General features: G+C 42.8%; 56 protein-coding genes, 1 long non-coding RNA gene and 1 pseudogene across 90 annotated transcripts; 26 read left to right on the forward strand and 32 right to left on the reverse strand.

Annotated features, from left to right (window-relative positions):
* Positions 1-19,890: 19,890 nt before the first annotated feature.
* On the reverse strand, positions 19,891-20,625 carry LOC117140327. Its single transcript, XM_033303177.1, has one exon. The coding sequence runs from the start codon at positions 20,508-20,510 to the stop codon at positions 19,938-19,940; it is 573 nt and encodes a 190-aa protein (XP_033159068.1). The 5' UTR covers positions 20,511-20,625; the 3' UTR covers positions 19,891-19,937.
* A 28,343-nt stretch (positions 20,626-48,968) lies between these two features.
* LOC117139887 (peptidoglycan-recognition protein LA) lies at positions 48,969-52,591 on the forward strand. 3 transcript variants are annotated; one of them, XM_033302563.1, is made up of 6 exons: positions 48,987-49,061; positions 49,236-49,553; positions 51,312-51,533; positions 51,586-51,821; positions 52,117-52,323; positions 52,380-52,591. In XM_033302563.1, exons 2-6 carry the CDS (start codon positions 49,256-49,258, stop codon positions 52,521-52,523), a joined length of 1,107 nt encoding a protein of 368 aa, XP_033158454.1. In that variant the 5' UTR covers positions 48,987-49,061; positions 49,236-49,255; the 3' UTR covers positions 52,524-52,591. The 3 variants fall into 3 exon arrangements, with proteins under 3 accessions (XP_033158456.1, XP_033158454.1, XP_033158455.1); XM_033302564.1 differs by lacking the exons at positions 48,987-49,061; positions 49,236-49,553 and adding an exon at positions 50,657-50,997; XM_033302565.1 differs by lacking the exons at positions 52,117-52,323; positions 52,380-52,591 and having other exon boundaries at positions 48,969-49,061; positions 51,598-51,690.
* Positions 52,592-55,062: 2,471 nt separating this feature from the next.
* Positions 55,063-62,919, forward strand: LOC117139885 (peptidoglycan-recognition protein LC). 9 transcript variants are annotated; one of them, XM_033302555.1, is made up of 5 exons: positions 56,583-57,757; positions 59,520-59,687; positions 61,193-61,347; positions 61,405-61,846; positions 62,230-62,319. In XM_033302555.1, exons 1-4 carry the CDS (start codon positions 56,956-56,958, stop codon positions 61,813-61,815), a joined length of 1,536 nt encoding a protein of 511 aa, XP_033158446.1. In that variant the 5' UTR covers positions 56,583-56,955; the 3' UTR covers positions 61,816-61,846; positions 62,230-62,319. The 9 variants fall into 9 exon arrangements, with proteins under 9 accessions (XP_033158445.1, XP_033158446.1, XP_033158448.1 ...); XM_033302559.1 differs by lacking the exon at positions 56,583-57,757 and adding an exon at positions 58,492-59,234; XM_033302554.1 differs by lacking the exons at positions 61,193-61,347; positions 61,405-61,846 and adding an exon at positions 55,063-55,223 and having other exon boundaries at positions 56,769-57,757; positions 59,520-59,744; positions 62,230-62,919.
* A 771-nt stretch (positions 62,920-63,690) lies between these two features.
* Positions 63,691-65,663, forward strand: LOC117140001 (peptidoglycan-recognition protein LF). The gene is made up of 4 exons (XM_033302711.1): positions 63,691-63,977; positions 64,047-64,198; positions 64,619-65,003; positions 65,063-65,663. Exons 1-4 carry the CDS (start codon positions 63,836-63,838, stop codon positions 65,494-65,496), a joined length of 1,113 nt encoding a protein of 370 aa, XP_033158602.1. The 5' UTR covers positions 63,691-63,835; the 3' UTR covers positions 65,497-65,663.
* A 154-nt stretch (positions 65,664-65,817) lies between these two features.
* LOC117140000 (UTP--glucose-1-phosphate uridylyltransferase) lies at positions 65,818-73,107 on the reverse strand. Of its 4 annotated transcripts, none has more exons than XM_033302709.1 (9): positions 72,804-73,107; positions 68,084-68,270; positions 67,933-68,024; positions 67,709-67,714; positions 67,079-67,425; positions 66,792-67,017; positions 66,572-66,710; positions 66,093-66,502; positions 65,818-66,025 (listed from the first exon to the last, which is right to left on the reverse strand). In XM_033302709.1, exons 1-9 carry the CDS (start codon positions 72,828-72,830, stop codon positions 65,918-65,920), a joined length of 1,542 nt encoding a protein of 513 aa, XP_033158600.1. In that variant the 5' UTR covers positions 72,831-73,107; the 3' UTR covers positions 65,818-65,917. The 4 variants fall into 4 exon arrangements, with proteins under 4 accessions (XP_033158600.1, XP_033158598.1, XP_033158601.1 ...); XM_033302707.1 differs by lacking the exon at positions 72,804-73,107 and adding an exon at positions 71,776-71,969; XM_033302710.1 differs by lacking the exon at positions 67,709-67,714.
* Positions 68,532-69,712, forward strand: LOC117140002. Its single transcript, XM_033302713.1, has 2 exons — positions 68,532-68,984; positions 69,039-69,712. The coding sequence occupies exons 1-2, from the start codon at positions 68,532-68,534 to the stop codon at positions 69,525-69,527; spliced, it is 942 nt and encodes a 313-aa protein (XP_033158604.1). The 3' UTR covers positions 69,528-69,712.
* Positions 73,108-73,197: 90 nt separating the features above from the next.
* Positions 73,198-74,078, forward strand: LOC117140003 (small VCP/p97-interacting protein). The gene is made up of 3 exons (XM_033302714.1): positions 73,198-73,392; positions 73,458-73,628; positions 73,686-74,078. Exons 1-3 carry the CDS (start codon positions 73,330-73,332, stop codon positions 73,698-73,700), a joined length of 249 nt encoding a protein of 82 aa, XP_033158605.1. The 5' UTR covers positions 73,198-73,329; the 3' UTR covers positions 73,701-74,078.
* A 461-nt stretch (positions 74,079-74,539) lies between these two features.
* LOC117139560 (pyridoxal kinase) lies at positions 74,540-76,137 on the forward strand. Its single transcript, XM_033301955.1, has 3 exons — positions 74,540-74,983; positions 75,040-75,139; positions 75,205-76,137. Exons 1-3 carry the CDS (start codon positions 74,882-74,884, stop codon positions 75,915-75,917), a joined length of 915 nt encoding a protein of 304 aa, XP_033157846.1. The 5' UTR covers positions 74,540-74,881; the 3' UTR covers positions 75,918-76,137.
* A 76-nt stretch (positions 76,138-76,213) lies between these two features.
* LOC117139562 lies at positions 76,214-76,872 on the forward strand. The gene has a single exon (XM_033301958.1). It carries the CDS (start codon positions 76,351-76,353, stop codon positions 76,855-76,857), a length of 507 nt encoding a protein of 168 aa, XP_033157849.1. The 5' UTR covers positions 76,214-76,350; the 3' UTR covers positions 76,858-76,872.
* Positions 76,830-81,134, reverse strand: LOC117139559 (kinesin-like protein KIF18A). Its single transcript, XM_033301954.1, has 5 exons — positions 80,637-81,134; positions 79,493-80,573; positions 77,575-78,376; positions 77,286-77,417; positions 76,830-77,225 (listed from the first exon to the last, which is right to left on the reverse strand). Exons 1-5 carry the CDS (start codon positions 80,939-80,941, stop codon positions 77,119-77,121), a joined length of 2,427 nt encoding a protein of 808 aa, XP_033157845.1. The 5' UTR covers positions 80,942-81,134; the 3' UTR covers positions 76,830-77,118.
* LOC117139561 (ribosome-recycling factor, mitochondrial) lies at positions 78,533-79,426 on the forward strand. Its single transcript, XM_033301957.1, has one exon. The coding sequence runs from the start codon at positions 78,600-78,602 to the stop codon at positions 79,362-79,364; it is 765 nt and encodes a 254-aa protein (XP_033157848.1). The 5' UTR covers positions 78,533-78,599; the 3' UTR covers positions 79,365-79,426.
* A 415-nt stretch (positions 81,135-81,549) lies between the features above and the next one.
* Positions 81,550-84,420, forward strand: LOC117141891 (protein FAM76A). Of its 5 annotated transcripts, none has more exons than XM_033305587.1 (6): positions 81,555-81,762; positions 82,098-82,162; positions 82,245-82,361; positions 82,709-82,802; positions 83,039-83,452; positions 83,672-84,420. In XM_033305587.1, exons 1-6 carry the CDS (start codon positions 81,676-81,678, stop codon positions 84,068-84,070), a joined length of 1,176 nt encoding a protein of 391 aa, XP_033161478.1. In that variant the 5' UTR covers positions 81,555-81,675; the 3' UTR covers positions 84,071-84,420. The 5 variants fall into 5 exon arrangements, with proteins under 5 accessions (XP_033161483.1, XP_033161481.1, XP_033161482.1 ...); XM_033305589.1 differs by having other exon boundaries at positions 82,248-82,361; XM_033305590.1 differs by lacking the exon at positions 82,709-82,802 and having other exon boundaries at positions 81,554-81,762.
* On the reverse strand, positions 84,323-85,241 carry LOC117141897 (adrenodoxin-like protein 1, mitochondrial). The gene is made up of 3 exons (XM_033305598.1): positions 85,031-85,241; positions 84,892-84,943; positions 84,323-84,829 (listed from the first exon to the last, which is right to left on the reverse strand). The coding sequence occupies exons 1-3, from the start codon at positions 85,143-85,145 to the stop codon at positions 84,478-84,480; spliced, it is 519 nt and encodes a 172-aa protein (XP_033161489.1). The 5' UTR covers positions 85,146-85,241; the 3' UTR covers positions 84,323-84,477.
* Positions 85,242-85,763: 522 nt separating this feature from the next.
* On the reverse strand, positions 85,764-86,626 carry LOC117141895 (heat shock protein 67B3). The gene has a single exon (XM_033305596.1). It carries the CDS (start codon positions 86,438-86,440, stop codon positions 85,841-85,843), a length of 600 nt encoding a protein of 199 aa, XP_033161487.1. The 5' UTR covers positions 86,441-86,626; the 3' UTR covers positions 85,764-85,840.
* A 219-nt stretch (positions 86,627-86,845) lies between these two features.
* On the forward strand, positions 86,846-87,621 carry LOC117141898 (rhodanese domain-containing protein CG4456). 2 transcript variants are annotated; one of them, XM_033305600.1, is made up of 4 exons: positions 86,846-86,965; positions 87,032-87,217; positions 87,278-87,437; positions 87,497-87,621. In XM_033305600.1, exons 2-4 carry the CDS (start codon positions 87,097-87,099, stop codon positions 87,549-87,551), a joined length of 336 nt encoding a protein of 111 aa, XP_033161491.1. In that variant the 5' UTR covers positions 86,846-86,965; positions 87,032-87,096; the 3' UTR covers positions 87,552-87,621. The 2 variants fall into 2 exon arrangements, with proteins under 2 accessions (XP_033161491.1, XP_033161490.1); XM_033305599.1 differs by having other exon boundaries at positions 86,846-87,217.
* Positions 87,622-88,089: 468 nt separating this feature from the next.
* LOC117141896 (heat shock protein 22) lies at positions 88,090-89,051 on the forward strand. Its single transcript, XM_033305597.1, has one exon. It carries the CDS (start codon positions 88,345-88,347, stop codon positions 88,864-88,866), a length of 522 nt encoding a protein of 173 aa, XP_033161488.1. The 5' UTR covers positions 88,090-88,344; the 3' UTR covers positions 88,867-89,051.
* Positions 89,052-89,490: 439 nt separating this feature from the next.
* LOC117141894 (heat shock protein 27) lies at positions 89,491-90,369 on the forward strand. The gene has a single exon (XM_033305595.1). The coding sequence runs from the start codon at positions 89,555-89,557 to the stop codon at positions 90,155-90,157; it is 603 nt and encodes a 200-aa protein (XP_033161486.1). The 5' UTR covers positions 89,491-89,554; the 3' UTR covers positions 90,158-90,369.
* Positions 90,370-90,463: 94 nt separating this feature from the next.
* On the reverse strand, positions 90,464-91,440 carry LOC117141893 (heat shock protein 26). The gene has a single exon (XM_033305594.1). The coding sequence runs from the start codon at positions 91,247-91,249 to the stop codon at positions 90,614-90,616; it is 636 nt and encodes a 211-aa protein (XP_033161485.1). The 5' UTR covers positions 91,250-91,440; the 3' UTR covers positions 90,464-90,613.
* Positions 91,441-91,867: 427 nt separating this feature from the next.
* LOC117141890 (heat shock protein 67B1) lies at positions 91,868-93,892 on the reverse strand. The gene has a single exon (XM_033305586.1). The coding sequence runs from the start codon at positions 93,515-93,517 to the stop codon at positions 92,177-92,179; it is 1,341 nt and encodes a 446-aa protein (XP_033161477.1). The 5' UTR covers positions 93,518-93,892; the 3' UTR covers positions 91,868-92,176.
* A 394-nt stretch (positions 93,893-94,286) lies between these two features.
* Positions 94,287-95,104, forward strand: LOC117139240 (annotated as a pseudogene).
* A 727-nt stretch (positions 95,105-95,831) lies between these two features.
* LOC117139016 (heat shock protein 23) lies at positions 95,832-96,714 on the forward strand. The gene has a single exon (XM_033301110.1). The coding sequence runs from the start codon at positions 95,952-95,954 to the stop codon at positions 96,510-96,512; it is 561 nt and encodes a 186-aa protein (XP_033157001.1). The 5' UTR covers positions 95,832-95,951; the 3' UTR covers positions 96,513-96,714.
* A 1,312-nt stretch (positions 96,715-98,026) lies between these two features.
* LOC117139015 (heat shock protein 27) lies at positions 98,027-99,251 on the forward strand. Its single transcript, XM_033301109.1, has one exon. The coding sequence runs from the start codon at positions 98,144-98,146 to the stop codon at positions 98,783-98,785; it is 642 nt and encodes a 213-aa protein (XP_033157000.1). The 5' UTR covers positions 98,027-98,143; the 3' UTR covers positions 98,786-99,251.
* A 1,059-nt stretch (positions 99,252-100,310) lies between these two features.
* On the reverse strand, positions 100,311-109,410 carry LOC117139014. Its single transcript, XM_033301108.1, has 6 exons — positions 108,700-109,410; positions 103,483-103,714; positions 103,212-103,356; positions 102,935-103,055; positions 101,280-101,956; positions 100,311-101,221 (listed from the first exon to the last, which is right to left on the reverse strand). Exons 1-6 carry the CDS (start codon positions 108,777-108,779, stop codon positions 100,611-100,613), a joined length of 1,866 nt encoding a protein of 621 aa, XP_033156999.1. The 5' UTR covers positions 108,780-109,410; the 3' UTR covers positions 100,311-100,610.
* Positions 109,411-109,786: 376 nt separating this feature from the next.
* On the reverse strand, positions 109,787-112,617 carry LOC117139576 (eukaryotic translation initiation factor 4E1). Of its 3 annotated transcripts, none has more exons than XM_033301984.1 (6): positions 112,443-112,616; positions 111,194-111,526; positions 110,731-111,107; positions 110,568-110,667; positions 110,252-110,339; positions 109,787-110,188 (listed from the first exon to the last, which is right to left on the reverse strand). In XM_033301984.1, the coding sequence occupies exons 2-6, from the start codon at positions 111,248-111,250 to the stop codon at positions 110,025-110,027; spliced, it is 786 nt and encodes a 261-aa protein (XP_033157875.1). In that variant the 5' UTR covers positions 111,251-111,526; positions 112,443-112,616; the 3' UTR covers positions 109,787-110,024. The 3 variants fall into 3 exon arrangements, with proteins under 3 accessions (XP_033157875.1, XP_033157874.1, XP_033157876.1); XM_033301983.1 differs by having other exon boundaries at positions 111,194-111,765; XM_033301985.1 differs by lacking the exon at positions 111,194-111,526 and having other exon boundaries at positions 112,443-112,617.
* Positions 112,618-113,361: 744 nt separating this feature from the next.
* Positions 113,362-116,280, forward strand: LOC117139575. 2 transcript variants are annotated; one of them, XM_033301981.1, is made up of 2 exons: positions 113,362-114,850; positions 115,366-116,280. In XM_033301981.1, exons 1-2 carry the CDS (start codon positions 114,812-114,814, stop codon positions 116,113-116,115), a joined length of 789 nt encoding a protein of 262 aa, XP_033157872.1. In that variant the 5' UTR covers positions 113,362-114,811; the 3' UTR covers positions 116,116-116,280. The 2 variants fall into 2 exon arrangements, with proteins under 2 accessions (XP_033157872.1, XP_033157873.1); XM_033301982.1 differs by lacking the exon at positions 113,362-114,850 and adding an exon at positions 114,875-115,007.
* A 1,417-nt stretch (positions 116,281-117,697) lies between these two features.
* Positions 117,698-120,815, reverse strand: LOC117139569. Of its 3 annotated transcripts, none has more exons than XM_033301972.1 (4): positions 120,654-120,815; positions 119,542-120,425; positions 119,285-119,454; positions 117,698-119,215 (listed from the first exon to the last, which is right to left on the reverse strand). In XM_033301972.1, the coding sequence occupies exons 2-4, from the start codon at positions 119,983-119,985 to the stop codon at positions 118,243-118,245; spliced, it is 1,587 nt and encodes a 528-aa protein (XP_033157863.1). In that variant the 5' UTR covers positions 119,986-120,425; positions 120,654-120,815; the 3' UTR covers positions 117,698-118,242. The 3 variants fall into 3 exon arrangements, with proteins under 3 accessions (XP_033157863.1, XP_033157862.1, XP_033157861.1); XM_033301971.1 differs by having other exon boundaries at positions 120,606-120,815; XM_033301970.1 differs by having other exon boundaries at positions 120,516-120,815.
* A 228-nt stretch (positions 120,816-121,043) lies between these two features.
* LOC117139578 (cleavage and polyadenylation specificity factor subunit 5) lies at positions 121,044-123,624 on the forward strand. Of its 2 annotated transcripts, XM_033301986.1 has the most exons (5): positions 121,045-121,434; positions 121,492-121,756; positions 121,830-121,995; positions 123,217-123,331; positions 123,387-123,624. In XM_033301986.1, the coding sequence occupies exons 1-5, from the start codon at positions 121,289-121,291 to the stop codon at positions 123,406-123,408; spliced, it is 714 nt and encodes a 237-aa protein (XP_033157877.1). In that variant the 5' UTR covers positions 121,045-121,288; the 3' UTR covers positions 123,409-123,624. The 2 variants fall into 2 exon arrangements, with proteins under 2 accessions (XP_033157878.1, XP_033157877.1); XM_033301987.1 differs by lacking the exons at positions 123,217-123,331; positions 123,387-123,624 and adding an exon at positions 122,168-122,318 and having other exon boundaries at positions 121,044-121,434.
* Positions 123,625-123,725: 101 nt separating this feature from the next.
* On the reverse strand, positions 123,726-137,876 carry LOC117139571 (alpha-tubulin N-acetyltransferase 1). 4 transcript variants are annotated; one of them, XM_033301973.1, is made up of 7 exons: positions 137,324-137,876; positions 129,102-129,286; positions 128,851-129,006; positions 128,340-128,720; positions 127,644-127,806; positions 125,389-125,447; positions 123,726-124,756 (listed from the first exon to the last, which is right to left on the reverse strand). In XM_033301973.1, exons 2-7 carry the CDS (start codon positions 129,206-129,208, stop codon positions 124,237-124,239), a joined length of 1,386 nt encoding a protein of 461 aa, XP_033157864.1. In that variant the 5' UTR covers positions 129,209-129,286; positions 137,324-137,876; the 3' UTR covers positions 123,726-124,236. The 4 variants fall into 4 exon arrangements, with proteins under 4 accessions (XP_033157864.1, XP_033157865.1, XP_033157866.1 ...); XM_033301974.1 differs by lacking the exon at positions 137,324-137,876 and adding an exon at positions 130,111-130,197; XM_033301975.1 differs by lacking the exon at positions 123,726-124,756 and adding an exon at positions 124,836-125,277 and having other exon boundaries at positions 137,324-137,868.
* Positions 125,717-127,347, reverse strand: LOC117139573 (putative uncharacterized protein DDB_G0271606). The gene is made up of 4 exons (XM_033301979.1): positions 127,084-127,347; positions 126,917-127,024; positions 126,246-126,863; positions 125,717-126,178 (listed from the first exon to the last, which is right to left on the reverse strand). Exons 1-4 carry the CDS (start codon positions 127,165-127,167, stop codon positions 125,936-125,938), a joined length of 1,053 nt encoding a protein of 350 aa, XP_033157870.1. The 5' UTR covers positions 127,168-127,347; the 3' UTR covers positions 125,717-125,935.
* Positions 134,329-135,844, forward strand: LOC117139574 (phosphoserine phosphatase). The gene has a single exon (XM_033301980.1). It carries the CDS (start codon positions 134,637-134,639, stop codon positions 135,447-135,449), a length of 813 nt encoding a protein of 270 aa, XP_033157871.1. The 5' UTR covers positions 134,329-134,636; the 3' UTR covers positions 135,450-135,844.
* Positions 137,877-138,132: 256 nt separating the features above from the next.
* LOC117139572 (SHC-transforming protein 2) lies at positions 138,133-139,748 on the forward strand. The gene is made up of 2 exons (XM_033301978.1): positions 138,133-138,453; positions 138,516-139,748. The coding sequence occupies exons 1-2, from the start codon at positions 138,272-138,274 to the stop codon at positions 139,561-139,563; spliced, it is 1,230 nt and encodes a 409-aa protein (XP_033157869.1). The 5' UTR covers positions 138,133-138,271; the 3' UTR covers positions 139,564-139,748.
* A 170-nt stretch (positions 139,749-139,918) lies between these two features.
* Positions 139,919-140,911, reverse strand: LOC117139579 (40S ribosomal protein S17). Its single transcript, XM_033301988.1, has 3 exons — positions 140,809-140,911; positions 140,299-140,450; positions 139,919-140,239 (listed from the first exon to the last, which is right to left on the reverse strand). The coding sequence occupies exons 1-3, from the start codon at positions 140,809-140,811 to the stop codon at positions 139,999-140,001; spliced, it is 396 nt and encodes a 131-aa protein (XP_033157879.1). The 5' UTR covers positions 140,812-140,911; the 3' UTR covers positions 139,919-139,998.
* A 565-nt stretch (positions 140,912-141,476) lies between these two features.
* Positions 141,477-149,170, forward strand: LOC117138964 (transcription factor E4F1). Of its 3 annotated transcripts, XM_033301007.1 has the most exons (5): positions 141,477-142,485; positions 145,009-145,156; positions 145,507-145,609; positions 146,972-147,122; positions 147,226-149,170. In XM_033301007.1, exons 1-5 carry the CDS (start codon positions 141,677-141,679, stop codon positions 149,024-149,026), a joined length of 3,012 nt encoding a protein of 1,003 aa, XP_033156898.1. In that variant the 5' UTR covers positions 141,477-141,676; the 3' UTR covers positions 149,027-149,170. The 3 variants fall into 3 exon arrangements, with proteins under 3 accessions (XP_033156898.1, XP_033156899.1, XP_033156900.1); XM_033301008.1 differs by lacking the exon at positions 145,009-145,156 and having other exon boundaries at positions 141,477-141,991; XM_033301009.1 differs by lacking the exons at positions 145,009-145,156; positions 145,507-145,609 and having other exon boundaries at positions 142,383-142,485.
* On the reverse strand, positions 145,604-146,767 carry LOC117138966. Its single transcript, XM_033301011.1, has 4 exons — positions 146,663-146,767; positions 146,361-146,603; positions 146,172-146,307; positions 145,604-146,109 (listed from the first exon to the last, which is right to left on the reverse strand). The coding sequence occupies exons 2-4, from the start codon at positions 146,485-146,487 to the stop codon at positions 145,650-145,652; spliced, it is 723 nt and encodes a 240-aa protein (XP_033156902.1). The 5' UTR covers positions 146,488-146,603; positions 146,663-146,767; the 3' UTR covers positions 145,604-145,649.
* A 328-nt stretch (positions 149,171-149,498) lies between the features above and the next one.
* On the reverse strand, positions 149,499-153,421 carry LOC117138967 (trafficking protein particle complex subunit 3). Its single transcript, XM_033301012.1, has 3 exons — positions 153,332-153,421; positions 150,254-150,664; positions 149,499-150,152 (listed from the first exon to the last, which is right to left on the reverse strand). Exons 1-3 carry the CDS (start codon positions 153,368-153,370, stop codon positions 150,066-150,068), a joined length of 537 nt encoding a protein of 178 aa, XP_033156903.1. The 5' UTR covers positions 153,371-153,421; the 3' UTR covers positions 149,499-150,065.
* Positions 151,215-153,415, reverse strand: LOC117138965 (nuclear transcription factor Y subunit alpha). The gene is made up of 2 exons (XM_033301010.1): positions 153,332-153,415; positions 151,215-153,171 (listed from the first exon to the last, which is right to left on the reverse strand). The coding sequence occupies exon 2, from the start codon at positions 153,095-153,097 to the stop codon at positions 151,907-151,909; it is 1,191 nt and encodes a 396-aa protein (XP_033156901.1). The 5' UTR covers positions 153,098-153,171; positions 153,332-153,415; the 3' UTR covers positions 151,215-151,906.
* A 361-nt stretch (positions 153,422-153,782) lies between the features above and the next one.
* On the reverse strand, positions 153,783-154,476 carry LOC117140442. Its single transcript, XR_004459413.1, has 3 exons — positions 154,386-154,476; positions 154,131-154,206; positions 153,783-154,035 (listed from the first exon to the last, which is right to left on the reverse strand). It is a non-coding gene; the product is annotated as an uncharacterized LOC117140442 (long non-coding RNA).
* LOC117140441 (GPI-anchored CFEM domain protein A) lies at positions 154,472-156,018 on the forward strand. Its single transcript, XM_033303366.1, has 2 exons — positions 154,472-154,578; positions 155,330-156,018. Exons 1-2 carry the CDS (start codon positions 154,545-154,547, stop codon positions 155,905-155,907), a joined length of 612 nt encoding a protein of 203 aa, XP_033159257.1. The 5' UTR covers positions 154,472-154,544; the 3' UTR covers positions 155,908-156,018.
* Positions 156,019-156,568: 550 nt separating this feature from the next.
* On the forward strand, positions 156,569-160,512 carry LOC117140439 (TOM1-like protein 2). Of its 2 annotated transcripts, XM_033303362.1 has the most exons (6): positions 156,570-156,768; positions 158,088-158,539; positions 158,601-159,328; positions 159,390-159,525; positions 159,719-159,769; positions 159,933-160,512. In XM_033303362.1, exons 1-6 carry the CDS (start codon positions 156,702-156,704, stop codon positions 160,128-160,130), a joined length of 1,632 nt encoding a protein of 543 aa, XP_033159253.1. In that variant the 5' UTR covers positions 156,570-156,701; the 3' UTR covers positions 160,131-160,512. The 2 variants fall into 2 exon arrangements, with proteins under 2 accessions (XP_033159254.1, XP_033159253.1); XM_033303363.1 differs by lacking the exon at positions 159,719-159,769 and having other exon boundaries at positions 156,569-156,768.
* On the reverse strand, positions 160,461-161,298 carry LOC117140440. Its single transcript, XM_033303365.1, has one exon. The coding sequence runs from the start codon at positions 161,246-161,248 to the stop codon at positions 160,541-160,543; it is 708 nt and encodes a 235-aa protein (XP_033159256.1). The 5' UTR covers positions 161,249-161,298; the 3' UTR covers positions 160,461-160,540.
* A 260-nt stretch (positions 161,299-161,558) lies between these two features.
* On the forward strand, positions 161,559-162,494 carry LOC117141578. Its single transcript, XM_033305090.1, has 3 exons — positions 161,559-161,733; positions 161,825-161,870; positions 161,995-162,494. Exons 1-3 carry the CDS (start codon positions 161,680-161,682, stop codon positions 162,138-162,140), a joined length of 246 nt encoding a protein of 81 aa, XP_033160981.1. The 5' UTR covers positions 161,559-161,679; the 3' UTR covers positions 162,141-162,494.
* LOC117141571 (fez family zinc finger protein erm) lies at positions 162,495-165,948 on the reverse strand. Its single transcript, XM_033305084.1, has 2 exons — positions 165,430-165,948; positions 162,495-165,334 (listed from the first exon to the last, which is right to left on the reverse strand). Exon 2 carries the CDS (start codon positions 165,229-165,231, stop codon positions 163,222-163,224), a length of 2,010 nt encoding a protein of 669 aa, XP_033160975.1. The 5' UTR covers positions 165,232-165,334; positions 165,430-165,948; the 3' UTR covers positions 162,495-163,221.
* A 73-nt stretch (positions 165,949-166,021) lies between these two features.
* LOC117141574 (SAC3 domain-containing protein 1) lies at positions 166,022-167,505 on the reverse strand. The gene is made up of 4 exons (XM_033305087.1): positions 167,282-167,505; positions 167,050-167,223; positions 166,454-166,990; positions 166,022-166,372 (listed from the first exon to the last, which is right to left on the reverse strand). Exons 1-4 carry the CDS (start codon positions 167,335-167,337, stop codon positions 166,090-166,092), a joined length of 1,050 nt encoding a protein of 349 aa, XP_033160978.1. The 5' UTR covers positions 167,338-167,505; the 3' UTR covers positions 166,022-166,089.
* A 158-nt stretch (positions 167,506-167,663) lies between these two features.
* Positions 167,664-169,053, forward strand: LOC117141573 (GDP-D-glucose phosphorylase 1). Its single transcript, XM_033305086.1, has 3 exons — positions 167,664-168,043; positions 168,097-168,802; positions 168,865-169,053. The coding sequence occupies exons 1-3, from the start codon at positions 167,675-167,677 to the stop codon at positions 169,014-169,016; spliced, it is 1,227 nt and encodes a 408-aa protein (XP_033160977.1). The 5' UTR covers positions 167,664-167,674; the 3' UTR covers positions 169,017-169,053.
* On the reverse strand, positions 169,043-170,481 carry LOC117141572 (queuine tRNA-ribosyltransferase accessory subunit 2). Its single transcript, XM_033305085.1, has 2 exons — positions 169,336-170,481; positions 169,043-169,276 (listed from the first exon to the last, which is right to left on the reverse strand). The coding sequence occupies exons 1-2, from the start codon at positions 170,397-170,399 to the stop codon at positions 169,084-169,086; spliced, it is 1,257 nt and encodes a 418-aa protein (XP_033160976.1). The 5' UTR covers positions 170,400-170,481; the 3' UTR covers positions 169,043-169,083.
* Positions 170,482-171,888: 1,407 nt separating this feature from the next.
* Positions 171,889-185,162, forward strand: LOC117141570 (homeobox protein prospero). 2 transcript variants are annotated; one of them, XM_033305082.1, is made up of 7 exons: positions 171,889-174,508; positions 180,056-180,225; positions 180,348-180,421; positions 182,848-183,404; positions 183,675-183,844; positions 183,910-183,989; positions 184,051-185,162. In XM_033305082.1, the coding sequence occupies exons 1-7, from the start codon at positions 173,240-173,242 to the stop codon at positions 184,224-184,226; spliced, it is 2,496 nt and encodes an 831-aa protein (XP_033160973.1). In that variant the 5' UTR covers positions 171,889-173,239; the 3' UTR covers positions 184,227-185,162. The 2 variants fall into 2 exon arrangements, with proteins under 2 accessions (XP_033160973.1, XP_033160974.1); XM_033305083.1 differs by lacking the exons at positions 182,848-183,404; positions 183,675-183,844; positions 183,910-183,989; positions 184,051-185,162 and adding an exon at positions 180,923-182,348 and having other exon boundaries at positions 171,890-174,508.
* A 140-nt stretch (positions 185,163-185,302) lies between these two features.
* Positions 185,303-186,677, reverse strand: LOC117141575 (ubiquitin carboxyl-terminal hydrolase isozyme L5). The gene is made up of 2 exons (XM_033305088.1): positions 186,486-186,677; positions 185,303-186,406 (listed from the first exon to the last, which is right to left on the reverse strand). Exons 1-2 carry the CDS (start codon positions 186,559-186,561, stop codon positions 185,508-185,510), a joined length of 975 nt encoding a protein of 324 aa, XP_033160979.1. The 5' UTR covers positions 186,562-186,677; the 3' UTR covers positions 185,303-185,507.
* Positions 186,678-186,746: 69 nt separating this feature from the next.
* Positions 186,747-195,642, forward strand: LOC117141569 (titin). Its single transcript, XM_033305080.1, has 4 exons — positions 186,747-187,364; positions 188,208-194,649; positions 194,712-194,870; positions 194,935-195,642. The coding sequence occupies exons 1-4, from the start codon at positions 187,219-187,221 to the stop codon at positions 195,244-195,246; spliced, it is 7,059 nt and encodes a 2,352-aa protein (XP_033160971.1). The 5' UTR covers positions 186,747-187,218; the 3' UTR covers positions 195,247-195,642.
* A 1,699-nt stretch (positions 195,643-197,341) lies between these two features.
* On the reverse strand, positions 197,342-198,558 carry LOC117141577 (F-box only protein 28). The gene is made up of 3 exons (XM_033305089.1): positions 198,393-198,558; positions 198,199-198,326; positions 197,342-198,130 (listed from the first exon to the last, which is right to left on the reverse strand). The coding sequence occupies exons 1-3, from the start codon at positions 198,474-198,476 to the stop codon at positions 197,398-197,400; spliced, it is 945 nt and encodes a 314-aa protein (XP_033160980.1). The 5' UTR covers positions 198,477-198,558; the 3' UTR covers positions 197,342-197,397.
* A 468-nt stretch (positions 198,559-199,026) lies between these two features.
* Positions 199,027-200,202, reverse strand: LOC117141517 (U-scoloptoxin(01)-Cw1a). Of its 3 annotated transcripts, none has more exons than XM_033305009.1 (3): positions 200,014-200,202; positions 199,263-199,555; positions 199,027-199,202 (listed from the first exon to the last, which is right to left on the reverse strand). In XM_033305009.1, exons 1-3 carry the CDS (start codon positions 200,086-200,088, stop codon positions 199,094-199,096), a joined length of 477 nt encoding a protein of 158 aa, XP_033160900.1. In that variant the 5' UTR covers positions 200,089-200,202; the 3' UTR covers positions 199,027-199,093. The 3 variants fall into 3 exon arrangements, with proteins under 3 accessions (XP_033160900.1, XP_033160899.1, XP_033160898.1); XM_033305008.1 differs by having other exon boundaries at positions 199,263-199,600; XM_033305007.1 differs by having other exon boundaries at positions 199,263-200,102.
* A 673-nt stretch (positions 200,203-200,875) lies between these two features.
* Positions 200,876-203,135, reverse strand: LOC117141518. The gene is made up of 5 exons (XM_033305010.1): positions 202,651-203,135; positions 202,427-202,579; positions 201,558-201,807; positions 201,315-201,499; positions 200,876-201,232 (listed from the first exon to the last, which is right to left on the reverse strand). Exons 1-5 carry the CDS (start codon positions 202,750-202,752, stop codon positions 201,164-201,166), a joined length of 759 nt encoding a protein of 252 aa, XP_033160901.1. The 5' UTR covers positions 202,753-203,135; the 3' UTR covers positions 200,876-201,163.
* A 2,988-nt stretch (positions 203,136-206,123) lies between these two features.
* On the reverse strand, positions 206,124-215,841 carry LOC117142074 (proton-coupled amino acid transporter-like protein pathetic). Its single transcript, XM_033305953.1, has 7 exons — positions 215,644-215,841; positions 210,067-210,117; positions 209,925-209,989; positions 208,025-208,120; positions 207,807-207,957; positions 206,830-207,744; positions 206,124-206,763 (listed from the first exon to the last, which is right to left on the reverse strand). The coding sequence occupies exons 2-7, from the start codon at positions 210,079-210,081 to the stop codon at positions 206,590-206,592; spliced, it is 1,416 nt and encodes a 471-aa protein (XP_033161844.1). The 5' UTR covers positions 210,082-210,117; positions 215,644-215,841; the 3' UTR covers positions 206,124-206,589.
* A 1,659-nt stretch (positions 215,842-217,500) lies between these two features.
* LOC117142075 (leucine-rich repeat-containing protein 59) lies at positions 217,501-220,031 on the reverse strand. The gene is made up of 4 exons (XM_033305954.1): positions 219,785-220,031; positions 218,961-219,020; positions 218,616-218,882; positions 217,501-218,530 (listed from the first exon to the last, which is right to left on the reverse strand). The coding sequence occupies exons 1-4, from the start codon at positions 219,896-219,898 to the stop codon at positions 217,979-217,981; spliced, it is 993 nt and encodes a 330-aa protein (XP_033161845.1). The 5' UTR covers positions 219,899-220,031; the 3' UTR covers positions 217,501-217,978.
* Positions 220,032-221,010: 979 nt separating this feature from the next.
* LOC117142076 (40S ribosomal protein S9) lies at positions 221,011-222,582 on the reverse strand. The gene is made up of 4 exons (XM_033305955.1): positions 222,511-222,582; positions 222,067-222,312; positions 221,552-221,738; positions 221,011-221,252 (listed from the first exon to the last, which is right to left on the reverse strand). Exons 2-4 carry the CDS (start codon positions 222,287-222,289, stop codon positions 221,075-221,077), a joined length of 588 nt encoding a protein of 195 aa, XP_033161846.1. The 5' UTR covers positions 222,290-222,312; positions 222,511-222,582; the 3' UTR covers positions 221,011-221,074.
* Positions 222,583-222,999: 417 nt separating this feature from the next.
* Positions 223,000-223,652, reverse strand: LOC117141943. Its single transcript, XM_033305696.1, has 3 exons — positions 223,437-223,652; positions 223,216-223,383; positions 223,000-223,161 (listed from the first exon to the last, which is right to left on the reverse strand). Exons 1-3 carry the CDS (start codon positions 223,650-223,652, stop codon positions 223,000-223,002), a joined length of 546 nt encoding a protein of 181 aa, XP_033161587.1.
* A 148-nt stretch (positions 223,653-223,800) lies between these two features.
* On the reverse strand, positions 223,801-224,405 carry LOC117142026. The gene is made up of 2 exons (XM_033305890.1): positions 224,022-224,405; positions 223,801-223,956 (listed from the first exon to the last, which is right to left on the reverse strand). Exons 1-2 carry the CDS (start codon positions 224,403-224,405, stop codon positions 223,801-223,803), a joined length of 540 nt encoding a protein of 179 aa, XP_033161781.1.
* A 289-nt stretch (positions 224,406-224,694) lies between these two features.
* On the reverse strand, positions 224,695-225,289 carry LOC117142025. The gene is made up of 2 exons (XM_033305888.1): positions 224,912-225,289; positions 224,695-224,844 (listed from the first exon to the last, which is right to left on the reverse strand). The coding sequence occupies exons 1-2, from the start codon at positions 225,287-225,289 to the stop codon at positions 224,695-224,697; spliced, it is 528 nt and encodes a 175-aa protein (XP_033161779.1).
* Positions 225,290-225,574: 285 nt separating this feature from the next.
* LOC117141546 lies at positions 225,575-226,428 on the reverse strand. The gene is made up of 3 exons (XM_033305050.1): positions 226,384-226,428; positions 225,790-226,217; positions 225,575-225,724 (listed from the first exon to the last, which is right to left on the reverse strand). The coding sequence occupies exons 2-3, from the start codon at positions 226,165-226,167 to the stop codon at positions 225,575-225,577; spliced, it is 528 nt and encodes a 175-aa protein (XP_033160941.1). The 5' UTR covers positions 226,168-226,217; positions 226,384-226,428.
* Between the last annotated feature and the right edge of the window lie 8,496 nt (positions 226,429-234,924).

Consider the following 234,924-nt stretch of genomic DNA (forward strand, 5'->3'; position numbering starts at 1 on the left):
TACTGGCTAGCAAAAAAAGGCTAGGTAATGAATACAAAGCGAGTGTCAGGCGGGGGCCCGAACACAAATATTGTAATAAATTAATTAGCGCTGAATAAAGAAAATAGTTTAACTCATAGTTGGACTCGTGGATTCAGCATAAACAAGTGGAAAAAATCAGACAAGTGGCTAAATAGCAGAATTTTAATTAAATTTATTTTAATTGAAATTGTTTTGATTTCTGAGCTGTACGAAGTGAGAATAATTTTCGCAGATTATTACATTTTGCTATTTTAAATCCACTTTTGTTCTAACCAGATTTATTTAACTATTTTTTACTCCTATCCTGATGGGTGTCATTTTGTACTCCGCCCCTCCCAGTGAGTAGTTACTAACTATTAGGATAGGCTAGTTATAGTGTTTGAATTGTGAGGCAAATCAAGCAACAACAAATGCCGCATACTTCCGCATTGAAATTGGGCAAAGCAAGCAGGATGTAGCTGTAATTAATAATTGTAAAAACTAATGACTAAAACCGACTCTAACTGTATTTAAATTTTAGCATATTTAGTATACTTTGCATTGGCATGGATCACGTTCTTAATTGTACATAAAACATGCGAAATAATTGGGCAAAAGTTGAACACTAAAAACAATAAGAAGAAAGGAATGCGAGATACCATAACAATGATCAAGTCATATCAAAAGGCATTCAAAATGGTAATAATATTATCCAAGCTAACATAACAAGTTGAACAAACCGTTAAATCCAAAAATACTTAAAACTATTGTAAAATATTTATGAATTTATCGTTGTTAGCTCAAAAATTGTGTGTGCATAAAATTGATTAGAGCATTTATTTTTAAAACCATTTAATACTTCGGTTTACGCTTCCCATTCCTTATGGTTTTTCGGGATGGTTGGGTGTGCCGGTGCCTAAATGTTTTATAAGCCAGGCTGGGAGACTTCAAACAACAACTGTTGCAGGTGAATTGCATTTAAACTCAATTTTCGTTATTTAATCTATGACAAAATCAAAACGAAAATCAAACAAAGCCGCTAAAGTGCATAAATAAATTTAATATCAATAGTAAACAGAAAATTCAAATAAAACTACCGAGATATATGTATGTTCAAGTGCAAGAGTAAATACCTATAAATATAAATGGTAAACTGTCTAAACAAATAAGTATTTATATATACATATATACCGATGCGTTTGCAAGTGGAAAACTAGAAATGTGTTGCTAGAGAAAGGACTACGAATCAAATCAGATAATAAAAATCCAGAAACAGAGCCAAAAAAAAGAAAAAAACTCAATTGACACCGCCAAACAAAAAACATGGGCATTCATGCGATTTTTTGCCCCCGGCAACATGACTACAATATTAAAGAAATCAAAATACAATTAGTATTAAAATGCATAGCCGTAAGTCAAAATCAAAATTTCAATACAACAAAAATGTACTTTTATTTTATAACACTTTCACTTAAATTGATTGAGTTCTGACTTTTAGCCCGGGAACCTTTTGAGATGCCAATTTTAATTCGCCCCCTCCATATAGTCTTGCTTGACCACGTGTATAAATTTCCAATTTATTTGTAAAATATTACCAAAGTAAATACATGGAAATGAGCAGCCGTCGGTCGGAGCGGGACATTTGATATATTTATTAACATTTAGCAAACATATTGTTATGGAATTGCATTTAACTGCCCGAAACCGAAGTGAAAGCATAATGAAAGCAAACAAAGATGGTAAATAAAACTAGCATAATAATAAACATTTTAAACGATTCCTTCTTTTAATTGAGGCGGTTAGTGGGAGGCAAGTGAACTCGAATCTGATGGATCATCTGGCTGAGTAAATGAATTATTCATCTTCCTTCAAGGTGTCAGCAATCCATTCATTCTTCCAGCTCATCGTTAATCCAAATGAATTAAGATAAATTTGGCTCAGCAAATAAACCGGGCTGGTTAATAGTACATTGCCCGGTCGAGGCCAACTGACTTAGGTAGCTAAAAGCATTTGCACAAATTGACGGTCTACCGCACTTGCCACATGCGGCAGCTGAGAAATGCTGCACACACACACAAAGGGGCGGCACAGGATGCCTTTATTATGAGGTCTCCTTGTGCACTCACTGCAGTGACATGGAGCACCGTCCACGAGCCACCCAAAAACAGCGCAGTAGCCACAAAACCAGAGATGGGAAAGGTACGTCATTTGCATGAGCATAACCATATACATGTAAATTGTTGTAACGGAGTTATGGTATATGTTTATCGGCCTTAAAGTTTTTGAATTATTGCGTAATTAAATTGTTATGCAACTGATACACAAAAATATCATATTATTGCCTATTTCTATTAGTATGAGTTCTCACTTACCTTAGTTTACAACTTATACCACTGATATATATACCCAAATCCAAACCATCACTGCTCAAAAGCCGAGTAGCTAGGCCATCTGCTTCGGAACTCGGTAAACTATTTACTGGATTCCTGGGATGTGTTTGCAACATGAACTAAATGCGTTTGCGGTTGAATTGTTGCCTTGCCGTTTGCTTTGTTGCCATTGCCACCGACTCCAGTGCAACATAATTAGAAAGCGGGTTGGCGGAATGGCTGGCAAGTCGGAAGCCATGATTCACGATACCGCACATGCCGCAGTAATTAACACACAAACAGCCAAGTCAGTCCGACCGAACCAACTGCCAACCAACCAACCAACCAACTGCCAACTGCCTGAGTTAGCAAGGCGGCTTAAGGATGGCCCCCGTGTTGGCATAAAGACCACTGCGAACCTCAAAAGATCTGCACCACACACACACACACCACCGCCCATCACACCCACACTCCACATTAGCATAAAAACCACTGGGCCAAAGCGTGAGACTTTTAGGCCAAGAGACCCTCCGCAGCCCTTGGGGTATGAAATTTTCCATTTGACAAGTGCCAAAGTTGGGCCGTCATAAAATTAGCGCCGTTTTTAACTTTGCCCAGTACACACAAAAGGCATCAGATGGAAATGGAGTGTGTGGGGTAGAGAAAACTCCACCATTTCTTTCTCCAAATATGCTCTTTCCATTCCAAAACTCACACACTAAGCAAATAAAGAAAAGGCCACCCGAGAGTGGAATCATAAAAAGAAAGTCCGAAAATGTTCAAGCTGTGGATGAACTCGTGACTAATGGCTACAAAGATTTTTCAAAACAAATATGTAAATATTGCAGAAAAGATTTGCTTGGGCCAAAGAACCCACTTTATAACACTTATGAGGTGTTCACAAGTAGACAGCCGAAAGAAGAATTGATTTCATGCGGCTTTTCGGCCACAAAAATATTGATGCCACATACTCAAAGACACCATTAAAAGTACTTTGCTGTGAATTAATTTTCTGATTTTTCTGATAATAATAAAAACATCACAAACTCAAGAGTTCTGATAGCAACTAAATATCATCCGCATGCAAGTATCTCATTTTTTCACGAAAGTACTGACCATCTCTAGCGTCGGCTTGCACATTTTTGAATACCTTTCGGATTGGCGAAGGCCGTCCCTTCCCCCGCTTTGGGGCCTGCTCCCCGCTTCCCTTTCGACTGAGGCATAAAAACAAATGAGGCCCCAAACGTGCACTGGCACTTCGCTCCACGGGCGGTTCAGTCGAGCGTTCCGTGATGAAATGGCAAACATTCCGGACGGGTCCGGCCATTTCTCATAGCAAAAGTAAATAGGCTGCCGGGCCAGAGGGCGCTGCTTTGATGGCTCTAATCGATCAAAGGCGAACGCCAAATCAATTGCCCGATGCCTCCTGCGATTCTGGATTTTGGTGCGGAAGTGGCCCAGCCAGCGAAATCACTTACCATAATGAGGGCCTAGATGGTTCAGACCGCCTCACTTACATACATACGTACATAGAGCTACTTACTATACGTGCTAATAAATCTGCCCGAATGTGTTTATTTATTTGGTTGCCGTGGCGGTGGAGTCCTGTCATGGCAGCCTTACACTTTCCATTGATTTATGCCGACCGCGTTTGTCGTTTTAAATATTTATCGAAATGATTGGCGTCCACTTGCCTCACATCTTAATTATCGGACGGAGCTGAATGAAAATGCATGAGGGCGGGCTAAAGCGCCTCAATTTACATGGCAATGGAGTAGCGAAAGCCCAGTGGATTACACTGGTCAGCAGGATAATGGTTGAAAAAAGAAAAAGTTAACTGAAAAACATCATTATCTAGTAAATTATAAATAAATAATGGATCTAAAATATCTATGTTAGGTATTTGAAAATTAATTTCTTTTAACCGGAACAATCTAATGCAAAAACAATATATTAAAATCCCATAAACTAATATATATAAAATTCAGAGATATATATTTGTATAAGACTCCTATAATCGATTTCCCATCCATGTCGCGCAGTGTATTTCCAATTAGGACGCGGCATGCGTGCTTCGAGTGCAGCTCCGTTTATTCCACTGTTCCGACGGGCTTAATGAGCGGTCATCTTCAATTAATGTGCAAAATATGCATTCACAATTTTTAATTTATTTTAACCATCCTTCCGCAGCTGGCCGGTTGAATGGGAGCGGAACGGTGTGGCAGGTATGAGTGGCAAGCAATGCCATTCGCCGGCGTCCATATCACTTACCTAGCATATTTATTGAAATTCAACTCCCGCATATAAGTTTTGTGTTACTACTACCACTACAGTGCGGCTCACGTAAATTTCCAAATTACGTTGCCAGCATTTCGAATGGGAGGCCCCGCCTGCCCGACCCCCTCTGAAACCCCTGAAGAACTGGTAACCGGAGCGATCCGCCGGGGAAATTGGTCCTGTCTGCGTGCGCCTTAATTACCCGTTATATTAGAACCGACCACCTCACATGCCCCGCCCCTTTTGGTCCAATGGGCTCGTATTTTTCGGTCCCATAATTGATATTTTGGGAGCTGCGGCTCTGTCTTGGGCGAACGTTTCGTGTTGCGTAACAATCAAAACGCTTCAAGAATATTTAATATTCCTGCGAGTCCTGGCTGCGGGCCATCCTTTGGCTGGTTATTTATGCTACAATTATTATATTTTCTTACATGAACTATGATACCGCTTGCTGTTACAATAATTTCAATTGCTTCATTTTAAAATGTATGAAATTTATCCTTCGAATTTCAGTTTCTGATTAATATAAAAAATTTGAATTTTCCAAACAGATACAATTAAACAGAAATCAATATACTTCATATATAGAAACCCTTTTTATAGCGAATATTAAAAAATCACAGTATTGTCTCAATTTCGCCCAATAGTTCCAATAGGTCATTACACACATTTTATAGGAAATTCCATTTTCTCTTAGCCCGTTCGCCCATCTGGCCCTTCCATATTAAAAGGTTTGCGGTTTTCTGTTACCCAATTTGCTTGTTTCCCGTTTACATGTGGATGCCATTTTGGATATTGAACTGCCGTCTCATTCCGTCGGCGGCTGCTGCTGAAATATTGAAAACTTTTGTGCGGTCGGCTGCTGGATTTTTATCCTTGTATCCTTGCATTTCCGCAATTGTCAATTAAAAGTATTACGAGCGATCCCAGGGGACAGGGCGGTGGAATGGACGACGAGTATCGCCCACAAAGCGGCATGTAAAAATCAATCAGAGGACGACGACATCGACCGCATTAGCTGGCCAACTAGACGAGCAAGGACGAAGGACGAAGGACGAGTTGGGAGCCGAGAAACCGCAGTCAACTTGCTGATTGCGCTTTGTCCTCTGGCCATAATCTCAGAACCAGAACCTCGAGGACCAAGACCAAGACCATGCCCAAGTCCTCATCCTTGCATTACTGCTCCTCGCCTCTGCAGATCCTGCGGCTCCACGGCATCTTCCCTCTAATTTTGCTGTGCCTGCTGTGGTGGCCTTTGTGCTCGATTTAGTTTCGGGCCGAAAAACTTTTGCCGTCTGCCAATACAAGAGTAATTATCGGAAATGCGGTCTAGACGTAATCCCGGCTAATGAGCAGTTAGGACTGCTTCAAGTGTCGCCATGGACAAATTGAAATACAACGTTGAGTTAGTGGCTGTGTTCGTGGCTGTGGATATGTCAAAATATGAACTGTCGTGGCATTAATACAGCGACTGCATCTGACAGACCGACGACGGCAACTTCTGGTAAAATCTACTACTACTTTTTTTTTCCACCACCAAACTAAAGGATAGACGAGTCGGCGTTCTGACAGCTGATTGATGCATTTTGCAATTATTTTTGACGCTGCCAGCGAGCTGAGATTGAAAACTTGTCAGTTGCATTGACGGAAAGTGCGGAAAATGCCGAAAAATCACATAAACGATGCGACAACGATATAGGTTTGTTAACAAGATTTATCAGTTCAAAAGCGGGAAAGGAATTGTCTAAATTCAATTTAAAGTGATATAGAAATACACTTGGCTTTTTACTGAAATATTTCTAAAAAAAACCACAAATTCAAACTTTACGTTTTGTGCGCAACATTTTGTTTCGGAATATTCTACTTCTTTTTTGTTAAAGTTATTTGAATGCTTCAATGTAAATCTTTTGTATGTGAACATAAGTAGTTCTAATAAATCAGTTGTTTAACTTTCTGACTCTACTTACTACCTGAATTGTCATCACTTCGCTGTCCAAAGGCAAAGCACACAGGGGAATTTCAGCACACGCCTGAACAATTTTTATTTGCCACATTTTATCTACATCGAAACTTTGGCGTAACAAAAGATTAGCAAAGTTATGCCAAAAGAGCGAAACTTGTTCTTCCTGGCGATATTTTCAGTTCTTTTTTTTCCACTGGCATTACCTTGGCCGGTTACAGTTTTTCCCTGGCCAATTCTTCGCTACTTGCTGGTAGTGGTGGAAAATGCATAGAATTCAACTAATTAAGACGCTGGGCGAGGAACGGCGAGGAAAAAGTGAGGAGAGCGTGCGAGAGATCTTATCGTTTGCGCTGAGGTGCTGAAAAATATTAGAAAGTTTCACTGCCTCAGAGGAAACTTTTGCCTTTGACCAGCGGCAGGAATAAAGTACGCAAATGACAGCAAATCCTCAGGACACCGAAGACGACGAGGACGAAGGGAAGCGCACTGCAATTTGCAGCATAAAAATAAATTGGCTGGGGATCAAGCTCGAACTTAAAGAGCCCGGAAAAGCGCAGGTGGCTGTGTGGCATGGGTGGATGGGTGGATGTGGGTGTGAAGAGGGCTAGATGCAAATTGCTTAGTTTTATGGCTTTGGCTGCAGCTAATCGAAGTGAAGCCAATGAAAGGTAATAAGAGTTCTCCAAGTGCAGTAGTAGTTGTCGGAAATAAATTGCAATCGAAGCTGGCCCCGGCATATACTTGATTTTATTCGACCCGAGACGACAGAGATAGATAATTGAGTGGCGAAGTGAGTGGAAAATTGATGTACGGCTTCATTGTATTTATGAGATACTTTGCGCACACATTTTCCACCAGCTAAATTGATTACCGCAAATGGCCAACTGCAGCTTTAACTGGATTTTAAATTGCCCTCACCGACATTTCCCCCCTCCCAACCATTCACAGGATGCAGTGAGTGTAAGCCGCTTGTAAGCCGAGCAAGAAATGTGCCATCCTTTTTCGGTATAATTAAGTATTTACTTTCACTTTGCCGTCCGAAGGGTGAGCGCCATAGCTATAGATGTAGCTGAGACAGGAAGCGGAAATGCGATGCGATGCGGCAGGGAAATCAAGAAGCACAAGCCATCCGAGCACCGACATGAAAACTAAGCGAAAAAGCAATTAGACCTAAACAATGGGAGCCAAGGGGACGATGGAACGTACGAAGGACGAAGGGCTGGGCAGAACGATGCTGTCTCTGCAAACTTGATATTATGGGGCTGCCATGTGTAAAATGCAGGCGAGCACGAAAATCCCAGAGGGGAGTTGGCAATAAAAGTAGCGTGTGCATATTTCAGGCAAAAATGCAACATAAAAACATTAAACAAATGCCAGACGACGACGCCAAAGAAGAAGAAGAACCAAACACAGATGCAGTTGGAGGGCGATGCAACGGTACGTATACTTCATGTGTCCCTACAACGACTTGCATAACGTATAGATCCCGTTTGCCGCTGCGATAAGTGTGACAAACTGACATGCCTCTCCGAGTTGCTTTACAGCCGATCCAGGCTCGTAATTTGATATGAATTTGCAATTTACACTGGCAATTTTCTAACCCGCCACGAGGTAGTTGCCTTTTGCGTGCAATGTGGCGTATTCGTAATTATGGTTCTGCCAACGGCCACATCACAAGAAGCACCAGTTACAGTAACTTCAAAGCTAAAGTCTAAAAGCTAAGCGGCCCCAGGTGCAACGAACTTTGATTAACCCATTTGCTGTTGGTGTGCGATTGAAACACATACAGAAACACCAGAAGAGTGCACTAAACTGGGACATTCTGTGACCAGAGGATCGGGATCGCGCATTTGGTGGCTTTCCTATCAAAGACTAATTAAAAACTTTGGCCAATGCCAAAAGCGCAGAAAAAAAAAATAGAAAAACGCTTGCCATGTGCAAAGTTTTGTCATTTGAAAATTTAAACAAAAAGCTGAGGCAGCCAGCGGCAGCAACAACAACTGCAACAAGTGCTGCCACTGCCACTGCCGCTGCCGCCGCTTCCTTTGCCACAGTGGCAACTTTGAAATTAATAAATTATTCATGATAAATGAAAGTTTCGCGAGTTTCTCCTCGTGGCGAGGAGAAATTTTCGATGAACTTTTGCTAGAAGAGCCAGTAGCTGAAATCAATGCGAGTGCTGGGTGCTTTAAAATCAATAAAGTCGCGTACGAAGTAAATAAAATAGGACAGCTTTATGTTCGACTCACTGGCCCGGGGACACTGCAATTGCTGGCAAAAATTCAAGAATGGATATGTCAATCAGAACGCGCCGTTAAGCAGCATAATCAAGCTGGCAATGGTTTTTACCCATTTACTTTGCTCGCACTGCCATCCCTTTTTTATGACTTGCAAACCGAGCCAATACAAACTTTTTGCAGTTTATGTAAAACCAGTGTACAGGGTAGCTAAAGGAAGTCGCAGACTTGGTCCCATAAACAAAGTCAAGAATAAATCGGAGCTACTAAAACTACACACAATCGCAAAATGACAAAAGTGTTAAAATCACTAACGAAGTTGTTTAAAAAGTGCACTTCCGGTAAATTCAAACCGACAACTTTATAAGTGAATTTTCTCCATATTCGAGCAATAAGTCCCATTGAATCCATTGGGTATGTGACAATTCCACAGGGACTGCGTTACTTCTGCCAGGTGCAGGATTTTTTAAAACGTTGACATGAATAAATATAATAAATGCAGTTTACCACTTTAACAATTTGTCTGACGCCCGTGCAATTTTTTGGCCTGCACCTTGTCGAACGCTTGCTTTTGATTTTTTCCGCATTGGTCCGCGAATCGCGAATCGGGAGTGAAAAATGCATGTGGCACAAATGGCAATCAGCGACATTAATAAATAAAATCGTTGGTCTTTTGCCAACCGACAGTAATAACATGCACGGCACAAACAACAGAAATGAACAAACAAAATGCGATTTGGGCAGCGGGCGAAAAAAAAAACGCAAAACGAATTTGTTCGCTGTTTGTTGTTTGGTTTTTACTGTTTGCCGTTTGCTGGCAAACAGAACTATGTCAGCATTTTTCATTATGTGCCAAATGGCAACGGAAAGGGAAAGGGCAATTGTTGTGTTGAATTTGGCATCATTTTTTCAAGGCGTCACTTGAGTGGACAGCCATCGAAATGTAATTACAGGGCAGATAGCATATTTTAATTAAATTCTGAAAAATCAAAGGGCAGCGAGGGCAAGACCAGCTATCATGTTCGATGCAATTTTCCAGTACTTCCGGTGTGACACTCGGCGTCATCTCACACGATGGCAAATGGCAAATGGCTAATGGCAATCCATGTGGCAAAGCACACAAAGTTTTCTGAGCGGCTTACGTGGCGTATGCGCAACACAAATCTGAACAATTTAAATTGCACAAAAAGTGCCAGCACGTTGCTTTCTAATTTTAATTGTGGTAATGCGGTTTGCCGGCTTAAGCCCAAGCCAAATCCCCTTTTTCGGAAAGACCCCTCGGCTTTTAGCCGGGGGGTGCAGGGAAACTCCGAACGGTAACCGCGCTGTTTGTCAAACAAATTAGCAAGCTGCCTAAGAACTTGCAGTAGTTTTGCAACTTTGCTACTTTGTTATTGCAGGGCAAACAATTTTGTGAAAATTTAATTAAACTTTCGCCGAGTGCTGCCACTTTAAAGGACACTTGGCGGAGCCGGAAACTCGAATAAAGGCATCCAGGAGGATGGCAGCCACGATGGAAGCGGTAACGAAAAGGGCAGACGCAAATAAAGACTGTGACGAAAATATGTCAAAATCAAGGCGACTTTTCCGGCCATCGTACGTTGATCGATTGACTCGTTGCCCGAGCCCATTTCATTTCGGACCAAATTGTTGGCAACATTTTTTAACTTTTATTGTTGCTGTCACTGGCAGAAGAAGCGGCGAAGAAGTACGTGTCTCTTCCACGCTCGCCACTCATCAATTTGCCGCCCGACCACCACCCACTGCAACTCGCGCGCCAAAATGGCCAAAAAGGAAATGGGAAACGGGAAACAAGAAGCGCAAAGCGAAAAGAACGTCAACGGACGGGGGGAACAGGGAAAGGGGCAAACAAAAGCGCTTCCAAAAAATTATGCTAGCCCCATTTGCAAACAAGCCACTCGACTGATGCTCAACAACTGCTGCAATTTCGGTTTATAGCCCTCGCTCCTGATCCTGCCAATGCTTCTGTTGCTGTTCCTGCTCCAGCTTCAGCTCCTGTTTGTGTCCTGCTGCTGGACGAGTGCATTTGCAGCTTAAACTCAATCAGCTGTAATTTGCACAATGCGGCACACAGCAAAAGGGGCTTACTGCCATCGAAACGATCCGGAGTGCATTAACCAGGAATCGAAAAACCAGGAACGGGCCGGAGAACAACATAATGCCAGGCAATCGAGCAGCCCCAACAGCCCAGTGGTCATCATCTTTGGTCGGCCAGAGTTTGATGGCCACCGCAGACACGCTGAGCTTGTGTGAGTCCAAAAGTCCAGGGTCCAGAGTCCAGAGTCCAATGCCCAATGCCCACTCGTCTAGATAAACACACGGCTATCCGCTCGGTAGTTAATGATTATGCCAGATTTTCATTTGCACTGACTGCACGGAATTTGCGTATTATTTTAATGTCGATAATACCCGAATAAATGCTTCATTTACCTGCGGCGAGAATGCCGGTCGAGTTGATTTCAAGAGGCATTGCAAAATTACTGAATGAATCAGAAATCTCGCCACTTACACGGCCAGCAAACGATTGCCTGTAGTTATTGTTAAGCAAGCACTCGAAAAAAAAATTATATATCCCTTAACGTAAGATGTTTTATAAAAGAAAACTTATTTTTGTAACACTTAGTTGTCACATGATTAATATAAATATATGTTAATCTGTATACAAATATTTCTATATGCAAATAAAATTATTTTTCTACACTTTTATTTAAATTCAATATGAATTTAAATTTTGCATTGTTTTTCTTCAAATAATAGGCTTTTTTACTTAAGCACAAAAACCGGTTTAAAAATTCGAATGCGTTCTGCGCGTCATATTTTGCGAGTGTCCTGCGCGCGTGTGTGCAGAAGTAAAGGATTTTAAGTTTGCAAATGGACACAAAATGCGATTTCCAGCTTATTGGTTTGGCATTAATAATTTAATGGGCCCTGCTTTTTGGCCGACGGCAGCAGTTGTTTAGTTTTGATTTCGTTTTCAATACGATTCTTACAAGCTGGTCACATAGCACTCTGCAATATCGCATATGCTGCGGATCCGGTGAAAACGAGTTGAGCCACCGGAAATGCCCATTTTCTGGCCGTTTTTTCGCTTTTCCCAGGACCATTGTCACCTTTTTTTTTTGTTGCTGGCCGCCCAAGGAGCTGCGAAGAAAAAGCGGAGCAAAAACAACTGTCAGTGGCTTGTTGCCTTTTTATTGCGTTCCCTTTTTTTTTTTTGTATTTTTGTGTTTTTTGATTTCTTAGCGTGTGTGTGAAGAGGGTATCTTTTTATGCGTCCTGTCAACGCAGCAGTTTCCTTGGGCTTGAGCTCGGGTCCTCGAAATCCCAGTGCCGGCTGACAGCCGGCTGTTGGCAGTTGCCAGTTGCCAGTTGGTAGTTGGCAGTTCCTGTTCCTGTTTCTGTTCCTCTTCCTGTTGCACCTAATCGCATAAATGTGCTGCCAATGAGTGGTCCTGCTGCATATTTCATAAGCCAAACGGGCCTGATGTTTCCACCCACCTGGGAAGGCATGTCAAAGCAAAAGCTAACAGGATCATCTGGCTGGGCACAGAGCAAAAAATACACAGCTTTAAGCGAAGAACCATTAAGAATTAGTCATTTTTTTGAAAAGCGTTAAATAATAATCGACATACACTTCCTGAGGTACAGATAGATAGATAAATAGTTTTCAAATCAGCAAGTTTCCTAATACTTAAGATATACCAGATCTTTCAGTGCACCAAAAGAGATAACATATCTGGAGCAGCAGTCGTGCTGCAGATTTAAAGTTTTTAAGTTCCCTGGGCCATCATTTTGCCTGGACACCATTGATGGGCATCACCAGCTTACCTGGCTACCCAACAAAAGCGCTTTGGAAGTGTGGCAGAAAAAAAGTTGGGAGGTGGACTGGAGGAGGAGATGCGACAGGCGGAGGCAACTTATTTGGCAAAGGATTTGGCCTGGCTTAATGATAGTTTCAATTATCGCCCATGTCCCAGCTTTGTGCACCATTGCACATGGTACAGACCTCAGATTTCAGATTTCAGACCTCATGGCAAACAGGAGCAATGCGTTCGGGGCCCTCGATGCTTGCTTATCATTTGGCCATAGTTCTGGACGTCCTCCTGGGTTTTGCTCATTATGGCGGGAAGCCAGTTGGCGGCGTTACACCCAACTCAGCCCCTGATCCCCTTGTGGGTCTAGTCGTGTGACAATGGGAAGTTATGGCTCAGCTGGAAAATGGGGAAGCCTTAAAGGTTTCTAGCACGGAAAACGGCTCACTGGCTCCTTAAATCACTGCGATTCTGGCTGTGAAACTGGGCTGCTTCCGCTTTTCGACCATTTATTTAAGTTGCACTCAACACAAAGTAAAATCGGCTACATTTGATTGCCCGTTCTGGCTTTACTTTAGTAGCCTTTTGGCCATTGGCCCCTCGCAACTTTCGTTTCGTTTCGTTTCGTGCTCAGCGAAAGTTAGTCAATGCGCGCAATTTGCTAAAAATAAACAGACTGGAAAAAAAGTCAGGATGGGTGCGATATTGAAAGGAATGGGGAATGCCAAATGCCCTGAGGTATCGCAATCAAGCGGCTAAAAATCACCTTCAAATCGATGGCATTTCACTTCTTCATAAGTGTTTTTAAGGCATTGCAAAGCCATGAAAATGTGAGTAAAGTAGTAAAATGAATGAATGATAAATTTACACAACAAATTGCTTTTACTAAATTACAAAGTATATATTAATTTCATATGAATATAAAACACATATGAAATATAAATTTGCATATCATATGCATTTCTGAAATTAATCGCCCAATATATTGTTTGATGATTTGGAAAAATAGTATGCCATTATGAATTTATAATTAACCTTTTACGATCTAAAAGAGGTCCTCTACAAATTTCGTATATCTCCTTGCGGCATTTTGTACATGAAAACATAACCTTCGATTTCAGGGTATAATGAGGGCCATTGGTAACTTGAGTCTTTGCTACAAAGTGTTCTCCTTGCCATTTCTCCCCTTTTTTTTATTTTGTCCCCTCTTCATTTCTGTTTGTACTGCGCTTTTGGCGGCAATACGGAAAGGAATCCCCGGAATCGGGAATCGAAGGCGGGACAGGGTCCAAAGTTCCTTCTTATTCCGAGTCGACTTTTGGCTGTTTGAGTTTTCATTTTTATGATATTGTAATATATTTGCTTTCAGCTCGTAATTGACATGGGTCGTTTGTTTGGCCAGCAGCTTGCAATGAATTCTTTCGTATTTTTCACTGCCTTAAAATTGATTTTGGCGCAAGGCATTTTATAAATTTTTTCTATATTTCTATATTATCATTTTTTTTTTTTTTTTTTGTGCGTACCAAATTGGCCGCGCTCCGGTTACCTCAAAAGGTTGACTTGGCCACTCGGCTTTTGGGAAAGAGCTGTAGTCGCTGTTTGTTCAGCTGCCAGTTCATTGGCAGTTTCTGGAAGCTTATTAAATTTCTTGGCCTAACTTTGTAATGGCTTCATTTTTAGTCTTTATTTTTCTCTCTTATTTTCTTGGAATTCTTTTTGCCAGAATTTTTGATGGCACAAAATTTGCATGGGAAAAAGTCAGAACATCAAATCTCCGCTCACAATTCATAATCACGCCCCAAGGTGGCATCAAGCGAAATGAGTGTCGCATTTATGTGCCTTCCTGTTGAAATGCGAGTTTGTATGCGTGTGGAAAATACAACTTTCTCCCGGAAGGCAGTGTCAAATTGATAATCATTTGGCCCCGAAAAGCTTGAGGAATTTGCAAAAATATTAAGACGCATAAATTCAAATGCGAGCCAAGCCGCAAAAACTTATGACGGACATAAAAAAGTTACCCCCGACAAATTAAAATACTTTCGGCTAAATACTTGGCAGAACAACTAACCCACAAGTATGCACATTAGTGCGAGTCCTGGGCGAATATCCTTATGCCTGAGTGTGTGTGTGTGTGTGTGCGTAAGTGTGTCGGTCTACGCCCTTTGGAAGTTTTTGAGCGATTTTCAGTGGCTCAATGCGCTCACATTGGCCCATTTCTACGCAACTTGCCAAACAAATATAAAAATAAATTGTTGTAATAAAGCGCCAAGCCCACACACACACACAGTATCTGAATCTGCTTGGCTTAGACTTTGGCTGTATCTTTTCTATTGCCACGTTGTTGAAATCTATTAGCCACATTTAGTGTGGCTCATAAAATTCTATTGCATCATTTGTTTCTGGTAACTGGTCGGGTTCCGGTCCTGCTCCTGCTCGTGCTACTCCTTTTAGCCACTTGCTCAAGGATCCCTTTCTGTTCTGGTTTTTCGGTTAACGCAGAAGTATTTCAAAACAAGTTTTCTTCTTTTGGCTGGCGTAACAATTTGCCGCGCTTTCGCACATCGCTTCTTGCTGCTGATAAGCAAATGAGTTTATGGACATCCAGGGGATTGTGCTCCTACATACATATATAGATACAAACCCATTTATAAGCAACCCGACCCCACTGAACCCTTAAGTGCTATGAGTTACAGCCATTGCATGTAGCCTGTCCCATTGTCCTGACCTCCACTTTGGTTCGAAGCAACAGTGATGGCGTCTAATTTGTTCAATCCCCTGCCGCCCATGCCCCTCCTTCAGCGTTGACGAGTTTTGTGGCCCGTTGGAAGCCAAAAGCCTTTTGGCCTAATGCGCTTCAAACTATGCAGCAGCACGCAAAACAATTTCAACTCGGCCAGCAGCAATTTCCAATGATTTGCCATAAGTTTTGCATTAAAGCTAGTCCTGAAACGGCGGATGAACGTATACTGCGGGCTGTGGAAATGTAACTATACCTTTTGGCTAAAATATGAATGCCTAAGCATACATATTATTCAAAACTGAGGCAAACAGAATTGTTATTTGACCTGACGCTTTAAACAACTAATATTTTTTACAATGACAAATACTAAATATATTATTAAATTTTTATATGGGCATGTATCTAAGCCCTATTGTTTTGACCGCATCTGTACTATTCATGCCCCGACCCCGATCGAAACTGGTCAAATGCGGTTGAGGCTATCGATGGGCCTCGTTCATTGCCAATTCCATAGCCATAGACCATAGCCATTCCCTGGCCTATGCTGTGTGCCAAATGTCAATCACTTTGAAAATGTAGTCAAATCAACTGTCAAATAAGCGTTGCATTGCCCCACATGCCTGTGTGTGTGTGTGTGTGTGCGTGTGCGAATGCGAGTGTGTGTGCGGTGTGTGTGGTGTGTGCGCAGCACTCAACGGCAATTCAATTGAAATCAAATATGCAACAGCAATCGAGTTACCCAACGAGACGGTTGCCACGCCTCCCCGCCTCCTTAACGCCCCCTGCTCCTCCGGGGAACTGCTATAAATGTTGCTTGGCGTGTTATGTAGGTGTTTGCAAGTATGTCACCATCATCACCCTGTTTTCATGGGAAGAGGGGCGGGGGGAGTGGCCACTGCTGTGTGCAAACAAACATTGTTGTAATTGCTGAAAGTGTGTCAAAATGACAGGGAATCCGAGTGTTTGGAAACATTGAGAGAAGGAACCCGAAACTTCCTTGGAACCGAAGCCCAAATAGTTTGCCGAATTTAAATCTTATTACTTCACTAAACACCTGCAATTGAACACCTGCAAAATACCTATAAATGTCCTACAAATTCTCTGAAATATGAATCAGTTAATACATCAAGCATTAAACGAGCAAGAAATAAAATATGATTTAATATTGAAAACCATACCGATTTAAGTTTAAATTGCTTAATTTTTATTTAAGTGCTTTATGGATAGCATAATTTCATTTCAGCATAAACCGCATATCCCTAGAAATAGCGACAGACGTAAAAACACCTGGCCAACACAGCTACACACTCACATCTAGATACATATAGATACAAACGTATAGATTATACCCTCATAGTCCACACAGACACTGACAGACAGATCATTAGCAGGCAAGCGTAAAAAACGCTGATTAACGAGTCCTTGGGGAGAAAAGGACTCCCGAGCGAAACGAACTAAACCGGCTTCCGGTCAAACCGTCGGTGTCCTTGTTCCTCGGGCGTAGATTACAAACATAAATTTAAATTATGTTAAACAATACACCAATTCAAGGACATTGGCAATGACATTTATTATATAATTTATAGCCCCTTTATTGGCGCCAAAATGCCATTGGGCGACTCTATAATATTGATTGCCAAATAATTGAGATTTTTTCTTGCGCATAAAATTTGTTACCATATTTTATGGTCATACTAGAAAATTACACAACCGCCCACCAGCAGACATATACATATATCTATATGTCTATTTAGTGTGGGCGTGGCAAAATAGGCCAGTGGAAAAAGAAAGGAAAAGTATATAGCCACGCTCAAAAGCTCGTTTGCCCGTTTATGAACTGGGACCAGAAGCTGAGAAATATCCTTGGGCATCAAAGTCATAGTAATAATCACAGGGTAAGGTTGCCCCAGCCAGGGGCGGCAAAAGGGCGTGGCAAAGGGCCCCAATAAAATGCCGAAATAAAATCGAAATAAAAATCAGCAAAAAGGTGCGAATATATTGTCAAGAAAAAAAGCGGTGGCTTAGCTAAAATGGCCAGTCGAATGGCCCGAAATGAAAGGTGCAGGTGTGCTGGCGAAAAAAGATTTTCACTGAAATGTTTTTCTTCCTCTTTGCGGTGTTGATTTGCCAAAGATTAGGGGCGGTCGGTCACTGGCCTAATCCCAAAAAAGGAGACGACTTTCCGAGACAAGGTGGAGGTGCTTAAAAGTTCAGCCGGAAAGTAGGCAATATTTTTTTTATATTTTTGAACAAAAGCTCCAATAGCCAGCGCGGAACAATTTTTATGGCTCTATGGCTATATAAACACCTACGGCAGTCATATAATTTACCGCCTTTTGCGAGTTCATAAAGCCAGGGAAAGGGGAATGGAATGGTCCGGCCAGGAATAGGCAACAAAATTCTAATTATCAAATGGGAAGCATCGTTAACAAAGAACAGTAAAAAAAACTTTTAAAAGATGTTTAGGATGAGTATTTATTCAAAATTAACAAGCAAAACAATTGGATCGAAATCAGTCAGCTCTTTCAAAATGAAATTTTCTTAGCTCTATGTGCGCTTTTGACTACTAAGAAAATAAAATCTACCTCTTCACTTAGGATATGATTTTTAGTGTAAAGACTAAATATCAAAGTGCACCAGCTTCCAGAATTTCCACTTATTAACCCAACAAAGCTACAGCCAAGTCTGAGCCCAGTTCATGCCTGCCAGGCAAAAAGCCACTTGTTTATCTAATTTCATGCAAATCCCGAGCCCCAAAAAGCACAGAACTTTCAGTGCAAATAAATTTACATTAGCGACAATCGACTTTCACATGAACTGAAGGACCGAGGAGCGTTTTTCGCCAAATAAGTTTGCAGTTCGGTGGGGAAAATGGAGAAACTGGGGAAGGGCAGAGTCAAAAGTGAACGTCAACGGGAACGCACTTGCCGGGGATTAGCGCAAGGATTGACTTTAAGACGTCAGCCACCGGGTACATAAGCACTCTGAACCGGCAATAAAGAAAAAAGGCGACCCAGCAAAAGAGTCCTGGCATAGTCCTGGAAATATTGGTGATGGTGGCGGAAGCAGCAAGCTGAATGTCTGCTACGTCTGTGCCGACGAAATGGCATAAATTTCAAAGTTTATTGCATAAATTGTCGTATTTTGAAAATCTTATTGCCTTTATAATGCTCCGACCAGGCACTGGGCCCACCTGTCTGCCCTCCAGCGAGTCCTGCGAGTCCTGCGAGTCCTGTGATTCCAGTGAGCCCTGCATGCTGCCAGGATTCTGTTACCGAGCCATGCGACTAGGGCATATCATTTACTTGTTTGTGGCAAAGGCTCCTAGGCGCCTGTTGGCTGATGCTCGGGAGTTTTTATTGCGATAATAATCATAAAACATGCACTTAACAAGCAGCTTGAAATATGAGACCCCGACGTAGCTCGAACTTAAATTTTTGCACATATTTATTGTGGGGTAGCTTATTTATTTAGCCAACCGGAGGGCAAATAAACAAAGGGGAAGAAATTGCGAAATTGAGACTGCAAGTTGGAAATCAACCTCGACTTAATTGGGTATGTCGGCTAATTCGTTTGTAGGCACAAACAAATTTGTTAACAAATTTGCGTTAATGCCATAAGAAATATTTACACAGTTTTACCCACTTCTTATTTATGTGCGTATGTCGAAACGACGAGCATATATATGTGATGCCATAAATTCAATTGTGGGGAGTGTATCTTAAGTAAGCCTTTCGACCTTCAATGCGGCATGTGCCGGCAGCAACTCATTAAGCCGTTGGATAGGAAGCAATGTCCTGGCTTGACTTGGGTTGGGTGGGAAAAAGGGGGTGTGGAAAAGTCGTGGGACGGGCGGTCGCTTTGGTGGTCCTGCTGTTGCGGTTTATTTTCGGCTGTTATTATTTGTTTAATGAAATAAACGCACGACTTTCATCTTCATAAAACGGCATTATGGCATTAGCGCCGCAAATTTATGGGGCTCACCCCTGTCTTCCAACTTAACACCCTTCCGCCCACAATCGTCTCCGAAATGCGGAAAAACACCAGCAAAGTAATGCCACAACATTAACTTGCAAATACTCTTTAAGCCACTTATTTCATAACTTTCACATGTTTTTCATCAAGTAAGTAAAATTCTCATTGTGTTTGTATTTAAAATGTGACAGTTTTATATTTTAAGTAATATTTTCAGCATTGGTTCGTTGAAAATATAATCCAAGATCTCAATTATTTTCTTTTCTATGCTTCCAATTTGCTATATTTGTAGAAAAATATCAGTTCCAAATGTGTAACAAATACATTTGCTAATATGACCCTAGTGATAACCACCTCGTTATGAGTGCATACAATTATTTTAGCTAGATTCGAAAATATTCAGTGGAAATTGCCATACAACATTTGATTAAACGAAATTTGGCTATGCAGGCTAGTGTCCTATATTCAATGATAGTTGACTCAACTAATTTAAAAATGCTGATTTTTCTTGGCTTTATTTCGCGAACCGATCAAATTGAAGTCTTAGCACTTAGCCATCAGTGAGTGCGTCATAAGGGCCAGGATGCCGGTGTTTGCCAGAGTCTCTACAGCGTTGCTAAGGCGGTCGTTGCAGGTACCGACCATTGCACCGCCGTATCGGGCGAGGAACGCGGTGGCAGCCACACCGAAGTAGAGATGGTTGCCGTCCTTGGTGGCCAGATACAACGTGGAGCCGATGTTGCCCAACAGAGCTAGGTCCTTCAGCGTTTCCGTGGAGCTGTCCCAGTCCTCGCTCACCTTGCCGATCATGTCGTAGAACAGTGGGATCAGCGACATGCCGTGCACCAGCGCCACACCCGACTGATCGGATACCAGGTAGAACTCGATGTTGGCCAGTGGTAGCAGGATAACCTCCAGTATGCTGGCCGAGATTACAAAGGTGAGTCCGCACTCGGGCTCTTCGGCAAAGGAGCGCACCACGCCCAGCAACCCGTGGACCAGGCTGAAGGATGCCGCCAGGTAGGCATACGGATGGTCCGCCGGGGTCAGTGAGCACATCGTGTAGGCGCAGGCCGAGATCAGCAGCAGATTGACCAGAGCCCCCACCACATTCATTTTCTATCGATTCTATCACTGTGTAGTATCACGATATGTGACTTCAATTATTTGTTCCGAACACAAGAACTAACTAATTTTGAGTGTTGCTAGCTTGAGACTGGGCTCTGAAATGACTAAAGACCGATTCCAGGCCAACTCTGTTTATTCAATTTATCATATCAACTTTGCTAGGTTAATGTTTTGAGATTTAAAGTGACCATATCATTAGCAAAACACAAATTTAAAGTGACCATAAAATTAGCAATACACAATACACAAATATAATACAGGATCTCAATTATTTTCTTTTCCATGCTCCCAACTTGCTATCCCCTATCCCAATTTGCTTTATTTGTAAAAAAATATCAGTTCCAAATGTGTAACAAATATATTTGCTAATATGACCCTAGTGATAACCACCTCGTTATGAGTGCATACAATTATTTTAGCTAGATTCGAAAATATTCAGTGGAAATTGCCATACAACATTTGATTAAGCGAAATATCATATGTGTATGCAAATAATAAATCCATGAATTTACTGAATATTTTAAGCCCTATTGCCTCATATTCCCAATCAAATATTAGGGGTACAAATTATGTAATTACTGGTGGGAATTTTCATATACCCCATGAAGAGTGCCCAACTCCCGATTATTCCATTTGGTTGTGTTTTCGGTTGTGGTGATTTTTATGAACTTCGCTGAGCTTTAAACTTTCTGTGGCATACTTTCCGGCGTGCATGGGTTCACAGGCGCTACGTGGGGTCAAATTCGTGAGTGGGTGTGCGTGTGTATAACTGTGTGTGAGTGCGATAAACGGGTGTGGGACGCTTAATGTGGCCCTGCAGTTACTTATAGTGCTTCATCTGCTAACCCAATTCCCGGGGAAATGTCATGGCCAAAACGCTCCGTCATGCAATCATTGGGCGCAATCAGGACACAGACACACACGCTTTGCATGCACCATTTGCAGGGCTCATTTGCTCCGAAAGCAGCCACAAACCATAGGGCCTCCCTGCCCCACTCCCTTCTTCGGCCCACCAAAAAACATATAGAAAATGTAATTTTCATATTTCTTGCCAAAAAGTTCTGCTGGCAAGCCAACGACAGTAACGGAAGGAAAGTTTCCCAGTGATGCATGGCTGGCCTCTTACCAAGTTCACAAGGCGCTGAAATGTCTACCATAAAGAATTGGGGGCGGAGGAAGACTTGGCTGATGGAAAAAAAACCCCGGAACGGTTACATCCACATGGCATTAACAATTGATCAGGCGGGGCTTGGGATTGGGGTGCAAAGCGAAAAAAGTGTTATCAAGTAGACGAGTAGACAACAACGAAAAAATTGAAAAGAAATAATAGCAGGTGCCGAATTACATGAAAAATCACTTAGGAAAATTAAATTTCACATATTTTTCACTTCAACACCGAGACACGCGGTCATGTCTTAGAAGTTGCTCCTCCTTCCATTCAGACGCATCTGTGTGTATGTGTTTCACCACCGCAAAACATGAGTAATGCGATGTTGTTCGCCAGGATCTGGATGAGATGAGATGAGTTGCCAGGTGCTAGGCAAGATTGTTAATGCATTGTCTCAAAATAGAAAACTTCGGGCCGATGGAAATTCATTTAAAGTCATCTAAATCAATTACATTATTCAGCACTTGCTGTCAAAAACAGGGAGAAAACTGCCAAAACTCTGGCACTGCAGCGATAAGGGGGTATATAACAAAAAACAAAAATCCGAAAAAAAACTACGCAAAGCTAAACAAATCAAAATGTAAATCCAACTGAAGTTGGAGCATCTGAGGGGATGAGAGAAAGTGAACCCCTTTTGAAATGCTTCTAGAATTGCACAAATAAGAATTGCAAAGAATTTGAAAATCGTTTTTGTCGTTCTGCAGATTAGCAAATAATGCAGGAGACGCAGACAGAAATATAAATAAAAATATAAATAGGAATCGGAATCGGAACACTCAGCTGGGGATTTACTCCTTGCGGCTGCTGCATCTTCCTAAATATTCACCCACACTTATCACGATCTTTTTTCCAGTCCGCAACACAGAGAAAAATTCCTAAGCATTCCTAAATAATTAAGTTGTTATAAATAAAAAATAAGTAAAACAGAGCATTACATATTCGTATACTTGTTTTTTCAACTTTATCACATAATAATAATAAGAATATTAATGATATTCTTAAGATTTAATTACCGTGTATAGAATGCCGTGCTTTTTAATATTTCAGACGAAGTATTAAATATCTCTTTACTGATATATATTTATCAAGAAATCCAAGTTTTAAATATTATTCTATTTTCTTCCAGTGCACTTTTCCTTCTGCTGGCTTTGGCCAATGATGCTTGACATTTGGCAGTGCCAAGTCGTCGTCAACGCCACAGCACCTACACACACAGTGCGCACAGTTCGAGGGATTCAGCCAAGACAAAGAGGGAAAACAAACAAACAGACAAATAAAAATACTCAAATCCGTTGGCCAAAGCCAAACAGGAGTCATCGTTGTCGGGGATCCTTGAAAGTTTTCACTCGACTGCCTTTCGAACGCACTTTCCGGGGCAACATCTTTTGTACAGGGAAATTCTTGGGCCATAAGCTCCAGCCACACGCACATCAATCACCACCGAAAAACAGACGAAATTTTCGTGGAGGCAGGGGGCAGGGGCAACTTAATTTCTCATGTTACCTGCCCACAAAACTTAAGCAACATTTGATTGAAATCATTTTCAACAAGTCAAGTGATGGATGATGGCCGACATGTCGTGGGATTAGAATAATGACGATGGGAATCGACATTTGATTTTGTGCGGCATGCCGCAAATATTAGTTTGGCCCCCCATCTAATTGTATGCAGATTAAGATTTCGGCATCAATACTTTCGCATTCCGTTTTGTTACTTACCATTTGAATTAATCTTTGCCAAAGTTGCAACTTAATTTTCCGCGACTCAATCGAGAGGCAGAGGCAAAGAGCTTTGAAGCTTTTTACATCAATTTCTTGGCAAAAAGTTTGCGCACAAAACTTCTTGGCCAAGTTTTATGAGTGCTGTTAAAAGTTTATTAAAAACCGCAAGCAAAATATTATTCCTAAAATGCAAAAGAATTTGGATAACGGAAAAAATCGCTCAGTTTAGTTGGTGACCTTTGAACCGAGGCTTACGTCCAATTTAGTTAGCTATTTCAAGGTCGTTGGTTTTAGCTTTTGTTTTATGCAATCTATATGTTGATGTAACGCAATCTGTTACAGGGTTCAATTAAACGACGCACACACGGAAAAGCGATGGAAATTGAATTTTAATGAATCAACGTTTGTGCAGCCAGAAAGAGATGGCTATGGTGGGCGAGAAAGAGATAGAGGGTGGCACACCCGCACATGTCGCCGAATGGCGGCCATTTATTTTGCGAAAAAATAAAATTGAAAAATAATTTCGTTTTAAAAAAAAAATGTATCTTCTCTCTGTGCCCCGTTTAACGCCAGAGATTTGCCAATCGACATTGATGGATGAAAATTGATAAATTGTGAGCGCAGCAGATACCACGCGGCGTATGAGCAACAACAACTAATTGTGCGAATTGCGTATACGACACGTGCAACGTGCACTTAAAGTTTGTCATGCTTGTGAATTTATTTACGACTTGTTCGGTGCTGGGAGTTGAGAGTTAAGACTAGAAGAGCGCAACAGCGAATGTCAGCAACAGACGATCAAATTGTAAACTCCTGCACATAAATCTCAAGTTTTTTGTGTCCTGCTGTCATAACTCTCCCACACGGATACAGACACACGAACACACATACAAATACAGTGAAATACACAGGACCGCACCTGTTTCGTCCTGAACTTTTTGTGCAGTTTCATGAATTGCGTGACGCATTTTTACGTGCCTCCCCAACCCGCAGACTTGTATTTTTTTGTGGGTCAACAGTGAGGAGCAAACATTTTACGCAGAATTCTGCCTTAAAGCATTCACAATGTCTGGCCAAATAACTTTTTGATATCAAAACACTTACCAATATAGCTAAACTTTTTGCGCAAAATGCCCCAAAGCCGCGAAGAGCAATGAACAAAGGTTGAACTTAAAATTTGAAGGCGAAGCTGATTTTGATGGCAACTTTAAGAGCAAACCCCATTCCATCCTGCCAACGTTTACAATAATTTCTTATTAAATTTTTGAACGCAACAAACCCCCGCCCCAGGCTTCGATTGGAAATTCATGAAACTTTGCCCAAGTAATGTTTATTTTTTCTGCCCCACCCCACTCTCTTCTATTTTCCATTGTTGAAGTAATTTGCACGGCAAGGAAAACAAGCAGAATGCCAAAAGCAAACAATTCCAGCTCGTGGAACATTTTTGATTGATTTCATTTGCCTGGCATTTGCAGCGGGTAATTGGCCAGGTAGGTAGTTAGGTCTACGCGATGCCTAGTGGGCTTGTTAGCCAAAAACACGCTGGCCGAATAATGCAAAACCGGAGCTGCATCGCCTAAGTGGCCGACGTCGACACCCAAATTTATATTAAAAGCCAATGCTGGGCAGGCCTAACTCGGCTTTTTGCTTTATTATTATGCAAATTTCTCGACGCTACCGAACTAACAATGTCATTTCCGCATAAAAACGCCATGAACGCGCCACATTTCCGTCGCAATTGCCGCCATTTATAAAACGGTCCGCAATTTGGCCAACAACATCAAGGGACGAGGCTTTCAGCATGAGCCAGCAAATTGTTTGCGTTAGTTTTTGCAATTGACAATGGTCGCGGAATGAAGCTGCTGCCACCTAATTGACCAAATAAGTAATGGACGTGCGACAAATTACAGCCAAAGGAAAAATAAACGGGGTGGCAAAAGGATATTTTGGAGGTAAGAAGGAGGCAGCCTCTGCCTCAAAGGACATTTTGTTGGTTACTTTTGCGGTAATTTAGGAAATATGTAAACAATCTATTGCAGTTTCTTATCTAGATTTTTTGAAAATTATTTGGAAAGAAATTTAGTGATATCGGAATTTTGGAAAAACATTCTATATTTTATTCTTTTTTAAAAAATATGAAATATGATGTTATATGATATGATAGGCCACATTAATCCTCACATTTATTGGCTGAATAAAAACTTTAGTTAAAATTAATTTTTACTGTGTATGAAACAAACCACTGTGAGCAGCGACGAGAAAATTTGACAAATTCGACAAACGCTCGTAAATCATTGCCACCTTTTTGGCCCGGCCAGTTGGATAGTTGGTTGGGCTAACCAGCCATCGGAATTCCCCACGGCGGCTTCCCTGGGATTGAGTTGGAGCCTTTGTTGCCCGCTTCCAAATGCCAAATGCCAGTCGTCGATGTTGCTGTTGTCGCTGCTCATGTTGCTGCCACCGATGTTGTTGCTACCACTGATGTTGCTGCTGCTGCTGCAGCAGCGTGCTCGCCGTGCTAATTGTTACGCTTGACAGGTGCGTTTGACAGTTGAATTTGACAAGTTTATACACAAGCCAGACCAGTCGAATATCTTGGGGCTTACAGCCATGCAGAGGATGGGAAAACCCAGAGCAAACTGCGCCGAAATCTGAACAAGCTGGCTGCGGAAAAACCAGAAAAAAAAAGAAGTCGAAGAAAAAAACAGGAAAATTATGCCAACAACTTTTGCAAATGTCTGACATGAACTCGTATAGCGAGTTTTGGCAAACAAGGAAAATGTGTGGATAAAGTATAATAAGAGGTGCCTGTGACGCTCTGGGAAAACCCATAGATTCGAGATATTTGAATGCAACCAGAAATCATTACAATGAGTCAAGGTTTCCATTTAAAGATAATAAAAGTGATTAAATATTACTAGGCTTCCAGATAACGAGAATGTATTAATTAAATATTTAAAATATATATATTATATATGTAGTATCAACATTATTTCTTTATTTGTGTCTTTTAATCTTTATTACAACCCGATTTGTTCACAAAAAATATAAATGTATGACTAAAAGCTCGATTCATTGAATATAAATCCTTCTTTGTATCAAATCAAGAGTTATGTAAATATAAAATAATACATTTACAAACACCACAAAAGGTCAACCCTTTTTGTAAAACGCGAAAATTGCTTAATTTTGTATAATGCCAATTCAGTTAATTGCGTGCAATATTTACGTAAAGCTAATCAATAGACCAAATGCTCAGCAGGCATAATACCCATAATATCTGGCAACGACCAAATGCACAATTTCGATTGATTTCGGATTCGGGGAAAACAGAAGTGGAATGCACACAGGTGCTCTCCAGGGTGCAGTCAATGAATACCGAAAGCCAAAACCCTATCCACTGGAAACAAAATTTCACTAATTAGTGCTGAAATTCGCTTTTGTGCAGCGGGTGCGATAATTAAATTGAAAGCAGTACCGCAAGTATGCAGCGTTTAATTATAATTTCGGGGCAACCTACGGAATCGAGGGAAATCAGCAAAATGCGAATCAAATAGTCTGCCTCAAATGAGGCACCAAAATTCGCACAGCACCGTCAAAATGATCGGGCTCACGTATTCTGCGGGTAAATTTCAAAAAATTTTTTTTTTTTTTTGGTTAAGTTTGTGTGAGATTTTTGGCAACTTGTTTATGCAAACTGCGTGGCTCTGTGTAACCCTACGAAATTTTCTGGGCCAAAACTCTATGGCATTCATAAAATATATATAACTCTGGTATAAATGTAAGGTATAAATGTAAGTTAATCATTAATATCAGTTAGCATTTATTAGTGCACGATTAAAGTTGGCCCAAGTATGTGAGTGTGGCTGCCAACTTTATCAAATTGTTAGCATGTTTGTCCTGTCCGTCGTTTATCAGCCAACACAAACACAAGCACAAACACCCTCGGCCCGAGTGACACCCCCCACAGGACTCTCCACTCTAGCCGCAAAAGAGTGATAAAAATGTAAGCCACAAAAGCGTGGCCCACACACACACACATTTTGGCCCTCTTGGCACCATTCGAGTTTTTTGGCTCGTTTGGCTAACAAGCAAAAGACAGTGACAAATTAGTTTTGGTGAGCTGCTTATGTGAATTTTCATGCAATTTGCATAATGAGCACTGTCCCCGCTGCACTATAGGCTGAATGGTACCTTTTTGTGGCCAAAAAGGCACTTTTGAATAGTCCGTAATACTAAGTTTTGATTACGCCATTACGTTAGTATAAGATCCCACACGATTAAGATATCAGCTGTTCGGAGTGCCGTGCGCAAAATCGCTTGTTTACAAACAACACAATCACTTTTAAAATAATAAAAAATAAACAAAGAAAAGTTTTTATTAAACAAGTGATAATGGGATCGAAAGGGACTTATACTGGTCCCGTACTGGCTATATGATATAGTGGTCCGATCCGATAATTTTTTCATATGATTTTACTACAAAAATACGAAAATTTAGTGCTATGTTTCAAGTGTCTACCTCAACTAGAAGTATTTTTGGCCGCTTTCACCACACAATGGGAAACACTGTGCAATAGTACTCTGCATAAATACCTACGAGTGCGAGTGAGTCTATTTTACGTTTCAGTTTGTGTGTGACATTAAAATGAAATAAAATTAAATCATGGCTGACACTTTTTTGAGTAGTGCCCGTTGGGCTTGAGGTTTCACCATTCGGCACTTGATGAATTGCCCAGTTGGCTGCAAAAACGAGTGCCTAAATAGCCATGAAATTCCCACCCAAAAACTCGATTATTTATGACTTTGACAGCGAAACACACAAAGGATGGCAGCGCAAGGTGAAATCAAGACGAGAGATAATGATTTAAGGAACTGGCCCATTTAATAGTCCTCCGCTGCCGTCGTCGCCCTTTTTGGCTGTGCTAATTTAAATTTTATTTCTGGCAATTTGCCAAATTTGTTGCCATTTGTGATGACACGCTCGTTTTATGACAATGATACGGCCGGAATGCCATTGCCCTCCGGCGGAAAACGAAAACGATGGCCGGGTGGGGCATGTTACAGTCTGTTTCGGTTGACATTCATTGAAATTCATGCCGCGTGGCCGTTCAATAATAAAATGCCAACGCATAAATAAAAAATAAAGGTAAATAAACGCAAAAGGGTTTTGCTAATGGGCCAGCCAGCCGAAAAAGAGGCGCAGACATATCCTTCAAGGGAATGGGACTGTCATAAAAGCTGGCTAGATGGGCGAAAATGGGGTGGTACAGGTAAAGAAAATACTAAGCCAAGATTGAAGCGATACCAATGAATTAGCTGCAGAATATAGAATTCCCATAAAATTTGAGAAAAGCCGAAACTTTTAAATCATTTTCATATAATAAACTCTTAATGTGCCAAATCTTTATACTGGTTGGAATATAGTTTTAAAATTCGGTTTTTCTTAAGTTTTAAAAAAGTGAAAAAATCTATAATATATTTTGAACGGGCTATAAAAATATGACCTCATATAAAATGTATTTCTGCCAACAATTTATATACAAGTCAGGACATTCGTTCACGAGCATACATTTCTATATGGTCCGGCTTTAGGGACAGTTCTTAAAGCAGAAGTCAAGCGGTGCATATAGACATCTATCCCTTGTCGTTCCCCTTCGCATGCATTTCAATTAGACGAGGCAGCCGGCAAAATGTGCAACAAAATTAAAATGCGCATTTATGCAGATTTGCACATTGAAACTGTCACGGCAACGAACTACCAACGCAGGAGGAGTTGCAGCAGGAGGTGCCGAGGTAGGGTAGGTGGATAACTGGGTAGCTGGAGCCAGGGGGTGGAGAAACAGAAGCCGCCCGTGGTAGTAGCTGGTAAACAATACCCCGACTCGCTTTTGCCCCTCTCACCGAATTTGCCGACCCCTTTTTGTGTCTCTGGGTCCTGGGCACAATGCGTGCCCACCTGGCAGGCTCTAATTATTTTTCTGCCGCTGCACGGCGACTCACCTGGATCTGGCTTCACTTTGCCGGCATCCTTTATGCCCCTCCGTATGCCTGCCACCGTATTCTGGCTCTTTGTGCTCCTGTCTGCCTTCTGCCATTGCACAATAAACAGGGAAAACCGAGAGAGAGCGGCATAAAGCAGAGGCTGGCAGAGGATCCTGCCAGGCCAGGATCCACCTCCTCTCCGGGCCAAGTTTCGTGTTGCATTTGCATAATGAACTGTTTGCTTATGTTTCGCATCATGGACATGCTACCGGAGAGCTAGGCTCTAACATTTTAACCAAATTGTGTGCGCTCTATTATGCAATCCCAGCTTCCATTCCAGGCGAACTAATTTTAAAATGATTCGCCAAAGCCGGCGCCTCAACCAATGATTGCAGCTTGTTAGGCAATTGAGAATTAATTGAATGATAACGATGATTTTGTTGGGTGTAAGTTGTTAATCTATATAATACCTGTGCAAGACCAAATCGAGCATAATGCAAATGTCATTCCATATTGTTTGATTCTCCGCTGAGGCGCACGTAATATATTAAAATATCCTGCCGACACCCAATCGACTCATTTGCAGCTTCTCCACACCCAGGGCCAAAACTAACAGCCTGACAATAATATCACACACTATCGATATGGATATTATATGGCGGAGAGCGAGATCAAGCAGCCATTGTGTGCAATTCCCATTTGCCATTTTCAATATTTATTCCCGCCATTACAACAAAAGCAGGACAAATTTGAAATGAAAAAAAGGGGAAAGTCTTCAAGGACTAACAAATACCTCACAATTAGTCAGTGAAATATTAACGTTTTGAAGAAGATATCAACAATATTATGTATTATTCGAAATTAAATGTTATATTTATATCGAGTATTTTCCATTTATTCATAAACCTTATAAAGGAAATCAAGCGGAAATACCTTACGTCCCATTTTCTACAACTGAGGTGTTATATTTTTTAAGCACCTAGAGGTTTCCCAGATTCAGTGAAATAAAATTGAAGCAAAATACTCTTGATCCACTTTGAGATATCAGAGTTTCTCACTATTTGCAGACAAATATACGAATCAACTGCGAATGCAATATACCCATGGGTGCTAATGGCAGCGGGGATTGAAAAAAAAAAGATGGACGCAGATGAGAAAGACACAGCAAGGCAGCTACAACATATAATAAAAGTAATATGCTCGGCACCAATGCATTTGCTGCCAAGAATATCAATTTCAATAAAATACAAGAGACTTCCCCACACACACACACACACACACACATAGATACACACTTACACAGTTGCATGTTTTGCCAGCAATTTCGAAAGTGCCGCTCATATCCTTTTTCCTTCTCTGTTGCCTTACATTCGCCCACTTTCGCCATAGTTTTTTGTCGAAACTGTCAATGCTGCCAAGGGAAAAGAAAGAGAGAGAGAGAGGGGAATAGGAAGATGGAAGAGAAAGAGATGGGAAGCGCTCCCGCTGCGCTTTTGGGACCCATCGTCTTATGCAATATTTGCTTTGTATTTTTAAGAAATTATAAAAACGATTCCAGGCAATGCTCGAAAAAATACACCAGGAGCCAGGATAAACCCAACGCAATCAGGGCAAAAAGAAAAAACAAGGAAGAGCGGAAAGCAATGCAAAACCAAGGCAAACCAAACCCAACTTCCAATCAAACCGAACTCGAATCGCTTTTGGTAATGATATCCTAGTGAGCTCTCCAGTGCAAGGACACCCAGCACCGTCAAAGCTTTGTGCCATGGTCCAAGACATACTGGCTAACCATTTCTATTTGTTTCCTCGGAGTGGGCGTGGCAATGTCCGGGTGCAACTCAAGTGTCGCCGGCACATAGCCTTCGATCTGCCGGAGCAAACAGAATTTCGGAAAAAGTCCAACTTCCTTGCAATATTGGAAAAAGGATATGTGAGAACTCTGAAGAGGGTCAACCGATTAATACTCTGGAATGTGTAAATCAGCTTAGGTGTGCGACACAAATTTCATAGGTAAAGAATTTAACATTTAAGAATTTTTATGAGCCAATCAATTTGATTAAGTGACTTTTCAACTTCCCATACATTTTTAAATAGAAAATAGGTAATCATAGATATATTTGAAATACTTTTATATAAAATTAAAACCATTTCATTTCACTCTATTCATCAAGCCAATCACTCACTTTCTTTAACCTCACAACCTTAACATCATGGATATTGAAAATTCCTCACTCCGAAAGTTAGTTTAAACTTTATCCTTCCGGCAAAGTTGGAAAGAACCCAAGGGAGGTAATATTTAATGGAGAATTCGAGATTGTTTGTCGCCTGCATCGTTTGTCTTTACCAGGAAAAGCAGTTGCAATCGACCCCTGTCCCATTTTGGGCCATTTCTTAACCCCCTGCTGCGTTTTATTGCTGTAGAAATTGAATTTCCATTGGATTTCTTTTACTTTTACCTTTACGGCAGGTGCTAAGCAGGCGACATAATGGGAGAGTTGACCATTGAAAGACTGTTGATTGCATTTGATTTATTTGGCAAAGGACATGTCGCAAATCATAAACGCATTCTCAGGACCCCCGAAACCCCAAAGGCACCTGCCGCATTTTGTAGCATGTAAGCTGCGGCTGACTAAACGAACAGGTTAAAATTGCCAACATGAGTTGACAACACGACAGGTGCACAGGGGGCACGGAACGGGGAATGGGGATTGGGACAGACAGGTCAGAGGATCAGAAAATGAGCAGCCAGGACAGCAGGTACAAAAAAAACAATTTCCTATGTCATCCAGCCTGGCGTGGAGCACTTGGTAATCCCGACTGCCCTGCATTCTTACTCACCCAAGTCACGTCCTGCTGCAACAACACATCGTATCTATAATATATATATATACATTATATTTAGCTGGTGTTTTTGTGTGGGTCAGCATAATAGCCACAAATATGACAACTGCAGCCACTGGGCGTGCCAAGTGGTCTTGGGTGTATTTTTATTAGGGCCAAAAATTGAGAGCTAAGCTTGTGGCTGAGAAATATGCATGCCTGTTAGCAAAGCAAGCTATTTTTAAGGTGATGATATTTTGTTGTGGGCGATTAAGATAATAAGTGTCAATAAGGTCTTTCAAAAGGTAACAGTGTGACCAAGGTGCTGAGGTGCTGCACACACAGCATTAAAGTGTGACCAATTGAGCTGCAATAAATCAAGTAATTTCTCTTTCTTGTCAACAGTTTTATTATCCGGCTAACAGGAAGTGCCGATGTGTTTTTACCCGCTTTATTAATACAACATAATTAGGGGCCGAACTTGTGGTTGAAAGTTTGCAAAGAAAGCAATTTGTCATGACATGATATTTTGTTTATCCAATCGATGGGCTGGGCGATAAACTTAATTACCGTTAATTAACTCTTTATAATACCCCATAAAATCATCGCACACCCGCACACGAACACACACACATACACATGCTAGCCTCCATGGCGGAATTTAAATACAATGGTAATTAATCAAGCGAACGCCTAAAGTCAATTTCAACAAATTGATTCAAATTTGTTGGGCAAACGCGCTGCTTAAACGGCAAAAGGCAAACGGCACTTGGCACATGGTACATGTGGCACATCCTCTTCGCAGTCACCGAATTGGAGTCAAACAGTCAGAAGGGCGCTCGGTGTAAGCCTGCTATTTGAGTTTGGCAACACGCAAAAGGCTGCCGCAGTTGGCAACACGTATACGCACACACACGAGGGCAAACATTTATTGCATCAATTAAGTTGGACATGTTAATTGCGTTAAGTTGAAACATCACGCACAGGCTACCTGTTCAGGTGTTTCCCGGCTCTACCAGCTTCCTGCTGCGTATGTGTGTGTGTGTGTGTGTGTGAGTTACATTGACAATGGAAGGTGGGACTTTTGGCCAAAAGCGTAAGCGTCAAAGGCACCCGAGCTATTTACGCATTGCGTGCTAATTAGAATTTGGTTTGAGTTGCCATACCCATCGCCAGTGTCGTGCATTTGAAATGTGACTTCAATTCAATTAAATCACTAATTACAAGCAGCAGAGAGAAAAAACTTTTGATAAATGCCGCAGTGTGCCTACCGCAAAATGAATTCCGCTCGAGTGGCCGCCCTGGAAAGTATGCTATTAAATTGGCGCACCTCATCCCTTAAATGCAAATGCCATTACTCTCTGAGATCCCGGGGACTGCATCAACAGTTGTCGGCACCTGCCTTAACCTATCGCAACGTGGACCACCTTATTATAAACCCACTGCGGGTCCAGCCAGCTCCACTTGGAGTTACGTGCATAAATCACCCGTGGAAACCGAAACGCGGAAAAGTTCTTGCTAAAATGTCTGCGCCAAATGTTACATTTTCGTTAAACAGCAAAACGGCGAAAATTTATGGCAACCTCTGGCCAATATGAAAAACAAAAAAAAAAGAAAAGCAAATACAGCCGCATAGCAGCGCAGAAAAAAAGTTGAAATTAAAGCGACATTTCGTTTGGTTGCCAAAAAAAAGAAATTAAAGCAACGCATCATATTTCGTCGCTTAATATGCCCAAAATTGTTGGCCATTAAATTGTATATTATTTTAGCGCCACCAATTGGTACCGTAAATAATGTCTCGATTTCCACGCAAATTAATTCGCTGCAAGTGTAGAAAATAAAACAAACAAACTATTGGTTAAATTAGGCATTTTGTATTTCTTTTATTTTCTATACTAAATGCGTATGAAATACGCGACAAAGGCACCACAAATGCGTATTGGCTTTTTATCATATTAATTAATTCGCAATGTTGGCAGACTTGGCTAATATATATATCATCTATCCAAAACGCTGCCCGTCGTCATTTCAGTTGGTGGTCACCGAAAATATTCGTTTCGGCTATATGTTTTGCATTTATTTGCACCTGTTCTGGCCGTGGAATGTGTTTTCCTACACCGTGTTTATCTGTAAACATATATGCATATATGCGGTTATTTATGGCCAATGTTGAATTTGATGTTGTTCTTGTTGATTGTTATGGCCGTCCCTCGGGCAATGGTTAAATGAAATTTTGATAAACACAAATGTTTGACATGACTTTGAGACTGACTGCAAACAATAAGCGAAAAAGCGTCGTTTTTACGCCGCCAGTTAATTAAATTGAATTAAATGCAATGCAGTGTGCGAGTGCAAATAGTAATTTAAATTATAGAAATTACATCATGCTTAATTGTCTATTAAGCGTGCCAAACGGCAAATGATTGAATGAACTGCAAACAACTTGCGGCTTTTTTTTGTTCGCATCTCGAGCGGAATCCCACAGGTTGCAATGAGCAGCAAAGAAGTTGGGCGAAGGGGCTACACCTGGCTGAATGTGCCGCCTCATCAATCAACTGGCGCGACTGGCTGCCACGCCCTCGCCTCGCCAAAAGGGGGCTGCTAATGATTTATGATCTCGGGTGGCGGTGGGGCAGAGCTAAATGCGAAAATTCAATCATTTAATTAGGGCAACACAACAAAAGAAAATTAATTAAATTCCTTGAACTCGACGAAGGTGAACGCCGTAGAAAATTTAATTCAATTTTGGTTACGCCCCCCGTTGGGGCTCCCATTTTCCCGAGGGGCGGGTTAAGAAGGGTGTCAAAGGGGGTGGGGTGGGCTAAAAAGACAACTGCCCTCGCTTGACATTTGCATTATAAATTGTCCCCAGCTCGATTTTCCCATGCACACTGACATTTCGTGATGGGAACACGTAAAAAATTGCACATCCAGCGACTTTGTCAGCGAGTACATGAAAATTCATGACCCACCGCCAGCTGCCTGACACTTTGAGCATTAGATGGGCGTGGCCGCACGCCCCCCTTTACACACAAACACATATATATATACATCCTGGCATATCCCATAACCCATAACCATCGCCTTCGTCAGCTGAATTTTCGTGTGTTCGGCTAACGGAAAAATCTGTGCTGTGGCATTTTAAAGCCAAATTTGATTTACATTTCAATGCGCGAAAGTGAATTTTTGGCGTTCCAGTTAGACGACCAGACGCCATTTTGTTTGTCACCAAAATAAAAAATACTCTGCGTATGTGTGTGTGAGTGTGCGAGAGAGAGGGAGAGAGAGAGACAGAGCGATAGTGCATTTGAATTTTTATTTATTTTAGTTGACTTTTGCATAACTGCACTAAATTAAATTACTCAGCAAGAAAGTAAAACAAAAGAGCTATGATCAAGTCGAAAAGGAAGTACCCTATCTTTGGAAAAAAAAGGTTATGATTCGTTAATATTATTAAAAGTAAATAAATTCGTATATTAAAGGATTAAGGAAGTTCATTCAAGTTTTAAGATGATTCAAACTTAATTTGCATTTTAAGATTTTCTCTTTACGCTAAAATATATGGCAATCGGAAATATTACCTTTCAATAAATTCAATTTACTTGAAAATATCCCCGCCTTTCTTTCTTTTCAAATCGCCACAGCCACAATTCACTCGGATTCGTATCCCCACTTTCATTTGACAAAGAGTAAAAACTTTGTTCCATAAAGAGAGCTTCTCGAAAAGGCAAAGCGCTCACAATTTGTCATAACTTTCACAAAACTGTCGCACCAAGCATGGCAAAACAACAATAAAAAATAATAACAACAACAATAACTGACTCGGGCAAAGGACACACAAAAAATAACAAAAAATAAATAAAATATATATACTAAAAACGAAATGAAAACTGCCAAAAATTGCAACCAACTGCAGCGAGTGAAAAAAAATTTGCATTTTTATTGAATTGCAAAAGTTTTTTTTCGGTCACTGCTGTCACTACTGACTGCTGTTCCAGATCCACGAATAGCCCCACCACCAAAAAAAAAGAAAAAAACTCTCTGGAATCGGAATCCAAAACCGGAAACCCATTCGCGACATGCGAGCAAGTGGAAAATTGCAATAATATTGAATTTGGCTATTAAGTCGTTAAGGCTTGTTTGTTGTGATGGCATAAAGTCCGAACCAAACCGCAGTTCCGTTACCAATATCCATCTACAATAAACAGGCACTAAACTGGCATAATATGTGCCACGCCCACAAACTAAATATATATATCTATATAAATGGAGAAAATGGGAGAGAAGAGCGGAGTGGTGAAACCTTTTATTATGACTGCCATTGATTGCCAATTTAGAGGCGCACGTGACTGGCAAGTAGTCGAGGTTTAAGCCAAAATAAAATGGCACAAAAACTTGGCCCAGCTAAGCGAGCGTAAAAATTAAGAGGCCTAAACGTTTCGGGCACATTTTTTTTATATATCTCAAACTTTTAAGCCATTTAACCGATTTGGCGACACTAAAACAAGCGCCGAATTAACATTAAACCCGAACGAAAATTGATTCATAAAAAAGTAGTCTCGACGAAATAAATTCGCTATATGTTGGAGGGTGCTATTTTGTCATTGTTGGCTTTTAAGTGAATTTTAAAAGCCTTTTACCAGTTTTTCGCTTCATTTGCCGTTTTATGTTTGCCCCAGACAATATTGAATCTAAGGGCAAAATGAAAAAAAAAAAAAGTATAAAGGAAGGATGCAGGCGGCTGAGGTTGGGGCGTCAAGTAAATGGTTTTATTTATTGACACATGTTTACTTATCGGCTGCCTCACTGAATGGATAGAAGGATGGATGGATGGATGGTTGGATGGGTAGATGGATGCGAGGGTCTGGGGATAAAGGTTCTCATGCTTCATTTAATGCAATCGAAAGTGCCCCGGAACTTCCCGGAAAAGCAGCACGTGCCCTTCTCATTAGGTGTCCCCGTATATCTGTGTATCTGTATATCGGAGTATCTGATAGATGCGCTCGTTCGTTGGCTTAAATGTGGTAATTTTTAATGCATGAGCTTGTGGTAGATCGTCAAAAACAAATGTAATGATTAATTGTGCGAATGGATTGCCATCGTTTGTGGGTCATAAAATATTAAATAAACTTCAACCGAACTTCTGGCTGCGTTCTTCGAGGTCTGTATAATTCCGAGCTAATTTGGTCAAATTATAAATGAGGAATGGTTTGTGTGTGGCACAGGCAGTCATATGTAAGCTTAGATCTGGAATTACCCACAGCCGACTGCCCAAATACGTAATTACAGTTATGAAGCTTTAGCTGACGTAGTTACACACAGAAATAGCCGACCTAAATGCACATTATGACGGCATATTAATGACGATATCTCCGCCCCCAAGAGTATTATGCATACATACATGCACACGTTTCTATACGTATATATATATTTATGCATATATACATATATGCATATGCTTGTTTGCAGGACGCAGCCATTTAATAAATAGTACTATATATACAGGTAACGGAAATACGAGGAGCGGGGGAACTATCCCGTCGGCCAGGCAACTTGGTCCAACAAACTTTGGATTTCAATCACAGCTCGAGGCTCTGACATGTTAATTGACCGGATCCGGATCCGGATCCTGTGAAGGTCAAAGGTCCTTTGGAAACTTTCTTCTTTTAATTAAACACACATAAGTCTCCAACTGATTTCCGCCCACTTGCCTCCTCGAGTTTGAACTTTCAAATTAAAGACACATTTAGCTCGCAAATCACAGTCAGCACAAGTAAGAGAAAAAAAAATCGAAGGGAAAAACAAACGGAAAGCGGGGAAAAACCGTTCTGCGCCATTAATTCTAATGTTAATGCCAGTCCGAGGGCCTCCAACACAGTGTCACAACAAAGACGCATCATCGATTTTATTCGACCTTCGATGGGCCGCCAAGCGAAATAATGACGGGCTACTGGCCCCAAACTCTAACCCTCAACAAACAAAGTTGCACGGGAAAAAATCTGAACATTTTAACAATATTCAAGAAACTCCAAACCAATAGCTTAACCAATTTGTTCTTAAATATAAATAAATTAAAGTTATATTTGGTTCGAATCTTAGGTATTTAGGCCAGAAGAGTATGTTAATCCTGCAACTGTAGAATGACTTGTCTTTAGCTTCAAGGTGGAGTTTATAGTGATGTACCAAACACAAGACCCTTTCTTAACTCCTTCGACAATTTAGCGTACATTTTTTACAATTACCCAAATCAAGTTTTATTTCTTCAAAATGCGACAGGTAATTTAATCAAGGACACAAGGAAATGTTTTTTTCTCCTGTGTGTGTGTGTGCAAAGTGGCGGACAAAGGACCAGCAGACATGAGTTCTCCGGACACATGTCAATTAAATTTGGGCTATGGCTCGCTGGCTGGTTTTCCCGCTTTTCCACTTCCAATTTCCCGCTTCTCCGGCGACAAGTGCAGTGGGGCGTGGTCGCACAGCGGGACAAGGGCGGGGGCGGCGAACGGCGGTCGTTGAATGGGTAGTGGCCGCTTTTTGGTGGCGATGTCAGCATTTTCGCAACATTAAGAGCATTTTAAATGGCGCATAATTATATTGGACTGGCACATTTAGCGGTCGCCCGAGGCGAAAAACACACACTGCATTCTGTCTAATAAACTTTACAAAGCCAGCAGCAAATGGCAGGCCACAAAAACAATGACAGGAACAACAGGGACGCGGTAAAAGAAGAAGTAGAAGCGAAAAGCAAACCAAGTTTGCCGCAGGACATGTAAATGCAATTAAAACGCTCCCTTTGTGCCACGCCCCCCCGCACTCCCTGGCCAACTTCTATTCGCATTTTGAACAAGCAACCGACAAAAGCTGTTGACTGATGCAGTGAACGTTGCAATCGCAAACGCATTGATTGCGGCCAGTGTACTAATTACCTTAATGGTTATTTCAGCACTGACCTCGGGCTAAGGTTATTTAAATGGCATAATTTTCAGGAAATTTGTGCCGATTTTTTCGGTTTGGGTATATGCAAAGATAATGGGGAGGAACAGTACAGGCACTTGATTTTTATGGACATTTTCGTTGCCTAATTGAGTTTTCTATCGGCACTTTGGGGCAACGTGGCAACGCTAATAAAGTCAACACTAAAAGCCTCGTTCAATATTCAATTAGACGCACAACACACACACACACACACATTTACGCACCCACCAACTCCCAATCACACACACACACACGCGCAGAGACAAAGGCACGCACATTTTGTTTTCACCGCCGTTGTCACCGTTTTTGAGCTGCCATTGACATTTCCGTTTCCGTCGCGCGCTCTGATTCAATTAGCACAAACCGTCGATGGGCGGTGGGCTGGTGTGTGGTCATGTGGGTGGCAGTTTGTGGACGGAGATCCATTGTAGAAAGCTTAGCATATGAGCCCGCTAATAGGCGCAATGCTGGCTTAAATAGTGGATAGACATGCTCACCTTAAGGGTGGGCGGTAATAAATGTGGGGCGTGGCTCTGCCTTAAATGACACGTGTCGCAGTCGCAATGTCTACCGGATTTCACTGTGCCAACAACTTTAAGTTAAGCAATTATGATTTTGCAATTTCAACATTATAAAGTTATAAAGTTTCAAATTCATTGGGTCGGGAACTTTAATGGCATTTCTAATATGTATCCAATAAAATTATCTTATTTGTACCCCTTTATAAATCGTTATATACTTAACATAATTTTTATTGCTATTAATAAAAAGTCACACGTCATTTAAGCATAATCCCTGTGGCTCCCAACTTTAAATTAAATAATTACTGTTTTATGGAATATATGGCATTATAAAGTTATCATCTGTCCAGTCCCTAATAGCTGCCCTATTTTATTTCCTATATTATAGAACTGCCACGCGTGAAAGTCGTAAAACAATTCGTGCCCAATATAGTTGGTTGGATGATATGTGGTATGATGGGGGACCCCTTTTGGGGCTGGTCATTTGACAAGTGCCAAAGTTGCCACTCGTAAAGTTGGCGCAATAAAAGCCGACAAAGGCAACTGGCCCAAAAGGAGAGACACCATGACCATGGCCTATCTACGAGGCAGGGAAACAGGCCTAAGGACCCAGGCCCCTGGTCATAAATATTATGTCCATTGTGGTCATAAAAGCCCAAAGACATTCGGCAGGCGAAAAACAAACCATCAAAATAGAAAAAAAAACAACAACCAATAGCTCGAAAGAGCCGAGCAGGCAAGAAATTTAATTTATGTAAATTAAACTGGCAAATAATTGGCCCAGAGGCAGGGAGCCGAAAAAGGAGCGGTAACGAAGAAGGCCCTGCAATGGCAATTACTTAGACGATAAGACGAAAGACGAAGATGCCGTAAGTAAAAATGTTGGATGTACGCTAGAATTTCCCTAAGAAATCGCTGCAATCAATCAACGTGCAATGGCAACAAGCAAAATCAATTGAAATTGAAAGATGATTTTCCTGCTCCCCGGTCTCCCGGCCTCCAGTATCCGGTCCAGGATCAAGGGAAGTGTCCTGGGTGGGGCGCATTTTAGGGGGCCGATGAAGGACTCGGCTATGTAAGCGAGCGCCCGCAAGAAAAATCACTTACATTAATGAGTTCAAGTTGTTTTTGCCTTGCGGCTGCTTCTTGCTGCTTGGTAATTTATAATGTCAGCAACCAAAGAAACCTAACCGAACCGAACCGATTTCAATGCATTGCGAAAAATATCCAAAACAAAAAGGTGAAAATGAAAATGTATTAAGAAAAAATTAAGAAATAACTAAGCATTTTTAAGGTGTAATATTTAGATACATAATAACGATATAAATAGATGAATTTGCTGTGTAATTATTTAAATAAAATATATATATACTACCAAATCTATCTGAATCCCCTACCAGGTTAATTTTTCTCACCGTGTGAAGTTTCGCCGAGCAGAAGTTACATTTCCATGCACAATTTACACCAATCTACAAGATACAACTACACATGCCGAGGAAAAATCGAGGCAAGCAAAGCAAAGCTTGCGGCTGAGCTAATCAATCTCGTGGCATGTCAGCCAGTCAATTTGTGAGCATGTGTGAGTTCATATGTGCTCGTGTGTGTGTGTCTATTGTAGCGCTTGTAAGAAGTTAGTCTAATTAAATAAATAAGTGCATGTGATTTATTTGCCAGACGCAACAAAGCAAAAACCCAAAAAAAACCAGGCAAATGGAATAACAGATAGAAGACGAGAGCTTATTGATGTTTATATTTTTGCTCCATACCGTTCTGTCTCCCAATTTGCCCATAAATCCATCTCTGTCTCTGGCCTAATTGAATGATACAAATTTCATGACAACCAATAGGATACCATGACAAAATTATATATTAGACTGGGGGGATTTTGGGAAAATAATTAGCGCAGGCCTAACTTATGGTTGTATTTTTCCAATTGAATGTCACTAATTACAAAAAATAGCTGCCTATCAGTATTTATCAAAATACCAAACTGTCACAAATATCTGTTACATTTTTTAATTTATTTCTTTGATTTAATCAATTTATTTAAATTCTTCACATACAATAGACATTTTTTTTTTCATATTGAAAATGCACTTTAGAAAATTTGTATGCATAATATTTCAATTTTAATTATGACAATTAATCGCATTTAATTAGTTCTGGGCTTAATGGCAAATTCTTGAAAAGCAAGTGTCAATTCTAACTCATATTGTCACTAAATAAATTGATTTTAAAATCATGGTAAAAACATTATTTGGTACACCAAAAGTGCATTGAGTTTTAAGAGTATTATGCTCTTGAACCAGAATTAAACACTTGGTCCGAGCTTTAAAATGAAAGCCATGACTTTAAAACTTGGCCATTTTGATCTGCTTTATTTAAATTGACATAAAGTCTCGACAAACACATTTAATTTCAAACGAAATGCGTAATTCTTAGAAACCCTGAAATATGAAATATTTCTTAGAAATATAAATGAAAGCCAAAATATTTTAAGGTCTTTAACATTTCAAGCTCTGATTAAATTTCTTATACCGGACTTGGTTATTAAGGCCACAAATGGCTATATTACTTTGGGCCCTTTCCCACTTGGACTGTAGCCGTTAATTTGCCAGCCATGCCAGACACGCCCCCACAGAAAAGCGTAGAGGCGGTAGAAAGGGCGCTGGCCACAGGATGAGCGACCATGCCCACATGCTGCACAAAGGATTTAATGAATTTTGTAAATTTATTAAAGCCGCACGCATTGCAACCATGGGCAACCTTTCGCCGCTTTTTCGCCTTGCAGTTTCTGCGACAGACGGCCAACATAACAACAGCAACAACAAGAACAACCACGAGAACAACAATGGCGAAAAATTTAATTAATTGCAGTCCAGTAGGAGGAAAATTGCAGCATCAGGATCAGAAGGTCCTGGCTGCTGGCGGTTCCTGGCATTCCAGTGGAGCAAATACTACACCAGCGCCAACAGCAGGAGCAGCAGCACTACCACCAGCGACAGGAGCAGCAGGTTCGCCTCTCGGCAATCAGCGGGGGCGGGTCAAATCGGCATGGCCTAATGATTTTCCTGTTATGCCAGCGTTGAGCCAAAGAAAACATAATGAAGCCAGACAGAAAGAAAAGATGGTCGGGAATTTGGAACAAAATCGTTTCGTTTGGGCACAAGGATAACGACAACGACAAGGACTTCATTACCAAATTGAGCGGCGACTGCCATCGATGTACTGTACTCAGCTATGCTGTGTAGACTGTGTAGACTCTGTCGTTTCCGTTTCCGGCTGCACTGACTGACCGAAGGAGCAGCTGCACCAATACCAATGCGCTAGCGAGCATCCTGCTGATGGCGATTTATATAAAGATATAAACGTGGCCGAGCAATCAAGCGGCGATGGCGACGATTTCCTCTTCGGACTCAGTGCTTTCAGTGCTCTTCCTACGCGCGAATTTCGCCGACGGGCTTAAATATCGCCTCCGAAAAAATCCATCAAAATCTTTGCCGACTCTTGAGGCCATAAACTTGTGATTGATACCGAATTTAATCAACTCGAGCGCATTTGGCATCGTATCCCATTTCGGTATTCTTCTTTTTCGGCTTTCCTGTCGGCCGCTTCTTATATTTTTAATTTACGCCTCGCAGCACGATTCTGCATGGCTTATCACAGAGATTGGCAAACGGTTCTGCTTCAGTGCACTTCAATTAGTTGGTCCTGCCGGAGAATACGACACCAGAAACCGGGACGGATCATCCGTCCGGCGTTCACTTTTTGTGGGACGCATCCGCGGACATGGTACGTATTTATTTCTATGATTACTTGTCCTTTACAGCGAGGAAAAATGTCATTGTTATGAGAAGTAGGAAATTACTTATCTAAAAATTCGTATTTAATAAATATTTTATCCCACATAAATACTTCCGAAATGTAACTCTGTTTATATGTTTATATACAATATTTTAAAGATCCAATTTGTGGTTCTTAAATATTGATGTATCATTAAAATGTTTCTTTTAATTTCATATTAATTTTTGATTTCAGTAGAATGAAACAATGTATAATTGAAAAATTTTTCCTCGTGCATTATATGTTTTTTCTCTGGCCTTGTTGTGGTTTTCATTTTCAATATGCACAAAAAAAAGGCACAGAAAATTCCGGATGTTCATCAGCCAAATGAGGAGCACGCTGGCCAAGAAGAAGACGCAGAAGACCAGTGGAGAAGCGGGAAATGCTTTCACTCCGATTTGGGCCGGGGTCAGGGGTCACGGGTGGCGGCGAGTTGAGTCGAGAAGGTCGCTGCGCTTACAAATTTCAATTTGACTAAAATTGGTTGACACACATTGCAGCAACTGCAGTGCACTCTCTTTTTATTTTCCAGCTACTTTGTATGTGTGCCAGTGTGTGCGCACCGCCGAAATATTCATGCAAATGCACTTAAAACATTTTAAAAGCGTTTCTGCGGTTCAATTTGCATAATTCCAGCCACACTCACACTGTAAAAATGCACAACATTTTACCACTAATGGTGCATTCACCCATTTGTGCGAGTGAGCCTGCACTCTCGCACACATGTGCATACATTTAATTATCGAAATGGCAACCGTCCCGCCCTCCGCCCCTTTTTGCCGACTTGAACTACATTTCAGTGAAATTGACCAGAAGCAGACATTAAATTGCACGTGGCCAGTAAGCGGAGAAAGGCGCCTCAGTGTCCCAGTTGCCAGGATTGCGACAAAAGGACACAGGACTTGATGAAATCGGCCAAATCGTAAACAGTGCTGCCGCAACCCAATTAGGCATAGTACCAAGTTTATTAAGCTTAGCTGAATGAATGAATGAAAATAAAATTGGAATGCTGATTTGTACCTGGGATCCAATTCGTTTAAAACAAATTAGTAGTAAAATGTAATTTTATCAGAATTCAGATTGATGTATACACCATTTCTGTATAAGCATATCAGTTTCATAAGTAGTTATATTTTATCTTTCATTGAAATAGGATTTCTGCAGACTAACATGTTCTGGAATGCCATAAACCACCCCTCATTATGTATGTTAAAATTTAACATTTTAAGGATGACCATGTAATTGTGGATTCAATCCTTATGCTAACAGGCTAACTATACATTACTGTTATGTTGCCATAAACACCCCTTTGTGGATGCTAGAATCAGAACAGCGCAACCATAAACAACCCCTACATGTGGATCGATAGATATAACATAACATGGGAACAGAATGTCAGGATGTTTCATTACACTAACATTTCCGTTACACTTTCCCCGCCACTTGTACACAAGAAGTGTTCCCATGTTAATGCAAGTGCTTGTCGCTGTTAAAAAGAAATAACATTTAAATACTAGAGTTTATTATGCATATGTATGTGTACTTATGTGGCGTCCTTTAAACAGCTCAAAAATTATACAAAATCATTAGACAAAATACGAAGCAAGCTAACCAAAGTCACGCACCAAAGTCTGCAAGTACTTGTGATAATTGTGAGAAAAGCTGCGGGAGAAATTTACTTCGACACGCAGTGCATTTGGAAAACAGTTGCTTAAATGCCGCAAACCAAAACTCAGATAGCAGAAGAATGAAATAGGCACACAGACACACGCTTCATATTGCAACTGGGTTCCGTTTCTGCACGTTTCTGACACACATGCAACCCACTGAGCAGCCACCCCACTCCGCCCCACTTCAGCCCACCCATCTCAGCCCAACTGCCACCCACTCGCGCGCTTGAGCTCAATGGTGCACCACAAAACGCGCAGCCAATACGCCCGCGGGTCTATGGTAACTTGGGATCAGAGGGGTATTGGGATATGGGAATTGGTATCTATGTTAGTGCTGCACAAACAAAAAAAACTGTGAGGCTTTGGCTGACATAAAAGAATAAACTTTATTCATATGAGAACTAAGCTACTTAAGAACTCCTAACATAATAATATGTATAAGAGTATATAGTATAGAGTAAAGATATGAATATCTCCGATTAATACCACTTAATAGTTATATTTTATACTATTTCAAAAGAATAATATGTTTTCCAATGATTGACAGCATTTTTCTGCGAAGTGCACTTGGTATTGGAATGGATGCCAACTAGCACGCGAGATATTGATGTGCGCAAAATATGCCAAATATCAGTGAGGAGGATGGCCCATACATTATACAATACACACATGTGCACGAGTGTGAGTGCTGCCAAATCAAGCGCAAGCCCAAAAGTAGCAACAAATAAAATTTTATGCGCTGCGCGAAAAGTTTTCCTTTTGCATAACGCCCAGCAAATCCAACAACGGCCACAACAGGAGCATCATTGGGGAAGGCAATGGCAATTTACATGTACAATGCAAAAGTTTCGATTTTATTGTGTGGGAGTGGTGGGGGTTTTCAATTTTTTCTTGTTTTTCGAAACGGGGTGGTGTGTTTTTGAATGGGTTGGGTAGGGTTTCTGGTTGAGATGTCTGATTCTGTTTGTTTTTACTCTGACAGCCATAGGAGATCGAAAACGCACATACTCCATACTCCTCCACATTCAGCGTTCCACGATAAACACAAAGGGCAGAAATATCGAGCGATTGCCGCTGCCGGCGGTTGCCAAAAAGTCAAAAATAGTTTCGAAACGCCATTTGTTGTACTTATTTTGGGGAATGCCAGTTAAGTGGAGGGACTTCATTTGCCATTACACACTCGAAAACACAACCTGAATGAACTTTTCGATGTCGATTTTAAATGCTTAAAGGCTTTTCTTGGGAGCATTTTCTGTAAAGACTCTGCTTAAAGGCATATTAAATATTTTATTGCTATATACAGAATATTGATTTTGATGTTCGATACATTACATCTTTTCTTTACAAAACTACAAAGTCATCAGATTTGCTATTTGTAGAATTTCCCCAATGATATAAAGAGATTGAATTGAGCTTTTTGGAAGCCAGATAAATTGTTAGCAATTTCAAGCATGAAACGCATCGCATTCTACTTATGCACATCCACTCAAGCCGAGATGGATGCACATACATACTATATGCACTCTAATGTAGTTTATAACCACAATTTAACATGGCCAGCTACCGCAGATGCGGTGCACTGCCTTGGCTATATCTAATTTGCATACTGTCTGGGTCGATTATAATACTGATGCTGGATTCCGGGCGCATACTAATCAATTGGATTGTTGAGTGCCAATCAGTTCAGCATTAAGATCAGCCATGTTGCTGGTTCTACTATTAAGGGAAAACAATGATAGAGCTTGTGCTAAATGTATCTGAAATCTTGAACTCGAACTTCTACCAGTTTGCAGAATCGCCTTTGATGAAGCTGTGGCAAGGGCCTCCAAACGTATTAGCGCACCCATGACAGTTTAAGTTTCCACAGAGCCATTTTTTGTGCTGCGCTTTTCGTTGCATATTTCAGGGCGCCGCTGCCCATTGCTCTTGTTGGCCAGGAAACACAGCGAACTGCCAAATGGCTTGCGCAAAGCGGAAGAAAAACTAAAACAAATGTCAGTCGTAGTTGACGCGTTGCCACCGACCACCAGCCACCAGCCACTAGCCACCGGAGCGGTTCCAGAGCCTCCCCAGGATTCGCCCTTCCACACCACCCCCCATCCTGCCCCTTGATCCCTGCCAGCGAAATGCAAATGTCATTTGCAGTTGACACTTGACTCAGCACTTCGCACTGTCCTAGGGCACTTTGGGGTTTTCACCTGCGTCTTTGCGCCCGGTTTCCCGCTTTGCCCCAAACCCACCCCACTCCATCCTTAACCATTTACTGCGTTTGGTGGCACAATGGCTGCGAGACTCACACCCCCGCAGACAGCTGGGTGAATAAAAGAAAGTAAAATAAAACAAAAGTTGGGGACTAGCTCGAAAAAAAAAAAAACATGGGGGCAAGCTGGGGGAATAGGGTATGCGGCAAAGGGGTGCGAGAGGAGGGGTCGACTAATGCCAACTGAACATGAATAAAGTCGTGGCCCCTTGGGAAGCTGCTACCGCTGCCATGTCGTCGTTATTCTCGTGGTCGTCATTAGGAGGGCAGACGTCAAAGTATGCGCTTTGTTTTTGCTGCGTGCCATGCAGCGTGTTAATAGCCAGGCACCGGGCTCCAAGCCACAGCGAGAAATTACCCCCACCTTGACTGGCAATTTGAATAAATAAAGCATTTGAAGGAAAACTATCAAAAAATCTTACAAAATTTAAGTTCTTTGATTCCTTTATGTTCCTATTACTCTAATTTGAAGTATTTGTATGCATATATAAATATATATTAGATTTCGAGGGAAGCTAATTCTATGCCAAATTCTCTCAGTGTATTACCGTGAGGCATGAAACCGCTTCCCGCCCGAAAGCCAAAAAGACCAAGTTGACATAGTCTGGTGGATGGGTGAGAAGGGGCGTGATGAGGGGCCGTGGCGGTTCACGTGGACCCAGAGCCACGGCAAAGTCAAGTGCTGCAGTTGCCGTCGTGTGGCGAAAGTGAAGCTTGCACAGCGTGCAGCGAGTGGCTGACATCTCGTGTGGCTGTTGGTTGAGCGTTGAGCACATTAAATTGATGCACTTGATAAGGATTACAAAGAAGGGGTGGTTAAAAAAGAACACGTATTTAAAAAAATTGCACAATAGTAAGCATTTTGTACTGCAGCCAGAATTAATTCAAATTATAATTCTACTCTTAGAATATTTATATTTATTGAAACATTTATAAATTTAAATGTTTCCATTATATTGGAATATAAGGGGGTCCAACGTTGCGTATGCGTAATTAAAACGCCACCTGTTCGGCTGTTCATTGAACTTGACAAAAAGCTTTGACTGCCCTTGCTTATGCTAACATCCCCAAGAGGGCGACACTTAGAGCTCAGTTTAAAATATAAAATAAATAAATGCGTTATATTTATCAAATTTTCCTATTAGAACATAACTATTAATAATTAAATTTATTTTCCATATAAGCTTCAAGTACTTTTCCACTAAATTCAAACACTGTATGCAAATGAAAGCCAGTCATAGGCCTGCAATTAAATTTAAAAAAATGCATGATAAACTTAAAAAAATTTCCCAGCTCAACTGATTTTCATGTCATGACTATTAAAAAAAACCGGAGAGTGAGTGCCAATGGAATCACAATCACTATAGTGCCGAGTAAGCGAGCCACGAGAGAGGATTCGATATTTTGTTTACTTTTCAGTTTCATCCCCACCGGCTGAAATGCAACTTTGAGCAGTTGTCGTTCGACTGGCGCGCCAGCTACGTACTCCGGAAAGAGTCACGGATTTTCAGAGACTTGATCATCTGAGATCGATATATTTGAGTAGAAAAACAACACTTTTCAAAACATAAGCCAGGTCAGGTTTGTGCACTTTTCATATGGTATTTTAAAAAGCAAATAAAAGTTATTATCGGCAATTACGTTGATGTATTCCTAAAACAAATAAAAACCAGGAGATAAGTGGCTCTATAAACAACTAATTTTATGGAAAACCCATAATTTAACGAGGCATAACAAATGATATTTTTAGCAATCCAAGCCAAATCCGCAATGTTTGAGGAGAACAATAACCCTACCACCGATAATTCGCTGTGGACACTCCAGGGTCGTCAAAGACCGAGTCCCGCCCAAAGGTTACACAATCTCACCTCCGGCGGCTCAACGACCTCATCCTCCGGCCTACCGCTACCGCAGAATATCTTCACGAATCCAGCTATCCAGCCGTCCAGCGTTATAAACCTCAACCACTCCACCGACGTGGTAATCGGTCCCATGACCCAATACCAGGGACCGGTATCCATATACTATATGGATTATATGGAGGCACACGCCATGCAAACGGCCGCAGGTGAGTCCCCGATCCTGAATGCAGTGGAAAATTATAGTTGTGAGCGGGAAAATTAAACCAACAATTAATTAATAAAATTAACATATTTCTAGTGTATAACAATATAACAATAATATACGAGAATAATTATATTTTTTTGCAAATACAACTATTCACTTTTTTCTCAATGTTTTTAAATTGTGAGCTAAATAGTGCAGGGTGCTGAATTTTACCCAAATAAATAAGTTTTTTTTGGCAAATTTAAATTATTTTAACAAAATATATTTATTTTCGAAACCGGTTGTTTTAAATTTATTACGATCACTTGCCAGATCGTGGTTAATTTCGATATCAGCAAGTCTTGATTCGTGATCTGATTACTAATAAAGTGATTTATTACGATTTCACTTGACAAGTTGAATTTGTTGAATACGACAATTGCATGTTCTAAAGATCTTGTTAAAAATGTTAAATAAATTAAATTAAATATGTATAATCCGTTATGGATAATTAGTTCCACAACTCGATCGACCACCATTGTTTGGCTATGGGGTCAATAATTTAGCGAAAGAACAGAGCGAATGAGTGAAAAACCAAGGTAATTGCAATGCAAATAGCGTGGCGGGATTCCCGGAATCCCCGTACAAATAAAAAGTCGGGATCTCAAGCACCAAGAGAGCCAAGAGAGCACTCAACGCTCAGTTGCACTCGGTGGTGGAGAGAGAGCTACTATCTCCAGTGTCCAGTGTTTGTGGATCAAACTTTAGCCACTTGCGATGCACGGCGCATATTGCGCATACGTCACGTAGTACGGAAGAGCGAAAGGGAGAGAGAAATACGAGAAGTAAGAGTGCAAAGCGTGAGTGTGTAACAAATGTGATATGCCAAAACAGCAACAAAAGGCCGGCGATATCATGACGCACCCTTGCCGCCCCCTCAAAACCTCTCTTCCAACCGCACCCCCCCGAAAACTCAACCCCTCGCCATTCTTCACGCAAGCAAACACAAAACATGTCAACCCAAGGGTAGAGCGAGATGGCTGCCTTCCAGCGCATTTGCCATTCGTATGTCTGTTTCTCTTTCTGTTCCATCGACAGCTGCGCCGCATTTCAGTTGTTTGTGCGACGGGTTCAGGTGCGGTGGCGGTACCAGTGGCACTCCGCCGTCCGATTATCGGTCAAACCCATTGTGGCCACATTATAAAACAATCAATTTGCAGACCACCGCTGTTCCCAGTATTTGTGCAGCCACTTAGTTATGACACTTCCGATGACTCAGTGGTCAATTACTCATAATAGATATATAGGCTTATAATGCCGTGTGTTGTGTACCAATAACAAAAAAAGGTGTGATAAGCTCAGTGGATCGAGTGCCATGAAACTGCTACTAAAAGTTCACTCGGAACGCACGGCGCGCAGAAGACGAACTCCCGAGCCCAGTTTAGCCCACTCCCGGGATTCATCAAGTACATACATAGTATATAGTATCTACTAATAAAATAGATTTACTGAGCGCTTTCACAGGCTTAACTAGATCCGTGTTTTCCTACACTGAAAAAATATTTAGAGGCCCGAAAAATATTTGCAGCTACGAAAATAGCTTTAAAGCGTTTTAAAAAACACTGTTGTTATAGAAATATAAATGCTTTTGATATGCAAATCCGTAAAATGTTTCCAAAACATTTTAAGTCAATATCCATTTAAATCAAATCCATTGAAACGATACAATTTCTTGCCTTTTGTGAATCATATGCTAATTGATTGACTTTCGCTAATTAAGGAATCAACAGCAACAATGCAAATGGTAATGGCAACGCCAATCGAAATCGTGATAAGTCGCCATCCAGGCGGGTCACCCGGAACACCATCCTGCTGATCACGCTGATCCTGCTGGTCCTGGCCACCGGATTGGTTGTGCTCTACGTGGAACTCAATCGACCCAAGCCCGAGTTGCCCAGTAATAAAGCCATCTACTTTGGCAACAACTACGACCACCAAACGTGTAAGTGGATGGGACATGTATAATCCTTATAGCCAATTCACCAATTCTACAGTTCCGAATCTAGGAAACGGCCATCTCGTCGTCGACAGAAAGCAGTGGGGAGCCTCGAAGACCTCTCATGGTCTGACCATTCCCCTGAAGCGACCCATTCCTTACGTCCTTATCACCCACATTGGAGTGCAGTCCCAGCCCTGCGAGAACATCTACAAGTGCTCCATCAAGATGCGCACCATTCAGGATTCAGCCATTGCTGAGAAGAGTCTGCCGGACATTCAATCTAACTTTTATGTAAGTATTTTTAACACAAGCGAATTAATATATTAATTTCTTGCAAAAGTGACTAAAAGTATGCAACATATAATAAGTTATGCACTCTTTTACACGCCTTATTGGGAAACATAGTCCCTAAAATAAGTCTTATATAATTATTTTTAAGCTTTAACAAACAAATTTCTTCGAGTGTAGTAGGGAAAAGAAATCCCAGCGCGTGCATTTGTGTTCCCGGCACGTTCACGTGCCATTTTGGGCATTTCGCTTTCCGCTTACGCAAATTGTCAAATTTCCAAATTTTTGTTTCGACCAGGTTTCGGAGGAGGGCAACATCTACGTAGGCCGCGGCTGGGACTGGGCCAACACGTATGCGAACCAGACATTGGCCATTACCTTTATGGGCGACTACGGACGGTATAAGCCCGGTCCCAAACAGCTGGAAGGTGTCCAATTTCTGCTGGCCCATGCAGTGGCCAATCGAAATATTGAAGTGGACTACAAGCTAGTGGCGCAAAATCAGGTATAACTATATACCCAACTATCTTGAGACATTATACTTAATGGAATACTTTGCAGACTAAGGTGACCAAGAGCCCGGGTGCATATGTCTATCAAGAAATCCGGAACTGGCCGCACTTCTACGGCTGCGGCATGGACGAAGCACCGGCATGCGGCATCGAATTGGGCATGAAAACGGAATCGTGGGACGCCAAGCAGTAGCTACAGACTTTCCTACCACCTAAGTGTATCCAAGCACAAATTGTATTTAATACATATACTAAGGCGAATTGAGCTTTCTTTTAATCGGTTATGCTGGCTTCGAAAACTCAGTAAACCGGTTGGGAGCAAGCGGTTTACTTTTAGTATAGAGCAGATATGGGTATCTCTCTCTCTCTCTCTCTCTCTCTCTGGAGCTCTGTTTGGTTTTACTGTCGCTCAAAAAGCTGGAAATTCCCAAGCCGCAGTCAACCTCTATCAGTGCCAATACCAGTACCCCTTTTATTCCCCCATAGACTTAAAACACTCATGGATCTTGTGGATGTGTGTGTGTAAATATATGACAGCCTTTGTGCGCCAGTACAACATCATTATCGGTAGCTTCACTTCACTTTATATAGACGATGTTGTGATCGCTGTGGCTGCCTTTGTCATTTATCTGCCTTTCGTGCATATACAGTGATAATAATGATGTTTTATTTTTGTTATCATATGGAGTCATTACTATCCTATTTACAGGAAGATTGGTAATGGCACAGAAATATTTATAAAATGAAATGGATATTTGCCAATAATACCTGCTAGCACCACCGACCTTCAGTTCAAAGCCCTCAACAGAGAAGTACGTTCGATGATTTATAATGGAGTGCCTTTTGTTTTTAAGTTTAAGTTTTTAGCATGCGCATTAAATAATGAGCTAAAACTATGACGACATGGAAAGCTAATAAATGAGTGGGTGTGTTTTTTAACCCTCTTTTCATCAATGACCCAAAGTCCAACCTGCCCAAAAGAGTGACGTACATTCATTGACTAATTAATCCCACGGCGCCTTGAAATAAAAAAACAAATTATACCTACTCCGCGGAACGAATTTTTGGCAAAAACAATGAAGAGAGTACGGCACGTGTAGACCAAAAAGAAGAAAAAAACACAAATGCGAAGAGGGAACCAAAAAAGTAAAAATAATTAATAATAATTAAGTAAAGAAAATATGTAGAGGTAGGTATATAAAAAGAGCTATGGTGATTGATTTCGCAACTGTTGTAAAGAAATTATTATCAGCTTCATTGGAAATGATTTACAATAATTACTGACATTTTTCGCAATAAAATGGGTCAACAAAGAATAGATTGCCTGGCTACAAAAGGCATAAATCATTAGATGTTCGGTGTAGAACTTAAGCTGCAATAAAATCAAACATTTTAAAGGCCACTCGAAAAGCTTATCAGTAAGTCAGGCACACTGAGAGAAAAAATATTAGAAATGGTCTAAACCCATTTCGTTTAAAGTTCGTTGCGCTTTCCAACTATTATTATATTTTGCATTTTTGTTTTCTGTAAGCGTGTTCGGAATTCGTTTCGCCAATTTGTTGCTCTTTACGTTTTATCCATCAACAGTTTCCCGGCGCCCTTTTCAAACTATCAGAGATCGCCCAACCGCCGTTCGCCCATAATTACATTAAATATTTTTCAACACAAGTACAATGGGTCAAGCTGGAATTGGAAGAGAAAAAAAAACTATGTATATATGTATATATTACTGGTCTGTACCACAAAGTGAAATAGCCAAAAACCGATTGCGGGCCGCAAAACAAAACAATTCTCGGAAATGGTAGCGCAATTTAAAATGTTCACATTTTTGCCCACACTGCAATGTCTGTACCAAAAAGTGTTTTTGGGAGCCGGGAGAGAGCCGGAGATCTTTGTTGTTTATTGGTTGAATAAATAAAAAAAAATATACATATATACATACATACATACATAATACGTATACGCCGATTTGTCTGTGTCGATGTCGGTGCGGACGACTAAACAACTAAACAAAAACAAACAGTCATCGTCAGGTGGGAGAAGTGGAGAGGCCATTCTCGAGCCACGGGGCGTAGCTGGAAGTATTCATTATAAATTTGACTAATATCTGGAAGATATAAAAAAAAAACCCGAAATCGGGAACAGGTTCCGCCACTTAATGACGCTCGGAAAAACCGAAATATGCAGCTCGCCAGATGCAGTTATCGGAATTCTTTCGGTTTCTTAGGATCACTCGCTTTTCGTTTAAACCAGTTTCGATTGAGAAAAAAAGTTGTACCACTAGTTAGTATCAAAAGTTACTAAAAATAGAAATAAAGGAAAATTTAAATCATTGCAATTTATAAATATACTTTATTGGTTACCGCTCGACTAAAAAAAAGCACAAAAAATACAAAAGAACATCTTCATATTATGTAACATGTAAGCACTATATGTTAAAAAATGCTCTTTTCTAAAACGGTTTAGAAGTTTTTTTGGGACAAGGCTTTCGCGTTGCACTCTTAAAATCTTTTGAAAAATCACTTATTAAAATGCAAGTCGGTAACAAGTTGGACTGCCTGAAAATCCGACTCAAATTAAACAACTTTGGTTAAATAAACGCAAAAACGCCGACCGCTCTCTTCCCATCACTCTCTCTGTGTTTTTTTTGTTTTTTCTCAGCGGTCTGCTCTCCCATCACACGCTCCCCACACGCTGCCATATCAGACGCTCCAGCTTTTCAGGCCGCTGCGATTTGATCGCCGCTCAGTTGATCAGAGTCACTCGAACGCGCCGCTGCTCAATGATTCGAAATTGGCGCGAAACAGTATAAAAAGTTCGACTTACAAATCGGCTATATAGTATAGACGCTCAAATATTTACGAGCTGCAACGGTTTTCGTCGGCGATTTAAAGTGCGTAAGGATATAAGTGCTTATATAGAATAGAATATAGAGTGGATACATAGAATATTACACAGTTCGATATAATCGTAATCGAGCACTCAAATATGTTAAAAATAATTGACCAATTATATCGGTATTTAAGTGCAAACTAGCTTGGTTCTCAAATCGTGTTATGTTCCAGGAATCTTAATTAGCCTTTCGAAACGCGAAAAGGAAGTGAAAGAATTCGTGGAAGTGAAGAAAAGAAAAAACATGCTATCGAAACATCGATCGAAAATCAATTAATTTGCACATAGGCCATATTTAATGATAATTTTGAAAACACGTAAAACACCAGAGTTGTTAATTATTATCGATTCTCCGAGACAGAATACAACCAAAACAAAGAGCACCCATATTGCGATGATCTGTGCGTGTATTAGTGACAATGGCCGCCGCTCCAGTGGTGCACGTGTATTGGTGCGCTCAGTAAACTCAGAGTGCCATTCCGTTCCTCATTTGTAGCCGTTGTCGTTATACTTCGTGTTATCTCAAAAGCGTGCTCTGTGCCAACTCTCTAGAACATCGATTCTACCCACAAAGTATAAAGTCGCTACCCTTCCAATTCCATCGGGCTTATCAGAATTCGCAGAATTCTTTAAAAGACAGTTACTGTATTGAAATTGGCACACCTTCTGGCAAACCTTCGTATCTTCCATCAAGACGTCATGGCATATGCCCATAATGATCTTTCAGCCTTTTAAAGACGTCACTCGCGGCTTTCGAATATCCAAAATTAAGCATAACATGCATATATGTATGTATGGGTACCAACTACCACTAGCCACTGTGTGTGTTTTGTGTTTCTCGGAATCCACTTAAGTAAATAAACTACGTCAATGATTATAGCTAATTTGCATAAGCCTTGCATTCGTGCGAGCTTACTGACCAACTATTTGAATCGAATTGAGTGGCATACAATATAAGTAAACTGAATACTATTCAATACCCTCATATCTTAATTATACAAACTTCACTGCCATACAACAGCAGCTACGTTTTTTATTCGCGTTTTAAAAACTCTCTTGGCAATCGAGCTTATCAACAATCGTGTATACATGAACTGAAACCGTTGATTGTACTTATAAATCATATTGCAACTGGCAAATAGAACGATTTAATTGATTGTGATAACAATAAAATCACTTTTATAAAGCATGTGTAATTGAAAAGTAATAAATAACTGACGAAAAATTTCATTAATTGTGCGTGTTATACAAAACACTTAATAATGCTCAAAGCTATGAAATAAATATCATTTAGCTTATCAAATAACATATTTTTATCAGCACTACATTGTTCAATGTTCTAAAAATTTTTGCACACAAGGGAATTAAATGGTTTTATCAAAAATATAAAAAAACTGAGTGTACCATAAAGCCGAAGTGCCTGCCCAAAGTTAAGCCCACTTTGGCCCAATTCAAACAAAGAATTTCTTGGAAATTTTACTAAATTTGACTAGCTTATTATCATCAAGTTAACCGGGACCAAAAAAAAACGTACACTTATTTGCAGATGCTCATGATGTGATGTTTGCTGAGAGCCGTGCCTAGTCAGCCGATTTGCCATATAGAAAAAAAAAAGTGAAAAATTCCCTGCAATAATGTACCACCCAATCTGCTAAATAGGAAGGCCAACACATAACGCTCAGAGATCCAGAGAAAATATCAATCTGGTTACGTGACTGTCCTGATAGTTCGACATGCATTTCAGCAATGAAACGGAAATGAGCCAATGTCCCAATGCGAAACGTAGAGTAACCGATCCGTCGACTGGACCAAAAAACTGCAGTACTTCGTCCACAGACTCAGGCGTTATACTGAACGATAATGTGGCGGCATTTCGACCGGAGAAGGAGACCAAAGATCGGGGGACGGACCAAGGGCAGTTCCAATCGAAATCGGAAGAGAAAACGGAATCCAAGCGTATAAGCGTTGAGCACACTGTCAATATAACAACGGAAAATACTGGAAAGACATCTTCGCCGGCGGTTTCCATACGGAGCACCACCATTTCCGTTGTGTCCATCGATGATAATGCCATCGATTCGAGTAGTATTGATAGTGATTCGGAGGCCGAAGCGGAGGATTATAAGGTCCAGAAGCTGGGTCACCAGGTCACCTACCCGCCCAACAGTTCACACCTGCGCGATCTTAACCAGGGTCTAACGGTGATCAGTCGTCATGTGGCGCCAGGTGAGGCGGCAGTACCACCACCCAATCCCCTGGAAGCTGGCATTGTGGCCAAGCAAATACTGAACGGTAGTCTGGCCGTGGCCACGCCCACATCTTCGGCGGGAGGTGCCACGCAGGGCATTGGCAGCATCGCTCTGACCAACTCCACAGATGTGACGTTCGGTGATAAACACTTCTACGAGGGACCCGTGACGATACAACAGTTTCTCATCGACAATCGGGACAAGTGGAAACCGGGCGAGGGACCAGCTGGTGGACAGGAAAACCCCGCATTCAATGGTGGACCCAGCACGAATGGCAGTGCGCCTGGTAAGATTAATAATATATATTCATATATATATATATATAATTATATATTTAATATATTGTATCTCAAAATCTAAATATTAGTGTACTGATATCGATTTCCGATTGTTTCCGATAGTTTCTACATAGTAATTCTTAGGATCGTTAGTTCGATGAACATAATTTCAACTTTTTAGTTTTCTGTTATAAAATATATCTCTTCTTGGATATATATCCTTAAAATATATATATTGCGATTTCCTGCTGCCGTTGTTTACGTTTCTTTTCTGTCTTCACCTTGCCGCCGTTCTGTTTGCTTTAATGGGCCAAACTGAGCGCGTGTGACTATTTGTTTACTCAACCCAATTGGCCAGGTCTAATGACCGTGCTGCGAATGGTAGATTAGCAGATGGCCCACAAAGCAGGCAGATTCATTGCAAGCGCCTAGAACAAATACTACATTTTACTATAAAAACATATTAAATGCATTTAATTGCGCAAGGCAACAAAACTCATTTTGGAAGATTTTTCAAATAAGATACAGAAAATAAATTTGATTACGTATAGAAAATATTTTAGCTTGAAAATTATAAAATATTTATGAAAATCACGAACCCAAAATTTGTCTCACATAAAATAAAATTCATGAGAGAAAAAGTTTTAACGCCCACGTGTCGGGTATTTTTAAATATTAATACATTTTTTATTACTTCTAGAACTCGTTTTTTATCTCCTTGTTTTCCGACTACAATCTCTGCACAAAAACAAGTAAAATTTCATTCACGAAAAGAAAATGTATCTCTGCCGGTTTCAAGGCTCCTCAGCTCGTAAATCAAATCGGTGAAAACTTGCGATAATTAAGCAAAAAAAAAGCCATAGCAGCTGCAATTGTTTACTTGATTCGTTTTCACAATTACCATAATTAAATCGCCAACCAGAACTCAAAATCTCCAATTGGAATTGAACCAGGGGCTCGAGTGTAAATTTAGTCAGCTGTAGTTAAGTGCTGTTTTTATAAAGGCAGGTGCTTCCCCTGGATCTCGCAATAAATACCCATATAAAGCGGGGGGATTTTTTTCCTTGTGTTTTCGTGCGGCTTAAATACTTGCTAAATGAAAAAGTGAAAAAACAAGAACAATTCCTGTATGTGCGCACGGATCGGGAAAAGTACCCACCGATCGGAATCAGTTGTTCATATAAAGCGATCGGAGAATGTCGAGGAACACGCTTGAAATTTGCCTAAAGTGTCACGGGATAATCGCAGATAATGACAGACGTATCGAGTGTGATAATGGCTTTTGTGCTCGCTCCTGTCATCGCAAATGCACGGAATTGTCCGAGGATCAGTTGAAAGTGCTGGAAACGGTGCCCAATTTAAGGTGGAAATGTGACACCTGTCTGAACGGGGTGCAAACTGGAGCACAAATGAGCAAGTGGTTGGAAAAGTCCCTGCGGGAACACGAAAAACGTTTAGAAATCCTAGAAGAGGGGCTAGTGAAGCGTAAGAAGAAATGCTGCATTTTAACCAAGTTAATCTTTGATTTTACTTTGCTGGCAGCGTTATAGGCTAAATAGAAAACTGAATTAATTATATAATCCTACGTAAATCAACATTTCTTTTTTTAAGTTTAACGAATATATTAAACATTAACAATAGTGGCTTAACTGTTTCTAGATAAAATTAAGTCTATTGCCTTTCATAAGCAATAGATTTTATTATTATGCCGTTAGAAATCTTTGCCTTTTTCATTTCTTTACTTACCCACACTTTAACCACACTTTGCAGGCTCCAAACATGAAGATCCTGCGCAAACCCCACCAATTTGTCCTTTTCTGCCCAATACTGTTGGACGCAAGGCCGTCACAGTAACTGTGGTTTTTGTAACTTTAACCTTCCTGCTGGGGATCGTACTGGCCACCACCACAAATCTCTTCGGAAAGACGTTGAACCAAAGTAAGATCAGAGATGACGACGATTACAGACCAAATATTCCAATCAATTCAACAATAGGTACAGTTTTGTTACCCGCTAAGTGTGCAAAAGAGCTTCCTTACTAAACGAAACCCGAATTGGCATTCATGCTCTAACACATTCCATCTCACCATCCCAACCAGCATGTGTGTAATCCATCTTAATCTCATCCTGTATGTACATAACTCATAAGAAACATTGTGTAGTCGTTATTGGGTACATTATTCATCTTGCTGTTCGCGTTACTTATCACTTGTCAGTGTTGTGAAGTGAACTATAAATCAAAAGTGTGGCCTAAAGTTCAATTGAATGGAATATGCCAGTGAATGGAACTCGTGCGTCACCCAAAGGCTCACAAAACAATAGTAGTGTGATTAAAAATGTTAAATAATAAAACTCGTACTCCCTTAATGTCTTGATGCAAAAACTAAGAATTCGCGAGTAATCACTACTATTGTTTTGGTCGCTCTCGTGCCATGCTAACTCCAAAACTCTCCATGCAGCGGGCTTGGATGTCGTCGATAATAGCACCTTGGTGATCCTAAAAGTGGCCGAGTGGGGCGGAAGACCTGCCAAGAAGATGTTGGATGCGCAACAGTTGCCCATCAATCGGGTGGTTATCTCGCACACCGCCGCTGAGGGTTGCGAATCGAGGGTAAGTAGATTCTATAGTCCATGTCCTGATCGTTCATAACGCTTGATCCCGACATTTCCCAACGAAGGAAGTCTGTTCCGCCCGGGTGAATGTCGTCCAATCGTTTCACATGGACAGCTGGGGCTGGGACCACATTGGCTACAACTTTCTGGTGGGCGGCGATGGTCGTGTTTACGAGGGGCGTGGCTGGGATTATGTGGGCGCCCACACCAAGGGTTATAATAGAGGAAGCATTGGGATATCCTTTATTGGAACCTTCACGACAAGGAAACCTAACGAACGGCAGTTAGAGGCATGCAAACTGCTTTTGGAAGAGGGTGTTCGTCTTAAGAAATTGACGCCCAATTATCGGCTTTATGGCCATCGACAACTGAGTGCCACGGAGAGTCCCGGGGAGGAGCTCTACAAGATCATTAAGACGTGGACACACTGGTCACACGAAATCTAATAAGTCATGTATTATATATAAATTACAAGTAAATAGAGTCTGTAGAAATATGACGAACAAACGCGCTTTATTCGACCTCATTCCCCACCTAACCCCTTTCAAAATTAAGAAAAATTTAAGTTTTTCAATGGTTGAGTTGAATGGAATATCACGAATGTACCACTCTTACCAAAAGATACACGGACGTACGTATAACCTCTTAAGAAAATGTTAAAGGTTGGATGCAAACCTAAAGAAAAATTTTAAAACAATCATTGATTATTGATCTAGATTATTGATTTAATTAGATTTAACTATTTGTTGAAATACAAGATTATAATCCGTTGCATCCGTCCCTTAAAAATCTTCGAAGGGTTACTAACACAGCTGATCTCTTTGAACCAGCGAATGATCCTGAAGTCCATGTGGATGGAAAACTTGTAGTGATCAGTATAAAGGGCTGGGGTGGTATGCCTACTAGAGGAAAGCTAGAGACCCTTAATCTTCCGGTCTCCAAGGTAATTATCTCCGAGACTCCACCCGAGATGTGTAAGACACAGGTATGTTCAAATTTCGATAATTCATATATTTCACTCGAAGATTAATCTATTATTTAGGAGTCCTGCTCTTATTGGACACGAGTCACCCAAAGCAGGCACATGGACACCTTCAACTGGGGTCAAATTGGATATAATTTCCTCGTGGGCGGGGATGGACGTATTTACGAGGGGCGTGGTTGGAACTACATGGGCGCTCATACGAGGGACAATAATAACAACAGCATCGGTATTAGCTTTTTGGGAACATTTCGACGACAGGAGCCGACGCAGAAGTCATTAGAAGCGTGCCAGCTGCTCATCGCTCAAGGTGTTCGCCTCAAGAAACTAAGGCCAGATTACCAACTGCTGGGACATCGGCAAATCACAGGCACTTTGATGCCCGGTGAGGAGCTATATAGAATCATTCAAACCTGGAATAACTGGTACAATCTGACGAAAACTTGGCCCGATCTGCATATGACTCAATAGTTATAATTAGTACAATCAAGAACGAATAAAGGTGTTCAAAAATTATTTTTAGATTTTTAATCCTAAGATTGTTAATTTTTTCGTTCATTTTTATATTTTACATTTACATAGAAATAAAATTTCATTAAACAAATTCATTTATTCGCACTTTTACTCAAATATTTACTATTCGCACACATACATATAATTGGTTTTTAGACTTTTAAATTTAACATAGTTTTTATAAATCAATAACAAATATCATATACAAATTCATATATAAATATATCATCACATCTAAACAAAAAGCCGCTTAAATTTGTAAACTAAAATAACTAAAAATGTATCCGCTTAAATGTATTAACTAAAAATTTATGCATGGTCAAAGATATATGTATAACTAAAACTTAAAATTTATTTTTGAAAAATCTACAGATCTGGACAACATTGGTGGTGGACTAATACTGAGGTTCGTGGAGCGTCAGCAATGGCTCGCACAGCCGCCACAGAAGGAGATTCCCGATCTGGAGCTGCCCGTGGGACTGGTCATAGCACTGCCCACCAACTCAGAAAACTGCAACACACAGGCGATCTGTGTGCTCCGAGTTCGTCTGCTGCAGTCCTACGATATAGAATCGTCGCAAAAGTGTGATATCTCGTACAACTTTCTGATTGGCGGAGATGGAAATGTATATGTGGGACGGGGCTGGGATAAAATGGGAGCCCACATGAACAATATACCCTATGACTCGAGGAGTCTTAGCTTCGCCTATATCGGATCTTTTAAGACCATCCAACCGTCGGCCAAGCAACTCAGTGTGACTCGACTTTTGCTGGAGCGTGGCGTCAAGCTGGGCAAGATTGCACCCAACTACCGATTTACGGCGAGCAGCAAACTGATGCCAAGTGTAACCGATTTTAAGGCGGATGCGCTCTACAATAGCTTCGCCAACTGGACTCATTGGTCGTGAATAGGTTAAGATAATATATTTTGTAATACTATCATTCATTTTCGTATTGATATTGTATCATAGGTGTTCTCCCTTTAATGTGTGGCATATTCGATTTAGCTAGAATAACGATTCGTTAAAAGAAATGTGATATTAAATAAAGCAAAATGATTTACTTGGTGAATTTCAATCATGTACGGGGTCAAGAACTAGCTGATAACTGGAATCGGGGAATTTTTTGAAAGAAAGAAACCGGAAAAGGTGTAATATGGCTTGGCTTTTCTACGCATTCTTCCCTGCGATTTAAGGGGCTTCCCCGATTATTGGAATTTTTTCTTTCTTTCGCGACTATTTTAAAATAATAATCTCTCATTACAACTAGTAGGGCTGGCGGAGTGATTCCTTTTCGGAGGTTGGTTTGCCTCGAGGTTGTTTTATCCGGAGTTTAGTTTTTAGGGGGTTATTTTATCCGGAGGTTAGTTTGTTAGGGAGTTCGAAATTTTTGCTAAATCCGCTTTCTTTTTCTACTTAACACAATCTATCTGCGTTCTATTTATGACTTAATAAAACAGAAAAATAATCGTGAAGAACTCTTTTTGGGTCAGTTGATCAAATTGTAGCCGCTAACTGTAGTCGGTCAATCATTCCAAGAAACCGGAAAACATCATAACTTCGGTCCACGAAGAGCTAGCTTCTTCCAAAAACGCTAAGAGTAAGTATACGCCCCCTTGACAAAATGGGATTCCCATTTCTTGAACTGCTCGCTGCCATCTAATATCTCTTTCTAATCTCAAGTGGGCGGCGTTTAGAGATCCAGCACCCTGTTCCGAAAATAGCACCCTATATTAAGCTTTAAAAAGCTTTCTTTAGTGATATATTTATTTATAGCTGTGAACATCTCTTATCGACAAGCTTACGAACTGCGCAGTCGCTTTAAGAGTTCAAATGTCGGGGGTTTTTTGGAGCCGTCAACAGAAATAAACAACCGGACTTGAGATCGGGTGCGAACTCACTTCAGTTGGCATCGGACGTTCGTCTTACGAAGATCGATCGCGGTTGCGGGTAGTGCGATTTAGTCAAAACATCTCAAGATGCCGAAAACAGCGGCAGTTACTCCTCTCCCAGAAGAACCGATAAATAATGCGAAAAGATTTCGCCTGGAGCTTCTCTATCTCTGCGTGATTCTTCTAATGATTGTGGCTTCGTCAGCTGGCTATTTCACGTGGATGATGTGTGAGTCATCTAAGCGAATCGAAGATTGAATACAATTTAATAACCAATACAATTGTTAACCTGGTTTAGCCCACTCCACGAGCTCGTCGAACAAGGGCCTACACATACTCGATCGCAGCGAATGGCAGGGGGAACCACCCAGTGGGAAGTACCCGCACCTCAAGCTTCCCGTCTCCAATATTATCATTCACCACACGGCAACCGAAGGATGCGAACAAGAGGTAAGTCCTACTTTGGGAATTTTAAATTGTTAATTTCATATTGTAAATATGAGGGTGATTGCTTTCAAGCTACTTATAGCCATATTGTTTTACTTAGCTTACCTAACGATAAAACATTTTATGTTTGATAACTTAAACCAGTTGTTCTTACCGGGATCTACAAAAATTTATATAAATATTCAACCAAAAGTTTTCCTAGAAAGCCTCGTAAAACCGATATAATAATTCAATAGCTTGCCATAAAAAACCCCCGCTTTGGGGTTTTGGTCTATAGATCGACATACTTTTCGGGAAAAACCCCCATTCTTCATCACTATTTGGAGCTAATTAAACCTTTCTAATATTTTCGGCCAATATTTGCCAACCTAGCTGTTAAAACATTTAAAGTTATGCATAAATCTGAATTCTATCTCTTCTCAGGATGTTTGCATATACCGCATGAAGGCCATTCAGGCGTTCCATATGAAATCTTTCGGTTGGGTCGACATTGGCTATAACTTTTTGGTGGGCGGCGATGGTCAAGTCTACGTAGGACGCGGCTGGCACATTCAGGGTCAGCATGTGAAAGGATATGGCGCCATCTCTGTTAGCATAGCCTTTATCGGAACCTTTGTGAATATGGAGCCACCAGCTCGACAAATCGAAGCAGCCAAGCGACTGATGGACGAGGGCGTACGGCTCCATAGATTGCAGCCGGATTACCATATATATGCCCATCGCCAAGTTAGTCCCACCGAAAGTCCTGGCCAGAAGCTTTTCGAGCTGATGCAGGATTGGCCACGATACACGCGGGATCCAACATCATGTAATGCAGTTGAAAGTAGAAAATGGGAAAAGATATTTATTTAAAAAATTTATTTTCAGTGCGACTGCTAAGCAATGAGACTGTGAAGCTAGTTACCCGACCTTATTGGTTGGCCCAGCCACCTATAGTGCCACTTACTCCGTTGAAGCTGCCAATTGAGAGCGTGAGATTTGTGGCAACCAGTACTCCATCATGTTTCACTCAAGCCGAGTGCACTTTTCGTGTGCGCCTTATGCAAAACTCTCACATTGAGAGCAATGGATATAATGACATTAACTATAATTTCGTTGCGGCTGGGGACGAAAATATCTACGAGGCCAGAGGTTGGGATCACAGCTGTGAACCTCCAAAAAATGCGGATGAACTAGTCGTGGCCTTTATTGGTCCTTCGAGTAGCAATAAAAAGATAGCACTAGAACTAATCAAACAGGGCATCAAACTTGGCCATATAAGCAAGAACTATAGTCTAATTGACGATTTAGAAAAGTCATAGAAAACTGAAAGCAAGGGGAATGAAGCTTTGCCAGTGCCATTCCTGTGCCATTTTTCAAAGTGATATTAATTTAAGACCTATTATTAAGCATCACAAATATCTCATATCCAATACGTCACAATCTCCTTCGTATTTATAGAAATAAACATGCCTTTATTGAGTTTCAACAGCTTCTATCTTTTATATCTCATTTGAACGACTACAACTAACATTTTTGAAAACATATTGCAATTTGCTTTTGGTTAAAAAACCTGACTGGTTTCTACTTAACGATATATACAGATGACACACTTTGTGCTTACAACAATTGGCTAAATGAAATTCGTAATTGGAAATTTGGAACGCGAACATGGCTACTACATAAAACTTAGAAAATTAGGCTACAGTTAGTGAGACGATATCCAATTGCACAGGATTTGATTTAATGGTCCAAGATGCGCATATTGCCAGATACAATCTTGTTCTCCAGAATGGCTCCAGCTGGGATATCGATACGATCGCCATGGTTGGCAATGATGATCACAGTGCCCTGCAGAATCAAGTGAAGGCATTTTATAAGCATATTCAAAACGCCATTCAATATTATTTTAACTTACGCGCAAAGAAACGCCACGACCGAAAGTCACATCTCCGCTCACGGTCAAGTGATCCAGCTCAATGATATCCGGGATGTTGGCGAAGCGACCCAGGAACTCCTTCACCTTCGAGAAGTGGTTCTCTCCCAGCTTGACGAGTGGCGTGGTAGGGAACATTCGCTGTGGCGACATTACCAGGCTGCCGTTTTTAAGCGTATACAAATTAGACATGACCAGCAGCAGATCTGAAGACTTCTTCACGGGCAAGAAACGGGAACGGGGCACATTGATGCCGATGGCGCCGTCAAAGCACTTCATGGCCGCACCCACAGCAGTCTCTAGCTGAATGACACGGGTTCCATTCTCCAGCGTCTTGTTGTTCACAATAATTTCCATGTTTAGGGTACGCTCACGCAAAACGCGATCAATGGCTAAAGTAATTAAAAAAGAGAGAAGACTTTTAGACATTTTTATATATATAATTTTTGGTAATTACTTACCTGCCAGGTTGGCCCAAATGTTGTTGGTATTAAAGAACTTGAAGGTCTTAACCGACTTGAAGTCATCCACATGCTCTGGGGGCACTTGGGCAATTTCCAACAGGCGCAGCTTGTTTTCCATTTGAATGAGAGTACCACCCTGGAAAAAAGAAGAACCAAAATATTGAGTATTAAATTTAAATAAATATATATGTATATTATGTATACAACTATATCTCACCTTAACGTCAGCACGGGTCTTGTCGGTGACCTCCATGACAAACTCCACAGGAGTGGTGGCACGCTCCTCGCCCACCAGCTTGTTAAGGATGTTCAGATCGACGGTGGCGCCCAGGTTATCGATGTTGGACAAGAAGCAGTACTCGCGGCCCTCCTCAATGAACTTCTTCAGCAGACCAGAGTTGCGGAAGGTATCGTAGAAGTCACCGTGTCCAGGTGGATACCAGCTGAAGTAGGAATTTGAATTTGTTTAGCACGGTAAATTTTTTGGAAGTTCGAGATACTTACGCCTCCATATCCTTTTCGACGTCAAAGTCTTTGGCCACCGGCAGGTAGTGCTCGCGACTGATGCGCGGGAAGCAGCTCTGGTTGAAGGTGTGGATCTGCACACGGAATCCTTTGTACTTGCGCACGATCTTCTCGGTATCCTCGTCGGTGTTAAAGGAGTTCATCAGTACCAGCGGAACATTGGCATCGTAGGTCTTGTTGAGATGCTCGATTTGCTGCACGGTCAGATCCAGGAAAGTAAGGTCCGAACGCACGGGAATCACACTCTTGGGACCATGGCAACCCATGGAGGTGCCCAAACCACCGTTCAGCTTGATGACCACCAATTTATCCAACATGTTGCGGATCTAAATGCAAATCGATACAATTACTACAAATACTTTAACATTAAATAACATTTGGGTGGATTTGGTTAAGCTGCAGTGATAGCCGAATTTCATTTGGGTTTAGTACTACAGCGCAATTATTACAAACTAAAGCCAAACTACAACAAAACTAGGTCCAAAATCTAAACAAAGCGTCCAAAGCCCATTGAGATTAGATTTGAGCGGGAGCGAAATAGATACATATTTGTATTTTAAGAGTGAGAGCCAAGAAGCGTAGAAGTTTAGGTAAGGGAAAACGCTTTACCTCATTCTAGGTGCGATACACACGATTATGCATAGTATTTATAGGCAGACATAGCCATATTCAGTATTCAAATCAAATAACATGAAAATATGCAGAGTTGGTAAAACAAATATCATCAGGATGAGTTCGACTGGGTTTTTTGCTTTCGGTATAAAGTTATGATGGGGATAAATTGGAGTGTTCTTTTTATTCTTTGTGGGTCTGAAGACAAGCCCTCTGCATACCTGCTCGTTCTTGGGCGACTTAAGATTCGAGTAGTTCATCACAGCATTCTCAGGTAGCTTCTGAATCTTGTTCCAGTCCAATGCGGGACCCTCTGAAAGATGGATTAGTTATAAAAAACAAATATTAAATGCATATTTAATAAAGACTTACCTTCCTGAATGAAACGTCCGAACAGATCGGCGAAACGACCCATTTCCGCCTTGAGGGCAGGCTGGCGGGCCTTCTCAGTGGTCTCCAGCAGACGGTCCACATCGTGCTCCAGCAGACGTAGTGCATCCCGTTTGGTCACCTCATGGAACTCCTTGGAGTCGGACGGTGCTCGCTGGTGGCCGCGCACCTGTTGATAATACAACGGCAAAACAAAACCATAAGTTACACTTGAAGAAACTTTAGAGCCGCATCGATTAGTGTGACTAGCAAAGCGCATCCGGCAGATGCACTCAAGTGACAAAATTAGTGGAGGAAACGCTGACAAAATTATTGCTATTGCTGGAGCTGTCGTAAGTCCAATTACAAGCTTGGGTTGCCACTCAGACGAGGGCGTTGCCAAAGACCAAGGAGCCTCTGGATCGGCGACAGTTTTCCCTCAAACCTTGTGATGACAAGTCGCTGGCTGCTATTAAGTTTGCTACTCTATTGGGGTGGCCAGGAGGTCTCCTCGGGTGTGATGGACAACTTTGGTGATGGCTTGAAAATGGCGGGGCAAATGTTTGGCATCAATACGGCCGCAGATGTGGCTAATCTGGTGGCCAAGGCCTTCTCCGGCAATTCAATGACACATGTACCCAATTTGATTAGCTACGCCCAGAGTGGATTCCAAGGACTGCGGCAAAACAATGGTGCGGAGGAACAGGAGGAGGATCAATCGGAGCAGCAATCGGAAACGGAAAATGCACAGGAAGAACCTCCGGTGGAGAGCACTTCCCGAAAACCTCCGCCGATATCCTTCGACTCCGGGCAAATGCTCTCCAATATGTTGAGGATGGTGGGTTTTGATACGCGGAAAATAGGAGCCCTAGCCTTAAATGCTTTGATTATGGTTGCTCAGGCGGTAAGTTCATTCCATTCACTCTTTGTTTTAACCTTAACCCTTTAATCATTTCAGATTGGAAGCTCCCTGCTGCAGGTAACTCGAGGAGGTGGAACATCTTTAATCGATGCTACGGAATCCCTGTATGAACCCAGCGATCATCGACCACGTTCCCTATCTATGGGCTCGCCCATCGATTGGTTTATGCAACGTACAGATCGCTATAGCAAACGACTTATCAAGGATATCATGGATCGGGATTTGCCCGAGTACATACTAGACATGATCGAGGCCAAGGAACAACCCGAGGAGGGTAAAACCGCTGGTTGCTTAAAGCTTCTGATGTGCAAGGGTCAACCCATCATTTGGGGAATGCAGGAATCGTTAAAGAAACGCCTGGCTGGAGAACCTGAAGAGCCCGAGGATAACGATAGCTACTTTAACAAGAAAATCCTATTTAAACACTTGCCCAGTCTTGAGGATTTTAGGAACCATAGTGCTAGCTGTGAAGTCAAATACCACGAGGAGTGCCCCAAAAATGCAACTACGGGAAGTTATCTTTAAGTGCACTTAACAAAAATAATAATGATAAAAAGTAATTAGGATATGATACATTCTTAAATGCACGGAAAATTATTATTCTGTCATACATGGAAATAAAGTACAGAAGTTTTTTTAAACACACTATTATGCAAATTGATGACCGGGAAAAATGTATATAATAAGTTATTTTTTAAAGGTATAACACAGTAAACAATGTTCAACTAGTAATCATCGGTGGACCCAACAAGCCCCGACCATTTACCCGTATAATGATGAGTTCGACATTCCAAGTTTGTCAAGGATGATTACAGAGATAAGCGCTAGGCATTTGGGATTTAGATCCCAGTCTAATGTCCCATGAAACGACCTCTAAAAATGCAACTGCCCCGGAAAGTTGTGTAATAATTAACAAATTCGCTAGTTTGTCAACCGCCTCTAGAATCGCCGCCGGCTGATAACTAATCTTGAGAATTATAAAACCTCATCGTGGTTTTACGTTTTCGGGATCTAATCACTTAATCTGAGCGTTCCTAAAGTCATGTACCCGTAATTTCTACATCATATCAATATCGCAAAAGCGTGGCCTCTTAATCAAAATTATATTTCACAATTAACATAATTTTGCCTATTACTGCAATCTATATTGGCATGGCGAAATATGGTCCAAGCAACTTGGTCAATTTCTTATCAATGTTCTTGGACCTTTTATAACAAGGCTATTTCTTATCACTTGATATCATGATAATAATGATTTAGGGAATATGAAATCAAAAGACCTACAATTATTGTTGGGTAAATATTAACAATTTATCTATAGATTTGACATTGGCATTCTGGCAAGGTCGTCATTAGCTCATGCAGATGGCAAACCCCAATATACGTGGGGTAAACAAAGCTAAACCCAAACAAAAACGTTAGAAAGAATAAAGAAAAACTCAAAAATATAAAAAACAGGTGAAGAGTGAGCAGCGCCACCTAGCGTTCGGATCGGGCTTAAGCATTGTCAATCAAAGCAGACAAATGCAACTGACTTATGCAAAATAATTGCTGTAATCGCTTTTATTTTGCTGTTTACTTTTCGAAATCATTACGCAAAACACGGAATAATGAGTAGAGGGTAGAGTGAAAAAAAAAGACGTGCCACGCCCACGGCGCCTACGACGATGCCAGACGATTGCATGTGGGTTATTTATAAAGCAACCGCACTTTCCGCCAATGAGCCATTCCGAGCCCCAACGATAAGCCGAAGTCAGAGGGCAGGTGTTTGAACTTCGGCAAGGTCAACATGCTGGAGATAATTTGCTAACGCTTCATTGAGGCTTCCACTTGTGCCGCTTTTTTCTTTGGCAAAAGGCTTATGCACTTCATTATGAACTTATAACAGAGAGATCTTAAAGATCACACGCGCCAAATGTTTAATATCCGGTACTTGTGGATTATATGGGTATGTGGTTTTCCAGGAAAACTTCTTAGATGGGAAAACTACATTAAAAACGGAATGCTTGAGTTCTATTAAATTTGAATACAGTCATTCGACCTTGAGGAAACACCCTTTTTTTTGAACATTTTATATCGTTGGGGTAGAATTCAAATAGAATCCAAAAAGTATGCAATTCCTTGGATTAAAACAATATATCTTGCAATATCGAGTTCCAAGGAATAAAATCCTGTGCTAAAAAGTAAAATAACCCATAGTTGTCAACCTAGAAATTAACGCTAATTAAATGACTTTCTCCAGTGTTGTATTTCGCTTCGCAGATAAGATACGAACTCATTTCCCCGTATATAATGATTCTGAGAATATTAATATTTTTAAAATGATTGTTTTAAAAAGAGAACATTTTCTATTCAACTGAAAATAATTGATTAAGCGGGTAAACGTATAAAAGTATTGTGATTACTGGAATATATACGCATTCTTAGGTCGACACAACTGATAACCTTTTGAATTTACGCGTTCATTTATTTTTACATGATAAGAACATATTTACAAAGGTGTGTTTCTCATATATATATTTTTGGGTTTTTTTTTATTGACAACTCGTACATTTCGTTAATAATCTGCAGTTTAATTTCATCGTTTGAGGGATTTTGTATGCGGTAATGACTGATCTATGACGTGTTTCAAGCAAAGCTTTTTTTTAATAGTCCATCAAACATAAAGACTTTGTTATAAGTTATAAGAATCAGATATATTTAACTGTTTGATCTTGGCCCAAATATAAAATTACACGGTCATTCTGGGTTGAGTAGAATCTAGAGAACTTACACCGGCACGTTCCAGCAGAACATCGATGGGTCTTATACCGGAGGGCATTGTGAACTATGGAGCACTATATAGCAATATCTCACAACGAGAATCTCAACTTTTCTAGTGTTTGACTATGCACTCGCGTTACGAACGAAAGAACGAGAGAGGAGATTGACGCCAAAACGAAGCTCTCCGGTCGAGTGTGCAATTGAAAATAAAGCTGGGATCCAAACGAAATTTGAATTTCAATACAAAATTTTTCCAACTCGCGGCGGCGGCAGCTGCGACGTTGACGTCGGCAGTGGCAGAACGACACTGAAAAACGCGGCGACAAGTGGAAGTGAAGCCAGCAACAAGTGATAGCAAAAAAAATTATATATATAGGAACCAGCAACAACAAACTTCTGCTGATGGATGAGTACATGTGTGCGTAAGTTGTTGAGCAAAACAAAAATTAAACAAAAGGAATAAGTGGAAGTGCCAAGCCGGCATTCCAAAGCGAGGGGGTGTGGCGGGTAGGGGTTGTTGATGGGCGGTGAGCAAGAGAGTAGGGGGCGCTTATCAGTACAAGAAAACAAAAACAATTCATTCCCGGATTCCGCTACTACATTTCCCGCGGCATGTTCCAGTGATAAGAACTAAGCTGATATCTTCCACGATTAGTCCAACTGACAACAAATACCAAGCTAATTCTCTTTGCTTGGTTTCCCCAAAAAGACAGAGACTCACACACACTTATGGAACCATGGCAGCGAAGGCGACACACGCTCATACGCTTAAGGTCACTTGAAGGTTAGCGCTAAGCAATTGCCAATGCATAAGGCAGAGAAAACTAAAGGAAAAAACCAGTCAAGACAATTTGAACTAAGGAAATTGGCCCATAAATAGAGTCCAACTGGAACCGGCAAAATGCGTTGGAATATGCAAGCTGCACTCACACACACACACACAAGCACAGCCAGAGCGGCTTGGAATGAGAGGAAGCGAAATATAACGGGAATCTCATTTTTCTCTATTACCTTTCAACTGTAAACTTTAAAACTTACCTTAGCTTCATGTGGAACATCCAGCATTTTGAAGTAAAGTAAATTTAACACTTGAGTAATTTAGCAATTAAGCGTCACTAATTTAGTTGTTTTGCTGCACACTCACACACACAAATTGAAAGCAAAGAGAATATGAAACCACACTGAAATTTTTTTACACCCGCAACTGTTAGTGTAAAATTAAATGGGTTCTCTCAAGATTATTGGCCGCTTCTCCGAATCCACGATACGAACAATTAGAACGGGCGCTACGATATTAATTTATTGGTCCAATTTTAAAAGATCTGAGCGTTTTATGCTCTTCTTCTTCTTCTTTTTGCCACCAGCTGTTGCGCACGACAGCTCAGAAATTTAGCATAACAGCACGCTGTTATCCAATCAGCTGTGACAGCAAAACAAAGCGAAAAGGGATTGCGAAAACCAAGCAAAATTCCAAAAGGAAGCCTTATTATTCGAAAAAGTAATAAAAAACTAAAAACAAAACCATACTATAGCTTACAGAGTAGATTCAATTCAATTTAACACCATGGGAGCCTGTCTATCCTGCTGCGGCCAAAGCGCCGAGGAAACCAACCTGATGCCATCGCCTGTAAATTTTCATGTTCCTATAGTAAAACATGTAAAACTTTGGTAAAATCATTGTGGATTTTGTAGGAGGAGCGCCGCCAGCAGCAGTTGGATGCGGCGGAAAAGCGTCGCCAGGAGAACGAACATCGGGGCATCAAGAATCCGGACAGCGTACGCCGACAGCAACAAAGAGCGGAGGAAATGCAGCGCAGGGAGGAGGAGGCCGCCCGTCAGGGTCAAGGACAATCCAATCTTAGGGTGAATCTCCGAAACGCCTTTCCAAAGTTCCCAGACTAACCAAAACTTTGCTTTCAGTGGCAAACTAGCTAAAAGGAAGTAAACGCCAATCGCAGTGTGGCTTATAAAGCACATCTACATTTGTCCCCACATCTTTGCTGCCTTTTGTGCAGAGTTTTTGTACTACTCCGTATTTGTATTGTATACACCTGTTTTTTCCGATCTACATATTTCACGAATCTTGAGAACCGAACACCTTGGATTGAACACCATACGAACTTTTAGCTGGCGACCAAAATGTACAACCAAAAATAAAATTCAAACCAAATTGTTATCAGTGATCGTAAAAATACAAATGATAAGTTGAATACTTCATAGAAGGATTGGATCGACAAGGTCAAAATTATTATCTATATTGCCTATTGGTTCACATTGTCATTCCTGTTTTAATAAATTAACCATTTTGTTGTATATGGCATTTAAATTATACATTTATTACATATTACCTATTGGGAATTCACTGAAATATTTGTCAGTTTCAATTGAATTTGACTACTGGCAATTAATATTTTGACAAATATAATATTAAATGATAGGAGATTAAAAAGGAAATTTTAGTAATATTGTAATGGCTTTATTATGGAAGTAAAATGTTTCCGAAATTCAAAAGTAAGTACTTTTCTACTTTCCAATACCTACTTAACTATTTTAACTTTATAAAAAGGGTTTTTTTTATTAAAAAAGACGATCTAAATATGAAATATTTTTATTGATATGTATACATATCCATTTTAAGATTTTTGATTTCAAAAGAAATCGATTCTTAGTGACGGATCCAGATCCATTTTTTGGCTACGTCAATAGCATGAACAGATGATTATCCACATCTGGTGGTTGCCTGTATGGCCACCTGGTAACACTGCACCATGGGGGTGGTGATAAAAGGGGGTGTTGTAATGAATTTGATTGGATTCCAAGGCCGGACAAACATGACTCGTTAATCGAAAAGACGTCCCAATCTCTTATACTTTGCTTACGCGAAATGCACTCACTGTTCAACTCGGTAATCTCCGCCTAAGGGGTTCCACTCATCGGTTATCAGCTATCAGTTATCAGCCAGAGAAGCTAGCTATGAATTCCCGCTCCCTCGCTGATAACACGGTTATAAGCTATCTCCTCTGTGTGCGTGTGTGACTTGTAGACCCACCAGCTTCATTTGCTCATTGATCGGCGGTCACTCGACGCGGAAAGTTCCACGGAAAGAAGCGGCGAAAATGGCAGGTGCAACCAATTCGGACATCAAGCGGGTTCTATCCATCCAGAGCCATGTGGTCCACGGCTATGTGGGAAACAAGGTGGCCACCTATCCACTGCAGGTCTGCCATCTTGACCTTTAGCTCTCGCTAGTTTCCCACTCACTTTCTATTTATAGCTGCTGGGCTTCGATGTGGATCCACTGAACTCGGTCCAGTTCTCCAATCACACGGGCTACAAGACCTTCAAGGGTCCCGTCTCCAATGAAAAGGAATTGGGTAAGGTCAAACACTATCACTATATATTATATATTACTTGCATTACTAAAAGATACCCCATTCAGCCACCATTTTCGAGGGTCTGGAGGAGAACGAGCTGCTGCCATTGTACTCACACCTCTTGACCGGCTACATTGGCAATCCATTGTTCCTGCGCCAGGTGGGCCACATTCTCAAGAAGCTGCGTCAAGCTAATCCTGGCCTGGTGTACGTCTGTGATCCGGTGATGGGTGACAACGGTCAGCTCTATGTGCCCAAGGAGCTTTTGCCCGTGTATCGGGACGAGATCATTCCACTAGCGGACATCATAACTCCCAATCAGTTCGAGGTGGAGCTGCTCACGGAAAAGGAGGTACGCAGCGAGGCGGCTGTTTGGGAGGCAATGGAGTGGTTCCATCAGCGTGGCATCAAAACAGTGGTCATTTCCAGCAGTGATCTTGGCCAGCCCGGCGTTCTGCGTGCCTTCCTTAGCCAGCAGAATGGACCCCGCTTGGCCATTGATATTCCAAAGCAGGGTGGCAAGGATTTGGTCTTCACTGGCACCGGCGATCTCTTCGCCTCCCTTTTCCTGGCCCACAGTCATGGCAGCAAGGATATAGCCAATGTTTTCGAGAAAACCATCGCCAGTTTGCAGGCGGTGATCAAGCGAACTGTGGCTTCTCTGCCCAGCGGTGGAAACGGCCCAGTCAAAGCAGCCGAACGGGAACTGAAGCTGGTGCAGTCCAAGACGGAGATTGAGCAGCCGCAGGTGCTCCTCAAAGCGCAGCGACTTAACTAGACCGCGGAAACTTGTTCAAACTGAAAGGGAAACGATAACCTTTACAATATTTTCTATACATGTATGCTCGTTTGGCTTGTTCACGGACAATAACCTTTTGATACCTTAAGATCAGCATTTGTAGGCATTGTTATAACGATATATGATTAACAAAGTGACAAGTTAAGTACCATATATAATTGATAAACGGCGCAGATCAAATATATACCTATGCTCATTATTCGGACAAGCTTTGATACCTTAAGTTCAATTTGTATATGCATTATTATAACTATTAACTATACAAATAGAAATATATGACCATTGTAAAACTGAAGAGTGACAACTTGTTGACATCTAGCAAGACCCACACGATTCGCTTTTTGCCCTTGGCGAGCAACAAGTGGCTATATAAGATTGCAGCCGGCCGGCCGGGAAAAACAAACCCGTAGATATGTGGCTGTCGCTTATCTTTATTGCCTGTCTAGCTGGCGCAAGCAGTGGATCTGTGGCTGGCAACGAGAAGATCCCGGTGGAGAAGGGATTTGTGCCCCGCTACACTCCGGTGGCCGAGGGCAAGCGACAGGATCTTGATTTACCCGCTGAAGTAGGTGTCGAGCAGCAAAAGAGACCTCCTGCTGGCGATAAGAAACCCTGGCGACGAGTGCAGTACGGATACGATGGAGTGCCGACGGCTGCCTGGGCTGCTCCCTCACCTCCAGCTGCCATACTGTCCATTTTGAATCCTCTGCTTGCACCAGGATTGCTTCTTTTGGGTGTGAATTTGGGAGCTCTGCTGTACATGCTGCTGGGACTCCTGGGACTGGCTCCTTATCGCAGTGGCAGCGCCAGTCGGTTAGCCTCGCATCCGGAAACCAACTCCCAGTTCTGGCCGAACGATCAAAGCTTCTACCATCGAGACGACAGACACAATCTGGATGAAACGGCTGTATATTTTTAGTTATAGCGCGTAACGCAAGGCTTTCTTTCATTTTATCAAAACAAATATAAAAAAGTACATAAATAAATTCAAGGTTAAGTAATGGGTCAAAAGAACGAAAGAACGAACGAGCTAAAGGTTTGGAGGAGTTAGTGTTCTATCTATATATGTATATGGTTATAGCTATCGTTAATTTGAACATGAATCTGTCTCGGTCCTGGCGGAATAGTTATTACTTCAAGGCAAACACAAGTTTAAACTAACTGAAGGAATTCAAGTTTTCTACTTCTTCAGGCGGAACGAAGCTGCTCGATTGAATTTGACCAAGGGCGGCTCCTTACTGGCCGATCCCAGTGGTTTTCTCGTCAGCGTCGAGGTGCCTGCAAGAGCTGTCAGCAAAGAATTGCATTAAAATCTCTGATTGAGCCGTGCCAGCTTGCCGAACTCACCTTTGGCCATTAGCGCTCGTGGACTCTTGCGCACATAGTTGGCGTTGTATTTTACGTTTTCCTTGGCCAATGAAGCAGCCGCCAAGGTTCTCTGAAGTCCTTGCGCCGTAAAGTGATTCGACTTGAGTAGAGCTGCAATTAAACACCAAAGTAATGAGCATAAAGTATTTCCGTCATGCATAAATGATTATGAGCCATGTCCAGTGAATGCACACTTATTAACAAAAAAATTTCGCTGCGATGAAATAGTTTATACATAATGCAGAAGATTTCAAAAGCAAAACCCTACCCTTCTTGATCTTTTCATTGCCACCGCGCACATTCTGATCCGATATCAGATCGCTGACCAGTCGCTGTTGGACGTTTCGCGGCTTGGTGACCGTCGCCGTGAGAGCCTTCCTTGCGCTACTGCTGCTGGAACTACTGCTGCTGGGACCCAGGACCTGCGTTTCGTTTAGATTTCGTGGCCTCTTGAAGGTTCTGTGCAGCTCTTCGGAATCTGATTCGGTGTCCTGGCTATCGAAGTCCTCCATGCTCAAATGCAGATCGTCGTCGCTCTGAGCCGCTTGCCTTTGTCGCTTTTTGGCGCTGGCCGTAAGGCTGCAAGTGGGCTCTTCTTCCTCCTTGCCGCTGCGCAGAGCCACAGGCACCACCAGCGGATTCATCTCGGCCATTTTGGTATTGGCCTCGGAGTCGGCGAACCGCATCTTTCGCAGCAACCTTTCGAAGACCGCCTCAATCTCCGGCGTCAGCTTTTGACCATCCTCCAGGCGATCGTATGTCTGGTTGAGCACTTCGCAGGCTGTTCGGAAGGACTTTCGCATCAGATCCAAGTTCTCAACCAGCTCCTGGTTAATTGCGTTCACGTGATTGTTGAAGATATTCTGCTTGGTCAGCTGCAGCTCGAGATCCTTGTACTTAACGTATACAATGAGTATCTGGTAGGCCTTAGATTTGTTAACCTCCCGCTTCAGACTTTCTAGATCCTGGTAGGCAATCTCCATCTTACTCAGCCAGCTGGGCAACTCCTCCTTGTACTTCTCCATCTGGCTGGTCAGTGTGCTCATGTAGTTCGCAAAGCGCCGAAAGTCCTTAAAAGTTTATAAGAAATGGTATTAATGTACAATAACACATAATAACAATAAATTTTTTATTGAATATTTTTCAAATTAACGCGCCAACGTAAGCGTTACGTTACGTAAACATGCCTTACGTTTGATGAGTGTTACGAATAGGAAAAAAAACAGCTGATGCTGCCCAATTGAAAATCAGTTCCGCATTTAATCCAAACAAAATAGATTAAATTTAAATAAAATGCTGCGAAGTGCACTGCATTTAGCTGCCCTAGGAGTGCGCCAGACGCGGGTGACAAGCTCCTCACCGAGATTACCTTTAATCCTGCAAAATAATCTAGAAAATACGAAATATCTGCAAGTGGCGCGCGATTATGCAAAGGGTAGGGACAAAAAGAAGGAAAAAGGCGGCAAGGGAAAGCCGGGCAAGGTGGAAATCAATGAGCAGCAGCTGCGCGAGATCCTCAATTTCGATGGCCTGAATAGCCAGATGCAGAAGTCCGTGATGCAGATGAAGGAGGACTTTGTGAAGCACCTGTCGCTGCGGTCCACCAGCGGAGCCATCGACACACTGCGCATCAAAGTCGATGGCCAGGAGCACGAGCTGCAGGAACTGGCCCAAATCTCTCGCAAAAATCCCAAGACAATTATCGTCAACATGATTGGATTCCCGCAAACGATTCCCGATGTCCTTAAGGCTATCGAAAAGAGTGGCATGAACCTAAATCCCCAGCAGGATGGCACTACCCTGTTCATACCCATCCCAAAGGTCACCAAGGAGCACAGGGAAAATCTATCCAAGAATGCCAAAGCTTTGTTCGTCAAATATCGCGATGCCATACGAGGTGTCCAGAACGAACACATTCGGAAGCTGAAAAAACAACCGGAACTGGGCAAGGATGATGCTTTTGCCGCCCAGGCTCAGGTCACTGCCATCGCGGATCGCTTCATCTCGGAGGCGGACAAGTTGCTGGCCAGCAAGCAGAAGGAGCTGCTGGGCGACTAGGCCTAAGACCAAGACTGATTCTGCTCCAAAAGCCTTAATAAATGTAAATGTTTTACAGAAAACGAAGAACACTAGATGAGCACAAATTTGTACTCTTAGTACAATTTTAAATCTAAAATCCAACTCACCTCCTGGCACACTCGCTGGTCGACACACATAAGCTTCCTGAACTCCTCCAGTTCCTTTTTCAATGTCTGCCTGTAGTTGATGTTCTTGATCTTGCTACGCATACCAAGGACGTGCTCCTGAAGCTGCCGGGCGGCCGCATATACAGCGTCTATCTTGCTGTACCACGACTTAAGCTCCTGCGGATCGAATCCACTATTGCCGGCGCGCTCCAACTGAGTTGCCTTGGCCTCCAGCGCCTTGTTGCGCTCCTTGAGTCGCTCGTTCTCGGCTACGACCTCGTCGATCTTCTTCACATAGAACTCGGTAGGCATCTTCGACTTGAGGACATTCTGTTTCAAAGTCGTGCGTATCTTCTTAGCTCGGCTGGCGTACTTGAGGGTGTTGTAGGTGTCTTCATAGGTCAGTGAGCTCATCGAGACATTGGCCACCATCAATGTGCGACAATTTCCGCCCAACGAGTCCTTGAGGATGCGTGTCAGGTTCGAGTCGCGGTACGGGATGTGCTTTAAGCCGTCGGCTAGCTTGTTGATGCAATTTCCCAAAGCTAAGAGACTTTTGTTGATGCTGGCGCCTTCCTTGAACCGCACTCCAATGCCTTTCGTGCTGGCCGCCCTCTCACTGCCCGCTAGATCGATCATGGATAATTTGACAGTCCTTTTCGTGTCGGTCTTGCGCTCCGTGATCCTGATGTGCACCTGAAAGATGGCATGTGACCTGGAGCTCTCTGCATTGGCATCTGTGGGGTGCTGGGTGCGATGCGAGTTGCCCAGCATCAGCATTCTTAACAGCTCCTCGGCACTGTAGATGGGCGTGAGACAAAGACCACTGACCACCACGCCATTGTTGTCCTCGCGAAGTTTCAAAGGGCCCGATTTGGTTAGCAGATTCATCACATGCTCGTTGTACACCTCTAGATAGGATACCCCCACATCGAACTTGCGCACATCATTCTGCGCTTGGATCTTATCGAAGAGATCTTGCATGGTAAGATAGGTCAGACCCGGATGAGCCTCGCTGCCCAGCATTGTGAATGTTTTTCCGGCGCCAGTGGCTCCATATACAAATACCGAGCAGTTGTATCTGTGGGTGGTATGAGTACGTGAGGATTCAAGTGGCTTTAGATAGCTATAAGCCATAACTTACCCATTTAACACCGCGTCGACCAGCGGCGCCGTGCACTCCTCGAACAGATCCTGGTTGGAATTGTCTATATCGAAGACCCTGTCGAATTCCATAGTCAACTTTTTGTTCATCCGCTTGGTGATGTCGCGGTACGGTTGCTTGGCGCCCTGAAAGAAGAACTCATCGTCCTCCTCGTCGGGATCGAACAGTAGTGCCGATCGATCCATGACCTTAATAATACTACGCTGTTTTTGCTCCAATTCACGGACATTATACGGCCGTACGCGAACCGCCACTTTTATATTCGTATGCTGCTCCGAAGGCATTTTCGATAGAATGCTCCTTGCCCCTCACTTTGCTTTTAATTAGCCTAGAGTATTTTGCTCTTGTTTGGGTTTCGTCCTTCTTGTTTGATCCAGATTCGAAATCCTCGCACATATAATTTTCTCGTACAGCCTGAAGTGATCGTTGTTGTTTGAATCGGTGCTATCGGCGCTTGCGCTTTGTGGGCATCTTTATCCAATTTGCTATGCGCGCTTGTCCTTAAATTTTGAACTGTATTTCCAGGGCTGCTTTGGTAGCTATCGATAGTTTTGGCAGGGTTAAATTTTAGTTTTATAATGAGAGTTTTACAAGTTGTTTGCCTATCTAAGCTTATTCTTGAACAAAATGATTCTTGTTAAGTATTTACAAAGTTAACCAGCTATTTTAACAAGCACTTGAACAAATAGTATAAATAATTTAAAACTATATCGATATATGGTGCAAATATTCGTTTACTTAATATTCTGTCATACTCTTCTTTGAAGTACGATCATTTCAGTTAAACTGTATAAAATATCTGAAGAAGCAAACATATTTATTAAATTGCAGCACAGATATCGATATCACAGCGCCGCTATCGATGGTGTGTCTGTCGCAGTGCATATCGCTTATTCTGCCATCGCTAGCAAAAAGAACCATTTTATTTAAAGCAGCAGAAACAACAAGTTTTTTTAAGAATCCAGCACAAAACAGAGAAAACCCGTCACGACAACAAAACCGCCGAACGCCAAACAGAATGAGTGGAAAAGTTTTATTCGCCTGCTCCAAGTGTTTCTCGCGCCATCCGTACGAGGAGCTCTCCTCCGGCCAGCAACTATGCAAGGTGAAAAGCGATCCAAAACCAACGAAAAAAAAACACCGCCACTTCAAACAATGCAAAAAAAAAAGTAAAAAAAGAGCAAGATGACGCCAAACAAATTGCAATATCAGCGCAAAGTGTGTGTACTTGTTTGCTTGTTTGTCAGCGAGCAAAAATGACGCGGCGTTGGCAGAAAAAATTTGCTGCGCAAAAGGCAAAGGGAAAATAAATGCTAACGGCAAGAAGAAGCAGCCAAGCGTCGCGTCCAAAAATGATTTAAACAACAAACCAAATGAGCTTGAACTGCATAAGCCAATTGATAAACAAACAGACGGATAACCTTGATTTTTATTTTTCAGGGCTGCCGCGGTTCTACCTCAGTTGGTAAATGTACTTACTGCCGATCGGAGTTTCAACCCGCCACGTAAGTAAGCTATAGCTTATACCTAGCCCTATACTATATACGCAAATATATCATTTATATATAAATGTGTTTATACAATCAGCAGCAAATCACAGAGTGCCTGCAAGAAGTGCGAACATTATCTGGGGAAGTACGGCAAGCCCAGTGCCTGCGAGTGCTGCAAGATTGTGGCCGCCTTCGGAGGATCCAAGTGCATGCGGTGAGTTTTGTTTATTCCATGTAATCTGTAAGCTGATCGGGTAGTTAGATGCTATGGCAGTTCTTTCCACCGAATCCAACGGCCGTGTAACTTGAATGCACAATGCAAGAGCTTCGACATTTGTTTACTCTGCGTAACGCGTGAAGAGAAACCCAAACCGATCCAAAATCCAAATTGTGCCTTCAACGTACATACTGCTCTTCCCGATCTCTATCCCTGGGAACACCAAGCAAATGAACCAACCAACAAACCGTCTCTTATGAACGCAAAACATTTCTCTTCTTCTCTTTTCTGCCCGCCAAACAAAAACAATCAACCAAAATATACCCTATCGCCTTCGTATACAGATGCGCCAGCTACGAGGCAAAGTACGGACCGCCGGTGCAGTGCGATGAATGCAAGCTGCGATCAGCCTTTGACAGGCGCGACGAGAACAAAAAGGTCAGCGCACAGAACTGGAGGATTGCTCACAACGGAAGCAGCCCCATTATGTTAAAAAAAACCCTAAGATTAAGCCAAACGATTGTAGAAACTTGAGCGGGATGAACTGTACCCGAGAATCATGTACTTGCGTTCATAAGAGACCGTGATAAGTCTAGGATTATTGCTACCTAACCTAAGCCTTTCGCTGTGACCTCTTGTAAAATTTTGATCTATCTACCTTTTGTCGCCGACAGGTCAATGGCAAACTGCTTTGCTGGCTGTGTGCCTGCGCCTACAAGCGAGCGCTACTCAAGGCACAGCAGGAGGGCCGTATACCGATGTCCAAGAAGAGGCCACACGAGAAGACCTCGTCTTCGCACAGAGACAGCGCTGCGGCCAAGAAGCCATCGCGCAACGAGCTGGGCAAGAGCGGCAGCGGTGCCAATAATACCGGCGTGAATGCCGTGAGCGGAGCTGGATTGGATCTGCCTGACAAGATCTCACGCGGAAATGGTGGTAATGGGACCATTGCAGCGCCTGCTGCCATCACCGTGGACACCAATTCGTCGGATCATGTGGTTGCCATTACATACCTAAAGGAACGCATCGCCAGCCTGGAGAAGCGCCTGAATCAAAAAGACAAAGAGCTGCTCGAAAAAGACAAACAGGTGGGTTTAAAAGGGGTTTTATCAAGTTAGCAAAAACGAAATTTCAACCCTAAAAACGGGTGGGAAACATGCATATGGAAGCTGTGTCGAACTGGACATACCATGTGCCATTTTATGCATTTAAAAACCCGTCTGCCGCTGCTGTATTATTTCTTTTGTTTATCCTTGAATCCATCCATGCTATAAATCTAAAAAGTAATGCAATTTTTTTTCTCCCAGCTGACCGAACTGAAGGGCAAGAACTTCGAGAAGGAGAACGACATGCGCAACCGGCTGAAGGAAGTGGAGCGTCTGCACGACATGAAGGTGGACAACTTGAACCGCAAGATCGCCAGTGTCCTCAAGGAGCTGGCCGTGCTAAAGAAGAGCAGCAACAAAAAGGCCGCTGCCATCAGCAAAGCCGAAAAGGAGATCATTAAACGTGAGAACTTATCGCCCAAGGAGGAAATTCTGGCGACAGCGGGGCCGGAAAAACCGACCAAGGCCTCGTCGGAGCCCGCCGATATTGACAAGGACGAGAAGAGTCGCGATCGAGACGAGGAACGCAGCGAGCAGGGGGATAGGGCCAGTGTGCGGTCACGATCCGCCTCCAGCAGCCCCACGCCCTCGTCCAACTGAGAGACGATGACTTCCAGCTGCAGGAGCGGCATGCCAGGAAGCACGATCCATAAGCTCTGGCTGCCGCGCCCTTTTAGTTTTTCGCTATACAAATTTATATTTTTGTACTTCTGCTTTAATTGTAATATAGTTTTACAAGTTTGTTTCATATCACTCTTTTTATGTCGCTCATCCCTGCCGCGCGAATCCTGTTCCAACTCCCTCCTTCCAAATGTAACCCAATCATCAGTTAGAAAATGTAATTCGATAGGCTCAACTTAACGAATTCTTCTTTAGTTTAATTCACGATGGAACAACACAAAACCGAAGCATTGTTTACATCTTAAGAAATATACAAAGTTGGGAAAGAACCAAATGGTATTTCAACAGTCGTTATATATTATTAATAATGTGGGATAACAATAAGGTTAATGTGGCTTGGGCTTGTGCCCATCGACGTAGAAGTTCCTGGTGGCCTTGGGCAGCTCCAGTTCCATGCCCTCCATGCTCTTGTCGAGGAGTATCTGACAGCCGAGCCGGGAGTTCTCGCGCAGAAATGGCGCCATGTCCAGCAGATCGTCCTCCTGCTCCTCGGCCTCTTTCAACTTCTGCAGGTAATCATGCTGGACGTACACGTGACAGGTGGTGCAAGCCAGCGAAGCCTCACAGGCGCCCTCCATCTCGATCCCATGGCGATGGGCCAAGTACAGAACATTGTCGCCCACTTTGCCCTGGATCTTGGTGCGCTTTCCATCCTTGTCCACATATGTGATGTTCACTCTGCATGTGTAGTTTGTATCTTGGTTATATGGTGTACAATTAGCTTCGCTCTAGGGACTTACATTTCATCCTTGGACTTGGGATCCTGCCATTCGAACTCGCCATGCCGCCGCGCTGTAAAATCGCCAGAATTTCATAATATCAGTTGAGATTTTCGGCATAATATATTGCTGATTCTGCAGGTTTAATGGCTCCACTTACGTATTGTGGTGTGCAGGGCATTGTGGGGTGTGTAGAACGCGGGCTTGGCAATCTGTTTACTGATTAATTTGCAGGAATTATGAACTGCAGAGCGGCGCAAAAGTAAACAAAACATTTTTTTTGAGGTTACAGTGCCAGCTGGAGATGGGCAACATGCAATATGTCACGGGTTTTTATGATTCAGATTATAATTCCAAACAATATAAATTAGTTGATAATGTACTCGCTCTACTAAATAACTTTAAAAATGAGCTCTACTTTGTGTAATTACATGTTAGTTTCTTTTATTTAATTTATCGTCGACTTAACACTTGTTAAAAACTGTTACTTCGATAGTTCTTTGTGAGAAGGTGATTAAAAGCTATCGATAACTATACTTTTGGCGGGCTTTTATTTCAAAGTTCAAAAGTTCACTCAATTTCACCTGGGAAAAGGCTAACCAAAGCTTTTTTAAGTAGAATTGACATCCGGGGACCTAATTTAAATATGCACAGCTTTTAATACCTGTCTAATCGAACAAAGGAAAGTTAATATTGTACGAGGAATTGGATTTAGTGCCTTGTGCTATGAATTATGTTCTTAGATATTAATAAAAGACGTTTGATTACTGAGACATTCATATTCCTTTATTAATACTGGATTTCGATTAGTCTTAAAATTTGATTGGACTGTTTAAAATGTAGCTAATAATAAATTAATAAATATAATACGATTTGTGCGATATTTTCTTGACTTTTTTTAGTGCAACGATAAACGAGAGTCTTGGGAAATCACTTGGCTGCTTAGGCTGCAATCTTTAGGAGGGGCCCTTCACTTGGTTTCTGGCTCTGAAGCGGAAGCTGCCGGAGCGGCCTCCTTATGACCGTTTCCATTCTGGAAAAGATCCGATGGACCCACATGCTTAATGGGTATGATGCGCTCCTTGAGCTCCTCCTTGGAAACTAATGGTGGAACCGTGATATTAAGAACTCCATCCTCCGACAAAGTGGAAACAATGGCATCCGAATCGAACTCCTTGGGCAGCGGATAGCGGCGAACAAAATGCCGGGATACATGTCCGTGATCGTCCTCGCGCTCCTCGTGTTTTCCCTCGACCACGATGCACTCGTTGACCAGTTTGACGGTCAGTTCACCTGGCTGAAAGAGTCCCACATCCAGATGGACCTCGAAATTGCCCTGCTTATTCGAGGCTCCACCACGGCCCAAGGCCGCCAGCTCTCCGTTCCTTTTATTGGCCACCAGGTGATGGGCATGTGCACCCATCCGGGCAATCAGACCCAGGGTGTGCAAATCAAGATCATGATGCTGCCGCGAATGCAATCGCCTGTACATGCGATTCGGGAACATATCGTGGCCGTAGTACATGGAGTCCGGGGAGTCCAAATTCAAGACAAAGGGAATATCTGGCATTTTACTTTTCTTGCCTTTACTTCTTTGTGTATCTGGCGGAAGGAGGTTCGTTGAACCGACGACCTGTTTTCCTTTCAAAAAGTATCCAAGGGGTTGATTTGCCAGCGGGTGGTGGAATTCACAATCTCAGCTGCAGTTTGGCGCACAATTCACCTTGACTTTTCCGACTCGAATGTGGAGTTTAACGGTTTAGCTGCGCCCTTTTATAGAGCCGGAAGAGCTTTGCCCACTGCCACAGAGCTTTTCTGGAGCAGCAACTCGTTGTTTCGCTGATTCTGGGGAGACAACTGGAAGCCTTCTGGGGGCCAAGCTTTCGGAGATGTGCGCAAACTTTAAAATGTGATCCGCTATAAGGTATGTATGTATGTATAAAGTGGGTGCAGATAGCAAGCTATGTATGGGAGATCATACCATAAGATTTTAATTTAAAATTCAAAGTGAAATCGGATACGGATGAGAGACGCCATCTCCAGTGTTAGCTGGACAAACAAGACGACACCGCAATAATCAAAATGCGATAAGCAAGTACGCACATATGTACATACCCGAATCTTTAATCTCGAACCTCATAAATGGATCTTATGCGCCCAGCTGGCAAGTCAGTTGTTATTCAGCTGGCGAACCGGTTGAAATTCGTGCTCCGTCCCCTAACCACAATGGCCACGTACGAACAGGTTAAGGATGTGCCCAACCATCCGGATGTGTACCTAATCGACGTTCGGCGGAAGGAAGAGCTCCAGCAGACGGGCTTCATTCCAGCCAGCATCAATATACCCTGTAATAAACTACTTTCCCTAGTATTTTCTTTATTACTAAGGGTTATTATTATTTACTTAGTGGATGAACTGGACAAGGCTCTAAATCTGGATGGATCTGCTTTCAAGAACATATACGGAAGATCGAAGCCGGAGAAGCAGTCGCAAATCATATTCACCTGCCGGTCGGGAAATCGAGTCTTGGAAGCAGAGAAAATTGCCAAAAGTCAGGGATACAGCAAGTGAGTTTTAAATATTCTTTTATTTGCAATAGTTTATATCGAATACTTGCTCATTTCAGTGTGGTGATCTATAAAGGCTCCTGGAATGAATGGGCTCAAAAGGAGGGACTTTGACGATAAACGTCGCTATATTTCTGAATAAATTAAGATTTTAATAATAATAGCTGAAAAACAAAAAACTTTATTTAATTGTTTATATACTTAAGTAACTACCTAATTTTCATATATCTCAAGTTTTTAACTACGCCCATGGCAAGCTTATCAATACATATACACATACACCCGCACTCAGAAAGCTGTGCACTCCCACCAAACTTTCTCTCTCCCACTCTCTATTAGAGCTCTCTCAATCTGTCTCTCTGCGTATGAAAACTGACCTTCCCCAAGGCGCCACAGCGAGAGAGAACTTAGCTAAGTGCTAAAATAAAAGGTAAATAAAGTAATATTTGGACACCCAGAGAGCCCCAGAAACTTCCACGGAGTTCTCTAAAAAACAGTGAACAACCCCTAACTAAATGCCATTGCCCGATTTCAGGCAAAGCGGAAAATTGCATCAGCAAAGGGCGAAGAAAATTCGAGAGAGTGCCGGCATTTTCTAGATTGTAGGAATTTCCTCTCTGCCAAGAGTATAAATAGCCACCGGTTGGACACCGCGCTCTCAGTTCAAAAAAACCAAACCAACTGCGAACAACTCGAAAAAAGTCAACTAAACTAAAATTTCACCAGCTAAAAAGAAAATTGCATAGGATTGGAACTACAGACAAGACTATATTCGAAACATAGAGGAAAAGCAATATAATTTAAAAAAGCCAAGAAGTATTTCAAATTATACGGAATTTCATCAAAATAATCGAATTTGCATAAGAAGTCTTAAGCGTCTCAAAACCAAGTTATCTTATCAACTATAATGCGTTCCTTACCGATGTTTTGGCGCATGGCCGAGGAGATGGCCCGGATGCCACGCCTCTCCTCGCCCTTCCACGCCTTCTTCCACGAGCCGCCCGTTTGGAGTGTGGCGCTACCGAGGAACTGGCAGCAGATTGCCCGCTGGCAGGAGCAGGAGTTCGCTCCGCCGGCCACCGTCAACAAGGATGGCTACAAGCTCACCCTGGACGTCAAGGACTACAGCGAGCTGAAGGTCAAGGTGCTGGACGAGAGCGTTGTCCTGGTGGAGGGCAAATCGGAGCAGCAGGAGGCCGAACAAGGTGGCTATAGCTCCAGGCACTTCCTTCGCCGCTTCGTCCTGCCGGAAGGATACGAGGCGGACAAGGTGACCTCGACGCTGAGCAGCGACGGCGTCCTGACCATCAGTGTGCCCAATCCTCCAGGCGTGCAGGAGACACTCAAGGAGCGTGAGGTGGCCATCGAGCAGACTGGCGAGCCGGCAAAGAAGTCCGCCGAGGAGCCAAATAAAAAAGCCAGTCAGTAGAAATAAGTCGAGATTATACCAAAACCGATCAAATGCTAGTGAATCGCTATGTTTAGATATTCCGATACCTATCAAATTTAAGTTCTTGTTAAATTAACAAGTTAATTTTAAAAAACAATTGTGATTCGGTTGCCCGCAAGCCCAATATTTTTATGTAGAAGAAAATAAATAATTGAAAACACTATTATCAAAATATTTACTTTCATTGGTTGGGTGCTTTTAAGAGATGTTGCTAAAATATGAATGGTATTATAGATTACTATATGTTATATATAATATTCGAAGATCTAATGATACCATTGCCTTAGATGGAGATTCAATTAATAAGCCCCAAAAATACTTTCCATTTTGTTTGCATTCGTCTGACACCTTGGTCATGTAGCATCTTTTTCCGCTTCCTTCGATGATTCTGGTGACGTAGCCACTTGACGCGGGTCCAACTGGCCGTTAGATGGTCGTGTGCACCTCGTTGGCCTCGCCTTCACCGCTGCACTTGGCCGATCCGACTCGTTTCGATCCCATTCGATGCGCCTCGTCCGGATGAGTCATCTATCGTCTCCGCCATCCGCAATCCGCATCCGGCGAGGCCAGTCGGCCATCTATAAAAGAACTGACGGCGGCGGCGACAAATTTTATAAGATTTTCGGACTCGAACGTAAGCGAATCGCTGCCCTAATCCCGGCGAGAAATGTCTCTGGTGCCTACCACATATCGCGATTTGTCGCGCGAATTTGATCGACCCCGTCCGCTCTACCATCCGCCGTATGATTTCCAACTGTATCCGTATCTGTGGGACGATTCGCGTCTCTGGTGGCCATCTCCTCATACCAGCAGAAGTGACCTACTCCGACCTCTGGATGAGCTGGTGTCGCGTCGAGTGCGCAACCAGTTGATCCAATCGACGCCGTATGAGTGGGCGCATCCAATGAGGTGGGACAACTACTATTCCGGCGAGCGTGTCCATGTGGATGAGAAGGGCTTTCGGATTGACATCGATGTGCGACAATTTCATCCGCACGACATTGTGGTCAAAACCAATGACGACTATGTCATCGTCCAGGGAAATCACAATCGTCGCGACGAGGGCTCCAATGGCCTCGTGGAGCGGCACTTTGTGAGGAAGTACCTACTGCCCCGCGGATACAATGCCAATGAGGTGATCTCGGACATATCCAGCGATGGCATCCTCACCATCAAGGCTCCACCACCGCCGCCAGCCAAGTACTACACGCCCGGAGAGAGATTGGTCCGCGTCCATGAAACCGGAAAGCTGGCCCTGCCCTGGAAATAGTTGAATATCTGTCAAAAATCAGGAAGGCAAGCAGTGGATGTGTGTTTACCAAACCCAAGTCCCAGCCATCGAATGCGCCTAACTCAAGGTGAACTATTTTCGGACGGCAAGCAATTGCAGCCAAACATTTAAATTGGATTCAAACATAAATAAAATACAAATTGTACCCGTAGATGATATATTAAATGCGCAATAAATATTTCGTAGAAACACTGGCGTTTACGAATGGGGTCTTCATCTTCTCGCGCCCAAATCAAATCTTTAAATCGATATTTCCAAATCAAATACAAAAGTCACAACAATTTTAATTTTCCACACCAGGTGAACAAAAGATTTATTAAATTATTATGAGTATTCTAGTCTTTAGCTCATTACAAATGCAATGCAATAAATTAGGAACAATTAAGTAGGGGAATGGATGATGGGTGATGATGGATGATCTTCGCGGTGGCTCCTTTACTTGTCCTTGCCATTGGGTGCTCCGTTCTCCTTGCCGTCCTTGCCCTTCACCTCGCTATCGTTCGACTTAACGTTGAGGTGAGCAGGTCCCACTTGCTGGATTTGAATGATGCGCTCCTTGGACTTGTCCTCGATGGCCTGCGGCTTGGGAATGCTGACGGTGAGCACGCCATCCGACGACAGCTGCGAGACCACTTGCTCCGCCTTGTAGCCCTCGGGAACCTTGTAGCGGCGCACAAAGTGGCGCATGATGTGACCATGGTCGTCCTGGCGTTCCTCATGCTTGCCCTCGACCAAGATAGAGTCGTCCACCACCTTCACGTTGAGCTCACTCGGCTTGAACTGGGCGACGTCCATGCACACCTGGAATCCATCCTTGCCCACATGGGCGGTTGCCGGCCAGTGGATGTCGTTGCGGTTGGCCATCTCGCGACGTAGAGCCAAAACCTGGCCGGCGGGCGACGATGGGCATACCGGCGATGCGCAAGGGCATCCGTTGATGGAACGGCGCTGCTGAGTGCCAAGTGGCAGCACGTAGCGGGAATGCGGATGCAATCCCAGTCCCAGCTCGTAGATGGGGCTGCGGGGCTCCTGGAGTTCGTCCACAAGCGAAAGCAGAGTAGATAGCGACATTTTTACTTTTTCTTTAGGTTATGCTCCTTTTGCGAGAATAAAATATTTTTTCTTTGGTTAAGTTGAATGAACTTGTTTGACTTATAAGCAAAGGTTTTTAATCCTTTTTTTTCTCTTTTGAAATTTTGCTTTAGCGCAAAGTTGCTCCGACTTGTTTACTGCTCGATTTTTGAATTCGATCTGTGCTCTGTTTGCCAAGCGACGCTGCTTTTATACCCGCTGGAGCTTTTCTAGAAGAGTCCGGAAAGTGACAGAAAAAGAGAAGAGAGAGAGACGAGAAGAGAGAGAGACGAGAAGAGAGAGAACGTGCACAGAGAGAAAAAAATGATGAATATAGCTTTGTATCGTTTGATAAACGAGGGATCAAGTTAGAAATGTCTTTTATAAAAGTCTTAATTAAATGTTGCTCTAAAAACAAAAAATAAAACTAACTAACCTTACCCAATAAATGCCGTGAGTTTCGGGAAATTGTAAAATGTAGTTGTTGTCTTACGCGCAAAAATAGAGGCAGTGCGCCTGTATGCGTGAGAGAGACGAAGTTTCTAGAGAGTTGTTGCAATTTTCTAGAAAGAGCGCAAAAGAAACAGCCGGCTAACGGCAAACAAAACAAAACGTCAGTTTTTTTTTATTCTGGTTTTCCTCTTTATTAAGTACATTATTTCGTGTTTCTGTCTTTAAGTTTTACTGGAATACTTGTAGTTGTTGTCACATATGTTTTTAGGAAATCATACATACATATTACGCCCGCAATCTCCCACATTTAGTAATTGAGTGCTTTTCCCGTCAGCTTTCTCGCTTCATTTTTTTTTGTGTGAAATGCAAGAAAAGAAAACACAAGAAACACGTATGGAATAAAACGCATGCCTACCCGTGCAGATTATTATTTGTTCTTAATTACTATTTATGTTCTTTTTTTTAGTTCAGTCTTCACTTGGCCAGTTCCTCGGTTTTGGCTGCAGCGGCTCCGTTTTCGCCTTGGTTTTTGGCCAGTAGAATGGCCGCATCCACGGCTGCCAGTTCCTCGCCGCCCTTCTCCTCCACTTTCTCTACTTTATCTACCTTCTCCGCCTGCTCCTCTTTGCTGTCTTCCGCGGAGATTTCCGGTTTCTTGGCCAGCGGCATTTCCACATCCTCGGGTGCTGCGACTGCTCCATTCCCGTTATTCGAGGCAACGGGCACTTCGTTGGCATTTGCATCCTCTGCCTTTTGCTCATTTTCGATGCTTATAACGGGATTGGGTGTGGGTTCATCCACATTGGCAGTCTCTTCGTTTTTGGCCACCGCCACTTCCATGGACTCTGGTTCTGGTTCTGCAACGCCATTGTTGGCACTGGAAGTGGTTCCTGCTGTGGAAGGGGCTTCCACTGCAACAGCAGCGGCAGCAGCAGCCTCATTGGAAATGGAGGGCGAAACAGCCGGCACTTCCATCTCTGTCTCTTCCTGACCATTGCCGTTGCTCTCGGCGAGAGTGAGCGAGAGCGAAGGAGTGGGTGTGGGTGCAGTCGGATTTGAAGTGGAAGTGGTGGCACTAGCTGCCGCCTGCTGTTCTACCTCTGCCGGCTTTGGCGGCTGCGCATCCTTATCCTTCTGCTGCTGCGATATCTGCTGGATGTCCACGATGCGCTCCTGTCGTTCCAGGCTGCCTTTGACGACTGGAAGTGGTGGCGGCGCCTTCACCGTCAGAATCCCGTCCGAGGAGATGGTCGAATGCACCTCGTTGGGATCATAGCCCTTGGGCAGGATGTACTTGCGGATGAAGTGGCGCGAGATCACCCCGTGGCCATCCTCCTTCTCGTCGTGCTGACCCTCGACCACGATGCAGTTATCGATGGTCTTGACGGTCAGTTCGTTGGCGGCGAACTGCTTCACATTCATGCTCACCTGGAAGCCGTTCCTATTCACCACGGAGTAGGCGGATTTACTGGCCGCCGGTTGGCCACTGGCGCTGCCACTTGCCCCGGATGTCCCCTTATCGCCCAGTTCCTTTTCCAGCTCCACCAGCGACTTATTGCAACAAGCAGTCTTGGCTCCGGCCACACGATTGTACGGATGATGACGATGCTGCGATGCCGCCGACTGACCCTTGATGGGCACCCACATCATCGCATTCCCACGCCCCAACCCACGACTCAGCTGTGGCAACTGTGAGGTGGCCTCCAGCGGATACAACCCGAATCCGGCCGAATCATCTATATCCATTGCCGCCAGGCTGCGATTGAAATCGTGCAGCTCCTCGGCCAAATCTAATATGAACGGTATCAGCGACATTTTCACTTTCTTCCTATCTGGCTAAGATATATCTTTTTTTTTTAGGTCTTGCGGGGATTAGTTTCGTCTGGGAACCGGCGGCGATCCGTTCTGGCCTCCAACTGGACTGCGTTTGAGCCCTTATGGCTGAATGTTGACGCTTTTAAGCGGCTGTGCAGCGCTGAATGGAAAACCTGGTCACTTCCAGTCGGCTTCCAGGCCAGCTCCCAGGCGAAAAACTATGCAACTCCTCCAGAGAACTTGCCAAGGGGAAGGGCTACCCATTAAAACAGTCAGTCAAGCCATGTACTATGCCATTTTCTGCTATATACACCGAAATAAGAGATACTTTTCCTCTGCCACAGATAGCCAGAGAACAAAGAAAGTGCTCGTACTCGTACCCGGCGAGAAACCAGACAAACCAAACTGCAACGTTGCAAAACCAAATGAAAAAGATAAGTAAAAGAGGCGAAACCGGCTTGAAATCGAAGCATATATGCACGAATATCCCCCCCAGAGAGGCCATCTTCCTTGTGCCGGCGATATATATACTCATATATACAAATATCCATATAGACGGGGTATATGTAAAGTGGTCGTGTTGCAGCTGAATTCCCACTGCCGGCATTGAGCGAACAGCTGAGAGTCTGAGTCTCGTGCCGGTTGCCGATGCGGATTCGAGTCGCCGGCGATAAACAACTACAACAACAGCTGGCTGGCTGGGCCGCCTGGAAGCTAAAAATCCGCTGTTGCCAGAGCTGGAGGATTGGCAAGCCGGCGTCGCGTAAACATGCGCAGTGACAGCGTCTGGGGCAACTCATACATATGGTATCGCCATATACATTTGTATGTACCCTGCCACACAGATGATGATGATATGCTGGATTCGTATATGGTTACATAGCCAAGTGCAGGCGATGGCAACCGGTTGAAAAGCTCCAAAATGCAAAAACAACAACACCAACAACATCCAGACGGGGGCCAGACAGTGGAGACTTTGCTAAAAATTTAGTGGGGCCCCGAACTCAGCTGCGGGATATGGACACATATTATATATATTTTTGTATTCGTATGGTGTATATGCCAACTGCAGTCGGAAGAGAGCAAAAACCTTCAGAGATTGCTGCGTACGAGACGCCCTCTTGTACATATGATACATTCCCCATGTACTTGGTACTTGCTCCCATTTACCTAACCAAGGGGAAGAAATCCGCCGGACGAGCATGCTCGCACATTATGTGGCCACCTTTTTGAATAGACAACTTCCACTGCGTTGGCGTTGGATTGTCCAAACCCTGGGCAAGAGTACTCTACTCCAGTGGAGGAGGAGTGGCGACAAGAAAATCGGGCCATAAATAAAAACTCGAATGATATAACAACCAGGGATTGAGTTCTATAGCAATGCCCATTTATTATATGGGTATTCAATCGCTACAACAAATTGTAAACAAATTGTCATTTGGTTATTACGAAGTAATTCTAAACAATATGTACATACATAAGCTGAATATTTACCAAGTTGTACTAAGCAAATGTGCAGCTAAATCCTACATACATACTTATGTACATAGTTGTCTTAAGAGCAAATTTGATCAAATATAATAAATACTGGACTACTTAAAGTTATGTATTTATTAAGGGATTTGTTTTGTATATGGAAATGTACAAATGATTTATGTTTTATGTTTACATCTATCGCCCTTTGAAATTCAAAACAGTTGCATTCAAATATGTTAGTTTTACATCATTCAAATCCTTCATTGTTGCAAATCGTATCATTTTTACATTTTCTTACTGATTGGAGTAATAATAGGCTTACATCCCATGGGTTCTTAAATATCCGCCATTAACCACTTATGTATTTTAATTAGATTTTCCCATTTTTTTCCCCATTCTCGTTTATTAATTAAAGTTAATAGCTTAAACGCCAGGCCATAAAAAGAACTGTTCTGCAGTCTCGAAGTTTCGCGAATTTTCTCCATCCTCCGTGGAATGTACTCCAACCTTCCTATCTCCTATGTATGTACATACATACGCACATACACATAATATTTGCCGGTGCTGATGCGACTTATCACTCCGCCAGGCCTTTTCATTCCCACTCCCCTGGCAGATTGCTCATTTTCCATAGCGATACTCTCACTTTCAATGGCAGATAATGCGTAATTGCGGCAAATTCGAGAACTCTGCGATATTTTCAGCCCGAGAAGTTTCGTGTCCCTTCTCGATGTCGATGTTTGTGCCCCATTGCACACAGACACGACGCGCACACACACAGCGCCGACGGGCGCACCCATACTACGACAGCGAGCGGTTGTATAAATAACCGGCACTTTCGTGCAGCCGGCGTCAGTTGAATTCAAAAAGCCAAAGCGATAACAGCTAAAGCGAAAGTAACCAATCAACAAAAGAAATTTATACTTTGAAGGAGAATCATCTTGAAGCAATTGAAAAAATGGCAAATATTCCACTGTTGTTGAGCCTTGCCGACGATTTGGGCCGCATGTCGATGGTGCCCTTCTATGAGCCCTACTACTGCCAGCGCCAGAGGAATCCCTACTTGGCCCTGGTTGGACCGATGGAGCAGCAGCTGCGCCAGTTGGAGAAACAGGTGGGCGCCTCGTCGGGATCGTCGGGAGCCGTGTCGAAAATCGGAAAGGATGGCTTCCAGGTCTGCATGGATGTGTCGCACTTCAAGCCCAGCGAACTGGTGGTCAAGGTGCAGGACAACTCCGTCCTGGTGGAGGGCAACCATGAGGAGCGCGAAGATGACCATGGCTTCATCACTCGTCACTTTGTGCGCCGCTATGCTCTGCCAGCCGGCTATGAGGCTGATAAGGTGGCCTCCACCTTGTCCTCCGATGGTGTCCTGACCATCAAGGTGCCCAAGCCACCGGCAATCGAGGATAAGGCCAACGAGCGCATCGTCCAGATTCAGCAAGTGGGACCCGCCCATCTCAATGTGAAGGAGAATCCCAAGGAGGCAGTGGAGCAGGACAACGGCAACGATAAGTAGAGGACTCGTTCCTAGGGATGCCCTGCATTTAACCATTATCAAAGTCATACATCTGTTTTATAAGCTGTAGTTATCCAAGGACACTTCACCCATAAACAATAGCCATTAAGGGTGTCCTGCTTTAATCTTAGTTTGGAATATGTATTACTAAATTGGCTGAATTAATATTACCCATAAAAATAAATAACAACTATACTTATAATTATGTTTGGTCTGTTTTTCTGGTTGGTTATGGGTTACTATTACTTTGGGAATTGATTGACTTGCTTGGCCCCCTTTCATTTTATACCATTTTCTAAAAGTTACTTTTGGCATTGTATATTGTATTGGTGTGTCACGTAAAATTACATTTTTTTTTAATTGTTGTTAATGTACATAACTGACTTTCTACATTACTTCGGTAAAAAGTCTTGAAGTTATGAAAACTTCTTGAATGTAAGGAACTTCAGTCAAGGTTAAATACTTATGTAAAGACATGCATAAGTACATCATGTACATACGTACATAAAAATATAAATCCGTTTTCTCTCTCTTCTTTTTAATGAACTTCTGCCATCTCTACGAGAGGTGTACGTACATACATATATACATATATAGTATGTACATGTATAAATTGAACTTCATTTTTGTACTGTTGTTACTGCAAATAATTAGGTACATAAACATATACGTGAATATGTAGGTATGGAAATACATAAGTTGTATTTATGTACATATGTAGTAAGGATTTCGGTTAACTGGCAAACCAAGAACAAAAAGATTCTATAAACACATTTACATACATATGTTCATATACACATAATAATCGAAACTTGCAACAGACAGCAAATGACTTGCAAAATTTTCAATTGCCCCGTTTCCCACTTGGCGAAGCAGTGGAGAAGGCAACTGCAAAAATGTTTGCAGCAAACAAAAGAACGGCAAACATGAGGAGCAGCACGAAGCGAAACGAGGGTTCAATGCACTTGTCCAATGAAAATACAAGCTCCGTTGCACTCTGAAAAAGACAGCGTTTAAAAAGCGCGATAAGAGAAGAAAATGCTTTAAATAAATATATCTGCATATATATGTACGTACATGTACACTCATACATATGTACTGCATTTTAACTGTTCTTTATGCTTTTTATTCGCAAAGAGAAACTCCCAGAAAAGAAATGTCAAGAAGTTTCTGGTTCTTTCTCGCTCTCTCTATGAAAAGCCGGCTGTGTTAGAAAGAGCCAGAAGATGCGAGAGAAAACTGTTGGTTGAATTACGGGGCGTATTCAAAGAGGCTTTTAAAGGTCGGTTAAATTTTAAGTTTTGTAGGCTAACAATAGCTTCCCTATATCTAAAAATTATTATATTTGCATTAATGGATCGTAGGGAAAACCTTCTCTGGAGGCAAAACCTAACGAAGATGGCAACCCCCCATCATTTTATTAAAGTTCCGTCCCTGGTTGCCGTGCACTAGTGTGTGTGAGCCCAGCGTCAGTATAAAAGGCCGGCGTCAACGTCGCCCGAGCACAGTCTAAACTGAAAAATTGAAGGGAAACGTTGAAGGAAACTTCGCTCAAAAAAAAAAAAAAACTAAAAAGCAAAAAAAATTCCTTTGTCTAGACAGGATTTGTGAATAAAGAGAAAAAATCAAAAATGTCAATTGTACCACTGCTGCACTTGGCCCGGGAGCTGGATCATGACTACCGCTCCGACTGGGGACATTTTCTGGAGGATGACTTCGGTTTTGGCGTGCATGCCCACGATCTGTTCCATCCGCGTCGCCTGATGCTGCCCAACACCCTGGGACTGGGTCGTCGTCGTTATTCGCCGTACGAGAGGAGCCATGGCCACCACAATCAAGTGTCACGTCGCGCGTCGGGAGGTCCAAACTCTCTGCTGCCCGCCGTGGGCAAAGATGGCTTCCAGGTATGCATGGATGTGTCGCAGTTCAAGCCCAAAGAGCTGACCGTCAAGGTGGTGGACAACACCGTGGTGGTAGAGGGCAAGCACGAGGAGCGCGAGGACGGCCATGGAATGATCCAGCGTCACTTTGTGCGCAAGTATACCCTGCCCAAGGGCTTTGACCCCAACGATGTAGTGTCCACCGTCTCATCCGACGGTGTGCTGACCCTCAAGGCCCCGCCGCCGCCCAGCAAGGAGCAGGCTAAGTCGGAGCGCATTGTCCAGATCCAGCAAACGGGGCCTGCCCATTTGAGCGTCAAGGCACCGGCACCCGAGGCTGGTGATGGAAAAGCCGAAAATGGCAGCGGCGAGAAAATGGAGACTAGCAAGTAAGGGACGAAAAGAGGAAGTAGACAAGGAGAGGAAGAAGAGGAGAAGAAGAAGAAGTCGGGAAGAGGAAGAAGACGAGAAGAGGAAAAAGTCGTGAAGAGAAGAGGAGGAAGACGACGAGATTCGCTGGCGAAGCACGAGGGAAAGAAGAATTTAAAAGAAGAAACGGGAGTGTTGCCGCGCTGCTCGGAGAGAGCAAGACTAAAAAGGACACACCACAACACACCCAATGTATTACATTCACACACATCATCATCACATCACATCATCACATCCTAGACTAAGTGATTTTAAACTCCATTTATCATAATGCATAAAAAAAAAAACATTTTAGTGTGTATGATTAGGCTAAACAATTGGAGGATTCATTGCTCCCTTTGAGTTTATACTTTTTGTAACAAGAACAGGCGCAACACTCGGGAGAATTTTGCATTTCATTTGTGAATAAACGAATACAATAAATACAAAATACGAAAAAAAGTCAGCTGTCGAGTTTTTGTTGGTTTTTCTCCCCTTTTTCGCTTCTTTATTTCGAATCTGCACATGTATTTGCATTTCAGGTAAACCGGCTTTTGTTGGGTGTCGTTCACTTCCAAGGGGTTTTATGTACTTCTGTTGTCCTTGTCCTTGAATTGGACTTGTGGAAAATTAAAAGGTCAGCCAATTGATTAACCCTTGCCGACGATTGTTACTTTTAATGATGATTTGTAATGATTTTGCACAATTCAGAAATATGAGCATGGAAATGGGGAATGATTTTTGTTTTTCAATTACATTTTGACAAACGTCATGCAAATATTTCCATTTCCGCACACACTGAAAGAAAATCCAAGGTAAGAACCAGTTTTAAATAATTTAATCAATTGTTTGCACATATTTATTTAAATATTTAATACATAATAAAAAATTTAGTTGCCCGTTCTGATTTCATATTGGTTGTTTTATGCTCGTAACTTGTAGCGATCATAAGTATTTATTTTTAATTCTATATCTATATCTAAAACGGCTTTCATTCATATTTCTCAGCTGGGTTTTGAGATACGGATATATCTCAGTTTTCTCGGCTCCGTGGAGCTTTCGCTGTTAACCGCGAAAAAGCTTTTAGTGGTTGTCATGTTGCTGTTGTTGGTTTTATCTTAGTTGATGTTAAGTAAAAATGTATTTTATATATTTTTCTGCATTTCCTACTGCTGCGGCTGCTGTCAATATGTTTTTGCTTGCATTTATGCACGTTATGTATGTATATTCAATGACGCTTAATCACAGATCAATTTTTTAAAATTTCATTTGACTTAGAAGTTAAGAAACAAAACACATCCTACACATGGACTAAATAATTACTGTCTCTGGTTGGTTTCTGGGCTTTTTGGCATGGACAACTTAGTGGACATACATATGTATATGGTATGGTATCGGAGAGGCTGGATTATAATAGTAGTACACGAATAGAGGGAAAATTATACATCGATTTAGTCACTAAATCAATATACTCAAACTGCCTGGTTCTAAATGTTACAATATTCTTTCCTTTTAAGTTATCTTTTGTTTTTTTTTTGTGTTTTGTGTTAATCATTGCAGTCTCAAATTGTTTATGGGCTTTGCTATATAAAGAGGAGAACATAGGGATTGTTGGGCCGCTGGCCACGATCTGGCTTTTGAAGCCCCTTGGTGTGCGGTATAAAAAATAGTATTTCGATTTTACTTTCTATGTGGATCTCGGGGTCTCCGTCGACCAGCGGTGAATACTTGAGAGCAGAGCTTATTGGGGGGAGAGAGAGCGCGCAGATCATAGTGGATCACATCAGATCAGTTGGGCAGGATACTCCATTCACTTCTGGAGTAGGCTTTCGCAGCTGCTGCTGAGATTTGGCAACGACTTGAAACTGAGCCGCGATCTATCCACCTGGGCGTCCGAGGGACCGTAGCCCCTGCTGCTCTTGCTGCTGCTGACCCCATTCACTCCGCGGTCAAAGGATGAGGAGATCACAAGCGGATGTGGATGCTGACGGGAATTCCGCTGCTTCTGCTGGCTGCTGGCATAGGCGGCAGGTGGTGATAGTGGCGATGTGGGCAGGTCGATATCCAGCACGGTATCCGCTTCGCCGGGCTTCAGCTTGGGATCCGAGTAGCGACGAAGTTCCTCCTTCGTCTGCTGACCACCTAAACAATCAGTGGTGCAGCAACCAATGGGCAAATCCACGCCCATTATCCCAGAGTGACGGTAGTCGATCTTTGGCGGCGTGCTGTAATCGTAAGGATGTACGGCAGTATCGGGACCCACGCTGGTCTGATCGCTCAGCACATCGCGGTTCTCGAGAAAGATGGACGAGTTGGAGTAGCGCTTGGTCTGGTGCGGCTTGTAAACAAATCCGCCTAGCCCGTTGGCTACCGCATGAGATACTCCGGAACTGATCGAGGGAGCCTTGTGCTCGCCACTACCTGCAAGCAAATATGGATTAGCAAAATGTATAATTATATAATAATAAGAGCCACTCACCACTGAAGCTGCTTAGTTGCAGAGCGTGCTCGCGGCCTGTATCCGTGGAAATGCCGCTGGCACTGAGATCCTGCCGTGATCCGGCGCACAGATCCGTAGCAGAGCCGCGACTAGAGCCCTCCGAGTGCTCCAGCACGTTGTGTATGGAGTCGTGGAAGGGCGTCATGCTGCCCGATCCCTGAGGACAGGGCCGGAATGATGAGATCTGCGAGACCACATCATCGAGGGCCCAGTCGCGATCGTAATTGTGCTGTGACTGCGAGCACTCGATGTTGGCGGCCACCGCCACTTGGCCCAATTGCTGGCCGCTCTGCTGCATCTGCTGGTGCCGCTGGTGGCCATGTCCGTCCTCCGTCTGCGTGCAGGCACTGCTACTGCTGTGCGGCACCTCTAGTTCTGCGGCCATTTGGAGCATATGATGGGGCGAGGCGTTTAGTAGGCGCTGCATTTGCTGATGTAGACCCATTTCTGCACCGCCGCCACCATTATCCATTGAGGCACAGTTCGCCTCGTGGGCACAGTATCCTCCGGCCGCACCGCTGGCATTGATTTCCACTGCACCGCTCGTCGATCCGGCATGAGCCAGTGGCTCACTGAAGTGCTGATGATGGGCGGCCACTGGGGATGGAGGTGCCACTGGATGTATCTTTTCCGGCGCATTTTGAATCAGTAGAATTCTGTAAGACAATTGTTACATCATCAGCACAAAGTGAAATATTATTGTAATTTCCCAAAACAAGTCCCCTGCACTTGATGTATTCTTAATTAATGCTAATTAATTTTAAGAACCATAGACAGAATGTTTCGCATAATTGAGTTCATAGTAACATTGTTATTGACCCGAAGTTTGTGTAAGCTGAAAAGCTCTCAAATGACTGGAAAATCACGCCTCTTGCATTAAAATAGGAAAAATGTTTATGTAAAATAATACAAACAGATAGCATTGTTTACCCAAGATAGTAAATAATATCAAAGATATTTAAAACAATTGAATCGAATCTTTTGCCCAAATAAACTGTAGCGATTTCATTGCATTGTTTACACAATATTCTCCTATTGCTTTATACGATATCGATTTACACATACTGTGAATAATAATTCCCCATTGTGTAAGGCTAGAAAAAGCATTAATTTAAATAGGGTTGCACCTAATCTTTTATGAGAATGCCTTTAACAGTGCAATAAGCAAATCCAAATCTGGCGTAATAATCGGAAACGCATACGAGTACAATTAAATGGCAGACTACTATTAACAAGACCTCAAACAATGGGATGCTGAATAGAAAATTCTGATTAAAATACGGTTGTATGATTGTCTCCATCGAATAGAAATTAAATATTTCTTTGTTTAACGTAACGAGATTGGCATCTGCCCATTTGTATGCATTTTTTCACATTATAAAGTTGCAAATTGCTAAAGATTCCTTTGAATATAATAGTAGTGAAATCCAATCCAAGTATATTTACATTTACAATTACTACTGAAATCTAAATTTTAGCTATAGCAAAATACTTCGACTTTGTTATATGGAACTAATTAACTAATTAAACCCTGCCAGCTTGACATATTAATTCTGGTGTAGTATATCAGTAGTTAATAATCGGAATCCGATTAATCAGCTAAATGATCCATAATTCCAACTATTGATCTTGACCTGTTGCGTGCCTTCCAGCGGTGACAGAGGTGAAGATATGCCTTGCACTGGATATACATGAAGACTATTCCGCCGGTAAGGCCCACGGTGACAACGGCCAGCTTTGTCCAGAAGGGCCAGTCTGAAATGGCGAGAAAATAGGTAATTAGAATCCGTAAAGAATAAACAGTCGGCGCATTAAGAGCAAGAGTTCGGGCAGGTCAGGTAATTATACAATTACGGATTTCGCCGAGCGGTTAATCGACCTGACGACCGAACACCCAAGTATCAAGTGTACCTATTAGGCCACGCTGGACATCGTCGGCGGCCCGCTCGATGAGCACACAGAGGGACCAGATGACGCATAGGGCTGCGGCGCAGTGGAACAGCACGGAGCAGCACAGCCGCCGCCTTTCAATGCCGGAGATGTCAAGGCTGCGCCACTGCAATTACCAACCCAGTCCAATCCAATCCAATCCAATCGATTCCGAAGCCAAACAATGCAAAGACAAAGTGAAATAAATTAGGTGGCATTCAATAAGAAAATGTGTCATGTGAGATGAACCCACCTCGTTGAAGGGTTTGATCTTGGTGTGCATGATGAAGGGGAACTTGCAGAGCTCGCAGGAGTTCGTCTCGGAGGCGGTGAGCCACTGCTGCAAGCACGCCTGGTGCACGTACTTCAGACTGCCGGAGCAGTAGCACGGCGTGAGCAGCGGATTCTGCGGATCACTCTCGCAATGGCAGATGCGGCAGATGTCGCCGCTGTTCTGCGATGCCTGGCTGCTGCCCGAACCGAATCTGGAAGGGATTAGAGCAGGATTAGAGTCTTTTCAACAAAGTTCATCCAAGAAATGGGCAACATAGCATAGGGGTCTGTATTAATATTGATCAATAGGTAAAGATATTTATTTATAACTAACTGCCACATAAAATGGCAAAATGTAGGTCATATCACTTTAGCTGAAGTATAAGATAGTATAGTAAGTATAGCATTTAGATATAATTTTTGCTTCAAAGTCTAGTTTATTCTATTATTAACATTAGAATCGTCACAAAAGCAATAAATCGTATGAGTTATCCAATAGGTTCATCCAAATTTGATGTATTTACTTAACAGCGCAAATAGTCATGCTCTAAATAATTAATCAATTGCTATCGAAGCGGATAATGACGTGTAATTAAAATATTAGATCATAACTTTTAAAAATCCAATGTAACTAAACTGGCAAACGCAGCCAATGAATATTTATAAGTTATCTTATGAGCAATGCAATCATTCTAACTATTCCCGCTACAATCAAAACATCAATTAAAAGTATAATCGAATTAGGTAAGTCATTAAGTGTGTGCTAATCGCATAAATGTGTCAGAATTGCACTTATCTTAACGACATTTTTTTCTTCTTTTTTTTTTACAAATTTTGATGGAAAACTTTCCGTGTGCATTTATGAAATCATATCGCATGATGCCATCCCTCATTTTCATTCATTATTAAGCGTGAATTTAAACAAGTGATGAGTGAGGCACCGATGCAGTTTGTTGCAAGTGAAATTGAAAAGAAGTCATTGACTTTTTCAGCATGAATGGAGTGGGAAAATGAGTGCATTCAATGAATCACAACAGCAGTAGTTATCATTAAATCTCACGTTCTCATGGTGTGTATATTATTTTGCTTAAGTTTAATTAAATTTCGTGGTAATTAACGGACAGACATTGCTTTTATAGATTGAAGATAACAAAAACTCATTTTTGAAACAGCTTAATTGTTCTATTACTGCATTTTTCCAGTTTTAAAAAATTGATAGAAGTAATTCAAGTAAATATAATGTGGGAACATTGTGCTTTACCCGCGAAACGTACACATGCATTTACGTTCACACATATCAATTAAGTTCTGATGTGGTTCCCTTTGGACTGCGGCAATCTGGTGTGTTGCTGGTTTATGGCCAAGGCAATTAGTTCCGTGGGCCGCCCTATCATTATGGCTGCCAAACGCCCACTCGGCGGCACCTGCGAGTAGTTGCCGAGGTATCTGGACGGTCGGAGAGGAGTATCTAATCTAACTAACGCTGAGTGAATGGAGCGAAAAACTTTTACTTTCCAACTCACGAGGTGCACGGAGGAAAATAAGGATGTTTAGGCATATCTATATATCTTAATTGAAATTTCTGAACTATAATAATATCTCTTGCATATCAAGAGAAACAACTTTAAACCGGATGAATATGAATATGAATATTATGAATATTTTATATTACTTCACAGAAGTTGAATTCTTATGTTTATTGATTGATGAAATAGATTACCGCAATTATTTCTAAATTATTTCCCAAAAATGATTCGAATTACTGTTAAATTATAAGCGCAGATGAAACACGTATTTTTCCTGATAATTTGAATACTTTTGAACGTATCAGATTCTTCGTTGGAAAAAGCAGCAATCAATGACTAATTTCCACTTATTTCGCCTCAGTGTGGGATGGCTCTTCCCAGAACCCCCTGCCCACACCCAATCTGTACTATTCCAAGTACCTTTGTACTCTGTTCGTCCGTCTGTATCTGTAGTTTTTAGAGTTCAGTTCAGCCAGTCAGTGCGTGATTGAGGCGAAGGACAGGAAAGGACAGGTCAGAACGGGACAGGACAGGAGCGGACAGTCGAAGGCTCTGCCAGCACATTTGTTGTGGCTGTCGACATGGTCAGGGACATGGACTGGACACGTCCACTTTGCTCTTGCCCCGCTTATTTCTTTTTGGGGCCAATCGACGACTGGCCTTGGATCGATGGAGCGCAGGGCACGTTTGTGGGCTACACCGCAGAGAGCGGTTCATAAAGTACACGGCCGCAAGTACACATGTTTGTCTATCCAAAAAAGGATGGCCGCCCATTATCCTTTCTTGGCTGCTCTGGCAAGTTAAGGACATGCGTAAGTCGCAAGTTTTACGACTTCATTAGACGGCAGACAGTCGCCGGCTGGCCATTTCCACACCTCTTGCAACATGGAAGCACTCAACCGAAACAGCCTCATGACTTGGCGTTTATGGGATCTTTTTGGGAACTCAAATTGCCTGTTCGACATTGAAAATAACAAATTTTGAACTCAATTAGAACGGAAATGTCACTTTGAATGCATAAATAAGCAACATGCAAATTCCTGTCGATCACAAAAGCAAAAGAGCAGCTCTCGTTAAGATTTCTCACACTATTATTGATCGGCACATTTTCATTCTGTTTGCTTTTGCCCTCCACAATTTGATTAGGCGATATCAAAAGGGTATATATATGTATATGTATATAACACACACACACACATTGGAATCGCTATCGCATTACCAGGTGAATGAGAGAACGACGGGCAGGTGCTTTATTTCAGCGAAACTAAAAATAAAAACCTTTTCGCTCTCGGGTTTTCGGTTTTCGGTTTTGGGTTTCAAGTGCAAGCTGCAGTTAAGCACTCGCTGCTGCTCATCATCGCACTTTTTGTTTGTTTAACGGCACTTTTTGCTGCTGCCACTGAGAAAGTGCTTCCGATGGAAATTTGTGAATTCCCCGGAATCGTGTACTTTTTGGTAACCAAATATTAACGTTCGTTAATCTAATTTGAACTCATATTCGTTTCTTATCGCCGTCCTTTTTTCTGAGAAATAAACGGCTCAACTATCGTTATGAATGTTGTTTATAATTAGCTGATAAAGGAGGGGAAATTTGTTTATCAACAGAGAGTCGAAAATGAATGTATGTAATATGAAAACGAAACTGTTTTCAAACTGAAAGCCAAGATTATTTATAGGAATTACAACACTTACTGAAAATGAGTAAGAATATAATTGTTGATTTCGCTGGATCTGATAACTAAGTCTATATACCATATTACGCTTAAATCGCTTAATTAGGCAAGGGTCTTTTAGTAAATTCGCATTGGGGGGCATTTTGTGTTATTTGCGTAAGATTTGGGTCTTTTTTGAGCACTTAATTACCACCCGTGCCCACTTGTAATTACGACTAAATTAGCGCATTTTATTTAATTCCACGCCCGAACACAACGGAACGGGCCACGCCCTCACCAGCTCCGCCGGACCAGATGAAACAAGTAATCTTCGCATGGCGCAAGGAACCGGATGATTCGGTGCGATTTCCAAGGGTTGGATGCGAGGGGGGAAGCGGGAGAAGTCGGAGTCAGGCGGGGTCCAATTCAACTGTTTTGCGTTCTGTTTTCGCTGCTTTGTTCGAATGCTTTTTGATAATTTGCGCATTATTTTTTTTGTGCGCTCTCTGCGTGTAAAACTTATTTTTAAGTTCAAAACCCAACTGGTTTAAGTTCGAGGCAATTAATGCAAAAGTTATACACCCCACTGTACCAAATATACATTTGCATACATATGCAATGTTTGTATGTTTGTGTGTGAATACACTTTGCCTTTGTTTGGGAAAACCCACGCGAACTGCGAGCTGGAGAAAAGCCGCTTCTTATCAATGGTTTGTTTTTCGCTACGCTCCATTTTTACATTTTCACGATGCTCGGCAAATATTTGATCGTAATTGCCCAAGCCGACACAATAGCCAATGTTTATTCAACAACGACACCTGAAACAACAGCAGAGTGAGACACATTTACTCACTCCGGCGACAGATTAGATTTGCGATGGCCGGATGATAAGGCTCATCAGACTGACATCGAGGGTGTTGAACGGTCTGTATTTCACAAAACACGAGCTATATAAATTATAGCCACGCAAGAGCCGCTTACATTTCTCAACATTCAAATACATTTGAGTAAATATGTTTATTTACGAGCTTTCCACGGAAAATTATGATGAAGAACTAGAATGAGTGTCTTCTAATAAAGATACAATATCTTTTCGTAAAGTTTGAGGCAAAATAAAGTCGGTAGCCACAAATGCTGATACCTAATAATTAGAACTGAGAAAAATAGAGAACTGCTTGAATGCCTGAATTTTCTTAACAAAAGATATAATTTGATTTATGATTTATCTTCATTTTAGACCTCATTAGCTCCATTAAAAGTCGTAAGAGTATGGTCAATGCCCCGCTGTCACGTCAGATTGCAATATAAATAAATCGCGGGTAATTTATAAACCCATAATTGTTTAAACAGATAACAGCTGGCGCCTTGCGTCAAGATCTTGTCACCTTCCCAGCATCGTAGTGCCCATATTTGCATTTCAATCGAAGTTGCCGATCGGCATGGAACTAGTATGGTAAGTAAGTACAAGTCAATGTTGTTAACTGTTGCCTAATGAGTGTCATTAAAAGGCGTTAGATGGGGATTACGGCGATTGAGATCTCAACGGTTGGCGGTGGCAAATGCATACGTAACATTTTGAGTGTAGAATGAATCATTTGCTGCTTAAAACTGGGTTATTTTCGTTTTCATTACCATTAAGGCATATATTATCTGTGTTCGTTTTTTATATTATTTCTGATCTTAGTATGGACAGCTGGATTTGTTTATTGTGCGCAAAGAACACACTTTGATTTTTAGCACTTGCAGCCTGCGTTGAGAACTTAATTATTGCGATTTCCCAAGCGACGGACAATCAAACATTTAAATCATGTCCGTTTCCTGGCTATAAATAAACAATGGACAATGCCAAGAAGAATGTCAACCATCCCACGATTTTTCAATTGCGTGCTTGCACTTGATTTTATTTTATTTCTCGTTTTTCTTTCTTTATTTTATATTTTTTGTTTCTGTTCTGTGGTGTACTTGAATAACTTATAGGGTTCCTTTTTTTCGGCCATATCAAGGGCATTCAAAACTCACCTGACATTCGCATAGTGCTGGCCGGAATTCCAATCCACATGCTCGATATCCGAATTGGTTTTGGCGTTGTCGCAAGGCATTTTGTTCGTAACTTTCTCTCTCTATAGCACTAAAAACTAGATTGCAGGGTATCGCATAGTCGAGGCGATGCTGCACCGCAACGCGAGGGGGGGTTTTCAACCCCAAATTGGTAGGGGGTGACGTCGGGGGAGAGAGCTCCTTTGTCTTTTATGCTGGCTAGTCTTGCGCCTTTGTTATGATTCTCCTCCGCTGGCCATATATTTGTTTATTCCCAACGATAAACAGAGGCTGTCGTCGCCTTCTTTATTTTTAGCGACCCTGTTGGCAGGGGCTACTTCGATTTTTTGCACAATGTAAACCGAATCTATTGCACTGTTATTCTCCTTTCATTTCGGTATTTTTCCCTTTCAACGCCAACGAACTTCTGGCCGTGTGTGTGTTTGTTTGTGTTGGTAGCTGGTCTATTATTATATCTTTATTCCGCTTATGCGCGACAAACTTTAGTGCGTTTGCTTGTTAATTTGTTGTTTCTGGCCCGGTACGAGCTGTTCGTTCCACTACTCTACGCTAAATGGCTATGCTTTTAAGAGTTGCACATATATTTTATGTATTTTATTTAGCTAAACACGGAGACATATCCTTACACGATTCCTACGAGCGACGCGACCAGTGTGACTGCGCCTACACAATTGGAACATGGCACATGCAGTGTGACCGTTCTTGGCTCAAGGGAAAAGCTCTCACTATGCATATAATTCAATAACAGGTTAATTTAAAACTAATTTGTTAAAAACAAATGTATTTACACTTATAATTTAAGTAAAAAGTTAAAATTATTTTAATGTTTATTTAGGAAACCTATCGATATATCGATGCAAATGTTTTTTGGTCACCCTAGAAATTGCTAACGTATTTTTATCAACAAATTCAATTCCAAATTTCGAAGTTTGGCTATATGTCCCCATATTAAGCTCGTTATAATAATTATCCCAACAACAATTAATATAAGTAATTCATGCACCCTTATTTCTATGTAAAAATATATCCAAAATCAAAGATCACAGTCTCCAGTTTTAGTGTAGGTTTTTATTAAGATACTATTCCGTTAAATCCATTATTGACAATGACAAAAAGCGGATAGATTTTATATTATGCCGATTTTTGATAAACAAGGGGGTTCTGTTTCGGTTTCGTTACGCGGGTCTTGGACAAAAGTCACGATTAATCGCTACTGTTGTTTATAACGATAAATAAATGAAAGACAAAGTAACTAATGTGTGAGGGATCGGACCGAGTGAAGCCGCTTACAAAGTGTAGATCGATTTCACGTTGGAGCTCTGCTTGACCATGGTGTCCTTGTGCAACTGATACTGCAGCGAGTTGTTGCGTCCCAGACGCAGGGCATCGCGCAGCTTGTGACCAATCTCAAGGGCAGCTTCCTCGTTGTTTCCGTTGGCAGTCCAGATGGCTGGAAAGCATTAATCGTTAAACAAAGGAATTCCGCTGAAGTTGGGTGTGTGTGAAAACTTACATATCTTGTTGCTCTTGCCGCGAATGTTTATAACAGCGCCGCAGATCTGATCGGAGTGATCGAAGGCCTCGCCAATTAGGCAGAGCAGCTGGAAGGGAAAACAGTTGTAGTTACTCATATGCGAAAAATATTTAATGTTTCTAAGACAAATTTAAAATGACAAAAGCTAGTACTATCGTATTTTTAGCTGATATTTTCTATAAGTAGTAATTTATACTGCAAAATCATACACCTATTTCTATATTTATGCATTTCAAGAATGTACATTTACTATAAATAGACCAATGTCTCATCACTCGTTTGTCTGTGCACTTACCACATCGAGCCATAGGTTATCCAGATCGCTCTTGGAGCTTTTGTTAAGGGTAATCACCCAACGACCGCCCTGCTTGTTGGCTGCATCCTCCCACATGGGACTGCAAAAGGGATATCAGTTAGTAAGGTAAACGTGGCAGAATGGCAATAAACAGCAAACCCACCGAATGTTCTTCTTGAATAGCGAGTAGTCACTGCCCAGCTTGATCTCTGATGGGGGCTTGATGTGGTTGTATAGGCTCCAGAAGTCCTCAACGGTATCGAAGCTTGTGATCTCGTTTTGCATGTCCTCCCAGGACTTGGACCGATCGTTTTCAAGGTACCACAGCGTCCAGACATTCATGAGCGGGTGTTTGTACAGATGCTCGGTGCGCACAGCATCATCGCCGGCAGGAGCAGTGGTGCTTGCCGTGTTGCCTGCTGGTTCACCAGTCTCCTGTGGGTCCTCCTTGGGCTTGACATCCTTAGCCTCGGCCTTGGCGGGCGCTGCAGCCGAAGTTGGTGGTTCCGGACGACCCTGCTCGGTGCTGGGGGCGCTGGTCTGCGGGAGAAGATGGCAATGGAAGGGAAGGGAATACAGAAGATTAGATTAGCTTGGCTTAGCGACAGGCGCACTGAGAGTATTACTTTGAACATGGACTTGGGATTGGCAAAGTTCTTCATTCTGTGAAAGTCGCTCTGCATGTTGGCGGCCGTGTTTATTGGATGCGTTTGATGGTAGGATCAGTTCTTTTTCGGCTCCGGAGTGGGTTCGGATCGGTTTCGATTCGCCGTGATTCACTTGCCGCTCTCTCTCTGTCGCGGTGTTTGTGATAGTCGAGGTGGTGAGGTGGTTGGTGCGTGTGTGTGCGAGAGAGCGAAGCTTTTGATTTCGTTTGAGTGTGTGTGGATTTTGGATTGTTTCGTGATATCTCGCTCCCCTGCAGTTCGCTGTTCACTTGTGTATTATTAACCAAAAAACTAAGTAATGATAATACAAAAAACTCGTTAAACTTGTTGTTACTGTATGGTTGAGTGGGTGTTGTAACTAATTATTGAGCATATGGTGTTGGAGTATCCTGTTTCACTTGAAATCGGGCTAGGCTACTATTAGAGAAGTCGAACTAATGCTGCTCCTAACGAACTCGGAATCGAAAGTGGCGATGGAATTACAGCACACACACACGCGCGCACGTATTTGACATAAAAACACAGATTGCCTGTTGAAAGAATTGGAATTGTTGTTTTATATTTGAGTTAAAAGAATTGTATGATTTTATTTTATGTTGCGGCTAAAATTCGAGACTGCGTGTGCGAGTTCAAAGCAGCGGCGCGATTAACTGAAAAAAAAATTAACGTCAAAGAAAGGAGGTGGAAAGTGAAGAGGGAGTGAAAGCCAACGGTTTATTTACTGCAATGGCCGACAAGAATATGATTTAACTGTTGTTCGCGACTGGTTAATTGCAGTAATTCACTCTTTTTTCGTTCTTTCCATATTTGTCTCTCCACTCTCCTATTTATGTACAAAGAAGAAACCCACACACACGCGCGCGATGTCTTGACAAGAGAGAGAGAGAGAGAACACTGAAAACGTGTGGTATGCGTATGCAAATGCGAAAGGAGAAAAAGAGAGCGAGTGACCGCGAAAGAGAGATAGCTTGTTAAAGACAGACAGAGAGAGCGATAGCTATGACGTAGACAACAGCGTGCAAGTACAATTAATATTAAGCAATTGTGCGAAAAATAATCGGTGAACACAATGATGATGTAGCCACGCCAACTGCACACTTTTCCGCTCGACTATCGCCTCCCCTCTTGTGCAACAACCCTGTTTTTGTTGTTCCTGCCACGGCTCAGCCGAAATCGAAACCATGCGGCTCGCCTTTTCTCGCCTTACCTTCTCCGTCTCCAACACTACCATGATTTCGATGTATCGAAATATATGCTAGATATCGGTTACGCACTCGAACTGCGTAGGTAACTGGGCTTAACTATTATTAGAATTATTTAATTCTTTAATTAAGTTTGGGATTTTGGTGGCCAGACAGTGTGACCGTTGCCTAAGGGAAACTTAGTGACGAGCGATCGAAGGCAGCTATCGATTGCTGAACAGGGAAACTCTGGAAATGCCTGTCACTGACTGATTGCTATAAAACCCAAGCAACCGTTACGTTCTTAAAGTTTTAAAGAATTTACCATTTCACCAATATAATACTGTAATTCTTAAATTTTTTATGGGAGCCAAATTGCATACTATCTATTATAATATTTGTATTTAAATCAAAATTCATTTGCTGTCGTCCAGGTTTAAAATGAAACGATATTAAACAAGTTTATATCATGTAAGTTACGCCTATAAGGAATTTAAATAAATGCTTCTTTTTGTTATAAAACAAATATTTTGGTCCCATGGGAACTTTTTCAAGAACTGACCGAGCTTAACTTCCGCATAAAATGGCAAAGCAAATCTAAGAGCTTTAATCAAAGATATAGATGCAAACTTAATTGACATTTCATCTGATTCCCACAGCACGATCGCCATCAACAACAACGTCATCGTCATTTATCATACGCAATTATTTGATGTTTTAAAGCCAGAAAAAAATAACAATATATTATTAATAATTATCAATAAAGTTTAAGACGGACAAGCCCAGAAAACCTGATTTTTGGTTGAAAATTAGGTCTTCGTTTTTATTTAGACACTGGCATCATCAATTGGAATTCATTCAATAACAAAATAACAAACATAAGAATGAATCAATGAGTTTTCCATATAATGCGACTCCATATTGTTTACTTTTTCTTGAGAATTCCAGATACTTTCGAGAATAACGAAATTACTTTAGTTAGAACTTGGACGTCATTGGTTAAATTTTGCCACATAACTAAGCCTAACCTGTTGGTGAATCATGAATAACCCAGAACCTTAGTTGTTACCAAAGCTGCTTAGTATTTGAAACCAACCAAAATTCTTTCCACAGATTATTGGCTCGCCTTTGTCTGCTTTAAAAATAGCCAGAAAGATCCCAAAACAACATTGAAATATTTATGAGGGATGGATAATATTACCGCTGATGATGTGGCGTTTTGGATACGCTTGACTTTCAAAATAGACTGTTGCAGTTGGGACGCAATCCGAAAATTGAAGATGTTTACGAACCCAGCCTGAGAAACGTGAAGCGTGTTTATTATTTAAATAGTTAAGTCATTTTGTAACCGATCAACTGCGCAGTTGCCCTTGTAAATGCCTAATAAGCGGCTTTCAAGAGCTCGGCACGATCGATAGATCGATGAGCCGAAAACCCAAGATCCCTTCCCGAAACCCAAGCTCCGTGGTCTCTAATTACACTTGAGCCGGTCTTATTGAACTGACACTTGATCGCCTATCCAAGTGCTGATGTGATTACCCATCGCATCCTCCATTTTACTCGCATCGCATCTAATTATGCAGCAGTCAATCGCGGACTTCAAGTGCTTGGCGCATGTCTAAACAAAAAACTTCCGTCGAACTACAGGAAACCCGGAGTCAAAGTTAAACCTTAAGCAGTATACTTTGCATTAATTGGAAGTAAAAAGTAATTGAGGCGCTCAAAGATGCTTAATTGTAAATAAATCATAGCCAAGTGGTTAGGTTATAAAGTTCGATAAATAAGGTTTCGACTAATGGGTACCGTGTAACTTATACAGAACCTGTATAAGAAATGGTACTTTTTCATACTATTTCCATAAATTATGCAACAAATAATGTGTTCTAAAAAAAAAAGAAAAAATGGTGATCCACATGCTGGTTATACCATCCAGATAAGATGGTAGAAACCAGATTTCAGACACCCTGTCGCCGAATATGCCTGCTGAACCAGCGAATTTCGTTGGTAAAAAAAAAAAACAAAGTATCTTTAAGATACTCGAAACTGACAGCCAACGAGCGCTGAAAATGCCACTTGAGCCGTTTCGAAAAGGGTTCTGTGGCAGGCAACAATCGATGGGTAGACCAGAAAGCTATTAGATAACTAATTGACCAAGCGGCATACATACAATTAATGATGTTTCCATAGTTGTCTCCGCATCACTCCGAATATGCATATATCCGTAGTCGAGTGTGAGAAGTGCGAATTTGAGCGACGCCGATAATGAACTTCAAATTGCCGCCACTGGCTTTGCGATTCGAGATTCTAAAGCTGAGTAAGAAACCGGACAGGTGAAGCTCAGGCTGCTGCTGGTCAGTGAAACAGTCGGCCAGCCAGCACATCTTCATTCAGATTTATGCAAAACGCAAAAAAACAACAATACCTCGATCTAAAAGTTAGTATATAAGCACTGCCTTTTGGTTACTCAGTTATTAGTAGCCCGCCAACTGGAGAATAGCGAATACGTTGTGATACCTGAATATACACACATCTAACTCATATTTCGAACCGAATCCACTATGAAGTGCTTCATCTTGGCTGCCCTGTTGCTGGTAAATGCAGATAATTTGCATAATTAAGCTGATATTTACGAGCATCTCTGAATACATCCGATCCATTCAATTAAAGTCCGGGTTGTGGTGACTCTATAAATGTCAAATGTGTGCGGATCGCAAAGTGCAAATACGAAAGTTATACAATGTGCAAAAATTGAGCAAACATCGCGTTACATGTGAGATGAGACTTTAATCAGTGATGATGATGATATGACATCATACCCCTTCTTTTTGTGATCTCTCGAGAATTGTGTAGCGTGTTAAATTGGCCATAAAGTCTGCTAACCACCCAAGTCTCACTTTCATGGCTTGCCTTAATGTTTTGTTAATTGTTTTTACGCTTAAATCATTTCAGGCCACCTTAGCCAGCGGCGAGAACATCTTCAAGATCAACATAACTCCCGAGGAGGCGCAGCAGTTCCTGAACAGCGCCCAACTGCGTGGCATCGGCGACATCGAGTATGCCCCGAAAACCGGTGAGAATCCCCTGCCCGAGGCGCGCAACGAGAAGGGAGAGTTCGTCTACATGGGCCGCGTGATCGAGCATCCCGAGGAGTATGTGGAGGAGCACTACGATGCCCATCAGTACCATGGTCAGGATGGTTTGGGTCAGTTTGCCTATGGCTACAGGGACTGGAACCAGGGCAAGAACGAGAAGCGCGATGAGACGGGCAAGGTGACCGGATCGTACAAGTATGTCCAACCACATGGCCGTGACTTTGTGGCCAACTACTATGCGGATAAGACCGGTTTCCATGTGGAGGACAATCGTCCGGCACACCTTAAACTGCCGGCCACTAAGACTCCCGCTGTCCTCAAGGCCGAGGAGGAGCACTTCAAGCTGTGGGGTGAGCTGGCCGCCGCCGCTGGCCACAACCCCGATCCCTATGCCGCCGAGTACCAGCAGGAGGGTCGCTACCAGCCCACTGAGCCCGAGTACCAGCCCTACGTGCACGAGGAGCCGCCATATGTGCCCGGACCCGAGGAGACCGGCGAGCCCAAGGGCTTCTTCTATGCCTTCGACTACAATGTCCCCTTGTTGCGCAACAAGGAGGAGCGTGCCGAGCTGGAACGCCTGCGCGCCATCAACAACAAGGATGAGTAAGATTCAGATCCTGATCTAGATCCTTGTGCATTTGGTGGCTCCATCGCATCGCATCCATGGATCGCCTTGTATAGGTCGTTCTGTAGAAAGTAGCTAAGACATTTTCACATATTTATTGAAATCCTTCGCAAAATAAATCGCAACTTCAAATACACTTTTGTCAAATACGATCTTTTATTATTACATACATATACATATAAAAATGTGTGTTTTTCTGTGTTGTTGGCTTTTCATCCGCTAGTGTGTGCTTGTTGTTTGTTGTAGACGCTTTTCCGGGCTGGCCCGGAAAACTCTAGATATTTCCAAGGAAACAGTATTGCATCTCTCTGAGTTCGTGAGTTTTCCAGATTTCCCACTATTGCTGTTACTAGCCACACGCATTTTTATCATTATAATTTTCTTGTCGTGTCTCTCTCTTTTCAAGTAAAATTATTGCTTTTTGCTCTTCGCTTAGAAGACTTGGGTCTTAAACTAATTTAATTTGTAATTGTAGTGTTATGTTTGTTGCTGTTTGTGTTGTTGGGTTCGTGCTATAATTTAATACTAATTTTACACGAGCATTTCTCATTTACAACCAGTTAAAAACTAGTATATATACTTTAGGGTTTTCGGTACTCGCTTCAACTCACAATTAAGGAAACTCCGGGCTTAATCTTAATACCAATTGGATGAAATCAATTTTGATTAATTCTCATACACGCTTCCTGTATGGCACCTACAAAAAATAATGAACTAAAAACAAAAAGAAAAGTTCCTTTTGTTAGGATCCCTCCGCTTTCATGCGGTTTTTCCTAGCAAACAAAATTATATTTTATTCGGTATACGTTGTGTATGTGTTTTGAGTTCTTCAATTAAATTCTTCGATGTGGAAACAAAATTAGATTTTCGATGGAATCACAATTGAAATTTCGTTTTTCTCTTTTATGGAAATCTGTAGCTAACTTTATATACAAAGTCATTACATGTATATACTTTTCATATGGCAGCTTTGTTCAGTCCGATATTGCAGTTGAAACTTTTTGTTTTACCATTTTTCAGTGGCGTTTCCCGAATATTTATTCGATTTCTAGTGGTTTATACTCTCTATAATATATGATTCGTGAATGGTTTCGTTTGAAGTTGAGGGATTGGGATTGGGATTGGAATTGGGTTAGCACAAACAATAAACGCAGTAAAAGTTAAACATTCCAACAGTATCAATTACAACACAACAAGCACGCACGAAAAATAAATAGAAGGAAATGTAGTTTCCCCTTTCGGTACCCAATAGGAGGAACTAAAAGTTAAACTTTAAAATATAAATCATAATAGCGACATTGCGGATCTGTATACTGTTTTCGCATTCGGGTATACTAAGGTACATAAGTTAGTCGTGGCACTATAGAGCCGGCTTTAAAACTCCCTCCGCTGTTTTCACTGCCCCTCAACTTCAAAGCGTGGAGATCAATCGATCCAGGGTTAGGGTTCTTGGATCTGCGAAGTTTCTTAATACTTTTGCACGGATATGGATGGATGGATCGATGGGCAAATGTCTGGTGGGTGTATGTATGGTTCACGATGAGATGATGTGACAATTTGGGAATGGAGTTAGTCTGGGATGTGGCTAAGTGCTGGGATGCTTTATTTGGCGCATGAGTTTCATTCGACGATTACGTTTTTAAATACATTTATTCTCGTGTTTATCAACTGGTTCTTGCTAGGTTCTTGTCGCTCTCTTGGGCTTGTTGTATATAAGGCAAACTGTATGCGAATCATACATATATTGAACTATGTAAATACGTTTATCATTCTGTCAGTTAAATGCCAGGGAAGATTCTGGGAGAAGCGCTGTCGTCTATAAATGTCTATGAGCTGGAGCATGGCACAACTGTTAGTTCATCTAGTCCTGGTTCTGAGTGGCTATCCAAAAAATTGACCAACGGTGTAAACGGGTGTGTGAATGTTTGTATATATATCTGTATATATAAATCTTGTATATGCTACACGACTCTATCCACGACTCTAAGCCCTAAGTGCTGACGCAGTGACACTGTTCACTGGAGAGTGCCGCCTCCTCTAACTCTCTATCGTCCTAACTTCCCACTTACCTACGAGATTTTGTTTGTGTGTGTAAATTCAGGATTATCTCTACTTGGCCGCCGCTGCCGCTGCTGTGGCATTGGCCGGCGAAACTTTCAGCTTGATGAACATGCTATTGTCGCCATTGCTGCCGCTGTTCAAGTCCAGCTTCTGCACCTCGCACTCCAGATTGTTGATGCAGTTCTTCTCGTACTGCGTGGTTCCGTTGTCCGAGGCGGCGGCTTTTTCTGTCGGCTGTTCACTGGGCGCCACCTTCTTCTCTTTGCTCTTTTTAAGCGCATTCAGCAGGGTCTTCTCTTTGCTCTTGCCCTCCTTGTGACTGCTGTCCTTGTCCTTGTGCTTGTTGTTCTTGAAGCGCGGGAAGATGCAGCCGTTGGGCAGGAAGCCGCCCAGTTTCTCCTTCTTTGCGGGAGCAGCAGGTGGAGGAGTTGCTGTGACAACGGGAGCAACAACGGGAGCCGGAGTTGGACTGGGAGATGATGTGGCTGTGGCTGTTGCTGTGGGCGCTGCGTGACTGGATGCGGGAATGGTAGCACCATTCGTGGCTGCCGGTGGTGCAACCTTTACTTCTGGTTCGTTCTCCACTGCAACCGGCTGATTGTCCAGCACAATTGTTGATCCATTCAGCGAGCTGCCTGCATCCGTTTGATCCACGCAAGCATCCTCCGAAACTGGCGATTGCTCCTGTTGTTCAGCCTGCTCGCTGGCCACTTTGTTGTCCAGCTGCTGGGCAAACACGGCCAGGGTGATGCCATTGCCATTTCCCTGCTCTACCAGCAGCGGCTCAGACAAGTGAGCCGGCGGCGAGCTGGCCTCGTTCACTGCAGCACCAGCACTAGCTGCCCGCGTTGCGTCCGGCGATTTTGGAAACATCTGTTGCGTGGTGATGTTCTGGTAGTGCTGCTGCTGGCGCTGCTGCATCATCTGCTCCTCCCTCTCGCGATCACGCTGCGCCTGAACGGCATTCCAGACATCCTTCAGCTCGCCGGAGATATCGCGATCCTTGAGTATTACGGCGTTTCTGGAGATATATAAAATATATTTTTATACCTGTTTTTAATCGGGCGGTAAACTAATAGTTAATATATACCTGACTAATTTTACGCCTGGATTCATAGCCTCCACAAAGTCGCACATCAGCTCCACCATAGCTCGTCGCTCCTCAGGATCTTTGCTGTGACGTCCGGAGTCCTTGAGCACCTCCGGATTGGCCATTACGGCAAAGACAATGGGAGGACTGCGTGGGCTGCCAGGCGGTACCTTAAAGAATGAGAACATTAACATAAATTACCAATAAAAGAAACACCGATGTGAATATTTCAGGACACTTAATCTAAGGAATCTTACCCGCATGCCTCCGTATAGGGGAATGGGATCGCTGGGCTCCTGCGGTATCACAATGCGCGTCCAGCTGAGGACATTGATGAAGAGCTCCTCGCCCGCCTCCGTGGTGGTGCGGATGCACATGTGGGGCTGCGGCGGATTCTTGAAGTGGCGATAGGCCCGCGAATGTCGGTAGCTGTGCGGCGGCGGTGAGGAGTTCATCAGACTGAGGCCGAGTCCTGTGATGCCATTGTTGCTGTTGCCCTCGAGTTCCTGCTGCTGCGGATCCTGGTGCATCTGCAGCTGGGTTTCTGTATCCAAATTATTGTTGTAGCTATTTGTTGTGGTTGCATTTGCATTGATGGCAGTGTTTGTATTTATCTCCTCGCTTTGTGATTGATTTTGTTGTTGTTGCTGGGATTGTTGCTCCTCGGCTGAAGCCTCCGCCTCGAGTTCGGCCGCAGACATGGTTTTGAATTTTATATAACTATTCGGCAGTCTTTAGTTTAATCAGTTTCAATAAGATATCCTTTTGTTTTTCAATCGTTCACTGGGATACGTTTGAATTCGCCATGCGGCGAGTGTGTCGTGCGGCGAATTCGTTAGCCGTGTTTTTCGTCCTCTTTGTTCTACCACGCACTCACACCAAAACACCAGCTCTCTCGCTCTCGCTTACAGGTCGCCTTCTTACAACATTATTATTGCTCCTTGGATCCTGGCTGCGTGCCTAACCTGTGACCTTTGGCGTAATTAATGGACTTGCCTGCATATTAGGGCCTACGGCGTATTATACCCCTCACAGTTGACACTAATATCCTCCAGAAATTCAAAGTCTTTTTATCTGGCACGCACACGAATGCAAAACACCCTTCTGCCTTCCTACACACGTACAAGTGGGAGTTGGTTGGCTGAGGGGGAGGTGGGTGAAGAAGAGAGGAGAAGACAAGGTGAAAACATGAAAATGGAAAAGTTCAAAGCGTTTGCGGTGCCACACTTACACATTTCACTGATTTTCATTTATAATAATCACTTTTCCATTGCACCATGCACACAAAAACACACACAAACAAACGGGCGCAGTTACATACTTATGTATATATATACACACACGATGCGTTTTCCTGACTCGCACTCACATAATTTCCCATTAGAATGGGCAAACAATGCAGGCAGCGGAACGTGTGTGCTGCGCTGATTTTTATATTTAGCTTTTTAGCAGCTTTTCATGGCAGACGGACACACGGAAAACAGCCGATTTTTCCGACAACCCAACATAAACAAAAAACTAATGGGGCAGTGTGGCCAGATGGGGTTGCTGCGCAATTTCAGAGCGTTGCCATTTGACCAGAAACACCAGGGCTGTCGTTACATATGTAAACAAACAATAATTAAAAACTGCATTTAAAAATAAAGTTAAACACTAAAAAAATCTTTAATAAATATTAAGCAAAAGGTCATTACAAGTTTTCTTCACACGAAGTACGAAATCGGTAAATTCCATAATCTAGTTCAACGAACTAGTTCTGCTCATCATCAATCAATTCAATGGCAGCCCTCGTCCAGCCGGTTAATTTTTTTGCACAAGCGCTGGACAGAAAAGTATAATTAAGCGGCATAAAAGTGGTTTACATTTATAGTATAACTTGTAAATAAACAGTTAAGCATTATACTATTATTCGAAGACAAGTTTTCAACGCACAACCAAAGGATTTTGTAGAAAGTCGGCCAGCTTGTCCCGCAAATTTTCCCACAGGGGTGTGTGTATAACAAAATGGCGTCCTCGCAAGTCTCAAACAAATCGGGCTCCGGTTGGCCGCGCCGCGGAAGTCAAGGCCAAGCGGATGCAGCCAGCAGCAATAACAACGGTACCCAGAAGTACACCAACCAGGCGCTGACCATCAATCGCACCATCAACTTGTGGGTACAACACATTTCATTCATAGACGCACATAATAGACGGATCGATTGTTTCAGATACCCTCTGACGAACTACACATTCGGCACCAAGGAGCCGCTCTTTGAGAAGGATCCGTCGGTGCCATCCCGATTCCAGCGGATGCGCGAGGAGTTCGACCGGATCGGAATGCGGCGCTCCGTCGAGGGAGTGCTTCTTGTCCACGAGCACGGACTGCCACATGTCTTGCTCCTGCAGCTGGGCACCACGTTCTTCAAACTGCCCGGTGGCGAGCTAAATGCTGGCGAGGATGAGGTCGAGGGCCTCAAGAGATTGCTATCCGAGGTAAGTCGAATATGGCGCCATAGTTGAACATTGATATTTGGTCTTAACACTCACTACTTTTATTATTTCGTAGACGCTGGGTCGTCAGGACGGCGTAAAACAGGAGTGGATTGTTGAGGACACGATTGGGAACTGGTGGCGGCCGAACTTTGAGCCACCGCAATATCCATACATTCCGCCGCACATCACCAAGCCCAAGGAGCACAAGAGGCTGTTCCTCGTCCAGCTACATGAAAAGGGTAAATATCCGCAGGGCGTTTTGTAAGTCCCTACGCGTAGGTATAACGAGCACACCGTGTATCCAGAATATCCATCTCTCCATGTACTTTATATAACCTATAGATTGTTTTTGTTTGCCAAAAACCGAATACGCTAACAAACCTCATGTCATATCTTTTCAATGCTGTTTAGATACGGACGGGAACGCCAGTTACGATGTACCCTGAGCAGTTCCATTAGCGCCGTGTGTGTCGTATCTACCCAACTCTAATCTCAAGAGTGCAATGCCATTGAACAACAATCGAGCAAACAGAACAGATCAAACAGAAAAGAAACAAACAGATCGCAAAAGCTGGCGCAGGCGACTTCTTAGTTAGTTTTGATTCTAGTCCAATTGTACAACATGTCGAAAATCGAATTCAAATTGTATTTTTGCTCAGGACTGAGTGTTGGCATATTTTGTTATTTCTCGATTTTTATCATTCGAAATTCAAAGATTGTTCTTGTACTTAATTTTGTAAATATGTCGACATACTTGTGAGACTGAGCGCAGCAATGTTATCCTTCTATTTACATATTTTATTTATTTCCTAGCTTCTATTCTTACTTTTGTGAAGTGTCATGTGTTGTTCATCTTAAGGTTGTTGTGTATTTATCGAAAGCAATCCAATCCACCGGGCAGGCAGCAGAAGAGCATTGTAACGTTGCTGGCTGTCGCAGTCATGTGCCCAAATCTCGCGTGTTTTGCAGATTTGCTCGCATGCAGGGCAGTCAGGTCGCAAGTCGCTCCTTAAATTAAGCACTCGTTTATGTAAACACAAGCAAATACTATTTATACCTTTTTTGGCCCTTACTTGCATTCACTGTGCGCTGAAATGAACTGATGTTGTCCACCAGCTGAAGCATTTCAGCGCACAAGTCGAACCGCACTTATCATGTATAATGTTGCTCTTAATTGAAATTATGTTCATAACTGAAAATAGGAGACATCGCTGGGCCAGCAAAGTGCCGGTCATGCTTTGCAAGTCGCAGCGAATCCAATTAATTAGTCTAACGTAACCAACTATGAATGTAAAACGAAACGCATACGACTCTTTATATCATACGGCTGCGAAATGATTTTTAATATGTAAATTGTACAACCGATTGTAATATCCCTAGATGATATATCCTGTGAATTTGAATGCTCGTTGATATCTCTACATACATGAATTCTGTCTCTATCGTTTTCCGTAATCTAGCACTATTTGCTGTACCCAAAAATTATAAGCTTGTTGCTGCGCCATTGTTCGAGCTATACGACAACTCGCAAGGGTATGGACCCATTATCTCATCTCTGCCGCAGGCCCTCTGCAGGTAAGTTAGTAAACGCATTTCGGATTTTATAGATTGACCTCATTCTTCTCTGCAGATTCAACTTTATCTACATGTAAGGGCAGACGGAGGAGGAGCCCACGTCCAGCAATAGTTAAGCATCAGCAGCAGCAGCAGCACCAACGATAGCGCTACCTAACTGATTTCAGCACCACAGATCAGCCCGTAGATTTCCATTTAATGTGTGTGTGTAAACGTACATAATTGTATTGCAGATAAAATGGAAAGCCAGGCCCTTTTACTTGGCAAATAGAGTCGACAAAATTTGTGCTTTATTTGTATATCTTCATCTTTAATATCTATTTGCATGTTGGGGGTTTTGTTCTATCAACTAAATGTTAGACAATGTTTAAGAAATGTTGAGTATAGTTATGAAGATGCATTCTGGCCAACTGGCGCTATCCCTATAGCATGTACTCGGCATAGATTTGTTCGAAATATTCGCGTTTTCTGTAATTGGAAGATACACACGGGCTGGATAACATTAAGGAGGTCTTGCGAATCCACAGTACAAAGCGAAATTATTAATAAAGGATCTTTTCAACCAAAGACGAGTATGTGTTGTAAAATTATCTAGCTCAGTACCGGCGGCAATTACTCTACGTACATTTCAATTTGCTATTGTTAACGTTTAATTGTGAGGCTCTAGTTTAGTTTACGGATGCTCTTCGGAGTGCGTGGCTTGTAACAAATGAACAAATCAACAAAAGTCGGAGAAGAAGCTCACAACGAAATCATCGAACTGAAGTACAGGAACCGTTTGGTGTGTTATTTTGATTAGACAATACAATCTTACAGACTAGATTAGATTTTTGTTTAATTATGCTTATGCCACACGTACAAAAGATGTTAGCAAATATTGCGTGCCTTCTGGTTTGTGATCTTCTTCACCACAACTTATTGTGATAGAACTTTAGATCGTAGTAGCCCTGATCGGTGAGGCCGCCGCCGCCGGAGGACACGGTGGACATGGCATCCGTATTGTCCTGGCCCGGCGAGATGACTTCATGACCCGGCGGACGGTTGATCTTCACTACGCCGAAATCTTCGCGCTCCATCTGATCGAACTCCATCTTGCTGCTGGGCATCACGGCCATTCCGACGCCAAACGAGCGATTCTTCATGCCCGTGTGCTGCTTGCTCAGCTGGAAAGCCGGAGCTCTCCTGTTGTCGCCCACAATGCTCTCGGCCACCTCAGGCGATCGCACGGATGGTGGAGTCGGAGTGTGGCTCTTTGGCGGCGGTGATGGTGGCGTTATCACCTCCGGTTCGGGTTCGGGTTCCGGCTCAGGCTCTGGCTCCGGTTCAACTTCTGGCTCCGGCTCATAGCTGTTGGCTTCCAAGTCGGCCAGGCTCTGGCGCTGCAGTTGCTCGGCAATCTCTGCAATATCGTGATTGCCATTGCCACTGTTGGAAGAGTTTTCAAAGCGGTTAAAACTAGTCTTTACTTAACCAACTACAATATAATAACAGCACTGAGAAACACTGAATTTATATAATTGATTTTATTGCTCGAGAAAAAAACGAAATAAGTTACGACCAACAAGTATGTAGTTAAATGTTAAATGATAAGTTATATATGTTGTAATCACAATTTGTCAGGTATTTTCGTGTGTCTTGTGTAACGGATCCGATTTAGTGGGCTGATACTCTTCATATTTTTCATTATTTCTTGTGTTGCAATGTGGGTGGTTGGTGGTGGGTGGTGGCATGCGGCAAGTGCAGCTTCTTCTGTTTGTACTCGTACATTAAGTAAATTCATCGGTTGTATATAAATTAACTAGGCGAAAATATAAATAATTGGCTAAAATCAAAGCTTTGTACAATGGTTATTTAGTTGATATATCAGTTTATCTAGTGTCGATTTCTATATCTTTATGTGAAGCAGCCGTGTGCAATTTTTGTGGACTGGCTTTGTCTATTTGATTCTGAAAGACAAACGAAAAAGAACAAAATGAAACCCAAATGAAGACCATACACACAAAATGATAATGCCATGGAAATTGATATTATTTAATTAAATAATTAAGCGCATTTACCTGTTTGCTTCTGCATTGCCATTGCCTTTTCCGCCCTTCGAGTTGCCGGCATGAATTATCTGCAAATGGAGAAATTTATTGGGTCAAATTCGAGGTGAAAATAATTAGAGATTAGATCGGCCTATTAACTTATATTAATAGCCCATTCGTGGGCCCTACAATTCAATGAGTTTCTCTATTAATTGCCAGCTCTACAACTTAATATGTATACTATATATAATAAACTTTTTGTTACCCCAAAGAAAAACCGCCACTCGGCACGCAGCCAAAATATCAACCCCCGAGATTTCGGTGCTGATACACCCACCCCATTTGACCACTCACTCTATTCAACGGGCTAAATTACAACTCTCTAATTTCTTTATTGGGAATCGTTCAATTTACACACACTCGTCCCAATATTATAGTACAGTCCAGTTTAAAGAAGGAGCTTCTTTGAAGTTGGGCTTCCTTCAGAAATTGTCGATACATTAAAACAAAACATGATGAAAGAACAGAGGTATGCACTTAGAATTTGGTGCATTTCACTCGGCGGAGATTTAATAATTTACTGGACAGGTAAAGCGGCATCGCCGTGTCCAAGTTCCGGGGACCGTACTAAATAGATCGTGGTCTGGCAGTTGGGGCACGTGGTGCACATCTCGGCTTCCGCCGGTGCCGCGGAGCCACCAGCGTTTTCTCTGGGTGCATTACTGCCGCCAGTTGCTCCTGGAGCTGGTGCTGCTGCTCCTGCTCCTCCGGTGGTTGGCATAGTTGCCTGCGGAGCAACCGCATTCGGCGGCTGAGAGGGCTGTGGGTCAGGTGTGTGTAGTCGGTTAACATCTTCGAAAATTCTCTATAAATGTAGTAATATTTACATATCCATTCAGAGGAGACTGATGTTGCGGCTGCAACTGATGCTGCTGCTGCTGCTGCTGGTTTGCATATTTATTATGCATTTGTGCATCTGGTTGAATCACTTGCTGCTGCTGCTGCTGCTCGTAGCCCGTCTGCGGTGGCATTTGTTGCTGATGCTGCATCTGCTGCTGCTGATGTGGTACTTGCTGTTGATGGACATGAGCTCGTCCCGAAGGTGGCGGATCCATGCGTGTCGGCTGACCGGCAGCCGGTTGTTGCACATATTGCTGTTGCATTTGCTGCTGCGAGGGCACCACTGCCGGCGGAGCCATCAGCTGCTGTGGCACGGCATCCACTGGGGGTATCTGCTGATACTGCTGCTGCTGCTGCTGTTGATGCTGCTGCTGTGCGGGAATGGGAAGCGATGCTTGCTGTCCACCAGCTGCTTGTCCTCCTACTGCGGCCTGTGGCATGTTCTCCCGATCAAGTCCAGAATGGCGGACTCGGGACGGGCGAGCAAAAACGTTGGATGCCAGAAAAGCCTCATCGACATCCTGCAAGCCAGAGCGACGCTGGAAGGGATTTTGATTGCGTACGGGGCCGCTGCGGCTTAGGGCGTCCAATGGACTCTTGCGAGGCTGTGATTTATCGTTTGGGTTAATGATTCCGAATGCGTGAATCAGCATCTTACATTATCGGTGGCATTGGTATTCCTGGACTGGCTGGGCGTCAGGCTGACCTGACTGACCTGCTTGCGACCCACTGCCGGTGCTACTCCACCACCAGCGGCATGGCGTGACTGTAAACCAAGTTATTCAGTCATCATCTCGAGGAGTGTTAGTTAGTCGACCAACTTACAGCAACGCTCGTCTTGGAGGCATGATAGCCTCCACCACCACCGACTTGGCGTGCCCCGGAGGCATTACCACGTTTGGCATCCATAAATTAAATCACTGGAAATTAGCAAGCCGCACGAAAAATTCAGCACAAATCGCGAGGAAAGTAGTTGATGATTTTTTTTCAGTTAAAAAAAAAAAGTGTACAAAATACAAATATATTTTTGTATACAGGAAGGAAGTCGAAAGAGCTATCCGACCGCTGGGATGTATAAATTTAAACTGAGCTAAATCCCCAGTCGCTTGGGGATCTAGAAACTGACAGATCGAAAGTTGGAGATCTTGGCCAACTAGATTATGTTTTTCCATCCGAATGCTTTTTGATTTCTAGCAAAAAAATGGGTCCCCTAATTAAACTATTAACTGGCAATTCCCTTGATTTCCCTAACTCTTATTATAATAAATAATTATATTTAGCTTTCAACGGAATGATATAAACCAATAATATCGAAATATAACACTCATGGACACCATCAATTGGGATATCTGCTATCCTTACGCTTGAGGAGCATCTCTCAGTACCTCGGCCATGCTGCAGGTGGGACGCTTAGCCCCATATCGTCCGGACGGAGAGATCTGCGTTATCTGCTGCAGTCGTGCATTCGGTGTTGTCTGCTGCTGCGAACCACGTCGCTGGTTAGAATCCTCGCCCAGGTAAGTAGCGCCAAAGAGGTGTGTGTTAGGACTGTTGTCGATGTGGTGTTATCGTTGGTTATCATTGGTTAACAGTTAGCGTTTCATGTGGAGAAAGAGTTAAGCATCATTAGTCATTTAGAATAAGGAATGGCCTAGATTATAATCTCTGTATATATAGATCAATGGTAAAACCACAACATAATGAAGACCTAAGCTATAAGATTTACATTATGAAAAAAATTCATTCTGTTAGTAATTTTCTATATTTAAATGTATATATATTTTAATTTAAGAAAGCAAAGCAAGCAACAGGCCACCATTAAAGCAATGTTATTAATCAAATCCGACCGCGTTTTATCGATCGGCGGGCTTCCTTTCGGCAAACAAACAAACAAACAAAGAAACAAATCGTAAGTCCGATTTCCATACGATATGCAAATGGGGCCAAAAGAAATGGCCCACTGGGGCCGAAAGTGAAATGTTTCCTGCGGCGGCGAAAGCAACGCCTTAATTGCCACGGACTGCGCCAGGCGGGTAAATCAGGATGGGCGACGCCTCCTGTGCTCCCAATCCGCTGCTCACCTGTTTGTGATGTGCAGGCCATTCGGGGTGCCGTGATCATGGCCGTTACCATCTCCATTCCCCGATTCCCCATCGTTAAAGAATCCCTCGTAGAGCACGAAATTGTTCGCCTGCGGAATGATGCGCTTTAATCCGTAATGCTTGCTGAGAAAGGACAGTAGCTTCTCCGACGGCCGATCCACCGAGCACTTGCTTGCGGTCCACTGCTCTTCGTTGAGCATCGTTTGGAAGAGACGCTTGCCCAGTCCGGAACGCTGACGGGACTCGTGCACATAGAAGTCCAGAATGGATGGAGCCTGCTCCACCATGCGCGTCTTTCCGGTTCCGTCGAATAAATAGAGATTCTTGGTGCCCACCTTCAACAGACCTAAGACGGCGCCACTGGAAAAGGTCAAAACTTGCATTAACTATAATAACTTAACTTCATTTACTTAGGGGGGCAATCATATTGATCATATTGATTGGCAATTCTGATCATCAAGAGGTATATTTCCTACTTGGCATAACTTACTTGTGACCCGCCTCATTATCTGCCAGCAGATATATGGTCTGATTGTCGCACATCCTTAGGCGCTGGGCGGTGGTCACCGGCTTGCTGAGTCCCTGCGAGGTGGCCGACAGCTGTCCCAGCTTGTCAATGATCTCCGTCATCTTGGTGGTGGCATCTCTGCGTCGCGCATGCGTGGGTGAGTGTGGAAAGTGTATCGGTTAGTCGGATCAAAGCCATTAAGATCACACTCCGCGTACAATTTCAATACTCACAAACACTGACGCCGATCGCCGCGAAAGGTGTTCGGCAGGAGATTGGATGTCACCTTGATGATTGGCTGCGCGAACAGCGGCTTGATATCGAAGCGGAACTCCACCATTATGCTGCGCCTCGATTGTTGTTCTTTTGGTCCCCGTGTGCGGCACTAAGCTTGTGTATGTATGTGGTTTAAAAGGCCCTGAAATTGGTAAATGAGAATGGCGAACTTAATGGAGCGTTGCGAAAGCGGTGTGCAAACAATTTGATTATCTGATGCCGCTCGATTAAACCCCACTTTGGCTTTCAGCTTTGTCTATTTCGCTGTGTGGGAAACGCTGCACATGCAATCAAGCCAATCATTGTTGCTATTGCCATAGCCAATGATTCAGCAGATGCAAGCCCACACGTTGACACAGAGAGAAATTTGCATGGGTTATATGAAAAATGTTAAATCTAACATAAATTCAATTGAATCACACATAAGTAGTACATGCAAATCTTGTTTTCAATATATATTTCCCTACTTTACAGACAGTTGTGACTTTTTCTGCGAGTGTACTTTTGGGCGCAATCCATCGGCATAAGCATTTGTTTTGCTGCTGTTGCCGACTCCGCCTGTTGACCTAAATCAGCGCATTAGACTCGGATTACAATCGAAACTGTTGCGTTTCGCCGGCGAATCCCTTGCGACAGGAATAGGGATATGGCTTCCGTTTCGATGGGGGCGTGTCTGTCAGGACCAAACGTTGGTCGCTTGCATGCCGCCGCCACTGCCTTTGTTAATTCGCAAGTGCAACGAACTCGGCGATAACGCAGAGCAGAGCTTTCAATTGTAATTACCTTTGATGGGGCGGGACAGCAAAACTTTTCCCTTTGTTACGATTTTTTCAAGGGGGAAAAGTTAAACAACTCTCTGCCGGCGTCGCAGCTAGCAGCGCTGCCCGGGTTTCCAGTGCGATAGCAACAGAAAAGCGGCGCAAATGACGTGTTTTCATTTCATTTTTACATATCAACAATACTTACAGTATAGCCCACAAAAGTATGGCCAATTAAGACTTAAAACGTTTTAACACTTGGAGAATTTGTTACAATTTTTAGATCTTGGTACCAATCTGGATATTTCAATTTGAATATGACGAAAAAATGGTGCATTACTTATCAAAAATATTTTGGCTTTTGGGTGCTAGTCGCGTGACATCGGCTGTATGTGGCACATGTTGATGGCCCCCAGCAAAGGGGGACTACATTGTTGTTGTTATTGCAATGGCTGTTTATTTTTCCAGTGCACAACCGTTGACGTTGCCATACACAATCAGCCCACTTTGTAACTGTTTATGAAGCAACCTCAAGCGATGCAAAACAAAAATACAAGAGGACATAAAACGAAAGAACCAGAACAACAAAGAAAACCACGCTCCGCATTAAGGGGTGAGTGCAAGAGGGAGACTGCAGTTCTTGTGCTCCCCTTTTGCTCCACTTGTAAATGTGTCAAGTGAGCTTGACTCTCTTCCACTTACATACATGTACGTGCAGGTGTGCTGTGAATGTGAGAGCGTGAGAGAGTTAATCAGCGGAATTAAAATCGCGTGCAGCCGTAAACAAGTCGAGTGTCAGAGTGGAAAGGGGGATCGTCACATTCAATTTAACGGTTAATCAGTAGACAGCGCACAAACAACAATGCGGCATGGAAACAGCAGTGGAAAAACAAATCAATCGAGAGGTGCAGACAATTGGCAACCCAAATATAAATAGTCATTTCCCGATTAAACTGCCTGGTGATGAAAATTAATACAGCAATTTCGCCAAGCCTTCAGTCTGGAATAATAGCCATTAAGCCGAGCCTATCAGCTGTCGGCTGCAAAATAACAATCCCACAAAGTGTCGTGTCATTATGCAAGCCCCCGGCATTTTGGTCTGGAAGTGGGCGGAAATAGTTGGGGGTGTGGCCAAAGTGCTCCATTACAGAACAGCTGTCAACTGACTCGCCAAATACCGCAGTGCTGTATATGGAAGTACAGTAAACTGTTTATAAGTCGAAATGTTTCTTATACAAATGATTCCATGCTCGATATCCTAGCATTATTATCTCTATGAAAAGCCCATTCAAAACGATGTGTTAGAAAGTAGGCAACAAAAAATTTAGATTATTCTGAAATGCCAAAATACTAATAGTTCAAACTTTGAATGGTCTTTAGTGGTTCGAGGATAAGAGTTTCGACTGCTCAACGAATTTTTTGTGAATTAGAACCATTATCACGTCGGGCACTCAATGGGCATAATAAATTAGTCAGCTCGGGTACTTTGCCATGCGGTCAGGATCAGGTGACGAGCCTACCTCTATTTAGTTTGTATGTCCAGGGAAAGTATGTACATATACAAAATGGAAACGGACTCGTTTGGAAATTTATGCAGCAACAAGGTCAATCGATAAATGCAGAACCGAAAGGTACACCCAAAACCCAAGACGAGTTGCCAAGGTAAAACAAAAAATAACGGTAAACGACAGGTGCCGCAGCCGCTGACAGGCTCAGGTAAAGGTACAGGTGTGGTCGGGGCCGTTATTCCCTTGGATTTTTCTTCCTTCTTTGGTTATTTTGTCGCTCAAGGCAACGGCAATTAAAAGCAGTCAACTGTTTACGGCTTTGTTTAGTGGAAGTCGTTGGCCGAAAATAGCTTTAAATATGCATGAGAACATGTTCAAACATGCACATGCACGCATTGCACGCAATGAATTGTTTATCGTTATCGATAACGTGGCATTGAAATACTTTTTGCGGTCTAGCCACAGTTTACTTTTTGTTGTTTTTGAGCTGTTTACCACGAACGGAACGATCGCAAACGATCAAAACAACTTGTTATTCTACAATTGCGAAAAAAGTGCCATAGCAACGATAACAAAAACAAGAAACCACAGAGAGAATTGCATTTACAGCCGTCATTGTTGTTTTTGCCACTTGCAATTGCACGGGCCTCGCTTTTGTTGTTGATTTGTATCTAATTACCGGAGTCTCAAAAGTCAAATCATGAATGTCCAGAGAGAAAATTGAGAAAAGATACTTCACTTTACATGAAAGCGTATGACACTGCAACAGTAGCAATAAATTGCATCAGAATGTCGGACTGGAACAGTTTAAATATAAGTCTAGCCGATTTAAAAATACCTACGGCTTATACCAGCGTTAATCAGCTGAGATTTCGGTTATTTTCCACATCAATGATTAAGCATTAATGCAAAAAAGAAAGTATTGGAAACGGGGGGATCAACCAGACGCAAAAAGTACACTTCGTTTTCAAAGTGATAAGCACCATCGCCCGTGTTTGGATTTTACCAGACATCATTTCTAGAACCGGGGTCATAAATGCCACACTTGTTATTTGTTTGTCGATAATTTTTGAGGTAGTCTTTCCAAAGACACTAGAATAACAAGATGCGTAACGGCCATACATTCGTTTGGCACTATGCAGCCACTTTTTTGTTGAAGGCCAAATTTGCTCTCTTTCCGCTCGCTCACGTTGAGAGCGTAAGAAATATAAAAATAGAATTTGCTTGCTTGTGTGAGTAAAAACAAGAGACGAGAACGCGTATATGTGTGCGTGTTGTGCTAGAAGACGATTTTCGGGCCGAAATCAATTCTGATCGAAGAAACGAATTTACATATTTGGAGTTGTGGCCAATTTCGTAGCAATATGATGAAATAAAATAAAAATTCCCTGACTATTATAATAATTATTATAATAATAATTAAAGCAAATACAAAGGAAATTATTATAACTACTGTAATTTTAAACATAAATTTTCCAAAAAGAAGACATAACATTGAGAAATAAATATTTCATAAAAATAATAATTATTTTTTAATTTCATAAAAAAATAATAATTTTATTAATAAATAATAAAAATAATAATTTTATTAATAAATAATAATATTTCATAATAATATTTCATAAAAAATAATAATACTTAGTAGAAAATAAAAATTAATAAAATAAATAAAAATATGAAAACAGTTCGTTGCAAAAGTCATATCGTCAGGCACGAAGTGCGGACACAAGCACTCAACAATCATTGCCTTATTAATTTTTCTCACGCCGCAAGCTGAATACCCTAATGACAAGTATTCTAATATAAAGTCATTTTCGAAATTTATTTTGTGATGTACATAGATTCGTCTATTACTATTTCTAAGCTTTATTTAAATAATAATAACGTTGAGGCAATGCAAAACAAGAATTTTTCGCATGGTGCCAATTGATAAAAAATAATATAGATTTAAAGTCAACGAACTTCTAAGGTGAAGGGCATATTTTGTCAAATTTACAATACATGAGCATACGTGTGCACACATACAGTTGTATGCTATCACTGTATGCGTAGAAAAGAGCTGTTTGCTGTAGCGCTCTCCGCTCTTTCTCTCTCGAACAAAAACTCAAGAGAGCCTGGAGCCACCTCTAGAGCCACGGCCAAAAAATCTCGTGCCAAAAATTTGTATGGCCGTTACGCATCTTGTTATTCTAGTGTCTTTGGTCTTTCGATGTCTGGACCCAGAACCCGGTCTCCTGGCAATCTTCAAGTATGAAATGGTGCCAGAAAAGATAAGGAGCGATGGTCTCCTGCTGGAAAATCTGGTTCTAGGCGGTTCTTCTAAGCACTCGAGTGTCGCGAGTTTAATGACAGCTCAACCATAATTGTTCCTATTGTTTATATATTTTGTGATAAGCAGACATTGTCGCATTCATGCAGCACATGTTGGGATCAAAGGTTCACGTTCACCCCAAAGCAATTCTCTCTCAATTGAAACTGATTGAATGAAAATTCAGCGTAATTCGCGGATAAAAATATAAGCCATAGAAGTTAGGGTATTCTGGAAGTCTTCTTAACTGACCGAAAAACGAAAACGGTTGGGAGTTTGTAACAAAAAGGCATTTCTCTCACACTCGCACACTTGTAATGCTTATCGTTCGATCGCTACACTGAAAAGAAATCAACTGCCGATACATTTTGTAAGAATGAATTACAATTATTGGTATTTCGATTTGAATAGAATTTGTTGAGCTTAAAATTGATATGCAAATCAGCTAGTTCGACAAAAATAGTTTCGTCTGGACATACATTTTTCTTTCCGTGTGGTCGGTAATCATTTTTTCGTTCCGTGTGGTCAGTGTGAAAAGAGAGAACGACAAAAAGAGAGAAACCGCTTTTGTGTGCGTTGAGCGGGTTTTCTTAAAAGGGCGATCGACTGTTTTTGAGTCACTTGTGAAAAATCAGTCATCGCGAGCAGTTCGACTAAGGAAAACCCGCTGGCACACACAAATCGTAACCACTTATCAAACAAAAACAAATAACAGCTGGTCCGCAACGCGAAGCGCGTGTGCAAAAAGAAACGAGAAAACATACACAACAAAAAAGCACAAGATATAAGAGATACACAAAAAGAGAAGCAGTGGAAAATTTTGGGCACCAAACACAGCCGAAGCTTTTACGCCAAACGTTAAACGAAAAGCCAAAACTTAAACCCCTTCCAAAAATCACAACGTGTTCGCCGGTCAAGATGAGCGGTTCCGTACTGAGTTTGGCGCGTCCTGCAGCAGCCACAAATGGCCATAATCTGCTGGCAAAGCAGCTGAATTGCAATGGCAATGGCACCACCGGTGGCGCGGCCAAAACCACTGTGGCCTCGGCCATAACACCGCCCAAGCAGCCCCAGCTGGCGGCCAAGGTCATCCAGCAGTCGCAGATCGTCTGTTTCGATGTGGACTCCACGGTGATTTGCGAGGAGGGCATCGACGAACTGGCCGAATATTGCGGCAAGGGGAGCGAGGTGGCTCGCGTTACCAAGGAGGCGATGGGCGGTGCCATGACCTTCCAGGATGCCCTCAAAATCCGCTTGAACATCATACGGCCGACACAGCAGCAAGTGAGGGATTTCATCCAAGAGCGACCCAGTACACTGAGCAAAAACGTAAAGCGTTTCGTCAGCCATTTGAAGGCGGAGGCCAAACAGGTTTACTTGATCTCCGGTGGATTCGATTGCCTAATTGCGCCAGTGGCCAATGAATTGGGTATTCCGCTGAAAAACGTCTATGCCAACAAGATGCTTTTCGATTATCTGGGCGACTACGATAGCTTTGATATCAACCAGCCCACTTCGCGTTCCGGCGGAAAGGCAGAGGCCATCGCCCTGATAAGGAAGGAAAATAACGACGATTCCCTAATCACCATGATCGGCGATGGAGCCACCGATCTGGAGGCCGTACCGCCAGCCAACTACTTTATAGGTTTCGGTGGCAATGTCGTGCGGCCGGAGGTCTATCGCCGTGCACAGTATTACGTAACGGACTTTGAGCAGCTGATGGGGCAGTGAGATACGTACACGTAAGGCGGTGGGGGAGTGGTGAATTTAGTATTTGAAATCAACGTGTTATAGCTCGTAGTGATGCACATGTTTATGCCCAAGTATGTGTGTAATAATATATACGTTAGTTCGTAATTAAACAAGAATAAAAAGCGATAGTAAAATAATGGAAAACGAACAAGTGAAATCAACTTTGTTACTGTTAACTTAACAGAACATGTTAAGCGCGCACTGTTAGTGATTCAGCAGAAGTTGTAAAAATACAGGGTGCGCCTTTATGCTAATGAACAGTTCAAACTTTAGCATCCAACTGTAAGCAATTTATTTAATTTAAAGAAATTCCATGCACATAATATATGTATATATACAAATTTATGGCGAATGAAAACGAAAAATACAACAACAAAAGTTTAAATAAATGTTTCAATACAAATTACATTATTAAATAAAACATACATTTTTCTATTGAATTGCATGTTGTATACTTTATTGGAATTTTTAATTGTGGGTATTACTACAAAACTTTATAGTTTTTGATGTCTTATAGCCGGCAACCAATTAAAGCCTAAATGTTTTAAACGCAGCCTTGCAGAGCAATTAGCAGTTGCAAAATAGCCCATTAGGTTACAACAATAAAACAAATCCACTTTTCATGACGAATTTACTTTCGACTTCTGACGTCTTTCGAAACCAGTAAGTCTATAAGCCTATTATTTCTACATACCAGAATAAAATGATAACAATAGACTGAAAGGTGAGGGGTCGTGGGAAAATAAATGATTAGTGAGCAGCCAGATTTCAACTTTCAAAATTTTGGATAAATGAAATTCTTTATGGATTGAAGCCAAATTGAAAGCTACCTCGACCATGGGAGAATTTAGATTAGGCATATGGACATTTGTAGCAAAACTCATACTGTTTTTAAGCATTAAATTTGTTGCTTTACTTGCGATTGAAGACCAGCTGTTTAATTGCCCAAGCTTGATTTCCTTTCGATTTTAGCACGAAGGTGCCAGCAATTGGCGGCTCAAAAGGCCGTTATAAACCAGAAAACAACGCCTCTGCGGCAATTATCAATTGCTGTAATCGACTCCAGCGGAGTTGAAACAGTTGGCAAGCAAAAACAAAGGCAAGGCCGAAGCGTGGGTGTCAGCATTGGGCGGTAAACCATGAATGGAACGGGCGGTTTGGCGGTCAACGTCATCGTGTTTAATTGGCGGCGGGAAACGCTTTGAGCCAGCTTAAATGTGGACCATATTAGGCGTCATTCGACTGCCGTTTGAACGGCATAGGGGCGTGAATTAAGGCTGCATTCGAACGCAGAACGGGAAGAAAGCAACCGCCGATGATATCACCATCCTAATGAACTGGGCTTAAAAGGCCCTGCAGCCCAAGTGAATCTGAATCCCTGAAATTGGGCACTACAGTGGGGATTCTATAAAGAAGGCCTTCTGAAGTTCAGGTGTCTGTAGAATAGTTTCTGAAGTTTTTTTACATTTAATTCTCATTATACGTTATTTTATCTAAATAGTTCAAATTTATTATTTATTTTCTCTAGTGGATGTTCCACTGTGGATGCCAATTAAATGACGTGGATTTTGGAAAATAGCCACACTTGAGGGGAGTGCAGACCCAATAGAAGTTCTACTCTGTACAATCGTGGATGCCATGCAAATGAAGTGCTTCTTGGCCATTTTTGCGTGGCCGCTGGTGTCTTTGTCTACTGGTCATGACTTCAGAGCTCGTCGCATGACGTAAAGATGTTTTATTTATGTGCCCACTGAGCCACAAGGCAGCGGCACGAAAGCGGTGGGCAGCGGAATGGAAATGGGTATGAAAAACGGGCATAAACGTAAACAGAAAGCTTGACGAAGTAGACTTACCGCAACGCTTGGAACGGTTAAACACAACAGCCTCGGAGGGATTGGGCTTGGAAATCGAAATATCTCACGGATTCGCGTTCCAGTTTCCAGTGGCACGGCGAATGCACTACTCCGGCTTTTCCGCTGCAATTTTCGGATGCTTACGGATGCTGCGCGTTGCGATTCGGTCGTAGCTATGTATCTCACTCACTCACACGTCGGCGGGGCGGGGGGTTTGTCTTGTTTTATTGATTTTAAATGTTGTCTCAAATTGAACCCAAAAAAAACACCGTTAAAAGCTGGCGAGCCTTTCGTATTTCTGTTTTTTCCTATTTGTTTTGCTTTAAAACAGAATTCCACACACCTGGTAATTCGCCGCGGTTTGTTGCTTTTGTTTGTTTGTGTATGTATACGCGCCGCTTTGGGAATCGGAGTAAAGAACCGGATGACTTGTGGCCGTAGCCGTGACGTGTGGATATTGCGCGAAAGTCGGTTAGTAACTGAACATCGTTTGCGGCGAGCACAGATTTTTGGGGGTGAAGTTTTCTTTGGAGCCAGGCGAAGCTTTGGCTTGCTACATAGAGATGGCAAACTGGTGAGGTGTCATCGATAGGTTAGGTATGGGAGTCTTCAAAAGTGACAGTTCTAATATTTTCAATATAATGAAATTTGAGTAACGTAATCCAAGCAACTAGCATTCTTAGTTGCATTTTTATATCTTCTTTTGCATTATTGAAATGATAAGCTCCTTAGAACCCCCTTTAAGCTCCACCACTGATCAACTATCGATATGCCTGCTAGCTGCGGTCACACTTCCAGCGCTGCAGTACGGCCACACTTTTGCGAATACGGTCCCACCTTGAGTAATATCCGAATTACTAATAACAAAGGCTTGCAGCCGCCTACAGCTGCGGAAAAAGGACCAGCAGGAAGCCAAATCGCTGCCACACGCCCACAGCCACCGCACAAATGCCGAAGAATGGCGATGCCGGTAACCGGAGCGGTTCCGGGACAACCAGCGACGGCTGCATCTATCCGGACGACGTCATAATGGGCGTGGGTGTTGCATTCAACGTTCGGTACACGGGATGCGTTGAGGTCAAGACCTCAATGAAATCCCTGGACTTCGAGACCCGTACGCAGCTGGCGCGGTAAGTGAGCAATAGCCATGAGTCACAGCAGTATTATCATGTTTGTTCGCCTTTGCATTCAGAGAGTGCATCAATCGAGTTTGCGAGGCGGCCGGTTTAAAGTCTGCTGGCAAGCGGAGACTAACCAACTTCATATCGGATCGACCCAGCATGCAGCACGCCGGCACCAACATCATTATTAATGTATCGAGCCGAGCTCTGTCGCTGAGCAACGTGGAAACGGGCGAGGTTATAGCCAATCACAATATGCCGCGCATATCGTTCGCCTCCGGCGGTGACAATGACACCCTCGACTTCCTCGCATACATAGCCAAGAACGAGGATGAATGGCGGGCGTGTTATGTCCTGGAATGCGCTGGCGGCCAAAGCGAGGATCTAATAGTGACCATTGGCAAGGCTTTTGCCTTGCGCTTCAACGCTCTAAGTAGGCTCAATGATCCCTCGGCGGATTGCAACATCAATCAAAGCTGCAAGGAGAATGTGAAGGAGTACTACAACGATTTGCCAAACAAGCTGCCACCAGAAGTGCCGGAACCACAACAACAGCAGGTGCAGCAGCCTCTACATCCGCATGCGCCTCGTGTGGCACAACTGAATCTGAAGAAGCCTCGCGATCGCCTGAGCAGCAACCTCATCGACCTCAACTCCCCGCCTCCCGATCAGACGACCAATAAGTTAGGTCACTTTGATCCTCTCCAAGTGACCACAGCCGCCAATTCTGTTTTGCCCTCTGTTCGCGATGTGTTCGACGGACCGCAATGCCCGCTCACAGCGGAGGTGTGGTTCCATGCGGGCATATCCAGACCAATATCGGAGCGCTTGCTGCAGCAGGACGGCGACTTTCTGGTGCGCGAGTCACAGGGAAAGCGGGGCCAGTACGTACTAACCGGATTAGAGGGCAAGACGCCCAAGCATCTGCTTCTCATCGATCCCGAGGGCGTGGTCCGAACCAAAGATCGCATCTTCGACAGCATTAGCCATCTGATCAACTACCACTGGGCACACGCGCTGCCCATCATTTCGGAGGATTCCGAGCTGGTCTTGCGTAATCCGGTGCGAAGACCACAGCAGGATCAGGCTGCGTCGCCCATTACATCAGCATCTTCCTGAACCGGAGGGCACAATCATACGTATAGCTACCATCCATCATATACATAACAAATAATTATATATACTGGCATCAGCGTACACGATTAGATTTAAATATTGTGCACTCGTAGAATATCTTTTATATATCGTCTGTATAAAAACGAACCCATATATTTATGGATTGAATATAAACATATTTACAAATATGTGCATGTCTACAGTATTTTCCATTCGAATGCGAATAAAGATGATAAACGGAACACAGACTTGGGGTTCTTGAATTTTGATCGAGTTTCCTGTCTGGTGTGCCACTTTGGAAACGTTGTTCACATGGGTTATTTTTCAATCGAATACGCATAATAGAAACACAAAAACATACACTTTAAATGCACTTCACACAAATTTATTGTGATCCCATGCAAATCAGAACATCATCATCTACGCGCTATACAAATCTTAGTTGCGACGACCAAAGTTATTGGTGTTGGGCTGGGTGAGCTGCAGGCCACGGATGTTGTGGAAGTCCAGAAGCTTCAACATCTCCTTGGTGTCGGCGTCGACCTCGATGATGTCCTGCTCCAGAGCGGAGACGGCCGGGACGTAGTTGTCGCGACGCTCACGCTCCTCCTCCTGCAACTTGATGGAGATACCACGCACCTGGGAGTGACGCAGACGGCCCATCAAATGGGTGACATAGCTGGAAAGGAATTTGGGCATTATAGATCCACTCACTAACGAGATTTGAGCGGCACTTACCCGGCAATCTTGTTGCGCAGGGGCTTGGTGGGGATGATGGCCACCTCCTCGCAGATGCGCTTGTTGGTGTGGAAGTCCAACGTCAGGCGAGTGTAGTACTTCTCGATGATGACCTTAGCGGCCTTCTTCACCGTCTTGGTTCGTACGCGACCCTGTGGTAGTTGATAAAATGGTTAGTATCACGATAGTTCAATCCATTTTGTAGTATCTTTGCGATAGTTTTTTGTCACAACCAAATAGTTATTTGCAGCTGATTTTCTGAGATAGTTGCGGCATTTTTCGGGGAAGAGCCCTTCACTTGGTTATAGTTTAGGTTTCTTTTAAAGTTTCCGTTTGAATTGCTTTTTGGTATTGATATTAAGGACGGTTTTAAGACGCCGGATACAAATAATTGCTTTTGGGGTAACAAAATTGGCACTATGCACGTGGGACAAGCGGCCGTCGTTGCGGTTTCATGCTTGTTTGACCGCTTTTTGATTCGAGTTCAGCCAATTATTCGTTGCTACGTACCATTATGTTGCTCGATGGATATTTTAATCACCGCTAAAATAAGAAATAAGCTATTATTTTTAAGAAAAAACGTGGAGAAACAAAATTTGTGCACATACCTCGCCGGAAACGAAAGAAAAAGAAGGATGCCGTGTGACCAGGGTGATTGTCTGGAAAACATACTAAAATATACTGCAAATATACCATAAGTATGCAAATCTCTCAGGTTGATGAATTGGATAGAAATAAGCGAGGACTTGAACCATAGTACACATCATTTAACAAAAGCAGCATTTTTGGACTAAACATTTTATTGTAGACTATTGTACAGTACAATTGTACCTAAATTAGCTCATATTTAGGTACAATGTTTTGTACCTACTACTTGTTTTGAAACAAACTTTTTTTTATATGCAAATATACAAAATCTTTTAATGTAAGTATAATCGGCAGTTTATTTATTTATTCATTCTCTAAATTAGAACACCATAGTTTCGATTGCACTCCACACTTGGAGACTGTCATTCCTCCTAAGTTTTTATTCTCCGCCCAAAACTCTCCACATTGTTTGAGTCCCCGCTAAGTGGAGTCCCCATTTGCGTTCCACTATTTTCGTTATATCTCAGTGCATGGTATATTTCAGCCAGAACCGCGTTATATTTTGGCGATCCGCCCATGGTCACACTGGTTCTTATCGTTGTTGCTTGTGCTTTTCGATCGCGGATGTGTGCTTTTCGATCTCGCGATCTCTAATTTCTTTAGCAATCTATATATATGTACATACTGCACGGTGGCAGCAGAGAAAGAGAAAAAACAACTGCATATCATATGCGATATAGCAAGCGTATGTCTTAGTGTGCGTGGGTGTGCGAATAACAAATAATACGAAATGAACGACCAAGAGAAACAACACCAGCAACAACAACAACACTTCTTCCACAGCGAGTGGAAGACTACCGCTAATAGTCATGGAAATTCGTTATCAGACAGCCGGGATTATGATACCAACTCGTCGCGCAATTCGCTTTCCGGCTCCCCGCCCATCGCCTCCAATTGCTCCTCCTCTGGTTCCCTGGACTTAGACAGGCCACTGGCCCAGTTGCTCGAACCGAAACTGGAGGCCGACGGGCTGGGCATCATCCATGGGGATAACTACAGCATCTACGGCAGCCAGACGGCGGAATCCACCAGTGGCGAGCAACAGGTGCTTAATCTGGGCCTCGCCCTTGACTCGGGGGACGGCCAGGCGACGTATGGCGACCTGTTCGGTGCCCAGGATCAACTCACTGCATCTCAAACTCACGGCCATTCACAAGTTGTTGTATCTGCGGCAGCGGACGCTTTTTCGCTAGCGGATCAACTAACACCACTGCCCATCACGGTCATACCCATCACATATCACCATACCACCGAGAATCTCAACTCCAGCCACGCTGAAGTTCCGCTGATAGCCAGTCTGAGCGATAGCACCGCCCAGGTGTTCAATCTGGATGACATCTGCTTCACGCTGGAGTACCAGTTCGAGAACCAGAGGCTCGTCCAAGTCCAGCCGCCCACTGTGGTCTCGCTCAGCATGGTGTCCAGCCCCAATGAGGCTGCAAATCCCCCAATCAACTGTGATAACGACCAGAGAACTGGAAACAGCATCTCTAGGGACTCCACATCCAATTCTCCAGCTTATTTCACAATTGAGACGAGGTATTCCCCACTTGCACGTACACCCACCGCTGCATGTGTATTTTATGATTTGCTTGTATTTGGAATGTTTTTTGCTTAGGCGTGTTGTTTTATAGATATGATAACAACAATCCGTTCTGGAATTGCAATATTATTCTTGTAGAAAATTGTAACTATAATTTTATACAGATTCAGAACTATATATTGCCTTAAAAAATCGGTTCTCGAAACTTCGTACATATGTGTGTATACATATTGTATATATATCGAAGCAAGAATTTTGCCATACAATTTTAAACAACATTCAAGGAAAATTATTGAATTCAAAAAATAAAAATAAATCATAAGTCTTGGCAAAGCATTTTATTTGAGATATTGAATTTGGTTCAAGCTTTGAGCACATAATTAATTCATTAAATTTATGTTATGATTAAAAATATATACACTTTTTTGCCGATATTATTTAACATTTAATTTTATGCCAGGCCTTGAAATCGTTCGATTGCCTTACGAAAAAAGTCACTTAATTTCGATTTGCTGCAAAAGCCAGAACGGGAATAATAATTGCATATTTTCAGTGTCATGTATGAGTGGATTAGTGCTTGGTGCTTTTGTCGTTTTTTGGCCAATTATAGTGGGCCGTCAGGTGTGCCTTGCCCTCCGCATTCTGACCCCCGCCAGGGACACCACCGCCCCTCTTCGCTGCTAATTTTCCACTGCCCACACACAAAAAGATTCTCGGGAGAGAGAGAGCGGGAAAAAGGAAAACATTCGCCTAGCGTCTGTCGTGACGTGTCCGATTTTTTTTTTAAATTTTATTTCACTTTTTGTTTGGCTGCCCACGAAAAAAAGAGGCAAAATCGAATTTTCATATTTTCTTCCTTGTCGAGAATTTGTGTTGGCAAATTTCAAGCGTTCCAATGTCCACTTATTACAACGCGGTGTCCGAATCGCTTGCAAGTTGCTTGCTAATTGCCTGATTTGTGTTCTCAGCCTGTTGCATTCTGCACGCGGCAATCGACTCGACCAGCACATACCCTCGTCGCGAACATCCACTATGCCGAGACCGTGTGCCAATGGGCATCATAATGGCTGCATGCCTTTGGGCCTCCACTTCGGCTGATGATTGTATCGAAAATCATTTGTTTGGGCCAAAAATAGTTGCGGCGATGAACGCATTTAGATTTCTACCCCCACCCCAAATGCCGAGCAGAATGTATAGATGGATATACATATGCATACATAGATGTATATTTCTACAATGTGTTAGGCGAAGACGACCGAAAATTTTCCCGAAACTCATTAACACTTGATGTAAAGAAGCCGGTTTTCAAAAGAATCCAAATTGTAGTGGCTTCTATTGTGAAATTCTCCCCCGACAAAGTGCGATTTGGCACTATAAAAAGTTTTCTCTATCTATTCTATTTTTCCCAAAGGGTAAAAATTGTAAATGTCTCAAAGGTCTTTATTCTCTAGAAATAGTCTAAATAACATGTACAGCTGATAGGGCTTTTAATAAAAATACAAAACAAATCAGTTCTCCCGAAACTTAGTTAACAACTTTTCTGATAAGTCACGAATGCTGAAGGGTTTACACAATGTTTACTCACATTTCAATAGATATGATTGATACAGGAAATCGACTGATTAAATATACAGGGTAATAGATAGACTAGTCCAGCTGCTACGTAAAGCACCCGATTGATTGAAACCCTTCAAAAGATATGGCGAATTGGTCATCAACTAAATTTTCCCGCGGCTAAGTCCAAATGATCTGTTGTGATGGGCTTAGTTCGCTACGTTCTACATTGTTGTTGCTCCTCGCTTGCTCATTATTCTGCGGTACAATAATTTTTCAATTTTTCATCCGTGCCTTGCTTGTTGTTCCTTCCTTCCTGCCGAGCTCCCCGTTCGGCGACGACGCCCTCTTGCTATTTTTACCGCCATGAGTAGTGTTCCCTCAATCATATTTCTCATTTTTCAGTACTCCCGTGATTAGAGGGGTGGGGGGAGGGGCATCTCGATGGGTGAGCCGGCGGCCAAAGGGATGAGGAAGGGTCCGTGGGGGACGCACGCTGCCCGTCAGTCAGCCTGCCAGCCGTCTCAGCGCCCACGCACTTGTTGTTCTGCTTCAATCGGCTTTTCTTTATAGTTTCTGTTGCCGTCTGCTATTTTATTTAGCCATTTGTTGTGTTTTGACCATGACAACATTAAATATTAATTAATCTGATTAATAAGGACAGAAGAGCCCTCCAGGAAACGGCTGTTTATTCGATCGCCTTTGCGACTTTGTTTGCTGACGCTCTAACCCCACTAATCGCAATCTGTGCAATTTTTCATTCATATATATATTTGTATATATGTATGTACATATACTTGTTGCGTTTATAATTATATACAAAGATCTTAACGGCCTACTGACACACAAATCGGATGGAATATACATATGCCCCGCCCGATGCGATTTTCTGTTTGTTTCCAACTGCAAATTCGATAAATTTCCCCCATGTTGGTCTCTTTACTCCGCTCGGTCGGATCTTCCAGCTATGTGGATGAGTACGATCCAAATGAGCCGGACGAGGACGAGCAGCTGGCCCACTGCATCCAACCGGGCGTGCTGCACCAAGATGTCGATGAGGAGGAGGTGGAGAGGCAGGACGAGAACGATCAGCTAATGGCGTTGGCCTACGAGGTACCCACACCCAATCACCAACCGCTAGTGCAATGTCTAACGTGGCTTACGTTGCCTAACGCTTTTTGTAGCTACTCGCCATCCTAATCCTAGTGTTAGCGGAGAATCCGATTCCTGCGATTCTGCTGTAGGGCGTGTGTAACCAAGTTTTGTTAACCATCTTTAGCGGTGCGTAGTATCTGCTTATTTCGAAAGGCTGTCCCCTAACATATCACTCGCACCCAATGTTCAGCATGAATCCATTTCATCATAATTGTCTCATTCTAAAGAACATGCACATGTATACTATATCAATCATATAGCTAGTGCAAAGAATCTGATCTAATAGCATTGTTATACTTGCAATTTAGAGTTCGGATGAGGCTCTCAGTCGCTATAGATGCAATTATGAGAACTGTTATCGCAGCTACAGCACAATTGGAAATCTGCGAACGCATTTAAAAACCCACACGGGTGAGTATCCATTAATTTGTATATATATCATTTTCGTAAACTAATTTTGTCTACTTCCCCTGATTTCGTCACTAACGAAGTTGAGCACTTTTAGTTGTATATCTCTTCGAGTACTATCGTCTACGCCAGCCAAAATGCTCTCTAGATACTTGTAGAAGGGATCTTGGGGCTCTGCCGGCTTATCCTGCAACACACTTTCGATGAGATTCATTACGCTCATGGAATTGGCTTGAGTTTGGCTCAGTCCTTCGCCATTGGAACTGCTGCTGCTCTGCTCTATATGACACGCTGAATCCTCTGAGATAAACTCCGCGTTCGAGTTATTCGTCTCGCTGAGGTATTCCTCCTCGCCCTTAAACTCAACTATTAACTCATCCGGTTGAAATTCAGTGATGCAGTTTCGTTGAAGGGCTGGTTCATCTGCCGACTGGCTTTCCACGGTTTCAGCCGGCACAGGCGTTGTATTTGTGTTTAATGTATGGCACAGTTCATTCTGCTTCCTATCAAAAAAGAAACACATTACAGACATTACAAAAATGCATAAATGGGATAAATACATTACCTTGTGATGCTTATGTGCTCCCTGAGGAAATCGAGCTCATTAAACTTCCGAAAATACCTCCTTGTGGCAGCGGGCCTTTGCGCTTCCCTCACATAGCGATCTCGTAGGCTCTTCCATCTAACTTGACAGCGCTCAACTGCAATATCAAACTTATAAACACCTGTACTCCATGTAAGGAAACCATATAACCTGATCTCTGGCATGCTTGGGCCACTGCAATCCACGCCTGCTTTCTGTCATATCTAGTGTGGTATTTCTCGAATATTGAAACATTGCGCTTGACACTTGCAATTAGTAGAGCGTCAAAACCATCCATAATGATGTGATTTTTTTTAAATTCAACCAAAATACTCTGAGGAAAACTTATGCGCTCTTGCGTCGCGTGAAAAAGTTAACGCACGCAAACAGCGTGGTGCGAGTCGGTGGCGAAGCCTAGCAATAGGATAAGGGAATGAAAATGCACAAATGCCCTAAATAAACAATGTATTCACCTTACGCAGTAAATACAAAGTTAATTAAATCGCGAATGATATTCGAATTGATTTGATTTTATATTGAACCTGTGAACAAGTTTCGTTTCTGCGTTTTGTACATGGAGCTTTAGTGATGGAAAAAAGTTTTAGCTGCGTTTCTGGTTCTTTAATCGATACCTACTCGATAGTCTGGTTATCGCGCGATCTTATCTTTTTCAAAACTAATTTTGTCCTTTTGATTATAAAATACAAAAATGATTTATTAAAGCGAAATATTAACATATTCAAACAGCCACGGATAACAACAACGTTTTTTCCGCTTTTCAGGCGACTACAGCTTTAAATGCCCGGAAGATGGATGCCACAAGGCATTCCTCACTTCCTACAGCCTGAAGATCCACGTCCGCGTCCACACGAAGGTGAAGCCATACGAATGCGAGGTGTCCGGCTGCGATAAGGCTTTCAACACGCGCTACAGGTGAGTAATCATCTTCCACTTCGGCGGACTGATAGCCCCCGGAATAAACTAATGGCTGCGGGCCCTATTAATCTGTAATCAACGTCGCCCGATCCACAAACAGATTGCACGCCCACCTTCGTCTGCACAATGGCGAGACGTTCAACTGTGAGCTGTGCCAGAAGTGTTTCACCACGCTGAGCGACCTGAAGAAGCATATGCGCACGCACACCCAGGAGCGGCCCTACAAATGTCCGGAAGATGACTGCGGCAAAGCCTTCACCGCCTCGCATCACCTGAAGACCCACCGAAGGACACATACCGGCGAAAAGCCGTATCCCTGCCAGGAGGACAGCTGCCAAAAGTCGTTCAGCACATCGCATAGTTTGAAATCCCACAAAAAGACTCATCAGCGGCAATTGCAAAACAAGGGTCGCAAGAAAAGGCCACTAAAGACGCAGCAGACCAAGTGCAGCGATCAGGAGCAGAAGGATCCACAGCAGGAGGAGCAGGAGGAAGAAGAGTTCATTAAAGAGGATCAACCCGAAATGACGTTGTTAAATCCAGGCAGTCACTGCTCCGAAACCACCAGCACGGACAGCGGAGTGGTGCTGCAAACTCTCACGCCGCAGGATCAGTTGTCCAATGTGTTTATCCTGCAGGGCGACGAGCCACTGATCCTTCCAGAAACATCACAGGCCTACCAGCTCTCCTACGCCGCCGAGGAGGAAATACCCAGTCCGTGGATTGACGCCGGCGTCCTTGTCTCCAAGCCCATCATTCCCATGGCTCCGCTGACGGATGCCTGCGTGGCCCTGCCCACCGAGATGCCCAGTTTCGTTAACCTGAAGCCCACATTCGGCAATGCAGTAAGCGGCAACATGGGGGATCCGCAGCCGGAGACCATGGATGTGGATCCCACAGTGGAACCCTCACTGCCCACGCCCACCTTGGAGTTGAATCAGCAAAATATCGAAGAGCTGCTCAAGCAGGACAGTTTCGAGAACGAGGAGGACATGGAAACGGAGTCGCTCCTAAATGACATCCTCATGACCATCGACAACAACAGTGCGCTGCTGCAGGCCACACTTCAGCAGGCCTCACAGGTGCCAAGCGATGCCTCCGGCTTAGTGGAACTGGACATACGGGACAACAAGCCGACTCTAAAGCAGATCACAGCGGATGCGGGCATCTGCAATTGCACCAACTGCAAATGCGATCAGACAAAGAGCTGTCATGGGGGCGACTGTGGTGCTGCAGCTGCTCAACAGACCACCAGGACTGGCGCACCCACAACCACAACAACAACGATGAATTCCAGCGGTGGCAAACGCATTTGCGGCAGCGTGGCGCCCACCAAAAAAGTGAGTAAACGCGATGCGGAAATGAACCAGAACATCGAGGATGTTGCTTTGCTGCTGCAAAACCTTGCTTCCATGAGCAGCGGTGGCTCCTCCGGCGGTGGCGGCGGTTGCTGCGGTGCTGGTGCCATCAAGCCAGCACCCTCAGGTGGTGGCTGCTGTGGAGAACCCAAAGCTCCGAAGCCCGTGAATACCGGTTGTGGTTGTGCCCGGCCAAGTGCTCCCTCCTCGGGTGGTTGTTGCGGCAGTGGAGTTGCTCCTACTTTAAAACCATCGGGTGGTTGCTGTTCAGGCAACCAGAAGCCAGTTCCAACCGCTACCGCTACCTCGTCAGCCTCGTGTTGCTGTTCTGGCAAGGGCGAAGTCCAGGAGCCGCCAGTCATTAGCAGCGCTTCTTCAGCTCCCGCTGCCGCCGTCAAGGGCAACGCCTGCACATGCAAGAGTCCGGCGGAGGGCGTGGCCAACGGCTGCTGCGTGGTGATCTGCATTAAAACGCTGCAAGCTCTACGCAAAGTTCTGACGCGCCGGAATCTAAATCTAATGCTTTGTCCACAGCAGAACTAAACTAAGAACTACCTATGTATGTACACTAATCCAGATGACCCAAACCAAATCCACGAGCCAAGAGAATCCGATCATCAGAAATTTGAAACTGGTATTGAGCCTGTAAAAAGTATTTTTCCCATTAAGAAACAAAAAAAAAAAAAATTAACAAAAATTATCAAAGTGCATTTAAGTGGAACGATTCAATCATATGTGATCCCAGCGGAGGCTGGCCGCGCTATCCCAAAACCTACTATAATCATTGTAAACCCAACATTATCTAGAATCCCAAAGTAGCTTCTAGTGGAGCAGACAGAGAGATAAATCAAACATAGCCATAAATAAAGTGTGCGAGGATATGTCCGCCTTATCGGACAATAAAACATGGCAGACTACGAAGTATACGCCCAATTGATAAAAATGCACAACTGGACAGTTGATAAATGACCGTCTGTTCCCTTTAATCTAAAACACTTACTTGTTTTTTGAATCATTTTTAATATTTAACACGTTGAATATATTTGAGTTTATCTACAACTAACAAATGTAATTTATTACCACCCCAGATCAAAAGCGATCCATGCCTTAGGGACGTAATATATTTATATGTGGGGGGTTCATTTGTTAAATTGTATTAATCAAAAATAATAGAATACTATTATACTATACTATGTTTTTTTGTATGGAGTTTATGACGCTTTATATCATGCCAAATATGAACAGAAACATATTTTCCACTGTTTTCTTATATGCCCAAGTTAAACCATCTGTATAAAGTCGAATAAAACATAAAACTAAACTTGTTGTAACGATTCTTATTGCTCCAATATTGCTATTTTGCCGCTGTTGCGCTCCTGTTGTCCTGATGCTGCTTGTTGCTCCTGTGGACGCTGCTTGCTGCTCCTGCTGCTTTTGCTCCGGAATGTGGACTGGCGTGTAGAAAACGACGACAAACGCAGATTACTCGATGCTAACTTCTATACAGAATGTGCTTTTATTGACCCCCATTTAATGAAGAGCTCATTGTTTGCGCTCCGATGCACTGATCCACCAATGTTTTCTAATCCTCGCCAGCTGGTATGACCTCCTCTAGACGCCGCACGAACTTAACGCGCAGTTCCGTCACATTGTCGCCCTTCAGTTGATCCTGCAAAAGGACACCCAGCCACACACAAAGCACACACACACACACACCAGACCATTAGCCAACAATGAAATGCGCCAGAGATTTAAGTATTGAAGACTTGCCTGCACGAACCAGCACTGCACCTCCAGCTGCACCATCTCCAGGGCGCCGCGGATGCAGCCGCTGAGTATGGCACTGTAGCGCAGATTGGTCAGGTCCGGCGGCAGCTCGACGAACTCCGTCAGCGGATTGCTATCGAACACCAGGGAGAACTCATCGGAGGCGGGCGACCAGTTCGAGATGGTGGGCTGGATGTTCAGGTAGATGCGGAACGCCTGCTGTATGCGATCGGCAGTCTCGCGCATCTCCAGGCATCGCGGCGCCGATGTCCTGGCCAGAAAGTCCTCGATCAGTCGCATGCCCATGTTGTAGCCGATCCGCTCCAGCTGCTTGTTCACGTCCTCGGCGTTCTCGAAGTCGCGCAGCATCTGGGTGACGAGTGCTCCGTAGGTGAGTGTCAGGAACTCCGAGTTCTGTGTTTTGATTTTTTGTTTGTTGTACAAAGGAGGAAGAGAGGAGAGAGCAGATAGCGAATAAAAATCAATCCAGAGCCAGTATAAAGCGTTTTATGGGCCGGTACCATATACAAAAATGTAGCCATTCGCAAGTTCCGAAGTAAATGTATACGTTTTTTTAAATTTATAAACATTGTGTTGTATTTATTATGCGGCAAATTGATTGCATTCTCAATGTCCTCAATGGTGCTTTGAATTTTGCGCATGGTTTGATTGTTATACCCATTACTCGTAAATTAAAAGGGTATACTAAATTCGTTGAAAAGTATGTAACAGGCAGAAGGAAGCGTTTCCGACCATATGTATATATATATATTTTTGATCAGGATCAATAGCCGAGTCGATGTAGCCATGTCCGTCTGTCCGTATAAGCGTCGCGATCTCAGGAACTATAAAAGCTAGATGGTTGATATTGAGGTTGATGATAGAGACAACAAAGCAGCGCAATGTTGCCACGCCCACAAGCCGTACAAAACTGCCGCGCCCACACGTTTGGTAATTTTTTGAATATTTTTTCATAATTTTATTATTATTCTATCGATTTGCCAAAAAACTTTTTGAACCCTGTGAACTTTTGAAATTTCGAGTTCGCATTTCCACTAACTGAGTAGCGGGTATCTGATAGTCGGGTAAGTCGACTATAGCATTCACTCTTGTTGAATCTTATTTTTTTGAGCTCTGTTGTTTTGCGGTGGCAGCCTTTTCCCATTCCATTTTGAAATGATTTATAAACCGTAAATTAATAATTGCATTACTTGTGTAAATTTTGAAAATGTCTAGTAAATAAAATAAATTCTCTATTTAATAATTACAATCAATTTTTAACAGCTGGCTAACAGAAAATAAATATTAGAAATTAGAAACGATTTAGAAAATGAATAAGTATTTAATAATTACAATCAATTTTTAACAGCTGGCTAACAGAAAATAAATATTAGAAATTAGAAACGATTTAGAAAATGAATAAGTATCACAATTATCTCTTTCTCGAACTTTTCACTTTTCCAATCTAAATAAAAATAAATAGAAAAACAAAGAATTCCCTTTGAAAATAATATATGAAGACCTAATGTTGAAAAATAAACATGCGAGCCGACTATAGTGGTGTGATTGAGGACAAATGGACACAGAGCGATTGGCTTAGGACTAAACGCTATGACTACGATCTAATCTAGTTTATATCCTACAGCTAAGAGGCGACTATTCCGATTTAATCGCCGTTATGGTAATGCTAGGCGTTTGATGTGGCGCGATCAGTTTAGGTGGAGCCCGTGCCGTGCCACGGCTGAGGGTGACGCCGCCACTGGACGCCATTGGCATGCTGCCGCCTTCCGGGCCGGACGAATCCTGGTCGCCCTTCTCCTGCGCCGAATGGAAGCGACCACCCTCGCCACGAGCCCGATTCATTGCGTGGCGATGACGAGATTCGTGCAGATACTTGCACCGCTCCTTGGGTATGCGCGACTCCAGCTTGGCCCTGGCTTGCCGCCGAATGAGGATACGTTTGTACTGCTTGGCATTCACATAGAGCGGCTCCTCGTCCGCCTCGCCCTTGGAGCTCTCGTCCTCGCTGTTCGTATTCGTTCCAGTGGTACTTGTGCTGACATCGGCGCTTATATTATTGACTGCAGCACTGGCAGCCACCGCCGCCACCGTCTGCTGCTGTTGCTGCTGGTTTTGGGTCTGGGATTGTACTTGCTGATGCTGCTGCTGTTGTTGTTGGGTAACCACTGTGCCCACTCCGGCGCCTACTCCGGCATTGGCGGCCGCTGCATTCACCGCTGCCATCGCTGTCTGCGGCACCATTATGATCTGTTGCCCAGCTGTGGGTGCCGCCTGATTAGCGCTGGGTGCTGGATTGATCTGCACCAGCTGCCCATTGATATTGAGGTAGTGAGGCGTCGGCTGGGCTGCCATCGCAGCTGCAGCGTTGGCCGCTGCATTCGGATCCAAGGCGGCAATGGTGGGCGTCTGATAGAATATGGTCTGGCCGTCGGGCAACTGCATCACCTGCATCTGTGGCTGCTGCTGCGCAGCCTGCAGCATAATCTGGTTGGCCTGCAGCGGTATCAATTGTGGCTGCAGACCCGTCGCCGGCGTCTGACCCTGTGGCTGCTGGCCAATTATGATTTGTGCCGCTCCGGTTGGCAGCATGGGCATTGGTATCACTTGGATGGGTTGTGCCGTTGCTGCGGCATTCGTGGCTCCTCCGGCTGCTGTGCTAACACTTAAATTGTTGCCGGTTGTTGCGTTGTTGTTGCTGCTGCTATTGCTGTTGTTATTGTTGTTGCCGGTGGCGGCGGCGGTAGCGGCAGCACCGACGGCAGTGGCGGTGGTGCACATTCTGGGCGTGGCTGAGGGGCGACTGGTGGCGCTGAAATGGTTTTCCATTGCCTGATTGCACTGCGGCTTGTGCCTGTCTGTGTGTCCGTGTCTCAACCTCAAGCCCCCAACACACACACTTACTGGAAAAGTGAATGAAGCCGATTTTGAGGGTGGTTGTTGGCACGTCAAAGATTCGTTCTTAGGCACTATGGCACAAATCTAACCTTACAACTAGATCTATGCCTCCAAATGACTAACGATACCGATCTTGCGCTGTTCTTTCTTCTTTGGCCAACTTACCACTTTCTTGGCGTCCAAACGGGAGGCTTGTCGTGACATTTTCCGGCTGTTTTCTTTTCGATTTTATACAATTGAAAATAAAATTCTCTGTTTTTCCTACTTTTACAGAGCAGGGTTGTCAGGGTACACTGCTGAAGCACATCAAGATTGGCCAGGGCTGCAAGCGATGTGCATATCGGTTGGCAGTCACGGGAAAAGTTAAAGTATCGCTCAAAGTCGCAACATAAATATAATTTAAAAGTCGCAGTTATAAATTTAATAAAAAAAAAACAATGCACCTATATTCAACAACGTATTATTTTGGCTATATTAATATGTTATCAGAATAATAAATACATTAATTAATAAATTTACGCTAACGTTATTTGGAAGTGAATTCAAAAAAAAAAAATGCAAAAATTTTTCAAAAATAAAGATCTTACTATCTATGTAGGACTTATAGGGCTCAAGAAAGTATCTAAAATATGCGATTGAAAAATCGGCTTCCAACATTTTGGGGAATTTCTACTCTCGCAGAGCGTGTTCCGTAATGCACGCTAGACCTCCTTAAAGTACATTTCTTAAAAGTCATTTCAGGAAAATTTCATTAAAAAATTATCCACAGTTTTTGAGATAATGACATAACAGTGGGAGGAGTTTAAAGTCCGCCTTCTCTAGTACCAGTACCACAACTAATTCATGTCATGAAGAATTCTGCAATAGATCTACAAGATTAAGATTTCAGTCGGATGAACAGTCGGCGGGACAGTCGACGGGATATTCGGCCCGATTTAAATGTTGGACGTGGCGCGCAACTCACCCCCGCAACAAATCGGGTCCCAAAACTCCAATTTATCCCCGGCGATGACTCCTTACAACTCGGTGCTTCCGTCCTTCTGACGGGGTATATGAAAAAATAAAAAGAAATCAATGCTAATGTAAAATTAAATGTTTTTGAAAAATAATTCATATATTATGTCAAATGTAAATGTTACCAGTCCATGTCAAAATACTCAAGAAAAATACTAACTTAAAAATACTTCTATTAAACAAAATGTCCCAAACCCATACTCACCACAGCAATGTTAGATTCAAAAATGTAAGTAATTGTACCTATATATTGCATTTGATGAACTCAGAGGCTATATAAATCGTGGGTGCGGAACAAATATCATTCAGTCTCCGTACTTCCACCTGCCAAGAGAAAACAACAATAATAAGTAGCTAAAGCACGATGGGAAATATTTACCCCACTCCTCGGCCCATTGGTATGAATCCTATAGTCCCGCAAGAAATAAAAACCGCAACAAGTTTTGTATTTCACGTAATATAAAAAGAACAATAATTTTAGTAAACTTTAGTTCTTCGTGATTTTTTAAATTTGTATCTTATTTCGGAAAATGCTCGTTACATTTTAATATAATAATATATTTAATTATAATGCCAAGTAAATTGTGCGGTGTCTGATCCGAAAGATGTAATTACAACACCAAAAAGTGTGGCAAGTGTATGTGTCGAAAAAATATACCGGGGAAGAACACGCTTTTTCTCAGTTTACATATACATATGTACGTGCGAGGCATATGATTTGTCATATCAGCCTGTTGGAACCGCTAACTCATATAATGCTTAATATAATCAGAAACAATTTTAAACGCATTTGCATCGTATTTGTGAAAATTTTAAGTTCGAGTACGGCTCGATTCGCAACAAGATAGACGCGGTACAGAATAAGGAAATAAATATAATATAAAATAAATACGAATATTAGGACGATCTAATTATATAATATAAATAAATAAAAATAAATAAATAAATAATAAATAAAAAATTGATTGCTTTAGGAGCAAAGATTACAGATAATGGGATAAAGACTATTATAGTCAGAACATAATATTCTGTAAGAATCATGCAACTCATAGTTAGATCTACAAGGGCTTAAGATTAGGGGCCTTGGAACAGAGAAGTTTAGAAGACTTACCAAGTCGGGACTATCAAAATATTAATCTCCCCTTTCAGAGTCCGACCCCGATGAACTGTCCTCAGAGATCTGGGCCGTCGACATGGATATCACCGACAGCGCGACCGTCAGCGAGACCGTCAACGGGGCCGTCAGCAGGACCGTCAGCGGGACCGTCAGCGGGACCGTCAACGGGACCGTCGGTGAGAACGTCAGCGGAACCGTCTGCGGGACCTTCAGCCAGACCATCAGAGGGACCGTAAGCGTGACCGTCAGCGGTACCCTCAGTGGACTCGTCGTCATCGGGGGCGTCCCAAACCCATTCAGCGGGACCGTCAGCGGGATCGTCAGCGGGACCGTCAGCGGGACCGTCAAAGGGACCTTCAGCCGGACCGTCGAAGGGGCCGTCAGCACGACCGGCAGCGGAACCGTCGAAGGGACCGTTAGCGGGACCGTCGAAGGGACCGTCAGCGGGGCTATCAACGGGACCGTCGGCGGAACCATCAGTGGGACCGTCAGCGGTACCGTCAGAAGGACCGCTGACGGAAGGCTCATTTTTGAGTCAGGTGCAAAATTTACAAATACTAAATTCATTCTCCTCGAAATCGGTGGAGTAAAATGTAGAGTAACTCTTTGAAATTACAAAGTTATTGAGATAGCGTACACGATCTGTGAACAACCACAATAAAAAACAAGAGAGAATTATGTAGTCGGGTTCCACGACTATCAGGTACCCGTTACTCAGCTAGTCGGAATGCAATTTTTGAGATAATAACATAACAGTGGGAGGAGTTTAAAGTCCGCCTTCTCTAGTACCAGTACCACAAGCAATCCATGTCATGAACCGCTTTATTAACAATAAGATTTCTGCAATAGATCTGCAACATTAAAATTTCAGTGGGACGGACGGTCGGCGGTTACCAGTCCATGTCACTGTCAAAATACTCAAGAAAAATACTAAATTAAAAATACTTCTACTAAACAAAATGTCCCAAACCCCATACCCCCCACCACAGCAATGTTAGATTCAAAAATTTAAATAATTATACCTATATATTGCATTTGATGAATTCAGAGGCTATATAAATCGTGGGTGCGGAACAGATATCATTCAGTCTCCGTACTTTACTCTACTATTAACGGGTATAATTATGTCATTATCTCAAAAACTGTGGATAATTCTTTTATGAAATTTTCCTGAAATGTAAATAAATGTGAAATAAAATGCTGCAGCCCTGGAAAAACCTATTCCTATTTTACCCACTTATTGTAATTCATTTCTCTGTGGGTATTTTTCGCTGATGCCAGCCATGGTCACATTGCTGTAGACAAGTGCATAAACATTTCATCCAGGTGAACAAAAAGTAAATAAAGAACAATTTCAACCGCACTGCAACCCAACGGCGAGCATTAATAAGAAACTTCTCCACGATGGCTTCATTTTTCAACGTTGGCGCCTTGGGAAATGTTTTCTCCACTCCAGTTGGCCAGCGCATAGGTGAGTAAACCAACACCCTCCATCGTAAAAAAAACCACCCACCGGAAGCGGGGGCGTGTGTATATGTGGGTAAAGCGTAATATTTTCCACAAATACAACGCATATGTTGATTTTTACGCATTTACATTGATAGTTATCTGATTAGAGGACGCTTCACAGCATTCCCAATCAGACTGGCCATTGGAAAATTGAATTTTCACAACTTTCTTCGTGCGTTTGCTTGTTTTCTTGTTTTGTTGTTGCTCTCTCACACACACGCGCACATATCCATGTAGCGATACTCATTTGTTGTTGCCAGACCATTACTATGGCAAAGCGGTCTGATTTGATTTGAAAGGCGGTGGCAACAACGGTGGGTTTCTGATAAGATTAACCCTTATATGAGTATACGGTTCCAACAGGCAGGTGTGACAAATTAGATAAATGTTTGTTGGTATGCTTTATGAAATTGCTCACCTTTTGGCACGCAAACGAAAAGTATTGTTATTGATGCGATCTTGTGTTGTTTGATTGCCTTTTTTCCCTTCACCCCCTCCTGGCCATCTGTTTTGCGCCCTTAGTAATGGCAATTAGTCATCGTTGCCGCTGGCCGCTGGGTTACATAAAAAAATGTGTTAATTTATTTCGTGTTCCCCTTTGGCTCGCATTTTCGCCATAATTTCCATTTGCCGCTGCACACACAACAAACACAGATACACACATTTACCTGCAATCGTGCATGTGTATTAGTGCCGTACTAATTTGTTGCTTCGCTTTTTTTATGAGCTCACATTGCCTTGCGGTTGGTTAGCTTTTCCCATATCTCCTATATCTGTTGGATATCTGTATTATCTGATATCTGAGAAATACACTTCGCGCAATGGTTTCGTTTTGAATTTAAACAAATTGCATTTGTGCCTCTTGTTAGCGCTTTTTAATTCGAGCAAGTCATTGCACTCTGTAGAGCCTAAATGATATACGAAAGATAATGCTCGCCCACCTGTTTCAGCCGCCCATAAAAACAAACAAAGGAAGGCAAATTGTCTACTTGGGTTTTCACACAGAAAACGAACAAAATAATTTCATCTTTCGGATCAAAAACACAATTTACTTGGAATTATAATTAAGTATATTATTATAATTAAAATGTAACGAGCATTTTCAGAAATAAGATACAAATTGTAAAAAAATATGGATACCTCTGTTTTCGCATTTATATTACATGAACTATTGTTGCGGTTTTTTTTTCTGAAAAGTTCTTTCATGTGTTTAAATGTTTAAAAAGATCTTTAGTTTTAGATGATGAGGTGTCAACTAATCCTTACCTTCTCACCTTTCAGAGGCCGCCACCGATGCCAACCTGGCCTCGGAGAACTGGGCCGCCAACATGGAGATCTGCGACATGATCAACGAATCCTCGGACACTGCCCGCGATGCCATGCGTGCCATTCGCAAACGCCTCTCCCAGAACGCCGGCAAGAACAACCAGGTGGTGATGTACACGCTGACCGTCCTGGAGACGTGCGTGAAGAACTGCGGCAAGGCCTTCCATGTCCTGGTGGCCCAGAAGGACTTCATCAACGAGCTGGTCAAACTGATTGGGCCCAAGAACGATCCACCAGCCGCCATGCAGGAGAAGGTTCTCAGTCTGATACAAATCTGGGCGGATGCGTTCAAGAACCAACCGGATCTCAACGGCGTCACCCAGATGTACATGGAACTGAAAAACAAGGGCATCGAGTTTCCAGCCAACGATCTGGATGCCATGGCACCCATTTACACGCCACAGAGGGTGAGTCGCTGAAGAATCCTCTTTACTTTAACCATAATAAATGCTTACATATGTCTTTTAGAGTGTTCCCGAGATGCCTCCTCAGCTGGTGGCCGCTCAGCAGCACACAATCTCGCCTCAACACATGGCTGCCGCTGCTGCCGCCGCAGCTGCAGCCGCAGCTCCACCCAGCACAGGTCCTTTGCATTTGACTCCCGAGCAAGCGGCTAAGCTGCGCTCCGAACTGGAGATCGTTAGCAACAATATGTCCATCCTCAGCGAGATGCTCAGTGTTCTGAAGCCCGGCCAGGAGTCGCCCGATGACTATGCCCTGCTGAACGAGCTCACCTCGACCTGCAAGGAGATGCAGTCTCGCATAGTGGATCTGATTGGACGTGTCCAGGACGACGAGCTCACCGCGGAGTTCCTGCGCATCAATGACGAGCTGAACAATGTGTTCTTGCGCCACCAGCGTTACGAGAAAAATCGCTCGCAGGGCCAGGGTGCTGGTGTTACCTCGCCCTCGGCTGTGCTGGGCGCAGCCATGGGCCTGCCCGGCGTGGGAGCAACTGGAGCAGGAGCCACCACGGTGGCCACGCTACCACCTCCGCCCACAACTACCGCCGTGAGCAATACGCCGCAAAGTGACCAACTGCTGATCGATCTAATCGAAAGCAGCGAGGAAGCCCAACTGCCACAGAGTTTGGGACAGATTAGCCTGGGCGCTGGAGCACCCATTGGGGTGCAGAGGGGCGCACGACCTGCCGATGAATTCGATATGCTGGCACAGTCGCGCACCGATGGCAACCAGTCAGTATAGAGTGCTTTCCAATTAAGCTCATCAAGTATTAACGATAGTTATTTTTTTTAGTAAATCGGACTTGCTAAGGGACATTCCCTCGGTGGACGCTGCTGCTGGAAGTGTGACTGCCACCGCCTCGCCTTATAAACCGAATCAACCGCAGCAGGCTCAGCGCTCAGCCGGCGAACCGCCGGTGGTAAGTAAAGTGAGTAACTAGCCGCCGGACAGCCGGTCTAACTAATGGCGTTCGATTTGTTCCCTTACCTTTTGACCTCGTTTTCGCCATTGATTTAAACTTTGTGTCTAAATTTGAAAATATGTTTTGGTTCTTTTTTGTTCTATGCAAATTGCGTTTGGTTTTCGTTTCGTTTTGTTGTTCGGTTGGCGCCCACACACAGTCGACGAAAGAGAATGAGATCGACGAGATAGAGGCGTGGTTGGGCAGCTCAGTAAGTAGCCACTCGAATAGCATTTTGTCTTTTTCTAAGCTCATCTTACCATGCACTCGGCTTCAGTTTCTCGATTTACATACTTTTCCTTTGCTTCTTAGCTTCTGTCCTCCATTTTCGAGTACTTAACATGACTAATGAGGCATTCGTTTCCACCACACAGCACATCGAGGGAATTGAGGAGCTGACCAGCTCGGAGTTTGACAAATTCCTAGAGGAGCGAGCCGCTGCCGCCGAGAATCTTCCAACGATCAGTGCATCGAACTCCGCCGCCAGTGCCACGACAGGATCGGCAGGAGCCGACAGCTTACGAAAGACACCAAAGAAACCGGGCGCCGAGGAGGATCTGCTCGCGCTCTGAGTGATCTCCGCCAGCACCATCATCGGCTCTAATTGTTTACTCTTTCAAATGTTATACACACCCTAACATACTTATCCATAACGTCTATTTGATAGCAGATACATAGTAACACTTTATGTAAAATGCTTTTATTTTTTACAAAAACAGCAACGATAACTATTGATTATATTCCAAAAAATACAAGCGATCTTTTGTTGGTCTAATTGTAAGCCACGTCTACATATTGATGGTAATTTAATGTATTACGTTACAAGTCTATTTGTTGTTTATTTATACATATATACATACATTATAAAGCTAATTTATTTTACAAAATCGAACGATCGAAAAGAAAAACTAAAACAAAATGGAAATACATTTCAAGCACATACCGAAGACGAAATGTTTAATTATTTGTATTACTAAGGGGCTTAATCTGAGTCATTATCTATATTCATGGCTTGAGTGGCTGCTCCGTAGGCATCGTCCTCTTCATCAGAAGAAATCCTTTGATTATTCTTTGCCCTTGATCCCTTCCCGGATCGCTTTTCCAACTGACTCTCTAAATCCCGAATGTGGGCCTTTTTGCTGTTCAAAAGCAGCAGGAATTTCTTGAGAAGTTCCTCCTCCTTCAGTTTGCTGTCCCTCACATACTTTTCATATTCAGCCAGGGATGCGGTTGTCTGGGCGTCGGATTCGGTGGCTGGAGCTGCTTGAGGCTTCTGCTGACCAGCTTCGATGGCTGCATCCAGCAACTGGTAGCAGTTGGACACTTTTCTAAGCGGAACATCCAAATACAGCGTTTCGTATCCCTCACATTTGTACACTTTGAAGGTTGGTTTATCGGCATCTTCCAGGGATATTTCATAATCGAATCCTTGGAGTCCCATGTGCGTGGTTAGTGCACTTTTGCACTCTGCAAAGAAAGCATCGTAGGCCTGTTCCAATTCACAGGCTCCACTCCGAAACTCATCGTATTTTAGACTCGACCGGTAGTTTTGATTGTCAGAAGTGGTCAGGATGTCAAACTCCACGTCGTCGTCCATCCATTTGCTTCGGACATATATAAACGGCTTTACGTCTATTTGACTATGTGAGAGCTGAGAGCGTTGAAGTAATTTAACCACAAAGGTGGACATTTTTGCCAATATTCAAGTTTCACAACTAAATGTAAACAACTGTTGCGGGGTTTTTAAAACAGCTGTTTGCAACTGGGTTGTCAGATTGATTAAATGTATGTAAATTTCATAGTGCCTTTGGCGAACGTTTAAGTGTACGTATGAGTACTCTTTTAAATAAAATTAAATAAATAAATACATCTTCAAACCTTTCCGAGAGCTCAATTATTTAAGTTCTAATTAAACTTAACAGTCGATATACAACCCTTATATTAGCATTGTTAAACACGCATTTTGCAGCACTGGGCGGACCAAATTATCGATAAGACAGCGATATCGATTTACCGTGTTTAAGTTAGTACACAGCCTGTAGGAGGAATTAAACAAATTAAACGCGCTGCGCCCCTATTGTTTGTCCTCTTTTTAGTGTTTTACCCGATTCGGCACCCGCAATGCTTGACAACCTCGTGGAATTCGCCAGTTACTGGTGGTTTCGATACCTCATGGTACGTAATGGTCATAAAATTACGCACATATTCCACCTGAGAAGCTGTGCTCCACGGGATTCTGATTTAAATGAACCCCATTAACTTGCAGGTCACCGAGCTGTACATGGTGGAAAAGTGGGAGCGGATAACGATACGTGAGTGTTAATTGCTGGACAAATAGCACACCCTCGAACTAGTTGGGAATATCCGACGGATTCGTCATGCTTCTGGAGAATTTACACGCTTATCAGGGTTATTATTGCTCTCGGTTTATTGCAGACGTCATTTTCATGGTACTCTTCTGCGTTTTCTGGTACTTCAACTACTCCGTGTTGCTCTCCCTGGCCGGATTGATTGGCCCAACAAGTGCCTCCATTGCGGATATTATTCCCGGAGTTCAAGGACATGGGCTCAAGGTCACCTAAAATACCTATCAGACCATGCCCAGACCAACCGTGTGTACTGTTCTCCGTTCCAATATCCAAAATAGCCGCGTATCTATACCTCGCCGCGAAGCTTTATCTAATCCGCACGCGTTTATACACCGCAATCAATGAATGGAACGTAGCTACGTAGCGACACATGTCCAAAGAGGCGATAATCGTCTGCTGATCCGAATCTGAAGTGGACAACACCCGGCGACTGTCCATCAATAGCTGCCTCACCATTTAATGTAGTTATCTAGCAGTAGTTACAAGTTTAAAGTCAGTTAATAAATCTAACGCTTACACAATCGCACTGTGAAATAGTTAAAAAAAATTATAAATGATATACGCAAGTGTTGTTGCATTGTTTTCCTGGTTTATTTTTGTTTAATTTTGAAGAGGTATTTCCCTTGTTTATTCCGACTTAACTGATGTGCTTCCATTTGTGAATTATTGTTAGCGCCAACAGACGTTGAACATGCTAAATCCGTACTTCAATGCTCTAAGTGTTATAATTCATTACAAAAATATATAGATAGCCTATGGTGTATGCGTATTGAATATGGTAAAACTAGTTTTGTGTATTTTTCTTATTTTTTTGTTTGTTTTGTTTTCGTAGAAAAGAAAGTGCGCGTTTTGTTATTCGAGCGAAGATCGCACACGATTAGTATCAGATCAAATTGGGGCTTTTTAAGGTGACAGTTTGGCTGAGTTCTTCGGGGATTACGGTTCGGTTTTGGTTTTGCGGGGGACTCACTTAGTCTACGCTACAAGCTAAACTCTTAGAACTGCTCTTCATCCGTGAAGGAAATTAATTAATGGCTACCATCTAACTTCCTTTTGCACTGCAATCCTATTTTGTTAGAGAATGAACTTACACTACTTACTTAAAGGGCGGGCAGCGGGCGGATGTGTTCACCAGGTGACAATCTCGTCCGGCCGCTTCGCTCGTTACAGGTTACAGATACAGATAAAAACTGGCTACAACTAACTGTACAATAATGCCTTCCGGAGCCAAAGGAGCTTTAATATTTTAACCATCTCATGCCAATACCTGCCACACATTAATGCGCATTACTAGTTAGGATGTTAGGGACGTGCCATCCAGCAGCACCGACGCCACTTCCTCGTTCTGTTCTACGTACACTAGACGAGGATCCTCGCCAAGCTCCAGTCGCCCGTATCTGGCCACCAGCGGTGTCTTGTTGTTGCTCACTTGCGGTGCGCGCGGCCACTTCCTTTTGGGCTTAGTGTGCGTCAGCATGTGGGACTTGAGGTTCGTTGACTGGGCGAAGCACTTGGAGCAGCCATCAATGGGACAGTGGTATGGCCGATCGCCAGTGTGTATCCGTACGTGGGTGCGCAGATTGAAGTCCAGCGAGAAGCGCTTGCCGCACCCCTCGAAGGTGCACTCAAAGGGCTTCTCGCCGGTATGCACCAGCTGGTGGCGCTTTAGCTTGGAGCTCTCTACGAAGCTCTTGCCGCAGACGTTGCACACATGACCGCGCGGTCCGTGCGTGTGCATGTGCTTGCGCATGGCCGAATGGTTGCGAAACTCCTTGTTGCAGCCGCGATGGGTGCAGCGAAACTTTGGCTCTTCATCCTCCTCGGCGGCCGCGCCAGCTGCTCCCATGGCATTACCAGCCGTCTGATTGGCCACTGCAGTCGGTAATTTGGTTACAATTGTGGGTCGTGAGGGTCGGACTGGATTGGTGGAAGCCACTAGTGGCGGTGGGGGATTTGGTGTCGCCACTTGAGCCGCCGCCGTGAGTTGCCTCTTTGTCACCTTTGACTGATTTCCCGCACTTTTCAGTCGCACATTGGTGCTGCTGTTCTGGAGCACTAGTTTTGGGAGAGCCGGCTGTGGATTCGGTACACATCCGTTGACCTTCGATAGCGCTACCGACACAGTGGCTAGACCTGGTCCCGGTGTCTGTATCAGCTCCACATTATTCGGCATATTTTCGATTAGCTCGATGTTACCATAAGCTTCTTCCAACTGGTTTTCCGCATAGATCAACTGTTCACTTAGCGGCTGGCTGTCCTCCTCGCCTTTGACATCGCCCATAAATGCATTAACCACCTCCTCCACATCCGTAACCGCAGAGGCGCTGAATGGATCGGGTAGGATGACGTACTCGTTTCCGATGCCATCGCTCAGGACATCGTGGTTGATCATGTGCTCGTCAATAATAAGCTTTGGCATGCTGGGTGAGCCTTCATTCTGGGCGGCGGAGGAGGACGTCACGGATGTGGTGCCAGCACAACCAGGTGGTTCCTCCAACTCCTCCTCCTCGTCCTCATCCTCCGAGTTGAGCGAGGACCAAAGGGTCACATTGAACTCATCCTGCGTTATGCGTATGGGTACCTTTGTTTGCTTCCAGCGCTTGGCCACTGAGTTTCCCATGGGCCTCTCCACGCGACTGCTTCCAAATAGCTTAAAATCCTGCAGCTGGCCATTCGAACTGTTTGAATCTTCGGTCGCCTTCATATAGAAGTCGCTCTCGAGCTGCTCCTCCTTGATGTTTGTGGCCTCGATGGTGGTTAGCATCTCGGAGGCAATCTCGAAGGCATTTGTCGTAGCCGGCGCGGTAGCCTCATCATCCTCATCGCCATCGCCATCGCAGGAGGATGTCATCTGTTGCCCATCCTCCTCGATGAATTCCTCATCGTCGCTGGTCTGCTGCATGATGATCGGCGGCGGCAGTGCATCCGCCGTAGCCACCGTGACCGAGGTAAGTCTGTCCAGCCGATCCACCGGATAGTATTCATAGTGCTCAAAGAATTCGCCTGAGTCTACGACGATATTAGCCTCATCATCATAGTCGTCGATGATCTCCTCGATCAGGAAGCTCTCGCTTTCCTCACCCATCGGATCGCCCGCCAAAACGGTGTACGGATCTTGCTCAACAATTGTAGCCGCCGTGGGTTGGTGTGCATGAGTGAAGTATGCCGACGACGGGGCGGAGTGCAGGGGCAACGGTACCGCCGCAGCGGCCAGCGATAGATTCTTCACGATGGGCGCTCGTATCTGATGCAGTTGAGGCTGGAAGTTCCCTCCGACGCCGACGTGATGATGATGACTTGTCATCGCGGCTGCTCCGTCTGCCTGTCTGTGTGCCTGTATCTGTATGCTTGTATTTGTGGGCGCTCTTGCTTCGTGCGTGAGTGTTAGTGTTGTGTGTGCGAGCGCGCTGCGGAAAAAGTGGGCAATTAGTACCTGGCCAAAAATCCGTAATATGTATATATCTCTATATATTCGCCAGACTTCCAAAGTGGACAAACGTACGTGTTTTCGTCAGTATTGCTGCACTGGACTGGCCTTTCCCTCCACCTCTTTTTCCACTTTTTTGTGGCCAATGCCTATCGTTTATTGTGCGACGGCGGCGGCAGACGGCGAATGATGCGTACCGCTCGCTCCGCTCCGCCCGCCACGCTCCTGCTGCCCAATGGCGGGTTAATTCTCGCTTTGGATGACCACCTCGATCCCGCTCACCTCGGGCAGTGTAAATATTTTGAATTTTGCCGGTTAATATGGCGGAATTGTATTTTCCAGAAACGGCTCGGTACTTTCTCTCGCGTTGCGTGTGTGGGGTGTGTGTGTGTGTAGTGTGCAGCGACAGGCGCCACAATGCAACCCTGCGCGCGCTTTGTGTATATCTCAAGCGGTTTATTTAGCTGAGATTGCTAATTCTCTTCGCATTACTTCGCAAAACAGCACAAATGTAATCTTATGTACTATCGAAAAATTGCATTTTATTAACCTCCAACTGGCAAACCACTTATTAGCTGTAAATACCGCGGCGTTCTGTCTTTCGATAGGCGATAGGTTTGTTGTTCTGTCAGCAGGGTTGCCACCCGACAAGAAAACAAATGCGCAATAACAATATATTAATCTCCATGGCTTTACTATTATTTCGAGCTATTTACAATTGTTGCTCATAAATAATTAGTTTAATTTCTTTAGCAATAGAACTTCTGGAATATAAATACGCTTCAGCTTCGACTCCACAAATCGCTCGTGTTGTGGTGTAAATACCTCGGCATTGTGGTTAAAATCAGTCTTATTAAATTGCACCGCCTTCCTATCCGCTGTTAAGCATATATTATAATGCCGACATTGGTCCTGCAATCCAATCGGCCCATCGAACAACAGTAAACGCAACAAGTAAGGAACCGGCACCGTAAGCTGTTTGTTGTTGTAGGCATGCGTGAAAATCTGCAACAAACTCCTGCAAATATACATACATATGTATTTACATTAAAAATGCATCATGTCAATAAGACAACCAATAGAAAAAATTATACTGTACCTCCTTATCGCCTGCAACTTGGCGGCGGCCACGGCGGACAGAATATGCGGCAGTTGTGGCACACCCATGAGCACTCTATACAAATTGCCCTGTTGGAAGGCCAAACAGATCCCAAAACAAAGCTTAAACGTCGCATCCCGACGCACATAGTCCGGTAAGGTAAGGGCGCGTGTAAAGGACTCCGGAGAACCCAGATTAAATAATTGATACAGGCTCTCTATGAAGCAGCGCCGCTCAAGCTCACGAATGGTGGGTTCTCTAGATGATTCCATGTCCTCCAGTTCTTCGTAACAGCAAAGCACTCCCGTGAGGCACTCTTGCAAATGCTGATTGCATATCTTGGGATCGAACTTCTCGATGGGCTCCTCACACAAGCGATAGCGACTATAGGCCAGAAACATCACAATGGGCTCTAACAGGCAGATCTTCTGACTGGCATGGTACATCTGGATCACGATCTCCCGACGCACCGCCCTCAATCGATCGAATATGAAGTCGTAAGCCACGTTGTACGGCTTTCGTGTGTCCAGGATTATGCTGCAAGGTATATTAATTATCAGATTAAACTTGGCTAATTAAGCGCCTAAAATACTTGCTCCTTGAGCAGATATTCCACTGTTTTGGTCAATGCCGCTTCTGTGCGCATTTCCTTGGGCAGGGGCATCTTGACATCGGCTGCGGACCGTGTAAACTCCTTGACCAGGACTCCTGGCTTGTTCTTCTGACCATTATTTAGCTCGAAGTAGTGCAAAAGTTTCTCGCGAATACGCCTGGATGTATTAAACGGTGTTATTATATTAAATTCGGGTTTAAATTTCGATTACCTACATTTTCGCCTCCCCATCGGGACAGAAACTTTCGCAAGATCCTCGAACTTGGGCCATTTGTTGATGAATGCAGCCAATTTCAGCAGCACAAACAAACCAGGGATGAAGTCTTTTTGGATCAAAGGCGTAGCGCAAACTTTTTAATGGGTTTCAGGAAATAAAAGATGCTTTTTAAAACTCGAACGTCAGCTTCTAATTAATAAAATTGCAATTGGGACTTCATTAAAATCCATATTTATAAAAACAAACGCTGACTTGTTTTTGCAAACCCTCTTGCCACGCCGCTGAAGTCAGCAATCAGCTGTGTCTGGGCGGTCTGGGTTGTCAGGTTGTCTGGGCCTTAAAAATTGTACTAAATTTTCAGTTTGTTTTTCCCCGCCCAGCTCAAAACGAAATGTTCTCGCGGCGTTTCGCAGCCTTCTTTCGATTCAACCGACATGTGGCCCAAAAATACGGCAGTTTCATAGCTGCCGGCTTTAGCAACAGGTTTTCGATGAAGGTTGTAACTCTGCTGCCGCTGGTAGTCCTCCGATCCGCGGATTGCAGGCAAAAAGAGGACCAGGAGGTGAAGCGACCGGTCCGGAGGCGCACCATGAGCAAGGTTAAGTACGAGACGAGTCTGGAGGGGAAGGCACAGTTCTATCTCAACGCCATGAAGGTGAGGTGGGACCAGCTGCACAAGGTGCCCGGGCTGTTTTCGTATCAATTAGAGAAATCCCCTCAGAGCCGGAAAATACCAGGATACTGGGGCTTCTATGCGGAGGTGAGTGGCATATTCTTATTCTCTAGAAATATTTATCGACTCTTGTCCTCCAGCTTAATTCAGATCGAAACCTTAAGCGCAGACGTCCCCAGACCATTGAGAGCCTCAATCCCACCTTTAAGCACATGATGTTCAACTTCAATAAAGTCGATGCCCAGGAGGTGATCTTGACCATTGATGATGCACACGGCAGCCCCGAAGTTCAGATGATCATAAACAAGAGCCCAATCACCAAATATCATACTTTGATCTGCCCGGAAGTAGGAAAAAACCATACCCAACGGATTACCCGTGACGCTCTTCAGTTCTGCATCACCTTTATGCGAAATATCGATGACAAGGATATGCGCATGGGTTATAATAGCCCTGGAGCACTGGCCTCTGTAAATCACCTTCATTTTCATCTTCTCCACATGCCCCAGGATTTATATATAGACCAAGTTCCCTTGGATGAGCTGGCCGGGGGTTATGTTTATCGTTTGAGCCGTAGGGCGCCCACGGAAGGAATATGTATAGTATTTAACGAAAATGATAGTGATGAACAGGTGGCGGAGAAAGTGGATCAGCTCTACATGCTCGCCATGTGGATGTGCAAGAACAATATGCCACACAATCTGTTCCTTACTCAGGATCGGAGACCCGGAAAAAGCGGTAATGTTAAGGTATTCGTATTTGCCCGCTCCGAGTACTGTGTAAACAAGGATTTGGCCGAGTTTAATGTCGGTTTCTGTGAGTTGGCTGGTTACATTCCCTTGCCAGGTGATATAGTCGCACTACAAAATGTTGTTTCTAAGCTAAAGTTTTTTTTCCTTCGTTAACAGATGCTGAAAAAATGGAGAACCTTACAGAGCTTCAGGTGCTCTTTAGGATTCGAACAATAACTGGCAATGCTCCAAAGGCTGTGTACGAGCAAATTACGGGTATGGTCGAAGGACAAGAACACTATCTTTGGGACCAACCATTGACGATATGAAACACAGAGAATAAATAATCAGAGGCTTCTAACTAGACTTAGTTTAGCGTTTAATTGGTTGCTCATGTCATACTGCTGCCGCTGCGAATCCTTTCTCCATAGTGGCCTTGCTAATTACTTTGGTGTTGGCAGCAATGGAATAATCCACCTGTGTTTTCCCATTCTGATTTCTTACGAGCTCCGTCAGCTGTGGAAGCGTATCTTTAGCCACACTCTCACGAATTTTTTCAAAGAAAGCCATGTAGTGATAAAGGTTGTGTCTGAAAGAATGGGAAAATTTATAAATGAAAGAATAATTTAATTGACAGAGATCACTTACACCATCAGTAAGATGGGACCTAATAGTTCGTTGGTTTTGTACAGGTGGTGAAGGTAGGCACGTGTGTGTTTCTGGCAAGTCAAGCAATTGCAGTTGCTCAGCGGCGGAGTAAAATCCTCCTTGATAGCTTTGTCGGTTATGTCTAACAAAGGCACATGCTCCACTGCATCCTGCACAAAACTAAATGTCAAAGCCTTGAAGTTCAGAGAAGCACAATATGCGTAGGAAGTGTCAAACACATCGATTCCCTGTTGGATAAGTTCCAGAATGGTTAGGGGCGTGTATGCACCCGGCAATATCCTAGGCTTGTCCTCCTCCAGCTGCTTGACGCAGTGCTCTACTATTGGCAGTAGTTCGGAAGTATCTAAAGTGGTCGCTGATAGACCATTCGTGTGGAAACCCTCGAAGATGTAACCTCCATAGCTGCCCGCTGGCTGTTCCCGGGCATGTTTAATGGACTGCGTCCGCGCAAAGGTGTTGTATCCGCCCACAATGGGAGCTAGCAGAGTGGAATTTACCTTGCCCCGGTGCTCGTATATGTAGTGCATAAACTTCTCTGTCCTGTCAACCGATTTCTGAACCCGCTTCTTGGCACTTTCCAAGTTGGTGTCTGCATCGCAGAGTCCCTCATACATGTCCGGCTTGAAACTTGCTACTATTTCCATGTAGCGCTCCGAAGAGAGCGATTCCTTGCCCCTTCTCGTAAACAACGGCAGTATATCCCGGTCGTTACCTCCGGAAGGCGTTGTTTCACAGGGATCTCGTAACAGGAGAATATTTAGATGTCCTGGTAGTCCCACGTAGTCGCTTAGTCCGCGACCCCCACCACTGTGCCAATGCGTAAGTGCCTCGGTCATCTGTTCCATTGTGGACAGTGTGAATTGGAGCACCTGTGGCTTCCGGCTGACATGAGTCTCGAAAACATCCGCACTCAGCCACGGAATGCTTCCGCTCTTAGTCGTCTGCAAAAGAAGGGGAGTCTTGAACTCGGGTCCTCCATCCTTGATTCGCAGTTGACCTAGTCGACCGGAATTCTTGCTAATACTCTCGATCGCAAATTTCATTCCGGCTCGAATGAGTATTTATTATTGGAATGTATAATAACCAACCGCACGTTTCAAGCGGTTCCCGATAACGATAACAATTAGTGATGACGATTCAGCTGCATTTATTTATTTATTGTTAAGTGTGCTGCCGCGTTGATTAAGCTTAAAATATATGTCTATTTGTCTATAAGCCAATCATCTATTTTTAAAATTTTTGTAAAATTGCTTTGCTTAAGTTTTCGACATGTTCATGTACAGTTCAATTAATTTCAAAATAAAGTTAATTATACAATTTCATAGACCACCATTTTAGATCCTCGCTGATTGTGTTATATAAATCTAAAAAAATTTCAGCTAAAATATGAATTAAAAATACGAAAAAGTGCGTAGGAGGCAACTAACCACTAAAAAGGAAGAGCAAAGTTTTCGGTGTCCACGATCTGGCAGCCCTTTCAGGTTGGCGCCCCTATTTTCCTTGCTTGCGTTGTATTTCCCCAACTGCTGCTCAGTTGATTTCGACTTTTCGGCTTGTTCGCTTTTCAACGAGCGCTTCAGTTCGCTTTTGGGGGCTTGTTCGCTTTTTGGAGCGCTGAGTGAATGGTTTTATGTTGTATGCGCAGCGCACTTGATGGAAATTGTTGTCATTGTTTTAGTTGTGTGTGCAATCGGATGTTCGCTGTCTCCGTCGCACGGCGGTAAAGTGTGTGCGTGTGTGTTCCGTTCGCGTCGTTCATTGATTTCCTAATTAAGTTTATAATTAAAATTAATTGAAAAATTACTCGCATACGTACATGTGTATGCCCGCACATATGTGCGCTGGCATGTACAGACATGTAAATTGGCTAACCGCGTGTGAAAGTCCATTAAATTAGTTCTGTTCTTTATAAGCTCCCCTCGAAGAAACACTTTTATAATAAATGTGTTTGAATTTAAAAACGAAATTGTGCCAAAAGCATCAACAGCAAAAGAGGTAATTAGAATAACAATAATGCAGAGACAGCTTTTTAAATTGATGACTTCCTTGCCGCCGCCGTTGTATTTATAATTAACAGTGTCTGCCGCTGACATTATGTACATTGTACATTTATTCAAACAAATAAGCTATAAAAATTCCTTGAGTTAGAACATATCCACTGGAAGTTTTGAAATCTCCTGCCCGCCAGAGTTGCCAACCTCCTGCACAGCTGTGACCTTGAACAGATCGCTACCTGTTCACGTGTTTTACGACTTAAAGACAGTCGTAAACATGGAGGAACTGTAAAAAGGGCAATAAAACTTAACATTTATGTGCATTCCAGGTGGTCCTGCGGAACGCCCAACGATGTGGCAACCCTAGGCAAATGAACTGTTTTACCTGCCTAAAAACGCACAATAGCAACAACTACAAGAACGGCGGAGAGCGAGCGGACGGCACAACGGATAATTTAGTGGAATTTTCAAAAATAGCAAAGCCAGCAACAACGAACGGCAGCAATAATCCCCCAGCGAGAGCACAATAATCAAAGATTAAATCAGGTTTATATGGAAAGGGTTAGCATGGCGCAGGAAGAAATACACGTTTCCTAGCGCAGCAACAACTACAAACACCTACAACTGATTACACTCTCACACGACGAGGAAAACGAGAGAATGCGAGAGCGCGAGAGAGAAACTGTGTTTATGCAGAGAATTTCATGATTTTAGAATTTCTGCCCAAACCCGTTTATGCTACATGAAGAAGTTAATAAAATTAAAAGAACAAAAAATATTTAAATTTATGTTGGAAAATATCATTGTTTCGTTTCATGCACTGGAGCTGCGTTCATTGGCTGATCCATAAGTGCAAAACATTATTACATAGATAAACCGAAATTGGCCATGCGTAATATAGTTCAAGTATTTAAAAATACATAAACTAGGAAAGGACTTGCCATAAACACAGTAACAGAGAGAGTGAAAGAGAGCAAAAGCGGCGACGCCGGCAGAGCACAAATATCCGTCGCAGCGCTTGCATGTTTTTCGCTCATTTTTCGTTCGTGTGCGTTGCGGCGATGTTGTGTTTTCTCACGGCGGTGAAAACACTCTGCGACGACTGTGACAACAACAGCAACAACGATAAGATTTTCCGTTTTTCCGTATGGAAGCAGAAGCACTAGCGGCATTTGTTTTGAAAGTAAAGCAAAGGCGAGCGAGAAAAACGAAAATATAAAGCAGAGGAAGACGGAAAAAGCAACGCCGCTGCCGACCGCGCCTCGCTGTATGTGCCTGTGTGGTGTTGTGTGCGTGTGTGTCTGTGAGCCTACCGCCTGTCTGTGTGTAAGTGGGCGCGAACGTACGGTCGAAAAGGAAGTGAAAATAGTGCAAAAAGGCCAAGTAATAATAATAATAATAAAATAGGCAAAAAGACAGGCCCCAAAAGAGACCGACCAGACCAGTTTCAAAAAGCGCCTATTTCCAGGCTCTTTGTGTTATGTGTAGTGGTACGTGTGTGAGCGGCAACAACAACAGCAGCAAAAGCAACAAAAACAACAACTAGAAGCGACCACATACGGTGGAAAAGGCCTTTTTTCAAGGAGCGAAAGGCAATGCGCGAACGAGCAATAAGAATAATAAATTACACTTTGCTATAATAAGAAAAATTTATACATATATACACACAAGCGGGAGAGGCCCACACACACATGTGTTTTTCCTCGATGAGAGTGTGTGGAAAATTGTAATAAAATATGAACCGCAGAAGCAGCAGCAAAACGAGAAAAACGAGAGAAAATTTCGAAATATCGCATGTGCCATTTTAAGCTTTAAATAAATTATATCGTACAGTATTACACAAAAGGAGAAAAAGAAAAAACAAAACAAAAATATAACAATTGAACAAAATGTCCTGCATATCGAGCAACTTTAGCTCCTTCTTCCTCAACTCGCTCAACGATCCTTCAGAGTTTTCCAAGTACTTGAGCAATGGCGAGCTCAAATGCACCAATTTCGAGGAATTTCAAGTGTTTGGCTGCGGCGCAGGCGCGGCGACGCAACAACAGCAGCAGCAACAACAACAACATCAGCAGTATTCCCACACACATTTACCCAATGGCAGTTCAGCGACGGCAGCAGCGGATTTTCCCAATTACGAGGCAACTACAACGCCGCAGCGGGAAAACTCCTCCTCCATTAGCTCAGGTAGTTCTGTTAATCCCGCACACTATGCTTCCGCCGCTGTCTCAGCCTCTGCCAGCGTCGAAGCCAGCGCATCAGCAGCACCGACCTCCACTCCAGGAATCGCAGGAGCAGCAGGATCAACTCCCCTCACCGCCACCCCCTCGAGCAATCGCTGGCCAACTGCAGTGGCCACGCCCAATGGCCATCAATCCACCGCCTCGGCAGCGGGCTCAGTGCCCCAGCACTTCGATGGATCCTTTGAGTTTATCAAATATCTGCGACACTCCACGGACTTTACGCCCAGCACACCGAGTAGCGCCAGCGAAACTAGCTCGTGTGCGGAAAAGCAGGTCAGTGTTAGTAAATCGGGCGTCCAAGCAGGCGCCACACCACCACCGCCTGCTCAATCGCCCGTTGCCGGTGGTCTGATCGATTTGGATACTAGCACCTCGCAGAAATCACGATCTGCCTCCCGCAAAGTGGCAGCTTTGTTGTCTTCCGTTTCGCGGGCTTCCAATAGTCTGGTGGACACCAGCTCCTCCGCACTGGATGTCTTCGATCACGATTCAAAGCAGACGATCTTTGATCTACAGCACATTGCATCCAACGGATCGTCCAATTCGAATGAATCTTCGCTGGAAATGCTAGCATTTCCCAATTCGCACCTCAATGCCTCCAATTCGAACACCTCATCCGAAGGAGCGGCCTGTGGAAGTGCGGGAGAATTCGGGGGATTGTTAACCGGCGCCAGTTGCTCCTCCTCCACGGCTTCATCGTCTTCTCATGCACCGAAACTCCTCGGAAGCTTTGTGATCAAGGAGAACTTCGAAGTGCATCCGTCGCACAAAGTGGAAGAGGGCATCTTCCAGCACATGAACAAGCTGCCGTCGAAGAAGAAGGATACGCTGAAGCAGCTGGGAGTTCGGTTCACCGGCCAGATGACGCTGACGGACAAATCGATTGTGGTGGAGAATTTCATCAAGTTTTGCGAGGTGAGTTACGCTTCCCGAAATCGAAGGGGTTGGGTTTCCAGATGTTTTCGGGGTGTTAGCGAGTTAAATTTCTGTGTGTGAATATTTTAACGCTCTCCGCGCGCTGCCCATTTCCATATGCAATTCGCACATATGTATGAATTAGGTGTTTGATGGGGTCTAATTGAGGTTGGCGGAGGGGATTGTATGCTTTACATCTAGAAGTACAATTTCCTTTTATTTAATTCAAAAGCTTTTATTTGGAGGTTTATTAATTCCCAAAAGACTGAAATCCATGTAGAAAATGTTCATAGACTGGGGTCAATACATTATGATTTGATAAGAAGAACTACTGATAAGTTACTCAATTGAATGCCTGATTTAGAGGTCAATTTATCACTGGTCTTATCTAACTGATACTAATTTTTATAAGCTTTCTGATGTAGCCCGCAAAAGTAAATTTTACAGAAAATGTATAAGGAAGAACCATTTCATAGAGTTCTTGATTGCCATTTCTATAATGTATCGATTAGAAGGTTAGTAATGTGTATTACTTTGGCTAAACTAAAATGTAATACATTTTTCGGTGCTCCCGCACCCTATATAAATATAGTACATAGCAATTGGGATATTCATAATATAAACATGCACCCTATCTATATCCTATATCACACACACTGCCGTAATTCCACCCGCACTCACACACGCATTCGGGATTCCGTTTGCCCCCCACTCACACAAATGTCATTATAAATTGTAATAACAGGAGCAGTGATGCCGGCGCCTCAGTCGACGTCGACTGCAGCCAACCACAAATTCAGCATACAACTGTAATCATGTGTGCTCAATGTATGTATGTGCGTATGTGTGAGTTCTAAACACCTATACATGCGGGGGGCTAAATCCCCACTTTCCACCACCACCACAACCCCCCGGAAAGCCACCCGAGCAAACACACACACGCAGACACGTTTGGCGCCCTTTTCAACACTATGGCAGTCAACCCCAAACACTCACCACGCTCATTACGCTCCGCTTTATCACAAACACACAGACACAGTCACATCTAGATTTGTTGCCCACCCGTCGCATCCCCCCCGCCCTCTCGCTCTTAAGCCCACGCACACAGACACACATTCTCCAAAACTATGTACAAAATGGCATTGATGGCATAATACAACAAAAGCAAGAACAACAAAAACTGGATGGGGGCGGAGAAACTACGATGTAGGCGAAACGGAAGGGAAGCCCAAAAACCCCCCTCTATTACAACATTTTAGTTCTAAGACGCTCTCTCTTTTACTTTACCTACTTGGCTCCCTAACTCAAAATTGTTGCGCTCTCTCATTTCTGCGGTAGCTGCTCTCTCCTGGCTCCCACTTTCTCTCACCTCGCTCTGCCTCTCGCCTTCATTTCCTCAATTCAAAACTTACTTGAAGGCTGAACTACCAAAGTGTGTGTAGTTCTGTATGTGTGTGGCTTCGAGTGTGGGTGTGGGCAACCCCCAAAAGCTTGCTATTGAGTAATTGTGTGTTGTCCCCCCACCTTCCTATTCTCCTTCTTCTCCTGCTCGTCCTTCGTCTTCTTCTTCTGCTGCTCCCTTGTATTCTTTGGCTTCCACTCCTTGCTTTCACACATACAATCATCAAGTTACTTAGAGGGGTGCGGGGGAATGGAGAAATGGGGGGACATCGGACTGTCCGCTAGCTGCTTGGGCATGTCCTTTTCCGACTCTCTCGATTTCGTCTTGCATGTGTGTGAGTGCGTCTGTATTTTATCAACACATTTTATACATGTCTCTATCGGAGCGACCATTAGTACAGTAGAACTTGCCTAAGAATAGTAACACAAATTAGAAATAAATAAATTTGGTTAGAGCGAAAGCTATAAGCTTTTTAAAATTGCAAAAGTCAGTTTGAATATTAATTCGTAGATTAAAAAACCTTATCAATACACTATTTGGAGGGTTTTAAGAGCTAATTTATTGCACTTTATAACTTTTTAATCAACCTGTTCAATTTGGTTTTATTTTTATAAATTAGATATTATTACCAGATAGATAGATAGAATTACCATTTTCAGATACATATTAACTTCATTTTGCTTTGTTGTTAATTGACATGCTTGCTGTAATTGAATGAATAGTAACGTGGGATGTTTATAGCCTAGGAAGCTTGACTGTAGGTGAGGCTGTGGATGTGTGTGTCGCCCAGCGGCGTCGTTGAAGGCTACTAAGTGCGCATGCAGTCAGCTCACCCACACAAGTGCACTCGGTTTTGCCCAACTTTGCGGCCGAGTGTGTGTGTGTGTAAAGGACAGCTTAGTGGATGAGGATGTGAAACGTGTGCGGTGGATCGGGGTTGTGGGTGGTTGGGCGGAAAATGGGTGGCGCTCGGGCAGGTACAATGTCTCGGCTTCGCACAATTTACGCGCACACACACTCACACTCGCGTATGAAAGCAGGCGCACATATGGGGCATTGATTATAATTTTAAATTATACATATGTATGTATGCGGGCACATGCCGATATAACTGTACTTGCTGCATGTGATGTCTATATACAGGGCTTTGGACGCGTATATATGTTTACATATACATATATTAGTATATGCAGGCGCACATATGTACATATGTTTGTATAATTCTAACGCACACATCAAATATTTAGCTTTTGTGCAACGTTTTGTCGCCTTTTGGGAGCACACACCACATTAAATTAGTTTGGTGTGGGGTCATTTTTCCGGAATTTAGAGCGCATTTAGAACGGGCTTACCTTAATTAAAAAGCCCTTAATTAGTTGCCTAATGGAAAGGTGTAGAAACGGCGGGTGTGGGCAAAACAAAGCAAAGCAGAGGGTGTCGAAAGCTGTAACCCTTAACCCTTTAAAAAATAAAACCAGTCGAATGGGGCAGCACACGCACCAAAGAGTGAAAGTGTGAAAATTTCCCCCACTTACACACACGGGCACACACATTAACGCACACGACGCAAGCCCTGGCAAAAGGAATCAAAAAATCATGGCAGCAACAGTCAAACATTTGGCTTTTGTTGCTCTTGTTGTTTCTCGGCACGCACAAGCAACACCCACACCAACAACAACAAAAACAGCAGCAACAACAACAGAAGAAAGGAAAACAATTCACACTTGTCTCAATACAAACAACAACAAACCGCATCACACCACAGACAACAACCGCAATCCCGCCACACACAAACACACAAGTGCAAACGCCCGAAATGCTCCCAGACACCCGCACACCTACACACTCACGTTCACTACGTCACGCACAAACACAAACCATGTCTGCCAATAAGTTTGCAAAAAAAAAAAAACAATAAAAAAAAAAAAAAAAACAAAAAAGGGAAAACAAAAAACGAACACAAGGAGGAGACGCAATAAAAACAGAAACGGAAAACAGCAGCGAAAACAAGAACAAAATACCGCAACACATTGCCACTGCTTTCATTCCTCTTTTCCTGGTTATATTTGTTTTTTTTTTTCTTTACTTGTAAACCTTTAGAGGTAAATTACTAGGGTATATTGTAATTAGGTAAGATATGTTTACACCATACACCTGATTCAGTCGGGGTTTAAGTCTGTGCTTTAAAACACATCTTCGTTTGAAAAAAAAAAACATTTTCCATTCAAATTTTTATTTCTGAACACATTACTTTCATATCATTCTAAAAACTGAAGGGTACTTCTCTTAGTGATAACAAGCTAAACAGATTATTATTATCCTTGGACAAACCCTAAAAAGTAGGCAACAAAAACCTAACAATCAATAATGGAGTCTTGATAGTTTGTAGTAATTCATTAAATATTAAATATCAAATGAAAGATTTTTTAATAAACCCAAGAATAGGGTATCCCATAGTTGAATAAACTTAGAGTGTCGTTATTTTGTGTGCTTTTTAACTGTGAAACAGTTGAGTGGCCATGGGCGGTGTGGCCGAAGGGGGCGCACCACTTGACAGCAGCAACAGTCCAGAAACCACCATGTTTGCCACACCCCTTTAAGCCCCAACGCCCCCGCATAGTTGATTGTTAATGAGACACCTGGAGAAGTGGCCAGGTGTCGGCTGTGCCTGTCAGCGCTGGAAAATAAGAGAAGCAAATAAGAGAGTGTGTGGAGTGGCTGTCAGCCAGTGTTTTCCTGCTTTTTGACAGGGGTTTTAAAGTTTTCGCTTACTATTCGCCCAAAAAGCAAGACACGGCATGTCACTCCATTTTTGCTCTATTGATTTTTAACATAATCAAAACCGAAAATGTATGCACACACACGTACACATACACAATCAGTGAGACGTACAGCAGCACAGTCAGCAATTCGCATATGTGAGAGGACCTTTTTGGGGGTGGGTGTGGGTGTGGGTGGAAACCCTGGGTGGATGGGTTGGTTGGATGGTGGAAACCCTGATTATGAGGATGTTGATAAGTTCCGACGACGAACGGAACTGAACTCTCTGCGCTGCCGAAGACTCGCACTCACACAATCGTCCATTAAGCCTACCATCTAGCTATCGCACACACACACACACTCGCCAAACACAGAAACACACTCACACACAGACAGAGAGGCTTTCATGGTAACCCTTTGAAAAGGGGGGCCTTAGCAAATAACCCCCAAACCCCAACCCCTCTTTTTGGGGCAAAATGGCTTCATTGAAAATGTTGTTTGCTTTTCTATTTGGGTTTGCTTTGCTGCCTTTTCTGCTTCCTTTTTCGCTTCGCCCTATTCTATATTTTTACACTATAAAATATACATTGTAGGGGTGTGAGTGTGTGTGAGCCAATGTCTGTATGTGTGTGTATGGGAGCTTTTGCTTTGGCATGCTATTCAGATCCCGTCGCCACCCACCCCCCCTCGTTTTTCCACCCAACCCAACCGTCGTCCTTTGCAAGTTTTTGGCTTTTGTGTAAAATTTTCGTTTTAAACTTTTGCGTTGTACACGAATTATAAGTTTTGATTAGTAGTGGGTAAAGTTTTCGCTCGCATGTGTATGGGTTTTTGGGGGTGAGCTAGTCGGGTCGGTTTTGGTTTTTCATACATATAGAGAAAGTACATTATGTAAGGCAAATACATATGTGCAGCCATAGAATTTGACGTCCATGAATATACATCCCCACACACATACTTCTACGTGGAAAAACAGCCTAAAAGTCGAGAAAATTATGCTAAAAAGTGGTGGAATGGGGGGTGGGTTCCAACATGAAAGGTGTAAGCTAGTTTAAAACTAATGGAAGGGTGGTTAGGGGCGGGGTTTTACCAACCAGTAAAACCGGTATGTCTGGAAAATTACTTTACAACTAGAGTTGGATTTCTAATTTAATTTTCATCTAATTAAAATGCATTACTACTTCGTTATCTGACATTTTTGACGAAGGCCACACAGCTGGGGTTCAATTAGATTTTAATGGAATTCTAAATTAAACTATAAGTGGAACTTTAATTATACATATTTTGAAATGAGAAACGTTGAAATACATGTTGGTCCTACTTGGGGTAAAAATTGCACATATGATTTATACTAAATGTACCCATTTTCAAACTATCCCCAAAAGGAATACGACATCAAGGACCACAGGCCATGGCTGTCACTGAATCAGTGCGGTTTGAATAAGCCGGAGCAGATCAAATTCGCTCGATATCTGGGCCAGGGACTGCCGACGTTTACGCTCTTCTGCATTTATAGCAATTTTAAGAATCTGTTCTGCACCAAACGCACGGAAATGTGAGTATCTTCATCATCGTCATCATCATCATCGTGTCCCCCGATAATTGAGTATCCTGCCGAACTTGGAGTAGCCTAAAAGCATGCTATTATAATTGATGAATGTCCTTTTTATTTTGCAGCTACACGAAGGATGGCTACAATCTGCCTTATATACTCGACAAAACCAAGCGCTTCCTGGCCAACACAACAGCTGGTAAGTGGAATCTATATCTAAATATAGATGTAGATATAACCCCCTAGAACACCCGACTCCGCCATACCCGATTTCCGTGTAGTGCAAATGCAGCAGAAGGCAGCATGAACCGAAAATGTAGTCAGGCAGAGGAAAATTAATAAAAAAAAAAAAAATAAAAGCGAGACATGAAAGCCAAGTGGCGAATGTGCTAAATTTTAAAAATACACTTGAAACTAGAAGTGCTTACATTCATTTTTATGATTTTTCTACTTTGCACTTCTCATTTCTATTTCTATTTCGTGTCATTTTCTATTTCGTTTTCTTCCTATCAAAATTATAAGAAAACTACCTACAATTTGGCCTGCCTATTTTTACAAAATTTCGTAAACTAATCAATTTTGTCTGCGCGCGCTCAAAAAAAAAAAACACAGAAAGAAAACTATTTTAATTTTTGACTTCAATTTGTTTGTGTTTCCTCTTTCTTCTTCTTTTTCCAACGCATACGCTTTCAATCACTAGGCGACAATACCAACAACAACATCACCAACAACACCAGTAACAAGACCAACAACAACACCAGCACAACAACAACATCCACACCGGTCAAACAGACACCACAACAACAGCAGCAATCCGAGCAGGATCCGCTGGCACCCAACTCACCTGCAACACCGAAACTTGCAGCAGCAGCAGCAACGGCCACGGCAACGACACCAGTGGCAACATCGGTGCTGGTAGCAGGCACGCCGGCACAGGCAGTACCACGCACAAGGCCAGCCACGCCCACAATGCCAGCAGGAGCTGTAGCTGGAACGCCTACGACACCACAGCAACAGCAACAGCAGCACCTGCAGCAGCAACATCAACAGCAGCAACAACAGCAGCAGCAACAGCAACAGCATATGTTGCAGCATCCGCACACGCACCCGCATCCGCATGCCCAGCACTCGCATTCGCACACGCTACCCCACTCACTTCCGCACCACCTGCAGCCAGGAACACCAACGCGCAGTTCGCATCCCCAGCTGCCGCATCCGCATCACTATCCACCATCGCCACACTCACATCCGCACCACCAGGCGGGGCATCACGGTCTTCCACATGCCCATCACTTTGCCTATGCCCATGGTCATCCGCATCCGCAGCAGCATCATCCGCACTACTATCCGCATCCCCACGCACATGTCCAGCATATGGCGGCGATGGGATATCCGGGACCACCACCAAACGCACAGCAGGCGGTTGGGGGAGGAGGAGTTGGTGGCGGAGTTGCTGGTGGAGCAACAGGAGGCGCTGGATCAGCAGGAGGAGGAGGCGGGCCATTGCCGCCCACGGCCATGTGAGATTGGGGTCGGCGTGGCGCCAAGGACAGCGGTGGTGGCGCCACCTGTTGACACGCATAGGCTGTTGCAGAAGGACATGGCAGAGGATTCAGGATTCAGGATTTCGGCCCATCCCCCATCATCCTCCCAACCTGTCCTAGATTATAGTTTTCCGTTGATGTGCATCGTCATATTAGTTTTTTAGTGTGCTCTTCGTTTTTAGTTTATGTTTCGTTTATTTAGACTAATTTTACACAAGCTTTTTGCCAAATTTTATAAAACTATGCAAATTTTGTATTACGTTTGACGACGATAAAATGAAATTGTTGGACAACGATCGATCATTACCCCAAAACTATGCAATGTTATTCCTTGAAAAGAGATTATTACATTTACACACAAACATCACACATTTACACGCTCACCAACACGAAGAACACGAGTATAGAAAATCATGCTAATGCTATTTAATATGGTAATATATAAATATATATTTTAGTAAGCCAAGAACAAATGATATGTATGTTAATGTAAAACCAATCCTAACTAAACACAACATACGATATACATACATATATATGGAAATTGTTTGCGAACCCAGAAAATATATATACACAACTAGCAAGAAGCGATTGAGAGAAAATCGATTTGAATGTTGTTTTTACTTGAGATTTATTGCCTGCGTCGCGCCTCTGCATTTGCGCTAAACCAATTAATACAGAGGAGAACTTTCATTTTCTTGAAGCTTCCAATTGAAAATTGAAAAGAGAACGCAATGTTGCACCTAATGGTCATAGTTCTCCTTCACCTTGGGGCAATATAATTAATCAAATCATGCAGCGCCAAGGAAAACATGCGATTCAAGTAAAAAACCGCCTTTGATTTTCAGCCAAGCACAATCGGTATTTTATCTTATCCTAATATAGATTTTTATTTATTCTTTAAACATTGTATAAATATTATTTTCCTTTTTGAAGTTAATGCAAACCATTGCAATTGATACTACATACTTTTTCAAAATTTTGTTCTGAGCTCAGAGGCGATTTCATATGAAAGTCGACTCGCACACATCCTTGGAGTTCCGCTTCCTGAGTGTGTTGGTATTCCGATTCTCTCTTGTAGACCTCAAGAACATGGCGGCGGCCAACGATGGCTCCCTGGAGTTCGCCACCGGCAGCGGCGGCGGCAGCAGCAGCAGCAACAACAGCAACACGTGCAACATGAACATCGGTAGCAACAGCAACAGCAGTGGCAGCAGTGGCAGCAGCAACCCAGTGCCAGGATCGGTGATTAATCCCAATGCGGTGACCATGCCAGCGGGCTATGTGACATCATCGACGGCGCAGCAGCAGCAGCAACAGCAGCATCAACATCAACATCAACACCCGATGACCATGGATCCGCGCTACGGATGTGGAGCTCCACCGGCCCTATTGCCTCCACCGCCGCTTCCGGCACTGGGACCACCGCCCAGATCGCTGGAGCAGCTCATCATCTACGAGAACTTCGACGTGCACGAAACGCACCGGATCGAGGATGGGGTTTGCACTCACATTAGCCGCCTGCCGCCCAAGAAGCAGGAGCTATTGAAACAGTTCGGTATACAGAGTAGTAGCCAGCATTGTCTGAGCAATTATGAAAAGTACATACTCATCGAAAACTTCATCAAGTTTTGCAATGTGAGCAAAAGTGTATCGAAAGCAGATATCAGCAGGAGGCACCACTGTAGTCTAGCGGAGCTTTGTTCTTTGGCCCCCCAATTGGCGTTCGAAACATTGGCACTCCATCTGTGTACATAGATACATATCCAAATTGCATCCTCATCTATTGATACCCAGTGCAATGAACAAAACTCTTGCCCATCCTTCATGGAATAGAACTTAATGTATTTCACCCATTCTCTTCCATTTCCGCACTTTTTTTCGTTTCGTACTCTTGCATTTCGACAGGAATATCAGATATCCGATCATCGACCCTTTTTGGACTTCCACGAGAGCGCTTTATCCAAATGTGAACAACTTAAATTTGTACGATATCTGGGCCAGGGGCTATCCAATCTGACGCTAAACAAGATCTATGTCGCCTTCAAGGAGCTCCTGGGCAATGGAAGGCCCGAAAAGTGAGTTCTCTCAAGTGGCTTGATCTGAGTAGCAAATCTATTTAAAATTCATGATTCTCCTACAGAGCTGGCATGGAGAGCTATAATTTGGACGCGCTGTTGAAGAAGAAACGAAAGAATCTATATAATCGCATGCATGCCGCTGGTAAGCATAGAATTATCATGCAATATAGTAGGGATATTAATATTAGACTTGATTTTTACAGCGCCCAGCATTGACCTAACTGCCTATGAACCGGGACAACATAATGCCCAAGCACATCTGACCACGCCACGCCCCCATCACGCCTTCGCCGCCCTAAATGCCGCGACGCAGCGCAGCGAAGTATGCAACGAATTGACGCACACGGGCTTGCAGTACAGTTACACGGGACCCCGGTAGAAATTGGCATTATCGTAGGACCCCATCCGAAAAACAATGCAATCCTCATCGGCAGATGAGTGCCCACACGCACACACCCACACACGCATATACATATACTTCTTCCTGGAACTGGACCAGTAACTGTTGTGTCTTCGAAACATAAAAATGAGAGTAATTTAATTTAATCGCCGCGTGCGAAATCATTGAAAACTAAGTGCTAAATTAAATGAGCGGGGGACAAACAAAATGTGGTCTCCCGATGGATAACTACCAGACACTAGTAAAATTAGCCTAAATGTTAACAAAATTTAACTTTAATCGAATGAAATTCAATTAAGCCAACCAGATATCAACACGACGCAACAGGCAGGAGAAAGATTAGTTTAAGCCAAATACAGATATTTATACGCAAGGTAACCATATACAACAATATACATATTACGAGTATATATACATACACATACATAAATATATTTCTGTAGTTGCCATAGCGCTTAGAGGGTGCAGCACACTTCCACATGGCCAAATCCTGGCCAGAACTATACAAACATATTAGCTTCGGTTTCCTTCCAGCCCAGCCATATCCCCCCAACTAAAAAACCGCTCCCAAATCTTCAGCCCCAAATGAGCCGCATTAGTAGTAGCGATTAGCTGATAAGTGAAAACACCAAAATTGAGAATACTAAATCAAAGACCTCCCAATGAAAGTTCCCGAAATACGCATACTAAGTAACATGTAGAGCCTAGTTTTTAAGACGAGAGACAAATTTTTAGCATAGAACTGGCGAGCGGCACAGACGATTAACAAACTAAATATTCCTATATACAATATACATATTATATACAACAAGCGCAGCATCAAATTCAAAGTGAATATACGCAAAAATCAAATGCAATGAGGCAGAAAAATACAACCAAAACATAGCAATTGTAAATTATATATACCAAATATATTCTATACGAACAAAGGCAAACCAAATCCACTCCACTCGTGTTTTCTTTACGTTACCGAAACTGTTTATTTTTGCGTTCTATTTAAATTTTTTACTATATGTATAAGGTATATTTAGATTAAGACGCAGAAGTGCGTACGATTAACTGGCAGAGAGCAGGATGTTTAATATAAAAACTAAAGTACAGTACAAAGGCAGTTTCATCTAACTACTAAAGAGCAATATAAACTGGCTCTCCTCGTTTCAATATCTGATAATTTCCTTTCTTTTTTTTTATTTTAATTATCAATTATCGCAGCAATTTTAAATTGTCCAACGGGAAATTTTAAATATATACTGTAAATGCTTAGTCAGTATCCTTTTTGCGCTGCGCCTGTTCGCGTTCTAGCGCTCTCTGCTTGGCCTTCTCGTAGATGGGCATCAGTTGTCCGTTCTCGCCCAGCATTTTCAGCAGCTCCACGATGAAGGGCAAATAGTTGTGCTTGCGCCGCACATTCTCCACCTTGTAGCGCTTCTTCTTCTGGATCTCGTACTCTATGTACGTGCGCAAGCTACTGATCTCCGCCTGTCGGTCCTCCTCAGTGTCCATAGCATTGGGAGCCGGATTGAGCAACTTCTCAATCTGCTGTTCATAAATGCGCTGCCTGTCCGACATCAGAGCCATCAGGTTGAAGTGGATCTCGCCGTCGCTGTAGCGCTGCATGCGCTTCTCAATAATCGGACGCACCACATCGATCCAGTTCTGCTCCGGCTTGATCTCACCAAGATCTATGGGTCCCTCCCTCAGGCCGTCTAGCTCGTACAGTCTTCCTCCGATGGGCATATAGCCGACAAAGTGGTACACGTCATCGTCCTTCTTCTGGCTCTTGGTGTCCAGCTCGAAGAGTGTTGGGCGAGCAAAGGAGTTGTGCACCGTGCGAATCTGGCTAGCGTTGCTCAAAGTTAATCCCTTGTTATAGGGATCGAAGCACTGGCAGAACTCCTTAAAATTGGTGAGAGTCTCGCCCAACTTGATGTCCTCATGCTCCAGGTTCATCAGCAGGCTCAAGATCGCCTGGGTGGCGCATGCGTTGTTGATCACCTGCTTGGCGAAGAAGATGTTCTCTCGATCCAGGACCACTTTTCCAGCGGGTTCATCCTCCTGCACCCACTTGAACAGGAAGATCAGACCATGGATGGGCTCTAGGTTCTTGAAGGACTCACTGTCCAGACTCCAGATCTCCTCCACCTGTGCGCCATCGCATCCTGGTCGAACGTACACAGTATTATTAACTTTTCTTATCCCAATTGCCGGCGTCGCTGGCAAAGCCCGCCAATAACTTACCGAATTCGCGAATAAGCTCTGTGAATACCCCGGGATCGGATTCAATGAGACACCAATTTCCAGCACCGTCGCCCATTTTAATAATAGTCACTTGAATATCTTTCCACTATAAGTTTCTTTACGAAAATGCTGCTTTTTCTGCACCAAATTTTCTGTCAACTCACAGAGTGAACAAACCTTGCCAGATTTGACGGAAATCAAACGAGTGGCCTACTGCTTGTGCCGCCCTGGAAAAATAGTATGGCAACTCGACTATCCGCCATGACACAAAGCAAAAGCGGTGTAAGAAGAAGCAGAAGACGAAAAAAATATGTGCAAGCAAATCTCGCGAAAGAAAATGAAATTTGCAGCACTTGTCGTGTGTGAAATGTGAACACAGAGTGCACTAAACAATAACAAGACAATAATCAGCATTTTAGTGTTTATTTCGAGGGCTAAAACCACCGCTGAGTCGCCGTTAAGATGAAGCGAAAATACGAAAATTGCGTGCTGCAGCAGAGGCAGCAACAAAAACGCTATTCGTTGTAGATATATACGTACATATATATTTATATATACGTACATATGTGCACATATATATATGCAAATCTATACATAATAAAGAAGTGTCCGGCGGAGAATTGTATGCGCGATAATAAATAATACGAATAATAATAATTAATTTAACGGACGAAGGCGCGCGAGCGAAAGAAAAGAGGCGAGAGAAAAAGAGGCGCGAAAAGTTCGCAACAAAATGGTTGTCTCCAAAGACAACAACAAGCGTCGCCGCAAGGAGACGGAGACGCCCCCACCGCCTCCGCCCGCCCCGCCCACTGCCTCCTCGCTGGCACCTCCGTCGGCAGTGGCGGCCATCGAGTCCTCGCCCGAAATGCCCAAGAGGTGAGTCCGCCAGTCCACATATGCCCAACGATATGGGTAATGTTTAGAGGGCTTATCCATTATTACATACGTGTGTGGCACTAGATGGAGATGACGTCGCAGCGTTTGCTGGCTGCTTGATTGGAATGGAAACGGATAGGGGTTGGGAGTGGGGGACTGCAGGGGTGGGGGGTCACAAGGGGGAGTAACTACGGAGGGCAGCTCTCGGTTTGTTGTATAAGCCAGCGTCAACAGCGTGTCGTGGCGTTGTTGTTTTCCTCGACGAAGGGGTGTTTCGCATCCGCCGTTGGGGGGGTTGGGGATCGCTCCTCCTTCCCAGCAGGTGGATATATATACAGTGGTTAGTCACTAAGCTGAATATTCGGCTCTGATAATTAGGCAATATTTACCTACGTAGATTGCTTTACTACGTCGTGGGTACTTCACCGAATACATAGCCAATGCACATAAAAGTGATTTATTGCATACTTCTTTAATATTTGATAAATCAAATTTATTGTACTAATTTTAAACATTACACCTGTTATTTTACATTGTCAATTAAATAAACTGTTTCAATGTTGTTTACAAATACAAAGTAATGACCTCATTGTTGTTCCAATATTCTTTCATTTATTTATATGCTAAAAATAAATTGATAGCCAAAGAATAATACATACAAAAATCTTTAAATAAAGTTGGATGGTAATTGTCCGTCGTTTTATAAACCGAATTTAGCATTTTATCGAATGAACACTGTTTGTGATGATCCCAAATGAATATTGAATTTCCCAATTTATATCATGTTGCCTTGTTACCAATTAAATATCTCTCACACTGCTTTTTCCTACCTTCCATTTGCAGAACGAAGGTGCAGGCACAGCGCAAGTTTGCCCAGGGACAGAGTGCGCCCAGTAGCTCCTCCAGCATCGCCTACAGCGCAGCAGCAGCGGCAGCTGGATCCGGATCGGGGCCCAGCACCTCTGGAGCGGATAACAATCAGCCGCCTATCGAGATCCTGCCCAACAAGTGTCCAAAGCCGCAGGACTTTCTCACCTTTCTATGCTTTCGTGGAACTCGCGCGTTGCCCGCCCACTTGGATTTCCTTAACCAGGGCAAGTCCAAGGATTCGGAAGCCTCGTCGACGGGAGCCAACAATAATAACAGTGCAAAAAAGCCCAACAACAGTCGAGCGAGCTTGGTGGGCAACAAAAAGAAACGCGGCCGCCCGGCCAAAGGTGCGACCAAGAAGGTGGAAGTGGTAGCCCCTGTACCCGATCCTACTGAGAAACCCTCAACAGCTGAAAAAGCAGCTAGTGATAAAAACAATCTCATTGCAGCCGAAGCGCCTAAGATTCCCTCGCGAAATCCTACTCCTGTACTGCCAGGAGCAGTGCGAAAACGAGCGGAGGTTGTCACCGATGGTAATCGACGTGGAGCAAGAGGCAGAGGAGCAGGCATTTCCCACGATAAGGCTGCAGCCCCAGCATTATCCAAGGACAACAAGCGCCGCTCTAATCGTGCCAGCACGAAGGAAAGTAAGCCCGTCATTGATGATGACCATTCAGAGGATCTCGAGGAACCAGAGGCAGATGACGATGAAGATGAGTTCTTCTCTGCTCACGATGCCACCTCGCGCAATGGTGAGGAAGTCAAGGCAGACAGTCCTGTAAAAGCGGAACCCAACAAAAGGGGACGACCCTCGGCAGCCAAGAAAGCTGTGGAGCCCGCGCCGGAAGGCCAGACAGTTCTGAAAGATAAGGCGCCCGTTAAGCGTGTAAGGCAACGGGAGTCACCCATTTTTATACCCTCACCCGAGTCCTCCGGTCGAATGACAAGGCAGAGGGCTTTTTTTGAGCCCGTTAAGGTTCCGCCGCACCAGGAGGAATCCGGAAATCATGATCCACCAAAGGATGAGCCCAAAAAGCAGCCTGAACCGCCACCAAGCAAAACGGAAAAGGAGCCAGAGCCAACTAAGCAAATAAAGGAAGCCAAGGAGAAGACGAATTCCAGTATTTACGCCAAAGAAGCAAAGCAGCAGCTGGATAATGGGGACAGTCTACATGGCGCGGGGGCGAAGGGAAAGAAAAGTATGAACGTCTTTGATTTTAGCTCAGATGATGAGCAGCCCCTAGCCAAGTCCATCAAGCTGAAAAAGGGTGGCAAAGGGGCGAGTCCTAAGAAAGGTGGAGCTGCACCAATTGCTCCGGCAGCCAGGAATCGCAAAGCGGCAGCTAAAAAATTAGATAAGGAAAAGGAAATTGAGAAGGAAAAGCAAAGAGAAAAGGACGAAGAGATTGAGAAAGATAGGGCCAAGGAAAAAAAGGATAAAGAAAAGGAGAAGGAAAAGGAAAAGCAACCTGTGCCAGAGAGCAAAGTGGAGGAGCCACCTAGTGGTGGGAAAAGAGGTAAAGCTGGTAAAAAGAAAGCAGAGGACGCACCAGCGGATGAGGAAGACTTGGCACCACCGTCCTCGAAAAAAGTCGCCACCAATGCCCGAGGATCTCGAAAGACTGCGAAAAGCAAGGCATCAGAGGATTCCGCGGAGCTAGAGCCTCAGAGATCGCAGCGGCCTTCCCGCAAAACCAAGGAAGCTGCAGCCATTTACATGGGCATCATTGGTCACAAGCTTCAGCTGGCCGATGACGAGGAGGACGACCTGTCAATGAGTAGCTTTCCTGACATACCCAACGTGAAAGAAATGGAAAAGATGGAGAACGAGATCAAGCGTAATGCGGCGGGAAAGTTAAACGTGCCGGAGGCCTCGACGGTGCTTTCGGCAGGCAAATCAACCCGTAAGCCGTCGCCCCGACCCAAGGATTCCCCAGTTATTGCTCCGGTAGAAGCCACCCGCAATGAGTCCCCCTCCCCTCCAGAAGCCGAGGAGGAGAAGCCACCACCCCCAGCCCGTCGTGGGCGTCCACCTAAGCAGAACAAAGTAAATGCCGGTCCAGCTCACAAACCGCGAATCGAGGGCATGTTGGTTAAAAAGGGCTCCCTGGCTAAGATGTCTGAGCAACAGGCCAAGCCCAAAGCCAAGTCCGAACATTCGAAAGTCGACTCCGACGAGGAGGAGGACTTTCTCATCAACGAGGAGCTAAACGAAACGAAGCGAAAGCTAGAGAAGAGCTTCAGCGACTCGGATGACGAACCCCTGGCCATTAAAGTGCCAGCGGTTGCGGTGAAAGAGAAGGAATTATTGCCCCCAAAGATGGCCAGTCCACCGCCCAAATTGGTACCGGTTCCATCGCCCATCTCTGTGCCCACGCCTGCAGTTTCGGTCGCTCCCTCGCTAGCGGTGCCCAGTATACTACCGACTTCAACTGGTACCACTCAGCTGACCATGCTTCCGTTGACGGCAAAAGCGACTTCATCATTGGGTTCCATGCCGATGTTTCCAAGCATTCAAGCAAGTTATTCACCACTGAAAACCATGGAGAAGAAACCGCCGGTGCCTACGTCCAAGATTCTGAACGTTCCTGCCACGTATGCGCTGCCGGGAAGTGCTAGTGGGGCTGTAAGTTTTCAGAAAACCTCGTCGTATTTGCCGCAGGCATCGCCCCACTACCATTCCGGTTATGTGCGGCCACCACCTACGCCCACCCATCAGTTTGGAGGCGGAGCACCGTCTGGGAGTAAAACTCCCTCCCAGGGCTCATCCCCGCTGAAGTATCAGACGCCACCGACAACTTATCCACCGCCCATTGAGGCGTATCAGTGTCCAAAAATCAATCCAAACTTTCTAACGCCTAAGTACGAGCGAAGCCCACTGCCCAGATCATCGACCAGCAGCTTTCCAAGCCCATCGCCGGTGAAGTTTCAACCGACATCGGGAACCACAGCTACCACCGTGGGCACTCCATCGTCTGCCACCAAAAGTCCCTTGGCACCACCGCCGCCTTCTCCGCCAGTCAGCCAGGTTGTGATCCAGACATCCAGCTTAAATCTTAGCATGAGTATTGCAGCTACAGTCAATGCCGCACCAATGCCAGTGGCCTCTACGTCGGCAGCGGCATCTCATCAGGCGACGGTGGCAGCCACAGTAACAGCCACGTCCACACCACCGCCGGCACACAGTAATAGTGCAGGAACCGGAGGAGGAGCAGGTGCCAATTCTGATCCTCTTAAAGACGAGATTGGGAGTATACTAGCGCAGGCCACGCTGATGCCCAGCAAAGAGGAGTCGGGCAAAATCTTTGGCATTGCCAGCGTGAGTTTGGCCCAGAGTTCTGGACCAGATAACACCAAATGCACCTTGGGCAAGTGCGGTTCTATACACAAGCCTGTGTTGGGGCCAGTGGTGCCCACGGAGGGTTACTTTGGCGACCAGTTGTCTAGCAAAGAGCGGCGCAAGGCAAAGGTTAACATGACGCACGAGCAGATTCAAAAATGGCTCATTGAGTGCTCTTCCAATCCGGATGAAATCCAGGACGATTTGGATGACGATTTTGATGACAGCTTAAGGCCCCAGCAATCGACTACTCCTCCGCCCACAAGAGATGATAAGGAGCTCAGTGCAAGCTTTAGTTCATCATCGAAAAATACGCGTGGCGATCTTGGCAAGAGTGAGAGTGCCTGGTCCGCCAAGGGACCATCCCTGAAGGCAACTCCTGTACTGGTCACTCCTCCCAATCGCAAGGAACTACACGAGCAGGCGGATAGCAAGGACTGTGATGCTTTGGACTATGACAAATCATCAACACCTGTGAATCTCACACAGAAGATCACATCCAATGAGTCTTTGGCTGGTGAAAAGAAAGTTAACGATCGTAAGGGCAAAGAGTCAGCGAAGGCCGCTGCATCTAAGACTGCACCTCAGCCAAGAAGTGCAGCCGCTACTCCTCCTACACCCATCTCTTCCACACCCACGCCCGCATCTCTCACTCCATCTAAGAGCAGCCCAACGCCACCGCCAGCTGTGAAGCAAAAAGCAGAGAAGGGAAAGAGAAATGCCACTGCTGGCGGTGGAGCAACTGTATTAGCTTCTCCGCCCGCAGCACCAGCTCCTGCAAATCCAAAACGTACTCCAGTTTATAATCAAAAGAACGCTAAGGCCCAGCAGCAACAGGAGGAGACAAAACCAGCATCTAATCCTCCAAGCAGTGCGGGAACCAAACGGGAATCGGTCTATGCCTTTGGCAAGGATGATGAGTCGGGCAATAAGCCGGGCAACCGACGACGCAATGATCCTAGTCCAGTTCCTGCCCCAGCTCCCGTGGCCAATGCGCTAAGTGAACGGTCTCCAACGAAAAAGAGAGCAGCAGCCGCAGCAGCAGCGACGGCGGTCCAACTAACGCTGAGTCCTACGGAGAACTGCAAGATCGAAGGCAAACCATCGAAGGCGTCCACAGGGAGAGGAGCTAAAAAGCAACAGCAACAGGCTCCGGATCCACCAGCACCACCCGCAGAAGCTGGTGGCGATTCAGATGCAGAGGGTGCTACCTTTTACATTCCCCTGCAAGGAGCTGGAGTGGGTGGCAGCGGTGATGGAGGCATTCAAGGCGTAGCAGTCAAGCTGGGACGAGAGGGCCCCGACGGCCCCAATCAGAAGGTGGTTATGCAGGCCACTCTGGTGACCAAGGCTCAAATGGATACCAACTCGAAGCCGTTGCCAGAGTCGTTGAATACCAATGAGCTTGTAAAGACGTTGCTCCATGCGGCCAGCAATGATGCGGCCTCAACGACTACAAGCCTTAAGAGCTTGCCCAAGGCGAGCACATCGGCTGCGGCGGGTGCAGCAGCAGCAGCACCTGGGGCCTCCAGCTTGGTGCGCGTGAACTCCAACTCATCACTATTTTCTGGCTCCGCTAAATCCCGCACAGCTGCCCAGACAAGCTCCACTGCAGCAGCCGTGGCTAAGAAGTACAAGGATGACACACCCATTAAGATGGCTAACAATACGGCCTTTCCGCGACACGATGATCCCACCCAAATGGTGGAAGCGCCCATCTTTCGACCAACGGAAAAGGAGTTTGCCGATCCCATTGAGTTTATCGAGCGGATCACACCAATAGCAGCCAGGTTTGGCATTTGTAAGATCATTCCGCCGGCCAGCTTTAAGCCGGAATGCCGGATCTCGGATGAGATGCGCTTCACAGCTTACAATCAGTACGTGCACAAAATGCTCCACCGCTGGGGACCTAGTGCCAAGGAGCTGAGTGCCATCAAAAAGTACCTGGCCACCCAAAGCATCGTTATGAATCACCCGCCATGGATCGGTGGAATGGAGGTGGATTTGCCACGATTATATCACACGGTCCAGGAGCTGGGAGGTCTCAAGGAAGTCATCGAAAAGAAGAAGTGGGCTCGCGTGGCGGAGGAGATGTGCATACCCAAGCTAGCTCAAGATCGTGTGACCAAGCTGGACGACATATACTGCAAGTACCTGTTGCCTTACGATACCTTGTCACCGGCAGAGCGGCAGAAGCTCTTTGACGAGGTGGAGGCCGACTGGGCCAAGCGGGAGGCACGGGCTCGTCGGAATGCGGATCGCTTTGTGAACACGGAGAGCGTGTCCAACGAGGAGGACGATCTGAGCAGTGACGAGGACGAAGAGTCCGAGGAGGAGATAGACGGCGTGTCCATGGAATGCATCGTGAAGGGAAGAAGTATGCCACTTAGCCAGTTTTACAGGATTGCCCGTAATACGATGGCGCTATGGTTCAAAAGCACTGATCCTACGGTCAACGAGGTGGAAGCGGAGTTCTGGCGACATGTGGCCGTTCGTGACAGCCATGTGTGCGTTCACTCGGGCTCCATTGACAGCTCAGGCTGGGGCTATGGCTTCCCTAGTCCAGGACCCAAGGGAAAGGGCTCAAACTATGCCAAGCATCCGTGGAATCTGAAAGTGTTGACCAATAATTCTGGTTCTGTTTTGCGATCCTTGGGTCCTGTTATGGGCGTAACAGTTCCCACGCTCCACGTGGGCATGCTTTTCTCCGCCTGCTGCTGGTACAGGGATCCACATGGCCTGTCATGGATCGAGTACCTTCACACCGGTGCCTCCAAGCTGTGGTATGGAATTCCCGATGATCAGAGTGCGAACTTCAGAGCTGCTCTCACGTCGCTGATTCCGACGCACTGCCAGAACAAGACCATCTGGTTGCCCTGTGATACGGTGATGGTGCCACCGCACATGCTCACGGATCGGGGGGTGTCACTGTGCCGCATCGAGCAGAAGCCAGGCGAATTTATTGTGGTCTTCCCACGGGCCTATACCTCAAGCCTGGCCACGGGTTATGTGGTCTCCGAGAGCGTTTACTTTGCCACAATGTCCTGGTTGGATTTGGCCAAAGATGATTTCAGGGTATGTTTTAGTATCTGCTCTAGCACTTTATGCAAACTAAGATTTTGTTTTCTGGGTTTTAGGACATCCATGAAAGCTGTGAGCCAGCCATGTTCTCTTTGGAGCAGCTGCTCTTTGCCTTGGGTTATGACCAGCGTGTCAACTCCGAAGCCCTGCATCAAATGTTGCCAATGCTAAACGACGTTTGCGAGAAGGAATCCGCTGCCCGAGAGCAGCTTAGGGTGAGTTAAGATTAGGCCAGCTGTACAATCTGAAACTTATTTATTGATCCCTGCAATCTTACAGGCTGCTGGTGTGACATCAACCGAAAAAGTGCAGGCGGAGAAGGGTCAAAAGGCCAAGAAGCAGCAACAGCCGCCATATAAGTCCATCGAGAGCGAATGTGACCTGTGCCGCGCCAACCTGTACATATCGATGGTGCGCACCGAGGATGGCAACATCTACTGCCTGCAGCATGCGTTGAAAAACCTCAATAACGGCAACATTCAGGCGAAGCAATGCAAGCTAATCTACGCGTATAACGTTGATGATATTCAACAGCTTATACGGCAACTGCAGGAGAAGATCAACCATAAGGCAGCCGTAAAGAAAAAGTAGCATCGTCGGCGTCGTTACTAATCGGCGGCGCACGAAAGATTCAGGCACAGATAAAGATACGGATAGAAATTTGGATTAGGAACCCAGCGCAGATGTACATATTAAGAAATGTGTATACCTATGTGATTCGCCATCGCTAGTGAGCAGCTAATTGATAATTGGGTGAAATATAGAAATGTCTACAAGTTAATCCATGGACGCACAAAACACACATATTAATGCAACGTTTATCTCCCAGTTGACTAACTGACACTATTACTAACTGTAAGATAAGAGCGTAGGATCGGATATAGGAGATGTAACTGTTCACATTTCAACGTGGCAATGCTTTCAATTTTGACTAGTTTATACATTATGTCGATAAGAAGTTTGCAATGAATTTTGTTTTCCATTTAATTTTTTTGTTATGCAATATTTACCCTCCCCGAAAATGTTAACCCCCCCATTTGTGTTATTGTATATAGAGAGCCTTAGTGTATGTACGTACTACGTAGTTAGCTTTCGGATTAAGTCAAAGACCCTCAAAGAAACCATGCTAACGTGTTGCAATTTCTACTACCTTTTATACGCTAAGATAACGAGTAATTACCATAGCATCATAGAACGACACAGCCCCAGATATCCACACCCATAGAGCGCTAGTTTAAGCACTAACAATAGCAAGGGACCGTCCCGGGATGGTTCTCTGCCAACTAACGAACTAAACGAAAGCCAGAGTTACTATCGCTGACTGCAGTTGTGAGGCGGGACAACCCAAGCCGTACTGTTCATTCAACCAAAAACTATACAGACGAAATCATCCATCAAGGTCAGGCGATTGCGATTGCGTAAATGAGAACTTTTCACTAGATGTTCAATGTATTTATATAGTAGTAATACCAAAGACACTAGAATAACAAGATGCGTAACGGCCATACAAATTTTTGGCACGCGATTTTTTGGCCGTGGCTCTAGAGGTGGCTCCAGGCTCTCTTGAGTTTTTGTTCGAGAGAGAAAGAGCGGAGAGCGCTACAGCAAACAGCTCTTTTCTACGCATACAGTGATAGGATACAACTGTATGTGTGCACACGTATGCTCATGTATTGTAAATTTGACAAAATATGCCCTTTACCTTAGAAGTTCGTTGACTTTAAATCTATATTATTTTTTATCAATTGGCACCATGCGAAAAATTCTTGTTTTGCATTGCCTCAACGTTATTATTATTTAAATAAAGCTTAGAAATAGTAATAGACGAATCTATGTACATCACAAAATAAATTTCGAAAATGACTTTATATTAGAATTCTTGTCATTAGGGTATTCAGCTTGCGGCGTGAGAAAAATTAATAAGGCAATGATTGTTGAGTGCTTGTGTCCGCACTTCGTGCCTGACGATATGACTTTTGCAACGAACTGTTTTCATATTTTTATTTATTTTATTAATTTTTATTTTCTACTACGTATTATTATTTTTTATGAAATATTATTATGAAATATTATTATTTTTATTATTTATTAATAAAATTATTATTTTTATTATTTATTAATTAAATTATTATTTTTTTATGAAATTAAAAAATAATTATTATTTTTATGAAATATTTATTTCTCAATGTTATGTCTTCTTTTTGGAAAATTTATGTTTCAAATTACAGTAGTTATAATAATTTCCTTTGTATTTGCTTTAATTATTATTATAATAATTATTATAATAGTCAGGGAATTTTTATTTTATTTCATCATATTGCTACGAAATTGGCCACAACTCCAAATATGTAAATTCGTTTCTTCGATCAGAATTGATTTCGGCCCGAAAATCGTCTTCTAGCACAGCACGCACACATATACGCGTTTTCGTCTCTTGTTTTTACTCACGCAAGCAAGCAAATTCTATTTTTATATTTCTTACGCTCTCAACGTGAGCGAGCGGAAAGAGAGCAAATTTGGCCTTCACCAAAAAAGTGGCTGCATAGTGCCAAACGAATGTATGGCCGTTACGCATCTTGTTATTCTAGTGTCTTTGGTAATACCATATTTAAGTAACAAGTGCAACAATAAATCTTAACGCGATATATCGAAGATGCACTGCCTAATTAATGCTACGTACCCCAGCTACACTGTTTGGAGGGAAGTTTTATTTAAAAGCTATTTAGTATTGCTAATCCTTGGCTACACCTTGGGTTTTTTCTGGGCCGGTGGTAAGCAGTCCGCGCTGGCGACAGCCTGACGTTTAACAGCGCAACTGGGCATATTGGCCACCACATCCTCCATTTGGCGCTTGAGTTCGGACACTTGGGTGGTCAGTTCGGTGATGCTGGAGAGGGCTTCCTGCAATCGGCGATCCTGCACCTTGCGCGACACTTCCAAGAGGCGAACCTTTTGCGAAAGTGACCTTTGGAGCTGGTATTGCCTGGACAGTTGTTTATACATGCGATCCTTTTGAGAGGAATCCGAGTGTGATTTGCTGGCAGATATGGGGGCCAACTGAACGATGGCCTGCTGGACGAGCCCATGATCGACGGGCCGACTGATTCCGGTTCGCCTCACGCCGCTAAAGCTTATGTCGCCCAAGGCACTGCAAACCACAAGTCGAGCTCCGGCCGCCGTGGATTCCGCCAATTGTTTGCGGTGTTCCATTTTGAAATTGACAGCAATCTTCTCGTCGAAATGCTCAATGGCCATGGAGGAGATGTCGCGCAGCTCCTGCAGCACTTCATGTGGACGCAGCTGTTTGGTGGAGGTGCTCAAAATGCGCAGAATGCTGTTGATCTCGTCCAGAACGCGACCAGGTATGAAACAGCAGATGTTGAGGTCAATAAACTTGGAGTACGTCATGGTCAGCATCGAGATCCGTGTCTCGATGGAGGTAAGTATGTCCGAGTGGCGGGATAGAGTGTGGTTCCTGACGGGGAAAAACCATCAAGTCATCAGAAACATCTCGATGCATCGAGAATGTGATATGGCACTTACCTGCGTTCCGATTCCCGTCGTGGCAGCATGGATTTGATGCGCTTGAAGTTCTTGGCATGGGCCATAATGATCTTGTTAAAACCCTTGTTTAATATTTGCTGCCCAAGATAATTAAATAGAGTGCACACCTGGATTGGAAACGTTTAGTTTTAGTTACGGATCAGGGACTCCTGGGACGTCATTTATTAGCTCACCTCTCGTTTTTTTGCCACCTCGTCGTAGGGGAGCAACTCCAAAATGTCCTGAATTAGTGTTTGCGGCAAGTCTAACAGATTCATATTTCTCCTTAATACTTATTACTAGTTTCGAACGGAGCGTTTATAGTCGAGAATATTGCTATTGTTTTTAATAAGGCTGTGATGTCAGCTCACGGAAATGCCGAAAACGCCTTGTGTAGCGATGAAATATACCAAAATAACTTAAGTATATCTTACAGTTATTTTACATGTGTGTCAAATTAGCTTTGGTGAGTTATTTATAGGTGAATTCTAAAAAATAAAAGTGCGTAAAAGAAAAGAAAGATCTAACTGCCTATTTACGACTTAAGTTTATATGACTCAAGAAAGTATATCAAATGCATTTGAAAAAAGGGTTGCCCACTCTTTGGGGAATATCTCCACTCGCATAGCGTGTTCCAAAATTCAAAAGGCATTTACTCTTCATTTCTGCATTTGACAAATCGAAAAATTACGATTTCGATTTAAAATCGAGGTCGTAAAATTCTGACCAATTCGGTTACCGGAGCATGCCCGAATATATATAATTTTTAATTGGGAGAAGTTAAAGTGCCGAGTGTAGTTTGAATCCCAGCATTCAACTGTTGGAAGATAATTTTATAATGATTTTTATTTACAAGATGGGGAACAACAACAACAAAATGAGAATGGAAATAGATTTAAGCTTGTATCAGAAATTTGCTAGCATCATGAATATCATTTGCATAAGGTTCCAGCTCGGGCTTCTTTTTGGGAAAGTAGGGATTGTGTTCGGGATCGGCATTCAAGCTGTAAGATATACAAATAGTTTAAACAAAATAATATAATCAAAATAAAAGTACAACTTACTGGTAAAAGTGGGTGGCCTCCTCACACTTGACATTGTACCACCAATCGCAGGCGAATTCCTTTTGGTTGAAGATGGTGCCGTTGGTGCAGAGGAACTTGGCGCCCTGCTCACCTTCGCGTCCATCGTGGCACACGTGGTACGCCTGGCAGCCCGTCTCCACATTGGCGTACATTCCCGGAGTGGCCGGCACATTGTGGCAACTGAAGTGGGTGTGGGGCACCTCATGGTAAACCGGATAATCCACGCCCGGAACTCCAGGTATCTTGTTCAAGTCTTGCTTCTCCTCGTGATGCTGCGGGTGTTCCGGTTGCGGTGGATTGAATAGATAGCCGAATTTCCGTAACCATATCAAATGTTTCCATTGCATAAGACAAGCCACAGCTCGTGCCCCAATCCGGTTTGGTCTTAGTACCCCCAAATCCCCGCGTGACAAAGCCTCATTATAACCATACTCGTGTGTACATATACTCTGATAGAAGTATTCAAGACGTTTACTTTCAGACATCAAACTCTTCTGATGTTCAAAAGTAAATAAATTATTTGTTAAATAGTATATTTTTATATCATAAATGTGAGCTACATCGCTTTTTTTATCAGTGCACACATTGAGTACATTACATGCTACAATTTTTGGGTCAAAAGTGAACGTGGCTAAGACACCCAGAGCTTTGTCAATTGGGGTGGCACACGCTCCTCCCAATCGACTCCCCAGCATAATTATACACTCGTTTTCCGATACCCAATCCTCACCTGAACTTCGATGGCCACCGCGGCTCCGACAACGACCATTAGCCAAAATGAGAAACAGCCCAGCTTTGGCATCATTATGTCTGCTTCAAAAGTATCTTTGTATGTATCTTTTCCGCCTACTTTGCTTTGGTAGTTGGTAGCTTGGAGACTTTGGAGCTGCAGAGACGACCGCTCGAGTTGGGTTTGAAAATCACACTGAACTGCAGTTTTCCCAGCGGCAGCCACTTGAGCATGGAGCTTTCAAGGGTACCGATCCGATTTGTGTAACGATTTCGATTTTCGCACTGGAAGCTGCCGTCCCAAGCTTTTCCATTCCCCAAAATCAGCGAATTTACTTAGCTCTGCTACAATTATTGCCAAAGTAAACGAACCGCTTGAAGCTTAATGCTATCCTGCTCCCCCCACTAATTATGATATAGGTATATATAGTATAGTATACCACTCATGTGGGAAATGCAACATACAACAATGTACGGACACGCGCATGGGTTTATTTTGCAAGATACAAATTGTTTACGCTTAACTAGCTAAAAGCGATGAATTCCCATTTCACTTGGCCAGGCTTAGATGGTACAATATGTGGATGGGCTGTGGGTTGGCAAGCGATGGGATGGGTGGTGGATGCAACTGCCTGCACGCAAAAAAAAATGATAATACCTTTTGATCTGGTTTGCAAATTTGAAAACTTGAAAAGATTTAGAAAGCTAAACAGCTCCTGAATATGATTAAACATAACTCATTTACGAAGAATTTAAGTTTTTAACTAAAAAGGTTAATTTAATATATTACTTTATTTAATAGAAACCAAAACGGTTGCATATCACTTCACGCTTTAATAATCAAATAAAAAGTATATTTTCAATGTTTTTAAAATGTGTTGTGTACTGATTTTAATATAAGTTCAACCTCAATTGTGGCCACATTTTTTCACAGTGCATGGGCTGGATATACGAATGGCTTGCTAACATGGGAATGGGAATGGATATGCACTAAACGGTGAGCGGGCGTATGGCAAAAGTTTTGAAATGATATGCGCATGGTTAGATAATGGATGCGAACCACTTGTAAACTCAACTCTTGGCTGGAGATAGATATCATAGCTGCCATATTCATAGATTCTACTACATTTTGGGCATTTAAAGCGTTAAAACTAATAATTCTTTCGTCCCGTTTGCTGCAGGTCCAGTTTGTTCAGCAGATCGTCAAATTCGCTGAAGAGCTAAGCAAAAAAAAAGAAGTAATAATAAGACACAAAAATGATTACATAAAAGCGCTCGGGGATTAGATTGGTCTCGACTCACATGGGTTGTGCCATAGCTGTCCACATAGGTCTTGCTGCCCCTGGAGGTTTTCTTGAAGGCGGGCAGCACCGGACTGTGACCATGCAGGAGATTCACATTCTGATAAGACTGCGCCTTGGCCGAACCGGCCAATGGATGCGACTGACTCTTGCCAACCGTGGGCGCCAGTTCCAGAAAATTGGGCGCTAAATTGGACAGAAGTTCAGCCATTGCTTGCACTCCTCAATCATTCCGACAACTTACTCTTCTTCGGCTGCAACTTGACCTGGTTGAGCAGCGGATTGTGCAACTGGAGCTGCCGGTAGACGGGCAGGGCGTGCTTCGGTGGCACCAACACGTGCTGGCGGCCCACCGCCTGCGGGTACAGGTACGTGGTCTCCACCGTGGGCACCTGGCGGTAGTGGTACCGTCCCTCCCGCGGCGTATACCTCCCATCCGAGCTCAGGGCGATGTGGAAGACGGTGCGCATGGGCTTGCTGTAGTACTGATACACCTGGATGGGAACATACGGTTTTTGAGTGTCTATCGGGCTCTCAACCTTTATGTGAATGTCCGTGGTTGGGCAACTTTAGGATGCGAGTTGCCATAGCAAGTTGATACTTTCAGTACTTTAATCTTGTTTAGCATCTAAGCATGTTTGTATTGTTTAAATTCGGGGTTTTTTTTAACATCTATGAATACTATTAAAACGTAAATGCATGCTAAATTCGGATTATGCTGTTATAACCATTTTTTTAAACTTGAAAAATGATCGCACGGATTAAATATATATAAAAAGCATTACTAAATGATTAATTGATCTGTGCTTAATTTGCTAACTTTTTATATATCTCTACTTTTTATTTCCCTCAACCGAATTGAGGTTTGGCATATATTTGAAAAAAACAAGCTATTTCCGTAAACCTATTTTGAAATCCTTACTACATCTATATATTCGCTTAATTTTATAGTTAAGTATAACTCATCCGTTCTGAAAAGGACCTGCTAAAGGATATTTTGCGAAAACACAAATTTACTCGAACTGCCACATTTGCCTATCCGATAGCCTAATCCCTTGCCCAGAGAACCCAATGAAAAGGGGCTATAATCCAGGGCATCCCGCTGATCCTTACCTGTGGATTCCGCTGCTCGGGCAGTATGCCATCTGGCACTGCGATGCCTTCCTTCTGCAGGCGATTCAGAAACAATCGATCCGTCTCAAAGGCGGTGTCCGGTATCTTACCACCCGCATGTGGCAATACTTGTTCCCGATAGATTTGGCGTTTCTTGAAATTGGTTTTTCGACAGTATTATTTATGAACGTATACGTTTAGTGGCGATGCCATGGCCTACACACCTTGTGGTTGCGCTCAGCAAGCTCCGTGCCTTGGGCAATTATGAATGGACCCACGCAAAGATATAGTAAACCGATCAGCAAGATCACATATGGCGTAGACATTTTCAACTCTTTTGTATTTCAAGAATCTTTTTTTTTTAGCAATTTCCTGATCAGCGAACTCAAAAGGTCAAGTTGATCGATGGATCGATTGAAAGGCACTCAGATCACAGATTTCGGCAGACAAACGTTAAGAGCTCGGTACACAAATCCAGATGCAAGACATTCTTCTTCCACATTCGACAGCCAAATTGCACAAGACGCGGCGACAGATGAATGACGAGCAGAATGAGCGATCGCGACACGATCACGTGACGATTAGGTTGCCAAAGCAATCTGGTAATGGTAAGCTGGTTATACGCTTGTACTATATCGATGTCTAGATATATCTATAGACGGCGCGACTTCTCGCTTCCGATCTTGGAGTTACGTTGTGGTCGCGTCGACGGTGCCAAACATAATGAATGCAAATGCATATGGCCGATCTCCACCAGCGTTGGTTGCCCTCTGCCGACGTCTTCTGCCGACGCGCTCATCATCGCCATCATCATGATCATCATGATCGTCGCAGCTACTATCATTATCATCGTGAAAAGCATAGGCTCTGAAACTGTGAATGATTTTCCATTGCTTTTACTTGGCACACTACTTAATATAATACCAACTTCTTGCCATAGTTAGTTTTATTTGCGGTTTTAACTGGAAGTGGCAGCAAAATCGTTATAGCCAAATTGCCTCAATTAATCTATATGCGCCTCCCCCCCGCCCCCTCCCCTTCCAAAAAGCGAAATCCAAAGCCAAAACCGAATCCGAATTCATAGTGGGATGATGGGTCGGCTACTTGACTTGAAAGTCTCGCTGAGATCCCTTGCTGCCCGTTCGTACATCTTTGTTATACGTAATTACGCCGGTTTCTTGGACATGGCAATTTTTTATGGTAGCACTACAACCTTTTTCTTGCCACGAAAGTGAATGGCTGAATTGGATTGGTTCGGATTGCCTTTTGTTTTTGGCCATTTGCAGTTAACAACTGATTGCGCCCTCAAGTCAACACTTTGCTGAACGTTTCATATTTATTGATTGTTTTCGTTATTATTTTAAATATTTGTGTAATTTTTTTCTTCTGTTTTGTTGCCAGCTACTTGCTGTTGTATTGCCTATTTGTCTCGAGAGGGCTTTAATGTTTTTTTTTCGTGTCAGAAGAGTTCGGTTTTTGTAAATAAGTCGCTTTATTGGCGATTGAAAGGCCTTGAAGGTATTGTGAAAGTGGATTGGTTTTTGGTGAATGCTTGGGAGACCTTTCTCAGAGGATAATTGGATTGGTAATTAGTTCTACTTATTTTTTAGGGCACGTGATCAAAAAGCAGAAGATTAAACTTAGCAAGCTTATTGTTTAATATTTGTTTATCTTAACATTTAAAACTCAACAGCTCTTCAATATGTTCATGTTATACTCAAATTAAAATTTTTGGAAATCCATTAATCAAATTTTCAACATAAAATTTGATAGGGCGAAGACAAGAAAATAATAATAATTGTTTTCAGATATGTGTTTTAACTTGCTCACCTACATACGTTTTTTTTAAAGGAAATAACTATTTCCATTTTTTTTTTTAATAATATCCGATATTCCCACGCTTCCGCATTTAGTTTTTTAAAATTCCATTGGCATATGCCATATTATTATGGCACATGCGTGTAAAAGTAGACCCAACATAAATGTTTAATGCAAAACTGGGAGAAAGTACTTCCAAACCACAGATATAAGATGATGATAAGAACACCTACGAATAGTAGATCGATTGAAATGCCGAACACAAAAGAAAAAAGCCCATAGTAATTCCGATTGCACAATTGCCGCCGAAAAAATGTTTTACATTACAAACTACAATAGACACGGCAGCAAAAAAGGCACAACAACAAATAAAAAAACGAGTCAGCTTCTGCAGTTTAGTAGATTGTAAAATTCAGACCTTGACTCAATCAAGATGCAACAAAAGATCCAGCTATTGGGGAGACCCTAGCGGAGATTAATTATTTTAAATCATCACCAGCCTTGGAACCTCGGGCATGTTCATCGAAAATATTTGTCTAATCGTTCAAAGCTGCTTTTCAATTGTTTGGCCCAAAAGCAAATTGTTGCGGTCGCTAATTGGCCAAGATTGGAGCTTCCTGGAGGGGCTCGCTCGCCACACAAATGGTCCCAACTCGATGTCAAGGATAAAAGTTGCCTCTTCTGAACCAGTCATTCCCAGGCCTTTCCAATTCGCATCTTGTCACAGAAAGATGACAGGCCAATACCACGACCACGATCTGACATCTACTCGATCTGCGATCCGAAGCGATCGTGCCTGGCTTGGTTTGTGGTCCACATCTTTGCCTTGGAGGTTACCTAATTGGCCAAAAGTCGAGTTCAATTGCCCATAATGTTTGAACTTGTGGGCATTTTTGTGTGTGTGTGGGATCGAGCAAACGAGCAATTTGGTGAAAATAACATAACATCAACAAAACGAATTCGATTCGGCCCCTTGTCCACTGTGCACTTGTTACCAATTAACAAATGACTATACACTTGGTAATTGAAGTTGCTCGATCAGGTTTTTGGCCATTCAGCGGATGGATATTCCGAAATGATCTGAGCAAGTGCCACGCGTTGAACCCGCAGGCCAGAAATGGCAAGGGAAGTTCAGGGTCATGTCAGTAAGAAATTGAAAATGAAACAATAAGTTACTTCATTGATTTTACCCATTTCGAAATATGTAAAATATGAATGCATTCATTCAGTTGAGTTTCTCTTGTCTTTTTATTTTGGTGTATATTTTATATCTTTGCTTGGTTTACACTTTAAACATTTTTTAAAAAAGTAAACATTCATATCAATCTTTGTTCTTCTGAATATGTAATATGGACAACTCTAAATACTTTTCTGGGCAGATATACTTAGAACTCGTTGCGTTCATATTAATATACATATTTACATACAGATGACAGATAATTCTGCGGCTCGAACTTTTCATCATTTTACACGTAAATCTGCTTCGTTGTCTGCACAGACTCTTAAATGCAAAATAAAATGTTTCAACTTGTGTTTCTTGTTTTATTTACTTGATAGTTTCGCTAAGTATTTCTCTTTTATAGCTATAATTAAAATACAAAAATATGTATGCAACAAAAAATGTATGTTTACACATAGTGAATATCGGGGCAATTCAATGTAACTTATTACTCGGCTAGATTTCGTATAAAAATTGTATTCTCTGAGTAATTTAGCTCAACATATTTGGAACTGATCGATTGCAAAATAGGCTTTACAATCCTAATTCTTACGCTTACTTACTAAACATGCTAAAATGTTAAATAATGTACGCAAATCACGCGAATTTGCCACGGAACAAAGTAAAAGTTGGGAAAGGCATGATAACTTTAGTTTTGGGTTTTTTGCTTTAGGAGTAATACTATTTTAGAACAGAGAGAAAGGGACGGGGATTTTTGGAGGATGGTACGTAGCTAAGCCTCTTACAGATCCATACTAAATGGTATTAATAGAAAATCAATGGGAAACTATTAAAGTGCACTTAGTAAAGTTCCAGTTTGAATGCCGCTTGAATCGTTCAGAACTGTTCTAAAAGTGTTTCTGAACGGCTATCAACTAGCTTACTCTCTACATTATATAATCGCGAGTGTACTAAAACGTGCTAAAACGGCTCAATGGTGCTTGGGAGTGTGCTACATATATTGTAGGCACTCGCTCAGTGAAATCCCTAGTTAATTCCCTTTCGGTTCTCAAAACAGACACACTAAGCAACAGACAAAATGTACAAAATGTGGGCGCAGTTTTACATCTAACAATAGTTAGATTTTATCTAGGAAGCGGAGCCTCTCTCCTAAGTGGTGAAGTATCTATTCTCCGACGTTTTCATTATTACTGTAGGCTTTCACAATATCCTTGATGGCTGCCTGGGTGCCGAAGACGAGAGCGCCAATGCCGCACAAAGTGATGATTGCGTTCTTCCACAGTATCCAGTTGTATTTACCGAAACCGGTCTCCCAATGGACAATCAACTCAATGACCACCTAGAAATGAAAAATATATATAGTTATTTGTTGATACAAATGCTAGTGCATTTGTCTTTGACTTACCGGGAAGATCAATCCCAGAATGGAGAAGCAGAAGGCACCGATGAGACCCATAAATGGGCCAATTGTAGGAACAGCCACGGCCAGAACAACGGCAGCGGTCACCAGGACTGTGCGCAGCACATAGTTGACCAATGTCGGACGCTTCTTGCACTTCTCCTTAATGCCATCCCAGATGATCTCCAGGCACACAAAGAACTGCAGTCCAAATGTGCAATATACGGCCAGGGAAATGAGCACCTTCACCGTCTGGGCGGGCCACTGCTCGATGGGCAGATTCAGGGTGATGCTCTCTCCGGTGGCGGAACCGTAACGCAGATAGCCAAGGAATCCCAGCAGCATATAAATAAGGGTCACGCCCGACATGCCCTGGCTGAGCACACCGCAGATTCCGAGGAAGCTCTGTGGCGTCTTCATGTTGTTTTCCAGCGGCATAACAACACCGATGGCCTCCATTGCAAAGATGGTGATCGAGAAGAACTGCGGCAGTGTGGACCAAACAACGGACTCGCGCTCTTGCACTGGTGGCAGATCCTGGACCAGATAGTAGAACGTAATACCCAGTCCCAGGCCCATGAAAACATTGGCCACCATCGACACAGGCGCCAGATACTTGAGATTTGGCACCCAGGCGATGAGAATCAACGGCACCAGCATTATGCAAATGAGCATGCGCAGCGACACTGGCGTTCCCGTCCAATGGGAAATCAACTGCTCAAAGTTCGAGGCCACAATTACCGTGTACACCGAGCAGGTGCCGAAGTACGTGAGGAACAAACCAAACAGGATGGAGAACTTGGCCACTGGCGCGAAGCCACGGCACCATTTGGGTCCTTTTTGGAAGGCAGCCTCTGCAATCTCGGCAAAGGTCATCTTGGTGCGGCGAGTTCTGTAGTACAACTTGTGTCCGCATTTTACCTATTAGTAGTTATAAAAAATATTCAATAAATTGCTATTAGTGCTTTTCGGATTTTACGTACCAACACGTAACTGCAGTGCGTGCATATAAAGGCGGTGAAAATGGTGGAGAAGATTCCCATGATGAGACCGGAGCACATGAAGGCAAATGGCATGCCCAGGATACCGGTTCCCAAGGAGGCCTTAAGCAAATGCGTGAGAGTTTCATTATCGCTACAAGGGAAGAAGCATGCACTCATTAATGTTGAATTCAAAAATCGAAGAACACAATGCCACTTACGTTGTTGGATGTGGATTGTCCCGCAATGCGAAAGGATCAAAGTCATTTCCAGCCAAGGCCTGCTCGGTATCCGACTTGCGGGGTTGGATTTTGTACCTATGTAAGAGGTCAGGAGAAGTAAACGCATTAGTTTAGGGATATCTCTTATTTGGGGCCTAATCCTCTCTAGATGGCCACCTCAATTCCACATTTGTGGGTTCTAAGTCGCTCATTTTCATGCTGATTGGTGCGATCGTCTGTACACAACTGAAACTCGCCGCGGAATCGAAGCGGTTTCTTATATGCTGACAGTGAAATTCTCTTGCCACGGAATTGCTGCATCTGCAATTACACTTGTCGTGCCACCGTCGGCTCAAAATACTACACTTGTAACTTAATGTCGATCGGGTAAAATGGAAAGAAAAAACTGCTGCTAAATTTGGTCAGGCCGTTTCTGATTGGCCTGGTCTGGGCAATTGACGGAATCTATGGACTCCGATCCATTCCAGAGCGAATGACTCGGATTGCCAATCCAGTTGCATCAGCCATAAAAGAAACACAATAGACGTGACTTCAGCCCGGCTTTATGCTCACATTGTTTATGCTCTCGCGGTTTCAAAAGCACCTCAAGGTATGCTATGAATTTTGAAGAGCCTGAGAATTTACTTCATATTTTATATTTTATTTATGTTTTATATATTTTGTCAATATATTCAGATATGTTAAAGATTTTTAAAATAGTCATAAATCCCACTTCTAACTACTTCTGTCACATAAATTTGAAATTAATAAACAGAATTGCAAGTCATATGAAAAAAATGTTAGATAAGCTATAATTTAAAGCTATAATTTTAGTTAGTTTTAATTGTGAATGGTCATGGCTACAAGTACCGGATGTAACTCATTCAAATGGCACACTGTTAGTTTCTGATATTTGAAACCCCATTTTCAAATAAGATTTCCGGGAGTATAAGCCAGCATATATGAAATTGTACTATATTTAAATTGTGCGATTATTATTATTTTTCCATTTATTAAATTCCTATCAGTTCAAGAGCAACGCGCAGGTTATCAACTATTTTTCAATTTGTAATTATCGCAGCGTCATCAAAATAAGGTTTTAATGCCAAGAGCAAAAATCGTTTGAATATTGTTTATAATATGTACGAGTTTCATTACTTGATTCAAAGTGCATTGAAAGGCATCTTTCTTTTTGTTAAATATGAATTTGAATGCACGTGTGCAAGCGTTATACTGTTGTAAAATTTGTCAATTTATTTCGCGACTTTCCCCCATTCGTTTGAACTTGTTTCGCGCATTTGCATTGGCAACAATAATATTTGCATCTGAGGGCAGATCATGAAATTCGATATTTTACCAACGTCAGTAGATGTATGCATAAATATTTTGATGTATAAATATTTTTTGTGAACGCACTTTGAGCTAGTAGTGTAGTGAGTAGTAGTAAGTACTACGTAAGTGGCTTTGGGATTGATTTGTTTCAATTGCGTTCTATACGATCGGAATTTACATTGGGCCTTGAGAGAGGCTTACGTGATTTGTGCTTATTAGAAGGCAGGAGCCTGCTTGATTATACGTTTATCTATGTGGGCAGCTCAACCCGGCTATCATGGCTGCCCTCGAGTTAGACTAGACGTCTAATGTTTTAGTAACCCTCCGCACATCCCCTCTTCAAGCCAACTGATAATTGTAATCAATCTGAGCTGCTCGTGTCGAAGTGCCTGGCTTTAAACTCTTACAAAGCGTTTTTTGTTAGTCTCAATTTAGCGACGTCGCCACATCAAAGGCCCATTAGCGACATAGAGACACTAATCTACGCGTACACTTAATTGGCAAACATGCCATGCCGGCAAATTGGGCGACATATTTTTAGCCAATTGACCGGATGAGATATACTCACATGACTTTTCCTTCGCCGGGCAGGAATTGCTCCATTTCCTGGGGCGCATGCTTCGACCCGCTGTCCTAAAATGTCCAACAAAGAGTTTCAACAATGAGTAAAGGTAATTGCTCTATGGAATATCTAAGCATTTCGTACTTACCACAATGTTAACCATTTTGAGAGCAGCTTCTTCTTTCCCTCAGTGTAGAAACTGCAACGAGATCGAAAGGGAAAATATTATTAGTTGTTGTTGGGTATCAAAATCACATCCATAAATTAGAATGCCTTAAAATGAATTAATTGCCAATTGATCACCACTTGTGATCACATTTCGTTGTGTGTAAGACAAGCACGTCTCCATTGATTTAATAATGAATTTAAATTGGAATTGTGGCGCCCAGACAATTTCAATTTCACAAACTGGATTCTTCCAGAGCAAAACTAATAGAATTCCATTTATGATTGATTTAAACGAACAGAATGCAACTGTTGATTTGATTTAATTGTCTGCGATTTCTGACTGAAATATTTATTCCCATATGCAAAAGTTCAATTGCCAACTAATTGTTTTGTGCGACTCACTTTCAATTTTTAGGCGACTGTCTTTACAATTGATGCGAAGACATTTTTGGCCATTTGCATATGCAAATTGAACATAATTTGGGTTCATTTAAAACCGCCTCTAATGAGTTTTATTTTTAGTCGCAAGTATTGTGTATTCTCGATGGCATATGTGTGCACATATTTCGGTTAATTGGTTTTTCCTTTTGCGTTTCGGCCTTTTGTGTCCCCGTTCTATTATTAATCCCTTAAATCCCAGTCACATGTGCCATATTTCACACAGTTAATAGAGTGTCGAGTGGGTGGCCTTTCGAACTTTGGACTGGCCCCCAAATGAATTCTCTAGGGCGATGGGCACTTTTAAGAACCCAAATCGAGGTTCGTCTTTCGCACCGAATGACAAATGATATATTTATGCTTTTCTTTCCAACTTTGCATATCAATTTCCAGCACTCAGACGCTGCGTAGACAGTTTCGAATATCTTGTTATTTTGGTAGTTTGTTTTGGCCATGTTTCGCCGCATATTCGACGTATTTCGCAACAAGGTTGAACGACCCCCACTTGACTCGGCCTGACCTCTGTTCTCGGGGATCTGGGGAATGCCGGAGATAAGCCCTCTGAAGAGCACGAACAACATATCCACTTGGCGGCCAAGCGAAGCTATAGCTGACTTTTTACAGCCATTTACAAGCGATGGAAGTTGGCCAAAGCTAAAGCCCAATGCCTAAGGCAATGACAATTGGAATCGCTGCCATATATTACGTTATCTAACTAAAGCGTCATAGCGAAATCACGCACATCGCACTCAGTGCCCACGATAAGATATAGGATCACAACATCGGCCAGCATTATCATCGCTCTGAATGAATGAATCAAATTTATTGAGATCCCAATAACTGCGTGAGGCACACACAATATTTTGGCAACACAGACGAGTGAAAAGCCTTCACCCAGTGAAGAACAGAAAAAAAAAACAAAAAAAATTGAGTACAACTTGGCACACATTTGGTAGTGTTTTGTTTTAGTTTTGGTTTTGTTTTACTGGTTCTATATTTTTAGTTGTAGGTGCTTGGCGTTTGTCATGCCAAATGTTTGCTCTTATCACATACATAGCTTTTGCACTATTTTCGCCCCGAAAACCAGTGCAAACTGGTTCATCCGATAGATCGGAAGATATACCCCACACCTATTCATATATATCTATATAGGTGGTCGTGTCGGCATTATCATTTATTTCGGTTGCGTGAGCAACTAGCATGACTTGGCTAAAATCTAACCAAAAGATATACAAACCGATTCGCCATTGGAAGCAATTACAAGTCAGTGAAATTGCCGAAAAATAAATCGATTGCATCATTTCAATTGAAATTTGTCAGATGCTCATTCGATTTCACTCTTTCCTTTACTTTATAGTGTAAAGATCAAAAGTTCGTTGCCCTGTGTATTGATACTATTACTTATCCTACACAAGCGATAAACAATAATATCACATGGCACAAGAGTATATATCAAATTATTACTATCATAGCAACAATGAAATCCATAGTTCAGCTTATCATAAGATAGTTTACCACTTTATCAAGTTTGATAAATACTCTAATTAATTTAACAAATGTTTCATTGTTTCTACCGCACGCCATACAAATCGCATCTTTGTTAAGTCGCACATCTTTGAGAAAATGTATTTTTGTTTTTGAATAATTTACTATATAGTTTATCTCAGCCAATTATCATCTGCCTGCCAAACGTGACAAATCACTGAAAACCAAATCGGAACCTTGAGTATTGGAAATGCAAATTATTTCAGGAATCTCGAAAAAGTAATGCTATTTGTAAGTCATGCTGAATGAAAACAAGTAATCCTGTTTGTGCCATGCAAGCGTGGGAATATTTTTTTTTTTTAAAATGCTGTTGCTGCAAGCACATGAACATCTGGCATAAAAATTAACTCTTTATATTCTGCGTTTCTCTTAAACTCTCAATTCAATTCTCTGCTATATTCAGCAGCATCCCGACTATATATATAACTACATACATATGTATATAGCGAAAAAACCACCCGGTCGAGCCCCTCGGTCTTAAGTGAAAACCACGTGTTTCGCCTTCGTTGCCATGCATTAATATTTATAATTTTTTAGATACTCGTATGTACATCACTTCAAATGAACCTTGAAAATAGTTTTGACATTTGCTCAAAATTATATGGTTTTAGTCCTTAAATGTTGTAAGGTCTGAATCATAACGATAGGACTGTGAAAAACGTTTGTAATCGTGGGGGAAAGAAACCCATTATGAGAATTTTCCGAAATTCCTTGGAAAATTGCGTAAGCATAATACAAATACTTTTATTATTAGAAGAATCGGTTTATATTTATCACAGCGCCGATGCTGCAAAGCTTTTCTAGCATTTCATCAGCCGAAAGTTTAAGGTTTCAGTTTTGTGCGAATGGATTGCATTTGCTTTTTGTTTGTTTTCGAATCGTAATGTTGACACTCCCTTATCTAGTGAGTTATCATCGAAACGGTGTTTGGTTCCCCCCCTTATACATACATAGGTGTTTATTTTGGGGAATCATGTTGCGAGTAAGCAATTGTCCCACATTCCTCGTTTGGGGTTTTTAAAGAATTTTAGTCGATAGTGGAACATGATTCTTGGAAATAGCGAAAAAGCTGATAAAACTACCGGAAATATAAATGAAGTAGAGTGCCATTTTTCCAGATTGTTTCGAATACTCAACATTCCCTTTTATGTAATTTTTGTTTTGTAAATTCTCTTCATCAATCTTGAAATCTCTAAAAATATTTAAGCAGCTGTTTTCGAACGTCACAGATTTCAGATCTGTTTGACATTTACGTCATTAGAAAAAGGTTATAGCCTCCATATGCATATGAACGGGGGAAACTGCTGATTAAATAGAGATAGTTCCCAATGGGCTTCTAAAAAAGTTTCCTTATCAAAATGGACACACGCGTCAAAAACAAAAAAACGTAGTAACTATCTGTTGCTTCGCGTTATCTACAGAGACAAATGCAATTTTCCCTGCTGTTCAAGGTGTTTAAAATAATTACCCGCAATTGGAGAGTTTGCATGCGGTTGTTGCATAATGCCAATCCTGATAAAAAAAAAAACCCAAGCAAGCCGCCACAAAGGTCACATTACCGTTTTAGATAATGTGCGACGATACGAATATGAATTTCGTTTTATTGGACTGTATATTTGGTAATTGTTTTCTTCGGCACTTTATGGGGAAAAGTGTTTATCGAGCTGCCGTTCAATGGTCCAATCGATTTAAGAAGGCAAAAATGGCAACATGATAACGGAAACGAACTCAGGTGTTACGGAAATTAGTTGCGTCTAAAAATAATTAGTTTCTGTCGGGTCAGTTGTGGCAAATGAAGGGAAGGAAGGCGGTCAAGTGTAATGTCTGCTTCTGGTGGCAAATTGCGCAAGTGGCACATGTGTGCAAATTAGCGAAGCCGATTGACAGACAGAAGAGTAAAAAGAAAGAAGATAAAATAATAATAATAATAATAGCTAGGTATGAACCTACTATATCTGAATGCCCGTTTCTAGATTACAATTTCAATTCCACTGTAAAATCGTTGGTTAAAAATCCGTATTAAATATTCCTCTAATCCCCAAATCGTAAGATATGTAAATCAGATTTATTCTTGGAATATGCCAAATGGCCCGAAGGCCGCCCGCCCACGCAATCAACATGTTGCAGCCACGTCCGCGCCCTCCTCTCTTTCTGCCCAGCACCTTTCTCTTTTTGCCATTGTTGGGCACTTGCCTTTCCCTTGGACTCCCAGCCTCTGACGTCACAGTTTTACTGCGTCTTTGACTTTAGCTTGTAAATTTCTGTTATGCTAATTACCAACAGCGACAATAGCAACAAAATCAATAACACAAACAGAAAACGAGCGCGTAAAGCGAGGAAATGGTTACATCGTAAAGATATGGCCAAAACAGGCGCACCTCAGTCGGGAAAAGTGATGAGATACAAATACAGTGCGAAATAATAAGTGTCTTTTTTGATCGAATATTATGGTGGTTACAAATAATACTAAATATACATTGAAGAAGTTTCTATTTTACATGAAATCGAATGGGACTAAAATCCGAAGCGTTACTCCAAAGTGTATTAAGGCTAGTTCAAGCAGAAGGACGATCCTGGATGCACATTTCTCTCAGTGCACCCATCCCATTTTGGCCCGAGCTCCTTTCGGCCATGTCCTTGATGACTCAGTTCGAATCGGTCTAAAAGTGGGAGGGCGTGGGTGCAGCAGTTGAGTGTGGGTGGGGCAGTTGCATTGACGTGTGTGTGCACAGACAGCTATGATAGTAATCCATTTTATTTTTTTCCCTTTTTCTGTGCTCTGCTAACAGTTAGTTTCGTTTTGGTTTCTTATTATTTTTGGTTCGCTGGCATTGAGGGGAACTTTCCCTTGGCTAAGTGCTCAATTACAGGTAAATTAGGTATTGAAATTTAGCAAGAAACGTGGAGCATCAGCAAGTCAAATTCGCAGCCATTGAACTATCGCACATAAAAGCACTAACATCAAACTGCAATGGAAAGCGCGGGCAACCGAGGAAATGTTTATATTCCATTCATGCCTCAGGAAAAACGTATTCTTTTTAAAATGCCCGAAAACATATCATCATTTAATTGGCCGAAAATGTAGAAAGCCGCAATGCAAATAACGGGACAGGTGCAACGTGTTCGTTCTACGTCGACGTCGAAAATGCACGCGTGTCCCGTTCTTTTTTTTCTTTCGACTGTCGAATTTTTCGGTTTTTATGAAAAGGTTTCGGTTTTAATTGTGGTTATAATTGTCACTTCGGCTATTTCTGGTTCGCTGAAGCCGCCGTTTTTTCTCCTGCTTTTCGTTTTCCGTCTGCTTTTGTTATTTTCACCTACGTACACGGCACATCAGTTTTTTTTGACAATGTCAATTAATTCTATACTTTTCGTGGCTTCCATTTCGAATGTTATTCGAATACATAACACATGTGTTTTATAGCAGCAGTTGCACTCTGCTATTTTCAGACAAACCCAATTTTTTCTGTGTTTCTGCCATGTGCTTCAAGTGTTGCCCTCTTTTCGTTTCCCTTGCCTTAAATCCGGCGACTGTACTGTAGTTCAGAATTTCTTTTATTTCGTAAACGCTTACTTAATTTCTCCTTCTTTCTCTGGAGTGCTGACGGCACACGAAATGCAGAATGCCGCGCAAATCAAACACACTCCTCCCGGTCAATCGCCTTTTAGGCGAATAAAAGTTGTAATAATGCCAACAGTTTAGGCAGTTAACAAATCGGAGAAATATCCCGCGAAACAAAAAGCCGTGCGGACTGCGCGAACACCAAACAGCAACTACCATGAGAACATATACAGTCTCTGCTTAAATAGAAATACTGAGAGAGCGCAACAGTGCTGCCCACGTTTATTTTACTTTTCTTTTATGAGGCAAGATGTAAAAATATTATATTTTAGAATACGTAATACATTATAGGTATAGATTATGCCTTAAGGAAAATTATTATTATTATTATTATTTTTTTACCTACCTTAAGTAATTTTAAAATCCGATTTGGCTTTTTTCCCGCTAAAACAAACAGCTTGTAAATGCAGAGAAAGAGAAAGAGAAAAGCCGGGTAAGAGAAAAAAATTAAATACAGCTGAAAGGACGACAAGGATAGCGACACGATGCGCTGAATCTAAGAAGAGCAAGCGAGAGATGCATATTCCAAAAATCCTAAAGGGCAAAGGCCTTCTCTTCCCTTTGGATGACGAAATCTAAGACCGGCTTTCATAAGCGTGGCAAACCCTAAACTTTTTAGACTCGCCGGAAACATGAAACTTTAAAATTGGAGTGCGGGTAGAAGAGGTGGGATCCTTGCACGAAATTGATAAACAGCATTGCATCAGCAATTAGGTTTCGGTGTTGTTTACGTTCTGGGAATCGAACGTATTTATCCAACTTTTTGCTCTCTCACGATGTTCCATAATATTCTCCACCCGCCCAAGAGTAGGTAACATACGTCATCGTTCTACAACTTTCTATTGATGAAATTCACTTTAACACGGAACCGGTAATGTTGTTTTTGCAAGTCATTTATCACTTATCAATTATTTGCGATATGCGAATGAACCAATTACGTTGAGCAGCCAAATAATGAAGATACAAATGATAGCAGGATGGGTTGGTAGGATTAAGATCTTCTCATATTGTGTCGCTGATATTTGTATGTAGTTAGTATAATGCTATGAATTGCAATTTTAATTTAGTATTGCTTAAAATCATTGGCATTACTTTTAAAAAATCTTTCCTATAAACAAACATTCGCCTGAACTATGTATTTTTCTTGGAAGAATAATAATTCATTATAATCAGTAAAAATGTACAAAAGTCCAAAAAAAGGAAAATAATAAATATAAATAGATAGCGGAGCGTTTAATATTTATATTTAATATAAACTCGCGTGCCCAATGGGGGGCTATAAATATTAGATAGCGAGGTGACCAAGTGAATAGATAAGCATGAATTCCCACAATCTCAATTGAAATTATTTTTATTAACAATTTCCTGGGACATAAAATTAATTTGAATTGTTAGATTTCGGGCGCAAATAGTTAAGTCATAGAATAAAATTAAAGTGCTACTAAAAACTAGATTAGCAAATTTATATACCATATCAGATATGAGATGTCAATACAATTCATTAAAGAAAACTTACTCATTTGTTAAAATGTAGGTTTTTATTAAAAAATCTTGCAAATATTTTGTTACAATTCAGTTATTTCGATTTCGCATAAATCATATGAAACCGCTTGAATTTTATTTTGATTATCTGCAAACTCCACTAATGGTGGTATACATTTCCTTTTGCGTATTGCAATAAAACCTATGCGATTTGAAATCTACAAATGTAAAATGGTCGGGCTAACATGAATACAATTTGAGCAAGAACTAGAAATAAGATGGGAATTGCACACGATTATAGTACTTTATTTGTAGGTGAGTTGATTATAATCGATTCGATTATATCTGATCTGACCTGATAGATGTGAATATTACGAGGATGTCTGGTCTGACTGTGTCTGTAGTTTCTATGCTTTGGCCAGTTTGGAACTGCCATTCAGTTACTATGGAGTTGAGCTTGAGCTGTGGTTAGGTTAGCTGTAGATTCATCTGAGTTCGATTGAGCTGAGTGATTGAGTGTAGTTCGGTGTCTTTAAAGTGGCCTCTTTAGTTGCGGAGTACGTGTGGTGTTTTCATATTAAAATATCCCTTCCATGGACGTAGTGGGCTTAGTGTCTATCAAAATAAATGGCAGTAAATTACAGATAATGGTATATCAAAGTAGCAGTCGTATAACTCGTTCAGGTGGTCAACACGTATCTCAATTTGAATTTTGCCTCCACACACGCGCTATGCATCCGAGATTTCTTTTAATGATTTATTCTATTTGAAGCCCAGCGCTCTAAGGCTTCAAATAAATGAACCGTCAGTGTTCCTCCGGCGGTGTTCGGAACTCCGAGATCCAGTCGGTAACACGCAGCCGAAAGATCTCCGTTTTGGTCAGAATCCAATCGCGATACTGGTGTGGTATGTACTCCACCAGCTTGTCGGCGATGTCCGGATTCTTGAACATGATCATGTAGATGATTAACAAGTTAATGATGAAGAGAACCAGAAAGCTAACCAGCGATGATAGGGCAGCTCGCGACAGCAGATTCAACCAGGAATCCCCTTTCGAGTTCTTTTTCTTTTGATTGTTCTTTTGAGTTGATTTGGATCCCAGTGCGCTTGCTGTTCCTGCTGAGCCCACTGCATTCACTGGTTTGATTGTCAGCTCATTGTCTCCCCCACCGGCGAGTTTTTTGGCTTTAGCTTTTTTATTATTCGGTTTCGTTGACTTCTTTCCGCCGGCTGCCCCGCCATTCGTTTGTACGGCGGTGGCACTAGAATCCCCGGCTCCGGGCATTTTCTGGCTCTCTTGGGCGGCCAAACGTTCGCGTTCAATGAGTTCCGGCTTGTAGTTGGCGCAGATGCTGACCTGGAAAATGGAGAAAAACGGAGAAATGTTAGATGGAACCCAAGGCTGTGTCACTCGAGGGCCACTCAAGTCGAGGGCCACTTACTGTATTCTTGGCCGCCTGCTGGCAGTCCTTTTGCGTGGAGCAGCAGCCCACAATCTTCTCCCAGGCGGGCGTCAGTGGATTCCCCTTCAGGTCCAAGTACCGCAAACGACGCAGCTGACCGAAGCTAATGGGCAGGTGCTCCAAGCAATTGTTGTACAAGTCCAAGTGGCGCAACTGCTCCAGCTGGCCAAAGTCCTCGGGCAGGAATTTTATTTGGTTCTTGCTTAGATCCAGGCGCACCAAGCGTGTGAGAATCGAAAAGTTTTTCTAAGGCGAGATTGGGTAGTCCGAAAAAGTGGCAGTTAGGTCGTGTGCTATGTGGCTAGTTGTGGTGCGGCTACTTACTCCCAGGTTGACCAGACGATTGCTGGAGAGATCCAAAACGGTGACGCGCTTGAACGAAGCCTGCAAAGCACAAGGACAAACCGAACTGAGAAAAAAGTGGCAAAACATGACCGAAAAAAGAAACCCCCGAAATACGTAAGTGCCTTGAAAGTTCCTTTCTTTGAATTTACACCCCTTAGTTGTTGACAAAATTTGGGGTATGCTGTTGAACGGTTAATCTCAGTGATAGGTAATCATAAAATTAGTATGTTCTTTTGTTTCAGTAAGTTTTACTTTTTTGTAATCTAACCTATATATAGTTTATGTTCCAGTTATAAGGAAAAATTCTCGAACATATTCTTTTTGCGATGAAAATATAATTCCGATTAAAAGAATAATTAAAAAATATTGTTATATAATAATTGGTACTCGGTATCTGGTGGTCGGGACACTACACTCTAGCTACCATACTTGTTTTTTTTTTTTGGCAACCATCTGAGTTTTTGAGGGGTGGCAAAGACCAAAAATCAACCCCCTCGAGCGAATTCAACTGCATTTGCCGGCACACAAGGGTTAAGGGGTGTGTGGAAGTCGACGTCAGCGTTAATTGCAAGCCAGCCGGCAAAGCAACAACAACAACAACAAGAGTATGTGGATCTCTCTTTCACCATGCCAAACCGCACCCCCACCCATCGGCACTTGTGCAAGCGAGACAGACAGTGACTAGACATTCGCCAGACAACAAACGTGGCCCCAAGAGGAAGCGAGAGGGGTGATGGGAGCTGATGCAGATAGAGACACCAGGGGAAACGGTACTAATTACTTGTATTTCAGCTTGTACTTACGATCTCCCGCACCGGTATTTCGCTCAGTTCGGAGAGACTCAAGTCGCAGGTTTCGTCCACCACCCGCTCCTTGACGTTCACCTTCACCTTCGCCTTGTCACCGGGTTTCGGCATTTCGGCGACACTTGCTTATCGACTATTTATACGCGATTTATTCCGGCTGCTGTTCTTCCTCGTCACTTGGAGTTTGTGTTTACCCGAATCTCAAGTGATTTTCAAACGTTCGTTTTGTGAGAATGGCGGCTTTGCTGGCGAAGCATACGAAAGCTCAGGAAATAACGAGTACCGAGTCGATAATGGCAGCATTTCGTTAGATTACTTCTCTGGGCACACTGATTACCATTTAAATTTGTTTACTTTGATGTTAAAAAATATTAAAGCGTATAAAACTCAGTTACTGGTTTGTTGTGTTCTCGTATTGTTTTCTGAATGTGTGTGATATCAATAATAAATACATTTTTAATGGATGCTTATACATTAAATAAAAAAATAAATGGCTATATAGAATCTTATATATTAATGTAGTTTAAATAGAGAAATCAGCCGTTTGTAAAATTGGCTTCTGTAAAAGACCTTCGCCTTATCTTCGCCAATTGTTCGCGCTTCAGTTTAATTTCCATTTCACTTACCGTCACTTTCAAACTGGTCTTCCAGTGGACTGGCGTTGATATTCTGCCACCTGCAGCTAACTCCGCTTTGGATATCCTTCTCATTTTTCAAACGCCTAATTATTTTTTTCATATTATCGTACTTATCGCGAAGTGCAACGCACGAACGATCCGTTCCAGTTTTCGCTTGAAATTCCATGGTCAGTCGCTCCCACGTTTCGGTCTTTCTTCGCCAAGTTGCGGCATCCATCTTCTTGTCGCGCAGTATATCCTTGTTCAGAAGGACGAGATCGAGCAGAACGTCTTCTTCTTGCTCCGTAAACTTTTTTCCGCGAGTTTTTTTCGAAGACATTTTCATCGAAAACAACAAATAAATTGTAAACAAGGAACATCTGATCGGACGCTTATCGATACTCAGCCCTGACCGGGTATCGATAAATACTGACTTTAAAAGAAAATTTTAAACAGATTTTTTGTTATTATTCAAAACATACATATATGTTTTTTGTCAAAAACATCCATGTTTGTCCACCTCTAGTTTATTTGCATATGTTTCGATATCATCTTCGGCTTAACCCCTTCTATAAACAAACATATGCTAATTGAAACAGATTCAACTTCGTGTACTTTTTACATTTATTTGTGTAAAACGAACGCCATGTATTTTATTGGCTACAGCTGCTTAGTCCTCCTCCTCTTCAGCAGCTCCACCGCCACCGCCCTGGTTCTTCTTCAGGTTCTTCCTCTTGACGCGACCGGGACGGCCGCCGCCGAAGGGCGACTTCAGGGAGAAGTCGATGTGCTTCTGGGAGTCCAGGCGCACGACGAACGACGGGATGTTGACCACCTGCTTGCGGACACTGTGAAAGCAAACGGAAGAAGAATATTCTGATTAGTTAAGCTCTGCTTTAGGATAACCATCGGAATGGTGGCTGCTGTATGTTGGGTTCAACAAAAACGTTCAGTGCAACTTACGCTAGGCGGGCATTTTGCATTTTCGATTGGAGTGAACGGAGTCACATGCGCAATCTAAAGACGTTGAGAGCCGGTACAAGCATTGGCGCCTGTTCGACTCCCAAGTGGTCTTACTGAACAGAACAGAGTTATATCTGAGAGAGAGCCTGGCGACGATGTCGTCGCCTGTCCAAGCGATATTTACCGAATGTGACGCTGACGGATCAGGACGCGGGCATGATGGATGGACTTGGCAAGTCCCAGCTTGAACACCTGCGTCTGCAGACGACGCTCCAAGAAGTCCTCAATCTTCAGACCCAGCACGTAATCGAGCTTCATGCGGGACTCGTCCAGGACACCGATACGGACCAGACGGCGCAGCAGGGCATTACCTGTGGGTAAAATGGGTACACAATTAATGGAAGTTTCAAAATGCAATCGAAAGTTCTAGCGAAGAATTCTCTTCAGAGTGTATTTGTTAACGTCAACGTTTTTTATCAGACAAGAAGTGTCAGAATAAATTTTTTAATACAGTTCATCAGGTCAGGACAACTATTGGATTATGCAGTCAAACTTCCCTTGCATTTACTTACTGCCTAGACATTTAAACATACAATTTTGGCTGACCCAGCTATAGTCAAAAAGCTTAAAATTCGAGACCTAGAAGGCTGCTGTGTTTTGGGAAGTTCGACTGTGTATACGTGTGTGCCCGGTACTCACCCTGGAACAGACGCTTCTCGTCCTTCTCGTCGAGGGTCAGCAGCTCACGGGCGGCCTTACGGATCTTGGCCAGGGCGTACTTGACGCGCCACACTTCGCGCTTGTTGCGGAGACCATACTCGCCGATGATCTTCAACTCCTGGTCCAGACGCGCCTTTTCATAGGGGCGACGGGGAGTCACGTAGGTCTTAGAGAAGACCGAGGGTATGCGGCCGTTCACCATGGTTCCGACAATTCAACCGAGCACTGCAAGGCAAAAGTTAGGTTAGGTTCGTTTCGGAAATCACGGCGTATCTGCACCATCGTCATTCTATTTCGCAAAAACTTTGAAATATTCAGCATACCAACAATCAATTCAGACCTAAGCAGGCGAATTTGTTCTTTATCTTGCATATTATCATGTATTTTTTCTAAGTTTTTGCGGAGCTCCCATTTTGTACTTACGGTTTTGCTGACGTTTAGAAAAAGAAAGAAGGTTGTAAGTAGTATGACCAGAGTGTTTGAGAGAAATTCACTTAATCCTACCACGGAAACCAAACGGTCACTCTTCGCTTGTTTTTAACCACTATCGTTGGTGTTTTACATATAATTATACATAATGAAATTTATGAGTGATTAACTTAGTAAAAGTTTTTACTGTAATTCATGCATGGAAAAAATTAAAATAAATAATTAATTAAAATTGTTTACTGGTTAAAATACAATCCCATTGTTATCATTGTATGATAACAAAACTTGTCAAGGTGGCGCCTTTTCTAATGATGTGGCTGAATTTGGAACATGTATATTACATGAAACGTAATTTCAATGTATGTGTTATACGTAAACGATGTTGTGTCAAATGTTGAATACATTTAAGATGACGTTACAATGTAAGAAATACAGTATACCTTTATTTATTTGAGCTATTAAGTAAGTAAACCAATTTATTAGTTATTCAGAATACTTATTAACTCGCGTAGCATAGACTTTCACGTCTGTCCGCCATTTTTTCATCATGGATGATCGCAAGTTGAACATGTAAACACCGTTTGGAATTGGAATCTCCTTTATTGTGTTTTCATCAACAGGAAAGCCATTGAAAGTTATATTTTGCTATAGGTTATACCATCAATGACAAAAATCAATAATCAACCCATTCGATCTCACCTGAAGCGGACATGTAGCATTCACGTTTGAGATTCTCATCATTGGAGTCATCAGAAATCCGAAAAATCCACTGGCCAAATACTGGCGACTAAAAAGACAGTAGTCCAATGTCTCATTTAGGAACTGAAAACGACGATTTTTAACTATCCTAAAAATTCCCAGGTTAAGCTAGAAAATAGGTATTCATTTATTTTTTCGGAATGTTTTTTTTTCCAACTTACAACGATATCATCAATTGGATCTTTATAGAGAAACACCTCATTAACATAGAGAGCAGCTCGACCGTTTTCCCTGTGAACCACTTTACAAGTCTTAAAGTAGGTGAACGATGGATCCAAGGATCGACACTCCATCTTGCTGACTCTGAAGACCTTCCCCTGACTCCAATCCAATATGATCAGTATCGGGAGCACTAAACTTAATAGCTGTTCTTTCATGTTGCCTCATCGATGGAAGTTATTACACTGTTCTACGCTGTAGTCCGATTTAACGGCTGGTTTGCTTTGATTGTTTAATATTGATTTTTGTGATCTCAGATCGACTTCATTTTAAACTGTTTTGGTTATTATTCAAACAATCCCATTATTAATCACGCACACCGAACACGTTGACCTGCAATCGCCAGATTCCAAAAGCACCGACAGTTACTACAAGTTTGTATTCGCCATCAGGTAAAAAGGATAGCAGGTCCTTCAGCGTCTTATCGTTGAAAGTCATTTTCTTCACATAGATATCCTTCTCCTGTGGGCATAGAAAATGGTGTTACTAGACTTGAAATAACAATTGGGATACATAAATGTACATACGGTATATGGACACGAGTGGTTGGCATTGGTGGCTGCCATTAGGGAATCGTGAAACATATAGAATATCGGATATTGCTGTGGTCTGCGCATGTAATAGCAAAAGTCGATGGTGTGGTTAACCAAGAACAATCTGTACATATTTGATTTTCGAAATATACTAAGGTTGAACTCAACATTATCGATAGGTTGGCTGTATTTAATCGCCAGGTGAAAATTCATTCCCACAACATTGCGACGCACCATCTTCAGAATGCATTCTTTGACCTCCGCAAACTCCGGATCCAGACTTTTGCACTTAAGGTTGGTGAACCGAAAATGAGCTCCTAGTGTGCTAGGAAATAGTATCATGGTCAAAAACACGTTTGTAATGTCCAAAAACTTCATGTTGAGTGTGGCGGTTTTGGTGACAATTTGTTGTTATTTCGAATAGGTAATTCACTGCCATTATAACTAAATTAAACTGGCCGAGTAATTTGCCGTAAACAAAGATTTAAACTTAGATGTATTTTAACAGTGAGCGATGAAAGTATTTCTCAATTACTTTATTATTGGTAATCTAATTGTGTAAAAAATGCATTTACTAGGATTTTGGAATTATTAGTTTGACAATATTTTAGAAAAGATATATTCTTTACATAAATATATGTTTAATATTCTTTAATTATTTATCGATTTAGTCCATTCTCTTCATATGAACCTTAATACAGGCACGATACTTCTTATCAGTTGCCACTTTTATTTGTATCATATAATCGCCATTGGGTATGGGCAGATCCTTCAGGTCGTTATCTTTATAGATAAAATCTTTGATGATCAAGTTATGCTGTGAAAATAGAAATGAAATAAGTTCAAGCCAGTTCTTTATGTAAATAATTACGATTTTAACTTACGTCATAAGGGCAGGAATGATTTATATTCGATGTAGCCAAAAATGACTTGTGTAACATATTTATCAGTGGATAAGCCTGAGGATTGCGCATATAGTAGCAATAATCCAGGCTCTGATTAAACAGAAAAGGTCGGTATCCGTTCGATCTTTTGTGGAGGGACAAGTTGAGTTCGAAATTGTCAATTGGCACCGAATAAAATTTCCAGATCATATAGAAGGCGGACACGCCCCGTCCAATGACCTTCATTTCACAGCGTTTAAAGTCCGAATACGAAGTGTCCAAGGACTCGCACACCACGTTTTTCAAATGAAATCGTCCATTTATGAGTATGGGCCACAGTAAAGTGAACAAAATGCCAAATCCAACACCTCTCGTCATGCTGAGCTATCGATGTTTGAGGCTTTAATGTATTACGATATTCAAATTTATAATGAATTGGGGGCAGCAATTAAAAAACACTTGTAAATTAATTATACCGACCGAGATGTACCATAGAATGCAAATTAAAACATAAATTGAAACATGCACCGTCTGCTTTAGCTTAGAGTTCTAGCTTTTAAAATAACATTTGTTTATTATTCAGTTATGGTTTCATTGAGTGAAATAACAGGTCAGTACGTTCTAGTTTAATCGTAATTAAAAATATTAAATTTTAACTTTGTGTCAATCCTTTCTCTTTGCGTAAATCTTGATGGATGTTCGATACTCCTTGTCGAATGCCACTTTAACTCTTATCATATAATCGCCATTCGGTATGGGCAGATCTTTCAAGTCGTTCTTCTTGTAGATAAACTCATTGATTATCAAATCGTGCTGTTATTTTAGATTTTCTTATTATTTTTGATAGTTTTTCTTTACATGTCTTATTTGTTACTTACATCATACGGACAGGAGTGATTTATGTTGGATGTTTGCATAAATACCTTGTGCATCATATAAATCAATGGATGAGCTCGAGGATTCCGCATGTAGTAGCAAAAATCCAGTGTCTGGTTAAAGAGAAATGGTCGATATCCGTTCGATTTCTTGTACAATGCCACATTTATGTCCACGCTGTTGATTGGCACGTTGTATAGTTTCCAAACCATATAGAAGGCAGCCACGCCCCTGCGAATGAACTTCATCTCGCAGCGGCTGAAGTTCGTTATCGAGTTGTCAAATGACTCGCAAATCACATTTTGCAACTGAAAATCCCCAGCTACGAATATTGTCCATAGTAAAGTCCAACAAATTCCAATTACAAGACCTCTCGCCATGCCTTGCTATTTTCAATTGAGGTAAAAACTATAAAAAAACTATATAAAAACTATAGGCATAGTGCCAATTAAAAAACAATTTTCAAAATTATTCGATTGAAAAACACTTAAACACTTAAATAGCCATCTGCATTGTAATCATACAATGTGATATTTGTATAGATTATCCTACAAATAAAAGCAGGTCTAATAAGCATAGTTATATATCATAGTTACATTTTGCAAATTCTTCATGCGCGGATATTCTCGTTGTTGATCGAACCAGTGAACATTGTACGTGTATGTATCTAAATGAAATCATTTTAAAACAACTTCCTTCGCATATTTTGTCTTTTCTTGGTGCGAATAGTTTGTACAACAATTTTCTTGGCCGCACATGACAACTCCGCAGGACATGACCGGCAAAACTTTGGCAATAAAATGCACGTGAAGTGGCACAGAAAACCGAGAAAGCTGCAAAACAATGTGCATTAGGTTGATATGTGCCACAGTAGCAGAAGTCACGTGACCCCAGGTTTTGGGTCAATTTCAGGGACCACAAACAAAGTTGCTAAACTGATACTATTTTCCCCATTTTCCCATAATGTAAGCTTCAATTTACACCACCCCGTTGATTTGTTTAGTTGTCTTGGCCAGCAAAACGCTTTGTTGCACTCACCAACTGACCTTGTTGGCCGCCAGGTTAATCAGGCAAACTTTTAATTAGACAAATTATAACTTCACCCCCGGGCATCGGTAAACTTTGAGCGCCGTTCAAGTTTAATATTCATAACGGAAGCGGAAGTGGCAGCAAGGGTCGCATCGCGTCGCGTTTACCTTTGCCTCAAACTGCCTTAGCCAGAGTTATTTATTTTAATAAAGCCACAAGCGGCGTTACAAACTTTGGCCGTTTTCCGGCGGCATAGCAACTGCAACTGCTACTGCTGCCTCATTATTAATCATTATTGCCTCCGGCCGGGCAATTTGTCGTCATGATTACGGCCATGGCCAGATTCTCCGGAAGAAAAGTTGCCACTTAACCGCTCTTTTGTCCTTTGGACGGAGAAGTGATGCATTCGATTCAAATGGGTAACCATTTTGGAAATGACTACAAGGCACAAAGAAAAAAAATTTGCTGTTCAATGTTTTTTAAAGCTTAAAAAGTAAAAAGTGCCTTAGTGATTACTTACAAGCGAAATATAATATAATATATAAAAAAATCATTAAAAAATGTACTTACATTTATAAAAATGATTGAAATGACTTAAAGAACATTGCAAGTATGTGCTTATTTCGGTACGTAATCCTAAGGCGAAGATTAGTTGCTTTGACAATTTGCCTGCTGATTGCTTGGACAATTGTCCTACAACTTCGATGCTCGATGGCTGCAAATTGACTTGCGTAGGCTTATGGGATTACAACTGGGTCGGCGGCTCATACATACATATATCGAGTGAAAAATTGGTTCAAAACTGTTTCTCATTCCGGCCATTCTGTGCCGACAGACACATGCGTGCAATGCGGCGTATGCGCGATGTGCCATAAATTATGTTTCAAAATTTTTGCTGTTGGAGCAAGGGTGAAATGTGCCAATAAATAACTCGATATGCCTGTCCAAATTGGGTACAAAGCAGGATGGCCGTTATCCCAACTTAAAACGGAAACGGATATATAATTTCAGTAATTTTCGGGAGTGACCAAGTCGAACTCACATCCGGCTGCTGCTGTCCGAAAGAGGAAATTGCCAAAAAAAGAAAATGAAGAAAAGCGGATGTAGAAAAACCATGCCAACTCCTGGGATTCTAAAGCTTTGGCAGATGATCAGCATGTCCAAGTTTGTTTTTACTGGCGTGAAAAATGTAATATTGCCCCAAGTTTATGTGTGTGTTTTGGGGGCAAAGCAAAGGAATTTCCATGTGTGGCATATGCTTTTCAACATTTCTTTAGAGAACCCTGAAAGTCTTTTTAGGATTAGGGTATGCGATAAGATGTGACTTAAGATGGTGTATAATAATAGGGTTAAGCTTTGTGTTCTTGATTTGTGATTTGGTAGGATGTTGCTCTTCTTAAACAGAGGGTATCTGATATTCGGAATGCCCGTTCTGGTATGTTTTTGATTGACTGTAGTGGTCAAGCAGTAATTTCAGAAGCAATTTCGGTTATTTAAAAGAATCCAAGTTGCCAAAACACTATCCATTTACATTTACTTTGGAGGCGGCTGCTCCTATCAATTTGATTGCAATCGAAAGAGTTTCGTATTGCTGTTGGCACAGCCTTGAATAAGTTTTATTTTTCGACTGTTCAACGTTTTTGGCAATGGTTTCCGCTCGATTTGATATTTCGATTTTTTCTTTTCTACATTTTTTACATTTTTTTTTGCGTCTCTGTGAAAAGTCAGTAGAAAATTTTGTTGTTGACGCGTTTGATACTGGAGCTTTTTATTTTGTCTAAAACTTTTGTAACTATTTGCATTTTCATCTGTGGGGTCAATCCATCGCGGCAACGTGCAGCGGTTATAAAATGAAATTTATTGTAGTTGACTGGTTGTGTATGGGGGTTGTGTTGTGCGCTTGAGTGCAGTTTTTGATTTGGCAAATATGTTTTTTTTTTTTGGGTCTCTTTCCTCTTTGGTTGTTGTGGGCCTTCCGCTGATTGAATTGCCATGTTCCAGTCCCAACTCGGCAGTAGATGAATATTGATAAAGGTGTATCTAGACAAAGTCCTCGTCATCTATCGTGATCCCTATGAAGGTCTTGGATTTTCGTGTGTTTTTTCCATCCTCTTAGCCTTGTTAATTTTTTTGTTTGGCAGCCATTGCTGTTCTCTGGGCCACTCAAACGTGCTCCTGGCCCACACAAATCGTGCGCCTCGTTGTCCTGGCAGCCTAACATGTGGTCCTTTATTGTTTTTCCTTTTTTTTTTTGTAGTTCTACTTCATGAACAATTACGTTTTTTTGGCTTTTATAGCCATATTTTTGGTGGAGTATCGTTGATTGTGCAAGTATGTTCATCTAAGCATGTTAATTGACGCATTTTGATGGTGATTAGAGAAGGCCATAAAAAAATCAAGCAGATTCCCATTTAGATGTGGCTAATAAAATGCAATAAACATTCATTTAATCTCGAGGGGATTTGCACTCGGTGCCTTTCGGTTTATTTTGAAGTGGGTTTCGAGGGGCAGTGGAAAATATGAAATCGGTACTCGAACATCTTTCATTGACAACAAGTGTCTTGACATGTTTTTCTGAAGGGCCGTTATATTCAGGCGAAGAAGGAGAAAAGTTTGAGTCGCAGCTGCGACCCATGTTGCCAATACATATTTATATATATAAATACATATATCAACCAGCATACGAAACACTTGACAAACACGGGCAAACAAACATGACAGTCAGTTGGTGGAAGTGGAAAGGAGCCCATAATATATAGAGGCTATGACATGAGGTTATACCATAAGGATTAGATGGCTGGTGGCTGTGAAGAACGAAGATGGCAACATTGGAAATTGACTCTCAATATATTGAAGTCGATTGTTACTCATTTCTTGGAGTATGTGGCTGAGAAATTGGCTTATTCAGGCTAAGCAATTGGATAATTATGCTTGTCAGTTAATATTAAATGCTAGGCCAAGTCTCATTTAAACAGCTTGAACTGAAGTCTGAAATAAATTACTTAAATAAATGAAAGAAATTGCTTAGAAGCGTATAAGATCCAGGTGTTTTAGATGAAAAAACGATTTGAAATGAAATCGCTTCTTAGTTTTACCTTAGGGTACAACACCAATTAAGTGCTTTCCTTTGCTTATCGAAGCATTCAAGGCTCCAATTAGTTTGAGATGCCTTGACCACAGCCCTTGCCACAATTTACTTATCTCCATCTTAAGCACCTCCCATTCCGCCAATTTGTTCTGTGGCCAGTGACAAATGAGAGTGCAAAATACTTGTCGTTAAAACTAATTAAAACCGTTTAATTGCCTTTAAGGACGAACGTGCGGATGTGAGCAATTTTAATTGCCCCAAGCACACGTACAGCGTTGCCTCCAATTAGGAAACTGGAATAATAAAAAATAAGAGTCCTGCTCGCCGTGTAAGTTCAACATTTGGCCACGTGACAAGCAGCACAAATCCGAAGGACCAGAAAACAAAGAAATGTCCCCCCAAAAAAGGAGTCGCGCTGTGTGAGTCAATAAAAAGCCAAATGGCCATAAGAAATGGCCGGCAAAGGAACTCGACTCGATGGGAAATGCCAAGAAACAGAGTATACATTCGGGCTTAATGTGCGTTAAAAGACGAAGCGGAGTGACTTTAAAGGAAATGCTAAAACCAAAACTTTCGGTTTGGTCAACTTTGGCCAGCGGGTAGGGGCTTAAAAGCTATTGTTGTGAAATTAAATTCCAACTATGTGGGGCAGAATCTGCAGGACGACGACAGACCAGACCGGACCAGACCAGGTAGAATCGTTGTTTTTTAGGGGATGGAGGCAGAAAGCAGCTTTTGTTATTTTTACACTTCATTGCCGTGGAATTTACTTTGTGTGGCCCTTTGTTTCCGACGACTTGGGACGACGCACCGCAAAAACGCAGGCAAGCGTAAAGATAAAACTTGTGTCGACTTATTCTCTGAACCCTCCACATTTGACCCGGATCCCATTTGTTTTTCCTATGCGTGGGTGTGGATGTTCCATACGATTGTCATAACGTTTTTGGGGCCGGCAAGAAAATGAAACAAATGAAAAGCTGTCACTGAACTGGAAAACCATCTACGTCTCGTTTCGTTTCATTTGGCTGTGCGGCAACAATTTCACAATTTTATGCGCCGCAAAGGCCAAATTTTTTAATAATTCCCATCGTACGTACGCAAATGTTTGAAGGAGCGACGGGCGTGACAAGGACTCGATAAGGTTATCCAGCCCGAAAAGACTTTGGCCCACAAACTTTTTATCTTTATTGAATTTGCACCTTGGCAGACATTTCAATGCTGCTGCTGATGATGATGATGATGGGCTTGTTGTTAAATATTTTGACATTTCCCTCATCCTGTTTTCCATCCTCCTTATTTTTTTTCTTTTCCTGGTGCCCACACCGACCAAGTTTCCCCTTCAAAATGCTGACAACGTTTTCTCGCTTTATTATATTTATTTTGACAGCCACCGTATAGGGCCGTTATCCTCAGCGAATGCCGTCGAGTTTTTGTGTGCACTTTATGAAGTTCGAGTGCTGTTTAAACTTTTCACTTTATGTCAGTTGCTTTTGGCTAACCCCAGAAGGCTGCTGATTAGTTAAAAGAGATTTATGCATGAGCATCCTGCCTCCATATTTGCACATTTACACACTGATAAGAAAACCTGCTATGTATAACCAAGATTACTGAATAAAAGGTTTAAAGAGTAAATGTTCTAAATGCAGAGATCTACTATTAAATCGTAATATACTTCTCTTCTAGTTTTTCTTTGATCTAAGTCAAGTCTTTTCTCGCTGTGCACAAATGAATGTTTGAAGTTTATTTTTATAGCGCAACATGTGCTGCACGTGGCGTATGCGTAATTTCACGTTGCGTTCGGCTTTAAGCATCAGCTTTAAGCTGAAATCCAATCGGCAAGTTGGCGTGTAGTTCTCGTTGCTGCTGTTGCCCACGTGACGTATACGTGATGGGGACAAATGCTGCCGACGCTGATTTTTAACACATGTCCTGCCAGCATCCTTGTGGCAGTCCTGTCCGTCCGTCCGACCCCGTCTTCGTGTATCGCATTGCAGGCAGCAATTTAATTTGAAATTTAATGCCAACTTTGAAAGGCGTCGCATGTCAGGAATACACACGACCAACACGTCACGAAGACCAAGCATATTACATTATTTTCTCTGTCGTCTCAAGTTTTGGCTGAAGTTTGCATGCTAATTACGAGTCGGATGTTCAGAGAATCGGAGTAGAAGCTCATTTTGAGCGTGAAATTCATCAGATTTAAGTGCATTAACTTTCGAATTCAGCCGCAGGCGTCAGGCTGTCACAAATAGTTGTGGCAAATGCCAAAAATGTTTCCAGGCAGCGCAATTGTTTAGAGCGACGTGCTCGGAAAATAAAGTTTGTTAAAAGGGTGCGGCAAAGGGGGCGGAAAAATCGAGCAGAGCATATGCGATGCGATGTGCCCGACAAGCAGCGGAAAATGGCAAATTAAAAAAGGGAAATAAAGGAAAAAATGGAAATATCCCTGGAGAGAGCGAATGAAAACATTCTGGCCATGATTAGACGGGCAGCTGTTGATGAATAGCTGAAGGATGTTGCGACTTGCATGGCTGATGACGGGTGGATACTGCTGCACGGGACAAACGGCTGTGGGAACACAATCAATCAAAAATGGAGGCGGGGCCGGATGGCACTATGTCATCAATCTTGCAGGCAACTGTGCGTATGCGTAATGTGCGTCCAATGAGATGCGCGGTAGCGGTAATTAATCAGATGTGCGAAAGTTCCACCCACTGTGCACCTTACGCTTCACTTCCTTTTCGCACAGGTTCAATGACACTAATCGTGCTTAAATGACTAAACGCACTCGGCTGATTAAATTAACAACCGATTTATCTGGGCTTTCTATGGAAATTAAGGCTACAAGGCGCAGTTGTGTACAGTAAACCAAATTTGGGAAAGTATTTGAAAAAGTTTAAATGAGATTTTGCATAATTACTTGTTGGTAACATCTAATATTTGCTTATAATCGATTTTATTATAATAATTGTAATTGGATTCAAGCTACAATTTTCTCCCTCTGCAAGACAAAAATCTGCGTTTGGACCAACATGCAAATGAAAATTGCGTTCATAATTAAATGTGCAAGGTAAAATGTGTAAAATGTGCAGGAAAATGCGGTTACGAGGAGATTCGAGGATGCGGCAACAATGTGCGGTGGCTGGGGGAACAAGGAGCCGGAAACAGGCGTCGTCATGTGAGCCATACAAAAGTCATCTCACAATGGCGCAGGAAGTGTTGCAGTGGGTAATGGAAAAACACATGACAGTGGAAATAGTGGGGGAACTCGAAACAATGGGGTAAGTAAATGGGGCAAGGAAAAGAGGAGGCTACTGAAAGCTGGGTAATTTCTGCAGTTGCACGATGACCCGCCATGCAGAACAAAAGCCCACATGCCCCCCAGAGAAGATACTATAAAATCTCACTATAAATATATATGTAAATATGTGTGTGCCAAAGACAACATTGTTTCCGTACCCCAAAGAAACTGAAAGGATATGTGGCGAGAGAAGGGAAAGTGTTGCAATGAATGTCTCTAAAAATATGCACAACTTTTACCAGTTCCTGCCACTTCCACTCCATCAGCGATGTTAGTACTATATTAAGGGGCAAAATTTAATTTACTACCCATGCACCAGGACATGCCGATTTAATAGTTTCCTTGGCCAACTTTCTGTTGTGCAGTTGCAAAAAAAAGAAGAGGGATTCCTTCCGACCAAATGGCAGAAGTAAATTGATTTAAGTGCATGTCACAGCATATTGCAGATGCTTTGGGTTCTAAACTTTTACACAGTCGACCCTTTGGACTGGCCCTAAATCATTTAACAAGCCACCATCCTCGTTTGTTGCTTATAAAATTTTGCTCGTAAAATTGTTTATGTGTCTGCAATGAGCGGAGCCGCTGCATCCTGCTGGCTGCTCCTGTTTCTGTTCCTGTTCTGCTCCCCTGCTCCCATGCTCCTCGATTCCCCTGTTTTTCCGCAGCAGGAGCAGCTGCTGTTTCCGCCCCGGCATTGCACTCTAATCACATTTTGTGTGCTTCCCCCTTCCAACTTGTAATTGGTTTACTGCGCTACAGTGTCGAGCTTTTAATGAAGTTGCAGCCGGAGAGGAAAAGCTGGAAGGCGGAAAAGTGGATGCAAAAGCGTGTGGGTTTAGGTGCGTGTGCGCAGCGGAGCGTGTGAGACACAAAGCTGAAGAAAAACAAAAAAAAAAGCAAAAACATTGAAAAGTGCACGGAAAACGATCAACAAATTGGTCGAGTTGCAGCTAATGGCTGAGAAGTGTGTGGCAACTCGAAGTGAAATAGAGCAAGATATGGATGTACTGGCAATGACATATATAGTGTTCCCATTTTGGGTCAAGTTTGCCAATGATGCGTAAAGCAGTTTAAGAAAGCCACAAAATAGATTTTAGATTTAAGCTCTTCTTAAAATTAGAAGATAAAACTAGATACGCATTGAATTAAATATGAGTTGCCAGAGAGTTGTGTACCAAAATAATCAGAGACTTATAAGCCAAACTGAGATAATCAGTCGAAACTTTTCTAATCCAATGGCTTACCAAGCAACCACAAGCAAATACAATTCACTGAGGATGCAACACAGCCCAAGGACAGATGGCAGAGTTTACTTTTGTTATCAATTTGGGTTACTGGCTAAGTACAAACAGCAATAAACATTTCCCCAAGCGTTGACTATTAGGGCAAAGATTTAGTACTTGAATGATTCTACCGCTTTGTGTATGCTGCTTGTATTTTCGCCATAATTTTGCCAGCTGGTCTGGTTACAAAAGTAAATATATACATATATAAATATATAGATGTAGATGTGCCCACACAACCTTGACACGCCTTCCAGAATGTTATGGCTAATGCCTCGGCTAGCAGTTACAACACCCATAACACACACGCCCCATTTCTAACCCATAAACCCATTTCCCATTCCCCATTACCCATCTACCATTTTTGTTTTGGTTTTTGTTTCCTGGGTGCTGCTCTCTTTTCGGGCCAAACTTTTGCGACATTGGCACTGGCGAA

This window comes from Drosophila mauritiana, chromosome 3L (genome assembly GCF_004382145.1).
Source record: "Drosophila mauritiana strain mau12 chromosome 3L, ASM438214v1, whole genome shotgun sequence".
Classification (NCBI taxonomy): domain Eukaryota; kingdom Metazoa; phylum Arthropoda; class Insecta; order Diptera; family Drosophilidae; genus Drosophila; species Drosophila mauritiana.

What these genes read in the sequence shown, in the direction of transcription:
- LOC117138966 (XM_033301011.1), bottom strand. Translation starts at nt 146,487, where the DNA reads ATGGATGGTTTTGACGCTCTACTAATTGCAAGTGTCAAGCGCAATGTT. An exon ending in CCAAGCATGCCAGAGATCAG is followed by an intron (nt 146,308 to 146,360) that starts GTTATATGGTTT and finishes TTGATATTGCAG; the next exon opens with TTGAGCGCTGTCAAGTTAGA. An exon ending in GAGCACATAAGCATCACAAG is followed by an intron (nt 146,110 to 146,171) that starts GTAATGTATTTA and finishes CTTTTTTGATAG; the next exon opens with GAAGCAGAATGAACTGTGCC.
- LOC117139579 (XM_033301988.1), bottom strand. An exon ending in CTGCGCAACAAGATTGCCGG is followed by an intron (nt 140,240 to 140,298) that starts GTAAGTGCCGCT and finishes ATTCCTTTCCAG; the next exon opens with CTATGTCACCCATTTGATGG.
- LOC117139559 (XM_033301954.1), bottom strand. Translation starts at nt 80,941, where the DNA reads ATGCCTTCGGAGCAGCATACGAATATAAAAGTGGCGGTTCGCGTACGG. An exon ending in GTCGACGCGGTGTTAAATGG is followed by an intron (nt 80,574 to 80,636) that starts GTAAGTTATGGC and finishes TACCACCCACAG; the next exon opens with ATACAACTGCTCGGTATTTG. An exon ending in ACGAGCGCTAATGGCCAAAG is followed by an intron (nt 77,226 to 77,285) that starts GTGAGTTCGGCA and finishes CTTTGCTGACAG; the next exon opens with CTCTTGCAGGCACCTCGACG.
- LOC117140439 (XM_033303362.1), top strand. Translation starts at nt 156,702, where the DNA reads ATGGCTTCATTTTTCAACGTTGGCGCCTTGGGAAATGTTTTCTCCACT. An exon ending in TCCAGTTGGCCAGCGCATAG is followed by an intron (nt 156,769 to 158,087) that starts GTGAGTAAACCA and finishes CTCACCTTTCAG; the next exon opens with AGGCCGCCACCGATGCCAAC. An exon ending in TCGCGCACCGATGGCAACCA is followed by an intron (nt 159,329 to 159,389) that starts GTCAGTATAGAG and finishes TATTTTTTTTAG; the next exon opens with TAAATCGGACTTGCTAAGGG.
- LOC117141894 (XM_033305595.1), top strand. Translation starts at nt 89,555, where the DNA reads ATGTCTCTGGTGCCTACCACATATCGCGATTTGTCGCGCGAATTTGAT.
- LOC117141895 (XM_033305596.1), bottom strand. Translation starts at nt 86,440, where the DNA reads ATGCCAGATATTCCCTTTGTCTTGAATTTGGACTCCCCGGACTCCATG.
- LOC117138965 (XM_033301010.1), bottom strand. Translation starts at nt 153,097, where the DNA reads ATGGAAAACCATTTCAGCGCCACCAGTCGCCCCTCAGCCACGCCCAGA.
- LOC117141943 (XM_033305696.1), bottom strand. Translation starts at nt 223,652, where the DNA reads ATGAAAGAACAGCTATTAAGTTTAGTGCTCCCGATACTGATCATATTG. An exon ending in ATCCAATTGATGATATCGTT is followed by an intron (nt 223,384 to 223,436) that starts GTAAGTTGGAAA and finishes CCTATTTTCTAG; the next exon opens with CTTAACCTGGGAATTTTTAG. An exon ending in ATGCTACATGTCCGCTTCAG is followed by an intron (nt 223,162 to 223,215) that starts GTGAGATCGAAT and finishes TATAACCTATAG; the next exon opens with CAAAATATAACTTTCAATGG.
- LOC117138964 (XM_033301007.1), top strand. Translation starts at nt 141,677, where the DNA reads ATGAACGACCAAGAGAAACAACACCAGCAACAACAACAACACTTCTTC. An exon ending in TATTTCACAATTGAGACGAG is followed by an intron (nt 142,486 to 145,008) that starts GTATTCCCCACT and finishes CGGATCTTCCAG; the next exon opens with CTATGTGGATGAGTACGATC. An exon ending in TAATGGCGTTGGCCTACGAG is followed by an intron (nt 145,157 to 145,506) that starts GTACCCACACCC and finishes CTTGCAATTTAG; the next exon opens with AGTTCGGATGAGGCTCTCAG.
- LOC117139562 (XM_033301958.1), top strand. Translation starts at nt 76,351, where the DNA reads ATGTGGCTGTCGCTTATCTTTATTGCCTGTCTAGCTGGCGCAAGCAGT.
- LOC117139561 (XM_033301957.1), top strand. Translation starts at nt 78,600, where the DNA reads ATGCTGCGAAGTGCACTGCATTTAGCTGCCCTAGGAGTGCGCCAGACG.
- LOC117141571 (XM_033305084.1), bottom strand. Translation starts at nt 165,231, where the DNA reads ATGACAAGTCATCATCATCACGTCGGCGTCGGAGGGAACTTCCAGCCT.
- LOC117140441 (XM_033303366.1), top strand. Translation starts at nt 154,545, where the DNA reads ATGGGAAATATTTACCCCACTCCTCGGCCCATTG. An exon ending in CCCCACTCCTCGGCCCATTG is followed by an intron (nt 154,579 to 155,329) that starts GTATGAATCCTA and finishes CTCCCCTTTCAG; the next exon opens with AGTCCGACCCCGATGAACTG.
- LOC117139887 (XM_033302563.1), top strand. Translation starts at nt 49,256, where the DNA reads ATGTTTGAGGAGAACAATAACCCTACCACCGATAATTCGCTGTGGACA. An exon ending in ACATTCAATCTAACTTTTAT is followed by an intron (nt 51,822 to 52,116) that starts GTAAGTATTTTT and finishes TGTTTCGACCAG; the next exon opens with GTTTCGGAGGAGGGCAACAT. An exon ending in AGCTAGTGGCGCAAAATCAG is followed by an intron (nt 52,324 to 52,379) that starts GTATAACTATAT and finishes AATACTTTGCAG; the next exon opens with ACTAAGGTGACCAAGAGCCC.
- LOC117141575 (XM_033305088.1), bottom strand. Translation starts at nt 186,561, where the DNA reads ATGGGCGACGGTGCTGGAAATTGGTGTCTCATTGAATCCGATCCCGGG. An exon ending in AGAGCTTATTCGCGAATTCG is followed by an intron (nt 186,407 to 186,485) that starts GTAAGTTATTGG and finishes ACGTTCGACCAG; the next exon opens with GATGCGATGGCGCACAGGTG.
- LOC117141578 (XM_033305090.1), top strand. Translation starts at nt 161,680, where the DNA reads ATGCTTGACAACCTCGTGGAATTCGCCAGTTACTGGTGGTTTCGATAC. An exon ending in GGTGGTTTCGATACCTCATG is followed by an intron (nt 161,734 to 161,824) that starts GTACGTAATGGT and finishes ATTAACTTGCAG; the next exon opens with GTCACCGAGCTGTACATGGT. An exon ending in GTGGGAGCGGATAACGATAC is followed by an intron (nt 161,871 to 161,994) that starts GTGAGTGTTAAT and finishes GGTTTATTGCAG; the next exon opens with ACGTCATTTTCATGGTACTC.
- LOC117141546 (XM_033305050.1), bottom strand. Translation starts at nt 226,167, where the DNA reads ATGGCGAGAGGTCTTGTAATTGGAATTTGTTGGACTTTACTATGGACA. An exon ending in ATCACTCCTGTCCGTATGAT is followed by an intron (nt 225,725 to 225,789) that starts GTAAGTAACAAA and finishes CTAAAATAACAG; the next exon opens with CACGATTTGATAATCAATGA.
- LOC117142076 (XM_033305955.1), bottom strand. Translation starts at nt 222,289, where the DNA reads ATGGTGAACGGCCGCATACCCTCGGTCTTCTCTAAGACCTACGTGACT. An exon ending in CGAGAAGCGTCTGTTCCAGG is followed by an intron (nt 221,739 to 222,066) that starts GTGAGTACCGGG and finishes TTTTACCCACAG; the next exon opens with GTAATGCCCTGCTGCGCCGT. An exon ending in ATCCGTCAGCGTCACATTCG is followed by an intron (nt 221,253 to 221,551) that starts GTAAATATCGCT and finishes TTGCTTTCACAG; the next exon opens with TGTCCGCAAGCAGGTGGTCA.
- LOC117139573 (XM_033301979.1), bottom strand. Translation starts at nt 127,167, where the DNA reads ATGGATGCCAAACGTGGTAATGCCTCCGGGGCACGCCAAGTCGGTGGT. An exon ending in CCTCCAAGACGAGCGTTGCT is followed by an intron (nt 127,025 to 127,083) that starts GTAAGTTGGTCG and finishes CTTGGTTTACAG; the next exon opens with TCACGCCATGCCGCTGGTGG. An exon ending in AGTCTCCTCTGAATGGATAT is followed by an intron (nt 126,179 to 126,245) that starts GTAAATATTACT and finishes CCTGACCCACAG; the next exon opens with CCCTCTCAGCCGCCGAATGC.
- LOC117141517 (XM_033305007.1), bottom strand. Translation starts at nt 199,978, where the DNA reads ATGCTGGGGAGTCGATTGGGAGGAGCGTGTGCCACCCCAATTGACAAA. An exon ending in GAGGCCACCCACTTTTACCA is followed by an intron (nt 199,203 to 199,262) that starts GTAAGTTGTACT and finishes TATATCTTACAG; the next exon opens with CTTGAATGCCGATCCCGAAC.
- LOC117139560 (XM_033301955.1), top strand. Translation starts at nt 74,882, where the DNA reads ATGGCAGGTGCAACCAATTCGGACATCAAGCGGGTTCTATCCATCCAG. An exon ending in TGGCCACCTATCCACTGCAG is followed by an intron (nt 74,984 to 75,039) that starts GTCTGCCATCTT and finishes TTCTATTTATAG; the next exon opens with CTGCTGGGCTTCGATGTGGA. An exon ending in CTCCAATGAAAAGGAATTGG is followed by an intron (nt 75,140 to 75,204) that starts GTAAGGTCAAAC and finishes TACCCCATTCAG; the next exon opens with CCACCATTTTCGAGGGTCTG.
- LOC117142075 (XM_033305954.1), bottom strand. Translation starts at nt 219,898, where the DNA reads ATGCCGAAACCCGGTGACAAGGCGAAGGTGAAGGTGAACGTCAAGGAG. An exon ending in ATCGTCTGGTCAACCTGGGA is followed by an intron (nt 218,883 to 218,960) that starts GTAAGTAGCCGC and finishes ATCTCGCCTTAG; the next exon opens with AAAAACTTTTCGATTCTCAC. An exon ending in AGCAGGCGGCCAAGAATACA is followed by an intron (nt 218,531 to 218,615) that starts GTAAGTGGCCCT and finishes TCCATTTTCCAG; the next exon opens with GTCAGCATCTGCGCCAACTA.
- LOC117140000 (XM_033302707.1), bottom strand. Translation starts at nt 71,823, where the DNA reads ATGCCCTCCGGTATAAGACCCATCGATGTTCTGCTGGAACGTGCCGGT. An exon ending in TTCTGCTGGAACGTGCCGGT is followed by an intron (nt 68,271 to 71,775) that starts GTAAGTTCTCTA and finishes TATTATCAACAG; the next exon opens with GTGCGCGGCCACCAGCGAGC. An exon ending in CATTTGGGCCAACCTGGCAG is followed by an intron (nt 66,503 to 66,571) that starts GTAAGTAATTAC and finishes TAATTACTTTAG; the next exon opens with CCATTGATCGCGTTTTGCGT.
- LOC117141577 (XM_033305089.1), bottom strand. Translation starts at nt 198,476, where the DNA reads ATGAATCTGTTAGACTTGCCGCAAACACTAATTCAGGACATTTTGGAG. An exon ending in AGGTGGCAAAAAAACGAGAG is followed by an intron (nt 198,327 to 198,392) that starts GTGAGCTAATAA and finishes TTTCCAATCCAG; the next exon opens with GTGTGCACTCTATTTAATTA. An exon ending in CGACGGGAATCGGAACGCAG is followed by an intron (nt 198,131 to 198,198) that starts GTAAGTGCCATA and finishes TTTCCCCGTCAG; the next exon opens with GAACCACACTCTATCCCGCC.
- LOC117141896 (XM_033305597.1), top strand. Translation starts at nt 88,345, where the DNA reads ATGCGTTCCTTACCGATGTTTTGGCGCATGGCCGAGGAGATGGCCCGG.
- LOC117141518 (XM_033305010.1), bottom strand. Translation starts at nt 202,752, where the DNA reads ATGTCTACGCCATATGTGATCTTGCTGATCGGTTTACTATATCTTTGC. An exon ending in TTGCTGAGCGCAACCACAAG is followed by an intron (nt 202,580 to 202,650) that starts GTGTGTAGGCCA and finishes ACCAATTTCAAG; the next exon opens with AAACGCCAAATCTATCGGGA. An exon ending in CAAGTTGCAGCCGAAGAAGA is followed by an intron (nt 201,500 to 201,557) that starts GTAAGTTGTCGG and finishes TGTCCAATTTAG; the next exon opens with CGCCCAATTTTCTGGAACTG.
- LOC117141890 (XM_033305586.1), bottom strand. Translation starts at nt 93,517, where the DNA reads ATGTCGCTGATACCGTTCATATTAGATTTGGCCGAGGAGCTGCACGAT.
- LOC117139574 (XM_033301980.1), top strand. Translation starts at nt 134,637, where the DNA reads ATGAGCGGTTCCGTACTGAGTTTGGCGCGTCCTGCAGCAGCCACAAAT.
- LOC117140002 (XM_033302713.1), top strand. Translation starts at nt 68,532, where the DNA reads ATGACAAGTCGCTGGCTGCTATTAAGTTTGCTACTCTATTGGGGTGGC. An exon ending in TGATTATGGTTGCTCAGGCG is followed by an intron (nt 68,985 to 69,038) that starts GTAAGTTCATTC and finishes TAATCATTTCAG; the next exon opens with ATTGGAAGCTCCCTGCTGCA.
- LOC117139014 (XM_033301108.1), bottom strand. Translation starts at nt 108,779, where the DNA reads ATGCCTTGCGACAACGCCAAAACCAATTCGGATATCGAGCATGTGGAT. An exon ending in CGCTGGAAGGCACGCAACAG is followed by an intron (nt 101,957 to 102,934) that starts GTCAAGATCAAT and finishes ATTGTCTTACAG; the next exon opens with AATTCTACTGATTCAAAATG. An exon ending in GCAACTAAGCAGCTTCAGTG is followed by an intron (nt 101,222 to 101,279) that starts GTGAGTGGCTCT and finishes ATTTGCTTGCAG; the next exon opens with GTAGTGGCGAGCACAAGGCT.
- LOC117139016 (XM_033301110.1), top strand. Translation starts at nt 95,952, where the DNA reads ATGGCAAATATTCCACTGTTGTTGAGCCTTGCCGACGATTTGGGCCGC.
- LOC117140001 (XM_033302711.1), top strand. Translation starts at nt 63,836, where the DNA reads ATGCCGAAAACAGCGGCAGTTACTCCTCTCCCAGAAGAACCGATAAAT. An exon ending in CTATTTCACGTGGATGATGT is followed by an intron (nt 63,978 to 64,046) that starts GTGAGTCATCTA and finishes AACCTGGTTTAG; the next exon opens with CCCACTCCACGAGCTCGTCG. An exon ending in CACGCGGGATCCAACATCAT is followed by an intron (nt 65,004 to 65,062) that starts GTAATGCAGTTG and finishes ATTTATTTTCAG; the next exon opens with TGCGACTGCTAAGCAATGAG.
- LOC117139578 (XM_033301986.1), top strand. Translation starts at nt 121,289, where the DNA reads ATGGCGTCCTCGCAAGTCTCAAACAAATCGGGCTCCGGTTGGCCGCGC. An exon ending in CGTCCAGCTACATGAAAAGG is followed by an intron (nt 121,996 to 123,216) that starts GTAAATATCCGC and finishes TCCGTAATCTAG; the next exon opens with CACTATTTGCTGTACCCAAA. An exon ending in CTGCCGCAGGCCCTCTGCAG is followed by an intron (nt 123,332 to 123,386) that starts GTAAGTTAGTAA and finishes TCTTCTCTGCAG; the next exon opens with ATTCAACTTTATCTACATGT.
- LOC117141569 (XM_033305080.1), top strand. Translation starts at nt 187,219, where the DNA reads ATGGTTGTCTCCAAAGACAACAACAAGCGTCGCCGCAAGGAGACGGAG. An exon ending in TCGCCCGAAATGCCCAAGAG is followed by an intron (nt 187,365 to 188,207) that starts GTGAGTCCGCCA and finishes TTCCATTTGCAG; the next exon opens with AACGAAGGTGCAGGCACAGC. An exon ending in CTGCCCGAGAGCAGCTTAGG is followed by an intron (nt 194,871 to 194,934) that starts GTGAGTTAAGAT and finishes GCAATCTTACAG; the next exon opens with GCTGCTGGTGTGACATCAAC.
- LOC117139575 (XM_033301981.1), top strand. Translation starts at nt 114,812, where the DNA reads ATGCAAAACGCAAAAAAACAACAATACCTCGATCTAAAA. An exon ending in AACAATACCTCGATCTAAAA is followed by an intron (nt 114,851 to 115,365) that starts GTTAGTATATAA and finishes AAATCATTTCAG; the next exon opens with GCCACCTTAGCCAGCGGCGA.
- LOC117138967 (XM_033301012.1), bottom strand. Translation starts at nt 153,370, where the DNA reads ATGTCACGACAAGCCTCCCGTTTGGACGCCAAGAAAGTG. An exon ending in GTTTGGACGCCAAGAAAGTG is followed by an intron (nt 150,665 to 153,331) that starts GTAAGTTGGCCA and finishes ATCAAAACACAG; the next exon opens with AACTCGGAGTTCCTGACACT. An exon ending in TGCAGTGCTGGTTCGTGCAG is followed by an intron (nt 150,153 to 150,253) that starts GCAAGTCTTCAA and finishes GTCCTTTTGCAG; the next exon opens with GATCAACTGAAGGGCGACAA.
- LOC117141574 (XM_033305087.1), bottom strand. Translation starts at nt 167,337, where the DNA reads ATGGCCCAAGTTCGAGGATCTTGCGAAAGTTTCTGTCCCGATGGGGAG. An exon ending in CCCGATGGGGAGGCGAAAAT is followed by an intron (nt 167,224 to 167,281) that starts GTAGGTAATCGA and finishes TAATACATCCAG; the next exon opens with GCGTATTCGCGAGAAACTTT. An exon ending in AAGTTGCAGGCGATAAGGAG is followed by an intron (nt 166,373 to 166,453) that starts GTACAGTATAAT and finishes GTATATTTGCAG; the next exon opens with GAGTTTGTTGCAGATTTTCA.
- LOC117139885 (XM_033302554.1), top strand. Translation starts at nt 56,956, where the DNA reads ATGCATTTCAGCAATGAAACGGAAATGAGCCAATGTCCCAATGCGAAA. An exon ending in CACGAATGGCAGTGCGCCTG is followed by an intron (nt 57,758 to 59,519) that starts GTAAGATTAATA and finishes CACACTTTGCAG; the next exon opens with GCTCCAAACATGAAGATCCT. An exon ending in TCCAATCAATTCAACAATAG is followed by an intron (nt 59,745 to 62,229) that starts GTACAGTTTTGT and finishes AAAAATCTACAG; the next exon opens with ATCTGGACAACATTGGTGGT.
- LOC117142026 (XM_033305890.1), bottom strand. Translation starts at nt 224,405, where the DNA reads ATGAAGTTTTTGGACATTACAAACGTGTTTTTGACCATGATACTATTT. An exon ending in ACCACTCGTGTCCATATACC is followed by an intron (nt 223,957 to 224,021) that starts GTATGTACATTT and finishes CTATGCCCACAG; the next exon opens with GAGAAGGATATCTATGTGAA.
- LOC117140327 (XM_033303177.1), bottom strand. Translation starts at nt 20,510, where the DNA reads ATGAATGTGGTGGGGGCTCTGGTCAATCTGCTGCTGATCTCGGCCTGC.
- LOC117141891 (XM_033305587.1), top strand. Translation starts at nt 81,676, where the DNA reads ATGAGTGGAAAAGTTTTATTCGCCTGCTCCAAGTGTTTCTCGCGCCAT. An exon ending in TCGGAGTTTCAACCCGCCAC is followed by an intron (nt 82,163 to 82,244) that starts GTAAGTAAGCTA and finishes TTATACAATCAG; the next exon opens with CAGCAAATCACAGAGTGCCT. An exon ending in GGAGGATCCAAGTGCATGCG is followed by an intron (nt 82,362 to 82,708) that starts GTGAGTTTTGTT and finishes CTTCGTATACAG; the next exon opens with ATGCGCCAGCTACGAGGCAA.
- LOC117141893 (XM_033305594.1), bottom strand. Translation starts at nt 91,249, where the DNA reads ATGTCGCTATCTACTCTGCTTTCGCTTGTGGACGAACTCCAGGAGCCC.
- LOC117139576 (XM_033301984.1), bottom strand. Translation starts at nt 111,250, where the DNA reads ATGCAGAGCGACTTTCACAGAATGAAGAACTTTGCCAATCCCAAGTCC. An exon ending in ATAACCTATGGCTCGATGTG is followed by an intron (nt 110,340 to 110,567) that starts GTAAGTGCACAG and finishes TTTCCCTTCCAG; the next exon opens with CTGCTCTGCCTAATTGGCGA. An exon ending in CGGCAAGAGCAACAAGATAT is followed by an intron (nt 110,189 to 110,251) that starts GTAAGTTTTCAC and finishes AATGCTTTCCAG; the next exon opens with CCATCTGGACTGCCAACGGA.
- LOC117140003 (XM_033302714.1), top strand. Translation starts at nt 73,330, where the DNA reads ATGGGAGCCTGTCTATCCTGCTGCGGCCAAAGCGCCGAGGAAACCAAC. An exon ending in CCAACCTGATGCCATCGCCT is followed by an intron (nt 73,393 to 73,457) that starts GTAAATTTTCAT and finishes TGGATTTTGTAG; the next exon opens with GAGGAGCGCCGCCAGCAGCA.
- LOC117140440 (XM_033303365.1), bottom strand. Translation starts at nt 161,248, where the DNA reads ATGTCCACCTTTGTGGTTAAATTACTTCAACGCTCTCAGCTCTCACAT.
- LOC117141570 (XM_033305082.1), top strand. Translation starts at nt 173,240, where the DNA reads ATGTCCTGCATATCGAGCAACTTTAGCTCCTTCTTCCTCAACTCGCTC. An exon ending in ATTTCATCAAGTTTTGCGAG is followed by an intron (nt 174,509 to 180,055) that starts GTGAGTTACGCT and finishes TATCCCCAAAAG; the next exon opens with GAATACGACATCAAGGACCA. An exon ending in CCTGGCCAACACAACAGCTG is followed by an intron (nt 180,422 to 182,847) that starts GTAAGTGGAATC and finishes TCTCTCTTGTAG; the next exon opens with ACCTCAAGAACATGGCGGCG.
- LOC117141897 (XM_033305598.1), bottom strand. Translation starts at nt 85,145, where the DNA reads ATGTTTTGTTTACTTTTGCGCCGCTCTGCAGTTCATAATTCCTGCAAA. An exon ending in TGCCCTGCACACCACAATAC is followed by an intron (nt 84,944 to 85,030) that starts GTAAGTGGAGCC and finishes GCGATTTTACAG; the next exon opens with CGCGGCGGCATGGCGAGTTC. An exon ending in CCCAAGTCCAAGGATGAAAT is followed by an intron (nt 84,830 to 84,891) that starts GTAAGTCCCTAG and finishes CTACACATGCAG; the next exon opens with AGTGAACATCACATATGTGG.
- LOC117139015 (XM_033301109.1), top strand. Translation starts at nt 98,144, where the DNA reads ATGTCAATTGTACCACTGCTGCACTTGGCCCGGGAGCTGGATCATGAC.
- LOC117142074 (XM_033305953.1), bottom strand. An exon ending in CGCACTGCAGTTACGTGTTG is followed by an intron (nt 207,745 to 207,806) that starts GTACGTAAAATC and finishes AACTACTAATAG; the next exon opens with GTAAAATGCGGACACAAGTT. An exon ending in TTCTGGGATTGATCTTCCCG is followed by an intron (nt 206,764 to 206,829) that starts GTAAGTCAAAGA and finishes TTTCATTTCTAG; the next exon opens with GTGGTCATTGAGTTGATTGT.
- LOC117139569 (XM_033301972.1), bottom strand. Translation starts at nt 119,985, where the DNA reads ATGTCTGCGGCCGAACTCGAGGCGGAGGCTTCAGCCGAGGAGCAACAA. An exon ending in CCCTATACGGAGGCATGCGG is followed by an intron (nt 119,455 to 119,541) that starts GTAAGATTCCTT and finishes TCATTCTTTAAG; the next exon opens with GTACCGCCTGGCAGCCCACG. An exon ending in CCAGGCGTAAAATTAGTCAG is followed by an intron (nt 119,216 to 119,284) that starts GTATATATTAAC and finishes ATATATCTCCAG; the next exon opens with AAACGCCGTAATACTCAAGG.
- LOC117139572 (XM_033301978.1), top strand. Translation starts at nt 138,272, where the DNA reads ATGCCGAAGAATGGCGATGCCGGTAACCGGAGCGGTTCCGGGACAACC. An exon ending in ACCCGTACGCAGCTGGCGCG is followed by an intron (nt 138,454 to 138,515) that starts GTAAGTGAGCAA and finishes CTTTGCATTCAG; the next exon opens with AGAGTGCATCAATCGAGTTT.
- LOC117141898 (XM_033305599.1), top strand. Translation starts at nt 87,013, where the DNA reads ATGGATCTTATGCGCCCAGCTGGCAAGTCAGTTGTTATTCAGCTGGCG. An exon ending in AGCCAGCATCAATATACCCT is followed by an intron (nt 87,218 to 87,277) that starts GTAATAAACTAC and finishes TTATTTACTTAG; the next exon opens with TGGATGAACTGGACAAGGCT. An exon ending in AAAAGTCAGGGATACAGCAA is followed by an intron (nt 87,438 to 87,496) that starts GTGAGTTTTAAA and finishes TGCTCATTTCAG; the next exon opens with TGTGGTGATCTATAAAGGCT.
- LOC117142025 (XM_033305888.1), bottom strand. Translation starts at nt 225,289, where the DNA reads ATGACGAGAGGTGTTGGATTTGGCATTTTGTTCACTTTACTGTGGCCC. An exon ending in ATCATTCCTGCCCTTATGAC is followed by an intron (nt 224,845 to 224,911) that starts GTAAGTTAAAAT and finishes CTATTTTCACAG; the next exon opens with CATAACTTGATCATCAAAGA.
- LOC117141572 (XM_033305085.1), bottom strand. Translation starts at nt 170,399, where the DNA reads ATGAAATTTGCGATCGAGAGTATTAGCAAGAATTCCGGTCGACTAGGT. An exon ending in GGTCCCATCTTACTGATGGT is followed by an intron (nt 169,277 to 169,335) that starts GTAAGTGATCTC and finishes CCATTCTTTCAG; the next exon opens with ACACAACCTTTATCACTACA.
- LOC117141573 (XM_033305086.1), top strand. Translation starts at nt 167,675, where the DNA reads ATGTTCTCGCGGCGTTTCGCAGCCTTCTTTCGATTCAACCGACATGTG. An exon ending in ACTGGGGCTTCTATGCGGAG is followed by an intron (nt 168,044 to 168,096) that starts GTGAGTGGCATA and finishes CTTGTCCTCCAG; the next exon opens with CTTAATTCAGATCGAAACCT. An exon ending in TGGTTACATTCCCTTGCCAG is followed by an intron (nt 168,803 to 168,864) that starts GTGATATAGTCG and finishes CTTCGTTAACAG; the next exon opens with ATGCTGAAAAAATGGAGAAC.
- LOC117139571 (XM_033301973.1), bottom strand. Translation starts at nt 129,208, where the DNA reads ATGGTGGAGTTCCGCTTCGATATCAAGCCGCTGTTCGCGCAGCCAATC. An exon ending in GGCCTGCACATCACAAACAG is followed by an intron (nt 127,807 to 128,339) that starts GTGAGCAGCGGA and finishes CATCGACAACAG; the next exon opens with TCCTAACACACACCTCTTTG. An exon ending in GGCAATGCAGAAGCAAACAG is followed by an intron (nt 124,757 to 125,388) that starts GTAAATGCGCTT and finishes CTCTTCCAACAG; the next exon opens with TGGCAATGGCAATCACGATA.